At 40.3% G+C, this 288,358-nt stretch overlaps 3 protein-coding genes across 4 annotated transcripts in view; all 3 read right to left on the bottom strand.

Moving 5' to 3' along the window:
* DMRT3 (doublesex and mab-3 related transcription factor 3) overlaps positions 1 to 9,255 on the bottom strand; it is a 20,307-nt gene extending 11,052 nt beyond the window's left edge. The window contains exon 1 of the mRNA XM_081944879.1: positions 8,218 to 9,255. Within this exon, the coding sequence (XP_081801005.1) occupies positions 8,218 to 8,722 (505 nt within the window). The 5' untranslated portion in view covers positions 8,723 to 9,255. The remainder of the gene's footprint in view (positions 1 to 8,217) is intronic.
* Positions 9,256 to 18,564: 9,309 nt separating this feature from the next.
* Positions 18,565 to 100,978, bottom strand: DMRT1 (doublesex and mab-3 related transcription factor 1; the record flags this gene model as incomplete). The annotated part of the gene is made up of 5 exons (XM_081940049.1): positions 18,565 to 19,575; positions 59,441 to 59,603; positions 66,110 to 66,393; positions 94,337 to 94,520; positions 100,658 to 100,978. 5 exons carry the CDS (start codon positions 100,976 to 100,978, stop codon positions 19,421 to 19,423), a joined length of 1,107 nt encoding a protein of 368 aa, XP_081796175.1. The 3' UTR covers positions 18,565 to 19,420.
* A 17,201-nt stretch (positions 100,979 to 118,179) lies between these two features.
* KANK1 (KN motif and ankyrin repeat domains 1) lies at positions 118,180 to 261,882 on the bottom strand. 2 transcript variants are annotated; one of them, XM_081942203.1, is made up of 12 exons: positions 261,751 to 261,882; positions 180,066 to 180,179; positions 139,742 to 142,399; positions 134,616 to 134,774; positions 132,485 to 132,587; positions 131,152 to 131,367; positions 128,932 to 129,019; positions 126,969 to 127,188; positions 126,064 to 126,206; positions 124,850 to 125,050; positions 120,757 to 120,855; positions 118,180 to 119,274 (listed from the first exon to the last, which is right to left on the bottom strand). In XM_081942203.1, exons 2-12 carry the CDS (start codon positions 180,100 to 180,102, stop codon positions 119,209 to 119,211), a joined length of 3,990 nt encoding a protein of 1,329 aa, XP_081798329.1. In that variant the 5' UTR covers positions 180,103 to 180,179; positions 261,751 to 261,882; the 3' UTR covers positions 118,180 to 119,208. The 2 variants fall into 2 exon arrangements, with proteins under 2 accessions (XP_081798329.1, XP_081798330.1); XM_081942204.1 differs by lacking the exon at positions 261,751 to 261,882 and adding an exon at positions 199,733 to 199,772.
* Between the last annotated feature and the right edge of the window lie 26,476 nt (positions 261,883 to 288,358).

The following is a 288,358-nucleotide window of genomic DNA, read 5'->3' as shown; positions in this document are numbered from 1 at the left end:
GTTTCAACTTATCAGCCACATCCCCTGTCACTACTGAGGAAGCATTAGCGAGGGAGGCTATAGGAGGGTAGACGTTAGGCAACTGGAGAGCCTGGGAAAAGGCCTTCTCCATATTGTAGAAGTGGCGGTCATTGCTCCCAGGATTGGGAAAGGTAGAGGGGCGAGCCACTGACTCTTTACCACCTCTAGAAAAAGGGGAGGAGCAGGAACCTCCTCCTTATTGACCGCTGTATTAGAGAACATGACCAGGTTAGGGTCTCTGAGAGAGGGAATGGCAGGATCCCCTGTACCGACCTTAGTGGTCTTCTTTGTCTTGTGCAATAAAGGTTTAAACATGGGGGGAGCAAAGAGATTGAGGAAGGCCGGAGGATCCGGGAGAACAGTGTCCTCATCCACAGAGAACCCCATGTCCTGGTGCAGATCCTCCCCTAGCACTGAACCCTCACTAACTACTGAGGGAGAAGGAGGCCTCGCAGACTGGAATCTAAGATCAGAGGAGCTTCTGGCCTGAGGAGGCCCCTGGGGCCTAGGCTCCCTATAGGATTGCTGATCCCTCAAGGAAACTGCAAAGGCAACCCCTTTTGAAATGGCAGAGGAAATAAGCCTCTTAATGCTCTCAGGGAGCAATTTCAGATCCTCAAACTCATCCTCAGAGTGTCCCAGATTGGGGCCCTGTGGAGCTAGAGTGCAGGGAGGAAGGACTCCCCTAGATGAACCCTCCAAAGGGTCCTCAACCACCTCCCTCGAGCCATGGGGTGAGACAGGAGGGGAGAGGGAAATTTCCTGATTGCCTGCGTGCCCCAACAGGAGAGATAGAAGGGGAAGAAGGACTGAATCCCCTGGGGGTAGAAGCTGAATGAGAAGATACCGGCCTTAACGGAGACCTAGATCTGGAAGGAGAAGAGGGCTTGTTGGCTTGTTATTCTGCCCTAGCAATTACTTTTTCCAGAGCCTTTTAGCGCCTGGTCTCATCCCTCTGGATAGCTCTGGAGGGCCACTGGGCCGCTATAGGTTTGACCGCTGCTGCCCTGGTTCTGGGCCCTTCCCTCTCCTCGGGCACATTCTGGGCATTCCCCTGGGCCATTGAAGTGGTCTGCCTGCTCTCCGCCATTGGAGCCACTCACGTGTCCTGAGGGTGCTGCTGCCCAAAGTCACCAGCCAGTGCAAGGGCCTTGCGGGAGGAAGGATTAGGCTGCTGAGGCTAAACTTGCCACCCGACACTGGCCGCGATGCAAGTGGTAATTTTCGGGGCTTACAAATGGCCTCTTCCACGTGTATGCCTCCAAAATGGCCGCCCCCATGTGCACGCAACCCAAATGGCCGACGGAGGACTCCACGCGTTGCAAACGGCTTTTTTCCTTCAGCCGCGGCTTGCCGCGGCTCGTTGCAACCAGGCGTGGCTTGCAAAGCTGAAATTAATAGCCCGCAGCCTGATCGTAGCCTCTGGCCAGCAGCCCTTCCCGCGGAGCTGCGAAAGGAGAGTCCGACACCCCCGTGGTTCCAGGGATCGGTCAGAGCTTCTGAAGACCACAGCTGGAGAGCGGAGCCAATTTTGCACTCCCCCAGCTTGCTGCGAGACGGAGGACCCTGTCCCTGCAAGTGGCAGCTCAGACAATTTGGAATTTAGAATAGCCAATATATATCTAATTAATATAAATTTTTACTCACTCTGGGAACTCATACAGTGCTTGGACCAAAGACTGAGAGGAACTGGGAACCACAGGGAAAGAAGTAGGTTAAAAGAGATTTTCCTCAGTCTTCTGGACCAATCAGGCTCTGAGAATATCCCAGGAGCCGCCCCTCCCTCGAGTCTACCGGGAAAACTGCAACAATTCTGTGCAGGTGGATTCAGTCTGTTGAATCCCATGAGACTGTTCCCATGTAAGACCCACAGCACTGCAGTCTCTCCCCCTCCCCCATTGACTCAGAATGGAGTCTTAGCTTACCCTAAACTTTTTATAAAAGATTAAATGGAGACTCCAAACCAAGGGTAGCAACAATGACAACTTTACAACCTGTGGACTTCAACTCCCAGGAGTGGCTCAGGAATCTGGAGGTTGAAATTCTCAAGTCATAAAGGGGCCATAGTTGCTCATCCCTGTTCCAAATTCCTCTTTGGAAATGATGTGAGGAGGGAGGGAGGGAGGGAGGGAGAGAGAATGGCCTGAATATGTCACCTCTGAACAATAGTATATGTGTGTGTGTGTGCGTGTGTATGTATGTATGTATGTATAATTTTCTGCAATCAAAATAGCTAATGCAAAGGCCTCCCACAGCACCTAAATCCGTATTTACTGGGAAGGTGGAGGAGAGAAAAAATCGGAAGGCATAAAGGAAAGAATCACAAGTGGACACAGATTTTGGGTTAACAATTTGAGTTCTTGTATGCGCCAGTATTTTTTCACAGAAGTTCAAGTTACACGAGTCTTCAAAAGACCACCGTTTTGCCTAGATTCCATAATTTATTAAAGTGGGAATTACAATTGCTGGGATCTGTTCAGAGTTGGGGAGAAAAGAAACTTGGCAGGACTCATTCCCCAAGAGTCTCTATATGATGACTGTTTGGGGATCAGGTGGTTGGTCGGTTTGTCTAACTAAACGGACAGAGGCGCGGCAGACCGATCCATAGCCCGGGACTGAAGATCAGGCTGGACAGGACCGGAAAGCGGGAAAGGGAGGCGTTGGTCCAAATCTTCCTAATCCGAACAATTAGTTTACGCAGAAGCCCAACGTCGAACCGGACTGACTCGGAACAAATATTCTGGGGCAAAATAAAATTTGCACACAAAAATTATGGCGAACGTCGCCTTTTGGGGTTTTGGTTTTCATAGATAAAAACGACCGATCCGCAGCTCAATTTTTAGAAAAGGACAGCAACATTCCCGAGGTCTCCAGGGACTGGTTCGGGCGCGTGGGTTCGCGCTTCTCCTGGGGACAGGAAAAGGAGGCGCTGGAAACAAAATTCCTGCCACAGTCTAAAAGCCCTAAACAGCCTCATCTGAAGAAGTGTATTCCGTGTTTGGTCCCCTACGAGAACGAGGGCGAAAAAGAGAGGGAGTCTAGAGAGAGAGAGAGAATGAAAGGGAGAGGAGAGAGAGAGAGAGTTGCAAAGAGATTTGCGGCAGAGAAGAGATTTCGGAATGGAGTGCGAGGGAGAGGCCGCGTGTAGGTCGAGGTCCCAAGTTTAAGTTCCAGAAATCCGCAGCCCTCCAAGCGCACGCACGAGTAAGGAAAGAGTAAACATCTTTACACACGACGTTTAACCGGGGTCAGTTAATTAATCTATTCTTGGAACTCATCAACTCACCAGAAGAGCTCCGTCGGCGCGCTAAGACACCTTCCCTCCCCTCCCACCCAGCTCTGAACAAATGTAATATTTTGTATAAATGCAACAACTCGGTTTGCAAGTCACTGAGGCTAGAGCGCGGCGTAGATCCCACCTGTGTAAAATCGGAACGGGTCGCCAGCGACTTAGGAGCGAGCCTGTAGCCCTGTGTGGGGGATGACCCACCAACGGTTTTCCATCTAAGTAGGACCACTAACCTGGTTCATTCACGAGCCCTACTTTCCTTAATTGTGGTTTAACACGTCCCAAAATCGAGGATGCTGATTCATATATTGCCCAAGCCAACGGAAGGCAATCACACGATGTCTGACTTGAAATACCACGCCAAGATCAAGTTAAGAGCGGCAAAGCTGGCTGGCGAGTTCTGGGAGTTGAAGTCCTCCAGGCGTAATGTTGCCAAGGTTGGAGACCCCTGTGTCATGGGAACACTGAGCAACATACTTCCGATTTGGCGAGAGACGTGGTAGGCACCAACGTCCTGCCTTCTCCTTGCGCAGAAAGGATCGCAATCAAAGGGCTTGGGGGGACGCTGCTGGCCAAGCTCGGTGCCCCAGCTCCGAGTCTTCACCAGAAGCCAACAAAACACCTTGATGAAGGTCGCTTACACTCGGTAACGTCTGAATCCCGTCCCATCCCGTCCCATTGCCTCTTTTAGCTGCGACTCCAAAAACCCATCATTCCCAACCCCGCTTTGTCTGAGGAACCCGGAAACTGGAATCCTTGCCTCGACAAGTCCCCACTCAGCGCGGGAATGCTTCTCTTCAGTGATGGGCTCTCTAGCCAAACGAAGAAGGTTGAGATCCGTGCAGGCTCCTCCTAAGGCTTGGGAGTCGGTCGGGATCATTGGGGCTTCGCCAAACCAGGCGGTGCAGGACTCGGTTGCACCGACGGCTCAGACGCAGACTTTGAGCGCTCCCTCCACTTTGCAGACAGTCACCTCTGGATTAGCGATGACTGAACCCATCGTCGTTTATCCATCAGACCTTGCTTAATAGATTAGGGCCTTGTGTAAATCCAGCCGGGGTCTCCTTCATCGCTAGTCTCCCGAGAGCGGGGACGAAAATATCTGGAAAGAACCTCATGTCTTTGACAGATATCCAGAATAATGGAAGTGGGATTTTTTTTTAAAAAGCATCCCACCTTCTGATAGCAGCCTCGATCTATTACTTTCTTGAAAAATCTACCCTACTTTAACTGGTGTAATTTAAAATTTGGGGTTTGGGAGGGGATATCCCTTCCTCCGCAGTCCGACCCTAGCAGTGGCTTTGCACAACGAATGGGAGCTTTTATAGCCCACTCTCTCCCCTGTTACTTTTCCTCCAAACAAACAAACAAACAAACCCCTATACAAAAGCGGGGACTGAGGGTGGGGTTCTCGAGTCAGCAAAAGAAGTTGCTGTGGAATCTGGAAAAAAAAAACTTCCAGGTGGACACTGAGAGTTTGGGATGGTGGCACTAAATGAAGTGGGGGGGGACCCTTCTTGTTGACCGGGTAAGCATAGCCTTCTCTATGGCTGCCTAGTGTTGGTGGAATTCGCTACTGCTGGAAAAGCTTTTGGAGATCTAACACTTTCTCACTCCAATTATCTAGAGAAAAGGATGGTTTCAATCTTCACTACTGATTTGTCTATATTTCTTTATTATCTCTTGTTTGTTTTATTTTATTTTATTGTCTATTTTATCTTTTTTCAAACTTTAGTCCTTGTTTATATTGATAAATAGAGCCTGAGCTCAATTTCATTTTTCTTTATTTAAATGCATAAAACAAGGGATTAAACCATAGGTGCAATAATTAATTCAGATGTGTAACAATGAGAGGCTACCCTCAAAATTGCAATTAACTATTGCAGCCTTATCCTGCTTCTTCCTTTCATCTATTTCCTCTTTATTTTCTTGCTTACTTAATGTCAAACAAATCCACAGTGTTGACTCAAAAGATCCACTGAGCTTAACAAACATCACTCCCAAGAAAAAGCATGAGAATAAAGTTGCAGTTTAGATTCTTTTATATGCCTTCTATGTTTTCTTGAAAATGTGGATGAGCCAGGACCAACATTAGGAAGACAACAGGAAAAAGGACTAGAGTTGTTTTGCAATTAAAAGTTAGCGGCAGGATGACTTCATTGAAATATTCATTTTGGTTCATATATTCTTCTAACATTCTAGGGAGCCGAAAAAGATATTTATTTTCATGATTATTTTTTTTAAATAGAGGGAAATAAGAAGAGATTAGATGAAGCTAATACTCAAAATTCCCACTATAGAAAGCCTCTGGTAAGTACTCAAGTAATGATGGTGTATTTAATAAATAAGCAAATCGTGTTTACATAAACCATGGCTTACTGTATGTGATACCAGAAGGAACTGTTAAAGTAAGAAACAAGTTTACTAACTCATTGCAGGACCAAATGTAAAATCCTTGGAATTTTCCAGGCTCATGAGTATCTACTAACAGACTTTCTCACAGGATTTAGTAGGACTTGGAACATGTCCATTTCTTTTAGACTTTAATTTTTATGGATGTTTTTAAAAATTGTCCACAGACTGATTTTCTGTTTTTACCAAGTTTCTGCAATAGGAGAAGAAACCTACTATTTTTCTTTTTAAAGCTTTCTATAAACGCTAACTGTGAAGTGGATCCATTCTGATTTTTCCTGATATATGATAAACCTAAATGAGACTGATTATTGTTGTCCAATAGTTTTAAGGGAACTTTCAAGTTTCGGGTTGATGAAAGAGTAAATTCAGACATGAATATTGTTCCCAATCAGATTTGCAAAGCACATCTTGCTTGGGAGTAAAGCTGCTTTGGAAGTTACCTACAGAGTAGGTACACAAAAGGGTCCATGGGCTTCCACTGTAGACTTCCTTTCAGAGGTGACCTCAAAGATGACTCCAGGAAAAAAAAAACGAGACCGGTGGAAAACATGGTGTCTTCCGAAGAACCTTTTTAAAGATGGTTTCCATAGCTATTCAGGAGCCCTGTTTCCAGAAAGAGAAGTCAAGAACCACCCTTAATATTTAATACAAAACAGGGTGTTCAGTAAAGCCCTTTTAAGAAAGGCTTATGGCTTGCCATGGCAAAATCACACTCCAATTTCCAAATCCTTCAACATTTGACTGTGGAAAGTACTTCAAAGGCTGAATGTCATCCCAAAATCTGATGGAAGTGAAAATAAAATAGAATATCTCTACATTGGTCATTGACCAGAATAATAAACAGCTTTATAGTAGGATTTACTAGACAGGGCTCAAGTGGAAATACATATTTTTAAAATTATTATTATTAAACCCTGAATTACTCTCCTTAAGCTTAAAAGAGGCTGCTGATTGGGAGAAGCATTGAGCATCCAGAAGTAGTCGGGATGACAGAGAACCAACAAATTAAGATGATCCTGAGATGGCAAGGCTGGTTTCTTTTCTCCATGCCCACTAGAAGCACTGTGGCTAGGTTCACATATTACACCAAACCCCAAATTGTTTTAATATACCTTATGAAACCACCACAGTAGATCCACTGCTTGAACAACTCACCAAGTCACAAGCTGTCTTAAATTGCTTGGTGTCACAAGCCAGTCTAAGTCAAAACTAAGCAATCGAAATCAGGGCTTTGCCTGTTGGGTGAACCAGGCCAAAAGTGTACAAAAGGGGAGCTTTTAATTCTTCCTTTTCAGACCCCTCTCAAATTGCTTCTCACCTAGAAACCCCGCGGTCTGATAATCCACCGGTTTTACAAGAATAGCGCCAGGTAAAAGCTTTTTGGGAAGCCAACTCAGAAGCCAACTTTTCCGATTCCATCTTCCAGGGAGCTGTACTTAACCTGCGACCTTGCCTTTAAGCCTGCAGCAATCGACAGGCATCATCATATCCTGCTACAACCACAGCACGGATCTGTTCCCTTTCTACCGTGGAAAGCGCCGCGCCTCTGAAGAAACGCCGGAGGGGATTAAAATCTCCCGAGAGAAAGCCGAGAAGCTCCCCTGCAGAGGACGCCTTAAGTCTCGGAGACGATCCCGGTGGGTACAAAGCTAATCGCTGCTCTTCGGGGATGGATAGAGGTGCTGCCCAATTCCTTCCCCCAGACGGGGGAGAGAACGGGGCTTCGATTATTAGGCTCCTTCCAAGAGATCCTTTCTGGCCCAAAGGGGAGACGCTCGTTCCCCGCTTAACCTTCCACCGGCTCTGCGCTGGCGGGGCAGGAATCGTCGACAGGACAAAAGCGCGCATCACCAGGCTGGCTGCCTGCCTCCGCGCCTGGAATCTGCTCTGGCCTCGGGCTGCTTTCACCCGCAGGGAAGCGAAGAACAGAGGAGAAGATCGCGGGAGACGGGCAAGGCTGAGCTCTAAGTCCATTCGGAAGCGAAGACTAGGGCCGAGCCGTCCAGCCGCGAACGAGCGAGAGAACAAGATCGCCTCCCCGCCCTCGAAGCTCCTAGTCCTAAAAGACGCCGGGCTAATCCCCCCCTTCGCTGGCGGGTGGGAGGCTCTTCGAGACCAAATATTTGTTCCTGTGGCCCCCCTACCCCGGTCTCTATCCGGATCGGAGAAAGGAGGAGCATCGGGTAGCTCTTTGCCCTAATTGCGAAGTCCTCCCGTCGTGCAGGGCCAGGGGCTCCACTGTTAAGCCTGATCGGGGGCGCCGATCCTTTCATTTCCCTGCCTCATCGCGGGTTTCCTAGCTCCTTCACCGGGCCCGCAAGCAGCCGCCCCCACTGGCCGGGCTCTGGGCTCTGGGTCCTGCTTTCCGTTCAAGAGACGGCCGAGTCCTTTTAGGACACCCAACCGCCCCCTCGAGAAAACCGCCCGGCTCTTCCCCCGCTCGAGGGATCAAGTCCACCGACAGCTATCCCGCCCGTCCCCTGAGCACCTACCTGCTTTGGCCAGAGGCGGCGGCGGGAGGGCGGCAGCGGGCTGCTCGGAAGCCCATCTCAGAGCGGCGGCAGCGGCGGCCAACTCCATGGGGGAACGATGCGAGGCGGCGGCCGGGCCCTCCGCGGGGCCAGGGACGGCGGCGACGGCGGGCGCTGCTCCGGGGTGCCCGGGCGGCGTAGCAGAGGCGGGCGTAGGAGCAGCGGAGGCGGCGGCAGCGGCGGGCAGGGCGCGCAGAGTGTCGGGCAGGAGGCTCTCCAGGCTCTCGTTGGCCTGCTGGCGGCGCAGCGCCACCTGGGCAGCCATGACGCGCTGCCGCTCGATGATGAGGATGCACTTCTCGCAGGTGCAGTCCTTGAAGCGGCAGTAGCGCTTGTGGCCCTTCAGCCAGGAGAGAACGCCGTGGTTGCGGCAGCGCGCGCACTTGGGCGTCCGCTGCAGGGGCGCCCGGGCCGGCTGAGCCACCGGGCCGCCCATGTAAAGGTACGGGGAGCCGTAGCCGTTCATAGCGCCCGCGGGGACCGCCTCAGCCCTCCACCGGAGCCGCTAAGCCCGCCTCACTCGCGCCGGGGCCATGCTCGGCCAAAGGCGGCGGCGGCGGCGCTTGCCTCGGGTCTGTTGGCGCCGAACCAGGCGCCGAACTCGCCTCACAGCTCAAGTGCAAGTTGGGTTGGCGGCTCCCTCGCCCGCCAGCTTTCCCCGCCCCTCGGACCAGGCTCCTCCTCCCCGCCGAAGCCGCGGCGCTTCTGTCTTTCCCCTGGCTTGCGACAAATTCCTCGCCCCGCCCTCCCCCTCAACACTTTTCTGGAGACAGGTGGACTCGCCCACTGCGCCGCTTTCCTCGCTGAGGCCGTTTCTTCCACGAAAGCGGCGGGCTGGGGGTGAGGGGGAAGTGCCACTTGGAGGGGTGGGGAGAGCGAGGCTCCCAACGCGTGCGCGCCTGTAGGTGAAAGCCACGGATGTTGCACGTTGTTGGCGTTGTCCCTTCTGGACGGGGACACGAGGCAGGCGAAGCTCCTGCTAGGCTTTGTGGCCTGCAAAGCAACCGGAACCCCCCTTTCTGCAGAAAAGGGGCGGAGCTATTGCTGAACGTCCTGTATCCCAGCCCTCGAAAACTTTCAAGCGCTGGGATTGGCTCAAGGGACCCTGCCAGGCGTTAACTCTTTCCCTTCCGGCGCGATTTCTAACCAATAATCCGCTTGGACACTAAGTCGCTCCCTGAGGGTGAATTTATAAGCATCGTGTTAGAGGATGCAGAACGGGAGATCAAGGTGCATTTCTCCCCCCCCCAAAAAAAAATTTCCCCTCCCCCACAATACATACATACATATTTACATCCCAATGAGTGTGTGTATTCATTCATTGGGATGTAAATATCTGCTAATAGATTTCTCAAAGGAGGGGAGAGTTAGAGCTTTGCAAATTATCAGTACAAGGGGCACGATGTGGGTATCCAATAGAAAACAATAATTTTGGCTTTAGATTTTAAAAACCTTTTAGAAAGATTTTGCAGCATAATAATTTGTTATTAATAAGCCAATTCGAACCGTGGTAATTCTGATCAATCGCGCGCTAATGCAGAACATTTTGCTTCATTCAGGGTGAAACAATCAGACTTGGTAATAAAAGAAATGAAACTAAATATTCCTGCCTCTTTTGTATTGTTTATCCGTTGGATTTTACATTGGGATTTGCTGCGAGCCTCTGGAATTCTTCCCAGTCCTCTCCAGGCTAAATATGGACGGTTAGGGAAGGGAACATACTGTTTAATGTTCCACAGCTCTTGTTAAACCTGAATCGGAGTGGGAAAACGGCTGCCCACTCCAAATCCATTTCCCCCGGGTCCTTCAGAATCCAGGTGATCCAAATCACCTGAGGGGAAGGATTTAAATACTGGGGAAGGAGATAAAAAGAGGATTGGGAATCGGTCTTGGAAGAGAAATGGACAGAAATTTAAGAAGGCGAAAAAAAAAATTTCCCGAACGAAAGACGCTCTCAATAATTCGTAAACTGGAAAATATGAACTTTTGGAAGCACAGTTTGTAGAAATGATTCTAATGAAACGAGTCACTTTTTAAAAAAGAGAAGCGTGAGCTGCTTATTTTACAAATTAACACTTAACCTTTAAGAAAATGCAACAAAGCGAGCCATTGAACCCCGAGGGTAGTAAATGATTATACACCGATCAACCAGAGGATCAACTCTGTGTTGAGCGAGGAAGCAACCCGCGGGGAGTGGGGGCCGGAGGTCAGGCAGGCGGGGAAGCCTCTTTTGGCCCTGGCAGGACCCAGGTTCAAGCGGCTCTTCCAGGCAAACGCAGCCCCGCTTGCCGAAAGGAGCCGGGCCAAGGGAAGCCGCGACGTCGGCTGGTCGGCCTTCCCCGGCAGTGTCTCTTCTTAAGGAAGCGGGGATGGAGGCTGGCTTCTCCCAGCGCGGTCATCGCAAGCCGGGCCGCGGAGCCGCCTTCTCGCCTCTTTTACTGAGAATCGGAGCTCTGCCGCCTACGCCACCCCCTCTGCCACCCCCCCCCGGTATTTGACAACATCTCCCCACAGGTCTAGGTCGGGCTTTCTGTGAGCGCCACGTCCCCTGCCTAAGAGCCTATTGTAACTCAACACCTGACGAGAACCGGTCCCATCGCTCGGGGCAGAAAAGGTTTAGTCAAGCACATAATGGGATCCCAGCAGAAGGCTTTTCAGAAGCGGGGCCCAGGGTAAACTTCGCCACATGAACTCCGTTTCCAGGGCTGTTAAGCTTTTAATTGGGAAAGGAAAAGCGGCGTAATAAGAGGAGGCAATTTCAAGGTGACTCGAACGTGGTCGCCGTTTGAGCCCCGGAGAATAGCTTGGAAAAGGGGATGAATGGGACAAACATATGGTCCCAATCAGGTCGAGCGGCGAGGCGGGGCCCTCTGCCTTTGGGGGCGAGAGGAAACGGGGTTGGGGGGAGGCCCCAGCTCGTTTTCTACGAAAGCCAGCCGCCCAGGCAAGAACGGCAGGGGCAGCCGAAGTCTGCCGAAGCTGCCTTGACGAGGAAGGGGTAATGGAATCCTTGAAGCTGGGGCCTAGAATCATCAAATCAGCGTCCCTTCATCTGGGTTTGATTCACAGAAAAGGGGGTAGGTGGGGTGGAGAGCTTACATAAAATAGGAAGGCAAACCTGGCATTTGAAAAAGAAGAGCGAAATAGGACCCAGCGTGATGGGTACTTGGGTAGGAGCTCACCAGAGTGGCTCGGGATTCTAAGGTAGGAAGTAAAAACCATCCCAGAAGAACCGGAGGGCAAACTATGTCGAGAATAGGCGGAGAAATATGTATTATCACCAATTTCGTTATGAAAAGTATGCAGGTGTTCAGGTCTGTCAATTCTATTCCAGTGAATATTCCATATGTTAATATATTGAAATGCTGAGAGAAGAGTGGGGAGAGGAAGGGCTTAGGCAAAACTTCATGTCTGAGGTTCCCACTCAGCAGGAGGTTTCAAAAATATAGCAAGGCTGCCTCCTTGTCCGCCAAAGTTGCTGAATTAACCGGGCAGTCTGATCCAAAGACAGGTACATCATGGACCATCCCACTCAGAATGCAAAAGCACCGTTCAGTCACCCCACCCATTGTAATTTGTTGTAGGCCGCCTGAGGATTCTGGCAGGACAGGCGGATTCATTTCGAATGAATGAATGAATGCAACGACCTATCGTCAGATCTGGATTAACTATCGTCGCTTCTTAATTAAAGCTCCATCGGAAACGATCGAAGAAATTAAAAAGGTTTCCAGATTAGCAAAAGAGTAGAAAGGATTTTTTTAAGAACAGGCGCCCCAGCGCGACCCTCTGAGCCTCAAAAATACCTCGGAGCAAAGTGGCAGGTGGGGCCCTGAAATTAAGACCAGTGGGATCGATCCAACTGTTCCTGGCTCACTAAAAACAGTGGGGCTCAAAACGAACAAAGGTCGTCCTTAAGTAGAAGTGGCGTCTGTCCTCCGGCTAATACTTTACTGACCCGATCGGGAGGAAAAAAACACCTGTGCCTTCGAAATGCTCGAGAACGAAGGAAAATAGCCATTCTGACTCTTGTTTAAAAGAAAATAAAATCCGCCTTTCTCCTTCCTCCATCACCGAACTGATTTGAAATCTGTTTTCACCCCAAAACTTGCACTGTAGCGCAGGTCAAACACTTCTCCTTCTATTCCCCCCCCCTCTCAAAAAGCAAGGCAAAAGTAGGGAAAATCCGAAGTAGTAAAAATGAAGTATAGTCCCACTGTATTTAATGCCGCTTTAAACGGACCTCAACATCCCTGAGTTTTAGAGCAAAACATTGGAATCTGAGGATGTCAGAATATTTTGAACGAAAGAGACTCACGGGAATTTAGGAAGAAAACCCAGCGAGATCTCCTAAAAACGGCTTCAGAAGAACGGCGCGCTAAATATTAGGGGGACTGGAAAAACCAATGCTGGAAGCTGCCGCCGAACACTTAAAGGGTCTGGTTTATTTTTCTATTGGTTTGAAATTGGTTTTATTCATTTGGGAAGGACATAGAATTACGGGGAAAATATCTTTTTTGAAAATTGATCACTGGTTCTGAAAAAGGCTCAACCGGGAAGGTGACATCCTTCTGATAAAACCTGAAGACGAAGCCAAGGCAGGTAAGGCTTTCTTCCAGCGGCAACTTCCTATCCAGTTCGGGAAGAGGAAAAAAAATTATAGACTCCAAACATCCAGCAGGCACTCCGACCATTCGCCGGGGAGAGGCGAAGAGATCAGAAGCCCCCAGCCCCACCCGCGCCCTCTCGAGGAGCCCTTACATTTCAAGGTAAAGGATTTTGCTGGCCGCTGCCGCCTTGTTCGGCTCCCCTCCGCCCTCCCTTCCACCCACCCACCCCAGCAGAGCTGGCACAATGGGGCGAAAGGACGAAGCCCAGCTGCACGAGAAACAGCCGTGGAAATCTCGAGAAAATGAATAGAATTAATAAAGGTCACTGATCACTGGCCATTCATAAATATTTGGTGACACTTTTCTTGTTCAGGTTCCACCTCTCCGCCCCTTTCGTGAGGGGGCGGGGCGGAGACTCGGCAGGCTCCCGAGCCACAAGGCGGGTCGCCATTCGGGTCCGCAAAGCAAAGGCGGGTGGTCCTTTTTCCAAAACCACCGAGCGCGATCGCAGATTCTTTCTTAAGCAGGGCGGCATTGGCGATGGCCGAAAGAGGGCAATGCAAAAATCTCTGGGGCGGCCGTCCTCTTATCTCGGGGGGAATCTCTGAATAAACAGGGCAAAGACCGACAAGGCCTCGGTTTCGGAGAGGCTCCTTGGGGTAGATCGCGAGAACCGATCTTAAGGGCTTCCGTTCGCCAGAACGCTCCACGGCAGCCCGTAAGATTTGGGACCATGGGAGCACGCTAAGGATTTTCAGCCGGCCGGGAAAAAACGAGCTGACGGTTCGCCTTAACTTTGCCTCTTCAAGCTCACCTTTCCCAAAGCCGGAGAGCCGTAAGCTCCTCCTCTGCCGTATTTCGGAGAGGAATCCGGCCCAAAAGCTGACTTTTCCGCTTTTAAAAACAGCAGAAGCTGAGGATCCACCGGGGGTTTAGTTTTGGGAACCGAAAGAGACGCAGGGCGACATGGTCCTCCTTTCGCGTGGCCCGCCAAGCTTCATCCAACTCCAAGTTAGGCGCCCATTGGGGCCCGAGGGCGCAGACACACCGTCTACCAAAGTCGGAGCACTTCGCGCCCTTTCGCTATCCTCAGGCTCCCCCTCGGCCCCTCCAGGCCTGTAAAAGAAACTCCCACCCCAAACCCCCACCACCCCAGCGTGCTAAAGAGACAGGCGGGCGGTGCTTTCCTACGGCGGCTGCCTGGCGAAGAAGAAGCTGCTTGGGGCCTGGTCGCTCACCCGGAGCCGTCTGGCCGGAAACGGGAGCGCGACATGAGAGGTCTCCAGAGGCCCCGCCGCGGTCATTTCCACACTCTTCAATGAGAGGTCAAGGCCGAGGAGCGCCGGCTGGCCTGGTAGTGTGAGGAGCCGTCCGGGAGGGCGCTTTGGTCGGCGTCCCCAATAATTCCGGCGATAGGAAAAGAAGGTCCCGATTTCCAGCCAGGCGCGATTAGTTGCTAGTCCAGCCGCTTGGAGGCCTCCGCCCTGCAGCCTCACCGGGGTGCAAAGGCCTTCCCGGCGTTGAAGCTTTGAGGCGAGCTGCGACGGACGGCACAGGCGCCCTCTCGGCCCGGCTTCTCCGGAAAGGGTCGTTCAGCGATGCTGGAGTTGGTGCCGCGAGGAAGAAACGGGCCCGGCTCGCCTGGCCTTTCACGCCCATCAAACGCGCAGCAGCCCCGAGTATGAATGCCTGAGCGTATAACGCAGCTCCGGTCCCTCCAGCCGTCTCGACCTCAAGTTCCGTAATTTCCAGAGATCGCGGCCATACGGACTGAGAATGAGGCCGTTGGGTACAGGGGGATTTTAATCTGCGGTTAGGAAAGGACGCCGTCGGCGTGATTTCCCTCCCGCACATTGTACTTACGCATTCGGAATAAAACCTAGTAGCGCTTTGGCAGTGTGTTTTGTGTCTGTGTGTTTGTACTCGTTTCTTTGCAAGAATGCCATTTCCTTGAATTGAAAACCGACCACACTTCAGTGAATCACTTGGAAGAATTTCCATTTTACCTATTGTTAAGTAAACGCATTTTGAATCAGATCTTAATTCTGAAATTAGGAATGTGAAGTTAAATGAAACCAGCAGGATTTAACTCATCTAAGGAATGGGGCGGGGGAAAGCTCTCTTAAATAGATTTATTTGCAAGGATATATTTTTTTGCCTGCTAGTTAACAAGAGGTAAGCCTGCTTGAATTGGTTCAGATTTCACATGTTTAAACTTCACTAAACATGTCTTTATGTAAGTACATTTTTGGACCTAGTTCCAAGGGTAAATTGTTACCTGAGGTTTTTTTTTTTTTTTTGAGGGGGGGGGGATAGTTCATTCTCACTGGTAAAGGATTATGCTTTTCCACCATTCTCTATGCTCTTAAAATGCTTAACTTAGATGCTCTTAAAAAGCACCTGCGTATTCACTGGAACATCTTGCCAAAATTTGTGCCCATTAATGGAGTAAATAGGCAATGATTAATTTCTGTAATTAACCTGATTGGGCTTATAGCTGTACATGTGACTTAGTTTCAGCTGGATAAGATCATGGTGTCACAAGTACATGAAGAAAAAAAATATAAGGCACTCCTTATAAAATAATGTAACACCTTAATATACCGTAAGCACGGAACCTATACACTCTTACATTAAATTACTATTTATTAGATAGCCTTCATTTCATCAAGCATTTGTAAAATAAGTTACACCCTGCATATGACCAAAAGCAATCTTAATATTGCTTAAATGTATGTAGTAGTGTAAAAAAAAGGATTTCAAGTTGTAAACTATTAATGAAATAGTTGGTCCACCAAAATAATTCTATAAAAAGGGTGTACATGGGAATAATGAACTGCAAATAGATTTAAAGTCTTGCTATTTTTGGTTTTGAAAGGTTTTACTGCCTTTTTGAAACCATCAAAATACAAAACAAAACACCCCAATACTTATTCTTAGGTGTTAGGGTTGCTTGTGCTATTGTCAATATTTGTTGCATGCAGTACACACACACACACACACACACACAAAATGTTAGAAGACTTAAAATTGCCAGTTTTATGACTTTGGCTTTGCTCTAACCTTCATTTATGGATATTAATCAGAAGCAAAAGATAATATTTGATTGAATTGCCTATATAATACCAATTCTGCATGATACTGACACCATGATCTAAGCTAAGTTACTACACATTTAATTACGGTAACATTGCAATTCTCACCCCTAATATAGATATGCCTTTTCAATCAACCCTTGAAAAAGGTTGAAGGGGAAACAATTATTTAACCGTAAGAAATGCTGATGTAAGCTCCAGCAATTTTCTCAAAGGTGCAAATGCAAATGTGTTAGGAACAATATACAAATATGTAAATTAACATTTCAATCCTATAAAAATGTATATGGGGGTTTTTCTCATTGGCTTCAGTGAGGGTAAATTGTGCCTAGAATTACGCTGATAATGGCTGTAAACAGATTTTAAGTGTTGTGAATCTGAGTTGGAATCTATTTTTTGTTACTTGTTTCTAATTAATACTCATTTCATTTTCCATTTTATTCTTCAGTTTTCCAGCTTTATATAGGTAACTCTAGATTTTTAACCTTCCCTAAATAATACAAGACCCTGGAGTTTAGCAGATACTATCTTCTCTTCTGGAATAGGGCAATGATTTTTCCATCGTTTCTTTAAAGATTTTAAATACAATTTTGTTAAAAACATCCACACATGGTGATAATAGTAAAGTACAACCCTCAAATTCATATATGAAAATGATCTAAGAGACACTTGAGGATACAATATTAAAAGGATAATGGAATTGCATCTGCTCTATGCAATTCTAGCTTTTCCCCTTTGAGTGTGTAAAAAAATGTGGTGTTATTGTGGAGGTGCTTTTGATACATGTAGGAAAATAATTTGCTTTTTTGGCTCATTATGTTGGTAGTTATAGATTGGGAATTGAAGTCATGACAATTACCAATTCTTGTTTGCAGCAGTTCTTTCCCCAATAGATTTCATTCCACCCACCCACCAAACGCAGGAAGATAGCAAAATCTGAATTTCTCATATTGAAAGGACCAAAGTACTGTCAGTTCCTATTCCATACCTTCATTATTTTTGTCCCTTAAGGATATTTCCTGCTTGTTACGTGGTCACTTATATTTTGGAAAGAGCAGCTTAATCTCCAAAAGGAAGTTTAGACCAGGCTTCATTTAATTATTTTCACATATCTAGACTGTATTTGGGAAGCTATTATAATTTATAAAGATGGGCAACTTTATCCAAATGGAGTAAGAGTGAAATACTTAATACTTCAATGTATTGTTTGAAATACCTTGAGACTGGACAGAATGTCATGATACATATTCAATTTAGAGTATATATAAATGATGGTGTTTTGTTTATGTAAGTTACTCTGAGTCTTTCTTCATTTGTAAATAGGTATAGATCCACTTAAGTCACACTCAAGTAAAAAGAAATTACCGGTATATATATTTTGAAGAGCTCAATAGCAAATGAATATGCTTAATCAGATACATGGAGTAGCTAAGTGAGCTGTAGGCACTATCAGACCTATTTCTGATTTTTGGACTAACACAGCTCTCCTGTGAAATATATATTTGGAGGAAAGAATAAAAGGATTCCATGCCATCTTTATTTGTTGGTAAGGTTATCTTGTGTATTTCTACTCATAATTCCAATTGAATTTGTTTTTAATAGCAAAGTTGCCCTACATTACTTTTATATGGCTAGGCAACTTTTGCTAATGTATTAAAGCACAGACCTGAAAGAGAAACTTGATATAGAATGTAATCTGACCCTTGTGTAGTGCCAGGGAGGCGAGATGCTTCTAAATTCATCTTATCCCTGCCAGGATTGGACTGGCACAGTGGCATTCTTTCATACAATAAACACCCACCTCTCTTCCATTGTTGCATGATGTTCTCCTTGGATGATGTAGAGAGGAAAGAGACAAATGAACTCAGGAGGGAAACTGTGAGCTCTACTTAGGAAACCCCAGCTCTATATTTCAACAGTTTAGAAGGAAAGTGCACAGGGGGAGGCATCGTCTTGGCTGCAGTTGGCTGTTAGCTGCCCAGCTTAGCTGCCTCGTCCTTAGATTCTTTTCCTTGCCCTCTGCTCCAACTGTGTGTCTGTCACAATGGCAACAGGAGCAGGCTGCAGCAGAAGGCACCCGACTGCAGTCGCAGGCTGACAAGTGTGATAAAATGATCTTCCTTAACTAAACTCGTAAAGCACCGGGCAATAAAACTCAATCTTCTGTAAAATCCAATTAAGTCATTATCTGACTGATTGTATCTTTAATTGAAAACAGAAGTGACAGTAAATTTCTGTGATATATCAGGATCAATCGATACCACTATACAATTCAGCCCCAAGAAGTGATTTATAATGTCAAACCCATATAGGTAACTCTACATTATTCTCTCTAAAACCACTGGTGGATGAAATTAAGAGTAAGTGCATTTAATAAAAAACAAGATGGTCAGGTTATTGATTACAACAGATGGGGGCGAAATCAAATAGATGTTTTCAAAGCACAGAGTGAAGAAAATACAAGTAATTTCTTTTTCCCCCTGTTTAATACAGCTTACCAACTATGCACACACAACAAAATTTGGTCATCAATAACATTTTTATTTCAGTACTACTGCAACTGTAGAGAACAATGAATTCTTTTAAAGAGCATTTTATTTCTGGTTGGCTTCTGTAACTAAGAGGAAAGTACATGCTAAGGCATTTTTAACAGAATATTGAAAAAAATCTATAATAACTTTAAAAGGCCATTTTTACTTGGAGCATTGTAGCAAATAGCTTAACTTGTACAAACTTTTTTTTTACATCTTAGGCTAGCAATAGAGGCTATATCTGGTCAAAATACAGTGTCTTCCATTAAAACAGAACTAAGAAAAATCCATCGCAGACTTTTTATTAATTTAAAAATACCATTCTTGCTTTAACTTTTATCTACTTTTATATATCATGAAAAGAGGAAAAAATATCCTTGGGTCTGTAAAACATAGAATCTTACATCTCAATCTTAACTCATGCAGCGCAGCTTTAAAAAGGAAGAGCAGTTCTGTTTCACAACAGGAAGGTATCTATTTCTCAAATTTTCATATCTGAAATATCTTGCTTTTGAACACCATTAAAGAATTAATCAAGCCCTTTTTGTGCTAGATACATCGATTATAAGCAAATCTAAGTATCTTTTGCATACACTGAACTTTGATTACATTTTATCTACAAAATAATCTTTAATTTTATTTATATAGTGTTTATTAGTCAAAAAGGGACTTTTAAAAAAGAATTAAAGAATACCAATAAATTTCTTTCAAAATATTTAAGGGTAATGCTCTTGCAGCCCTTTACACTATACTATTCTCATTCTTAACTAAGACTGAAAATCACAAAGTGCAGAACAAATATAAAGGGAATAAGTGAACATTTTATCAACAGTTATTACAGCATCTGTCATCACAAAACAGGCAAACCCAAATTAACAGGAAGGCTTCTTCAAGGGAATCCACACCAGGATTTTTATTTTTTTATCCCTGCTTATTCTCCATCTTCCATAACAGAATGAACTGGAAAGGTGCCGGAGTCAGAGACGGATTCGCACTCCAGCACAGCCTTGGTACTTTCATTGCTGATGGGAGAACTGCTGGAAAGGGAAACCAAGCCAGAATCTTGACTACTGGGTGGTGAAAATACTAAAGAAGCAATGGGATAAAGGGGAAGGAGAAAGAGAAAGAAAAAAAGGAATGCCAAGATAAATGACACAGAATAATAATATTGCAGAGTTAGGTTGCCTTACATACATCCATGGGCATATTAATATGCAATGAAGGTCCAGAGCTTGTACTTAAGTAGTCTAGACATGTATAATAGTTCAAATTCAAATTCAGAATAGAGCTGGAAGGAATCTTAGAGGTCTTCCAGTCCAACCCCCTGCTCAAGCAGGAGACCCTACACCAAGTCAGATAAGTATCTGTCCAGTCCCTTCTTAAAAACCTCCAGTGATGGAAGCACCTACAACTTCTGAAGACAAGCTGTTCTACTAGTTAATTGTTCTCACTGTTAGGAAGTTTCTCCTTAATTCCAGGGTGTTTCCTTCCTTAATTAGTTTCCATCCATTGTTTCTTGTCCTGTCCTCTGGTGCTTTAGAAAATAAGTTGAACCCCACTAATAAGATCAAAAATAAGTTTTATTTTCTTTGGAAAATATTTTTATTTTCATTATTTTCTTTGGAAAATAAGTTGGCCTCACCTAATAAGATGGAAGAGAAGAACTACAAAGTTGGTCCAAGATTGAAAGTTCCAAAAGACTCAGGATATCACACTTGCCTTTTTTTTTTTAGGGATGCCCAGATTCATTTATCTCACCCATTTTCCCAGGGAAGGGTGGAGAGAGAGAAGACACTGCCCATGGTGAGTCATAAAACATTAACTTGAATCATGGGCTGGTCATTCATGGTACTAGATTGTTTGCACCTCAGATAAACTTGCAGGTATAAATATTCAAGATATATTTGTCCTTTCTAAAACCTTTGCAAGGTCCATGCAAAAACTGGACAGCATCTCCCCCTTTCTATAAGATTCTCACAATTTCAAGAGCTGGATGATAAGGGAAATTCAGAAATTTGAAAAAACCTGTGCCCTCAAAGCATCTCCAGAATGAGAAAAGGCACACCTAGAAACTCTATGCTTGTCATATAGGCTGACAATCTATGGGAAATAAGGAGATGATTGTGTATAACTAGCCTCTTCTAATTTCAATGAAACAACTGAATGATGAATCGACTGTATTTTATGAAGAATAAAACAAAGACTCCTCCTTGAAGTTCTAGTAATACCTGAATTAGATCTATAAAGGCCATGACATTGTTCTATTAAAATCAAAGGGACTTCGTATCTGCTTAAGGCTTGGAAGAATAGGAGTTTTCCTTAACATTTTTAAAAAGTGGACTGTAGAAAAAGCACATGTTAAAACCAAAATGCAGACATAAAACAATTAGCATTACAAAACAGCAGTAGCATCAGTAAACAGAAATACCTACAAGACACACTGACTTAAAAATGGCACATGTATCATATCATAAAACAAATGATGCAATTATCTGACGTCATAAAGTCTTGCCAAATTTAGCAAATTTATGATGTTTGTCATGACACATAACACAGGTCCTCCTTGCCTCCAGGCAGATGTCAGTGATGGGTACGACTTAACCAATCAATACATTTCAGAAACATTAACATCAATGTTGAGACATATTGAGAAGCTTAAGCCAACTAGATGGCAGATCAATATTCCAGGATTATCTATTTTGCATTCAATTTGAGAAAAAGCTACCTAAGTTACAACCAACATATTAGCCTTTGATGGTGGAAGCACTCCAGAAAAGGAAATTCACATCAAATATGTTCAAACAAAAGGTATGAAAATGTACAGACTATTCTCGAGTTACAACCACAATTGAGAATTTCAGTTGTTAAGCAAAGCAGTTAAGTGAGTCACATCCAATTTTATGACCTTCTTTGCCATGGTTGTTAAGCGAATCTCTTGCAGTTAATAACACAATTGTTAAACAAATCTGGCTTCCCCCATTGACTTTGCTGGTGCAGGCCGACTGAGGTCACAAATGGCGCTCACATGACCCATGTGCATTGTTACCCAGTGCAACTGTCATAAATACATGCCCATTGCCAATTTGATCAGGTGACTGTGGGCATGCTGCAACAGTTTTAAGAGCAAGTACTGGTTGTAAGCCCACTTTTTCCAGTGCCTTTATAACTTTGAACGGTTGCTAATTGCTAACTGTATTGTTGTTCATTTGAGGACTACCTGTAATCTTCCCTCAATCAAGCTTAATTTTAGATGTTCAGATGACTATATCTACACATCCATATTTTCTTGGCAACACCAAGAAGTCAATGGGGAGGAATGCCTTTTCAATTGCCCAACAAAGCCTACAGTCCGGAGATTTCCTGATGTTCAACCCATGTATCATCCACATTTAACACCTTGGACAAGGGGCTGCCCCTTGGTTGAGCAGAAAAAAAACACTAATCCGCTAGAGTCTTTTTAAAAGGTACGGGGAGCTCACCTTGAAAAAAAGGTAGCAATGCCTGTTCTTATGCGGCAGGAGTCAACTTGACTCCAATTCCATTTGAACTGACACTGCTACTTATTTTTAAAAGGGCTCCAATAACAGGCACGTCACAAAGAAAACTCAAGCAATAACTCAGAAGCTGAATTCCTAGTTGCTTTTAAAGGCCCAGGAAAAGGTGGTAACACAAACGGGAATCAGAGATGAATTCTTTTGTTCACATGCATTTCGCTAATATGGACTCTTTATGCAACTGAAGGAAAAAAACCGTGCACGTGCGCGCACAAACAGAAAATCCAGTTGGGATTGCCAGATATAATTCAGGGAGAAGCCATGCTTATTCTACAGATAGATGGCCCCCAATTCGAGAAAAGTGTAAAAAACAGCATTAGCAATTATAACAAGATTGAAACTAGAAGTATATTTTGCACATTGGGTTGTGTGTATGTATGTGTGTGGGGTGTTTGCTATTATGCATGTATTCTCAGAAATCCTAAATTCTAGTTGTCAGGGCAACTGTCTCTCCCCCAACTGAGTGATTGCCTCTTTCTTGGAAGCCCCACAGTAGTGCTGTGCTGAGTTGGCTTTTTAATTTCTCAGGAGTTTTTTTTTTCCATGCAAGGAACATTCTGTTTTTTTCTATTCTTATTCTCGAAGAGCTTGGCAAAGGCTACAACTGCTGATCCTTCTTTCTCTTACCTTCCCACCATACTTCCTTGTCTGAAAAAGCCCATAAGGAGTTCTCTCTTGGTATCTTCCATTGAAATATAATGAAGCGTGGATGCCAAGGAAGTTACCAATTCCTTGACAGATAGCTGCACTGTGAAAGATAGGGGGACACACCTGCCTTGGCTACCTTACACTCCACTCAATTTAGAGATTCAGTAAAGTGCTCTTTGAAAAGTAACTCAAAATTAAATTCTTTTTCATCAAATTGAGAATTGTCAGGAAAAAACCCTCTCTTTTCCTGCTCAGTATTTTCTTTGTGGGAGGGATGTGCCCTTGAGACAGTACTGATGCCTGGCTACTGGAGAAATCCCTGCAGTTTTCTTGGCAACACTGACAGAAGAGAAGTAAACATTTATATAGTCCACCTCATTATAAGTAAAACTTCTAGAGGGGGTATGGCAGTGGCATCATAACTGGATGTGCAATTCTGCTATCCAGGCCTCTGGTGTTCCTTCATGCAGATATTCTAGGGAATCAGAGAATGTACGTCATAGACAATCTTGCACAATATGTTTAAGAGCTTGCATATCAGCACCAAATCACAACAAGAGGAATCTTTCCATCCCCACTGATACAGGGCAGAGGCACTTCTTCCAGTATCACACCTAACTCTGTTCAATTTCAACCAGACAAAGCGAGGCAGGTCAAAACTAGATGGTTTGATAGAGGGACCACTAATGACCAAGCCATAAAAAGGAACCCCTGAGGTGGGGGGGGGGGTGTTAAACTGGGTATATTTTAATTGAATAGCTGTTTTTTCAAGCTGGCCTGGATTTCAATCTTGTAATGGGGCTGTGAGAAAGTGGGTGGGATACAAACACTTGGAAATAAATGAATGAATGAATGAATGAATGAATGAATGAATGAGTAAAACAGACTCCTAATCCAAGAAGTTGCCCATCTCTGGCCAGAGGAAGGTGTCCTGATTTCAATGGCCCCATACAGAAGGGATGAAATAGGGGGGACATGATGAAAACTGAATGTAAATGTAGAAAGGGGCATATACAGAGAGATGCAGGACACAAATCACCAAGGAACATGTTATACCAAAGGAAGTGCCCAGGTTCCAGAACAATAAACAGCAAAAGATCAAAGCAAACTTTTAAACAGTTCAAAAGCTAATATAGGGGAAGAAATATTTGCAACATTTCAATCTCTGCTCGATACAAAACACAAAATGGAAGGGTCTCTGACCTCACTCACCTTTGATGAGTCAAGATTCACCCACAGCACTCCTTTCCCGCCTAGCCTGGATATAATTAAGGAGAAGCTGCAGTGGCAATTTCTCTCCTCATTAACTTCCTGATTGGTTTGAGCCTCAGATTTCCACCAGGCCTCCCGTTTGTCATCATCAAATCCAAATGGCCAATCGTTAAGACTAATGTTTGTGTAACTAAGTGCCAACATCTGCCATGGCTTCTTGTACAACAATAATAATGAAAGGGTAACATTGATGCCCCTGTGTTAATTCTGCATATATTCATCAATGGGGAAAATCTATGCTATAATTAGCAAAATGCTTTGGTAGACAAGTATGCTAGAGTCATTTGCAGAAGAAAATGTGTTGCAGTCATTCTGCTTAGAATGGTTATAATTTAGTGGGGAACTATATCCAATGAATTTCTTTCAAGCAGACTATAGAGTCATTCTCCTTTCTTTGTCTTCGTTGATTTAAACTTACTACTTTTATTGCTTTCAAGAAACAGAAAAATGAACCAATGAAATCTTATACAAGCAAGCAAGCAAAGTTATTAACTAATTGAAGGACATGATGTTTTTATGATTCGAATTTTTTGAGTCCGCTTGATGTAATAATTAAGGTACCAGGCTAAAAACTGGGACACTGGGAGTTCTAGTCCTGCTTTAAGCAGAAAGCCTAAAGTTTCTCTCAGCCCTAGGAAAGAGGCAATGGTAAATCACTTGAAATCTTGTCAAGAAAAACGTACAGAAAGTTGTCAGGAGTTGAAAACTGATTTGAACCGAACTGAACTAAACAATAGCAAGAGCAGAACATCACACTTTTCTTAATAATAAATGTCACAATAAATACAAACTATATTCACCATTGACTTTATTATATTTTTATTGAAATTAATAGATCCCTTGGTTATAATATAGATCTAGCGGATTGGGAAAAAATTTGGAATACAAATTATAAATTAACGAGATCAGCAACACTGAAAGAAAATATATACAAAATGTTTTATCGTTGGCACCTACCACCAACAAGATTGACAAAAATCTACCCAACACTGAAACCGACCTGTTGGAAATGTAAAAAAGAACAAGGGACCTACTACCACATGTGGTGGACCTGCCCGGAATCGCAAAAATATTGGAAAAGAATCTGGAAGTGGGCACAAGAAATTACAGGAGAACAAATAAAATATAAACCCGAAACCTTCTTACTAGGAATAATTAAAGGGAACTACACAAAAAAATTAAATATCTACTAACACATATATTAACCACAGCTAGAATAGCTTTTGCCCAATGCTGGAAGCAAAATAATATACCGCCGGACGAATTAGTGATAAAAAAACCCTTGGATTGTGCAGAGATGGACAAACTAACCCTAAAATTAAAGGACAAAGAAGAATCAGAATACTACAAAATTTGGAATAAATGGTATGAATGGTTGGAAAATAAGAAAAATAATTAAGCTGAAAACAATATACATAAATAAACATAGAACTGTATATAAAAGTAGGTAAATATGTAAAAGATAAAAATGTATAGATAAGATGACATAATGATGTAATAAATGGTAAAGAGAGGAAAACATATACAGATACGACGATGTAACATTGTACAAACCGTTGATATAAAGATTGTAATATGTGATGAAAAGACAAAAACAATAAAAAATTATTATTAAAAAAAAAAGTAATAGGTCCTTGTGCCTAGGTTAAGAATCCCACATTCAATCCACATTCAATTATTCACAGATTTTTAAGAATAATGGATTTTTCTATTGCAGATACATGGACTCAACCATACTGAGCTTATACAAATAAGGAAGCAATTCGTGCCCTTACATGCTATCTAATTTCAACCAAGGTCTAAATGAGAAAGAACAAGCTGAAATTAAATCCAGATGAAACAGAGATGATGTTGGGAAACAGAAAAGTCGAATCTGCCCAGAAAGAACGGATTCACAATTTGGCAGTGTTTCCTGATGCTCGGCTGTCAGTGGATTTGCAGGTGGTAATTGTAGCGAGGAGTGTGTTTGCACAACCTGTGACCTTTTTGAACTATCAAACTTGGCAGTAATTATCCACAATTGGTTACAATCCTTCTTGACTAATGCAATGTGCTATATGTGAGGTTAGAAGTCGCAACTGGGGCAAAATATCACAGCTATTATCTGGTTCAAGCTTGGTTGTGGGTCCAAGCTTTGGGCTTGAAGTATAAAAAAATCACTTGAGTTTTTCAAAAATAAATTGTTACAAGCATGACTGAGATAGTATAAGACTCCTGCCTTGGACAGGGGGTTGGAACTGGAAGTCCTCCAAGGTCCTTTCCAGCTCCATGATTCTAGGTTAAGAGATCCCTTTCTTGCATGGCAACAATTCTACTTGGCATCCATATAAATTATCTTGCATTGTTTTAAATTTGTTTTTACATTTTTTTGATGCACGCCTCCTGGTGTCACTTTTGAAGCGGGAAGCTATAGGCATACAATATAACAGCGATGGTAAACCTTTTTTGGCTCGTGTGCCCTAAGTGGGGGGAGCGCAGGGGGGTCATGTGTGGGCGTGCCGCACCCATAATGCAATGCGCGACCCCCATGTGCATGCGCACACTACAGGCGCTCCCCCTCCCATTTTTACATGCTTTTTCGCCCTCCCCAGGCTCCAGAGGCTTCATAGGAGCCTGGGGAGAGCGAAAACAGCCTCCCCCCCCCGAGTGCCCTCCGGAGGCATCAGGGAAGCCTCCGGATAGTCCCTGACGCCTTCGGAGCACTCAAAACGACCCTCCGAGCAAACCGGAAGTCACTTCCGGTTTCCTCAGAGGGTCGTTTTAAGTGCTCCGAAGGCTTCAGGGACTGTCTGGAGGCTTCCCTGAGGCCTCTGGAGGGCTTCCGGGGAGGCGGGGGAGGCTGTTTTTGCCCTCCCCAGGCTCCTATAAAGCCTCTGGAGCCTGGGGAGGGCGAAAAATGGCTTTAAAAAAGGGTGAAGTCAGCTGATAGGGCAGCGCCTCACGTGCCCTGACAAATGGCTCCGCGTGCCACCTGTGGCACAGGTGCCATAGGTTCGCCATCACTGCAATATAATATAGTACCATTCAATTAAAGTGCAAGAACAATATCTACAGGAGTACCTCTTCAGTAGAAACCTATTTACTCATAACATCAGATGAAGCCTTTCTGAAGATGACCCTCAGGTCAGAAGTTTGTCTACATGGAAAATGGGAGTGTCTTCTCTTGTGGACCTTTTAGGCCTGTGATGGCGAACCTATGGCACATGTGTCCGAAGTGGCACACGGAGCCATATTGCCTGGCACGCGCGGCATCGCTCGTTCCTCTTCCAGGTTTCTGGTGCACATACGCATGCAATGATCAGCTGGCCTTTGTGCATGTGACAGTGCTCAAAACTGGAAGAGCTGGTCTTCTGTTTTCTGGCGTGAGCATGCATGCCAGCCAGCTGATTGTCGCATGTGCATGCATGCCAGTAACCAGAAGACTAGCTGGCCAGTGCGTATGTGCGCACTGGAAACTGGAAGTTCATTTTCCGGTGCACACATGCCCCCTGGACAGCTCCTCTTCCGGGGCACAGCCCAAATGAGCGTGCAAAGTGCAAGCATGCACTCGCTCTCTTTTTGGCACTGAGTGCTGAAAAGGTTTGCCATCACTGTTCTAGACCAAGCAATTTATTTGTCACAAAAGTATGTTTGCCCCCTCTTACCCAGGACTGAGAATAAAGGAAATATTTCTATTGCCGGGCTTTTGCCTCTGAATTATTGTGATGGTTTTATGGATGTTGATTTAATTTGTGATTTTAAGTGTACTGATTGATAAACTTCTAGAAGATGTATAAAAGTTTTGCTACTTTTATAAATTGACATGGACTGTTTTGGGATTTTTTTTCACAATACATGATTAATTTAAGAATAAAATAAAGAAATGATTGAATAGAAACAGCAACCTTACTTCACATAGAAGGACCCACTAAAAAGAGAAATAAATGCCTGGAATGTGGGAAGAGCTTTAGTCAGACTTTGACCTAATTTCTGCACCAAAAAAAGTCTATAAATCTGGAATAGGAAGGTAATTTGAGCTGAGTGCAAAGAATTCATACAAAGGAAAATTGTCCTTCAATAAAGAGACCTCCTGTTGTCAAAATCCAGCAGGGGGCTGGGCTAGAGGACCTCCAAGGTCCCTTCCAGCTCTATTCTGATTCTGATTTAAGTACTTTGCTGGCCATAATGTGATGGACAGAAGAAAACCATACATCAACTCTGAGATTTTTTTTCTTCCAATTCTAGTTACACAAGATGAATAAATGGGAAGATTAAGAAGGTTGCTTAAATTAATCTCCTACGAAGCAGTGAAGAGTATGTTGAACAGCTACTAAGTGAAAGAACAAAATCTGGATTGAGTTCTTCCTGTCAGAAAAAGCCAGAATAGTCCTGCTTCTAAGTTGATCCAACCCAGAAAAAGATGTTCTTTCTTACTGATTACAAATACTGTATGAGGAAAGTCCCTTAATCCCTTTTTCAAAAATCAACTACAGACAAGAAATGTGGAACTTCCTCAGATGCAATTGGATTTTACCTTCTGTCAACTTCAGCTTGCCTACTAGTTGTCAGGGATGCTGTGGACCAAATGTCAACCCAGTAATGTTTCAAATCCCTCTGGCAGACCTGAGATTTGGCAAAACTAGAACGAAATCAAGAGGTCCTATGGGTTAATTAGGACAAGGCTGTTGAGGCACCGTCTCCCCTTGTATAGGCAGTCCTCGATTTAACCACCATTTATTTAGCGACTATTCAAAGCTACAGCAACACTGAAAAAAGTGACTTATTGACCATTTTTCACACCACGGCAGCATCCCCACAGTCACGTGATCAGAATTTGGACTCTTGGCAACTGGCATGTATTTATGAAGGTTGACATATCCCAGGTCATGTGACCACCTTTTGCAACTTTCAGAAAATCAAAGTCAATGGGATGCCAGACTCATTTAACCTTGTGACTCACTTAACAACTGCAGTGATTCATTTAAACAACTGTGGCAAGAAAGGTTGTAAAATGGGGCAAAACTCACGTAACAAATTTTTGCAGCTTAGCAACGGAAATTGTGGGTTCAACTGTGGTCACAAGTTGAGGTCTACTGTATGTGACTTTCACAGCCTTCTCAATATCTTCTTTTTCATATTTTTGTTTGGCTTCTGCCATCATTGAAGGTTTCTTGGTTTCAAGCATGCCATTGTCAACTGGCCTGCTTGCGCAACTTTCCCAGTGCCTAAATTTCCCTATCGCCCCTCAACCATCCCCCCCCAATGATGTCCATGGTTTCATGTGTGGCATTTCCACCAACTTGCCTGCCTGATCTTCCCAATGCCTTACTTTCCTTCTTCTCCTTAGCTGTTCTTCAAGCCAGCATTATGAAGAGAGAGAAAATGCAAGTGGAAAACTAACTTTTACAATGAAATCATCAATGGACCAACACCATACGAAGAACAGACTAACTTGAGTGAACTGCTGTTAAGTCAATGGCCTGGAAAATATGCTTCTAGAGATGTGAGAAACCACTAAGACAGTCATGCTTGAAAAGCAAAATGTTATTTGTATTTACATTTTAAGACCATTAGACTCTTAATGCGAAGCAATATTTTAAAGATTTAAGCTCTGAAAAGGTACAGTTGATTTGTTAAAGCTTTTTTTGCCTCCCCTAGGCTTCAGGAAAATCTCTGAACGGTTAACTCGTTGGGCCTGCTTCTCGCCCTCTTTAGGCTTCCGAGGCTTTCCTGAAGCCTGGGGAGGGTGAAAAAACCAAACTTCCGGTTTGCCCCTGGGGCCGTTTTTCGACCTCCCTAGGCTTCAGGAAAGCCTCTGGAGCCTGGGGAGGGCGAAAAACAGCCCAACCAGAAGTTCTGTTTTTCATCCTCTCTAGGCTCCGGAGGTTTTCCTAAAGACTGGGGAAGGTAAAAATGGGCTCCCCCGGCCCTCTGAAAGGCTAAAAATTAGCTGGCCGGCACACACAGTCGCGCTGGAGCTGAGAGCTGCCGTGCCGGCAAATATGGCTCCGCGTGCCACCTCTGGCATACATGCCATAGGTTGGCCATCACGGCAATACACTGATAAGAAGGAAAATTAGATAAATGAAGAAAAGGATATCATACATGTTGTGAGTTAGTACAGATGAACAAAAATAAATGATTTTTGTTTTGTTTTTATTTGGATCCAAAAGAAAAGGAAAGAAATGTATTTAAGGGACAATAATGTATTTCAGAAAAGCATAAAAGGTTTGGGAAAGTGCTTCACGTGTTTCCACATATTATCCTACTTATTCCAAACCCAAATTTCTACTTTAATAAAATGATCATAAAGAAATAATGATTTCATTCAGTGCCATGTCTGGTTATGCTATTCCAATGTTTCAATGGTCAAAATAGTCATAGTCTTTGTCTATTTACTAAGATATGTATTATCTGTCAAAAAGGTAGTTTCCCACTTTTACTTTGAGTCAACATTCTCGTTAACCTAGATCAAAAATCCAAGAATGCTTAAATTCATTTTTTCTAACTGAAGCCATATATGCATGCTATTTACTTAATATGAAGCAATGGCAGGGATTCCATGAGGACTGTACACACTTTCAGAAACAACTTCAGAGTTCACATGAGCATAGCATCTACTATGAATCAAGACAGTCTGTATTTTTTCAGATTTCTGTAAAACCCTAAAAAAGGCATTGTTGCTTTAAAAGTTGTATTAACTTTAATGAGTGGATTCCTTGAAGCACCATCCTCTTTTCAGGCTTGGAGAGAAAAGGGCCTGGCTGTTTTAATGAAGAGGAGAGAGGTGCTTTTGCTTCCAGGTGGCCCAAAGTACCCCAAACCACCCCAACGAGGCTGTCGAAGTGATGTCCCGGTGTTTGGAAGCCGTCGGGGTCTGGATGGGGGACAACAGACTCAAACTCAACCCCTCCAAGACCGAGTGGCTGTGGGTACCGGCACCTCGGTTCAGCCAGCTGACTCCATCGCTGGCCATAGGGGGCGAACAACTGTCCCCCGTGGAGCGGGCGCGCAATTTGGGCGTCCTCCTCGATGCCCGGCTGTCAATGGAGGACCATGTGGCAGCCGTGGCAAGGGGGGCATTCCACCAGGTCCGCCTGGTGCGCCAATTGCGCCCCCTACTGGACCGGAGTGCCCTGCGCACGGTCACTCATGCGCTGGTGACGTCTCGCCTGGACTACTGCAATGCCCTCTACATGGGGCTTCCCTTGGGACGCATCCGGAGACTGCAGCTAGTTCAGAACGCAGCCGCGCGGGTTATTATGGGAAGTACACGTTACTCCCACATAACACCTCTCCTGCGTGAGCTGCACTGGCTACCTGTGGCCTTTCGGGTGCGTTTCAAGGTATTGATCACCATCTTTAAAGCGCTCCATGGCATAGGACCTAGTTATCTGCAGGATCGCATCCTACCACACACGTCCCTGCGACCTATCCGCTCACACAGGGAGGGGCTCCTCCTGGTGCCGTCTGCTAGGCAATGCCAGCGGGCGACACCTAGGAGTAGATCCTTCTCTGTGATGGGCCCAACCCTCTGGAATGACCTCCCCCCAGACATTCGAACTACCACCGACCTCCGTTCCTTCCGGCAAAAGTTAAAGACTCACCTATTTCAATCAGCTGGCCTGGCACTTTCTTAGTTTTACCTCCCGGGGATTTATTTTATTTTAATTGGGTTTGGGGTTTTAATTGGGATGTTTTTAGGATTAGAATATATTTATTTCTTAGTACAGCCTATCTCCCCCTCCAAATGTATCTTAAATGTATTTTATTATTATGACTGATTTTATTTGTATTGACTGTACACCGCCCCGAGTCCCTTTCTGGGAGAGGGGCGGTCTAAAAATCTAAGAAATAAATAAATAAATAAATAAATAAAACTTTCAAATCATTTTCAAAGCATGTAAATTTCTAAATCACATCTGTATCCAGGCTGCTGTGAAAACATATAAATATGGAAAGTCCTTGACTTAGAGCCCCAAGTTTCTGTTGCTAAGTGAGACAGTCATTAAGTGAACTTTGCCCCATTATACATGTGGGCAAACTATTGTGGCTTCTTGCCACAGTTGTTAAGTGAATCACTGCAGTTGTTAAGTTAGTAACACAGTTGTTAAGTGAACCTGGCTTCCCCATTGACTTTGCTTGTCAGAAGATCACAAAAGGGGGTCACATGATCCTGGGACACTGCAACCATTATGCGTCAATTGCCCAGCGTCTGAATTTTGGTCACATGACCTTGGTCACATGTGGTCATGAATGTGAAAAATGGTCATGTCACTTTTTTCCCCAGTGCCGTTGTAACTTTGAATGGTCACTCAATGAACTGTTGTAAGTCGAGGACTACCTGTACTGGCTGCTGCTAAAATAGTCGCCTATGATCAGTGGTGGGTTCTGGATCCCGCTGCAACCGGTACGGTGCAAGGAGGCCCAGCGTCCACCACATGAACGTGCACAGCACACGTGCGTCCTTACCGCCTGCGATGCTCCGCGACGCTCCAGCTGCTCAGCAGAGCGTCATGCAGGCGCCTTACGCTCCGTGAGCATAAGTGCCGAAGAGCTCAAATACAGGTAAGGAGGGCCGGCGGGCCCTCTGGAGCACCGTACCGGAATGGTACCCAGTGCTCCTGGCAGGCACTGCTACGCCCGTACCGGGGTGTACCGCCTGCAACCCACCACTGCCTAAGATCCAGTTTACTTCTCCTTCCACAATAAGAAGTGTTCCTCTGTCTTGAAACTTCTATCCTTTTTATTCACATGTTGCCAATCTCATTGTAATTAGTAACTGGACATGGAATATATATTTTCAGTCACTGCCCTATTTGCCCTAACATGTTATTGTTTCCATATCTAATACTTCATCACATAGTTTTTTTGATGCTTTTGACCACCAATTCTTTTCATTAACATCTAAACATCTAAAATAAACACAATATGACAGATTTCTGGCATAATTTCCAACGGTCCTTTATTCTTAGCGTTCAAAGCAATGTAAGAGATATAAATGGAGGGATTATAACATACATTTGCAGTCCACCCATTTATTTGTAGTTAGGGAGAAGATTAAGTTGTGTCAAAGCAACAAGTATAAATGAAGAAAAGTGTAAACACATTTCATCTTATCTTTTCCCCCAAACTTCATTTTAAAGAAATGATTTACCTTTACCAAAAAAATAGAAGCATGGAAGAAAAGAAGATTGGCTTCTGTATCTCTTCCACTTCCTTTCTCCCCTTTTAATAAGGAAATTGACTCAAAATTCTTACTGTGATTAAAAAAAAAAACCCACCACACTAGAGATATGAGCACAGGATTCCAACAAATTTGTCTGGAAATAAGTCCCAGTTGAACACAGAATCTGTTTTTGCAAGGAGGGTGTAAATATAGATGTACTTATTCTATAAGAGCGGCACCCAAGTATACATCCTTTCAGAATAAGTCCCTTTGAGCATAATAGATTTTATCTCTGCAAACATTAAATGTACATGTCAGGAACCCCTAGAGCTTTCTTTCCTGACCTCAGGGCTGACCTCAAAACATCAATGTAGTAGTTTAAGGGGCCTCTTAATTATGAGTGGCCTACTGGCTTGTTGGAGAACTTTGAAGCATTCTTAAAACCTAGTTAATGTCTCCCCTAATGAAAGGACTCACAAAGGACAAAATTTGGACTGCCTTTGTTCTCAAATAGGTACCTGAAGAAATGTCATGAAATTGGGCCCAATGAGGCCTACAAAACCATGGGAAAATGGGAATCTATAAACAGGGACATTAAGTCGTATGAAGGTTCATTTTTATTTTTGTTCCGTGATGAGCACTCAACTTTGGATGCGGCCTTTAGAATTCAGGCTCCAAGTTTGTTAACCCTATCGTAGTTCTTTTATTCAAATACAATGTTTTCTATTAAGGAAAGGTATATATACCATTCTGAGAACTTCTTCTAAGAACTCAGAGAGAATGATTGGTCCAAAGTTACCCAGCTGGCTTTGTGCCTATGGCAGGAGTACAATCTCCCAGTTTCAAGCCTGTTAATAATAATAATAATAATAAATTTAAATTTATTAGCCGCTCCCTTTCCAGACAGGACTCGGGGCGGCGTACAGTGGAGCATATAAAACATATACAACACATAAACATACATATATACAGGACATACATACACGGAGGAGGTAACAAATTTCATCACATTGGACAATTAAAAGTCACCATTAAAAATACCCCAATTGTAAAACACAATTTAAAATTTAAGGTTTTTAAAATTTAAAAGAACTGTCAGGAGGAGTAAGAAAAGTTTACGGTTGAGCCAGGCCAGATAATTGAAAGAGGTGGGTCTTCAGCTGTACACGGAAGGAGCGGAGATCGGAAGTAGTCCTGATGTCACGGGGGAGGTCATTCCACAGGGCTGGGCCCGTCACAGAGAAGGCTCTGCTCCTGGGTGTCGCCCCCCGGTACTGTTTGGCGGACGGCACCCGAAGAAGTCCCTCTCTGTGTGAGCGGATTGGTCGTAGGGATGTATGGGGCAGGATGCGATCCTGCATGTAACTAGGCCCTGTGCCATGAAGCGCTTTAAAGATCATAATCAAAACCTTGAAACTGTTGCCATTAACCACTACACAAAACTGTCTTGTAATTTCTAGTTAGACAGTGGAGCAAGTGAAAATTGGTTCAGAAGTGGTTTGAGAATGTTTCTTCTCCATAACACAATGCTAGGCTAGCTTGAATGAGAGACTTATATTTGGAACAATGCATATATTGTGTGCCTCTGGCATTCTTAGTTTAAGTACCTCCAACCCGGACTGCTTTCAAAGTTTCGAGATTTTAGCGTGGCTATTTAATAAGTGTCCCACAAAAGCAGAGGAAGCCGTCTTAAAATCCTGCATTAAATAGAAGAGAAACAAAGATTTTCTATATTCGATAAATCCAGATTCCAATGTCATTTTAGAACTTGTACTGCTCAAGTAGTTTGTGATTCACAGAACTTTACATAGCAATAAATGTGTTAATCTTTAAAGTGCCACAAGATTCTTCACAATTTTTGACACAAAACACTAAGAGCCATCTCTGCAACTGTACGTATGTATATGGATAACCCTCGACTTACAACAATTCATTTAGTGGTCGTTCAAAGTTACAATGGGACTGAAAAAAGTGACTTATGACCATTTTTCACATTTACGATCATTTACAACTGGATGCTTAACAATTCTTGAGACCTTCTGGCAAGCAAAGTCAATGGGGAAGCCAGATTCACTTAACAACTGTGTGACTAAACAATTACAGTGATTCACTTAACAAATGTGGGAAGAAAAGTCATAAAATGGGGCAAAATTCACTTAACAAATTTCTCACTTAGCAACATACATTCTGGGCTCAATTGTGGTCATAAGCCAAGGACAACCTGTACTCGAAAGTATCTCCCCCATCAAAAATAAACAACATACCATAGATAGGAAGTACATATTTTGTTCATTTCTGGTGGAGCAATTTGATATATAGAGAGATTTTTAAAATGACACCTCGCAAAAATCAGATAACCTGAAGTAGATAGGCAGGGGGGAAAAGAGAAATACTGACAAGATTTAGAAAATAGCAGCTTTGGCATTTGCATGCCTGATCTACTTCAACAGGTCTAGAGGGGAAAGAAATATAATTTATTATAGCTCATTTGGCTCAGCAACAATTGCTTTCTCCGAAAGGAAGAGAGAACAATATAATTGAACATAAGTGCCCTCTTGAGTGGATAAGCCTACGACCGCCTGAGGCGAGAGCTAGTACTGATGTACTACATGGCATTACAAGAGTGCTGGGTGCTATAGCTAGCAATTATCCTGGTATTTAACCAAATCTATCGCTCATCAGCAAAGCGTTTAGTGCAGTAGTCAGAGCGAGACAAGCTGACATGGAGCACAGTTACTTAACTGTCCCCTGCAGCGATTATGCTGTTCCTTTCCGCAGCTCAAGAGTCATGTCAAATTAAACAACAACACATTGACTTTTCACTTGTAGAAACATTACCAGGTGATTGACAGCTCTGGGATGCTGTAAGAGGGAGGGGGGTGTCTCCCATCAGATCAAACAGAAGTTCCTTATTTGCCAGGCAGCTTTGCTCTCTTTTCACTCCCCCCCACCCTAGCTAGTTTATTTTCTCATGCATGGTTTTCACTCCCCCTTCAGTTTGCTTATCTCTGATGGGCTCTTCGTAATCAAGGGCTATTTTCTTACTGAAGGAGGAACAAAAGTGAAAGTTTGAATCCCAGAGGTGTCACTTTTCCTCACCAATCCAAATGTACAATGGCCCAAACAAAAATCAGTATTCAAAGCCGCAACCATTAAAGAAACAGAAAACTAGCAAAGTTAAACTATTAAGAGAGATATAACCATTAGTTCATTGTTCTTCTGTGTACTTTCCTACATAGATGTAATACAATGCTAGCTACCCTTTGTTGATGGGCATTTTTCTGGTGCTTATGCTAGACAACTTTCTACTTCCATGGTCACACAGACTTCAGCTATAGCAACGTTTCTCTACACCAACTTTCCATAAACGCTAATGGATTACAAACTGTTTCCAACAAACCTCCAGCAAGTCTGAGGGTTGCTGTTGGCAACAGTTGCTGAAGTGCCAAGCAAATAATTCATTTACTTTAATATAAATCTAATTTGTAGTAGCTTGCCTGTAATTGCTCTCTTACTTCCTATCTGTTTTGTGAAGGTTGACACATACGCAACAGGGCTATCTTAATCCCACTAAAGGTATATGTCATTTTGCTTATAATTGTCCAGAACAATTCTCTTCTCCCAATTGGATTACTTTGGCAAATGGTCTCACCTATCTAAAATGTACAGATAGTCCTCAACTTACAACCAGTTGCTTAGTGACTATTCAGTTACATCCCCAAAAAAGGGTGACCCAAACTTTAAAGTTCCAAGCAGTCTCACAATCACATTTTAGGCACTTGGAAACTGGTCTGCATTTGCTGTCTGCAGCATCCTGCAGTCATGTGATGTAATTTACAGTGTTTTTTTGTTGGAAACAGGTGCTTACTTCTGGTTTCTGATGAAAAAATTCCCAGGGCAGACTTTTCGTTTGCTTAACGATTGTTGCATTCACTTAATGACTGCCACAAAAAGATCACATGAATGGCTGAGGTCATGTAGTGACCTGCTTAAAGACCAGTACGACTTATAACCGAAATTCCAATCAATGACAGTGATAATTCTGGTTTAAGTTTAAGATTTATAGAGCTATAAATACATGTACAAGTAATCCTCAACTTACAACCACAATCAGGACCACAATTTCTGTTGCTACGTAAAGTGAATTGTGTCCTGTCTTATGATTTTTTGTGCCACAGTTGTTAAGTGAATCACATAGTTGTTAAGTGAAACCAGCTTCCCGCATTGACTTTGCTTGTTGGAATCACGATGGGAAAATCGCAAACGGCGATCACATGAACTTGGGATGCTGAAACCATCATAAATACATACAGGATTGGGTCCCTGTTAGTGGTCCAATGGAGACGTCCGTGGCGAGTCTTGAGGAATCGACCTGGGAGGAGTTTGACTTGGTTGCCATCGAGGATTTGGACAGAATGCGTGGACGACTGCGACCCACCACGTTTATTGGACCCGTGCCCCTCCTGGCTTGTACTGGCATCCTGGGAGGTTACACGAGACTGGCTCCTGGACCTAGTGAACGCCTCGCTGAGCGAGGGGTCTCTCCCGGCCGCCTTGAAAGAGGCGGTGGTGAGACCCTTGCTCAAGAAGCCTTCCCTGGATCCTTTGGAGCTGGCCAATTATCGTCCTGTCTCCAACCTTCCCTTTTTGGCGAAGGTTGTAGAGAGTGTGGTGGCCTACCAGTTTCCACGGCATCTGGAGGAAAATGATTATCTAGACCCGCGCCAGTCCGGCTTCCGCCCCGGTCACAGAACGGAGACGGCCTTGGTCGCGTTGGTGGATGATCTCTGGAGGGCCAGAGATAGAGGTTGTTCCTCTATCCTGGTCCTATTAGACCTCTCGGCGGCTTTTGATACCATCGACCATGGTATCCTGCTGCGCCGGCTGGAGGGGTTGGGGGTCCGGGGCACCGTTTTGCGGTGGTTCGGCTCTTACCTTTCTGGCCGGACGCAGCGTGTGTTGGCAGGGGAGGAGAGGTCGACCCTACGCCCCCTTACTTGTGGGGTGCCACAGGGGTCGGTCCTCTCGCCACTCCTGTTCAACACATATATGAAGCCGCTGGGTGAGATCATCCGTGGTTTCGGGGTGGGATACCATCTGTACGCTGATGATACTCAGCTGTACTTTTCCACCCCGAACCACCCCAACGAGGCCATCGAAGTGATGTCCCGGTGTGTGGAAGCCGTACGGATCTGGATGGATGACAACCGACTCAAACTCAACCCCTCCAAGACGGAGTGGCTGTGGGTACCGGCTCCCCGGTTCAGCCAATTAATTCCATCATTGGCCATCGGGGGCATTCAACTTGCCCCCGTGGAGCGGGCGCGCAATTTGGGCGTCCTCCTGGATGCCCGGCTGTCCATGGATGACCATGTGACAGCCGTGGCAAGGGGGGCGTTCCACCAGGTTCGCCTGGTGCGCCAATTGCGCCCCCTACTGGACCGGGACGCCTTACGCAGTCACTCATGCGCTGGTGACGTCTCGCTTGGACTACTGTAACGCTCTCTACATGGGGCTTCCCTTGAAATGCACTCGGAGGCTACAGTTGGTCCAGAACGCAGCCGCGCGGGTAATTATGGGGAGTACTAGGTACTCCCATGTGACACCATTCCTGCGCGAGCTGCACTGGCTTCCTGTGGTCTATCGGGTGCGTTTCAAGGTTTTGATAACAATCTTTAAAGCGCTCCATGGCTTAGGACCTAGTTACTTGCGGGATCGTATTCTGCCCCATACATCCCTGCGACCAATCCGCTCGCAGAGAGGGCCTCCTCCAGGTGCCGTCCACCAGACAGTGTCGAGGGGCGGCGCCTAGGAGTAGAGCCTTCTCTGTGGCGGGCCCAGCCCTGTGGAATGACCTCCCCCCGGATATTAGGAATACCTCTGACCTCCGCTCCTTTCGTGTAAAGCTCAAGACCCACCTTTTTCAAGTTGCTGGCCTGGCTCAACTTTGATCCAACTATATCGCTCCTGACGGGTTTTTTATTTGGGGTATTTTAATTGCATTCAATTTATTTAGGGGTTTTTAAACATTGTGTTTTTACTTGTTTTTATCTATCAGTTCACCTCCTCCTTGTATATGTCGTATATATGTCTTGGTATATGTTTTGTTATATGTATGTCGATATATTTATTTCCTATGTTTTGTTGTACGCCGCCCCGAGTCCTTCGGGAGAGGGTGCGGCTAAGAAATAAATATTTATTATTATTATTATTATTATTATTATTATTATTATTATTATTATTATTATTATTATTATTATTATTATTATTATTATTATTATTATTATTATTATTATTATTATTATTATTATTATTATTATTATTATACTGGTTATCAAGTGCCTGATTTTGACTATGTGACCATGGAGATGCTGCAATGGTCCAAAGCAATGTTCCCTCTAAGCTGCGTGGCCACACACGTGGCAACAAAACACCGCGCAGCAGTTTCCAACTGCCGCGCAGTGATTTTTGTGAGACACGCCTTCCACGATAATAGGAGGAGAGCCAGCATGGAGACAGAAGCGATCCAATCAGTTCTAGGTCCAAGAGGCAGAAATTAGCTGAGAGAAGGGGTGTGGGGGTTGGGAGAAGGCATGGGATGGGCTCCCAGCAGCAGCTGCTCGGATTTGTGTGAGAACCTGTCTCTCCTGCCTCATCGCTTCCCCGTTCGGTCGTTGGGCGGCAGATCGAAAGTGGGAGCCAAGCTTGGTCATTCCTTCCGAGAGGCAACTTTCCCATCGAATGACTCGCTGCCCTAGACTCAAGGAGACCCTCTGCAGTCCCTCTTGCCTGGCCGGGAGTGTTAGGCTGAAGGAAGGAGGGATACATGTGGTCACTCTCAAGAGAGAGAGACAGTTGGTGGGCAGACTTAGCACTTTGTTAAGTTTGTTTCTCTGTGTGTTGTGTATATATACATGTCTTCATGGGTGCAATTGTGCAAGCATTTTTTTCCTCTTTAAAAGAATGTTTGGATTTCTCCTCCCCAAACCTTTAAGACTGAAATAGAGTTAAAATATAAAGAGATTGTCAATCGCCATAGAGTTAAAATATAAAGAGATTGTCAATCGCCATACTGTTAGATTGATAGGCAATTATGGACTATCTTGATTATATCCTCCTTCGAAAGAATATGCTACTGTATGGTTGATAAAAAGATCAAACTTCATTCCATGGAAACCCAACGAACTTCATAGGTAGGGTTTCTTTCTATGATGGGCTTCTTGGGTCAACAGTGAATATCAGTTATCAAAAATGTAGGTAGAAAATTAAGCAGGCAATAGGCAATTACAAAAAGAGAAGCCAACTTTCTGAATTCTGTTTCTTTGCACTTAGTGACTTATAAATAGTAGACTAATGTTCTAAATACCTGACCTAAATTACTATATATTTTAAATAGCTGTAAAGCTATGCTGAAAAAGTTCTCAAGGTATTGTGATAAATTCAATGAAAAGAAGGGAATTCTTGATGAACTTAAGGAGAAATGAGAGTATTGGATAGTAAATGGACAAATAAAATTACCAATCAGAGAGAATATTTGCACCTCAGGGTTGAAATGAGATGTTCTCTCTTACACTTTTCTCTTCCTCTCTTCTCTCTCATCCTTTCTCTTTGTCTCTCTTCTCTTTCTCTCTCCTTCTTTTCCATTCTTCTGTCACTTTCTCTCTCCTTCTCCCTTCTCTCCTCTTTGTCTCTGTCTCTCTCACCCTTTCTTTTCCTCCCTCCTTTCCCAGTCTTCTGTCACTTTCTCTCTCCTTCTCTGTCTTTCTGTCTCTCTTCTCTCTTTTTTCTTCCTCTTTCTCTCTCCCACTCTTTTATCACTATCTCTCTCCCCCCCTCCTCCTCTACCGCCCAACCTGTCCCCATACATATCTTCGACTGATCATGTTTGCAATAATTTACCTTCTTTTCTAAATAGGTGCAGTTCCCTTACCGGATCCCTCGCTCACTCAAACACACACACACACACACACACACACACACACACACACACGCATCAATTCGGATCCTATAAATCAATGTGAAACATCTGTGAAAAAAATTCAGGTGCTCAGGCATGAAAATGTGCCGCTCAAACACTATACTTTTCCGCACACACTGGAAAAAAAAATTAGAGGGAACATTGGCCCAAAGTACAAGGCGCAGTAGTACTTATTTTTTCAGCGCCATTGTAATTTTGGTTGTTAAATGAATATTTGTAAGTAAAGGATATAATCATCAATAATGACAATATAGTTATAATTGGCATCAGACTTATTTCTTAGAATACAAAGCATGAACCTAGCCAAACGTTCATCATTGGCATTCTCACTGGACCCAGAAGGATTATGTAGGCAAGTCAATAGCACCAATATTTTTTTCTCCCTACCATCACACTTGGCTTAAAGAGAAAGAGGTCACAAATAGAGAGGTCTATTTATAGCAAGAATCATGAGAACAAGTAGAGAGCACTCAGAAAGGGAAGCCATTGCAACAATCAGGTGACATGAATGAATTCGCTCAGCCACAGTGCTCTCAGGCATAGGAGGTAAAGCAGGGGCAAAATGCTACCGGTTCGGGCCGGTTCACCCAAACTGGTAGTAAAAAATGCTACCATTCACCCGAACCGGTAGTAAAAAAAAAAAGCTTAACAATTTTTTAAAAAAAGTTCTGACAATTGGCTGTGCTGCGCGATGGTAGGAACTTTTTTTTAGCATTTGGGGTCCGTCTTTGTTCCAGGAGGCTTCCCTGAGGCCTGCTAGGCCAAAAATGGGGGTGGGGGCAGTGGTGAAATTCATTTTTCTTAACTACGGGTTCTGTGGGCGTGGCTTGGTGGGCATGGCAGGGGAAGGATACTGCAAAATCTCCAATCCCTCCCCACTCCAGAGGAAGGATACTGCAAAATCCCATTCCCACCCCACTCTGGGGCCAGCCAGAGGTGGTATTTGCTGGTTCTCCGAACTATTCAAAATTTCTGCTACTGGTTCTACAGAACCTGTCAGAACCTGCTGAATTTCACCCCTGGTGGGGAGATGCTGCAAAAAAAATGAATGAATGAATGAATGAATGAATGAATGAATGAATGAAAGAAAGAAAGAAAGAAAGAAAGAAGGAGAGGGAGGAAGGACCACAAACCTGGCACTAGATGCAGCTTCAGAGGATGCCTTGAAAGAACACAGCAATCCAGGGCTGGAAGGGACCTGGAGGTCATCTAGTCCAATCCCCTGCTCCAGCAGGACATTTGTTAAAATCAGTTTCTTTTGACCCCCCCCCCCCCAGTCACATGAATCCCCACCCATAGAACCAGTAGGAAAAATGTTTAGATTCCACCATTGAGATAATGGAACCAAGTATCTCTTTCCTGTGGCTTAAAATAAATCTGTGTTTTTTGATCTACCTTCTCCCCTACTCGTGGGTGAAAGCTGGAAATATTAGGAAATCTATCTTCTATATATCTCCCTTGTTCTCTTGCCATTTCTCCCCCTCATACTTGGGTTGAGAAGACAAAGACGAAAAGTAAATTTCCACACCAAGGGCTGAGTTTGGCTTATGTGTCACTAATCTCTGGTTTCCTACCCCATACTTTAAAAAGTGTTCATTTAAAATATCACTGCTTAACAGCCTTAAGGACAGTGCCCAGGAAATAAAAACAGAGAAGTAAAAAATCTATAGTTCTCATAACACTGCCATTCGTCATCACTCGTCATACCCCATAGTACACTTGAAGGCAGAGGTTGCTTATTTTTCTATTAGAAATTCAAGACCAAGACGTAATTCCCAGTGTTAGCAATTATAGATAAAATTGCATCAATCCTTGCAAGTTGCTATCAAGTATATTTTGCTAAAAAAGCAAGCTAGCAGTCTTACAACGGTTTTTAAAAGGGTCTATGAATGCTTCTAGGCAGGTGGTTCCCAACATTCAGAGTTAAAAAAACATTGTGGAACTCTTCTGTCTTTCAATCCATGAAAAAGATAACTAATAACTGATAAAAGTTACAAACTGAAAGCCTCCATAATCAAATTTTCCTGACTTTTTTCTTCTATAATGAAGAGGGTAATATGATTAAGCTCAATGCTTTGCTCACTTGTTGACAATTCAACAAGTGAATTATTTCTTATCTGAACTTTGGTGCATGGACTATAAAGCTGGCATCCTAGTGGAATGGCCACAATGATTGGAAAACAATATAAACCCCGGTGTAGTATGACTGAAAATTTAAGTTCTGGCAAATATTGTCATCTAGTTTTGTAATAACAGAATTATAGCAGAAAAGATGTTTGGGGGTTGTAGAACATTATATTTTTGTTGATGGATTTTATAAGTTTATTTATGATTGCAGATAACAAGGCTTGCCAGTATTTGTTAAAACATAGTTAAACTAATGAATAATCAGCAATAAATATATAAGCAACAACAGAAAGTAGTGAACAGAATGAAAAAAGTATAGAAATTAATATTACCAACTACATATAAGTAACCCAAGAACAAGTAAATATGTATTTCTACTACTTAATTCATTCAATCATCCCTCCATCCACCCATTTATTTTTCCAGCTTTATGAATGAAAACAAATTATACAGTATCAAAATACACACATATATACATGAATACATGTGTACACTGCACACTGTATGTATTGTATGTATATGTATGTATATATATATGTATACACACACATATATACATATGTATATATACATATACATACATACATACTGTATATATATATATACTGTATGTATATATATGTGTGTATATATATATATATATATATATATATATATATATATATATATATGTATGTATGTATGTATGTATGTATGTATGTATGTATGTATGTATGTATATATGTATATAGTGCGTGTGTGTATAAAATAAAACTTTTCAGTCTTGAGAAAACAAAAGCTACCCTCATATAACAGCCAAATTCCTACATAACTCAATTTCGACATCTCATCTGGTGTGAACTGCACTCATTCCTAGTGTAAACCCCACCGCACTGTGCAATGATATACTGTAATGTCACCTCGCAATCTGGATTTACTATAAAGGGCTTCTGACGAGTTTCAGAGCAGTAAACATTGCAGCGAGGTGTATTTCACACTGAGCTGGTTTTTATGAAGAACACTTCACCGCCCAGCCACAGCACCCAGATGATGAATGGTGAAAGATGCGTGACAAGCTTCATCATTGTTTGTAAATCTTAACTGTTCCCGCTCACTAACTCTGCAGGCAATTTTCAAAGACAGCGGCCGACAGAAGGACAGCGCAGCTCTCCTGAAGGTTATTCAACTTGTACTTGGCCTAAGCGCTGCCTCTGAGGAGGTCTGCACTGAAAAATAACTTTCCAGTGATCAAAGATACATTAATGGGAGACAACTGAAGATATCCCGCCCCCAAATAAGCTTGCCATGGAGCAGTATTTCCAAGAGTAAGATCCAGAGCAAATGTGATTTAAAATTGCCAGCCCTACTAGATAAATCAGATCAAGAATCTGGCTCCACAGGAATATTAGAACTATACTTCATTGAGACAGATTATAGTAACAGAATCTTGCAGGTCTTCCTGTGTGTTTGCCTTTCTCTCTTTTTTTATATCACAGGGAATCAATGGGAGCCAGTCTTTTTCTTTCCTTCCTCCTAGGTTTAACAAATGCTCCTGGGGGAATGAGACAACTTGCCGCAGCCAACTCGCTATGGCCAAATCACCAAAGGTCAATGCCCCATGGCTAACTCATCGTAGGACAGCATGGCCAACTCGCCATGAGACAACTCACTGTGGGACAGTTCAACAATTCAATTTAATTCTTTAAAATAATTAATTAAAAATAATAAAAAAATATTTTAATTGTTGTCATTCGCATTTCATTTGTCCTTTGGCATTCTTTCTTTTTATTATTCTATTCCACTATTTCTTTGATATTAGTGTAACTCTTGTCTTGCAGTGAGTTGTTCTGTGGCAAGATGGGCATGGCGAATTGTCATAGACCCTGATCCTGCCCTTATTATCTTAAGAGCGTCTGAATGGTTTTCCCTTACAAACGTTGAAGAGCGTCTTAGCTTACTTGGGATCAAGGACAGGGGAGAGGAGTAAATTCTGTGTATATTTGGAGTAACTCTTAGATTTAATGACTCTTATTCCCCAGTGTGTATAGAATTGCCTGCAGTCCTACAAGTATTCTTGCTCACAAGACTTTCCACAGTTATAGTAGGTAAACATAAGCAGATGATTGCTGATCCAAGATTCACAATCACTTTCCTCAATTACAGATTTCCAATTCATTCATCCACTTATGCATTTACAAGATAGATATTTGTTCAGCCTTTAAATCATATTTTGATCACCTAGCAAAAACAAGGCAGAACATTTAAAATGTGTTGAGGACAACCAAACAGGTTTAAGTAATCTTGAATATCAAACATTAAACTCTCAAACAAATAAGCAATGTTGTCTCAAATGATTTCAGTGATCACTCTGGACATTCTGGGAGGATCACTTTTAATCTTCTCTTAATGTTTGATTATTTACATTATCAGGATTGCAAGATTGATTTGACTCTACGACCTTGAATCAACAATCTATTCAAAACATAGTAGAAATCTAGGGAGATTTTTTTTAGCCCTTTCTCTTTGCTTAGTGTCTTCTTTGGGTTAATAGAAACACTGGACTTAACTAGCAACATATAGTAAGGGGGAAAATAGGTAATTAGAAGATTCTAACCTCCCACTACAGTACTCCATACTGAGAGAGTCAGCAGCATGCTTGAATTCTCAGATCTGTATTACCGTAGTAAACAGAATTCAAAAATCATAGTAACCTTGAGATCCTGCCATTATTTTTACAAATAACTCAAAGTGGTGAACATATCAAACACACCTTCCTCCTCCTGTTTTCCCAACAAACCTGTGAGGTGAGTTGGGCTGAGTACTCTGAGTAGCTGGGTGATTGGTCCAAAGTCATGCAGCTGGCTTTCATGGGTAAGGTGGAACTAGAATTCACAGTCTCCCACTTTCTAATCTGGTGTCTTAATCACTAGATCAAACTGGCTGGTGGCTCCCATGATTGGGATGGAGGTATTTGATGCGTAACCCACTACTATTTGAGATGGTAGAGTACATAATAAGCTACTATTGTAGCAGTGCTGTGGATATAGCTTTTCTCAGAAAATCTATCTGGTTCTGTTATGATTTCTCTTCAGATGCTTAATGAAATCTTATTTTTGATAGACTTTATATTTTGCCCCTTTTAAACATGGCCTGAACTGCATTTTAAATACTGCATCCTTTTTAGATGTTAGGATCAAGGCATTAACCCTTTTTAAAAACATGATCTTATCCACCAGAAAAATGCAGAGATTTTAAGCCAAAAAGTTACTTTGGGACACTCAATAAGCAGCTGCTTTTTCTGGGGCTCTCAACTTCCCTTCCTAGTATAATCCCCAATACAATCCCACAAAAATAAGCACCTGGTTTAATTTGCAGGCAGATGCTTCCATATTTTAGGTACAAAATGCTACATATAGCTCTAATACCCATGTTTTCCCTTTCAATCCTATTCACAAATTAATTATCAACAATAATAGCTAAGGATCCAGGAGTTAGCAGAATACAATGCATGGATTATAAGGAAGTGGTGTAATCAGGAAGTGTCAACTAAATGACTTGCCAGCAAGCAAGACAGAACATGAGAACTCTGTATCACTTCTACACATGGCCTTCTTTCAGGATTGTTTCCATGGTATCAACTAAACAAATCTATAATTACATTTATCGATGCCCCATTCAAAAATTGGAAGGAGGCGGGAATAAAAGAAATAACTTATATCTACTCAAATTTGGAATTTTGCTTCAGTTGGGCCCAAACTGCCCAGAATTTGCCTTGAGATCCTTGGAGTACACCTATCTATCTATCAATCATCTATCTATCTATCTATCTATCTATCTATCTATCTATCTATCTATCTATCTATCTATCTATCTATCTATCATCTATCTATCATCTATCTATCTATCTATCATCTACCTACCTACCTACCTACCTACCTACCGTTGAATAGACCTAGTCCTCTTAATTACCTAATAAAATCTCCATCTCCCCTAACATACATCAGCAATGGGAATACCTCTTTGACAAATTCTATTTTTTGATGACACTGAAATGCCTTAATTCAGTGTCATAGTACCGAATTAAATTTCCTAAACCCTAGTAGGTAACCACAATCCCATGGTCCCCAAAGCTCTTGAAGCCTCACTGCAAAGCCTGCTCTTCCCTTGCCATCACACGGCTAGTTATCTGAGAGGAAGAAAGAGGAAGTGAGGGACAATTTCCAACTCTGTGGTTCTCAGTCCTCGTAATGTCACAGAGCACAAGCTGAACATTTCCAAGGCCTTAGGAATTAAAACAATTCCAGTTATGAAGCTGAGTAGGATAGCAAGGAATCCCTGAAAATAAATTGAGGATCATTATCTTGTCTGCAAGTTGGGCCTGTTGGATGAGCGGGGTCTTGTTCAACAAAAACCTGGGCACAGGGGAAGAGAGCTGACGTCGCGACGTGTGATCTTGGTGCTCCGAGATCACAATCGAATTTCTGCTGCTGGACGGTCCATTTGGACCTAAACCGTCCCACAGAGACGGTGATTGAGAAGGACCTCTTGCTGATCTCAGGGACACTGCAAAGTCCCTGAAAGATCCAGGAATAGCCTTTTTTCTGGCGACAGAAACGCAGCTAATGAAGCTGCTGAAGTTGGGACAGCTCCGGAAGGGGAAGAAAGCGAAAAGAGAAAGTGTGTTGAATTGGTGAGGAAATTTTATTATTAGAGGAAGAGACTACCCAAGAAAAGATTGAAGACAAAAGATTGTAGGCAGCGAGATTGATCGGCATTGAACTTAGTGTGTTATCCAGTTTCTAATTTCTTTTTTTTTTCACGGATGGAACTTTTGCAGGGGCTCCTTATTTTTTAAACTGAATGGATTGATTTTTTCTTCTTCTTTTTTCACTTTTGCTTATATCTATGGATTAAAATTCTCCTTTTTAAAAGTAATGCTTGATTCGATTGATTGGATTGTTTTTGATCTCCATTTAAGGGTTTTTTTCTTTCTTAAGCTTAGACTATAAAGAAGAAAATAAGAAGGATTATAAAGAGGGTTGTAACAACAGGAGGAAAAGCAGTTACACTGCCACTTAGAGGCTGAAGGCTGGATACATTGTTTTTTCTTCTTTCTCTCTGATCACTTGCAATTCAAGGTTCTTTCAGCTTGTTTATTGACAGTGATAGTAGGAAGTGCGCAAGTTGTTTATACAGATGCCTTTTGGAAGTTCTATCACTAGCTGTTGGAGATAAGACAACATTTTGACTTGAAAGATAATAAATGAACCTGTTTGAAGTTCATTAAAATAGCCTTGAACCCTATAGTGGCAGTATCTGCAAAATTGAAAGAATGGCCCAGCAGGAAAAAGAAACTGTAGCACTGCAAATGATTATGTTTGAAATTCAAAATCTATTAATTGTGACAGAGAGAATTGAAAAGAGTTTGGAGAATATGGAATACATAACAGAAAAATCTGATGGAGAAACTGAGGATGTTTAACAAATGAAGAAAGTGGAGGACAGAGTTCAAAAGATGGAAGAAAAAAATGAGCAAAGAGATAAGAAAACTGTGGATACCGACAACAAAGTGAACGTGGTTGGTAATGGCAAGAGTGGAATATGGAAAGGGGAGATGGATGGATTGGAACTCTACCCCAGACCTCAAAGCACAGAAGAAGAAAAGAGGGAAAAACTGACGGAGATAAGGAGAGAAATCTTGATAGAAGCACTAGTGATAACCAAAGATAAGCTGATGGAAAGAGCAGATGTTGGGTTTCAAGCTTTTGTGAGATACGAAAGGAACAGCATGTTGCCAAGGGAGGTTTATACAAGATTTATTAAGAAAGTAACCAGAACATTAATGCTACAAATGGCAAGAGATATAAGACCGTACTATTACTGGAGGGATACAGGTTGGTGCAATGAAAATGTATAATAAAAATTAAGCTAAATTTAGTTTACTAGTAATATGTATAAAATGAAGCGACAATAGCTATAGTTAAATAATGATTAATAATGATAACAGTACATATAGATATATTAGTTTGATAATATGAAATTTTATATAAACAATATATGGAGATTATGAGAGGAGGTTTAAAAGCTTTATCTAGAATATGTTATAAAGATGTATTGTGACTGGATGATTTTAGGGTGATTTAATGGAATGTTATCATATAATCCTATTCTAGACTTTGAATATTATATATAAAAGGACGTAAAAATAATTATAGTCAAATTAAGGTTGAGATATAATAATTGTGGTATACATGAATATAGGTGAATTTAAAATATGCAATTTGATATGAAAAGCAGGCGGTGACTATGGAAGAGATGCATGGACATACTGTAACCAACTGACACACTTTCTACAATTTGCAATGGAAGATGGGGTTTTTTATGTTTGTTTGTCCTTATATTTAAAAACAAATAAAAAATTGTTTAAAAAAAACCTGGGCACCTCTTGTTTGGATGATTACAGTCTGCTGACCACATGGTGGGTGCTCAGCAACATTTGTAGCATCCCAGTCAAGTGACTACACTTCAGGATAGCTTTGCTTCAAAGCCCAGCATTTAATTCCTGTTTTTAGCAAAATAGGCCCAGAGCAAAGGAAAGTTGCTTGTAACTTTCGGTTGTAAAGCAAAGGTTTGCTTTATAGCCGACGTTAGAAACGGTCATAAAATTGGGTTGGTAACCCTCTTTACAACCATCACAACTTATGACTGTGGTGGGCAGTTCCATTAGGGCTGTAAATTGAGGATTACCTGGAGTCATATTTGACCAGCTGCTGTCATCACTGACAGATTGATAAGATTTTCATCTTGCTTTTTACTCCAAGAATTCAAGACAGCATACAAAGCACTCCCTTCAGTTTTTCTCCTCAACAACCCTGTGAGGTAGATTAGGCTGAGGATAAATAGCCAAAGTGAGCTTCTGTTATGGGAGTGCATTTGAACTTGTGTCTCTCCAACTACTTGACTTTGATTGAGCTCAGGTTAAGAAGAGATGAACCTGATTAATACATAGCTGGGATACAATATCCTTTTGTTTTTAATGACATGCTGAACTAATCTGAAATTACACTTTAATCTGATCTGTTGCTCTAAGATAAGATATTTTAGAATGACTCTCTTAAGAGGCAAGCCAGGAGATTGGCAATGACTGAGAGCAGAAGTAGGATAAGAATCAGCAATGAGGACAAATTTTCAAGCCATATAATTTTATGTTCCCTCAAGAATAGGGAGGAACAGAAAGGCCCTAAAAGAATGGCATAAAAAAGATCCATGCCCCAATGCTGTCATCCCTGGATAGCAGTGAACACGCAAGAAAGCCACAAATTGCCTCAAGATTATTGTGCTTACAGACCCACTGGCTGATTTATCTAGGGCATTTCTGTATGGTGGTAGATGTGGTGAGCAGAATCCTGGCAAAAGGCCGATACTGATGTTGGGCAGTTGAAGCGAGCGTTGATGGGTACTGGTGAGGGTTCAAAACAGCAGCCGGGGGGGACAAATGGAGCTATGGCGGATCAGAAGGTTTGGGAGAGGGAGAAATGGAAGTGGTGTAGCGGTGCTTTCAATCCAATCGTCTGGTTTCTGAGATTTCACTTGATATTATTCCTATGACTTAACACCCATCTCTATAACATTAGGAAACAGAAACTTGATTGAAATATTGAATTCTAGGATTCTATATTTTATATTCAACCCAATACTGCAATCTGTGCTATGTAGAGGCAGAAAAACTGGCTATCAGTATAAACCCGATTGGGATCTACAGAAGCTATAAATATATGGTTGTCTTCAAAGTTTTAACTACATGGATATGTCCTCCTATACCTTTTGACAGTAATATGGAAGTTGTATATCAATGCTTTCTTCTTCTATTATTATTATTATTATTATTATTATTATTATTATTATTATTATTATTATTATTATTATTATTATTATTATTATTATTATTATTATTATTATTATTATTATTATTATACGATTGTATCACAGCGGCCAGTTGATTCGCCGGATTTGGCATTGATTACTAGTCGGGCCCCACCCAGGGGCCTAGGACGTCATAATGTATTTTCGTAATATACGTGCAGATCCAAGCAGTGCAGCTTTTTGCATTTGACTGATGGTGATTTTGTCAAGTTTTAACTGTTTTAAATGCAATTCCAGTGCTTTTGGAATAGCACCAGCGTGCCGATTACCACTGGAATTACCACTGCTGGTTTGTGCCATAATCGTTGAATTTCAATTTTTAAGTCCTGGTATTTCGCGATTTTTTCATGTTCCTTCTCGTCGACCCTGCTATCACCTGGTATTGCGATGTCTATGATTGTAACCTTATTTTTCTCAACCAGTGTGATGTCTGGTGTGTTATGCGCCACTATTTTGTCCATTTGTATACGAAAATCCCATAGGATCTTGACCATCTGATTTTCGGTGACTTTTTCAGGCTTATGTTCCCACCAGTTTGTTGTTGTTTTAATATTATAATTTTTGCACAAATTCCAGTGGATCATTTGTGCTACTGAATTGTGCCGCAATTTATAATCAGTCTGCGTGATTTTTTTACAGCAGCTGAGTATGTGGTCAACAGTTTCATCAACTTCTTTGCAGAGTCTGCATTTGGCATTATCAGAGGATTTTTCGATTTTGGCCTTAATGGCATTTGTTCGGATAGCTTGTTCTTGCGCAGCCAGGATTAGTGACTCTGTTTCTTTCTTTAATGTACCTGTTGTTAACCATAACCAAGTTTTTTCACTGTCCACTTTATCTTTTATTTTTTCCAGAAATTGACCATGCAATGCTTTGTTCTGCCAACTTTCCATTCTTGATTTTATCACATCTTTTCTGTACTCTTGTTTCGTCTGTTGGGCCTTCAGTAGATTTTTGTTCTTTACTTCGATTAATAGATGTTCTTGATTTTCTTTTAAATAATCAGCCAGTGCATGTTTTTCTTCTTCAACTATTTGCTTCACTTGTAATAATCCTCTGCCACCTGATTTTCGGGGCAGGTATAGTCTATCAGTGTCACCGCGTGGATGTAAACTGTAGTGCATTGTCATTAGTTTCCTGGTTTTTCGGTCCAAAATGTTTTTGTGTCCAGTTAACTATACCAGCTGTGTGTCTTATAACTGGTATTGCCCAGGTATTTATGGCCTTGATTGTGTTTCCACCAATCAAGGCCATAAATACCTGGGCAATACCAGTTATAAGATACATTAAGATACATAAGATACATAAGATACATAAGATACATAAGATTAATAATAATAATAATAATAATAATAATAATAATAATAATAATAATAATAATAATAATAATAATAATAATAATAATAATACAAAAACCCGCCATACTTGGAACAGCTTATATCCTTCGACGTTACCTTAACAGTTCCTAGGTCCTTGGTTAGGACTGGAGCTGTTGAGCTACCAACCAGCCTCAAAGGCTGTGAATCTCACCAAAGATTAACCACGCAATAATAATAATAATAATAATAATAATAATAATAATAATAATAATAATAATAATAATAATAATAATAATAATAATAATAATAATAATAATAATAATAATAATAAACTTTATTCATTAAACATGAAACTCAGCCAACCGAACATTCAAAAATGCATTACAAATACCAGTGAATAGTACTAATGGTTGATACGGTTTGCTGCCAGCGTCCTAGGTATCAACGAAGCACCTCCTTAAAATATAAGATGTTCTGAGTGGCGCAGTTTTTTGCAGTTCCACTGGTGTTATTGCAGGAAGCTGCAATTTGATGATGTATCTTGTAAAATTCTTGGACATGGTGCCAAGTGCCCCGATGACAATGGGTATCACTGTTACATGCTTCATCCATAGCCGTGTAGTTTCGATGGCCAGGTTGCGATATTTCATTATTTTTTCTAGTTCTTTTTCTTCGACTCTGGCATCTCCAGGAACAGCGATATCAATAAACTGTACACTTCGCCCCTCTACAACCGTAATATCTGGTGTGTTGTGCTCCAAATGACGATCCGTTTGTATTCGAAAGTCCCACAAGATCTTCACCTTTTCATTTTGGATAACTTTTTCCACTTTATGTTCCCATGACTTTTTGGATACAGGTAAATCATATTTTTTACATAATGACCAGTGGATTAATTTAGCAACTCGGTCATGTCTAGCTTTGTAATCAGTTTGTGCGATTTTGCTGCATTCACATATTAAAGGTGAAACAGTTTCGACTTTGTCATTGCAAAGTCGGCAGTTTGGGTTGTCAGTGGATTTTTGTATCTTCGCTTTTATGGCATTAGTTTGTAGTGCTTGTTCTTGAGCAGCCAGTATTAAACCTTCCGTTTCTTTCTTGACAGTTCCCATCTTAAGCCATGTCCATGTCAAGTTGTCATCACATTTTCCTTCAATGCTTTTCAAGTGCTGTCCATGCAAAGCTTTGGTTTTCCATCTATTTAATCTGTCATCCAGCTGTTTTTCCTTATATTCTGCGTTTGTTTCTGTTGTTTTTATGCTGTTCTCCGTTTTCACAGCCTGCAGCAATTTTTATGTACTTTGGTTCACATAATCATTCAAACTTCGTTTTTCTTCTTCTACAGTTTAATGGATTTGCAATAGCCCCCTGCCCCCTATTTTTCTTGGCAGGTACAACCTGTCAATGTCACTTCGTGGATGTAAAGCGTGGTACATATTCAAAAGTTTGCGTGTTTTCCGGTCCATGTTTTCCAGTTCAGCCAAAGTCCAGTTGATGATTCCAGCTGAGTAGTGTATCACTGGAACTGCCCATGTATTAATGGCTTTAATTATGTTTCCAGCATTCAGTTTTGATTTTAATATTTTGTGGACCCTCCTGATGTATTCCTTTTGCGTTGACTATTTGACTTTTCCATTCAAGGTGTTATCTGCTTCCAATATGCCTAGGTACTTGTAACCATCATCCTTTGCTAATGCTTTCACTATATTTCCATTTCCCAGTTCCATTCCTTCTGTTTTTTCCATTTTTCCTTGCTGCATGGATTATGATGATTGCATCCAGTTTGGTCTAAAGTTATAAGCATGTGGAGGTATCCTATCAAAATAATAAACAATCACGGACGTTTTCACTTCTGTGCCAGACAAGCTTGCCAGGTGCTGCCACCTATTGATATCTTTAAGCTACAAAGTTGTTAAAGGAATTCTTACAGCAAATAAAGGGAGAAAGAACGTTGGTTCTTACCTGAACATGTCTTTCCAGTAGAATAGAGGGAGGGGTTACGCATAGGTTTTGTCACAGCCTGATTGGTCATAAACTGAGGGAAATTTCTATAATATTCTGCCATTCCCCATTGGCTCCCAGTTTCCTCAATGTCGAAGGACTGCATCTGCAAAATACAAGCAGACCACAGGACTCCCGGCCCTCCACCTGGCCCATCCTTAACGCTAACTAGGGTCGTAACCCCTCCTTCTATTCTACTGAAAAGAACCAACGTTCTTTTTCCAGTAGAATCGAGGGAGGGGTTACGCATGGGACATACCCAAGCTTAGTCCCAGGGAGGGAAAGGTTAAGACCCAGGGGGAGGAACGGCTGCCACCTGCTGCAAGACCCTGCGTCCAAAGGCCGCCTTCGCAGAAGCAAATACATCTAGCCTATAGTGGCGGATAAAGGGGGTTGGTGATGACCAAGCGGCCACCTGGCAAATGTCCTCGAATGGGGCCCTGGTGGCCCACGCCGCCGTGTTGTCGGCGTTCCAAGTGGAATGGGCCGTGATCCCTGCAGGAGGGATCCAACTGAATGCTTCACAGGCCATCACAATGGCCTGTCTCAGCCACCTGCCAATAGTGGCCGAAGATACCCTGGCCCTTAAGGACCGGGCTGAAATGAAGTAAAGAGAGCCTCGGATTGGCGCACACCTGACGTTCACCTGAGGTAGATGTGCAAGGTGCGGCGGATATCCAGGCGGTGCCAGAGATGGACTACTGATTGAACCCTGATTACAAGCTTTCAGAGGCTGACCAGGCGGTCTGGAGAGAGATGGACTACCCCTGCTACTTAATCGATCACTATCCCCAGGTGTAGTATCCGCGTGGAGGGGGAGAGATGACTTTTGGGAAAGTTGACAGAGAACCCCAGGGACTGAAGGGACCGGATGGTAAGACGGAGGTCGTTGACTGCCTGAGAGTGGGACCCAGCCTGAACTAACACGTCGTCCAGGTAACATTGGAGTCTCACCGGGATGGAGCGTAGGTGAGCCGCCAATGCTGCCAGGACCTTCGTGAAGGTATGAGAAGTGGAAGCCAGGCCAAAGGAAGGGCGCGGTATTGATAAAGGAGATTCCCATGTGAGAACCTCAGGTACTTGCGTTGGGCTGGCAGGATTGGGATATGAAGGTAGGCCTCTGTTAGGTCCACCGAGGCCAAGAAATCCCCCAGAGTGGACCTGAGGGACGACATTTTGAAGTGTCTGTAGACTAGACATTGGTTCAGACCCTTGAGATTCAGAATCGCCCTCCAGCCCCGAGCTCTTTGGTACCACAAATAGGTTGCAGTAATGGCCCAACCCGTGTTCCGCCAATGGAACCGCCTCCACCGCCTGAATGTCGAGTAGATGATTTATGGCTAGATCCATCAGGTGTTGTCGTTCCGGGGCCCGTGAGGGAGGGAACACCCTGAAGAGCGTTGGGTGGTGGTGGTGGAGAGGAATCCAGCCGCAGGCCATTCCTGATGGTGGACCTGACCCAGGCGTCTGTGGTGATCAGGTCTCACTGATCTGCAAAGTGTGCCAGATGACCGCCTATGGGGAGATCCGGATTGGAGTCATTTCCCCCTGGCAAAAGGGACGGCGCCCCCCTCTACGAAAGGGCCGCCTGGATTGATCCTGGTATCTGTTTCGATCCTGGTAAAAGGGATGGGAATTGCCTGTCAGACCTATAGGAATGGAACCTCTGCTGGTGGTCAGTCTCGGGTGCCCTGTAAGAGGGTCTACGGAATGGGGCTGGGCGAGAATCTGTCTTCTTGGTGTTGGAAGGAAGGACCTTTTTCTTATCCTTGTTCTCTATTATAATAGGATCTAGTGCCTCCCCAAATAGATTAGTGTCCGTATAAGGGGCAGCCGCCAGATTCCATTTGGCCTTGTTGTCCATCTGCCAACTGCACAACCACAGTAACCATCTGGAAGTCACCCACGTGGCAAGAGCTCTAAAGCATATTTTACGGAATCTAGAGTCGCATCGGCGGAGAATTGAGAGGCTGCTATTTTAGTGATATCTTGATGCAGCCGCTCATCCTGGACCGGAATACGGTCCTGTAGTTGACATAGCCACGACAGTCGTGCAGTTAAAGTAAGAAGTCACCGCAGCAGATTTGATTGCCCAGGCGGAAGCGTTAAAGTTCTTACACAAGCTAAGTTCCTCACGCTTCTCCTCCGGCTTCATCTTATCAGCTGCGTCCCCTGAGACTACGGAGGAGGAAGAGACCAGGGCTGCCACTGGAGTGTCGATTGTTGGTAATTGTAGAGTTTGGACAAAGGCCTGCTCCACATTGTAGAAGCGGCGATCGCTGCTACCAGGATTGGAAAAGGTGGAAGGACGGGCCCACTGGTTCTAGAAATAAGGGAGGGGCAGGAATCTCCTCCTTGTTTGTGGCGGTATTAGAAAATATTACCAGATTTGGATCCCTAGGTTGAGGGACTGTCGGGTCCCCAGTTCCAATCTTAGTGGTCTTCCTGACCTTGTGTAAAAGTGTCTTGAACATGACCGGTGGAAAAAGGCCAGGAAAGGCTGGAGGGTCAGGAGGGACTGAGTCCTCATCCTCTGAAAACCCCATGTCTTGATGAGTCTCCTCCCCCAAAATGGAACCTTTGCTGACCATGGAAGGGGAGGGGGGCCTAGCGTGGTGCTGTCTGTGATGAACCACTGGGACCCTGCCAGATTGTGATGCCTTTTCTCTCTGGGACAGACCAGTGGCAATGCCCCTTGTTATAGCTGTAGATATGAGCTTCCCAATACTTTCAGGAAGGAGATCCAGGTCCTCAAGGTCATCCAGCGATGGACCCAGACGGAGGTTCCTGAGGCGCTAGCCCTGAAAAGGTATGGTAGGACCTAGAGGGGCCTTCCAAGGGATCCGCATCTCCACCCCCAATGGCTCTTGGGGAGATGGAGGGGGAAGGAGAAACTTCCTGCTTGGAGTGCTTGTGGGATCTATCAGGAGAGACTGAAGGGGAAGATGGGCTGAAACCTCTAGGAGGTGAACCCGAGTGGAGAGATAAGGGCCTGATAGGAGATCTGGATCTGCTGGCAGAGTTGGGCCTAGTGGACTGGGCCTGCTTTTCTGCCCTAGCGATTGTTTTCTCCAGCGCCCTCTGTCGTCTAAGCTCATCCCTAGTGGCGGCTCTGGAAGGGCGTTGGTCAGCCGAGGGCTTAGAAGCCGCGGCCCGGGTTCTGAGCCTGTCCAATTGCCTTTCTCTGACCTTGCTTGGGGCCTCTGATGGGGCCTGTGGAAGCTCGGATCTTGTCGCTGCCATTGTAGCCACTCACGTGTCAGAGTAATCAAGACCACTATAGGTCCCGCCAGTGCCTGGGCCTCCGGGAGCTATGGGCCACATTCCAGATAAGGACCTGCCGGCCTCGATCAATGGCCGTGATGCAGGGAACAGAGTACCCGGCAACGAGGCTTCTGGAAATGGCTGCCTCCATGTGGCCGCCTCAAAATCGCCACTGGAGCCTCCGATCGCGCTGCCGAGAGCCTTAGGAATGGCTGCGGCTTGTCTTTAATCGTCGCGGCTTGTCTTTTAACCGCCGCGACTCGCAATCCACAATTAGATATGCTCGGGCAATTTCGGATCAGCAGGAAGGTAGTGTGGTCAATAGAAGTGCTGCTCACCGCAAGGAGACTCCTGGCGCCAGAAAAAAGCCGCGGTTTGCCTTTTAAGTTATGCGGCTGGATCATTCTTCAGCCGACCTGCTGTAATAGCCGGCTCACAATCTAGCTCCCAGAAAGCTGTGCTTTGAAGCCCGTCACCCCAGCTAGCACGGGAATCTGACAGGGCCCCTGGCCCCACAGGGTAGGAGGTGCGGTGCCCAAAGGCTCTCCTATCCCGCACGAAACAGAAACGACTGTCCCTAGGGGCCACAGCTGAGATAAATTTAGTAATTTAGATTATCCAATTAGTCCAATCAAATCAATGAATTTTAGCAAGTTTTACAATAATTTGAAGGTTTCCTACCTAGGAGCCAAAGCAATGCTTGGGGAATGGCAGAATATTCTAGAAATTTCCCTCAGTCTATGGACCAATCAGGCTGTGACAAAAATCATGTGTAACCCCTCCCTCGATTCTACTGGAAAATGAACAAGGGGTATCCTTCAAATCCTTATATTTTGATTTCAAAACATGTACGGTACATGGTTCCACTTTCTATCTTTTTAATTGCAATTACAGAGAAGATGGGAGACTTGTGTCTGCCTCTAAAATAAAAATGTACAGTGTACCTGAAATGATCATTGTATTAGGAACACGAAGAAACTATAAGAAGGATCACCCAAAAAGTATGCTGTGATTTTGTATTTGCACCCTTTCTAAGCGTACCTGTGTTTCTCAGGCTGGCAGGCCACCCTGCTATGGAAAAATACTTTGTCACAGCTGGGAAAAGTCTGCTTGAGCTCAGTAAATTACATCTCCCTGCTTGTCTGTTGTTGATTGATGGATTAACTTAGGGAACAATATCAGAATTTGGAATATTGTCTGGACAAGTAGTCAATAGTGATGGAAAACACTGAATTTTTTGCAATTTAAAAATGCACAAGGTATACAATTCTCCTCCTTCAAAATCCTACAAACAACTTTCTCCAACTAGATGCCCTCCAGATTGGTTGGAGAACAGTTCCCATATTTGCCAGTCTGCTACATACAGAGGGCAAGGTGTTGAGGAGAAGGAGTAAAATATTGCTCCCCAACAATTTATATATTGCAAACTATTCAAGTTGAAGAAGGATTTAGTGCTATGCCAACAGCTGCAGGCTGTGAAACCACACATATTTTCAAGAAGTCCCCAAGCACAAACATAAACCAAAACTTTGAAATATTTATTCTCTTAAGGAATAATGCTGGAGGAAAAAAAATGATTACCATAAAGTGGAAGTAAGCAGCCATTTTAAGAGTCATTCAGAAAAATTTAATAAGATGTTATCCATCTCCAATGTTACCTGCCTCTACCCAGTTTAGCCACTGGCTTTTCAGTAGACGCCCCAACACCTTTTCCCATGAAGGTTGACAAGATGCTTACCATTTGCTTTTGTTTCAGAGTAAGAAGGATTCTCCTCGAAAGTAAAAATTTGGGGAACACAGGCAGGGGCCCCAACACTCTGTCCCAAGTAAGAGCTGGAAGGATAGTAAGAATGCATCCTGTACTGGGAACTCAAACTGTGCCGACCGTCAGGGCTTTTCACCTGTTAAGAGAACAGCAGAAAGAGCACATCATACAAGCTTGTAAGGGGAGAAAACCTGCATTGGATGGAGACAGTTTTCCTCACCCCGTAAGTATGTTTTTGGCTTATTGCCAGGCTCTCCTCCTGCTGAATTTATCTCTGGAACTTTCTGTCTGAGAATGTTAGGCCTGAAATGTTTGATTACTTCTATGTGGAAATTTTTTAGTGTTATCGTTGTTATCCCTTGAAAGTCTGAAGTAGCGCCCAGGTCATCAAGGAAGTGAAGGCGGCTTACAAAGGCTACCCTGCCAACACTATTTATATTTATCTTTGTATAGTTTTTTTAAAAAAATTTAATGACTATAAGCTGCCCAGGGTTACTCTGAGGTAAGATGGACAGCCAATAAATGTTATAAACCAATAAAATAACTTGTGGTTGCTACTGCTCAAGATTTTTCAGGTTTTGGATACTGCTTCAAATGCCTCCAGCCCTTCTTTGATTAGGAATGATGAGGAGACCAAAGGGGTACGAGGAAAGAGATAAGGCTGGAGTGCTTTCAATTCTCTTCCAACTTTCACATGTGGAGACAACTAAAAAATAATTTTGTTGTCTCCAATAAAAAGGAAGTATGGATATGATGACAGCATATTGCCCTGATTCCTACCATCGTACAGTATTCAGTTTCTCAAACTTTATTACAGGGCTGTCAAGCAGGCAAATTATTTATCCTTGGGCAAAGTCGTTTCAGTTCGTGAGAAAATATGAGCTATTTACAAATTTGACATAAGCAGCGTAAAAATGCCAAGCAAAGCTTTAATTTCGGGATGAGACATCTCGTTTCAAACCTCAATCTTCTTTTAGCCAAGAAGACATTCTGACTGCATGAAAGCAAAAGATTTGCTCATGAAGATTTGGATGAATGTGTTACAGATCTTGTCCAAACCAGGAAGATTAAAATTTTCATGTTTCCAAACTTTGGAGTACAACTACAGAATATAAACTACAGCAAAGTAAAATAGCACTCGTATATAAGTACACAAAGAAAAGGTGTACATGGGAGAATTGTGCATTTCAATGGACATTCTTTATATGGTTAGTTTTCAGGCTTCATGTGTATTCTTTCTGTTGAATTTTGTAATACTGAGCAAAAGTCTCTCTTGTTCTTAGCCTAGCCTATCTCACACGGTCGTTGTTATGGGAAAAGTAGGAGGCAAGAGTATTAGGGGTATTCACCATCTACTGCTTGATACATATTCCTGTTATTCATATATACATAATTAGTCATAAATTGAGGACTACCTGTATAGGAGGTTACCAATTTACTAGAACTCTGAATCATGACACTGGAAGTTATTTTTCAACCAGGAAGAAAACTGGGGAGATGCTCCTTAGGGCGACCTTTTTGTACAGCCTGTTTTTTCAAACCCATTGTTCATGATCTCCTTTTATTGTGAAAAAAAATATCTTTTTTTTTCTTTTCATTGTTTGCGCACCCTCTAAAAAGAACAACTGCAAAAGGATAATATAATTTCAGAAGCGATAAATTGCACCACTACCCACTGGTGCTTAAAGCATTTCTACTTTGTTTACCTTATGTAGGCAATGACCTGTTTCCTTTTGAGCCTTCTTGTGTTTCTCCCATTTCTTACTCTTTAAAAAAGCCAACTAATTTCCCAGGATCCAATGAATTATTACAACTATTACTAGTAGTATATGCTCCTTGCCTAGAAAGACATGGTTTATAATCTTATTATCTGCACCAAGCCTGTGAACCATAGTACGACCAACAGACAGAGGCGAGCCAAGGCTCTGCAAACAATGTGTTGAATTAACCACTAGACTAAAAAAGCTTTCATTTTTATTTTATTAAAGTATTTAGAATATATATAACACAGTAAATCTGAACCACAAGGTTTCCTTTTTATAGAATTTAGCTACTCTATTTTATAGTAACAATAATGAACTAACCAAATATTAAAATGTTTGACCTTAGCATGTTCTTCATGAAATGAACCCAGATGATGTGACAGTGAACTCTTTTAGCCTGACAATGAACACGTATGCTTCAATGTGCCATGTATGTTTCAAAAATACATAATTAACTCTGGGGGATAAGAAAAGCTGGCAAAAAGATTTAAGAAAGAGGTACCTCAATCATCCAATCTAGGAAATAAACACTTTCAAAGCAACTATACCGAATAAATTATGACTTTTGTAAACTTCTTATCTATTTTTGTTTCAGAATCAAGGCAGATATGAGATTCAGGAAATCTGGCTTGTACATCTTACTGGTAGATTTTACCAAATCCATGATTGGACACATTACGATCGGATGCTACTTCTGCCTACTATTGCTTGAACAAAGCCTCTCAAAGGAAATCAATCCATGAACAAGAACTTCGTGTCTCTTGCTGAACTAAACAAATTGTTGATAGCTGGTCATATGTTCCTATATTATCCTCTCTTATGGACTGACAGTAGTAATCACCTATGGAAACATTCTCTAATATGGCACCATCCAAATATGTTGGAATGGTAAATACTAACAAGCAAATTTGCTAGGACTTGGGGAGCTTCAATATGTTAAGAAAGGTTCCTTCTAGGGTAGTCTATGCCAAACTGATGCGCTTGAATTCTGCAGATTTCAACTTCCAGAGTCAAGGGTCAAGAATTTGAAGACAATATATCAGGAGATTGCCCAAACTGGAGAAACTGCTCTGGAATTCAGAATTATATGGAATCATCATATAATAAGGATTATCATAAATACTGAGCATCTTCATACTGTAATTGCTTTTAAATTTTAATTCTACCTCCCCTTCCCAGTGACTTTTTCCACCATTAAGATACACAGTGATGCTGTGCTTGCCTCCCGTGGATTCTAAGTGGAAAAGGTAATTTTCATACAAAAGAACCATCTGTATCTGTCCCACCTTGACAGACAAACTCAATTAACCTTTGCTATTCTCTTCCAATATACTCTTTTAGACAAAAGCAGTGATCCACAAACAATACGTTACCATCAGAATCTCAACCACTGTGACACCAAGAGATATAGTCCTATCAGCAGTATCGGAAAATAAACAACTTAGATTAGTTTCTCTAAGAAATATGGATTATATTCATGTCACACTTGAGCTGTCAGAAACATTAGGTTACTTTTAGCATAAATCTGTGTTGTACAGTGTACAATATGTTGTCTGAATGACCAACCAGAAGGGATTCAAGTTGCTGACATAATTCAATTACATGTTAATATTAAATCCAATGTTTAAATTATAATTGGCTATTTTATAGATTAGTCATGACTAATTTAAAAATAATGCTGGCATTCAATTAGTAGAACATCCCTGACAACATTCTATAGTTCTATTTAATACACAAATAAACAATCTACACAAGGCGTTTCAAGGCGGTTTTGAACCAGTTCAAACAATATTCAGCAGAAATGATCCGGCTGTCATGCTGGATCATTCCTACTTAGCTTCTTCTCTCACTTGGGAGAGTTATGGAAATCAAGGAAGTCTCTTCAGTGGCTTTATTACCATTATGCTGAACAAATCAATATGAATCTTGGCTTGCGTTTTTCTCAATAAACCAGAACACCATCTTTTTTCTTTTTCTTCCCTTGACTTTAATCTTCGACCGTGGTCTAGCACATTATTTTTATGAAATATTCTGTGTAAGATTTAGGTAAAGGACAAAGCTAGTGTGATAATTTTAATTGGAGGGATTTCGGTACAAATTGTTCAAGGATCTGAACAAGTGCTGCTTTTCAGGTTTAGACGGAGATGTAGGGCAAACTGTGGCCTTTAAGTTCATTTGCTGAAATCCTTGGAATTCACCCCCAAACCACGATTGCTGAAAATGCAGCCACACCCGGGTGTTAGTGCTACTTTCAAACAACACATTCTTTGCTTCAGTGACTACAGTGAAGGTAGTCTTCAACTTACAACAGTTTGTTTAATGATCATTCAAAGTTACAATGGCACTGAAAAAAGTGACTTATGACCGTTTTTCACACTTATGACCACTGCGGCATCCCTTGGTCACATGATCAAAATTCAGAAGTCTGGCACCTGACTCATATTTACGACAATTGCACTGTCCCAGGGTCATACAACTACCTTTTGCAACCTTCTGACAAGCAAAGTCAGAAAGCTAGGTTCACTTAACAACCATGTGACTAACTTAACAACTTCAGTGATTCATTTAACAATGGTAGCAAGAAAGGTCGTAAAGTTGTTGTTAAATGAATCACCGCAGTTGTTAAGATAGCAACACGGTTGTAAGTGAATCTGGCTTCCCCGTTGACTTTGTCAGATGGTCGCAAAAGACGATTACGTGACCTCGGGATACTGCAACTGCCATAAATATGAGTCAGTTGCCAAGTATCTGAATTTTGGTCATGTGACCATGGGGGTGGGTGGGTGCTCTAACGGTCGTTAAGTGTGAAAAACAGTCATAAGTCACTTTTCAGGGCTGCTGTAACTTTGAACGGCCACTAAATGAACCGTTGTAAATCGAGTTCTACCTGTATTAATAACAGCAATGATGTCTATTATAGTTTGTTCAACAAACTGTGGTTTAAAATCCTGACTTAACATTTCTATATATGCCTCTTAAGACTAGGCTTTCCCTATGGTGGGTCTACAACATTCAGAATTCACAAAATGGTGGATAAGGCCCTGCTGAAGGAACAAAAGCTTCTGATCATCGGTCCTTACAAGGATTCTACGGGTTTTATAAAAGAGCTTTGGAGCCAGCATCATCAGCCATTAGGGATGTGGGGCCCTGAAATAGGGCCTCTCATGCAGTCAACTCCTTCGATGCGCTACTATCCTCATGTCTAGCACAGCCACCTCAATCATTTTAGGTGACTCCCACCTGAGGTGAGCTTTGAGGGTAGAGGTGATGGGAGTAACACCTTCTTAGCTGAGGTAGCAACTGCGTTCAGTCAGTCATCACATTCTAAAGAGCTCAAATGATGCCTGAGTTTTCTTAAATCCTTCACACACAAGTTGTTTAGGTCAACAAGCTCAACGCCTCTTGCAATTAATAATGTAATATACCAGTACCTGTTGGTACACCCAATTAATTTTTCCTTTCAGCTTTCTATGGCAATTACTTCATATTGCCTTCCCAATCACTGCCACGGGAAGGAAATATAAGAACAGAGGCCCTAGAAAGACGGGCGTAATTCATATACAGGCAGTATCGCTGTCAGAAACCTCCGAACAGTCTTTAAAAAAATAATCACTGTCCTTGTCAAAGAAGGGGAAATGCTTACAGTATCTCCAACCTTTAAAAGGTCACGAGACTTGACTCCTGTTCCTGAGAATCATCTTCTGGTAAAAAGTGTTACAACTTCTCTTTGGGTAGTTTTGAAAAACAACTCTTCCTACTTGGATAGGTCCCTAACTGCATTAAGTGTAATCCCTCCAAGGTTGCAGGCAAGTGGTAGAACAGAGGATCTGTGGCCTGAAGGCCCAGGTTGTATCTCCAGGGGGAAGTAGGAAAAATTTCAACCTGAAACGTCAAAGAGCTATTGCCACTCATACTAGACCAGTGTTTCTCAACCTTGGGGACTTTAAGTCCTGTGGACTTCAACTCCCAGAATTCCCCAGCCAGCTAGCTGGGGGATTCTGGGAGTTGAAGTCCACAGGACTTAAAGTTGCCAAGGTTGAGAAACACTGTACTAGACAGAGGCATGGTCGCATCAGTATATCATTATAAAAATGCTTTTCAGGCTATTAACTTTTATTCAGTAGGGTTTATATCCAAGTATAGTTCCCACCAATGCAAATCCTGTTTTCATAATAAATGTAAGATAATGAAGTAACATGGTAAGTCTTTATCCAGGCCAACAGCAGGTTCTGTTATTTATTTATTCTGCACAAACGCTATCATTTTTTACCATCCCGTATTTCTGCGAGTCCCTTTGGGGAGAGGGGGCGGTCTATAAATCTAATAAACTCTATAAATCTAATAAACTGCATACCAATTCCGTGGGGTCTGGTAGGATGAGCAATAGTTGAAATTTAACCAATGTGATTCATGTCTAAGTGGGAACTTGGACCAATATCCTACAGTTCTGGTCAAACGCTTCATTCTAGTTACATTTATGTAAAAATACAAAACCAGTAACCATGAAGAAAATGACTCCCGACATGCTGATAAATAGATTCCCAATAAATCTGAAGACAGAATCTTAATTAACATATACCTATTTTGAGGAGGGAAGAATCTAAGAATAAGCATGATAATTCTATGTTTTGTCTTTTTTAAACACATCTGCTCCTCCCTAGATATATTGGACCACAATTTCCATCATCACTAACAATTAGCAATAATAACTGGGAATAATGGCAGTTTTACCCCCACATCCCTGGGGAGTATCAAATTAAGGAAGAGGTCATGTGCTTTGAACCTGTAGAACCACAGCAATTCCAGTGATTCTCAAAGTAAACTCAGAACAATCTTAATTTATCAAACAAGGCCTTGCCTTTACTCATTTATACAGTACCTGCCATTGGTTTCCTGACTGGCTTGACATATAAGTTGTTGGGAGGCTTCGGAGGCTGTTCTTAACAGGTGACCCGGTCAGTGGGCTTCCCATATCACCAGAGGTGGTTTCGGTGGCCACAGCCATTTGATACTGAGAATAGTTGTACAGGTTGTTGTAATAAGGATACAGGGATGGCTGGTATAAACTGCTGTAGTAGGTGGGGTCCATAACTAAGTCAGATGTGCTCTCCAGATGCCCTCTGCTGGCCAGGGAAGGAATGTCTTGAATCAGCATCCGTCCTTCTGCAGAAAGAGAAGGGGGGGGGAGGGGGAGAGAAAGAATAGACGAAAGAACCAATTATTTAACGGCAGAAGCAACCTGAAAAACCTGCATTTTATCTCTTGGTGCATTTTGGATTACAGAATGCAATTCAAAGCAAAGAAACAAGGGAGCAGCAACTAAAAAGATGATGGAAATAATAGAGGAATGAGATCAAAATAGGTCTTTTTCTACATTATCTCAGGTGCCACAAGGGGGGGGGGGAAATCATAATTGTCAATTCATCAAAAAACATTTAGTGTTTCCAGTCCTCCTGCATAGCTCAGTTCCATTGCTACCTCTTCTTTTTTCTTATTGGCCAATTTAATGTCCTGCTTTTCCAACTAGAGTAGAGTCAATTCTAGTAAAATTTAGATGGATTAATCCAGGGGTGTCCAAACTTGAGAACTTCAAGACTTGTGGACTTCAATTCCCAGAATTCCCCAGCCATGCTGGCTGGGGAATTCTGGGAATTGAAGTCCACAAGTCTTAAAGTTCTCAAGTTTGGACACCCCTGGATTAAGCAGATGGTTTGCCTTCATACCCCAGATCCAAACTAGCCACACCCTCTATGGCATCTGGTTCCACACCACCGACGGTGGCAGGAATGGGAGGACAGGTACATGTAGTTCTTGACTAATGACCATAATTGAGCCCAGAATTATAATTGTAAATTATTAAGGTCTTAATTCAAGGCACCCTAGTGATCAGAAGAAAATTTCTGGCCATTTTTGTGGCAATTGTTAAGCAAACATCACAGTCATTAAGCAAACTCCATAGTTGTTAACTGAACCCACCAAATGGGCAAATTTTCTGGAAAACTAGCACAAAACACTGCAAATCATGGTGACGTGAGCATAGAATGTCATGATGGGATGTAAAGCTTACCCATAGAACGTGCGGCCATGTGACTGTGGAGGGAGGCAGTGAACCATTAACAATAGATCATAAAGCACCCATTCCCTACACTGTCGTAAATTCAAACAGTCATAAAACAGACATTAAGCAAGGACTATCTGTAGATATTTGTCAGTCCTCAAATTGCATTTATACAGTAATAGAGAAAAAAACACAGAAAGAACCTCTGTAAAAACTTGTAAACATACCTCAAAGGACATGGCTGTGGATGATAGGAAATTGTAGTCCAGCAGATAAAAAAAGGAAGCACTTACCTGTGCAAAAAGGGTTGTCTTGGATATTCCCCAAAAGTAGAGCAATACAACTGAGCCATTATACCTTGCTTTCCTTTCTTTAACATGGGAGAAATTTTGCCACTCTACACTCCATATCACAATCACAAGGAAGTATTCATGCACATATTAACAAGTACCGTATTTTTTGGAGTATCAGATGCTCCAGAGTATAAGACGCACATTAGTTTTTGGGGAGGAAAACAAGAAAAAAATTCTGCCTCTGTCTACCAGCATCCATCGGTATTCATCTGGCTAGACTCCTTGCAGCAAACAGCAAACAGCCCAGTCAGCTTCAACACGTTTCAGCATCCTGATTCAGCATGAGCAGCTGATTGGCAGTTGGATCAGCCTCCACATGCTCTGGCGATCCCCACTGCCTGGAACCAGCCAAAAACACGACGCGCAGAGGCCAAAAACGCGACGCGGGACACAGCGGTTGGATCAGCCTCCATATGCTCTGGCGATCCCCACTGCGTGGAACCAGCCAAAAACACAACACGCAGAGGCCAAAAACGCGACGCGGGACACAGCGATCGTTGGCGATGTGCTGTGTCGATCCTGGAACGGGTCTAAAACGGAGCGTGTGGAGGCTGAAAATGCGACGTGCAGAGGCTGAAAACAGGCAAAGGGTGGGTGGGGCTTTGGCATCATTCGCTATATAAGACACAGAGACATTTTCACCCACTTGGGGGGGGAGTGCATCTTATATTCTAAAAAATATGGTAATTCTGAGTCTGCACAGATACTATGTCTCCAATTAGATTTGGCTCAGTTACTCACTGGAATATTTGAGATGCAATCATACTACAATTTGATTACTGGGGCAATATAGCTGCAGTATTTTCTAAGCCAGGAGGAAGATATATGGAGTATATCAAATAAAAAAGCCATATTTACTATTTGGGCACAAAAAAGAAAAAAAAAAGATGACCAAGTATGGAAAGGATAAGGGTAATACTACCACTATTATCCAAGACATTCTTCCATCACTGAAATGAATTAAGCTACAATTCTCAAGAGTGACACCATCTGACCGTAACTGAGAAAAACCCACACAAGCCTTCAAGAGGAGTCATGGAAATTAGACTGACCACTGCATTTAAATGGACAATTCTTTCTTGCCATTGTTTGCACTTTGAGGCAGCACACAACTAAGCTCTCACATGATTTATTATAATCTGAAAGCCAACTGAGAAAACAAGGTGAGGGCTACATCATCTTGCCACATGGCCTATCTTTGAATCAAGCTGTATTATCATATTAGCAATGTCATTCCTCATAAACTGTCAACAGTGAAAGCAATAATGATTTCGACAAAAAAATGCCACACTTGGAATTAAATGGCTTCTACAATCAATAAACAAATCATTCTAAGCAACTGGTGGCTAATTCACTGGCTATAACTCAGAAAAGCACCCGATGTAAACTGCAATATTGGAAAGGAAAGGAGAGGAAAGGAGAGGGGGGGAAGAGAGGAAAGGAAAGGAAAGGAGAGAGGGGAGGGGAGGAAAGGGGAGGAGAGAAGTGAGAAGAGAGGAGAGGGGAGGAGAGGAAAGGAGAGGGGAGGGGGAAAGGAATTTATTTGCTACAGAGATCCACAATGGGGCAACTTCAAGACTGTAGTATGGACATTTTTTCCTTGAATTTCAAAACCTAATGAAGTTGCATATATAAAAAGAGAGAGAATTAATTAAATGTATATGTCACCCGCCTTCCTGATAAGGCAACTCTGGATGATTACATATCGTAAAAAGAAAAGCAGCTAAATAAATAAAACTATACAAATTAAAGCTTTAAAACGTGCAAAAAAAAAAAATCCAGGAACCAAGACACAGACAATACAGGGATGAGGTCTTGCCCTGTCAACTACCTGCAGCAGGGAATCCAAGCCAACTAGAAAAACCCAAGTTTTAATACCTTTCCAGAAGGTCCAAAGCACATGGGAGCAGTTCTCACCTCCAGCAGTCGAGTGTTTCACAGGTCAGGGCCACAGTCAAAAAAAGGCTTCTACTTGACTCTGCCTGCCAGAATTCCTTAGCAAAAGAGGGTTTATAGCAGGCCTCTTCCAGAATTAGACTTAGAATTAAGGAACTGGACACTCTTAGCTTCCATATTAGCACTAAGGCCCCAGCTTTCATATCAAATTTATTTTGTTTTCTTGGTTATATTTTAAGCTGCCTCTTTTTTGGAAGAAGGGATGTGGAATAGAGGATTGGTACCTCAAAACCCTTCCTAAGTTATCTGTTGGAGATAGACTTGCTGAGCCAGGGGGAGGCGTCAAGCATGTAATTAGTCTGGAATCCTTATGTAGGCACAAGAGAGCAGACCTTACTCCCCTTGAATGCCACTGAATCTTATCTAGTTTGGTCTAGGTGCAAACTGCCAGTCTGGGAAGATTCCTGTGAAACAGGTATAAGCAATAAAGTAGTTAATTGGAACTCTTCATATGTGGATCTAATTGTTCACACTTGACATTATCCCAAATCAGTAAGAAATGTCTAGTAAATCGCCTGAACATTTACTAGTAGATTCTGATCTTCTACATGTGCATATCTGGTCCGGACAATCTTCTATTAAAAAAAGAACAGGGGCAGGCCAAGATGTTTTGTTATATGAGGCCCACTGGTAAAAGAAATAGTGCTGGGCCCATTTTTTCTGTTTAGGAAAACAACAGTTAATCAGCAGCGCTACAGAAACATACCATGATATTGTAAATAATTCCAAGAAGATACATAAGAGAGAAAAAAGGATTTTTTTCTCTAACTGTAGTTATACTTCAAATTACTAGAAATACTTATTTAGTATAAGGTACTATTGTATTGTATAATGGGACCCGGTGGCTCAGTAGCTAAGACACTGAGCTTGTCAGAAAGGTCGTCGGTTCGAATCCCTAGTGCCGCATAACAGAGTGAGCTCCCGTTACTTGTCCCAGCTTCTGCCAACCTAGCAGTTCGAAAACATGTAGAAATGCAAGTTGAAAAATAGGAACCACCTTTGGTGGGAAGGTAACAGCGTTTCATGCGCCTTCGGCATTTAGTCATGCCAGCCACATGATTACGTAGACGTCTTCGGACAGTGCTGGCTCTTTGGCTTTGAAACGGAAAGGAACACCGCTCCTTAGAGTCGGGAACGACTAGCACATATGTGCAAGACGAACCTTTACCTTTACTATTGTACAGTGTCAACCCATGCATGGATGCTATCTCCACCCTTATTGAGAACCCAACTATCTGAAGGCAAAAGGGAATTTTAATTTGTATAAAAATGGATGTGGAGACTCTGCATTGGTTTCCATTTTTAAAAAGGTCAGTAAAGGATTCAATTTCTAATAGTCAAGGGGATGAATTTTTCAAAAAAAAATATCTCAATTGTTCTCCATGTTATAAAGTTCTTAGACAGTGTCTATCCTGTCCCATACTCTCAATGAGAAACACACATCTTTTATGCCCAGATCAATATCCCATTTGATAAATACTCTTATTGATCCTTCACTTGGACAAAAGGCATCAGGAAGACAGGATATTAGGAGTTGTTAGTAATCATTCATTTTTGTAGAAGGTACAATGCACAAACTTTGAAAGACAACACAGCTATGAAATCAGCTATGTTGCAAAACAAATGGCTCTTCCCAGAGGTACAAGATGTCCCCCAAAGGAAGTTACTGCACTTGGCTAGCAAAGTTTTTTCTCTAACTATTTTGGCAATATTTAAGAACTGGGGGTTGCAAGTGAATCCAAGCCAGCCTTCCTCAATTTAACACCCTCCAGATGTGCTGTATCACAACTTCAAGAATTTCCAATCAGAATTTGGAAGGGCACCAGGAAGGAGGAAACAGCAGAAGTGTATCTGAACACATACATTGTGCTTTCTTTTCCATCCAGCAAATGTGAGTCAATCTCTCACACATAATTAAGAGCTAATACTCTTAAATACTCAAGTTATGAAGGCAATTACGACTAGGATTTCCATTGCTCAGTGATGTGGTCATAAATTGTGATGTCATTTAACCACATTTCTTAGTGACGGCAATCATTGTTGTAACTCCAAGACATGCAACTTATTAAAGAGGAAGTGGAGGGAGTCCCAATTAAACAGCATAGGCATGCCGTGTGTGTGTGTTTGTGTGTGTGTGTTTCAACAAGGATCTGGTATTGTTTTTTTCTGTATGCATGCATATCTATGCAAAACATACAACCTGTTTTGTCACAACAACTTTGTGAAATGGGGGAGAAGAAGAAGGGAGGGAGAGACTGGTTCAATCTCCCAATGTCCTTCAATGGTTTAAGACAGACTTGAACCCAGGCCTCCCATTTCTAGTTTCACCCCATGACTGCTGCACTATTCTGACCCTTGGGACTAAGGTAACTTAGTGGCAGACTGGGAAATGCTTTGGTTTCAGTCCTATAATATCACATTGGTCTTAAAGACCGCTTCAAATTCCTCTCTCTATATATACTCAATGACAATCCAGAAAAAAATCCTGGAGGAAATTCAGCTGCTTAAAAAAATTGCAGATTGATGTAATTCTTGCAATTCTTATGGCTTGCTCTGAACATTATGTGCTTCCGGACACCTTTCTAGAAACGAATCTGAAACATTCAGTTTTAATAGCAATAGCACTTAGACTTATATATTGCTTCATAGTGCTTTCCAGCCCTCTCCGAGCAGTTTACAGAGTTAGCATATTGCCCCCAACAATCTGGATGTCTCCTTATTTTACCAACCTCAGAAGGAGGGAAGGCTGAGTCAACCTTGAGCCGGTGAGGATCGAACTCCTGGCAATCAGCGGAATTAGCCTGCAATACTGCGCTACCATGGCTCTTTACATCCCATTAAAATATGTCCATACTAGGCTATGATGTAGCTGCCATAGGTAACTGTTAGAAGTATTGCACCTGTTCATGGCAATAACATTTGCAGGGTTATTATTTTTAATACACTTAATGTCACTGTAATATCACAAGGCTAAAATATTAACGTTCACTATATGGGATTTATATTATTTTACTATACCACGTTACAACAATCAGATTATAGTCAGAATTTTAACCATGATTTTAGCATCACAAAGACAAAGCCATGAATTACTACAAAGCTTCTATTTGAATATTGAATATTTATTTTTTGACATATGATACATCAAAACTCTATTATGTGCAAAAAGAGAGAAAAAAGACATAAATGCACTATCTAAAAGCGTATTCTTTCCTTGGAAACTAATCTCCACTTCAGTGTTAGAACTTTCTTTGGTCTGACAAATGATGGACGAATGCATAGAAAATCCAGAGTGACAGCAATGCATCATATGGATGATAAATATGATCTGTTCCCATAAAAAGTAGAAGGTCCAAAACATTATTTCTACTCTAAGCCTTTCGTGAGGAAACATCCAGGAAGCATAGACTAGATATAACCCATCAATCTTAATAAACCAATGATTGGGTGATCTCTAATTTCTGGAAGAAATCAGGCCTATGCTTGGAAAGCTAATCCTCAAAAACCTATGCGAGATTTTCCTGGCAGATTAATTTTCCTGCTAATGTGTTTTGATGTTCAATTTTTTTCTCATTTCATCATCTATGGAAGAGTCAGTAAATCTTTTGGGGAGGATTTTCTCTCTGGAAGTACACTGTAATAGAGAAGAACCAATTCACCATTAATTTAGAAAGTTCCATTTTTTAAAAAAGCCACACAAAAGAAATGAGGACGTTCTGACATGTACTCTTTAGTTGTTTGATTAATTAATAGTATCCAAGTGTAGCTCATTTAAACTGACCATCTACTGAGCATTGGTCTACTGTTTGAGCTAATAGGAGAACTGGTATGTCTTCTTCAGATTCAGAGATGCCAAAGGGACTTTTTGTGTGTACTGAAACAATCCAGTTGATTCCATTATGCTTTTCCCCTGGAAGTGTTCTTAACCACAATCTTTAAAGCAATTAGCAACTAGACTAGAGTAATTCAAGTGAGTTAGCATGTGATCACAATCTTCAAGCTGTAAGTTTTAAAGAGCTTTAAATAACACACTGCTCACTTATAACTGTGGTTCTTCAAATGATAAACTGTACATTTACAAATACACACACACACACAAATTACTCAAGGTGCAAACATAACCAATACCTTTTCCTTCTATTTTTTCCCCCATAACAAGAACCTTGTGAGGTGGGTAGGGCTGACAGTGAGTGACTGGACCAAGATCACTCAGCTGGCTTTCATGACTAAGTCAGGACTAGAACTCTCTGTCTCCCGGTTTCTATCTTAGTGATTTAACTACAAGGTTAAGATAGGGCCAGGATGGCGAACCTATGACACGGCTGCCACAGGTGGTACGCCCTCTCTGTGGGCACGTGAGCCGTTGCCCAGCTCAGCTCCACTGCGCATGGGTGTGTGTCTCTTACCGGCCACCTGATTTTGGGTCTTTGCCTTGCATGCGGGAGATGTGTGGTCATGTGCGGGGGGATCGTGCGCACATGAGCAGGGGGAAGAGAAAGCATCCCCCCATGCCCCATTTTTAGTTTCAGGAGATTTCAGGAAGGCCTGCTAGGCCCAAAACAGGCCACAGGGAGCTGTGGCGGCCCCCCTCTGCGCCGTTTTTGGTCCTAGGCAGCTTCACAAAAGCCTACTAGTCCCAAAATGGGGCGCAGGGGGGTTGCACATATGCACGGGGGTGATGCGCATGCACAGGGGTGATGCGCATGTACGGAGAGCATTGCATTGTGGGTGCGGGCACATGCACTGTCATGCACGCATGCACGATTTCGGCATGCGAGGACAAAAAGGTTAGCCATCACTGAGATAGGGCATTCTAATGCCTACATGGGTGTTTACTAATGTTCTATGTCTTAATTTTGATGGGCTGTGATAAACCTCTTCTTTCAATTTACATGTTTTGAAATATTTTATTTGTTTAATCTCAGTTCCTTGAGAGTGATGCAGGACAAACCCCGACTATAGCCACTGTCTACACAGGGATGGAGAGAGAATTACATGAATGCACTAATGATCATTTGAAGACACAAGTAATGTACTCTTCATCAATGTGATCCATTAGGTGTCTAGCTAGCTAACATCTTCACGTGATGGAGAAAAGGCAATTGGCCAACCACAAAGACAACACAATCCATCCGGGTGCAACATCTGATCAAGACCTTGTGTCCAATTAATGCTTTACAAAGACAGATAATGGAATGTGCCGAGGAGATGCATTGGATGCAGACTGTGGCCACAGCTGCAGTGGCAGAGAAAGACTTCATACAATTAAAATTTTATCTCAACCTTAACCCAAGCTCTATATGCTGCAAGGAGACCATAAGATGTTGGACGAAAATGATAGAAGCATTTGCAGTAGGTAAACAGAGGAGAAAACTATCTCCCTGGATCTCCCAAGAGTCACAAACTCAAAATGTTAAATGTTTATGGACCACACAGAAAGTGGCAACACCAGAAGTAGAGTTCAGCTTTTGGCTAAATGAACAAAGTCAACGGGTGAGTCATCACCATCGTTACTAAATTCCATTTTGGTGGCTTGACTCCAGAAGTGCTCTGGGCAGCACCAAAATTGAAAAAATAAAATAAGCCTGAGGTACATGAGAGTAGTTACTGTGCTGAGGTCTGTCTGATGCTCAGTACAGAAAAACAGCATTTTATAGTGTTGCTCAACACAGAAAACAGAACATACCAAACGGATGATTCATTGTAGATCCTCTACTGGAGGACCTCCAGTGAAGATCACACCCTCTCTCTAGATTACAACACTGTCAAAGACCTGCCAAGACCTACCATCCAGTAACTTGAAGCCATTCAATTTAATCTTGCCCTCTGGGACAACAGAGAGTAAGTGTTTCTCTCTTTCATACAAACTATGTCTACAGGATCAAACATACTTTCTGTAGTTTCCAGGAGTGGGGAACTCAAGGAAAGATGTTGCTGCGCCAAAGGAGTCTTTGATGCCAGGGTCTGTCTTCTTTGGTATATAGGATGGATGGATGACAACCGACTCAAACTCAACCCCTCCAAGACGGAGTGGCTGTGGGTACCGGCTCCCCGGTTCAGCCAATTAATTCCATCTTTGGCCATCGGGGGCGTTCAACTTGCCCCCGTGGAGCGGGCGCGCAATTTGGGCGTCCTCCTGGATGCCCGGCTGTCCATGGATGACCATGTGACAGCCGTGGCAAGGGGGGCGTTCCACCAGGTCCGCCTGGTGCGCCAATTGCGCCCCCTACTGGACCGGGACGCCTTACGCAGTCACTCATGCGCTGGTGACGTCTCGCCTGGACTACTGTAACGCTCTCTACATGGGGCTTCCCTTGAAATGCACTCGGAGGCTACAGTTGGTCCAGAACGCAGCCGTGCGGGTAATTATGGGGAGTACTAGGTACTCCCATGTGACACCTTTCCTGCGCGAGCTGCACTGGCTTCCTGTGGTCTATCGGGTGCGTTTCAAGGTTTTGATAACGATCTTTAAAGCGCTCCATGGCTCAGGACCTAGTTACTTGCGGGATCGTATCCTGCCCCATACATCCCTGCGACCAATTCGCTCGCACAGAGAGGGACTCCTCCAGGTGCCGTCCACCAGACAGTGCCGAGGGGCGGCGCCTAGGAGTAGAGCCTTCTCTGTGGCAGGCCCAGCCCTGTGGAATGACCTCCCTCCGGATATTAGGACTACCTCTGACCTCCGCTCCTTCCGTGTAAAGCTCAAGACCCACCTATTCCAAGTAGCTGGCCTGGCTCAACCATGATCTAACATTCTAACTATATCGCTCCTGACGGGTTTTTTATTTGTGTAATTTAATTGTATTTATTTATTTAGGGGTTTTTAAATATTGTGATTTTAATTGTTCTTATCCATCAACCCACCTCCTCCTTGTACACGTCTTAGTACACGTTTTTGTTATATGTATGTCTTGTCCAGATATGTATTTTATATGTTTTATTGTACGCCGCCCCGAGTCCTTCGGGAGAGGGTGCGGCTAAGAAGTAAATATTTATTATTATTATTATTATTATTATTATTATTATTATTATTATTATTATTATTATTATTATTGATAGTCCTCGACTTACAACTATTCATTTAGCAACTGTTACATCAGCACTGAGATATGTGATTTACAACAACTGGGATTTACATCAAAACACCCCCATGGTCAGCGTGAACCAAATTAAGGCGGTTGGCAACCAGCATGCATTTATGATGACTGTAGTATCCCAGTGTCATATGATTCACATTTGTGACCTTCCCAGCTGGCTTCCGACAAGCAAATCCAAGGGGGAAATCCTGATTTCTTTAATAATTGCCCGATTCACTTAACTACTGAGGTTAGTCTCTTAACAACCATGCCCAAAAGGTTGTAAAAACGGCTGTGTCTCTCTTAAGGGCCACCTTGCTTAGCAATGGAAATTCTGGTCTCAATTGTGCTCGTAAATTGAGGACTCCTTGTATCTAAGAGTACGCTTAAGATAGAAATCCCAGAGTTTAGATCCCCACACTGAACTTATTAGGCATCTAAACGTGCTAAAAAGTTTAAAAGTCTATTTACTGCAAATTGGGGTTTATGGCTAATCTTTTTACATGTCTGCCTTCACATTCTCAAAAGCACAATAAAAACTGTTTTCCAGGCAAAGCCGCTGGCCATCTTTGATTTATTTATTTTTTTATGTTGCGTTATCTCTTCACTGGAAGTAATTATTCACACATCCAAAACTTCTTTTCTGATCACAAAAGAAGTTTAGATCCCGACTCAGCAGTTTCCAGCCCACCCCTCCCCTCGGCTGAACGCATCCTCCCTTCCTCATTAACAGACCTGGCTTTAAGGCTGCGTTTGAGGTCGAACAAGAGCCTTGAATGAGAGTGGTGTGAAATCACTCCCTAAAGCCATAATCAGGAAGCGGTGGAACAATATGTTTCTCCCACCAGACCTCTCATGACAGAGCAATTTTTGCTGTCCCTTGTTGCTGGCCAGCTTTTCTCAGCCATCAAGGTTGTTTTTTGTTTTTTTGGAATGGAGTTAGAAAGAGCACAAGGGAAGTCAGAAGTTTTACCTGTTTTTTTTTAAATGGCTTTTTAAAAAAAAGATTCTCCTTGCAACTTGCATTGTTTCAGGGCTGAACTTGTAGCTTGCCATAAAGTTAATGTGCAATGCCATATTCATTTCAGTTAGGGCTGTGAGGTTTTTTTTTTTGCCACCCCCAAAAAGAGCCATTATCTGTAATTACCCATCTCGAAGTATAATTATTTCTCCTCGGCTGCCTTACAGCCTCCAGGATTTGATGCAGTTACAGCTCACTGCCTTAGGTGATCAAGGAGGGGTTCCTGACCTTTAGAGCTCTACTCTCCACATGCAGAGACAGGGCAGTGCTGAGGTGTCCCCGTGGAGTATCTGCATAGAAATGTTACTTGTATACACTGTCCAGAGGTGGGTTTCTGCAGGTTCGCCCTGGATCAGGCGAACCGGTAGTGGTGGCGGCGGGAGGCTCCGTCCACCCGCCTGGATGCAGAAGCGTCGTGATAGTGTGCGCACGAGCAAACTGGTAATAAAATAAATTGAAACCCACCACTGCCACTGTCAAACATTTAGCAATGGCACAGCAGTTACCAGATCAAAAGAGGTTCAATGTTTCCAGGCTTGCTTTGCCCGTAGGATCCTTAAGAGTATTTTTATTAGGCAGACAGAGCATAAGAGATGGTTGAAATAAGATACAGAGTCCTCGACTTTCAACCATTCATTTAGCAACTGTTCAAAGTTCTAAAAGCACTAAAAAAAATGACTTGCAACTGGTCCTCACACTTACAACCTTTACAGCAGTTATCACCATGGTCATATGATCAAAATTTGGGCTTTGGCAACTGGCATGTATTTACTATGATTTCTGCTTCCCAGGATCATGTGACCAACATCTGCAACCTTCTCGGCCAGCTTCCAATAAGCAGTCAATAATAGAAGCCAGATCTGCTTAACAACTGCATGATTCACTTAGCAACCACAGCGTGTGGCAAAAAAGATCATAAAATCGGGCACAATTTACTTACCAAGCACCTCGGACTGTTTCTATTTACCATTTATAGAATATAGAAATATATGTTCTGCACAGGATTCTGCCCAGTGATAAATGTATCTTCGTCATTTTTAAAATTATAACATTTCACTTATTTATTGGATTTCCATAGCTGCCCATCTCAGCAACCGACTCTGTCACAATGTCACAGGCAGACAGTAGCCTACCTTGTATCAAGGAAGGCAGCACTGAATGAGCCTATAGCAATAAAAATACTGCTCTTGGCTGGAAAGTTTAGAAAAATTACATAATATATCTCCATAGAAAACAAAATGGCTACAAGTAAAACCACTTCCACATCCATACACACACCATCTTGAATAAATGTTTAAAAAGTTTCTTTGGAGGAAGAAGATCTGACTATATCGTGGGTATGGGTGTGGATAGCTTTTTCTTTCCTCCTTCCGAGTTTTGTAGGAATTCACACTGGCTGTGCTAGTTGGGGATTATAGGCATTGTAATCCCCTCATGAAAAGCAGGTCAACATGCTGAAGTTGTTACTGAAGTCACTTCCGCTCTGGAAGCAATAAACTGGACATGGATCGTTTATGACTGTTACTCAGGATTCACTGGTTCTTTGTTCTCCCATGGCCCTGTCGCAGAATTTACAGAATATGTGGAGACCTCTCTCTGAAGAGATAATGGGATTCTAAACTTTTTCCCATTTAACCATTCTCTTATGGGACAGTCTTACAATTCCGAACACTTCCTACCATGGCCATCTGCTGGGGCAGGGATAGCTAACCATGGCCTCTTTATGACCTGTGCACATCAGCTCCCAGAATTCCTATTTTCTCCTTAACAACCAGGTAAACAGATATACCTAGCTGCCTAATGCTAATGGCCCTCCTTTGACACTGCAAGAAAGAAACTTTAATTACTGCACTTTTGCCTTCTTTGGTGTAGTTGGAAGGGATAGAAAAATGATCTCAGGCTTGTTATTATAGCCCATATTAATAAACAAGAGTTCTAATTTTTCTTTTGAATGCTTCCTAACCTGGCCTATTTCAAAGAGCTGCCAATGGGATATCTGAAAGGGTAAGAGTGATGCAAGTAGCACATGTAATTTCACTGCCCAGTTTCCATAGTGGTATCCAGCTCATTCCTGCCACATCTTTCCCATTGCCCTCAGGAAAGGTCCTGGAATAGAATCTCTTTTAAAATAAGTTACTGTGTTTTTTAAGTAAAATGACATTCCTGGTAAGATGGTTTGGGAAGACCGTTATCCTGAAAGATGCGAAATGAATCAATCAATCTACAACAAAAGAAATGGAATTGTATGGAAATAGCCCAGTTTGAAAAGTAAAAACTAAAAGTCCTGAATACATCATCAAAATGAAAAGACGGGAAAAAATTATTTACAAAAAAAAAAAAACTAATTTATTCTAAGGAAAAGGGGAATAGGGATTATTCTATAAAGATCTTGGAGGAAAATTGCTTCTTTCTTGGTTCGCTTACATAAATTTTGCATTAAAATGTTTCTCTCACCTTTAATATTAGGAACAATTAAAGTTATTTATACAAGCAGTAAAAGAGGATTAAAGAAATTGAATCTTCTAGCATGACAATACCTATTCAAGAAAGTTCTCATCTCTCAATCTTATGTCCTCTTATTTAACAGGAAATATATTAGTAGAATTTTACGCAGCTGTTTAGCCAGTCAACTTTCATGTCTTTTATTAATTTAGCTAATAAAAGAAAACACATTTTTGAGAAGGAGCTCAAACGGCACTTTTTGAGACATAATGGTGATTTAAATAACTTAATAGTGTCTACCTGACCAAATTTATTTATAAAAAGGTAAATTAAAATACCAGTATGTACTAATTAAGGAAGGTCTTGATACAATAGAATTCATTATAGGGATACTCACAAATAATCTCTATAATCTGAGTTTACTCTCTAGTAACGTAAAGAAATTAAATAAATTATAGATTAAATAAATTAAAGATAATTATGCTTTGAATAATTGCATTGTTTTCATTAACTTACAATAAATGAAATGATAATTCCCTTCCATGTGGACTTGCCCTGTCTGCCAGAGTTGAGTTTATATAATTAGAATGATACATGTCAAATAATCTTAAACAAAGCTAAGGTAATAATATCTAAAATATTACTGGATTTTTTTTTCAAATTGTTTTGATCCTTGCCACAATGCCTATAATTAGGTCACATTTAACCATTCTCTTATGGGACAGTCTTACAATTAGGTCACATGGCATTGTATTATGTCAAGCATAATTGGCTATTTTGTGGGGGGAAAATATAGTAGTTATATTGTAGCTGTGAAGTAGAAACTGCTTGTAATAATAAAAAATAAAAAATAAAAGTATACAGAAGGGGAAGTTATGTTAGCAGTCAAGAGTCTAAATAGAAAGGGCCCCACTGAATATACAAATAAACCAGCTCCCATGGCCTCTTTCTCTTTGTGAACCGTTTCCATCTGACTTGATTATTTTTTATAGGCTGTTACAGGTGCTTACATTTCCATCTTTTATTCTCCCTTGCCTATTCTTATAGACCATGAGTATCCAACCTTGGCAACTTTAAGACTTATGGACTTCACTCCCCATAATTCCCCAGGCAGCATGGAAGGGAATTCTGGAAGCTGACGTCCACAACTCTTAAAAGTTGCCAAGATTGGACATCCCTTTTACAGACCACAAATCTAATGGCCCAAAATATGGAAATATGTTTTTAACTGCACTCTAAACTTCTACCATATGGAAAAAAGGTAAGGGTTAGCACAATTCAGGCTGGATTATACTTATATTCTCTATTTCTCTGTAGGAGAGCTACGGGGTATTTACAATTTTGCAATTTAAACATTTTCTTAGTGGAGAATTATTATTTTTTTAAAAAAAAAGTTGTTCAAGATTCCAAAGAGCAAATAAGGAATCGCTAGCTGTATATAAATATTGCTTAATGTTGCTATACACAGTGCATGGGCCTCATCATACTGATGTCTATATTTAGCTGTGTGCTCCTTACTTGCCATTTCTAACTTCAGCACTCTCTATCCTTCAAACAAAAGGGTTACTGAGGCATTCTGATACTGCTAAAACTATCCACTGAATTCTAGGATATGTGCAAAAAGGCTTCAAATCTGAACAGTACAATTGTTGTAAATATTATCAAGCGTTCTTATAAGGCCTATCTGCACAAGAGAAGACAGCTCTGGGGGCAGGCAGGGGCTTTATCAGGAAAGACGTCAATGCCTAGTGTCATGTGACTCTCAAGGATGATTTTCTTTCTTCTCTCTTTTTTTGGTCGGAAAAGCACTTGGCTCTGTTTTAAATTCAGTGAAAGGACCATAATATTCTTCCACACCATTGAAAAGTTGGCACAGTTGCCAATAGCTGACATTAATACTAGAAACTGATCCCCCTTATTACATTGTGCACAGTAGTGTACTACAGGTGAAAAATTAGAATATCGTGCAAAAGTTCATTTATTTCAGTAATGCAACTTAAAAGGTGAAACTAATATATGAGATAAGACTCACTACATGCAAAGCAAGACAGTTCAAGCAGTGATTTGTCATAATTGTGATGATTATGGCTTACAGCTCATGAAAACTCCAAATCCAAATCTCAGAAAATTAGAATATTGTGAAAAGGTGCAATATTCTAGGCTCAAAATGTCCCACTCTAATCAGCTAATTAAGCCATAACACCTGGAAAGGGTTCCTGAGCCTTTAAATGGCCTCTCAGTCTGGTTCAGTAGGAATCACAATCATGGGAAAGACTGCTGACCTGACAGTTGTGCAGAAAACCATCATTGACACCCTCCGTAAGGAGGGAAAGCCTCAAAAGGGAATTGCAAAAGAAGTTGGATGTTTCCAAAGTGCTGTATCAAAGCACATTAATAGAAAGTTATGTGGAAGGGAAAAGTGTGGAAGAAAAAGGTGCACGAGCAGCAGGGATGACCACAGCCTGGAAAGGATTGTCAGCAAAAGGCATTCAAAAGTGTTGGGGACTTTCACAAGGAGTGGGCTGAGACTGGAGTCAGTGCATCAAGAGCCACCACACACAGACGGATCCTGGACATGGGCTTCAAATGTCGTATTCCTCTGGTCAAGCCGCTCCTGAACAACAAACGTCAGAAGCGTCTTACCTGGGCTAACGAAAAACACACCTGGTCTGTTGCTCAGTGGTCCAAAGTCCTCTTTTCTGATGAGAGCAACTTTTGCATCTCATTTGGAAACCAAGGACCCAGAGTATGGAGGAAGAATGGAGAGGCACCCACTGCAAGATGCTTGAAGTCCAGTGTGAAGTTTCCACAGTCTGTGTTGATTTGGGGAGCCATGTCATCCGCTGGTGTTGGTCCACTGTACTTCATTAAGTCCAGGGTTAATGCAGCCATCTACCAGGAGATTTTGGAGCACTTTATGCTTCCTTCCACAGATGAGCTTTATGGGGATGCTGACTTCATTTTCCAGCAGGACTTGGCACCTGCCCACACTGCCCAAAGCACCAAAACCTGGTTCAATGACCGTGGGATTACTGTGCTTGATTGGCCAGCAAACTCACCTGTAAAGAATCTGTGGGGCATTGCCAAGAGAAAGATGAGAGACATGAGACCGAACAATGCAGAAAAGCTGAAGGCCGCTATTGAAGTATTCTGGTCTTCCATAACAGCTCAGCAGTGCCACAGGCTGATAGCTTCCATGCCACGCCACATTGAGGCAGTAATTGCTGCAAAATGGGCCCAAACCAAGTACTGAGTACATATGCATGCTTATTCTTTTCAGAGGTCCGATATTGTTCTATGTACAATCCTTGTTTTATTGATTGCATGTAATATTCTAATTTTCTGAGATTGTGGATTTGGGGTTTTCATGAGCTGTAAGCCATAATCATCACAATTATGACAAATCATGGCTTGAACTATCTTGCTTTGCATGTAATGAGTCTATCTCATATATTAGTTTCACCTTTTAAGTTGCATTACTGAAATAAATGAACTTTTGCACAATATTCTAATTTTTTGAGTTTAACCTGTATATTGATCAACTGCATTGATTTATATTCTTGTGGACGGCTTCTTCCATTTGTTATACAATCAGGCATTCCAGATTATTCATTGCATTAAAAATTACTCAGGCAGTCATTAAAAGCCATTCAACAGTAACATTTAATTCACAGTTTGTGCACCGCGGCTCACGGTCTGATACACCGTTTCAAAAAATAAAAATGTTATGTTTTTTAAAATGTAAAGAAGATTACAACTAAGTGGCATTTCACGGGCGTATTTCACTTAGTATTAAATGATATTCAGTAAAATAACCAAACCCAATCCAAAATTAGATTTGTCCTAAGGAACAAGGCACTGGCCATAGCTAAATGGCCATCTCCAGAGATGGGTAAGGGCATCTACCCTGAACATTTCATTAAAATCAGCTTCACTGGAAAATGGGTACCCAGAGAAATTGAGAGCTATGTTAAGAACACATTCATGGTTTTAAACCCTTAAATTTACACCCTTAAATTAAGGTTGGGCAATAATAATTCACATGGCTCCCAGCATCAAAGCTCAACTTCCATGGAATGCATGGGGCTGATATTTCTTTAATTTTTTGGTAATGTGGGAGCTAAGGGCCATGGTGAGTTTTTATTCTTAGATGAAACTGGAATGGTTTTTCCTCTTTTCTGAGAGGCAGAATTTAGGACAAAAATAAGTGCCTTAAAATTGAGGTTAAAGCTTCCAATTCAAAATCCAAACTAAAAATCCTGCAAAATGCAAAGAAATGTAAACCAGATATTATGGCTACCTAGTCTAATGAATCCATGAAAACATCAGCAACACCCCTTTCAATCCCTGGAGTCTATATATGACGCATGGCTTTCTATACTAACTATGTTACAATTCTCTACATTAAAAATTACACAGCATTAGGGAATTACATCTCTGCATTAGGCTGTCACAGAGCTCATCTAGGCTCTTCTTCCTACAATTCTAGTCATAGTTATGAACATATAATTTCTAATTCATGATATATAATCAATAATTAACAGGAATTTGGAGTACTGTTGTTGGAATAGTTTATATCCAAGTCATAAAACTTGTATGTAAAAAAGGAGGAAATGTTCTCTTGAGATTATGCTGGTACTGCTCTCACTTTATCTTGGGGACAAGTCAAGGGCAGCTTTTCATAGATCAACATTTATAATCTGCCTGAAAAATGTGGTTCTATTTAAGACAACAAACTTGACACAAGATGCAGAGCACACTCTGATCTGAGCTTCTGCACTAATTTGGAAACAGAGGCTACAGTTTCTTGCAAGGGATGGCCAATAAGAATTTGGGACTAGGTAATTCAGAAGGCAGTAATGCCCATCGCATGGGTTGTGTTCCTGGGCACAGAGTAAGAAAGACTTCCAAGCACATGCAACTGAAAAGCTTTCTGCAGCCCAATATCTTGCAGATATCAGTAATTAGACATTTGGAAAATTGAAGTCCAACGCATCTGCATGAACCAGATTGAGAAAGACTAACAGAGAAACAGAGTTGGAAGCAACCTCGGAAGTCTTCTAGTCCAACCCTTGCTCAAGCAGGAGACCCTATAACATTTCAGACACATGGTTGTCCATTCTCTTCTTAAAATCCTCCAATGATGGAGCTCCCACAACATCTGAAGGCAAGCCATTCTAGTTATTACGGTCATTGTTTTGTCAGGAAACTTCTCCTTATTTCTCGGTTAGTTCTCACCTTGACGTCTATGTTTCTTGTCCTGCCTTAAGGTGCTTTGAAGAATAGGTTGACACTCTTTGTGACAGTCCCTTATATTTGAACGCTGCTATCATGTCACCCGTTTTCATTAAACTATACATACCAAATTCCTGCAACCGTTCTTCATATGTTTTAGCCTCCAGTCCCTAATAAATTTTGTTGCTCTTTTCTGGACTCTTTCTAGAATCTCAACAACTTTTTATATTGTGGCAGCCAAAACTGGATGTAATATTTCCATACAGGCTTCCCATAGGAAGGCTTCCTTCTCAGTTTTTGATGACAATGAACAAGATATTATTTTCTTTCTCGAACAACTGTCCTCTCACAATTACAATCTGAACCACAAGCATTTTTCCACAGAAGGAAAATGAATGTCCTATTCACCCCTCACATAATTTTTTCAATGTTTTCAAAAATTGCCTATTGAAGGATTATATATCATTCAGCCATATTGAAACACATCATTATAATCATGATTTTCTGAATTAGATCGGTGGGTTCACACATAATGCCACACTTCACAAGCCACACAGCCAACCTGAAAGGTCATGATAAATCCAAATTAAATCAGTAAGTTTATGGCTCAATGTGATGCCCACAGTAGTCAGAGCTGAGTGATAGGGCTCACTGGATACAAAGCAGATGATAACACAAAATCATTGAAAAATACTGTATTAGAATAGATCATTTTGAGAGAGAAAAAGCTGAAAATCCAAGCAGAAATAACTTCATCTACAATTCTGTAAAGTCTAATACTAGTGTAGATTCCATCAGACTGTAATTTTTTCAATAACATATCAAAGACTAGGTTAAGTGGGGAGTAAAACCTTTTATGAATATCTAAAAGGGCAGACCTTGGAAAAGTAAGACTGGGATAAAATTATTATAAGCTCACTGTAAAAATAAAATTAGGGAGGTATCTGCTGATAGAAATTCTTCACAGGCTACTTCAATCAAAGCTGCATTCTAGAATCCACAAAATGATAAACACAAGGAGGATTTTGGCAAAGAGAAGCAGTCACTCAACTGTATGGTTCAGAAGTGCTGCAAATAAAACAAAGAAACTACACTACATCCCCTCATTCCACGTTACCACGCAGTAAATGCCTCTGAATTCAATGGCATGTCATTCTAAACAGACTAACAACGGTTGAACTATAAGTTATCCAAGTGCATTTTTGAATAAGTAGACACACAGTCACAATTAAAAAGTTAAAATGTGTGTTTAGAAATTATAATAAAAATGGTCCAAATAAAATCAGCAATCAAGTCTTGTTTGTTATCTTCTAATTGCGGATTCTAGGATACAGCTTCTATTGAAGTAGCAAGTGGTGAATTTCTACCTCCCTTATTTTATACTGTTTCTTTACACCAGTAATTCAATACAGATCATAGTAAATTAACTTTCCTGCTTACAGGATAGATTATCTGGTTTTGTTTAATGTGCTGTGTAAATCCAGTCAATATTGTTTACAAACTTTTTTTAATACATACCTAACTAGCAAACAAGGAAACAAACAACCAGTTCAGAGAGCACCAAGAATTCTACAGATCAATCCTGAATTATAGATATTCTCTTCTATTAGTTTAATATAGTATTAATCCTAATAATGCAATGAAGTACATAGTATAACAAATGAAACAAATCAGGCTAAACTCAGTATGTTGCCTGAACCAAATTACTTCTGTGGGTGAAGAAGATTGGACAGCATGCTAAAGAGAATTCCTACAATTTTGTCTTGTTGAGTTTTCGAACGGCCAATCAACAAAAGAACCAATCAGCTGCTCAGAATTGAAATGCAGCTCCAAATGAACAACCAATCACACAACCAACTGACCAAACTGCCACACAAGACATTTATAAGCTAAGGAGAATAGGACAAGAAAATCCTGCTGATGATGTTACCTAGTCTGGTAATGAAACGTTCAGAAACTAAATTGAAACAAGCATGGAGAGCAAACCACTGCCAAAATGTAAAACCCGAGCTACAAGTGAAAATCATTTCCTATGATTTCAAAACTATAATCTCTGCTGCCATCTGTAGCTGTTCAGTTTTTGCAGCCAAATTATCTGCCTCTCTGCATAATTAACTGGTCTAGTTTTGCTTTTTTTCAACCACTGCAGGCGGCAAGAAGTCCTTTGCAGCTTTTTCACATTCCAAGTCTGTCTTGTCTTCAGGGAAAGTTTCATGGGGCAACTCAGTTTGCATCCCTGTTCTATTATGAGCAACTGCTTGCAAATTGTGAGCCCGGCTGGAACAGATACCTAAGCGCAAATATTTACTTCTTTGGAAAATATGCCCATTTTTTTTTAAATGTCATTATGTATCTCCAGTCATCCTTTGCAATTTAAATTAACTAAAATAAACTGGGAATTCTAGAAAAGTTGCTCACCCAACATATCTGAAGGGCATCTAAATTGAGGAAGACTGCCTTACATTTTTAAGTGTGCACTTTAAAAAAAAAGATATATTTGCAGATGCAATTGCAAACTCTTGATGGGTTCACTGCTATTGCTTTTATTTAATGTGAACTTGAGCCCATACACCATATTTCATGCTATTGATGTGATCAGCAATAAGCTTCTGTGCTTTAAAAAAAAACTAAAGAACAGATGCCGATGAGTCTCTGGGTGTCTGAGGCACTGTCCTTGGGAACATGCTATCGATAAATCCTTCTCCCTCCTGGGAATAAATCCTTCCCCTCTCATGGGAGTAAATAGTAAGAGAAAACTACATCATTTACTGCTTAGTGACAACTTTTCTCCCTAATGTTAATGGCTGTATGCAAGTGGGGGAGGAGAGAAGAGTGAGGGAAAATTTCCATAGTATTGTGATTAGGGAAGGAGAATTAAATCCAATCCCCCCCCCCCTGGTGTTTTGGAAATAACTCCACTGCATACTAAACATTTAATATGTATTTTTAAATGCATACACAATATTATTGCCAGCCATGTCACAAATGCAACATGTTGCTAGGCTCTTCACTATCTAATATAAATAACATACCTCTGCAGAGGTTAAAAATTGTCTCAAGAATAATCCTAAGCAATTCTCTTAAATCCATGTGCCAATGATGCTTGAAGAATTGTCTTGTGTCCCAATGGTCTAATTGAACCTTTAGTTAAGAAAGGAAGCGTCTCCCAATTTAATTATTTCCCTTGTATTTTTTAGTTTCAAGCCATCACTCTTTGTTATGCTGCTGCAAGCATTGTAAATAATACCTCCCCTTCCTTCATATTATTACCTCTCAAATATTTATAGACTGTTATATTCATCCTCTCTCTTTCTACAAGGTATACATCATTTCTGTCATCCAAGTCTTGATATATTCAGGTTTATCCACGTCCCTGTTCATAATGAGATGCCACGCTCTAAAGCAAGGTTCCAACAAGAGAGAAGAAAGGCTAAGTTAGACTAACTTCCTGATTTCAGCACTTCCATATCATCATCATTTTCACCCTTCCCAATCTCACAAGAGTAATTTGATGTCCAACTTCCCAGCAGAATGCAAATAACATCTTTCCATTTTAAAGTTCCATTTATTTCATGTCTTTAGTTCGCGTGTGCATCTCTACTGTGATTTGTAAAACCAACTTCTGCTATGAGAGAAGCTGCCAAGTGGCCAAAGCACATGTCCTCTCTTGCATTTGAAGTCCCGGAGATAGTGGTATTTGGATACCATTGGGTCAGCAACTGAAGCTCTACAGCAGGGGTGTCAAATTGGTGGCCGGTGGGCCAGATGCATCACATCTGGTCACGCCCAGCCTACAAAAAACATTGTGATGGGTCACGTAATGCGATCAGGTTTGACACCTGTGCTCTACAAGAAGACAGGCTAAACAACATCCAGGAGCCAGGAGGTGAGACACAACAGTTATCACCAAATGGGAATTGGCTCACCCTTTTCCAAATCTTTAACAAAACAGCTGCCTTCATTACTACTCCAGATACAGTACAGCAGCATGAGGGGAAAAATTGTTCAACTGCTGAACAGAGATGATAGCATGAGATCATAGAGTCCTTAATCTAGCCTGGAGAAGGCAAAGACCCCATATGGTACTGATATTCAAAGCTCATTACAGACTGTACCCATAGGTCAGCCCTCTTCATCACCAGGTGTGTTGTCGACGAAATTTCCTGGACCTCTAGTTGCCAATATACGGGGTAGAACAGGCTGATAAATGCCTAACATTCACCTTGATCACCACTTCTAAGGTCTTAAGAATGAGCGTTTCAGTTAACTGACGATTAATCAAGAATGGAATGGCTAAATTCAGCATCGATGCTGCATTGCTGTAATCAATACGGCCAAGAGACAAACAAATAAATACTGTATGCTAGATTTTTAATTTGTCAGAGAAGTCAATGTAGTAAATAATTAACAGTTATTAACTTTAGCCTCTTTCAAGCTATTTAAAGTTTTAACAAAATGAAAACCACCCAGCTGAATCTGAATTCAGAAATGATCAATTGGTAAGTGGCTAGCAATTATAAAATACTGAATACTCTTATTCACCTTGCAAAACTGGGTACTGCACAGCATTCCAGGTGAACACTTCAAATCATGCAGCCTCCATGTACAATGGATTGCAATATACCAGTTTGAATATTTAATGGGGTATTTATAAATTTAGGACAGGTTTGCTTTCCCCTTTCTGTTCCAATTAGCCATTCAATGGGTTGGCTTGAAGAAGCAAAGTGAAGATTACAATATATCCTTTTAATAACCAATTCTGTTAGTATGAAGATCTAGGAAACTCTTCATGGATACACTATAGGAGAATATTTGGATTAACAGGAGATTAAAATAATTCCATCAATCCCCAAATCTATACCAATGAGACAAGACAACATGGAAAATGTTCCAGTCCTAATTTTTTTCCATGTTAACCTTTTCATTTGTGGAACTTTATGGTTTCAAGTAATGCTTATAATTTACTTAACCATAAACTATAGATTGCAATCATTTAAATAAATATTCATTAATGATATTTCCAGTATCATTTATTTTGTAAATAAGTATCAAACATTTGCACACAGGTCTTGCACATATATGCTAATTTGCACCACCAATTTAGCTACTGACCATCTTCATTTCAATAGCTTTTTTCTCATGGATTTTTTTTTATGACCGAAACCATAGTAAGCAAATGAAGAAATGTGATATTTTGTTTTTTAACACCAGCATCTTTCAAATAGATTAAAATGAAACTTCCAAAATTCTTAGTCAAACCATCCAAATATTTGGAGTTGGCCAAATCTAAAAAATGGCTCTGCATGTAAAAATGGCTTTTGCACATATTTGTAGAACTGTATTCATATAATAGCAGACTGTTCCCACTAAATGTGATTAATGTATGCAAAAGAAAAATTAGCAATACAACTACTTTTTTCTCCTCAAATCTAATAAAAGTTTAAGCATTAAATTCTGGTCTTGCTAGATAGTTCAATCTTTTAAAGAGAGATTATGAAAGCACATTTTAAAAATCCTATGAGCATTTTGTGCTAGAATTTTATAAGCATTTTAAAAATTATATTGTGATCACCTCTGAATAGTCTAACTTTGATTAACAAAACAGTCATACTCCTATCTCACTGCCTTCTTATAGGACTACAGAGGCACTTTCTTTATCTAATTCATTTTTGCAAGAACCTTATGTGAAATATTATTTTCATTTTGTAAAAAAGAAAACATGCTTGGATTGGGGACAAAGGTAAGGATTCACCAGGAGTGAGTGAAAACAGGTATTAAAGATAGCTTTGTTCCCATTTTGTACAACAGAAGGAGGAGATAACCCTTTTCTGACCAGATTCCACCAATACATGGATGAGAAGGCAAAGGCTAGATAGAGTAGGCCTTAAATATGACGAAGGCTTGGATTTTACTTATTCCATGGAATTTTGGAGATTGCTTAAAAACTATATCAAGCCTTTTTAAAGGAAGGCTTTTTGACCCCAGTTGAAACTAGGATTTTTTAATATGATGGATGGGTTCCAAAAGAATTGGATTGGGAGGACAGATGGTCTGTTTTTGAGCTAAAATCAGGAATAAGCACCACTATATTTAAGAAACAATCATATGGATGCACCCCTTTACAAGCAGATGTCTCCTTAGCAAATCATTATGCCATAATCTGCTCCATCAAGGTACAAGTGGTGGTAGAAGAGATGGGTCAACAGTCTTCATTCATGTTTGTCTTGCTCTTAAAAAGACAGACAATATAATTCTTCCTGTTCCCCCTTTTAAATTAGATGTGAGAATTTGTTTTATTTTCTCCCCAAGAGAAGGGATTCTTCTATCAAACCACCTTTTTCTTTCTTTTTGGCAACCAGGACACACATTGAATTCTTCAAGAGATAATAACCAATCTTTTGCAGAGGAATCGTACTGTATGTGCTTTATGTCTGCTCATGCCATGTGACCAAGTCACATTTCAAACACACATACAAACATAGGAGTCAGTGTCACACTTAAATTAAGATATTGATTCTGAATGGCCCAAGCCCAGGAGGAGAAGGATTATGTTCTTTGTCATAATGAGAAAAATAAGTAAGAAACACAGGCACGGTGGAAATACAAATCCTTCTTTCGCTTTTCTCACACCAGCACCTAGTTTCTAAAGGTTTAGCTATCGAAACACCTTCGTTATTTCATTTTCTTATGTAACTCACCCAGTTTCCTCTACTTTATCATGGCTGAAGGTGATGCATTTAGGCTACAATCTTAACACTAGATCCTTTTCAGTAAGAAGTGGGGAATTTTCAGGCTCAAAACCTCTGTTTCATGCTTCTTTTACATTCTTGATCTCCATTACCATAACCAGTTTTAGAAATAAACAAACTGAAATGCAATGACAAGACTTAGGAATGAAAATAATGGTAAGTCCTCTCTCTTTATTCACTCTTCTGTTCTGTCTTCTTACTCCCCACCCCCCTCAGATAGCATGGCGTGTCACCAGGGACTTGAAAAATGGACTCTGGCCTCTCAATGTGCCATAATATTTCCGGCCTGCCAATAAAATGAATACAGAAACAAAAAAAGACTTTTCTGGTACCTTGTATGATTTGTGTGGCTCCTTCACACCCTATTCCTCTCTCGGTAAACCATGTACAGTGTGATGAAGTTTGAAAGAAAAACTGCTATACCTCTAAGGAAGTGGGAGGGAGAGAAAACCTTCACAAGAAAGGAGTGAACCCACTGCTTTCTGGAGTTGTCAAGTGAAAAATCTGGTGTCATGGACTTGTGGACAATAATAGCGGCTGCTCAAACTGTCTCGACTGGGGAGAAGAATGAAACACAAATTATGAAACTGCCATCGACTTCTGTGATTTATTCAAGCTGTGCCCGAACATTTATTTCTTTTGTTGGTATCCACTTCTGCTCAAACTCAGAGGAACTTAAGTGTATACATAAGAAATCATATATAGCATTCTGCTGACTGTTCTTAGCAGGACTTACTGGCTATATAATTTAGAATGCAGGAAGTTCTGCATAATCCATAGATTGAGAGGAAATGCAATTTTTCATATAACCAAACTAAACTACAGACTGCAGTTAAAATTGCTTTTTTAAAGCCAATTGAGATCCGAGGATTTTTCAGTGGTCACTGAACTATGATTTGCAACATCCTTCATTGTGGTTCACATGATTGAAGCTCTGGGTTTCCGCAAAAATGAAAGCTTCAGGAGCCAACTCTAACGTATCTCTTTCTCTTAATGCAACCATAACTTGGCTCATGAAACCTCAACTCCCCCCCCCCCCAAATAATGCCTCAATGCCATACTTTATAAAGACTAAAACATAGTTTAAAAAAACAACTTGATGGAGTTCTGAGAGAGACTAACAGTGAAAAAAAAGTACAGTCAAATGCAGTCAATTTTTTTATCACTTGCACTTTGCCGTATGTATGTATGTATGTATGTATGTATGTATGTATGTATGTATGTATGTATTTAGTATGTATGTATGTAATTATGAAATTTATTTGCCACCCATCTCAAAACCAAAGATTCTGGGCAGCTTATACTAAAAATATTAATGCATTAAGAATAATAAAATGCAACAATCATAGAAATACAATGGATAATATCATTAACAAATAAAACCATTACCACCAGATGTGAAAGGAAGGACATACCAGGGATTAAGTTTTAATTAATCAACCAGCTCCAATAAGAAGATCTCCCACTGGGTCTCCAAGCCACCTGGAAAAGCCAGATCTTAAGGCTTTTAGGAAACAGCAGGCATGTGGAGCCAATTTCATTTTGGGGATAGGATATTCCACAGGTAGGAGTCATGGCAGAAAAAGTTATTCTCCTGGATCCCGCCAGCCAAAATTCCTTGGCTGAAGGGATCTGCAATATGCCTCCTCTGCTGGCATGGGTGGAGTGGGCCAGTTCCATTGAGGTGATATGGTTCCTCAAGTAGACTAGACCCATGTCATACATTGCTTTAAACAAACACCTTGAATTGCACCCGGAATCATTGTTAAACCAAATAGTGTCTTAATTGTTAAACCAAATAGTGTCTTAAGAAATAACATTGAATTTATGAACAAATAATTTAATCAGTTTAAGGCAGGCTCTTCAACTTTAACCAAAATGATACCTTTAAAAGAATATATACTGTAAAGATGTAACATAAAACAGGATTTTATTGTACCAAAGGTGCTTTTTTCAAGAGGCAACTGGACTTCTGGTTTTTCTTTGAAGACATTTTGCTTCTCATCCAAGCAGCTTCTTGAAAAAGCACCTTTGGGACAACCATGACCTGGATGACTAAGGATCTCCATAGGATTATTGTATGTGCTTTTATGCATGCATCCCTGGTTTATTGAAATCAAATTGGATCTGTTAGAGTCCAAGAAACTCATGACAATGTGTCTCCCCCACCCAAGATGTAAGACTTTGAAGGGAGGTCCCTTTATCTAGGACGTTACCTGTGGATGAGGTAGACACTACAGTTGCTGTGGTTGTTGACTGGGGTGGGCTGGTGCTTTCCAACAGGCAGGAACTGTTAGCATTGTTTTCTTTCTTCACATACATTTCTGTGGCGCTAGGCAATGGGATGGGGTGGCTAATCCCCAGCTCTTCCTCTTGGGCTTGTTGTCTTCTCAATGCAACCTGGAAAAGGGAAAGTTACACTGTATTTGCACTGTTATCTAAAAAACAACAGCAGCAAAATTGGGCAGAACACTGCAATTTTTTTTATCTTAACACCTTAAATGAAGGTTTATGGATGCAAATAAAAACATAATTTTAAAGCTAAAAAAATTAAAAAGAGAAAAAATAAGAGAAAAAATTAAAGAAACCTACAAGGTAAGCATCTGCCAATAAGATTTCTAATGTGGCAGCTGTCTAAACGTAGTTAACTCTTATTTTTTAACCCTTGGCTTTAGTGATTTGGAAACCCCCTGAAAAACAAAATGAGATCCTTGGAATACAAAGGATCAATTTCAACTGTGATTAAATGAACTCTTTTTACTGAAAACCAGAGATGGAGATTCTTTGGAGATTCTTTTTATTCATGTTTTATAACAAAGGATTCACGTCAACTGGAGTGAGTAGGATTAACAGCATCTATCTTTCATAAACAACGTAATTTTTCACCTTTATTTCATACGCATTGAGTCTTTTGGGCAATTCAGGATGTAAGCCTTATTAAAACAAAATAATACAAAGTACTTGATACAGAATTTCTGCAGAAAATGTGAGGTTTTCAAAAGACTATTCTGCTCTGGAAAAGAATTAAAATCACGTTTGAAGTTCAGAGCTTTCATTTTACAGAAATCTCACTGAAGCCAATCCAGGCAGATCTTTCTTGAGCATTATTTTATAAATTATCTTATGCTGTTGCAATGTAAACAAAGTGAAACAAGACTATATATTCTGGGCCACTTAATTGCACATATGTAAAATATATACAGTATGTCTTTCATTCAGAGTTACCATTAAGAAATGGCATTTTCCCCTAGCGTAGATCCTTTAACAGTTACATAATATTGAGCAAGAGTGTGAAAAATGTTTCAAATCTGAACTGTTCCGAACTCAAAAGATGCCTGTCTTAAATGCAAAACAGACTATTTCAATCATTTGGAAAGCGTTCTTAGCAGAAACAAAATCGTTCAGAGAACAAAATGACTTTCAAAATGACTGGAAGGGCCCGTTTCACACTTGACATGTTCTAAACACACCAAATTTTGAGAACTAGAAGGATAAATACTGTATGGCTGATTTTCAGACTGGCACAAAATGAAAAAGCAGGTTAACTGATTACAAAGAAGCAGAATGCAGAAACAGAGGCGGATTAACACCGTAGCTAAAGGAAGCAAAAACAGGCATACAAATATCATTAAACCAAAACACATTTTAACATTTAATGCACCAGGAAGGAAAACATTAATAACCAAGCCAACTGATACCAATTCAATGGAACAGTAGAATGTTTGCATCTTTTTAACAGGCTAAGTTTGGATCCTCTGAAGGGGTATGTTTTTTTTATTTAAGAAATCATTTTTTTCAAGCCAAGACACTCCAGATACTATAATGTGCTATAATTTCTATAACCCCAACAGTGTTGTAGCTGGGGATGATGGGTGTTGAAGTTCAAGGCATCAGAGTCTACAAGAAGAATTTGATCCTTACACTATCATACAACTAAGAAATTACAACTTTATTGCAACCAACAGGTACAAAATTATTGGTAATGTTTTTGGAATTAAACCTTTCTGAAACAGAAATATTCCATGGCAACTAGGGTAGTGCTAGTGCTTGGCTGCACAAATTTATTTTTGTCTTTGCTGCCATCTAGTTGCCATTCATATTTTTGCAGTCCAGATCTGCTAACCTTACTACAATTCCAGTTTTCACACCTAGTGCTGCAGTTTGCAAATTATCTAGCACCAGGCCAGTAAGATACAGGCTGTTTGCTGATATCACACAATTCTAACCAGCATGTATTTACAATGGTGGCAAGGTCCTGTGGTCATGAGGAGCTTCCAACAAGTAAAGTTAATGGAGCAGCCAGATATACTTAAATAAGTATATTTAGTGTAATATGTATTCTTAAATAAGTATACATAAGTGTAATATGATTAATGATTATGATGATTAACAACCATGGGAAAAAGTTTGTAAAATTGGGCACGATTCACTTAACAGCTGCACTGCATACTGATGGAAGTTCTGGCCCCTACTGTAGTCATAAGTTGAGGACTACCTGTATGGATACTACCCTTGGATTACACAGGCTAAAATTCAATCCTTTCTTCAAATGGTAAATCTGATCATTCTTTGCCCAGACAGCTTTGAAGCAATACGGAAGAGATTTGCTATTGTCTTATTAGGTTTCCCCCCCAGGTTTAGCCTATAGCATTCCAATTTCTGCTGAGCTCCCTTCCAAGTATTAACCAGATCCATTTCAATTTAGCCTGGAAGTGAACGAATACACATACAGAACCATTCATTTAATAACTTCTCCCTATCTTTTATCTTCATGCATGTAAGACTAAAATTCCCCAAAAGGCTTGTGTTTACAATGACTGATGAAAGCTGTTGTCCATAACATTTAGACAGCATCATGTTGGGAAAGCCAAATTAGACACTAAGTTTTTACACTAAACTCTCATATTTAAGTAATGAGACTAAATCTGAAAAAAAAATGACTTATGACGACTTTTCACACTTACGATGGTTGCAGCAACCCATGATCAAAATTGACAGCTGGCATGTATTTGTGACAGACGCCTCAGTGTCATATATTCACCATTTGCAACCATCCCACCCAACTTCTGACAAGCAGTCAATGGGGGAAACCAGAGTTACTTAAAACCTAAGGTGATTCACTAAACAACTGTGGCAAACAAAAAAATCATAAACGCACAACGCACTTAACACTCTTGCTTAGAAATGAAAATTTGGCGCTCTATTGTGGTTGAGGACTATCTGTATTTAAATGAACATGCCATGGAAACAATAAAAGCTGGCAAAAGCTAAAATATGAGGTTATAATTCAGGCATATATTACAAAACCCTACTCATAGATGGTATTTTTTAATATACAAATGATTGCTTAACAGAACCAGAATGTGTTCTGTTAGCAAACACTTTTTTTAGTGATGTAAACTGAACTGTTGAAGAACTTTCTAAAGTCCTATCCCATTTGTGTTTTACAGCAACATCAGTGTGTGTCTACTACCAGGGGTGAAATTCAGCAGGTTCTAACAGGTTCTGGAGAACCGGTAGCGGAAATTTTGAGTAGTTCGGAGAACTGGCAAATACCACCTCTGGCTGGCCCCAGAGTGGGGTGGGAATGGAGATTTTGCAATATCCTTCCCCCAGGAGTGGGGAGTAAATGGGGATTTTGTAGTATTCACTGCCAGCCCACAGAACGGGTAGTAAAGATTTTTGAATTTCACCACTGTCTACTACCCAAATTTCTTCCCTGATCATCTGGTAGCCTCAGCCCATGATTTAAACAGCTGTATGTCATTATTTCCATGTGTCTGTTAGCCAAAACTCAAGAATGACACATGATTCTTCTACACTGAGTTCTTTATTGTTTTCATATCTATACAGACAAACTCTTGCCAGACTGAGGACTTTATTATCTATATCTGCAATATACTATGTAAACTATTAGAGGGGGGCTGTCTTCACCCTCTTTTGCAGACATCCAGACTGAGTTGACTCTTACTCCTCTAGACTGCACCCCCTTCCCTACTGGGGAGCCTCCTTACTACATTCCATCACAGTATCAAAATGAAAAGAGCTTTACCCACTGTTCCATCATAGTATGAAGGCAGGTTAAATTTGCAAATTCTGGCACCCATTCTTTATGGTGCTGATGTTAGGTGATCAGCTGCAGTGTATTTGGGGGTTCACTGTTTGTGTCCCTGCGTGACCTCTCCTCTCTGGTAACCGGTCCGTCTCTTTGGGTGCCACTTCTTATCTGCCACTATGAAGCTGACAGTGACCCTTTCACAATATTGAAAACATCTTATAATAAAAAAAAAACTACAAATGAAATCAAAACCAAAATTTTAAAATGATTCTTAGAAGAAGAGCAAATTAGCACTAGTGACTGCTAGCTCATTTAAGCTCACAGCTAAAATCATTTCCTAATGGCAATGTATATTTTACTTGCAAACGTTATTAAGGTCACCATTATTTTTTGGCTTATGAACAAAACTCCTTAAGAAATAGAGAATTTTAAAATTACCGTACAGCTTTACCTTCATTCTATACTCCCTGTCTTTACAAGCAATTCCCATTTAAAAGATCCTCTTCCTAACCTTGCTGGAGGCGACTCCTTGAGCCTTTGATTACTTTTCTGTTGCATTTGTAGACAAAGGTATAATTTATTAATTTTTTATCTCATCTTTATTACTTTGTAAGTAATTCAACATTCCTAAAACTCATTCCTCTTCTTATTTTCTTCAGAACAACAATCCTGTGATGTGGAGTGGGTCGATAGAGTACAACTGGCCCAAAGTCACATTACACAATTGTGCGTAATGGCATCAGAGTATATGCTTAGATAACCAGATATTATTCCAAGCTGTTGAGACACCAATCACAAAGGCTGAAGCACTTTAGTCATAACAGATGTCATGGAAAAAGCTGAGGGCTAGTGATGTAATCAGCTAATATTAAGATAGTATAATTTTGTAATGACATAAGAAAGGTGAATAGGCACTGCATCATTGTTGGAACAATCCTTTCCATCAGTAGGATCAATGTTATATTAATAGTAAAAAAATACAGTTGTTTCCTTTGGAGTGTTTGAAAGAAACCGCTTAGGTTTAAAGGAGATAACACTCTCTGCAGAACAAAGTGTCTTTCAGAAAGACAAAATTTGTTCATATTCACTTGAAACAATCAACTATGGGAGCAACTTTAATGATAAAAGCAAATCAGCACAAATCAGCATAATAATTACTGAGTTAGTAGTACAGGAAATTTTTGTAGGACAAAAGTAATGTTGTCTTGTAAGTGTAAATGCATGTTATTTCTGTGCTAATTTCTTTTTTAAAAATGAGCACCCAGATAAGCCAAAGAATTGGGCACTGATGGTCACACAATGGAATGGCATTCTACCTTTGACTTGCCAAACTGGCATTCTTGAGATGTTTTGGACTACAATTCCCAGCACATCTGGAGATTACTAAACTGTGGGAGGCTAAATTGAAAAAAAAAACTGTTGAAAGATTGTGACAACACTCTTTCCAAAGTATTCAAAAATGGCCTACAGATTTATTTTTTTTAGTTTACAATTTTTGTAACCTTTAAAATGTTGATAATTGAAAATAATTATTCCAATTTCTCATGATTCAAGCTAAATGTTCTGAATGGGGGAAAATTTAAAAATACATTAATGTACAGTTTTCTAACAGGAAGAATTTTTAATGCAATGATTTTGCAACTCAAAATGCTGAATACGTTATTTTGCACAAAAAAACTTTTTTTTCACTCACTGAATTTTAAACCTTGTAAATGAAAACAAAGGCATGAACATGTTAATACTTGTGTGGTTACTAATATTAAATTTTGATGTCATTGATTAAAAACTACACTAATGAGTCTTTTACTAAGGAGTCTTTCACTGACCTACTTAGGATCTAGGATCTAGAACCTACCACTCTTCCATTACCTTATTAAGCATTATTTTCACTATCAAAATCAGTCTCACACTCAACATCTCACACTTGCAAATGCTTTCAAATGCAACGATGCAATTTGCATTATTCATTGCAGGATTCCTTTTCATCGCATCTGTTTTTCCTTTTAGAGGCGTACTCTACATGTAACAAGGAGTATTACTTGCAAAGCAATCCTAGAATATTAGGAAGCCGTGCGCTATCTGAAACTAATGCCAAGAAAAGGGGGGGAGGGATATGAAAATAGACAATAAGATTGAATTCCATAGTGAATATTATTTGGACAATAAAAAGGATATGCATAGTTTTGCTGAAAGCCAGAACAGTATCTTGGGCGGTGCGGGACAAACTTTTCTCCCCTCCCAATTTATCCTGAACTCCAGCAACGAAGTTAAGGGTTCTTGCAGAAAAAGCATCCGGGAGTTTTTTTTTTACACAGGTCAAGCCTATCTAATTCTCCGGGGCAGAGGTTTTAGGGGGATGAGGCTTAGCCTTAATTTCCAATCTGCATCACTGAACGGCGGTAAGGCCGCCTTGTGCTTTTTCTGCCCCAGAGCCGGTTCCCCGCCATTTCTTTCCTTGCTTAACCCTCCGGCTGCTCACCTGGGCGGCCATCACCCGTTGCCTCTCGGCGATCAAGCTGCATTTTTTACACTGGCAATCTCTCCACATGCAGAACCGCTTGTGGCCCTTCAGGGGCGAGGAGTAGCCGTGGTTCCTGCAGCGGGCGCACTTGGGGAGCCGCGGGGACTTTTTCCCCGCGGCGGTGGCGGCCCCAGCAGGACCCTGGGTTAAACCCCCGGAGTTGCCGCCACCTCCGGCGGCCGCCAGCCCGGCAGCTTTCCCAAAAGGGCCCGTTTTGGTCCCCTGGGCGTGATGCTCCGACGAAGCCGACGGCTTGCTGAAGGAGGTGTCGTTGGGCATGGCGCCTTTCCGAGCCGTTAAGTGCAAAGAATGGCTCGGTTTTGCAAGGAAGGGCTTGCTTTTTAACCGGAGCCTGAAAAGGACGGGCGAGGGTCCCCAGAGGAGGCAGCTCGCCTTGACCTGCAAAAGCGGTTGCTTTTTGCTCGGTTGGGATGCAGCCTGTGGAGGTGCCGGCTGGCAGGTGGCAGCAAAAGCCGTGCAAAGTTAGCAGCCCACCTCGTCACTTTGCAAAGGCGCGCGGGCCAAATGGGGAACTCGCTGAACTTTTTGCTATTTGTTTGAAGGTATATTTCCAGAGCCCGGACCCGCTCCCGGGCGCTCTAGGCTCCACCCCCAAGGCCCTCCAGCGGCCTTCTGCAAGCCTGACCCCCGCCCCGCACCCCACCGGCTAGGCCCAGTCTATGAGGTTCCTTGCAGAGAGATGCCTGCGAGGCAAAGTCCTTTGGCACGGAAGCTTACAGCCCACTTGCAAAGGTCTATGGAGATTCTCAATCATCCAGCCAAGACGCGGTTGTCCCAAAGATGCTTTTTTCCAAAAGGCAACTGGACTTTCTAGGTTTTTTCTTTGAAAACCTTCGCTTCTCATCCAAGCGCTGAAGAATGTTCTTGGATGAGATGCAAACGTTTTCGAAGAAGAAAACACACACACACACACACACACACACCAAAAAAAGTAGTTGCCTTATGGAAAAAAAAACACCTTTGGATGCAATATTTGAAACTTAGTGGCAGAGTTCATAAAATAACCGGGTTAGTCTTCAAGACGCCACCAAACTCTTCGCTGGCTTCAATAGGAAACGTTTCCATCGCCCCGCTTAACGCGGCTGATTCCCAACGATGGGTGGAAAAGCGAGGCAGGTCGCCGGCGCGCGCCAACCCGAGCCGCGCTCGCGCAAGGCCGCTGCAGCGCAGGCTGGATTTCTGCAACGCGGCCCCTCTCACGGCAACAAGGGGGCCACGAGTCGGTTTGTTTTGGCATGGAGGGCAAACGGAATGGGTGGCGTTGAGAATTTGTAATGACTGGGGGGGGGGAGGCTGAGACGCAAAAATGACATGTTTTTAATCTCGTTTTTTTGGCGGAACCTCGTTTGTCCCCGGTTTCTCTGCAAACCTTTTCTTGCGTTCGTTCCCGGAGAACTTTTGAGATTTGCAGCGTTGGCGAACGCGGGCGCGTCTAATTGGAAATAAGTCTTCGTAGAGGGACTTAATTTCGTCCTTGGGAAAAGTGGGGAGGGGGGTTGGGGGAGGCAGAGGATCAGCACAAATATGTCTCGGGCCAGACGATTTATGGGGAACAGCTGCTTCCAGACCTTACTTCCACTTCATGAGGGTGAAGAGAAGTGGGAGATTTCCGTCCAATTTCACATCTTTAGTCTGGCTGATTAACGGCTAAAGCCCACCACCTCCCTGGAAAATTCAAGGTTTCTCTTCGGTCGGCATTTTGAGAAATAGTTTTGCAACGGCTGTAAATTTGAATAGTAATTCTTAAATATATGGACGTTTCGTTCAAACGCTCTGAGGGACGAACGCTTTTTCTCTTCCAGAAAGGAGGGTGTTTATTAAGGATGTCCGTTATCAATTGCTGATTGACAGTTTCGCTCCTAGAGGAAAATTCGTTAAATACTTCTTCTCCCCCGCCCTACAAGATACTGAATATGATAGTGGAATGAAAGCAAAATACAAACAGTTGAAGGTATATGATTCTGACCTTGTTACTCAAGCGGTAAATGCAAAATACAATTTAAGTAATACAATAAGTATTTCATGTGAAACAGAAATGGGAATTTGTGGATCTTGAGGGGAGGGGAGGCAGTTAGAGGTAAGATTGCTAATTCAAACTCGGATTGAAGAATAAAACTATAATTCCCACCATAGAGGAAAGGTTATTGCTGCTGGGATAACATTCCAGGCTTGCCTGAAGAATCCCCACCCCCAAATTATAACTTCAACAGCAAAACCTACTTTATCTAAGTTGACAGTGAAACAAAATGAACCAGTATATGTGCTGTAAATAGAAAAACGCTACTTTCTCAGTCTTTTTCCAGTGTATATAAATTAGGACGTTTCACCTAGTTAGAGGAATCCACCACCCCCCCCACATCTAGGTCATGTCAGGGCCAAATTGATTATGAAGACAACTCTACTATTGTTCATATGCTTTTTTATTAAAAAAAAATACAGACCTTTATGCCCAATTGCCAATGACAGAATATGATTCAAACAATCAGATTGGTTGTCCAAAATGGGGCCAGAGGGAAAAATTCGGTCCCCAAAGAAACTGAAAGACCAGATTGAGAGGTCAAGACATCTGCTAGGCTTTGATCTAATTTGTACATTACTTATGAGTTGTGTTTATGTGACATGATAGGCCAAGATAATAGATCAATAAGAAGGTATGTGCCACAGAAAAAACATCTTGCAGAAATGGACATTGCGAAGAATATGTTTTAATAATCAGATTGAGATATATTGTGTTGTCTGAACTGACTCCAAGGGTATAAACCCCTGGTTTAGAATTGCAGAAACTAATAATCAAACCTGTCACCAGCCTTGTTTTCGGATTTTAATTTCTGTATGCATTTTTGTATATTCAGAACTTTTTAACTGCTCTGAACTTGGGTAAAACAAGAGCCTGATCTTGTTGAGCCTTTCATTAGCTTTGCATAATATGGAACCAAACCTCTGTCAATGAACAGAATCAACTGCCCTAAATCATGTGTATTGCTTGTCAAAGTGCCTACATAAACAGCCTCCTCCCTCTGTAAAGGCACTGGGATGTGACTAGAGGGTCCCATGACAGTCAGCTGTGCTGTTCTTGGGAATAACCAACAGGACTTCATAGAGAAGATGGCTGGTCACCCTCAGACCAAGAATTACAAGCAAAAATATGTCCTGAACAGGATGCTAGGCTATTCCACCTGACACTAGAGAACACTGACATTAGAGAACATGAGAAGCTGAGGTCGCTACAGTTAAACATCGTTTTCATGTTTACAATGCAAGTGACATGGTTGCAGGCACAGCATGAAAGTCTATAAATAAGTTAACCATAAGTTAATTGTCATAGACACTCTTAGTCCAGTAGTCCAGGATCTGAAAATAAACCCCTCATATAATTGTGGGAAAATCACTATTTTCTATAAGTCACACAGATTGCTAAGAACAAATGTTAAGATAATTTTAAGCATACGTTTTGTAAGGATAAAGTCACTTAAGATGCAAATACCATGTTTCTCCGAAAATAAGACTCTGTCTTATTTTCTTTTGGGCTTGAAAATAAGCACCCAGGCTTACTTGGGGGGAAGGTCTTGTTTTTATAAGTGCAGGAGGCAGCAAGTGCAGGGCCCGACGGGAATGGAAGTGCATCTACTCCTGGCCCCGCCCTCTCCATCCCATTGTCTACTTCTTCATGGCTTCAACGGGTCAAGCTCTTGGCATGCCCCATTCTCCACCCGTCTTGCCTGCTGGCCCAGCTGCTGCTGGCACACGTCTCGGCTGTGGTGCCTTGCAGGGGTTCTTCACGCTCCTGGCAGGGTGGGTGGATGTTAGGATGCGCCAAAAGCTTGGTGTCAATGTCTGAGAGTCGGAGTTGCCACAAATCACGGAGGGGGGAGGGGGTGCACAGTTGGGTGTCAGGTATTGGGTGCTGTAATGAACTCACATTGGTAGAGGTTCAGGAGAGAGACAGTTTTAGCCGGATCAGAGGCCATGAATTAGCCTCTAATTAGCTTGCTGGAGCTTGCAGAGAGCCATGCCCTCATAGTAAACTGGCCGCCAGAAGCCAGTGATGCTGGCTAGAAACATTTTTGTTTTTGCATTCACTGCGTGCTGAACCAAGTCCAGTAAATATTTCTGTTGAATCCCTCAACGTGGTCTCTTCCTTTGCTGGCCAAACTTGGAACAGTGACACTTAGCCCCAATTGAGGCCGCGGCCAATGTAACCAGAATAGATACTTCCATCAAACAGGAAAGTAATTCTCCAAAAATCAGAACTAGATCAAATTGGGACCGGTAAGATAAGCAGAGAAAATAGTTTAGATCAAGCCAAGGTTGTGGAGAAATGCATTCCAGAAAATCTCCCCAATGATCAGAATTGTGCAAGTCTCAGTGTTTCCTATGACACTGTGGAACCCAAAGTTCCACATGGAGCAAGCAGAGTGAGAAAAATATTAGTGTTTTTGAATTTTAGTGTTGGAGAAGAAGATGCCTGAGAACACATTACCATAGATGGCAAAAAACCCAAAACCAATGGATCATTGAATGAACCAACCTAGAATTCTGACCTGAGGCACAAATGTCCAGGCTCAAATGAGACTATTCGGATGTGGCAGGGGTGTCAGATTCCATTTCATTGAGGCCTGCATCAAGGTTGTGTTTGACCTAGAAGGCCTGGGGGTGGGCATAGCCATGGTGGACGTGACCAGCTCGACATCAGTCATGTCATGGGCATCTGTGATTGCCAAGTGCTAAGGCTCCCTGAGATCTCCCATCATTCATTATAATCCTTCCTCCCTCCCTCCCTCCCTCCCACACTTCCTTCTCTTCTTTTTCCTTTCTTCTCCTTTCTTCCTTCCCCTTTATTTATTTTTCCTTTCTTGCTATCTTCTCATCTTCCCTTCCTTTTTTCGCTTTCCCTTTCTCTTTTCAATCCTTTCTTGCATGCTCAAATGCAAAAGAGTAAACATTTCTTTTTTTGTTTTGTTTTTAGTTTGTTTTACTAGCCTTCTGTCAATGAAAACGGGACTCGGGGGGGTTGTGTGCAGGCCCCCAAGCTTCCTTTTCACTGGCCAGCCTTTTGCTGTTTCCAGGCCAGCCCCCTGGGCCAGATCTTAGCATCTCGTGGACCGTATCCGGCCCCTTGAGTTTGACACCCCTGAGATACAGTGTGCAAAGCTGTAGCTCTTTGGAGAGGTCTATAATGCTGGAAAAGGTGGAAATAAGGAGAAGAAGAGAATAGCCAACAGCAAGATGGATGGATTCAGTCACACTGCCAATGGCAACACTGTTGGAAAACCTAAAAAAGCAGATTGTCACTGGTAAAAATCTATCTAAGAGTTGACACTGACTAGATACCACATAATTAATGGATCCTGCAAGAAGCAGTTGAGCAGATGCTCACAATGCTGTCCATTCTGACAGTGCCTTTACCTCCCCTCCTGCTCACATGATGAAGAGCAAATCGTGTTCTGCTCACTCGGTGCTTTTTGCTGCATATATGTATATATACACACAAGTAGTCCAGTTTCTCAGCAACTTTTCGAAGTTATAGCAGCCAACCCCAAAATGTATTTCTGAGCCGGAATTCAGATAGCTGCCCTTTCCCATGGTTACGTGATTACATTTTGGATGCTCAGCTGCTGGTTCGCATTTAAGGCCATCTGCAGCATCCTACGATCACATGACTCTGATTTATGATTTTTTTTTGATGAAAATCGGTGTTCATATCCTGCTTCCAGAAAAAAAGAAAATTACCATTGTGAACAATGGCTTCCCTTAATAACGGCTGCAAAAAACCCAGTAAAATCAGGTACAGTCATAATTCTGTGCTCAGTTATGGCTGTAAGTCAAGGACTACCAATATGTATGTATATAAGAACACAGGCACAATGAATGGAGAAAACTTAAGTTTACATACAGACATAACATGTTCATTATACAGAAGAAAATACAGATGCCTCCTTTAGCTCTTGCTGGTAAAGCAATTGGAAAAGATGTCAGAAGCTAGAAGCTATGCATGGTGCTTTTATTTATTTATTTCTAATCCAACACTATGTTGTAAAGAAATTATGTCTGGGATCCACTTTCCAAATTCAGAAGTGTTCTTTGGAGCTATTTGGGATTTTCCAGAGAGGAAGGAAACCTCTGGTTTGTTTTACTATTGATCACATAGGATGAAGTGCAAGATCCCACCCCGTTGGTTGGTTCTTTGACCTCATAATTATTTATAAATTTTGCTGCACAGACCTAGTTCCTACTGTCTAGTAATTGATTATTCTCTATCATCAGCCCCCATGCCCCTCAGATTGGCTCCAGGGAGCAAACCAATTCTACGTTTGGTGCAAATGATTGTAGGAGGGTAGCAAAATGATGATATACTGATGTTCATGTTGTCACACAAAAGCTGACTTTACACACTTTCTTCCTGACATCTGGTGCAAGTATGTCAGTTGTAACATTTACAGTAACATTTACAGTAACATTTACAATATCAGTGATGGCTAACTTTTTAGTCCTTGCATGCTGAAATTGTGTCCGTGTGACAAACACACGTGCCCACACCCAATGAGCCCCCCCGGTGCATGCACACATGAGCTCCATGCTCCCCACACACATGCACATGACCCCCCTGCGCTCCCCCCGTGCATGCAAGCGACCCCCCGCTCCCCGTTTTGGACCTAGCAGTCCTCCTTAAAGCCTACTGGGACCAAAAACAGGCCGCGGGGAGGGCGTGCTGCACCTCCCATGCCCTGTTTTGGGTCTAAGAGGCCTCCCTGAAGCCTCCTGAAACAAAAAAACGTGGCACAAAGGGCTTATGCTGCATCCCCCTCCACTCCCGCGCTTGGATGTAAGATCCTCCTGCTCTCCCCATGCATGCATCTCCGTCTCCCACATGCGTGGCAGACATCTGAAAACTAGCTGGCTGGCGGGAGGCGCGCATACATGTGCAGTGAAACTGAGCTGGGCGATGGCTCGCGTGTCTGCCGAGAGGGCTCCATGTGCCACTTGATACTTACAGACCAAGGAACAAGCACATATCTCTGTTTGGTGAGCATAAAGACATTCAGATGGCATTGTGTATAATCCTGTAGCAAACTCTTACATTTATGGTCTCCTTCGTAGTTGATTTTCTTCAGTGTCTTGGTATAACCTAGAAAGCTCTTACTTCAGGAAAGGAGGATTAACTATGCTGCTTTTTTATCCTGATGTTAAATTTGCCTTGCTCACTTAACTTCCTAACACAACTATTCTTTCAGACAAGCTTCCCATTGTGCCAGAAGTTAGATTTCTTCATAAAATTGTTCCTCCCTCTAATTCCCTTTGTGATTTGCCTCCTTAGGATCGGGAATTCCGAGGATGGACATGCAGATTATAAATATGCTTACCTGACAAGCTAAATCCAAACCAACCAATTCACATTTTGACTTAGTATGTTGTGCCAGTCTAGTCACACTAGTTAGTAATGTATGTTTGATGGTTTATGGCCTAGCAGATATGAACACAGTCAACTCTCATTTATAAAGGGAATCAAGGTTACACACACCATAGTTTAATGCAATGCATGAGCCAGTGACTTGTTTCTGGCCTACCCCAAATAGTTCAATGACTCTGTTCAGACAGCAGGTGCCTCTCCCTCTCAGATTAAGTACTGCAGTACATTAACAGTAGAAAAACAAGCAGAACTCTTGAATAAACAAGGAGCAAACCTTTCCTAAATATCAAGTGTCCTCAGATAGGGGAAGGTTACTGCAAAATCCCTATTCCCTCCCGATCAGATGGGACTCTGGAGGCAGAGAATAGATGGGGGCAGGGCCAGTCAGAGGTGGTATTTGCTGGTTCTCCAAACTACTCAAAATTTCTGCTACCGGTTCTCCAGAACTGGTCAGAATCTGCTGAATACCACCTCTGCATCCCACCCTCACACACCATTATCCTTTCACAATGCTGCATAACATTCTCTATAGGCGCCCAATGTTGCGAATCTTTTCCTTGGAAGATTCGTTTTTGAACTTCCTATTAAACGATGACCCAGTTAATCAACCTGATTAATTTATCGTGGCTTCTAAGCTTGGCTAGACCTGATTTGTAAAAGGGACACAGAGGGGCAGGCCAAAGCTGCCCCTGTATTACTTGACACAGATCCTCCGATTCATTTTAGGGGCACTAAAAAAATTAATTGGACCAGTGACTTAGAACATTGAAGGGCTGCTGCATGACTCATTAAACTGATATTCAGAACATTTGTAATTCACAATGCAAGACGGATAGAATCCTATATGCACTCTATATGTTTGTGCTCTTTTATCACAGGCCAACCCCAGTTCATAGGAGGCCTTCTGATTAGAATGTCACCATCAATTGAGAGAGAAGACAACCGTAATGGAGCTAGATTTGATAAACTGGCAGAGTGTGACGAAGGAAGCTTGGGACTCTTTAAAAGAGACTACACAATTAATTGCTACCTTTTTATTTATGATACTTAATTTCCTTTTGGATACAGCTAGTTTTCCCCTGTGACAGAGAAGGTCAGAAATAAGTAGATTGTTTCAAGTGATTAAGCAAATGCTTTCCTCTCAATGCTATTTTTAATACGGCTCTTCTAATGCCAAAACGTCTTGGCTAAAGGGCTTCAATCCATGAAACAAACAGTTTCTTTTCTAGATGAAGAGCCTATTTCATTTATTCCCTCTTTACCCTGATAAATAATCATGCCAAGCTATGCTTTGTTTCATCCTAGCTTGTCAACACAAAAGCTGGGCTCACACTTAGTACTATGCTCTACATTTTCATTTTCAGTCTGGCACAGAGTGCCTCTTGGCATTTTGTCTTTTCTGCATGTTTGTGAGTAAAAGTGGATAAAGAAGCCTACATATATAGATTAGTGTCAAAGTAAACAATACTGAAATGTGGAACAATATCTGTATCCAGCCATTGGCCATGGTCACATAATACATGAGTTAAACCGCTCTGGCTGCTTAATGTGAATACACATTTCTCTTAACCTGCCTTCAGTATGGCTGTTTAACCACGGTCAGTGTGGCTTGGCACTGGGTTCAAGCATTGGTGCTTCTATGAAATTTCTCCTGTGAAATTTCTCCTATGAAGACATCCACTGAAGGGCACCGTACTGTTAGTGTTAGCCTTCCAGGATGACATTCCTATCATTTGTGTCATCCCAAGTATCAGTGATGCCTAAAACATCATTATATCCTACCCCATGTTAGGATTAGAAGTTCTCCCTCTCTGCTCCAAACGTCTGAGATTGTGAGTGGTGCCCTCAGCTTGGCTTTCCTGTTGTAATTTTCTACTAATCATGTATTTCATCCGCAAACTTTGGCCCCCGTCTTTGATAATATGGATGATTCTGAGATTTTGCCACACCACCTTGTATTTATTCAGTTTAGTTATTTAGCTACAGTTAGAACAAGGATGAGTAACTATCTATGACCCTTGATGACTTGTGGACTTCAACTCCCAGGATTCCTGAGCCAGGTTGTAAAGGGGCTATAGTTACCCACCCCTGAGTTAGCATTGTACTGGGGATTGTTGCATTTTTTTATTTTAGCTTTTTGTATTTTATATTCATTATATCTGGGTCTTGTATGCAGTATCCTATCTTTTGGTACATTTAATAAAGTTGAATTTTATTTTAGTGTGTGTTTGTGTGCATGCGTGTGTACCTTTTGCTGTATATTCATAGTCAAAATCAAAGCAAAGATTTCCTTTATTTTCCTTGAAAATAGAATTATTGGTAATGCTGTTCCCACTTCATTCCTTTGGCAAAAGAAATTAAAACTGTTAATTTAATTGCTATTCACTAAGACTATTATTTTGTGTTTAAAAGGTAGGCAATAAATCCTTATTGATTTTCAATAATCGTTCCTTCCCATTTACTTTTCTATCTGTAAAATGGGTACAGTAGCAAACAACACCTAAACATGGTTCAAAAAAGAAAGAATCTACAATTGATTTAATTGTAAATTGTATTAAATGAGCTCTAAGCAAAAAACAACAAAAAATGAATTTTTCCTCATGGCTCAAGAATTCATTCCGAGTATATAAAAAGAGCCTAAAACCCCACCATGTTTAATTGCATACCTAGCACTCTTCACTGTTAAACTTGCTATCATTTAACAATCTGTATTTTTATGACTATGAATCAATAGTAACATGTTGTCATCCTTAACATGACGATATTGAGAAAGAGGTGAACAGTATCTTTTAACTACCGAGTATGAGACGCACCGGAGTAGAAGACGCACAAGGATTTTGAAGAGGTAAATTAAATAAAAAAGTTTTTGCACTCTGCAGACCTCCGCCAGAACAGGCCTGTTTTTTGTCAAAAAAGGGGCATGCATAGCCTTTAGGAGGCTTTCAGAGTGCTCCTGGGGGCTGGAGGAAATTGAGCAAAAAAACAGTCCATTTTTTTTGCTCCTTTTGCCCTCTCCAGCCCCCAGGAAGGCTCTGAAAGCCTCCTAAAGGCTATGCACAGCCATTTTGGTGAAGGGGGCGGGGTTTCAGGAGGCAAAAAATGCTGTATTCAGTGTACAAGACATATCCAGATTTTCAGCCTCTTTTTTGAGGGAAAGAGGTGCATCTTATACTCCGAAAAATACGGTAGCTGTATTTTTATCTTGTCTGTTCCCATTAGAAGATAAATCTTACATGCAGGGAAAATGCATTTTAATCAGAAAACAAGTCCTTTCTGAACACAGACAGTTCCACCATGCTATTACCATACACTAAAATAGAAAGGATTATAATCAGATATTCAGTAGAGTCCATGTCAGTAAACAGGATTTAAAACATTAAAAAAATCAACTACCCTTTGCTGCCCTGAGCCTTGAGATCTAATAAGACAGAGAAGCAAACAAACAAATGTCATTGTCACATCTTTCATGTGACATTTGGAACAGATGCTGATGCTCTAAGCATATTTACCCTGCTTTTCAGATTACATTGGATTATGCACCCTTAAATCGGTGTCAACTCTTAGCAACCGCGTAGATAGATTTTCTCCAGGAATAGTAGTGTCTCTTATTTAAGTCTCTACCTGTCAGAGCCCTATATAAGATAGAACACAGAAATTAATGCCTATGACATTTAAGAAGCTGGCTTTGAATTTCACCCAGTGTGATTCACAAATCTGAAAATATGCAGAGGGAAGCACATTGGGATAGGCAAATCCAGTTTTTTTAAAGTTGGCAAATGCAATAACTAACCCCATAAGATTCCCCGTGTCAGTATGTGAAATCTCCCATCTAGAATAAATTGAGAACCACCAGAGTGGCTCAGAGAAACATGGATTTACAAATGATATTCTCTGTATACTTTAGACCAGTGTTTCTCAAACTTGGCGACTTTAAGTCCTGTGGACTTCAACTCCCAGAATTCCCCAGCCAGCATAGCTGGCTGGGGAATTCTGGGAGTTGAAGTCCACAGGACTTAAAGTCGCCAAGTTTGAGAAACACTGCTTTAGACTATGGCTTCCTAAAGGTCCAATCAGCATATATTGCCGATATAGAAATATAGATGTTAATTCACACATTATCAGAGAGACATGGGCACCATTATCTTTTGGAGCAGCAATTAATAGGTCCTATCTGAATAAATAAAATAATGGTGACATGGAGGAAAAATTCACAGGGATACAGTTTCTTTTAACACCGCCTTCTTGATGTTCACCAGTAGGGGTCTTCCTTCTCCTTGGGGAAATGGCTGCTGTTTGACAGTAATTTTCCCTTTGGAACAGATTAAGACTAGAGTGTTGAAACGTTGCTAAGAGAAAGTCATTTACTATCTTGCCAGTAGTCCAGATAACTGTATTTTAGGTGCTCTAATGCAGTTTTTCATATATTTTTTCAATTCTGTGATTTATAAATACTAGGATTAATTATTTAAATTATAATTTCTGTCACATGTTCAAGAAGTGAAAGATTCCTTAGAGCTATACAATTATTTCCTAAATTAACCTAATAAACCCTTTGGAAATTAGACGGAGTATGCAGTATGTGTTGTATAGATTATCAGATGATTGTGCATTTCTTTGGACCCTAACCCCTATCAGTGGGACCACCAAGGGCTGCTTTATGCCATAATCTTTCAGTTTTAATTTTCAAATCTTTATACTTTGCGATCACCAATTCTTTGCCTTCTCTTCTGCTGTTGCTACATCAATTACCATCACTTTCTTCTTTTCAACCATAATTAAATCTGGTGTGTTATGAGCCAAAACTTTTATCAGTCTGTATTCAGAAATCCCACATTTTAGCTAGTTCATTTTTATACTAATTTTTCAACTCTATGTTCCCACCAATCTTTCATCACTGGGACATGATAATTTTTACAGATGTTCCAGTGAATCATTTTGGCATTTGTGTTATGTTGTTGTTTATAATCAGATGGTGAGATTTTCTTGCACAAGCTGAGTATATGATTTGCTATTTTTTTCTGCTTCTTTAAACAATCTGTAATTTGAATCATTTGATGATTTTTCAATTCTGGGTTTGAATGCATTAATTTAAATAACTTGCCCTTGTGTAGCCAAAATCAAGCCTTCAGGGTTTTTTTAAGCCATTGCCAGATTTTTATCTTTATCCTTTTTCCCTTTCCAGCTTTTGTAGAAACTGACCATGTAATGCTTTTCCTTGCCAACATTGTGTTTCTATCACATGATTATGATTTTCACTTTTTGTTTCCTGTACATTTAGTAAGTTTCGATTTTTAACTTGCATCAATTCTTGTTCTTGGCTGTCTTTTATATCAGCCAATGAACATTTTTCTTCTTCAACAGTGAAGAAGAAAAATGAACTATTTCACCCGAACTAAAGCTTTGCCTCCATTTTTGCCGGCCAGTTCATTTAGTGACCGTTCAAAGCTATAACAGCACTGAAAAAAATGACTTATGACCATTTTTCAAAATGACGACCTTTGCAACATCCCCATAATCACATGATCAAAATTCAGATGCTTGGCAATTGGTTCATATTTATGACCTTGTGTCCCAAGGTCATGTGATCATCTTGTGCAACTTTCTGACAAGCAAAGTCGAGGGAAGCCAGATTCACTTAACAACCCACGCTACTAACTTATCAACTGCAGTGATTCGCTTAACAACTGATGCAAGAAAGGTCATAAAATGGAGCAAAACTCACTTAACGAATGTCTCAGTAACAGAAATTTTGGACTGTGGTTGTAAGTTGCGGTCTACCTGTAATCTATCAATATCACTATAGCGATGTAATGCTTATCAATAGTAATCAATTTTCTTACTTTTTGGTTCAAATTGTCCAGTTCAGCTTATGTCCAGTTAATTCCAGCAGTGCGTTATATCACAGGTACGACCCAGGTAAGGAGGGCTTTGATGGTGTTGCCACTACTCAATTTTGGCTTTAGCACTTTTCTCACAGTGGTTGTATTCTTTACTAATCAGAGTTTAATTTGTCTGTGTGTGATGTTATCCAACTGTAATTGTAGGTTATTGGCTATTTTGCATTTCCATTTCGTTGTTATGATTTTACCCAATGTATTGACAGTGTGGCACATTTTTTAAGCCAAATTCCATTGCTAACCTGTGTTAAAATTCTTACAGTGTTTGTCACTTACTAGATTCCAAATTCTGATTTTCCATAAAGTTTTAAATCATCCATATAAAGCAAATATGAGACTTTATTAGCATTTTTTTGCTGTCTGATAGCCAATATTTGTTTTCTTTAAAATCACTGAAAGTGGGATCATGGCAATGACAAATAATAAAGGTGATAAATGAGTCACCCTGGAAAATGCCTGTGTGATGGTTGACAAGCCCATATTTTTCACTTCCAACCACTAATTCTGCATTTCACTGTATCATTATTATTATTTTATAAATAGTCTAATGTTTTTACTGACACCAGCTATTTCCAAACATTTAATGATTCAACTATGTGGTAATGAATCAAATGTCTTTTTTATAATCAATCCAGGCTGTTTATAAACTGTTCAGTTTTTGCAATTCTCCAGAATCATGTTATCTATGAGAAGGTTAACTATTTGTACATCTGCTTTTCCTTTTATTTTCTTTCTGTTCTACTGGGATGATGATGATCATCATCTATTCTCAATGACAAACATAATGGCAATAATTGATATTTTATGATTCTCTACCATGCAGTTATTAAATATTTGCCCAGGTTGAAAAGTTGATTACATCCTCAGGGAAAAAATGTCTACTTCTGCAGACTACCATGCCATTTGATCTTGTCTAGAAGGAGGGTTAGCTTCAATGAAAGTGCGTAGTTATATTTGTCTCAAATTTCAAGTAATTTGTGCTAAATAAATGCCCAACACCAAATATTTTGATATTATTCCCTCTAGGTTATGTTCAAATTCCTCAGATGTGTCCTTCAGTTTTAGAAGAATTTCTTGGCAACTCTTGCAAGTTTATTTATTTTTTGTTACAGCACAACGCTGCTGTCTGTATGCTTGGTAAGGTCTCTGGATTGCACCCTTCAGCAACTGGATCTTGAAAATAAGCAAACAGTGCTTAAATAAGCAAACAGGCATCCTATGATTAGCCATTTCCTTCCTGGGGAAAATCGGCAGGGTGCTTCTGGCCGCAAATCCATTCTAAATAAAGCTGCTCTTCACAGTTAAATGGCAAACAGAAAAATGCTGCCGTTTTAAATGCTGCTATGTTTCTCATCTTTGTACCATATATAGCAGTGGTTCTCAACCTGTGGGTCGGGACTCCTTTGGGGGTCGAACGACCTTTTCACAGGGGTCGCCTAAGACCATCGGAAAACACATTTTTGAAAAAATTCAGAAAACATAAAATAATCTTATGGTTGGGGGTCACCTCAACATGAGGAACTGTATTAAAGGGTCGCGGCATTAAGAAGGTTGAGACCCACTGATATATAGGCACCTGCTTTGCTGGAGGGCAATCTGAACATTAGGCCTTCAAATACCACTCTAGATGTCCCAGAATCACCAAAAAGGTGTCTCCATAATAAACAATTACTTAAAAGGGGATACAATGGTTTAAAAGTGCAACTACTTATCATATAAGAAGTTACTGTAATATGCATATAGCCAGATAGGAAACCAGGCGAATATTTTCCTTGTATGTGTTGGAAGAATCTTAGGACTTCCATCTTCTTTGGATCCCTTACTAGAAATGGACTCTGCATTATCAAGACACACAGAAAACAAACTTATTTTGGGTTTTGCCAAATAGGTAACTTGCATTATTAATCCCTCCGTTGCTTTCAATGGAAAGAGAAACCAGCTAATTGTTTCTTCTTTAGCAACTACTATACAATGGTTTGGCTAAAAAAAAAGTTTTTTAATTATATGAGGTTTGGTTTCCTGACAGTGTTGGCTCAATTTGTTCATGGAAAACATTCGCATAACCCAGTGTTTCTCAGTCAGCTTTAAGATGCGTAGACTTTCAGAATGCCCCAGATAGCATGGGCAATTCTGAAAGTCCACACATCTAAAAGATGCTGAGGCTGAAACATTGGAATAACCTATATACAAATCTCAAAATAGTTTACAATATAATTCTACCAATTAAAATGTGACTTAAAACATTAATAAAATGACATTTTAAAACACATACAATGGGACAGAGTTAGGCCAAAGTAATCATATCTGTCCTTCCAAATTCTATATATGTCCAAATTGTTTTTGGAAGGACTGGTGTGAAATAGAAATCTTTGGGTATATCTTTTTTCTGGTTCATCGTTCTGATTCCTGAGTTTTTAATTGTGTTTACACTACAGTCATCAAACAGAACTTTTATTTCATAGCAGAAACTCGCTGTAAGAAGCAACTGGATTTTAAAATTGGGATTATTTTTCTTCCTAGAAATTCTGAGGCGGCTTCATGTTACAATGAAAAATAAAACTAGTATTTGACTGACATTGCTCTTCCATCTTCGTATAATCACATATGAAACAATGGCATCTCTGCCAGGAAATCACTTAGATGTCATCTTAGGTAGGAAGTTAACGGTGTTGAGGATTACTAAAATAAGGAAGAAACAGAATTATTTTATATTGCTTAATTTCCCATCTGAATGATTCCTGGTTATTGCAGTAAGCTTGCCCTTTGACTTAGTAGTGATAGTGTAGGATCGGACAATTTGCTGGAACCAACTCAATGTGGGACTACTTGCTGGCGAACAAATCAACAAATACAAAAGTTAAATTAATTTTGTAGGAACTGTGGCAATAATAATAAAATAAAATCAATACAGAAGTACAAGAATTACAATAATTTTGATGAAAACATAGTCACCAATAATAGAATGAAAGGATTAAGGCAGTGTTGAGCTGTTCCACGGGAAGTTGTCCTAGACCAGTGATGGCGAACCTTTTTTGGCTTGCGTGCTCTAAGCGGGCGGAGCACCGGGGGTCGTGCATGGACGTGCCGCACCCATAATGCAATGTGCAACACACCCCAGCGCGCATGCACGCATGACAGGCGCTTTCTCCCATTTTTTGCAGGGGCCTTCTACGAGCAAACAAAGTCTGTTCCTGAACTTCCGATTTGCCTGTAGGGCCGTTTTTTTGCACTTGAGGCTTCAGGGAAGCTCCTGAAACCTCCGGAGGGCCTCGGGGGAGGGGCTGTTTTCACCCTCCCCAGGCTTCTATAAAGTCTGGAGCCTGGGGAGGGCGAAAAATGGCTTTAAAAAAGGCTGAACTCAACTGGCCAGCGCGCACATGTGTGCTGGCCAGCTGACAGGGCAACGCCTCGTGTGCCCTGCCAAATGGCTCCGTGTGCCACCTGTGGCACGCGTGCCATAGGTTCGCCATCCCAGTCCTAGACCCATGATGGTAAGTGCTAAGTCAGCCCACAATAAAAGCTATTCGCTATGATTTAATTGTAGATGAAAGAAATAGGCTAAAATGCATAACTAAAAGTTTGATGGGAAAAAGTAAATTTTCAGATGTGTCTTCCTGGGCACCTTGTCAAGAGACCATTCTAGACATGAGATTAGGGTATCACTGTAGACTGTACTCTATAAAATGTCTGTATATTTCTCTATTGTGTTGTGTTCAGTAATTGGGATAGTATTCTGGAATAATTTTCTGGTGCTTCTCAGTTAAATTGGCTATTGCAGATTTGAACTAATATTTTGCATTTGATTCAATACTTCTATTTTATACGTGTCACATATTTCCCCTGAACCAATGTTCTAGTGCTTCCCCTTTGTCTGTTTTACACGATTCTATGAAAATTAAAAGAAATGTTAAAATGTCATTCATTTGGATTTTGGAAAATATTAAAGACTTATTTTTATCTGTTAAAATACAGGACTCTGATTCATTCAAATTCCTTTTAAATTGTAGTTTCTAGCTCTCAAATTTAATGTGTATTATTGATAGAATGTAAACCAAACAGAAATTTTTAAAAAGTTTTTCCAGTTTTCAAGTTCCATTAATTCAAAAAAAAAAAAAAAACCCCACCCAAACCAATAATAAAAAGCCCAAGGCATATAAGCTAAATAATTTTTTATTTTGAAAATATGGCAAGAATCTAAGGCACTTCAAACATTAAAATGCATATGAAGCAGAGAACAAAGCAAGAAAATAAGCATTCTAGGTGCCCAGAACTACATTTGCATTGACTAGAGAATAGCATCTTCCAACATCTTAGGGATCATGGAGTTAATAAAAATGTAATAATAATAATAATGTGTAAAGTATTGTTTTGGTTATGTTGGAATTCAAAGTGTCAAAAATACTGACTCTGTTATAGAAAAGCTACACAAATTGGTAGCAACAATTTATTTAGCCAATTCAGGCCATAACTATCTTCTCTTGTTTAAGCCATGAAGCCATCAGCTGACATTCCAAAGGGCAAATTTAAGCAATTATCCCTTTTTAAATTAAAAAAAAGCATTCAAACAACAATCAGAACCATTTTGGAATGATATGTATAATAAAAGAGTTCTTGCCAACATCCCAACAGTAGCAAATATAAATATATAGAGAGAACATACCTTTACAAAGTAATACAGTAGAGTCAAACCAAATAGCTAGCTTAAATAACTGTATGTAGGTAACAGCAAGATATATTCGGCAGCAAAGATAGGCTATTTTCTGGAAGCTGAAAATAGGAGGAAAAGGGGACTTAAGGGTTTTATATGATCTACGGTGCAGCAGAGACCCTTTCCTTTATGACAGCTGTTCCCATACAGCAAGTCATCCATCCAGCAAACTTATCAGATACTTTCATCTTGTTGGAAACCTAAGCAGTTTCTGCCGTATGGATGAGTTTGACTGATCCGAGTGGTGAGGATTGATCTGAAATATCAACTGACAGCCACATCACGTGTAAACTCTCTCTTATCCGCAAGAGTGCTTCTTAACCTCTTTCTTATAGAGACTACCTTAGCTCTAAATATTGGCTTTCAATTTGCTGGTGAGTACAGGCACATGACTATTACATTCAATATCTGTCACTGTAAAACAGTAATCACTAGCAGCTTAGAGGATGTGGCAGTTTTTACCCATCTTTGTGCATTAGCAATCAAATGAGCTTCTGTGAGTAGGACCTGGGGAAGGCTTTCTTCCAAGCCTTGGCGTTCCCTGAAAAGAAAAGGATGTATTAGTACAGTTAGAACACAAAGCCACAGAACCATTCAGTATATTGAATTATTATGCTGGGTCAGTGCTGCACTGAGTATACACTTGAAGCAAAAAGAGTTATACACCACATGCTTTCAAAAAAGTGTGGCCATAGGAATTGGTTTTGCAAAGATATACCGTATATACTTGAGTATAAGCCGACTCGAGTATAAGCCGAGACCCCTAATTTTACCTCAAAAAAACTGGAAAAAGTTATTGACTCGAGTATAAGCCGAGGCTAGGAAATGCAGCAGCTCACGGTAAATTTCAAAAATAATACCCTCTCTCTGTTCCTCTCTCTGTCTGTCTGTCTGATTCACACACACACACACACACACACACACACACACACACACACACACACTGTGGTCACCTTGCAGGCCAGTTGTTGAGTGTTTCAAATGTGATTGGAACACTCAACAAGGTGACCACAGTGTATGTGTGTGTGAGTGAGACAGACAGACAGACAGAGGAACAGAGAGGGGGAGAGAGAGAGGGAATCAGAGAGAGACTGACAGAGACGAATCAGAGACGTACTTTTAACTACCTGGCAGCGGCGTTTTGCCTTGGGGGGCTCCTCAGAACATCCCAAGACTTCAGAGGGAAGTTTACAGCCCTCCCTCGGAACGCTTCGGAGGGAAGCTTCTGCAAAGGCGAGTGACAACAAGTCTCCCAGGCTTTAATTTGCCGAGCTGTGCGCACGCGCCTGTTTTCCACGGCGTGGAGCAGCGGCGAGATTCTGCGCGGCGAGCGATGATTCCAGGGGCCATCCGGGAAGATGAGGAATGCGAGGGGGGACCCTGCCCCCCCCCACTGATGGCCCCTGGAATCATCGCTCGCCGCGCAGAATCTCGCCGCTGCTCCACGCCGTGGAAAACAGGCGCGTGCGCACAGCTCGGCAAATTAAAGCCTGGGAGACTTGTTGTCACTCGCCTTTGCAGAAGCTTCCCTCCTTTTTTTGTTCACTGGAGTATAAGCCGAAGTGGATTTTTCAGCCCAAAAAGTGGGCTGAAAAATTCGGCTTATACTCAAGTATATACGGTAGTTCCAGAAATAGAAAATGGTGGAAAGAAAAATAGCAATAGAAAGGGACAAGAACGGATTACTGCTCCTTTTTATAATCCGGATTGAAGAGCATATGACCTCCACCCTAGAGATAAGACTTATAAGTCTTATCTCATTACTGCTTCTATTGCTTTCCTACAAGTCAACTGTATCACCTCAGCTTCCAACTAATAGAAGTACGTAGCTGAAACATAAATAGCCATGACAGCAAAAAGAACAAGAACATCATCTAGCAGCTTCTAGCCTGAGGGTGGACGACTAACTTACTGGACCTTCTAAGAGACAGAAATCCTCTCAACACTTGGCCATATATACTAGTTGTATTGATACTAGTTGTATCAATCATAGAGTACATGGAATATGACTTATGCCACTCACCGGGGACTGAGTTTTTGAAAAGTTTACGTGAGCGTAGAGGAGAACAGCAATATCCTTGTGCCCAGCATCAAGGGCTATTGAAAGCGCTGTGCTGCCATCCTTAAGAAAAAGAAAGTAAATGAGATAAAAACATGTTCGTCTTTATAGATCATCACTTTCCATAGTTCAAGAACGTCTCCTCAGGAATTTTCAAGGTATCTGGGATGATTTTATCACACCATACCAGAAGCAGTTATATGGTTAGCTTCTTTAGATACTGAATTACACCATCTATCCCACTGAAAGTCTACCGCTCAATCTTATGTTGAGTTTATTATGGTTTTATCTTAATATATTATCTCCTATATTGTATTATATTGCTTGAGTGCGTGTGTGCATGCTTTATTTAAACTAAATTTGTACATCAGTGATTGCATGAGCTCTTTTAGATGCCCTACATTTAATAAATAAATCGCACTAAGCCTACATCTCCCAGAGTTTCCTGTTGTTATGACTATAGGAGTTACATATTTAGAAGAAAATGTGTATATTCTTTTTTTTAAATCCATACCAACCTTAATATATTAAAAGCTATTCTGGTTAATTTCCTGTAGTATAAATCAGCCACAATAATAGTCCTTAAAAAAACACCCACTTAATTTTAACCAAGTTAAATGCTGTGATTTTGTTTTATGAAGCAATTCAGCAGTCACCATGGGTTTCAAATTTCTCCCAACCAGGGTGCTGGATTATTATTATAAAAACCTTGCAAATAATTTTGAGGCTGTTTCCAGACAAAACAGTTCAGGACAGTGAGAGCAAGAAAAAAATAGAAAACAAAATCTTAAATTAAAAAATGGAAATGCTGATTGTGATAACTTCCATTAAATGAAACCTGTGCTTAATTTCCAGTGTTTCTAAAGAGATGTTTTTTTATTTACATATATGACTATTATACTTGTACTTTGAAGAGTACATGTACAGCCATGGTACATTGGAGTTGAATATAATTAAAGCCTCCACTAGAGGACATTGTTTTAATAGAGAATTTACTTTTATTTCAGCTCTAACCTCCCTCTCTGTCCAATCCATCAAACAACTGTGACCTAACACATGATCTGAGCTTCATCTAAATTTAATAGAATATCTTTACCTATTAAAAAAGATATGCTGACTAAAAGCAGCAAAAAGAGGTATATTGTGGTATGTGGTATTGGACACATTGAGCCAATATTCAAACTTGGGAAAATATTTTTAAGGGAATAGGTTGAGTTAGATTTCTTATCAATAAAATGACAGGTATGACAGAGCTGAAAGGCACATTTCATATTAAAAAATGATGGTCAGAGTCTGCTCTTCATAACATGGGCTTCTGATGAATTATGCCTTTGTCAAAAGAGCTCTCTACATTCGGCTCTCTACATACATCTCTCTATATTTTCAAAAAAATGTGCTGTAGTATCATTGTTAAAAATGCTAGTCTCAAGATCACTTCCAGTTTCCGAAGACGATGGACGTTGGTCCACTGTTCGCTTCTCCGGTGGGCTCCTTTTAGGAGCACAGGCGGTCTTGGAGGGACCTCCTGCCATAGGGCGGCTTGTTGGAACCCCCCGGATAGGCGGCAGCCATGGGGGGGTGTCCAGTTTTGCCTTAGGAGTCGGGGAGCGTAGGGGGTGCATAACAGCACCTTCGCTGAATGGATTCCGGAAGGAAAGAGTTAACTACATGCAGCGGCTGAAGTGCTGGAGATGAGAAATTCGCTCCAATCTCCTTGATCGCTTTTAACTGACGAGTAGCTGCTTTTTTGCAGGTTGTGGATTCGGTCTGTTTGGGGTGGGAGGGTTGGAGGGGGGTTGCTTTTTTTCTTCTGCCCCTCTTGGGCGGAGCGGCATTTGGACCGTCTCTCGGTCTCAGAGTGGAGATGGAGAGCAGGGGGTTGAATTGGCCACTTGAACTGACTATGAGAGGAGATTTATATCATAATTGCAGGAGCTGATTGCTGAGTTGTTTTGAAAGCTTTATGGAAGTTTTTAATGTTCCGCTCCTGATCCCGAGGAGGAGCCAAGATGGCCTACTTTCTTCTTCTTCGCACTTATAAATGAAGTCTGCCTTTTGAAACTACCTTTGAAGAAAGTCTGGCTTTATATTATCCCCCCTTAAGGACTCTTGGAGCCTCTCCTGTTCCGTGGTCTTTCTGGATTTGGACTATTTGATTTTTTTTTTTTGTGACTTCTTGGCTTGGAACTGTGACAGAGGGTTAATTTTCACTTTTGGATTTGCCTGTCTTCTCGGACTCGCTCGGCTGCATGCTTCACAGACGCCATTTCTTTTGAAAAAGATTTATACTCTTTCTGAACTTAGACAATGGGGCCCAGAAAACCACCTAAATGGCAAAGCAGCCTCGGCACCGACTTCTACTGCATCCAGTCCAACGATTCAACAGACAAAAATTTCATCATTTTCACAAGAAAGGACTGGAGAGAGTTCAAAAGATTTATCTGTTACTCAAATGTTTCAAGCTATTATGCAGGGACAAAATGAGTTGAAAAAGGAGGTAGCAGATTTTAGAGATGAGCTTAAAAGTGTGCAGCAACAAATAACAGAAAATAAACAGAGAATTGATGTGCTGGAGGAGGGCGTGGCTGGGCTGGGGGAGGAGGTTAAGGCAGTCCAGAAGGGGAATATAGAATTGGAAAATTTTATGGCAAAAATGGAATTTAAAAGAATGTCCTTCTTTCTCAGATTCCAGAACCTACCGGAGACAGAAGATGAAGATCTTAAGGATATTATGAGTACAATTTTAGCAGAATATATTAGAAGAGATAAAGAACAGTTGTGGTGGGATATGGATCTGGTTTATAGGATTAATTCAGCATATGCCAGAATACATAATGTTCCAAGGGAAGTATATGTTAAATTTCTTAGGAAGACCACGAGGGATAAGATTCTAGGGGCTTGGGGGGGGGGGGGGAACCACTAAAATATAAAGATAAAGAAATTGCCATTCTTAAGCAAATTCCGAAAAAAATAAGAGATAAGAGGAGGAAGTATTCCTCCTTATCAAAGAAATTATATAATAAGGGAATTTGGTTTAGATGGTTATTGCCAGAAGGAATGCTGATCTTCTGGGAGGGAAACAGAATTAGAATTAACACAGTTGTGGAGGCAGAGGCCTTCATTAAAAACATAGTGCCCTCCTAGAGGACGGAAATATAAGAAGTAGTGAAAAAGGCGACAACACACAAGACATGAAGGAGGGAGGGGCTGCGGCTCCGCCTGGGGACAGGGGGGAGGAAACAATCATGGAAAGACTCAGGTCACAAAAATAAATACATCTGGAATATCATTCTAATTGTTGATATATTAGAAAGTGGCAAAAGAGATGATTGAACACATGGTTGATACAATGTATAAGATGCTGTTTCTGCTTATCTTTTATCTTTTGTTTTTTTTTTCTGTAAAAAGTTGTGAGATTCCTACCTCTAGCATGATGGAGCTGCCAAAAAATTTTTTTGTATATCCACCTACCCTTTTCCCCAAATTTTTTTAAAAACCAATAAAATTCTTTTAAAACAAAAATGCTAGTCTCCATTAATCCAATAAGATAAATAGCATATGTTCAGAGAAAAGGCAACATCACTGTAAGAGAAACAGTACAGAGAGGATGCCTCTAGCAGATCTAAAGCATCTCTGTTTGCTTCATATTCAAATGCCAGGTGCATCTGCATGTAACTGGCCACCAAGCAAAATTTAAGTATTTTAATGACCGCTGAATTTCAAGCAAGCACATCTGATGCATATTTTCAGTTTACTTCTACTTCCACCCTAAAATAGATTCAGCCATGATGACGTGGAATGTAATGAACTAATGGGAGTATTTGGAGGCAACTGAAAGTCATTGTGGTGTGGTGGTTAAGACGCAGGACTAGCAATTGGAAGATCTCGAGCTCTATCTAATTCTCCCTTAATATGAAAACTGGCAGTTGTTCCTGCAACCCAACTCACCACATAAACTTTGTTGCTCTGTGAAAAGTAGGAGGTAAGGAGCATTTTATACCCAGCCTTGAATTGTACAAAATAAGGGTAGAATGCAAATAATAAGCAAACAACTCACATTGTCTTCCAGGGTACCATTACATCCAGGCTGAGCTAGCAAAAGTTTGACTATCTCCACATGCCCATGTTCACTTGCGCACATCAAAGCAGTGGAGCCCTCATCATCTTGGATGTTGACATCCGCGCCACAAGCCAACAGAGCTTTCACCATATCTATTCGCCCATGGCTCACAGCAAGCATCAGAGCAGTCTGACCAGCCTACATGGTGGGGGGAAAAAAACCCAAAATCAGAGGAGAGCCCCCCTCATTTGCGAACAGAATCTCATAGAGAATTCTACTGAACACAGAACACCAGCACCTATATTTTTGCACACCCAATTAAATCATATCATATTCTTAAATATGAATCTGTCATACATACTTATAGAGAATACATGTAATATCAGGGTTTCATACAAACTCTACTCAGTTCTGGACAGGCAGCCATTTTCTCCCTCTAAGGTTTCCTATAAGGCAATTCATTCCTCAGCATTTTAAAGAGTTTATATTAATAATGTTCACGGATGGCCATTTATTTGGTTTCTTTCTAAATGTACTTTTAAGGAAAAACTCAAAGTGAAGATAGAAGGTTTCTAGATAATATTAACCAAATTAATCATCGATACCAATCAGGGTCTTGTGCTTTAGATTTCAAATTGTACTATGCCTTGTGCAGCATTAGGCCTCCAGTGAAAAACGGTTTTCTGAACAGGATACGTTGAGGACCTTATCTAAAAGACATTACTTGGTCTTCCCCTTGAGAAATGTTTTGGACATCTCCAATAGTATAAATACAAATGTGTGAAGCACATCTTAAAAAGTAGTGATGGATTTGCATAGCTACAGTTTTACTAATTTTAGTTATTATGTATCTTTTCTAAAAACAGTAAAGGGAAATTGCAAGTAAAACCAAAGGCGCCCCCCCCCCAAAAAAAACTATAGCTGAAATGTATGATTTCTTTCAATGTCAGGCAACAAAATGCATAGATTGGGAAATTATTTCAAATCTCTTTAAAAAGATATAAGATGTAATGGAATTATTGTATTTACAAGCCAGATGATTGTTCCTCTTGCAGCTTTCCTAAAGCAGGTAACACCCCAGTTCTCACAATCCTCCCAAACTCCTCCCTCCCCCTGCGTGAGCAGTGGTGGCATGTTAGGGAAGGCTCTTTTATTATTCCGGCGGCATCTTCCAGCCTCTGAATGACTGAAATTGAGAGCAGCCGACCAACCTGGCTAGCTTTTGCATTCACGTCTCCACAGGCAAAGAGGTCTTCCACTATTTTCATGTCTTTTTCTGCCTCTACAGCTGCAAGGGCAGCCAGCATAATCGGTGTATAACCAGCCTTGTTTTGGTGATTTACATTACAGACATCTGCAAAAAAAAATCATGAGAGAATCTCTTGAGAAAATTGAAGGCTCAGAAGACACAATTGTGCAAAAGAACTGAATCAACCTTTATCAGAGCAGTCTTTTCCAAGTGCAGCAGTTGCTTACATAATGAAGATGATTCAGAAGAATTTGCAAAGGAGAAAAAAGAGACAGGAATGGTTCTTCAGCCAAGGAGAGAGAACAACTCTCTCTTTATAGTTTGCGTGATAGGAGGGCTGGAAAGAGGGCACAAAGCCACAGTTTATGCAATGGCTACAGACAGTAAACTTAAAGGCAATTATTCTAAAATTCTATGAACTGCCAGAAGTAACAGTTCCTGGCCAGAATTTCAGGTACATAGGGAAGTCTTAGTAGGGAAGATCTCATAAAACAAATCAACAGTACTTAACTTTACATTAAAAAATCACTGCACTTTATTCTACTCTCTTACATAAATATTTTAGCAAAGCTTTTTACATTTCTAAGGCTTCCAGAAATGACATATTTGTATGTATTTCTCAATGGCTTAGAGGTGTCAAAGAATGGTGGGTTTTTTGAAGGGCCTTATCACCACTAAAGAAGTACTGTAGTTAGGAACAGAATTCTTAGCAACTAAAGGGACAATAGCTCAAATGCAAAATCAATTTAATTCATGTGACTATATGACAAATTAATTATTACTAAAACCACCTATATTTAGAGGCCAATGGAGCATAATATTTTGCTGGTTCTAGATACAACATATACAAGGAACCACCCAACTTACTTGCATCTAAAAGCAGTTTCACAATTTCAAAGTTAGAGTGGGAGACACTGTAATGAAGAGCCGTGTTGCCATTTCCATCTGCCATGTTGATGATTTGCCTAAGGACTGCAGGAGAAGCCTCTTCAAAAGTAGCTATGTAGTCCCCAACCATGGCAGCAATAGCTGACTTTTGGCTTGATATACGGAACCACTCATGCTGGATGGTGTTTAAACAAAATCTCTGCCAAAAGCAAACACAAAAAGCTTCAAAGCAAAACTCTATAAGTTATTTCATCCTCACAGAGAAAATAAAGTACATGAAAACCAGCATCCCCCGGTACTAAAAACAAATGGTTCTAAGCCCAGGTGCCCAACTTTCTCTCCAGGGACAAGACACAGTCATGGCGAGTGGTGCCACCCAATGCTTTGTTTGTATTCCTCTGGTGTTTTTTGTTTGCTGACTACAACTATAGTTTTGTAAGAAAATTTTGTAAGAAAATGGGCAAAAAAATGGGATTCCTATTCTAAACTTCCATAGATTTTTGTATACTGAAGTTCTGTATTTAATTGTTTTTACTTGTTATAATTTCTGGTGTTTGTTTAAAAATACTGCAAATATATATAAAGTTACAGCCAGTATTGACTGATTGCTTGATTATGTGCCTAGTTGGTGACAACATAGTTAAGATTTTCTCCAGGAAGATCTGTCCCTAAAACACTAAATATAGTGAACATAAAATATAAAGACATTTCCTCACAAAAGGTGTGGCTGCAACATATAAACCTTAAATTAGTGAACTAGTATCATCATGTATTCTAATATATTTTCTGTTGCATTTTCTCTCATTCTTATCAAGTTGCTCAATTTAATCCTTCCTGACAGCTTCCAAATTCTATTTTTTCCAATTATATGACATCATAATAAAAGCTGCCATCATAAACGCATAAAATAGTTCTGTACAACTTAGAACTGCATACATGGATCTGATTGGGGTTAAGTTATAGGGGTGAAACAGAAATATGAATTGTAGTTCCTATTATCTTTGCCTTTTACTCTGTTATGTATTGTCTTATTATCTCGATTTTGTGTTCTTATATGGACTCTTGGCTAATCAACAAAGCATCATATTCAAAACTATTAAACGTATTTGTTTTGACCTGACAAATGGCCTTGAAACATCATTTTTGTTTATGCACACTGGACTTTTTTTCTATATATAGAACAATTTTTCATTTAAAGGTATATAATCAGTTGAATGAAAACGGCTAATTTCAAATTCTTTGAAGGAACCGAATTCATTAAATAGCTCTCTTGTTTGCATACCACAAACACACTTTCAAAAATGAAGAGATCTAAAGACTATGTATTTCTATTTTTGGTAACACATAAAGCACATTCCACATCAAAACAGACACACTTTCGCAGCCAAGTGGAACATTCACTTCCTACCCTAAGTATTTTTCTATACTTGTTAGCAGTATCCAGATCAAGAGCATGACTAAGTGGATTATACTGTTGCTTTTAAATGCTATGAGATTTTAGCCAAGTCTGTTCAATGCATTTTTAATATATATTTTGGCTGTACCACCTTACCAGCATAGCAAATTTAAGAAAGGCAAGTGGATTGGAGCCTAAAATTAGCACTGCAGAAACAAGCCTACACTATGCTAATTGAAGGGATTAAATACCTTTATTTCAGCCTGTCTGCTTATCTTAGCACTGAAATATGCCGTACATTAGTCCATTATGGTTCAGGATTGATGGAGCAGTTAGTTTTCTTGTACAAACAAGCTTGAATAAAACAGAACATACTTGCCACCTCCAGGAACACATGCCTTCTCCCCTACTCATGGATTATATGAGCCATTCAGAAATATAAAAACTTGTAACATGAAAACTGGTTCTTTTTCACTGACATCTTTGATAAGTAGCAGCAACTTCTTCCTTTTGATTAATGTGAGTAAAGAAAATGCTCAGACTTACTATTTCTTTGCTGCTCATGGCTTTTGGATCATCAATGCTATTTTTCAGAAAATGACATGCTGACAGCATCTTTTCACTCAGTTCATATCTGGAAAAAAAGATGGCAAGAGGCATGTTTAGATTTATTTATTTTTTCATTTTAATTTAATTTAATTTAAAGCAGACGTCACTTTTGGCATGAGGGACTGGTTTCATGGAAGACCATTTTTCCATGGACTTGGGGGCGGGGGGAGGGGGAGAATAGTTTGCATGCTGCCTAGCTGCCGGATATACACAAATGAAGCTTCACTTGTTTGTGCACATCAGTTTCTAATAGGGGTTGGGGATCCCTGATTTAGAGGAAATATACCCTAGCAAAAACTCTTTACCCGTTCCTACAGATTTTATTTCAAGAATACAAGATGCATCTTATTGAGGAGCAGATGAGGAGACAGTCCATCTTCTAGGTATTAACTAGTGGTACTAAAGCATCTACCCCAAACTTTCAAACAATATAAAACAATGTCATACAATTTTTTCTTTATTTTTAACCATAATTATATTGCCCGTTGATATTTTTTTTAAGTAATACAAAATTCTTCAGAAGATTTGTTAAGATACATGGATTCAGGCCTATCATGATATAGGGAAAAATGTACTATCTTAAAATATATATTTCAAAAGTTATTTATCATAATGTAAACTTCTGGCAAGGCTTACCTTAGGACATTCAAACTGCAATTACCTACTGTGTTTCCCCGAAAATAAGACGGGGTCTTATTTTTTTTTTGACCCCCAAAATAAGCGCTTGGCCTTATTTTCGGGGAGGTCTCATTATTTTTGAGGTGCAGGAGGAAGCGAGAGTGGTCACCTCATGGCTGCTGCTGTTGCAATATTTTTGGGGGAGGGCTTATTTTAGCGCATGCGCGCAAAAGCCCAATTGGGCTTATTATCCGGGGAGGTCTTATTTTGGGAAAAACAGGGTAAGTTTAGCATGAGCTAACTGGCAGGAGATGTTCATCTTTTGAAGATCATATTTTCAACAACACTAGATGTATTAGATATTTTTTCCAGCCCTTATAGTTGTATAAACTCTGGGTGGAACACCTTTATAGTCACTCTGGCATTACTTGGATGGCTTCCTAGGAATTTCTGCTTCACCTCATGTTATTTATTCTTCAGGATTATTATCCTTCCATTTCATTCTATAGTCTATCATGATGCTACTGAGCAAAATCATTCATATATTTAAAGAGAATGGACACCGATTTACATTAAATTATTTCTCCTTTTCATCAAATCCACAAGTGGGAGTTTAGGTTCTGAACCACCACCAGGCTGCACTAATGGACTGGTTAAGAGTCAGTAAACTAAAATGCAATCTGAAAAGTTTAGCTTTTGGTTACGTAAGTTAGTAAATGCACATACTAAACCTCAACATTGGCCTGAAAAATATTGACTCTAACAATACAAATTATTTCTCTATTTAAGAAAAGTAGTCAAGAATAACAATCTCAATTTTGGGAGGAGCTTTCACTGCTCTCAAATATTCCATATTTCTGTTAATGCAATGGTTTCTATGTGCATTATGAGTGAAATTAAAGGATTACTGGTAGTTCTCAACTTTTTGAATTTTGTATTTTTAAAATATATATATATATCTGTTTTTCTATTAAACATGAAGCAATTTGGAAGCTTAAACTTTTGTTTTGTGAATGCAAGCCTTAAATTGTATAGCCAAAAAAAAGTTAGAAATACAGGGCTATTGAGAACTACAGGTAGTCCTTGAATTACAATATTTCATTTAGTGACCGTTCAAAGTTACAACGGCACTGAAAAAAGTGACTTATGACCACACTTACGACCTTTGTAGCATCCCCATTATCATGTGATCAAAATTCAGATGCTTGGCAACTGATTCATACTTAAGATTGTTGCTGTGTCCCACGGTCATGTGATCACCTTTTGCAACTTTTTGATAAGCAAAATCAATGGGGAAGCCAGATTCACTTAACAACTGTATACTAACTTAGCAGACAGGCTGAAATGCAACGATTCGCTTAACAACTGTAGCAAGAAAGGTTGTACAATGGGACAAAAATCACTTAACAAATATCTTACTTTACAACAGAAATTTTAGGCTCAATTGTGATCATAAGTCGAGGACTACCTGTATTATGACCAAATTTAGATAATTAAAGCATGTACTAATTTCTGCATTATGCGGAAAATACACCATACCTCTCACGGATTTCTACATTCTCAGGTTCATGCTCTTGAACATGCATTATTTCTTCTTCTTGAACAGGTTTAACATCTTTCCTGTTTAATCTATGTTCCCTTTCAAGTACGCTGGAATTTTCAATCTGAACATAATCATTCCCAGCACATTCATCATCAGACTCTGACGAGGAACTCTCTTCTGAACTAGAATCATCACTTGATGTGGTTTCATACCTAGGAAATAAAATGGCTTTTTATTAATGTACCATTACATACATATTCAAAGTTAAAGCAACTCGTTTGCTACATCCCAGCTTTCTCCAGTTTAGTGCTTTACAGATTATACTAGCCTTGGGAAGTGTCAGCACTTTGTGGTTGTCCAGATCAAGAAACAGACTCCCAAAAAAGACTAGAAGTGACCGTTCCAATGATCCACTGATAGGCTATATTAATAGAATCTTGCAAGTGTGACTGTCTTTTCTTCCTGTCTCTTTTCTACTTCAGTGTGTAAGGGAGGAGTTAGTCTAAGTTTCTTTCTAAAACTATTTCCTTCCCCAGGAGTTGAGTGCCTCTGCTCCTTTTTGTTTTTATAAGAGTTTCTAAATATTTCTCTTCCATGGGCCTTTACGGGAAGGCTTTCAAAAGTTATATAAATGGCAAAGTTCCTTCATCAACAGGCAAAACATCCAAATGATGTTAATAAGCTGTCTAATACAACACAATACTTATGGAAGTGCAACCATTCATCAAATGAGTAATGAGAAACCTGATTTATGTTAAGTATTAAATAATCAGGCAAAGTTTTTTTCCCCCTGGGTGTGTAAAATGCTCTCAAAGAAATTAGAATCTCTATCTCTCAATTGCTTCTATATATTGGAAGAAAATATTTGTTTGTGAAAATCAATTCTATTTTTAAAATTACAGTTTATCTGGTGGGAGATGTTGAAATGGTGGATAAAGAGAAGTATAATCTCATTTTAAGAAATTCTCCAAAACCTTGATTGAAAAAAACCCCTATGATTAAAACATTTTACTCCCAAAAAACTATTGCTCAATATCAGGAAAATGAAAAATATGTAATTACTATATTCATATAATGATATCAAGGATCATCTCAACATGTCTTGAGGGGCGAAAATAGATTGAAAAGATACTGTTTTTGTATAACAGTATCTTTTCAGTGCATTTTCTCCCCACAAGACGTATTGAGAATTTCACTGAAATTACATACCTTGGAGCAAATAATTTATGATATTATAGTTTTATGATCAAATATCAATTTATGACTATAATTTTACTTCTATAGATTTGGAAAAGAAAAAAATCTAATTTCAGAACTGTAAGGTCTTACCCGCCATTAATACCCACAAACTGCAAATTCTTCTTTGTATTCTCATCTTTTTTCCCATCTTTTTTCTTCATGATGGACTTCAACATACCATCATTTGCATAGACTACCGAAAAAGGTACAGAAATTATGTTAACGAAGATTTGTATCAACACTATGAATATCCTGAAGTTAAGCTATTCTGACCAATGACAAATTTAAAATGTGCAAGAAACTTATGGACAGAGATTTCAGACTTCCCACACACTACAACGGGGCTATATGTTCAAACCTATCCCAGTTGTATCTCCACCTTAGAGCATTGTTGTATACATTATTCATGCAAGGGATAGAAATCCACATATGGAATGAGCTGCCCCCAGAGCTTTGTATAATCCCTGACCTCCGGTCCTTCCGATGCACCCTAAAAAGTTGGCTTTTCCAGGAAGCCGCCCTGGCCTGAACAGAATAAAATAAATGATTAATTTAATTGTTAATTTTAATCTAATTTTTAAATTTTTATTGTTAATGTTAACTGGGTTTGTTTTTGGATACTTTATTTAATTTCCTGTTTAACTTTTGTAATATGTGGTTTTTTTAAATGTTGTACACTGCCCTGAGTCCTTTGGGAGAAGGGCGGCATATAAATCCAATAAACAAACAAACATATGATAATATCATGGCCAAGCTTTTGAAAGTTTGAATGGTGCAAGCCTCCTCCCCATTCATGTGTTCATTTAATATCTTTACAATGGCTTTTAAATTTTAGCAGGGTTTTCTTTGTGGGAGGAGAGTGTTTAAGTCACAATTGACTCAGGTTAACTGCCTTAACTTGTTCCTTCAGTTTTCTTGGCAGGATTTATTTATTTATTTGTTTGTTTATTTATTTATTTAATTATTGTTTGTTTGTTTGTTTATTCTGTTTCTACAGCTGCCCAACAGCATCAAGTGACTCTGGGCGGCTTACAACTCTAAAATTATAAAACAATTTAAACAATTTAAAAATATTAAAACAATAAAATTATCCACAAAGCAGATAAGTAGAAACAGCAGCTGGGATGATTAATTAACTAATGGTAAAGCCAAGTAACTAGGCCCTTAACACATTCCCAGTCCCAGTCCCAGGTAAACAGCAATCTCAATCAATCTTTAATGCTTCTAGACCGCCCCCTCTCCCAAAAGGGACTCGGGGCGGTGTACAGTCCGTGGAGAATATGACAAAATACAATACAAAATTAAAATTAAATGTACAGCAAGTTTGTAAAGCTTTGCGAAAAGCCAATAGGGCTGGGGCCATTCTAATAGCTCAGAGCAGAATATTCCGTAAGGCAGGATTGACTGCAGAAAAAACTTGTTTTCTAGTTCCTCCCAATTGACAGTCTGTGGCTGATGGGATTTGCAGTATGCCCAATGTCAGATGTGATTGCCACTGCTCCTCCTTAGGCTGAGAGTGAGTGACTGGCCTACAGTTACCCAGGTGGCTTTGTGCTTCAGGACTAGAACTCACACTCTCCCAGTTTCTACTCTGCTACAACAAACTGACTCTCTAGTAATAATAATAAACTAATAAACTAAATGATTTTTTCATAGATGTATAGCCACCTATGGAATTTTAAAAAATTGAGTGTACAGATTGAACATGTTGCCAAGATAATTAAAATAATTCCTGAGTATAAATTACATATCCAACTTTCTGGCCAATATAAGTCTTTTTTTTTTAAAGAATTCCTGAACCACCTCATAAAAAGGCAATTAAATGCCAACTAAAATATGTGCACAGACCATATGCAGGATAAGCAGGCAGATACAATAAATCAAAAAGAAAGGTGCATATACATATTATGCTTTCATTAACAAAATGCTTTCATTAACAAAATGCAAACTAATTTCTCAGCCTACATCATAGGTTATTGGGATGCATTAGACTAGATTGTATCCAGTATTATTTCAAATTATAGTCAGCATATTTTACTTTGGGAATAGAGATCAAATATATAAAAACCACACCTATAGTTCTCCATAGGCCAATTACAATCTTTCCTCACGAGTTATCTAACTTTTGTACCATTTCACTTGAGAACTATACTATTATAAAATGACCAACCTGTTTAAAAAAAACAACATAACAGAGCAAACAGTAGCATAACAGAATTACCATAAAGCCCAGAGGCAAGTTGGTCATCTGTAAGATTAATTGAAGATAATGTGCTATCCTGGGAAGTCAAAATTTTTTGGTCCTGTCTCATTCCAATTATTGCAGTCTTCTCCTCATTTATGGTCCCGATTTCCTGCCCCAGCATCAATTTTGAAGAGCCTGGAATTAGATGGGAATTACTGTGTCACCTTGTGGACCCAAATATCTTATATTGACAAAAAAAAAAGCTGTATTTTGCCAAATAAAAATGCTTTTGCTTAATATTTCTTCTATAATCAAATTCAAACATTCCAATATTTGAGACATGGCTGGCTGAGGAATTCTGGGAGTTAAAGTCCACAGGTCTTAAAGTTGCCAAAGTTAGACATCCCTAGTGTGCAGTATTCATTGAGTTAGCAAAAATAACCTTCCTGTTTTTGTTTCTAAGGGACAAAAATAATAAATTTTTCATCTACAAATCTACAAATAACAATATAAATGCATTTATAAATAGCATCACATTTTTTCAGCCACTAAAAGGGAGATATATGAATTTAAAATAATTTCAGATGGTAACATTTGAAACTTTATTAATTTATTTTTAAAACTACGTGTATTTTTTTTTTAAAAAATCATTAAAAATGTGAAAATTTATTACAAGGAGCAGCTGTTTTACATCTTTTTAATGCAACCCAGAATACAGCTTGTTTACTTGAATGTTTATCATTCAAGCTACAGTATGAGAACCAGAGTGGGTGGAAATAAATAATGTGATTTAAAAAATAAGTCAGTCAATCTTCTGTCATAACACTGAACATTAAGGAGATGCAATATTCCTTTGTCATATTGATTACAATTATTTCTAGTTGGTTGTTGTAGATATATGTGTGGCACACCGTAAAAGGCTACATTGGAAAGTAAATTAAAGGATTACAGCAAATAATATAGTGAAATGGAGCAGAAGGCCAATTCCTAGTTGTAGAACACTTCCTGGAAGATACTAAAAGCAGCTGGAGCAGCTGATTTATCTTGCATACTTTCTTCCCATTAATAAGTGGCGGAACCATTCATCAATTTTGTTTTGCTTTTTCATTTAGTTCAATGTCCTAAACAATTGCAGATGGATAACAAGAAGTTTCCACTGCAACTACTTCCTTACCAGGAAAAAGGAAAACATTTTCAGGATTATAGGAATGCAACAGCAAAACAGTCCCAGATTGCAAAAGATCTTGGATGCTTGTTTGACACATGAAACTACTGTTCTATAGCCTTTAATTTAAGTATGAGGTCTGTGCAAAAAAAGAAGAAAAATACAGCTAGAGACAATGTTTTCAGTATTCAGAGAATTGTTTTGGGTACATTTGACCAAAGAAAGAAAGCCATTTTTTTCCTTGTTCAGATTTTAAAATAAAAAACCTACGGAGCCCCTTAAACCCTGTTCTTAAAAACTGCATTATAAAATAAAATCTTTACTAAACTACTGTTTTCATTATCAAATTAAGTAAGAAATAGGAGAAACAAAAACAACAGAAGTCAAGTACTGAACAAATCAGTAAAGTGTTATTTTGGCTTAAAGTAACCTATTGTTTACATATTATTCCTGTACTAAAAGTGATGGCATTATGTAAGAGTAAAATTTGTCATCGTATTTTTGGAAAGCATGAGAAATTAAGAGAAATGGCCCAATAGTATCAGATCCATGTTTTTAGCTCTATGGAGATAAAGTGTCAACCCACCAACAGCATGCTACCGATAACACCTATTTATTAATTTAAAGTGAGTGTTCTTGGAAATTTTTTCCTTGTGTATTAGTATTTTGGAGCAACCTCATGTATAAAATTATGTACAAGTTATTTATCATAATCTTTGTGCAGCATAAACAATTTATTATACATCATTCTCCAATTAGGGCAGAGGGCACATAAACATACAGACTGAATTAAGTAACAGTGATTAAAATGAATTGCTTGTAAAAGAAGGAGTTCTTTTCATAAAGACTGATTTTCCATCAAGACATGCAGACACAAACCACTCTCAGGCACACAGGCCTCTCTTTCATACAAAAGCACAAACATTCACATATATTATCCTCTCTTCTTTCAGCAAAAACCGCAAACGAATAAATTGTTGGATGAAGACAGAATAAGGGAAAAGAACTAGAATACTGTGAGAAGAATGTGAAAAGGGAGAACAATATTAAATAAAAATATACCGTATTTTCCCGAAAATATGACATGTCCTGAAACTAAGGCCATGCCACAAAAGTAAGCCCCCTGGACAATCCTCCCCCCTCCAGCCAGGCAGAGCACCGCTCACTGACCTAGCGGTATCCTGAAGGCGCAGGAACCGGGGGGGAGCAAAGGTGCTCACGTTGCTTGATGCCTTCGGGATACCGCTAGGTCAGTGAGTGACGCTGTGCCCAGCTGGAGAGGAGGGTTGCCGGGCAGTTGCTCTCTTGCGAGTGGGCTCCCAAAGAGCTGGGCACAACCTCAGGAGCGAATGGCTGTGTTGCACTGTCGCAGCAGCGCAACACAGCATCCGTGAAGTGACCACGCTCACGAGCAGCTACCTGGCAAACCCGCTTTCCAGATGGACACTGCACCATTCACTGACCTAGGGGTATCGCCAAGCCGGGCGAGCTCCTGTTCGCTGCCCCCAGCTCCCGTGGCTTTTGGCGCCTTTGGAATGTCTCTAAATCAGTGAATGGCGCTCTGCACGGCTGGAGAGGGGGGTTTGCATGAGCGGGTGTTCCGCTCCCCACTTGCGCGCCTCCCAGCTTCACGATGCTCTGGCCCAACTTTCCCTGCAGAGCCAGGGCACCACCGCTGCTGCCATCCTAGCATGGCTTTTTCTGCGGCTTCCAAACCACAGAAGTAGTCTCCCGAGTCTTCCGGCAGTGGCCACTCTGGGAGCCTGCTTTATGGTTGTGGGCTTGCTGCCGGCAGAGCATACTCCCAGAGCATACAACTATAGAGTGGACTCCCAGAGCGGCCACTGCCGGAAGACTCGGGACCCTACCTCCGTGGTTTGGAAGCCACAGAAAAAGCCATGTTGGGATGGCGGCGGCAGCAGTGGTGCCCTGGCTCTGCAGGGAGAGTTGCGCCATGGCATCGTGAAGCTGGGAGGCACGCAAGCAGGGAACGGAACAGCCACTCATGCAACCCCCTTCTCCAGCCGTGCAGAGCACTATTCACTGACCTAGAGGCATTCTGGGGGCAGCAAAAGGCGCTCACACGGCTTGGCGATACCCCTAGGTCAGTGAATGGCGCTGTGCCCTCCTGGAAAGGGGGTTTGCCGGGTGGCTGCTCGTGAGCATTGTCACTTCATGGATGCTATTTGCCCCTGAGACCCGCCTCTTCAGGAGCCCTCTCTCAAGAGAGCAGCTGCCCGGCAACCCCAAAACAATAAGCCCTCCCCTTATAATAAGGCATGAACCATATTTTGTGGGTCAAAAGAAAATAAGACCCTGTCTTATTTTCGGGGAAACACGGTAGGTAGTCCTCAACTTACAACCATATATGTAGTGGCTGTTCGAAATGATAATGGCACTGAAAAAAGTGACTTATGACCGTTTTTCACACTTACAACTATTGCAGCATCTGTGTGGTCACATGAACAAAATTTAGACACTTGATAACTGCTTCATATTTATGACGGTTGCAGTGTATCTTGTGATCACTTTTGGCAATCTTCTCACAAGCAAAATCAATAGGGAAGCCAGATTCAGTTAACAACCATGTTACTAACTTAACTGCATTGATTCACGTAACAACTGTGGCAGGGAAGGTCATAAAATGGGGTGAAAATTCACTTCAATTTCAATTCAATTCAATTGTCTTGCCTAGTAACAGAACTTTGGGACTCAATTGTGGTCATAGGTTGAGGACTAACTGTAAGATGAAATAAAAAAGTAATTGGAGATGGAAGAAAATGAAGCCTGTGGAATTTGATTGTCTACAGTGAGAAAGAGAAGGAAAAACCATTGCCATTTTTGGGTAGGGCCGAGAGCAAGGACTTTAGAAAAATGCAGGTGAACTCTAGAATGGAGAAGGCTCATACCAGCCCAATCTTTCTAGAATCCTGATTCTCAGCAAAGTAAATGACTTTTCTCTTGGTATCAGGGGTGTCCAACCTTAGTAACTTTAAAACTTCTGGACTTCAACTCCAAGAATTCCCCAGCCAGCTTTAAGTCCACAAGTCTTAAAAGTTGCAAAGGTTGGAACCCTTGCTTTAGATACCGGTAGCACCTGCCTCTATTCTGAGACTTCAGATGTTGTCCCATCTGAAAGCAATTATTTTAGGGGGGGGGGGAACCTCTCTAAGAGAAAAAAGACAGGGGTACAAAGATGTTGTTAAAGGGGCTCTTATAAAGGAGGACGAGGCAATTATTAGTCGTCTCTGCTCAAATGAATCATACAAAAAACCTAGACCATTTCTAATGCTGTACAATATTTTGTGCAGACCTATATTATTATTAGTCACGAAAACATTACAGACAGTGGCAAAGCCTGCATCTCTTATCTCTTACACAAATACTAACATTTGGCATTAAGAGTTTGTATCCATAGCAACACTTTGAAAACAGATCTTTTTTTTTTTTAATAAACAGCAGTGTTTCAAATAAATTCATGCCACTATGGGAATTTGGAAAGCAAAAAAAAAAAAAAAATCACGAGGAGACTGGTAAGTCCCTTCTCCGGCTAACCGGTTTTATTAGAAGGCATAAAGCTCATAATGGGCATCTGGAGCTCATAATATTTTATGCCTGTAAATAAAATTGGTTAGCTGGAAAAAGGCTATCAAACTCCTTCTTGTTCCCTTTAGAGCAGTGTTTCTCAAACTTGGCGACTTTAAGTCCTGTGGACTTCAACTCCCAGAATCCCCCAGCCAGCATAGCTGGCTGGGGAATTCTGGGAGTTGAAGTCCACAGGACTTAAAGTCGCCAAGTTTGAGAAACACTGCTTTAGAGAGAAATAAAGATATTTCTTTCTCTCATAAAGATGTGAACTTCTGAGGAATCAAACAATGACTTTCCTAATTCTCAGACACTATATGCTAAGGAGCTACAAATCCCCATACATTCAGAAGCTGCAGCTTAAGGCAAAACTGCTCTCTACAACAGCTTAGATTCAATACACTCTGCCTACCTGTAGCAGTAGGTTTGTCCGTGCATTGTTTTGGTACCTCTAAGCTGCGCAGTTCCTCTGTGCTTGCATATTTCATGACCGTGTTGATAGATGATAGAGTGCTGATGAGCTGAGAATTGAGAGAGCCTATTTGTGAGTGAGGTTCTCCAAAAGCATCTGCCAGTTCAGCATAATTTTCAGCAAGGAGCATTTGCTGTTCTTGAACAAGCTTTTGAACCCGTTCAATATAATGGTCCAGGCCGGTCCTTATTTCGGGCAGAGGAAATGGGCTATCAGTGCTGGGATTCCCTGAATCATCCACAGAATCATCCCCAACACCAATGCTTCTCGTGCTGGGTGGTGCAAGAGAAACTGGTGGTGGACCACAGGCAATGTTTCTCATTTTTAATCCAACTAGATAGTTCTCATGAATACTGATCTGACCTACTCCGCAGTCTTTGGTCTTTGTTAGAGAAGATTTATCAAAGCTAGCAGTGGTAGAAAGCAAAGTCCCTATACCAATGGAACGAGTTTTAGCAGCAGTATTTACATCCTTGACCCTACCATCTCCGACAGCCACCGTCTTCAGCTCCACAGCCACAGTGTTTGTCTGTTTATCAGAAGTGCTCAACAAAGTATTGGTGCTGGAATCTGTCAAAATCGTCATTTCTGTGTTGGTGAATCCATCGGCCTTTTCTAATATTGTATTGGTTCCCTGGTTAATTGTACAAGGCACTGCCATGATTCCAGAGTTGGCTCTGCAAGCAGTCTCTGTGTTTGTGCTGCAAGATGTGGTCTCTTTAGCTGGACACAATGTCAGATCCAAAGAGTCTCTACAGCCAAGTGACCACACTTCCTTGATTTGTAGTTCTCTCTTATTCAGGCTTAAGCTGTCCACCAATTCCTCTGTATTGACCCCGGTTTCGCAGAAGCTCATTTCTGTGCCCACACATTTATTGTGGGTCTCAACGTAACTCCCAGTACAACGATCACACATTTCGTTCCTCTCTTTCACAATCCACCAATTCATGGGAACATCTGGCCCCACAGCTGAACTCTGCAACATAGGCCTACACAATACACCAATGCTACTCATCTGGGGACTGTTCCCTACACAAGAATCAACAATATCCACGTGGTTTCCCACCATTTGGTCTCTCATTTGCATTTCTGTGCCTACTGCTTTGCTAAAGACAAGGGGCTGTGCCATTAATGCCTTGTCTGATTTTTTCCTAGATCCAGCTGCCTGAAGCTCATGCTTTAATTTGATCATCTCTCTGTCGTAAGTGGCTTCCCTCAACTGAACCTCCAGCCGGTAGATTTTCTCTTTAAGGGATTCAATCATCTGATGCTGAAGTTCTATCTCTCTCTCAGCCTCAGTAGACAGACCAAGCATTTCTTCTGACACCCCAGCAACAAAATCTTTAGTCTTCACCTCTGTTCCCACGGCTACATCCCTGCATGCCCTCAAAGCTCTGTTATATACTACAATATCATTCATGCTTTCATCTGCACCGACGGCAATTGACCTATTCTCTTTTGCTACATTGGCTCGATTGCCTCGCACAGAGGAAATATCGTAACTGCTGTCCTGGATTTTCTTCTCCAGTGCTTGCACTTCAGCAGTCAAGTGCCTGAACTCTTCTACCTGCTCTGTGCTGTGCCCCACATTCCCCGTATCTTCTTCACAGTCTATGTAAAGCTCCCCGCCGCCTCTGACCGAAGACAGGTGCTTCCACTGCTCTGCATTTCCTGCACTGTAAGATCTCTTTCTGAAAGTGCCTGTGTCATTCTGATTGACCATTCTTTGGCTTTTGAGCTTTGCCACCAGCTGTCTTTTCTCCTCCTGAAGTACTGAGATCTTAACCTGGAGCACAGGGATGGTTTTGACTTGCTCCTCCAGTTCCTTGAGATGTTTGAGGGCAATAGCCATTTGTTCCCTGATGTGTTGCAGGTGCACTGGGCTCACGTTGGTCACAGGTGTTGATACTCCTGAACTCAATGGGCTATGCCGAATAGAACTGCCCAAAGAGGAGGCCAGATAAAGACTACACTCTCCATTGCCTTGATAGCCATTCTGAAATTGCTGGCACATCTGATTCTGGCTACTGGATCCTACAAAAGAAGGAAGAGAGCCGGTGGAGCCCATGGCTCCAAAACTGGAAAGCCTAGGCCTCCGGGTTTCTCCAGGGATGGGCTGCATTGCCATTTTCTCCTGTTCCAATCTCCTACGTGTTTCCATGAGAGTTTTTGTAACTCGAAGGTTGTGTCTAGGCAGCTGTGGTGAAGGAGGAAGTAATGGTTTGCTTTCAGGGATAGTTAGGAAGCTTGGAGAAGCTTCAAATGCCAAGGAAGGCCTTGCAGAAGTTGTCCCTGCTAATTGGCTTTGGGCTGTAAAAAGTAAAGACGAATGTTTGTTTTCATCACTGTTGGATGAAGAAAGAGATTCATTTGATGTCCATCCACTGTACTGATTGGAAGGAATTTTGACAGGAGCAAAAGGTGGTGTCACTTTCCGTTTCTTCTGAATGTTCAGTTTCTTAATAGTATTTCCCTTCTGGATATCTTCCACATACTTGAGAAAATCCAAATCAAGCTGGTAGCCGTAAGGTGTCTCCACAAAATAGGGATCTTTCTGAATTTTGTCATCCTCCCCATTTATGGCATTTTCTTCGTTTTCTAGAAAAAGAAAAAGAAACAATGCAACATTTAAAAAACGTACTAGAAGTTAAAAATACAGTGATGCTTTCAAATACCAGAACCAGTATATCATACTCCCCTGGAGAATGCGCTACATGTCTTGAATCAGTTTTCAGCATAGACTCACATTTCATGTTAAGTTTGGGTCATCTAATTATAAAATACAAAATAAACGCATGCATTTGAGATGGGTTTGCATATAGCCATTTAAAAATATCACTGCTTATAATTAGTATTTGATAGTTCTGCATTGTTCTATGATGAAAGGTGAGATGGACCTGTGTTCTTTGGCAAACTGTGTTAACAGGTTAACACACACACACACACACACACACACACACATCCTGAATTTATAAATGGTAAACAGCCAGCAGAGAAATTTAATTCAATGTACTCAAATATAAAAGCAAAACAATACAAAGGAACACCGACTCTCTGTTTAGGAACACTTTCGTGTAGGATTGTTCATGTTACCTCGTTCATATTCTTATAGCATGCACATAATTTACAAGACAAGTCGAAAATATCTCCGCTGAAACAGAAACTACCAGCTCAAATGTCAGGACAGGATAGCTTCCTGCCGTCCCAGGAGACACATGTTTCAGCAAAGCATTTTAAATTAAACTACAATCCATCTACAGTGAGCCTTCAAAAAGAGCATTTATGCCTAGGCGTGCAGTACGAGCTGCTGCTCATCCCCTCCGCCCCATTCCCCAGCCTAGACACACAATAAAAGCCTGTAAGCACCGACAGCAATGTTTTCATTTAATTAATACTACCTTTCCATTTCTTTTTTTCAGTCTGCACATACTTCTGTCCAAAGTCTACCAGGCTTTGGAATATTTCCTGCAATCATAGTTCCATACATCACAGAAACTGTTTGCTTGCAAAATCCTTGTCTCTCAACTTGCTCGTTCTTCATCCCATAAAGGGAAAAATGTTTCCAGCATGAGTATAAATAAACAGATCACGAACTTTAATAGGCTAAGCATTCACCAATGACTTTATATTATTTTCTGCACTAGGGAAGGCCCTCCTCTCCCCCCATATTTCCTTTTCCATTCCTGTTTGGTATGTAATTAGTTTGTTTTAATAGCTCAGCCACTTTAAAAAATCACAGTCCTAAAGCTTGCATTATTTTTTATTAAAAATAGTAATGGGATGACACATTTTGATTTGTCCTGAAAAGAGTTACTTGCCTGAAAATTTTAAGGCAACCACACAAACATTTAGAACATAGAATAACAACATAGGAAGGGACCTTGGAGGTCTTCTAGTCCAATCCCCTGCTCAAGCAGGAGACCTTAATTCATTATGTTGTACGTTCCCTATAAAAAGAAATATCTGAGCAATGAACTAGCAATTGATTAATGAACAAAATGCAAATAATAAAGATTATACTTGGCCTGGCCATTTAACTTCTTCTGGGGATTTTATTACTCAGGCTCAGAGGGAAGGATTGAAGACAAGCCCATTCTGTGCTTCACCAAATCTCATTTTGATTTAATGAAAATTACCTTAAACCAGGGGTATCAAACTCAAGGCCTGTGGGCCGTATGCAGCCCATGGGATGCTTAGATCTGGCCCGTGGGGCTGCCCTGGAAACAGCGATGGATCAGCCGGCGGTACCTCTGCCAGCAAAAATGGAGCTTGGGAGGACCATGTGCGGCCCTCCCAGGCTCTGTTTTTGGCTGCGACGGCCTCCTATAGCCCTCTGCCAGTGAAAACAGAGCTCAAGGGGACAGGGCGCCTCTAAGCTCCATTTTCACTGGCAGAGGGCCATGCCTCCCCCCCCAAGGTCAAGCACAACCCTGATGTGGCCCTCAATTAAATCGAATTTGACACCCCTGCCTTAGACCCTTTCTCTATCCAAGCTTTTAATAAGTGGTTTAAAACACAATTTGCCATTCTTAGAGAACCAAATTTAAAACCAATGAAGTTGTTCCTGAAAGAAAACTCTCATACGTATCTAGATGTTTCAAGTGACATTTCTCCAGCTTGTTATGTGGGAAAATCTCTACATGCAAAATTAAACTAAGTTAGTGTAGTTAGTATTATAACCAATGTAGTTTATAATACTTTTACCTCTTCTTTTACATACAAAAATCACAATTTATATTTTTTGAGGAGGCACTTTAATCACCAGAAAAATTTGCCATGAGGGAATCTACCTTAATTTCATCATTCAGCTTAAATTCTCAAGCAATATGCCGTATTTTTCGGAGTATAAGACGCACTGGAGTATAAGACACACCAGGGTTTTGAAGAGGCAAATTTTAAAAAAGTTTTTGCACTTTTTAAACCTCCCAAAAATGCCCCATTTTTCACAAAAGCTTTCCCCCCCCCCCCCAAAGGCATGAATAGCCTTCATGGGGCTTGCAGAGTACTCGGGGGTGGGGGGGACACAAGCAAAAAACGGCGCATTTTTTGTCAAAAGAATTGCATGTATAGCCTTTAGGAAGCTTATAGAGTACTCCTGGGGGATGAGGGAGCAAAATTAAGTAAAAAAACGACCTGTTTTTCACTCATTTCTGCCTTCCCCAGCCCCCAGTTCTCTGAAAGCCTTCTACAGGCTCTGCACAGCCATTTTGGTGAAGGGGACAGGGTTTCAGAGGGCAAAAAATGCTGTATTCAGTGCATAAGACGCACCCAGATTTTCAGCCTCTTTTTTGAGGAAAAAAGGTGCGTCTTATACTCCAAAAAATACAGTAAATGTATCCCATAGCAGTAAAATATGAATTCACTTGTTAAAAATTCATAAAAAGCAAGAAAATGATTCACCAAACTCTACACAAGTCCAGTGAATTAAAATATTTGAATTCTTGAAAATCTCTAGGAATGTATATTTCCTGTTATGATAATCATATTGTCAAACCTGTTACAGTAATAATATATTTGGGATTACATATCATGTTTTGTTTATCTTAAATGTCTCATATTTTGCTCTGTGTCATAGTTTAATGCATTAATATCAGGATGAACTATGTTATTTTTCTTACAAAAGTGCATAGTCATTTTTACTGAATCAAAAAATTCAAGCGCTAAAACTTCATTTCATTTGTTTATGTTAACATTACTCTAATGAATCCTCTCTTAGTTCATTAGAAATTTAACGGCTAGGCAAAATAATTTGCTTTTAAAGGGTTTTGTTTTACTTGCATAAAGACTTTTTTAATAAGTACTTCCTGCTTATTCATTTCTCCCTCTCTCAAATAAAAAAGGTTTACTGATGAAACACAAATTGCTTATATGTGTCACAAGTCACAAACAACTTCTATAGACTTTTGCTGCATGACATGATAGAATTAAATGGGACATTTTTTTTCAGGAGCTAAATCTCTGTAAAATTAAGACTTTCAGTATAGTTAATATTTGGCTTGATAACCATTGGCAACTTCCCAGAAGTTTCTAGGCTTTTTACTAGAAATAGTATTAGTTGAAAATGCTTCTCAAGCATAATTAACAAATAACCTATTTGGCATAAGCAGTATTGCTCATACTAGTACTTATAGAATCTTGGTTGAGACATCACCAAAAAAGATCACGATTATGTGCTACTTTAGAAAGTTGTGAGGGGTAGTCTGGAACAATAACAAGAGGCATTTATGTATTGCTGACATGAAAACTACATGAAGGTGTCCATGAAATCATTAGCAATAGAACTTAGCTTGAGTGAAACTACCTTATCTATTCAGAAGCAACATGTTATGGTCAATTGGAGTAATTTACAGGTAATTGGGTACAGGATTATGCCTTTCAGGGTCCCAGAATGTATTGTCTAGACCAGGGGTGTCAAACTGGATTTCTTCGAAGGCTGGAGCAGCATTGTAGTTCTCCTCAGTAGGCCAGCTGGGAAGGGGTGGGGAGGAGAGAGAGAGAGAGAGAGAGAGAGAGAGAGAGAGAGAGAGGGAGGGAGGGAGGGAGGGAGGGAGAGAGAGAGAGAGAGAGAGAGAGAGAGAGAGAGAGAGAGAGAGAGAGAGAGAGAGAGACGGAACAGACGCCTCTTGCAGCACCCTTCCAGGCGAACTGGGGCATTTTTGGCCTGGACGGCCTCCTGCAGCAGTTTGCAGGCTGAAATGGGGCACGGGGTGGTGGTGTTTTGAGCAAGGAGGCTGTCCAGGCTGAAAATGGGATGGGGGGCCTCCCATGCCCCCCCCTTACATGTGATTTTGGCTTCCAGAGGCACCATAGGCCGGTCCTTTGCTATCTCCAAGCCGACCCTGCGGGCCAGATTTAAGCATCCCGCAGGCCTTGAGTTTGGCACCCCTGGTCTAGACCTCTGGATGGTATGTGGCTGTGATGCGTGCCACAGGTGGCGCACAGAGCCATCTCTGAGGGCACACAAGTAGTTGCTCTAGGTCAGCTGCAGCACACATTTAAAAAGGTTAGCCATCACTGGTATATGTTAACTTAAATTTATGAATTGGTTCCCTCCCAAGTCAAATATTTTTTTTACCTACATGGAATGGTCAAGTATATATTTGTAGGAATTCAAAATCTTCTGGTGTATACTAAGTTTAACAAATCTACAACATTTGTAATGGAACTAGAAATATGTGATCCAGAAGAGCACTTTCTAATATCGTAGTGATTAATAATCATGGTGTATTTATTAATTGTTATACCCCTATGATGACCATCAAGATGCTTTTCTTGGATGTATATGAATATTTATGGCTGGAGATTCTAAACAAGTTTTAGAGCCTTTACTGGACAGTAATAATGTACAACTAAATTCAAGTCTGTAAAATAATCAGATTGGTTAAATGGAGGAAACCTCATCTATTTTCCATAGGCACCAATGTTTTTACATATTGAAATGCATAAAACTGCAGATCTGTTTAGTATTTACATTATTTTAAATATCTTGGCATCATTAGTCCAAAAGCTGTTATTCCAAGAAAAAAATATATTCTTTTATAGTATACATATTGAATTGTTTATTAGTAATGTACGGTCTTTGCATTTCAACCCAATCTTCTGACTCTCCACATTATATAACAGAGCAATGCATAAAAGACAAAAGACATAAAGGCATAACTCATGAAAGAAGGCTGCCACTAAGCAACCCAGTTGGATTAAAAGCCCAATAGAACAAGCTCATTTTGTAGAGGAAGGTACTGTATAAACCCTCAGGGGAAAGATAAATTAGGGCAGGAGGGCTACAAGAGAAAAGGGCAGCCATAGTACATATTCACCCTGAACTCATGGGGCACATTCTTACCACATGGGTAGACTCAGTCTAGGTAAGGCATCGCCTGATGTTCGCTGGAGAAAAGTGACCTCATAAGGTTGAAGAGAAGCATTTGGAAGTGAATCTATAAACCTACTGGTGACTAGTGCATTATTAACAAGGCAAATAGATGCTTAAAAACCCTAATAAGTATCTCTCTTAGAAGATTGGAATGACCTCTTCCTGACATCATTTTAGAAAAAGTCAAAGGCTATTCCAGGATTTTGGAGCATAAATTAGTATAATACAGCACCTGGGAATTGCTTAATATTTGGTGATAATATGTTTATGTTAATAATTCGTATGTTTAATGCTACTTTTATATTGACTGCTATGAACTGTCCAGCGTCTATGAATGGCGAAGGCAAACCATGCAATTAAATAAAACAATATTTTGATTACAAAATTTGGTCCACATGCTTAAGCAGCATTACAATACACTTTCAGCTATCCTAAATCTGCATTTTTAAAATAATTGTTGTAAAGGCAATTAAAGAGATGTTTTTTAAAAAAAATAGATGTATTACATATTTATAGTACTTTTTAAATAAAGAATTGAAACACCCCATATTAACGAATCATTTCATCTGTTTTTCTTCATTTTTTCTTTATATTTATTTCAATAAAATTTATGATAAATAAACTTAAAACAAAAAGCACGACTTTTTTATAATGAAAATACAGGGTCAAACAGAGTTACAGTTCTATACACATCTTTTACTTTTAAAATAGCTCTTTGTTAATGTAACAGAAAAAATGGTCAGCAACATTCCATATGCTCAAGGTTTAATTATGAGCTTAAAAATGGATAGGCTACTTTAGAAAAGCTATGTTTTAAAGCTTTTTTTGTTCTAAAAAATTTCATGAAGAAAAAAACAAAAAGGCTGAAGAGGGGCCAAAACATCTGAGAAATTGGCTGTGATAACAATTGTATAAGCATAGACATTAATTTCAGTGGGAATTACCATAAAGACAACCTACAATGTTTTCAAAATTCTATGTTAGTAAAGATATGAGATCTGCCAATGCAGTACCATTTTATAGCTTTTCTAGTATTCAGGCTTATCCAACACCCCCAAAATCTATTTTAATATACATTTATATTAATTATACAGAGTGATTAATGAGTGAAAATGCCTTGTCCAAACAACAACACAGAACATTCCAACATATTATTGGTAAAGAGACCTGCATAACACACATGCTTAATTCAAGCATTCAAGTAGTTAAAGGTTAAATCAAACATTCAAACAGTGCTTAAAAAGTTAATTCAAGCATCTCCTCAAAGAAACAAATAACTAACAGAGCCATGGCAGTTGAACGCTCTTTCATGAAATTACAATAATTTCCCCCTGATATAGTTAAATAACATCTAAATATATTTTGGCTGGAATCCTAGCCTTCAATTTTGCACTGAAAAGGTATATTTAAAAGTGAAAGAAATGATACAAGGTAAAAAGCGTATGTATATGTATCAGAAAGAGCGCACATTTCATTACATCAATCAAATGACCAGCAATTTATAAAGAGAAGTACCTATTTTCCAGACGAAGGCCAAATACCAAAAAAGCTTACCATAAATAGGAAAAATATGAAGAAAATTAATTCAATTAATTCTTCTATGCTTAAAGAAATCAGTTAACCTTGATATTTACAGGAGGGAAAGCATATTTAAAAGGTGTAAACGTCAACGCTTTGGAATGGAAATATTTCTATCCCTATGACTGCATTCCAGCAAAGAGAAAGACAGTGACTTTTTGTGTGTGGTGACAGATCTTCAGTGACAAACCTTCTAAGTACAAATGCCACTTACACTTCTGTATCTATTCTATTTTAAAAAACCTGCTAGAAGGAAATGCACTAATGTAACAGATATTCAGATAGTCATCAATACAAATAATATGTGAATCAAGAAAGAAACTAGTTAAAACCAACAATGAGTTTGGCTAAAGCTAAAGTTAGTTATAAATAGGCATTTTTCTTTGGACTAACAGAGTTTTACTTTGTATGGGAAAACAGTGCTATCTTTATGTTAAGAAATCACAGACAGAAGTCTAGCTAGTCAATATAAGTATGAACTTCTCGTTCTCTTTTTGTATTTTAAACATGAAAACAAGCTATAAACAAAAAGTTATCTTAAATCTAGCATCACATCCCCCTCATATCTGTTTGCTTTACTCACCATTCTGGGAAGAAGGGAATACTGCAATGTTTTCTTTGCAGGAACTTAGGTCTGGAGCCTTAAACAGAGTATGTACTCCTGACACATAAGCAGGCAAATTGCCCAGGACTTGCTGTGGAGAATTTATTTATACTCATTTGGAATTTCCTGACAAAATTCTCTCCTCCTGCCCAGGCTCAGCTAATGGAGTTCCAATCCATTTCTACTTCTTCACATCTTTCAACATGCAAATATTTGATGATTGTAATTCAGAAGGTACAGATTTCTGGATAAAATGTAATATGGCAAAATGCACACTGCATAAGTCACAAAAAGTAACTTTTCTGATTATATGAAACAAGCAAAAATGGATAAGAATGAAAGAAGGTGTCCCAGACCTAGATAAGAATGATTTTTTTCTTCTTCCCAGACTGGCCTCATTCCTTACCCACTTGGTCCAACCTCCCAACAAGGGCAAAAAAGGCGGTACTGAAACACGCTGCTCAGAATAACTCTCTCTCTTGTGATCATGCTATGTACAGCATTTGAATATTTTTGGTTTTCTATACCACAGGCAGTCTGTATTTTGCTCGTATTTGCCCAGCCTGGCTTATAATTTAAAAGCTAAAAATAAATACTTAACAAAAAAACTTCCTTAAGGATGTGGGTAAAGGGATGTGGCTAAAGCATGGCAAACACATTTTATAAGACAAAAAGATATGACTGAAATAAAAGACGGGCCTTAATAAGCTCATCAACAATAATCCCTAACTACATGCATTTTTATCTTCTAAAAACTGTTATATTACATTTATGACTTCGGGGAAAGAAATGGTGACCTAAAACTGCAGCTGGTAAATAGATTTGTAATTCATCTCTGGACACAAAGAGAGGACTTGAGATTATTATTATTATTTATTGTTATTTTTACTAACTTTATTTGCTGCCCATCTCATTTTGAAATTACATTCCAAGTGCTCCAGACAGCTGCTTCTTGTAAGGAAACTGCAAGACAGTGGACTCTGGCAAGTTGAGAACATGGCACAGCCAAATTTTTGCTCAAAATTGGATTGGTGCCTTCAAAAGGACAGTGGATTGGCATACTTCTTTTCCTAATAATTTTCTAAGCTGCCTTTATTATTTTTTATAAATAACTCAAAGTGGTGAACATATATAATACTTATTTCCCCCCCAACTTCAGTCCTGCGAGGTGAGGTGGGCTGAGAGACAATGATTGGCTCACAGTAACCCATCTAGAACTCACAAAGTCTCCTGGTTTCTTGGCCAGCAATCAATATACCAAACTGACTCTCAACATCTTTAATGGACTTTTACTGATCAGGACTGAACAATGTGGCTTTAAGGATTTGTTTATAGATAAGAGATGGGTAAGGGAAGAAGACATCATGTGTTGTATTGGTGATAAGCTATTAAAATTGTTTATACTTGTGAGGAAGATGGGAACTCACCTTTTTATACTGTATATTTTTTTCTTCACTTTATTATATTCATTCTTTTTAAGTTTGCATTAGTTTTTATGTTTTTAAGGGTAATTTTAACAACATTATTATAAAAAATAAATTCTGTTACATTTATAATTATATACCTAAAGCCACATAACCTGTGTTCATAAGACAGCAGTTATTGAAAACTGTTAATAAGGCAGGACAGATACAAAACTAACCCACCCATTTTAGATTAGTAAATAACTGACCATTTAGGTTTGCTCTTATAGCAGAGTTCAAAGTCTAGGAATTTCAAGAAATGTTCTGCCCCGGAATCTGGCAGCATGTTTTTAATCTTAATACTGTTTGCAAAGGACACCACATTCGATTAATTCTGCTTTTGAGAAGTACTGCAAGAATGGAATTCAAACAAAATCAAATCACAATTAATTCCCTCCAAAAATATTTATATTTTCTCTCTCAGGTAACTCCCAGCTATGGTAAATTCATAGAAAATTGTTGATCTTTCCATTTTCTCCTATCTAGTCCATTAAAACTAGTTTGCTGTCTGTTGCATAAAGGAACTGGCACCCAAATGGCGGATAACAAATGTCTGCTTATACAGTATAGACACCCATACTTAATAAGGATATTTGGTTGGGGATGCCAATGCAGCTTTGTTGGTATAAGAGGCCACATGGAAAATACATCCTCTCCCACCTTTGAACAACATCCCCAAAACTATGAAGATAATTCTGTTCTCATTGCTAGGTATTACGGTGTGTTGTTGTGCAGATGATTGACTGAAAAAGAAACCACCTTTGCATGATTTACACAGAGGAGCCAGAAGGGATGTTGATATTGCTCTCTCACATAAGCATAATAATTGCTGATCCCAAGGTGGATGTGTGGTTTTATGTACACTAAAAAAAACCCTAAAATGCAAATAGGCTTTGTCCAAATGACAGAATGATGTTCAAATAGAGTTCATGTATGCAGTCACAGTAAACTTGTTGCTTGGCTCCATTAGATGCCAAAAGGTCAGTGAATCACCATATCAGAACAGCACAGATAACAGGAAGCATGTACAGGTACATTTTCATTTGTGTCAGCAGGAGAGGCAATTAATAAAAAGATAATCAACAGCCAAAATATAGAGATCTCTTTCTCTCCACCAAAACATGTGTCATATTCTATTCTGCGGGGCCTTACACTTCTCAAGTTATTATGTTAATTGCTCTGGGAAGAGGGCTGCCTGTCTCTACTACTCATGGAGTGACTATCTTATGGAGAGTTAACTGAACGACCCTCTCCCCCAACTTTTAAATGCAGGACTGAGTTTTCCAAGTCTAGGTAAGGGGACACTTCAATGAATATTAGTTCCTCAAGATGCCCCATAGTGCTATGTGTTGCTACCAGAGACAATGAGATGTTGGAGTCTAGCTTTCATACATCTGTCATATGCAAATCTTTCATATGCAAATCTGTTCTCCTGGTGGGAGATTCTGGTTCTTGGCATAGGCTGAGTAAGGACTCTGGGGAACCCATGATTTCGTTTAAAAACTGCCTTCTCTAACAATCTCCATTCCATTCACAATTTAAGAGACTATTAAAAGTTTGAAGAATGCTGCAATTTCTCCTCAAAACCTATTTAGAGTTTAAAAGGTAAAATGCATGGAGCAAGTACCACCACCTTTTCCTCCCCCTAGGGCCAGTACTGGATTTTTATTTTTATTTTTGGCAAAGCAGGGGGTGAGATTGCTGATAAAAACTGAAATGTAATGTACTCTTGGGGGCAGCACACAGCAGATAACCAATAGGGCACAACAGAGTGGAGCCAGGAAAGCAAAAAGCATGAGTCCCTGTATTCAGCAGGCTCTGACCAGTTCTGGAGAACCAATAACGGAAATTTTGAGTAGTTCAGAGAACCGGTAAATACCACCTCTATCCAATAGATGGCCCGTCCCATCTATTCTCTGGCTCCCAGGTCCCAGCTGATCAGAGGAAATGGGGATTTTGCAGTAACCTTCCCCTGGAGTGGGGTGGGAATGCAGATTTTATAGTATCCTTCCCCTGCCACGCCCACCAAGCCACGCCCACCAAGCCACACCCACAGAATCAGTAATAAAAAAAATTGAATCCCACCACTGATCAGTCCCTACTTCCTTCTCCAGCCATTACCCTGATCTCCTCAAGAGGAACAACCAACTTTTCCAAAAAGCAGCTATAGGAAAAGAAATCTGCAAAAACACTCGACATTCTGGTCTTTTTTCTGATCAAAGGACTTAGAGTCCAGCCCATTTACTATCACTTTTTTGAGGGGAAACAAGCTTTACCCCACTCTTTCAAGTTCAATAAAACGGAAAAAATATTGATTCAGGGCCCTTGTTTCCAAGGAGAGAAAGCCACCAAACCATAAGAAGGGTAGGGAACTTTTCATAAAACTTTTTCCTGAAAACAAACCATTATGACTGGGATTTCTCCTCTGATGTATCTTATGCAAAAATTTTGAGTCAAACCTGACTCCAGCAACTGACTGGATAAAGTCCCTGAGGTTTTCTTGGCAATATTTTCAGAAGTGGCCTAAAATCACCCAATTGGTTGCAGAACTAGAACTCACAATTTTCCAGTTTCTAGCCTGGTGTCTTTAAACCCAAACCAAACTACCTCTCCACAAAAAATGTTTGTTTTTCTTTTATTGGCTCCAAAAGAAAGGAAAAGAAAATCAGTACAAATATTTAACATAATTTGCCAACCACTCTTACAATGACAAGGACTTCCAAATGCACATACCTCCTTAAATTTCATGAAGCAAAAACATGTCAAAGTTCATATTTTTCACTCTTATGGCTAGAATGCCTTCACATGCATTATTAAGGACCAATCCAGACCAAAGTACAATAGATAAATAATCAGATTTTGAGACATAACATTTGACTTTAAACCCTCTGAATCACATTTCCTAACCTTCTTATCACTGACCATGATTGTAAAGCATAAACTTGCTTCTTGCTTCCTCCTCACATCCTATCCAGACCATCGTTTGGATCCCTTCTAGAATACTTTCTTAAATCTCTCATTTTTCTTTAATCTCAGCTTTCTTTCTCTTCTTTCTTTCTTTCTTTCTTTCTTTCTTTCTTTCTCTTTCTTTCTTTCTCAACCTTCTTTCTTTCAGCTCCCATTTATAAGCAGTTATCATTAACTTTCTTACAAACAATAATACACATTACAAAAACCAAGCATTATTGTGAGCGTGACAGCTGCCCTTACACCATACGCTCCACTCATCCCTTACAATAGTTTTTATAAATAGAAGGGCAGATTGGCGCTAGCATTAACTACAATATCTCTTAATGTTTCTCAATCAGTTATCTTTAATGCTTCTCCTGGGCCTTTCATGAAGAGGCGATATCTGCCACTCTCCTCAGCCACCTCTTTGCTCAGTTTCCTTATACCACTTAGTAGGTAAGTTTTATTATCTTTACTAAAAGCGTTTTTAAACAGAACTCTTAACGGTAAAAACATCTGAATAAACAATTATAGTCCGTCATGCTCAAAATACCAGTCCACACAAACTCAAGCAGCTTAAATTAGAGGCAAGAGAGAGTTCAAATCTAAAATGGGGTACTGGGTCAAACAAATGTAGTAAAAGGGTTAAGGGTCACTACTTGAGCAGACAAGCTAATGTTGAGGACCACAGTGAAGAACCATCACCAACTGATCTGTGAGGCCCCTTATATAGGAGAGGCGTGACCCACGTTTGTTCCTTTAGCAGGTGGAATTGTTTCTGGCCAATAGTCTTTCTAAGTGCCTTTCTTTAGCCCTCCACTCTTCAAGGCAGGCCCTTGCACTGAGGGAATTGGCTTCACCCATCTGTCTTCTGAGACCAGTAATAACTGCCTCTCCTGGTTGCTAGGGAACACAGGATGATAATAAATCTTGAAAAAAGTTAATTAAGAAATTGACCTGAATATACTTGCAGCAACAGAAGATTCTCTAAGTGTTGAACCACTGAACTATACACTGTAGGTTCATCAACAAAGAAACTTCCAGGTTTTCATTGGTTACTCTACTCAGATTTCTGGCTCTCCAAATATGGACTGGAAAACATGAATGACTGTGAAAGGAAAGAGTTTTCCTGTATCTTTTTCCTTCACTTATTAGTCACCTCCATTATTCTTACTAAATCTTTTTTCTCTACTTCAGACTACATCTGACAGCGTTTAGAAAGATCTTCTAAGTCTTGAGCATTTTAAATCTTATTCCTTGGCCCTTTCTTTTTGCCCACCAATCCTTACTGCTTTTATGTCTGATTTACAGATTCAGAAAGATACTGACTCATGGATAATGAACCAAAAGAAGAAGAAGCAACCAGACCACAGTCTGCACTGAAAGAGACAGTAGAACAATAATCACTGGTATCTTGGAAAGACCCTGGAAAAGGAGACAATTCTGTATCTTTTTGAGGACAGGTATTGTGCTTCTGTTTACATTTTTCGAACAGCAAGCTGTATTATTCATTTAAAAAATCTGAAAAATGCAAAAGGAAGAAATTACCCCCTTTGGTAGCTCAAGTCCAAGATGTAAGCCATTTTTAATTGCAATTCCAGAAGACGATGCTCCTGGAAATTCTAGATGCTGTATTACTCATACTGTTACGGGGTGCTAGGCTGGAAAAAAAGGATATAAGCCATGTAGTTCAAAGGCAACCTATAACTGTGTGAAGATAACAGAAGCAATGGCTTTTATGAGTCGTTCTTAGTTTTTAAAAAGCCATATTCTGAATAATATAAATTTCTGCACTGATTTTGAGGAAGGTCAATTAGTGCTCAATAAATTAGCCTAATTTGATAGTCACTAATTTGGAAGGCAAGACTTACAGTGATCATGGCTCTCTGACTAGTATTTGGGAAAATTAGCAAATTGCCACAGGCCAAAAAACAATTGATGGCAAATCTATGGCACGGGTGCCTGAGGTGGCATGCAGAGCCCTCTCTGTAGGCACACCTGCTATCGGCAGCTGCTCTTCTGGTTTCCGGGACATACATGCGCATTGCACTGGCCAGTTGGTCTTCGAACGTGCCGGAAACTCAAATGCATGCCGGCCAGTTTGTCTTTGGGTTTCCGGTGCTCCGGCATTCACACATTCCAGTTTGAGCACCCAGTGTCAAAAGGTTTCACCATCACTGCCCTATACCAGGGGTGTCAATGTCAAGGCCCACAGGGTGCTTAGATCTGCCCATGGGGCCACCCTAGAAACAGCGAAGGACTGGTCCGTGGTGCCTCTTCCAGCAAAAACAGAGTTCGGGAGGGCTGTATGCAGCCCTCCGAACCTCGGTTTTCACTGGCAGAGGGTTGCAGGAGGCTGTGGCAGCTGAAACAGAGCTCAGGGGCCCATTTTTGCTGGTAAAGTGCTCAGGCCAACCCCCTACATGAGTGACATTGAGCTGACCACACCCATCCTGGCCATGCTCCCTCCCCCCCCCAAGGTTAAACACAACTCTGATGCGGCCCTCAATGAATTCGAGTTTGACACCCCTGCCCTATACTGTAGTCTCTTAGAGAAGATTATTTTTTCATAATGTATACTAAAATGTAACAAGGGTAGAAAGGCGGTCCTTATAAGTATTTCTACTGCATATAAAATTATTGGCCAGATAGGGACTTGGAGCTGATCAGAAACGTGCAGGCAGGCAAACTCAGCCAGCTGTATTTTTATTTATGCTAAAAATATGGATAGTGAACAACTCTGTGGAAATCCTAATCTGATTCAGTGGACCTGTTACCCAAATTATAATCGAGAGTGGAGAACAATTATTTAATAGAGATAATAAAGGCCTGATGGGGTACGTCCAAGGATTCTTCAGTATACGTAGCAACTAAAAGTATCATTTCTTTTTTTTTAAGAAGCAACACAAATAAATAATCTTGTGTGTTTAAAATATCAATAACTACTCAGAAATTTAAGTGAATTAGCTTCACAATCTTCTAGAGCAGTGTTTTTCAACCACTGTTCCGCGGCACACTAGTGTGCCGCGAGATGTTGCCTTGTGTGCCGTGGGAAAATCTTGAATCTTGAAGGGAAGAGGGAAAAGGGAAGCCACCGGGGAAACTACGAATCCCAGCATGCCGCGGCCTCCCCCCCCCAGCCTGCCTGGCCGTCTTGGCACAGGGGAGCGATCCAGCAGCAGCGGGGAGAGGGGGGCGTCAGGGCGGCGGGAGGGGCAGGGAGGGACCGCGGCCAAGCGCCTCCGCCTTCTCGCCCGGGCAAGAGACTTGCGGGGCTGACGACAGGAGGCGGGATCCAGAGGCTGGGCTGCCACCACCGCGGGGGCTGCTGCAGACGGAGCTCCGGTAAGCCGAGGCAGGCCCGCGACCGCGCCTGAGGATGCCTTCGCTGTGGGCTGGAGCGCCCCGCGGGGGCTGGGGGCGGCGCTGCTCCGTGGCGGTGGAGGGAGCCAGCGGTGGTTGAGCGGCCCGGAGCCCCCGCCGGAGCTGGGCGGCCGATAAGCAGGTGAGCCCAGCGCCAGGCAAACCGCACCCCCCCCACGCGCCCAGGTAACTGTCCCTGGCCGCCCCCCCATTTTGTATATATAGACTTTATATATAGTCAATATAGGCACAGAGTTAAATTTTTTAACATTTTCTAATGGTGGTGTGCCTCGTGATTTTTTTCATGAAACAAGTGTGCCTTTGCCCAAAAAAGGTTGAAAAACCCTGTTCTATAGAACATCTGTGTTAAAAAAAGTGGAAGAATAAATAAAAGCAACACTGTTGCAGTTATTTATTGCTATCTATGCAACCAGGATGATGATCTTTTCCAAAAGAAATTGCTGATCTTTGTAAGTGGGAAATAAAAGTAATGGGGGCCTTTGACTCTCCCACCATCTGCTAAGAAACAAGCTCTTATCGAGCCTGTTCCTTTAACCAAATTACTCATTTGTCAGCTATTCTTAATTTGATAGTAGTCAATAGGGGATACTTAGCTGAAGATTTGGAAATACCATAGCAGCAACATCAGAACAAAGCAAACATGAAATAATAAAATTCTTGATTTGGTGGGGTGACAGGGGTGACAGACACAACAAAGGCAGACACATCCTTTGATTTAAAAAAACAATAACAGATTTAATATACTCCAAATTATTACAATTATTAGCTGATTATCTAGACCCGCGCCAGTCCGGCTTCCGACCCGGTCACAGCACAGAGATAGCCTTGGTCGCGTTGGTGGATGATCTCTGGAGGGCAAAGGATGGGGGTTGTTCCTCCATCCTTGTCCTATTAGACCTCTCGGCGGCCTTCGATACCATCGACCATGGTATCCTATTGCGCCGTCTGGAGGGGTTGGGGGTCGGGGGCACCGTATTACGATGGTTCCGCTCCTACCTCTCTGGCCGGACGCAATGTGTGTTGGCAGGAGAGGAGAGGTCGACCGCGAGGCCCCTTATCTGTGGGGTCCCACAGGGGTCGATCCTCTCGCCTCTCCTGTTCAACATATATATGAAGCCGCTGGGCGAGATCATCCGTGGTTTTGGGGTGGGATACCATCTGTACGCTGATGACACTCAGCTGTACATTTCCACCCCAAACCACCCCAACGAGGCTGTTGAAGTGATGTCCCGGTGTCTGGAAGCCGTACGGGTCTGGATGGATGACAACAGGCTCAGGCTCAACCCCTCCAAGACAGAGTGGCTGTGGCTTCCGGCTTCCCGGTTCAACCAGCATATGCCATCGCTGGCCATCGGGGACGATCAATTAGCCCCGGTGGAAGGGGCGCGCAATTTGGGCATCCTCCTTGATGCCCGGCTGTCTATGGAAGATCACGTGGCAGCCGTGGCGAGGGGGGCGTTCCACCAGGTTCGCCTGGTGCGCCAATTGCGGCCCCTCTTGGACCGGGAGGCCTTGCGCACAGTCACTCACGCGCTGGTGACGTCTCGCCTGGACTACTGTAATGCTCTCTACATGGGGCTCCCCTTGAGGTGCACCCGGAGACTGCAGTTGGTCCAGAATGCAGCCGCGCGGGTAATTATGGGGAGATCGAGGTTCTCCCATATAACACCCATCCTGCACGAGCTGCACTGGCTTCCTGTGGCCTATCGGGTGCGCTTCAAGGTGCTGGTTACCACCTTCAAAGTGCTCCATGGCACAGGGCCTAGTTACCTGCGGGATCGCGTCCTGTCCCATACATCCCTGCGACCCGTCCGCTCACACAGAGAGGGACTACTCCGGGTGCCGTCCTCCAGAGAGTGCCAGAGGGCGACGACCAGGAGTAGGGCCTTCTCTGTAGTGGGCCCCACCCTTTGGAATGACCTCCCCCCAGACATCAGGAAAACAACCGACCTTCGCTCCTTCCGTATGAAGCTGAAAACCTACCTGTTTCGACTAGCTGACCTGGCATAATACTACAATCTCTCCAGCCCAGGGCATTTTTAATTGGTAATTTTAGTTTTTAAGGGTTAATTTCACTGGGGCTTTAACTTTTTTAGGTATTGTAACTTATTTATTTATTCTTACCTCCTCTGTACGCTATATAATACTTTTGTACGTCGCCCCGAGTCCCTGTGGGGAGAGGAGGCGACTAATAAGTTCAAGTAATAAATAAATAAATAAATAAATAAATAAATAAATAGAAGTAAACAGATAGAAGAAGGAGCTTAAGATAGATGACGGTCCTAAAGGGATTAACGGTAAAAGCACAACTACAAACATTCCAGAGACAAAAATTGAGATCCGCTGAAAATAGCCAACATGGCTGCCAAAAAGCCTGGTGATCTGAAAACAAAAAAGGACAGATAATGGAGTAACAAAGAAATGTAAGTCATCAAGGTAAAGTACACTTCAAGGATACTATAGATCAGACCTGGGCATTTCACGGTCACCAGGCCACATCCAGCCCTTTGGCTATCCCTGTCTAGCCAGGGTGAGGTCAACTGGAAATTAGAAATCAAATATAAATAAGTGTATGCGATGCATGCAATACAACTCTATTACATTTATTTTGCAGGCGGCTATTTTTTTTTTCCAATTCATGTGCGTGGGTGCCTACACACTTCATAGTAATATGTTGGTCCTACTGGTTTAGCCTTCCACAACAGCCTCAGTTTCTCATTTGGCCTCTTGGGAAAATTAATTAATTAATTCATCACAGAATGGCAAAATAGTGGATAACAAAGCAATAGCAGAAGCACTGGACTCGTATTTTGGCTCAGCTATCTCCAAGACAGAGTACATTACTAGGTAATTGCAAAAAGCAAAAGCAGTGTTGAAACTTGAGACTGACAGAAACATGCTCAAGGAATACCTATTTATTTACAATGAGTTTCAAATTCCAGAGCCAGATCAATTGCAGTAATTGCTAGGTCATTGTGGATTTGTCCAAAAGATGTCTAGCCAGAATAATCTTAACTTGTATCTTAATTAGGTACCCTCCATAGTGGATTATAGAATTTGCTGTAGATATGATTCCAACCAAGCATTTGACAATTTCTCCCATGATGTCAGATAAACAAACCATTTCGGTATGGACAGCCTGACAATTATGTAAACACATAACTGGGTTAAAAACCAAAGTTGCTAAAAATAACTTGGGGAGAGGGAAGCAAAGCTGTGCGATGAAGATCCATGACTTAATAGCCACTACTGAAACATTTTTGAAATAGTTGTTGATAAGACACTGAATGTGAATTGGTGGTATTAATGGCGTTTATTCTAAAAGAAGTTTGCATCAAAAAGAGGTTTAGCTTCCAAATTACAGGAAGCAAAAACCTAATTTCATTCTATGGTGATAGCATACAAATTTTGTCCAGAAAGACTGCAATAGGCTTAGAGAAAGGCAACAAGAAACATCAGACAACTAAAAACTAAATCCCATCAAGATCGAAGGAGTTGGGTATATTTAGCCATTTGAAAATATAACTGAGAATGAATATGATAGGTAACACTTCTTTAAATACTAAGAGACAACTTTCTGTTGTTCAGAGTTTAAGAAGCAAAATATGCTTTCAGTTACAGAAAGAGAGATTTTGATTTATGTCAGGAAAAAGCTTCCTAATAATAATTAAATAGCAGAACAGAGAAGTCAATACTTTGTTTTTACTGTAGGAATTCAACTAAAGGCTACACAGACATCTATGGGGAATACTTCAGTTTGGATTCCAACTCTGATAAGGGGTTAGATTCAGTGGCCTAAAGTGGCCTTCAACTCTCTTATCTTAAAGATTACACTGATTTTCAGAAACAGAAGACACTTAGCACCACAACATACATTTCTGCCAAATCCATAAAATCTAGGCAATATATTTTGGGAAGTTACTTTTGAAATTATTCATGTTGAGAATGTTCTTGATAAAGTTTCTTTTCTCTCCAAAAAATCAGCTCAGTCATCTTGCTTTTTACTGATGTCGTCAAAATCATATGAATACAGCAACCTGCATTTATATTTCGCAAAGAGTAGCTCTCTCTAGTTCTGAAAGATCTGCCTCTCCAAAAAGCAGAAAGAGCATTAAGCGTCTGATTCAGCGAGTAGCAGTCCATGAGATTTACCAGCAGTAGTTATAGTTACACGTTTTATTAACTTCATTTTGTCTAGTTTACAGAGTTAACAGCGATACACATGCCCTTTAGCTTCAATTCTTATGAACACCTCCTGGAATTGGTTAGGCAGACAAAACATGGTTAGTGAGCAGTTCATTAGATTAGTATTTCTGGCCAGACGGTGGGGATTTTAACTGTGTAGTTCCAATCTTTGTCTAGTTGTCAAGTCATTGGACTTTCTTCCTCTCTTCTTTTATATTGCTTTAAAGAAACACATCACTTTTCCATCTAACTATGAATTCTTAACTACAACACCCAAGGCAAATATTAAAACAAGAATAGTTCAGAGCAAATATAAGAACTAAGAAAAAGATTCTGGAACGACTCAACAGAACAGTTCACAAATTGTGCACCCAAGATCACAGATGAAAACTTACATATTTCAAGAAAGGATAGCAAGTTAATCCTGAATTCATTACCTGGCAAGAATGGTTAACAGCACATCAATTCACTTAACATGCAGATTCACACCAGCAAGTCAATTCACTTAATAGCAAGTCAATTCACTTAACATGCAGATTCAAATGGGCACTGATTCTCACATTCTTCTTCTGTTGTACTGAATCCTTATTAAAGAACTCTTGATACTCTTGACTGCAAAAAAAAATCAAGGGTCAGGAACCCCAGGACTGTCTGTGGAGGGAGAAGTGAAACAAGGCAGGAAGCTAGAGAAGCGTTCTAAGGGAAAAGAAGTCCTTTTGTCCCGTGGAAATTCAAACAGCCATCAGAGTGCACGGCAGAAGTTTTCTCTTAGTACAACAAAGAAAGCAGAATTGAGGTCCTACCGAAGTTGAAAATGAGTCACAAGAAAACAATGTGACAAGGGGAATGTTTGTGTTTACTTTATTCCAAGGTACAGAGACCAGGTTTTGTTCTTTTTTCTTCTGTTCTAAAGAGTAATATCACATGATGCAATACTTTCTGCAAGAAAAGGTTAGAAGGGACAAGAGAGAACAAAGTATCTTCCATTAGATGTCTTTTGTCACAGCTTGGCCTTTTGCTAATAAACAAGACCGTCTCTAGGTCTATAGTTAACCTGATTCTAGAGTAATTTTTAACAAATATTAAGGTAATTTATTTAAACCAAATAATGTAACTGTTCCTGATAAGTCTTTGCTTTGAATTAGCAGAAGGAATTGTTGACTGTTGAACATAAAAAGGAAGGAAAAAAGAAAGAAAGAAGTTGAACTAAACCTGAATGGGTGGATGGATGGAGGCCAGCAGTTTGCCACTTTTCCTAAAAGAATTTTATTTATTTATTTATTTATTTATTTATTTATTTATTTATTAGACTTGTTAGCCGCTCCCTCTCCACGAAGGGACTCGGGGTGGCTTACAATAAATAAATCACATGTTACATGATTAGACATTACACGGTTAGACATTACACGGAGGAGGTATAAAATCACAACAATTGTTACAATACATAAAACAACAATAATAATAAGGTTAAAAATTAAAATACCCCGATTTAAAATTTTAAAATGTAAAAAGTATAAAATTGCCAGGAGGATTGGAGATAGAACTATAGTTGAGCCAGGCCAGCTAGTTGGAAAAGGTGGGCCTTGAGTTTTGTAGGGAAGGAGCGGAGGTCGGTAGTAATCCTAATGTCGGGGGGAGGTCATTCCAGAGGGCTGGGCCCATCACAGAGAAGGCCCTGCTCCTGGGCGCCGCCCTTTGGCACTGCTTAGTGGACGGCACCCGGAGGAGTCCCTCTCTGTGAGAGCGGATTGGTCGTAGGGATGTATGGGGCAGGATGCGATCCCGCAATGTCATTCCTACACTGAAGCAGAAGATAGGAAGCAGGGATATGTAAAGGTTTTGGTGTCACCTTAGAGAAACAATATGAAGAGAACCCAGCGAAAGGGCAGCCTGCCAGAGGTGGGGTGTAATAAGTTGAGTAAAAGTGGAAGATCCAGTAAATCCAGCTGATTGCGAAACCCTATCATTCTAGCAGTTAAAGAAGGCAGATTTGAGCTTTGAAAGAATTTGACTTACAAGCTTGATAGGACTATTAAATAAATAAACCCAAGGCAGGCAGGTTTAGTCTTCCTAGTTTTATTCAGTTAAATGTGATAAAATATTTAGTAGTTCCATATGAAAAGGAAAGGAAAAGGAAAAGAAAATAGTCATAAAACAAGGCACTTGCAAATAAGAAACATTTGCCAATTATCATTAAAGGCATATATTCTGACTGAAGTCCTGCTGTTTGATGATATTACTAACAGGCAATTTGAGACATTAACAAGAAAATTGTAATACATGTTCCATAAAAAATCAAAATAATATTAATTTTAAAAATTGCAGAAGCAAAGTATAAGTCAATCTCTGAAGGTAGAAAATAATTGCAAAGAGTCAGAATAGGTGACATGTTTGCCATTTAGGTTACTAACTTTCAGTTCACTCACACACAGATTCAATAAAAAACTCAGTGAGGATTAGAAGAATCACAAGTCATTCTTGGGCTTTGGCTAACAGATACACGGAAATAGCTTTTTAAATCATGGGCTGAGGCTACCAGATGATCAGGGAAGAAACGTGGGTAGTAGAGACATGTTGCTGTTGCTGTAAACTACGAATGAGACAGGGCTTTAGAAAGTTCTTCAACAGTTCAGTTTACATCACTAAAAAAGAAGTGATTTATTTGCAAAGCTACCGTTTGAAATTTTAACACCATGCTAATCCAACACCCCTGCTCAGTGCAGGATTGTCTAATCACACAGATTGAGTACGCAAGGTGATTTACAAATTGAAAAAAACAACATACAAAAAGTTAGAAGTTTAAAATTAATACTAGACATCGATAAGTAAAGGCAAGCAAAATAGGTACATATTTATAATTTGCAATTCTTAAAGAGAGTGCATTCCATAGTTAGGAAGCATACCAAAAGTCCTCTTCTGCATGCAAGATATATGACTCGGTCACAGCAGGGACTTCTTCAAAAGAATTTCCTCTGAAGACTCTAACATCCAAATATGCTCAGCATAGAAAAGAGGGTCCCTCAAGATATTTAAGCTCTAAGCATTTATACTTAAAAGACCATGCCATGACATTTTCCCCGCTTTAAATTCTCAGTCTAGACCACAGCATCTGTCAGGTGCGACACAGGTAGAGTTCAGACAAGCTACTTTGTTGTTCAATTTCTATTTTACCAGAATCTCCCCAGACTTATGGTAGTCCTTGACTTACAACTATCTGTTTAGTGACCATTTGAAGTTACAATGTCACTGAAAAAACCCACTTATGACCATTTTTTCATACTTACAACTGTTGCAGCATCTCCATGGTCATGGCATCAAAATTTAGATGCTTAGCAACTGGTTCATATTTATGATGGTTGCAGTGCCCGAGGGTCATGTGATCACCTTGTGCCACCATCTGATAAGCAAAGTCAATTGGGAAGCCAGATTCACTTAACCCAGCGGTTCTCAAATAGTGGGGCGCGCCCCCCCTGGGGGGGCGCGAGGCTCCGTAAAGGGGGGCGTGAAGGCTCCCTTTCCATCTGGGTGCAACGGTGGCGAAGGCGTGGGCGAGGCATAATATATCCCGCCTGGAAGTGGCAGCACTTCGGACTGTGGATTTTCATTGGAGCCGCGGGCTGGAGCTGTGCAAGAAGCCTGCTCGGGCGGGGGTGGGAGGGAGGGAAGCATGGGACCGCCCGTCTTCGCCACCGCGTAGCTCGCCTCCCCGCCAGCAGCTCCACCGCCAGCATTCCGTCTGGAAGCTCCACCGCAACAGCCGCTGTTGGGGAAGGGACAAAGGGGCGGCGGTCACCCGATCTTGCCACCGCCACCCCTTCGCCCCTGGTAACGGCGACTGTTGTGCTGCTGCTTCCAGCTGGGATGCTGGAGGAGCTGCTGGCAGGGAGGGAGGGAAGAAGGGCAGAAGGGAGGTGGAAGGAAGGAAAGAAAAGCAGACACGCCGGAGGGAAAGAGGAAAGAAGGCAAGCAGGCAGGAAGGAGGCAGAAGGAAGGAGGGAAGAATGGAACTGGAAGGGAGGCAGGGAAGGAGGGAGGGAGAAAGGAAGGATAGGAGGATAGGGAAAGAGGAAAGAAGGCAGGCAGGCAGAAGGGAGGGAGGTGCAAGGAAGGAAGGAAGCATAGATAAGCAGGAGGGAAAGAAGGCAGGCAGGCAGGAGGAAAGAGGAAGGAGGGAACTGGAAGGGAGGCAGGGAAGGAGGGAGGGAGAAAGGAAGGATAGGAGGATAGGGAAAGAGGAAAGAAGGCAGGCAGGCAGAAGGGAGGGAGGTGCAAGGAAGGAAGGAAGCATAGATAAGCAGGAGGGAAAGAAGGCAGGCAGGCAGGAGGAAAGAGGAAGGAGGGAACTGGAAGGGAGGCAGGGAAGGAGGGAGGGAGAAAGGAAGGATAGGAGGATAGGGAAAGAGGAAAGAAGGCAGGCAGGCAGAAGGGAGGGAGGTGCAAGGAAGGAAGGAAGCATAGATAAGCAGGAGGGAAAGAAGGCAGGCAGGCAGGGGGAAAGAGGAAGGAGGGAACTGGAAGGGAGGCAGGAAGGAAGGGAAGGAGGAAGGGAGGGTGGAAGGAAGGATAGACAAGTAAGAGGGAAAGAGGAAAGAAAGCATGTGACTACGGTGGGAGACGAGGAAAGACCGGTGTGCTATGTTATGCAGAGGTGTACTTATAACAATTTTATAGACAAATGATACTATTTACAGTCGCGCGGGGGGGGGGGCGCGAAATGTTTTCTTCTTCCTAGGGGGGGCATGACAGAAAATAATTGAGAAGCACTGACTTAACCACTGTGTTACTAACTTAACAACTGCAACAATTTACTTAACAACTGTAACCAGAAAGGTTGTAAAATGACATAAAAATAATTTAACAGCTGTTTTACTTAGCAGCAGAAATTGTAAGCTCAATCGTGGTCATAAGTCAAGGACTATGCAGTAGCTTTTGCCTGGGGGAAAAACCAGATAAGATTCAAAGGATTTGGGGGGAGGGGGCAGACGTTGCTCTCTTGTGTTTACATAGCGAGTGCAGAGTAATTTCCCATTTAAGCCCTCCTCCAGACTGGGATGGTTGCTCTCCAATACCATCCTAGCAATTACGAGGTCCAACTCTGCTTAGCTTTTTGAGATCAAATAATGTGGGTTTAATGGTACAACATCAATATTTTAAATTGTGCCTAGTAAGCACCTGGCAACCAGCACAGAACTCTCAATACAAGCATTACACAGTTCCCTACTATCTGCAAGATTTAGTGCTTAGTGGCTGCATTTTGCACCAACTGCAACTTTTGTACATTTTTCAAGTGCAGCAGGCAAAACAGGATGGAACCAAAACATGGGTAATTTTAATCCAGCTGGCTCAGGAGAGTTACAGCTTCACTAACCATAAATTGCGCAAAGATGTTCCATGCCTCAGGTGCCCTTGGAGAATTATTCAGTGACAGATGAGGAGCGAGATTCTTAAGTCTTCCAAACTGCTTCAAATTTGTCAGTCTACAACTGCTAGTCTAAGTTACTTGTACCAGTTTTTCGCATTTTTCTCTTTTCTTCATATGCAATACTAAAACTCACATCTAGAAGAAAAATTAATCTGCCACAATTTTTAAAAAAAGCCACTAGCACATATTTTGCAGCTTCCTATATCAAAAGAAAAGGAGAATTTTCTTGAAAATGATAGCAGCAGTGATGTAAGAGAAAGGCTATCATTTAAAATTCTTGTCCCGATCTTCCTTTTTTCAAAACACAATTCCCTGTTAATACATTACAGGATGATTTGTGAAAACTCTTGTTCAGAAATCTAGAATGTTAAAATCAAAAAAATATTCTTAGCATCACATGAGAAATACTAATATTCATCAAAATAACAAAGGGTGACTAGAAAATGAGCCAAATATTTGAACTGCACAAAATGTGCAAATAAAAGTCTGTTTTCTTCATACATCATGCACACATGAATTATTATTATTATTTAATATCAACAGCATAAGGATATTTTATGTTATAGGTCAAAAATCCTTCAGGTATTCTGAACTGTATTTTTTATCTTCTTAATCAGTAGTGGAGTTTACTCTGAATAGTATCTTAGCATAATTTAAAGAAACACAAATTCCTTGTTTGTGTCATTACACAATCTTTCTGAATATAAAAATTAAGCCTTTCCAAGCAAATACCCAACAAATCTAGTAGATGTGTATTTCACCACAATTTTTCACAAAATAGCCTGAAAACAGAAAAGCTGAAAATATTAAATTCTAAAGCTTAAGCCAGAAAGACCAAATCTGATTTTATTTTATTTTTTAAAAAAATCTGGTTTAAATCAAGAAAATCTGATTTAAATTTCTATTGTATCTGACTGTGACAGTCACTGCCGACAATCTCTCAAACAAACTACATATGTAGTCCCTTTATTCTTTACAGAAAGAAATCCACAAGTAAAATATCAAAAGATATCCACTCACCTTGCTTTGTAAAATGACACTGTTAATTTAATTAATACACCTACATACTTTTGGTATCTTACAAACCAAAGGGTGTGTACTACATATTTGCAATTCGGCGCCTACTCCCAGGGTTATCATATAAACAGCAAGAAAATACAAAGATCTATCAGGGGGACCAGCAGAGTTCGCCCACAAAAGGGGAACAGAGAATAACTCATTTCACATCCAGGAATATGAAACTGTAAGAAATATTTTGATACCCTCAGTTTATTAATATTTGAAACCTATTCCCTAAAGATTTTTTTTATTTATTTCATGCATGCATAATATCTTAAATTGTGACACTTTGTTTAGTAATCGAAAAACTACCATTTGACTAAAAGAAAATATTGCACATATATTTTTGTTTGAAATGAATTCAGTAATGTCACTGCTATTTTTCAATACATCAGATACTTCTAATGCGATTTATGAAGTAACTTCTATATCCACTATGGCCCATTTGTCAACTTGACATAAAAATGCACCAGAGGATAGTGAATGGACTTAAAATATAACTGGATATAAAATATAGCATGCCTTAGATTTTACTACATGTCTCTTATAGCTTTGTTTTAGAATTTTAATGCTAGGGACAGCTCTTCACCACCATCATAAAAGTCTTTTATTTATTTATTCAGTTTAAACACCACTCATGCTACTGTTCAAATGTCTCCTGATGGTTTACAGATGCAAACAATAAAACCATAAAAAAGAAATATAATTAAAAACAGAATTAAAACAGAAAATAAAATAAAATAAGGGCAGAGTTAAGAAGATAAGTTAAGAAGTTTTTTAAAAGGTAGAGGGAGCACCCTCAAGCCATCAGCCATCCTCACTCTTTGAACATCAAAGGCCAAGGTGGGCAATCTCATCTCTGGGTGTAAGATAGTCCATACGTCTGTGGTAAGGGCAGAGCAGGTTCTTTTCCAGGATCCTGCCAATAAAAATTCTTTAACCGGTGAATCTGTAAGGTACATTTCCTGATTTTAACTGATAGAGTCTGTAACATACCTTTCCTACTTTCCTGATGATTTGATGTAATTGGAGCAAGACTGTTCCTCAGGTAACCTGATCTCGTGCCATCAAGAGCTTTAAAGGTGATAACTAACTTCTTGAATTGGACCTAGAACTAGAATCCAATGTAGCTCAAGAAACAGAAGTCCTTGGCGCACCCAAAGACTGCTTGTGCAGCTGCATTCTGAATCAGCTACATCCTCCAAATACTCTTCAAGGTCAGTCCCAGGTAGAATGCAGTTGTTTTATTGTAGGTACACTTTTAGGAATACTGACAATATTTTTCTAGGTGCTTCGTCATATGTTCATAACTACTTGACCTAAGTTCAGAATGTTTTAGCCAGCTGTTTTCAGGAAAAGGCAGGCTAAATATAATTGGAGTCTGGATAAGGAACATATAGATCAAGTTAAATTCTATCTGTACTTGGGACTTGTTTTTACAGAAACAGGTTCTTGGCCACATTTTAAGAGGAGTTCTTTAAGGGTTATAGCCTGTGCCAACACCATAAGTCAATTTACCAACCATTGCTACAAGGGTTCTCTAATTCCAATAATAAAGGTATGTAACAGCAAAATAGTTCCAATGATCTTATATGGCACAGAACTTTGGGGTTATATAATTGCCCCCTTATTGCAACAGATAGTCTACTTTTTTGAAATGCATCTTGGGACAGATAAGTCTACACTAGCCCCAGCAGTAAGGGCAAAGGTAAACCCCTGTACAAAGCCATTTAGTAATTAAAATATTCAATTACTGGCTGAAGTTCCTATCCATGGACCCAGTTAGATTATCCAAAATGTGTTTCAAAGAGCATGGGCATTCCATAACATACAACCTCAAGCTGTGTTTTGAAGTGAGGTTTAACCTCACTCTTAGACTGCCCAATTTCAAATGTCATCTCACAAATATAGATTTCCATCCAATTCCCAGTTCAATCAGATCTAAAGGCCAAGGAAACTTTCAAACAGTCATTGATGTGGCTGCCCAAGATTATATTGCAGCACTTAAATATGTTAAGTCTTTGATGTGGCTGGCTCAACACAAATCAGTGTGCCAATTAGAAAAATACTTAGCAACTTACATGCCTCAACATCTCAGAAGAACTGGACTCCACAGCAAGACATGGAAGGTTTCACCGAGTTCCATTTGAAGAAAGACTGGGCATTCTGCAGCACCAGCCATTAAAGATTTAGGATATATCTTTTTTGACTGCAAACTATACTTTGCAGAAAGGGCTGCTTACCTAGAGTCTTACTTAAAAACTAAAATATATTGGGGCATCTGGGAAAAAGTGTCTTCTTACTTTTTACAGTGAACAAACCTGCATATGACTAATAAGACTGCATCTTCATTCCAAAGGCCTTTTGAAGAAGGAAGGAATATTTAGATCAGATGGGGTGAATTGTGGGGGTGACCGCTTAATATGAACATCTCCTATTGCTTTTATATCTATTTGTATAGTTTTCATTCAAGATGGTCAAATGGGTTAATCAAGTTTCTAGTAACTGTTACTATCTTCAAATCATTGTTGGGTGCTGAGAATCCAGAAGGTTAACTAACATAGCAAAGAAATTGACCACAATTTCCCACAATTTCTTCTAAGTAGCACAAGTATTCTCTACTATTACCAGACTTTCATAATGTCCATAATACTCAGCATTCAAAAAGCTATAGTGTAATTTAGTTTGCATTAGGGATATTATGTGAACCCAACAATTATATATCATGTTCTATAATTGAATGAAAAATCCACCCAACAAGCTAATTCAAAAGCCACTGTTAAATAATTGTGGCTTAGCATGACTGTGAGCAGAAGTTAAATGAAACACAAAACAATGAACAATGAGGACAGAGCAAATCAAATGGTAAAGTGTGTTGCTAAAATGAATGCATTACAATGAGAAAAGTAGCATGGCTTGTCAGTCTCTAACAATGCATATGGCATTGCCCCACAAAACACCTGAAGCAATAATTTGGGTATAAAATTGCTAAGAAGGAAATGCAAAATTTTCAAACTGTATAAAAAAAATTGGAAGCTATAGAAAGGAAATTGGTAAGGCACTGCAAAAAATCCTGATTCCTGTGCAGTAGTACAGTGATTGGGAGGAAGACAGGATGTTACATGGCAGTGGGTGGTAGCTGAGAATACAAACAAAGCCAAACAAATTAAAAGACACAACTGGTCAATACTGCTCATGTGAGGACTACTGCGAGTAGCCCTGGATGAGATCCATGTAGTTGGTATATAACAGTCACTGATTCTTCCTTGCGAAAATATACCGATAAAGAGGAATTTTCTGGAGGAAGTCTGGGGAAATGTACAACTGAGGCCAGAGTAACATTAAGGGCCCTATTAACAACATGTAACATCTAACATACAAGATCAATCAAACTGAATTAGCTGACAAATTGGAATTCTTGTGGCCCTTGTAATTCACTTTGTGTTGAATCAACAGTTGAGTGATTGAATGAGATCATGTTAAGTAGAACAGTTGCAGCTATGAAAGTAAGTTATTTTATCCCACGGATTTGAGAGAACAATGGCTATAGCAAATGGCCCCTCATTCAGTATGCAGTTTAAGTGGTCAGGGGCTGAGCATGTTATACCTGGCAGGAGCTGTAATGGTGCAGTGGTTAGAATGCAGTATTGCAGGCAAATTCTGCCCACAGCCTGGAGTTTGTTCCTGACCGGCTCAAGGTTGACTCAGCATTCCATCCTTCCAGGGTTGGTAAAATGAAGAGCCAGATTGTTAGGAGCAATATGCTGACTCTGTAAATTGCTTAGAGAGGATTGTAAAAGTAGTGTGAAGTGATATATAAGCCTAAGTGTTATTGCTAGTATATAATAAAGGTAAATTTATAAGCTAGTAATATCTGTAATTGACATTCTTGCCAAAATAGACAAGATTCAACTTATAATTTCTTTAAAAGCTGAGAAAACCTGTGATGTGGTTTCTTGAACACTTCAGAAGAAAAAATTAATTTTCTTTGGCTGTCTTACATTTTGTTTTGGTATGATTTATTAAGTCTGTAAATAATGATTGATACTATGTTCTTTCCCTGATTAAATTAATATCAGAATATCAAGGTATGTGCCAAGAGTGACCCTTTTCTCCCTCTTTTTTTAATCGGCTTTAGAACTTTCTGCTGTGTGATTAGAAATTCTAAAAATATCTATTGTATATAGTTTCAGAACTAAAAATTATGAGGATAATTTAAAAAGTGGCGAACCTAGGAAAGAAATTGAAAACATTTAATTATATAACATTGAAGAATAAACACTATTCATACCTAAAAAGTGGTTAGCATGAAAGACAATTAGGTAACTGAATCAATAATTGTTGAATAATTCATACAATATTGAAGAAGTTCAGAATTCAAAATTATTTCAAACGCTCCCTATCTATTCACTGAATTCAATGCCTGTTCTGTCCTCCTCTACTGTTTATCCAATTCATTTTCAAATGTTGGGCACAAGTTTTCCTCTTTCATAGAGCACCAATATACATTTAAGCAATCAGCAAGCTGACCTGGTTGGTTAGCAGGAGATGTATACAGATAATCCTCGTCTTGCAACCACAATTGAGCCCAAAATATCTGTTGCTAAGCGAGACACTTAAGTGAGTTTTGCCCCATTTTATGACCTTTCTTGCCACAGTTGTTAAGTTAATCACTGTGCAGTTGTCAACTTAGTAACTTGGCTATTAACTTTAACTTTTTAAACTTTTATTTGATTTCTAGACCGCCCCTCTCCCAGAAGGGACTCGGGGCGGTGTACAGTCATATTAAAAACAGTAAATATACATAATATAAATATAAAATAAATATAGATGTGGCTGGAGGAGGTAGCAATAGTTTACTGTACAATAGTTAAAGTTAGATTTAAAATTTTAAAAATTTAAAAATACATTAAAAAACACCCCTAAAAACTATCCCAGGGTATTAAGCGAATCTGGCATCCCCATTAACTTTGCTTGTCAGAAGGTCGCAAACAATGCTCTCATGACCCCAGGGACCCTGCCACCATCATAAATACCAGTTGCCAAGCATTTAAATTTTGGTCATGTGACCATGGGGATGCTGCAATGGTTGAAAGTGTGAGAAATGGTCATAAGTCACTTTTTTTCAGTGCTGTTGTAACTTCGATCACTAAATGAATTGTTGTAAGTCAAGGACTACCTGTACAAATAATTGCAGATAAACCAGTCACTAATGTACTCATTACTTAAAAGAGCTTTTCAACTGCCCTGTATGCCATAAAAAGGAAATCATAAGTTTTGCAAGCCAAATAATGGTGCTAGGCAGCTTAAAAGAAAAACTAATTGACTCTCGCCCAGCATGAACTGAACCAGACGTGCGTAATTTCTCTTCTGCCTCCATTCTCTCTCCATACCCCAAAAAGACACTCTCAGATAGCAATGTCTCATTTTGTAGCACACTATCCCTGCTACCAGAAAGAGAAGAGACGACACTTCAAGCTTTCCATAAAGCTTCTTTACCTCTAGAGGTGCTGTGCCATTAAGTCCATTATCCGTGACCACTAGTCATGCTACCTGAAAATTACTAGTTACAGTCCAACACATTCAGAGATATCAGGTTGGGAAACAAAGGTCTAAATAGACAATTATCATAAAATCATAGAGTTGGAAGGGTCTCAGTGTTAATTTAGTCTAATTTCCTGTTCATGCAGTAGTAGGAAGAATAAGGTGGCAGAAATAGACTCCAGGTAGTAGAAATAAAATCATAAGGCAGAAAATTTAACACAGTAAATGACGAACATTTTATGCAGAATTTTTAAAAATGTTATCTCACTTGCAATTAAAAGTTGTATATCAGAATTATATTATGTATATATTAGAATTCTCAACCAGTGCAATCCTACAGCTTTCAGTGGTGTACAGAAAAAAAGTCCATAATATAATAACAAATGCAATACAGATACAAAAATTAAAACCAGCAACCTAATTACAACAATAAACATTACTGTTCACTGAACTAATTTAAAAAGCCCTTTAGAAAAGGACTTGCTTAACTTGATTCCAGAAGGCCAGCAAAATTGAACTAATCTCATTGCAGGGAAAAGGTTGTTCCATAATATGGGGGCCATAGAAAGAAACTATTCTTCCTAGCCTTAACCCCACTGATAAAAAGTAATGGAGAAGTATGGGGATTTTGGTGCCAAGCCATATACAACTTTACAAATTAAAGCCAGCACTGGAAACCTACTGGCAACCAATGCAAGTCTTGCAGTACAAGGGTAATGTACTCATAGCATTTAGCGCAAGTTCCAAATGTTTTTGGGCAGTCCATGTAAAGCACATTCAGGGTGGTGATGAGAACCTACATTACTGCCCCTCCCACTGCATGTAAGGCTGCAACTGGTGCACTAGCTGAAACTTTATGTTCTCCTGACCATTGCATCTGCCCATCTAGTAGTAAGCCAGAAAGTCTCCCAAATCTTGGGCCTGGTTTCCCAGGGACAGAGCCTGAGCAACATAGAATGTTGCCATTTTAAAAGTAATATTTATTAAATATTTTTTTCTACTAAAAGACACATATAAAAGGGGGAAAAAAGAATAAAAAGAGAACGTGCAGAAAAATCCAGAAAAAAAAAGACTAAGAGAACAAAAGTAAGAAAAAATAAGTGGCTTCTAACTTTTTTGCAACAGAAATCAACCAAATTATCAAACCTTCCTCCTTAACATTAAACAATTTCTTCATCCCCTTGTTCTTTTTCAATCATTAAATCCATTAAGTCATCGCTTTTCTCTTTTCAGCAAAAATGCAAGCTAGAACTGTGTTGAATGAGCAGTAACTCCAATTTGCTTGGTTTCAGCTAAAGCCTGTTTCTCTCCACTCAGGTCACATGGATTCTAGCACTAAGGCAAAATTTCAACCATACCATTGGAGGAGCCCAGGGCTGTAATATAGAATAGGCCAGTGTCACTCCAAATTAACAGGTGATCTTTCTCTAGTGGCTTCAGGTAAATCTTTAAAAGTTATGAGAAGAGAATCAAGCCTCACTGCACCCAACCTGTGAAAGGAGGTGTCTCTTCACCTCCAAGCACTGATTGAAATCACCCACTAGGAAGGAATGGAACCATTGGAGCACAGTGCCACCAATCCTTAATTCCCAAATATTGTTCAGGATACCACGGTCAATAGAATCTGAGGTAACTGATAGGTTTAACAGGAGCAGAAGGGATAAACTCCTCTGTCTAGATCCTGCCAGGCCTGAATCCTTTTTGATGGTCCCAATAATTTGCCTTCTCTAAGATGCTCTGAAATTGCCTTCCTATCATGACCTCAACAAGGAAAAGGGAAGGTCAGAGCAACACAAAAGTTATCTGATAGCACTGGATCAAATATCTCATCTCTATTTCAGGTTATGCTGATGACTTTTAGAATCACTCACATGAAATAAGTGATGAAATTCTGAACTGAACCCTTTCAGGTAAATCTACTCTGAACATCCTTCTGCCTGTTCCACTCTCTGTCCCATTGTAAAACAGGCACAGATAAAAATTGAAAAGCCATCCTTTTCAATGTTATTTGTGTTGGAAGCAGAAAACTGAAAAAGAAGGAATTACAAATAGAACTAAATTGTTTACATGGTTGAAGTGATGGATCTATACCTCATTTTATGTTATAAAACCCAAAATCGAACTAGAATTAAATTGTATATTCACTGAGAATTTAAATACTCAAGATAATAGAATCCTCTCATTTCTCTACCATTAGCAAGTGTCATTCAGCTGAACTTCTGAATAGGTGGTTCATTGTGTTAATGACCTCACATGTAACATGGACAAAGATTCTTTAATATGGTTTAAAACAGAGAAAAATCATTGTTTGTACAATTTATTAATCAATAGCTTTACAGAATACAAAAATATTTTACAGATTAACAGCAAAGCTGAAAAATAACATGGTCATTTTAAAATGTATTTAGATAACATATGAAATCACTGCAAATCTCATAAATATATATAAAAAACATCTTATTTTAGGCTTTCTTGACCAACTATCCTTTTGATGTTTACACTATCTCAGAGACACATGCTCTCTAATAGTGTTCAAAAGACACATGACAAATATTTTATATTTCTACAGAGCTTTCACAGGGATGAAAAATTATAAAAATCTCTTAATCGGGAAATTTCCATCAGTATTCCTTACAAACATGCACAAAAATAACAAATTCACTTCAAACATGCAATTAAAGATTCAGCACTCACCATTAGCAGCATAATATGGGAATGTTCCTTGAAATAACTTATATCTGGATGTGTGTGCGAAGACTACCAAATTCTGAAATCAGCACATATTCCAGCAATGAAATCGATAAGCAAACATTCTGGTCATTTTCTACTCCTTAATGGATTCTGAGGGAAGCCTTCAACTCTTTAGCTTGACTTTCCACTCCTTGATCACAAAGCAATTAAGAAACCTGTTTCAAAGCTCTCAACGCCCAATTATTATTACAAGACCAGACTCCTTTACCCGGCAGAGAGAGATATAATAACAGATGTGTAGAGAAACCAATGCTATTATGAAATGCTCAAGATTTAGACAAACAGGCCTATGAAAACTAAGCTCAACACGTTAGAACTAAGGACGTAAGGGTATACAGAATAAAACAAGTCTCAACAGTCCCCAAACAAAGCATGATGTGAAACTTTTCATCTAGGAACTTTAGACACTCCCAGTGAGTAATGGGCCAATCTGGATTATACACAGGCCTAGAAACTTGGACAGACCACTTAATTCCTTAGTTATAATATACTTGTCTATAGCAAAGCAGTTTCACAGTGTTAAAATTTCTGCCTCCGTTTTACATAAAAGTCAATCAGATTGAGACAAGCTAACTGCGGTTGAAATGCTAGATCAGTGGGTCTCAACCGTCCTAATGTCGCGACCCCTTTAATAAATTATTTTATGTTTTCCTTATTTTTTCAAAAATATGTGTTTCCGATGGTTTTAGATGACCCCTGTGAAAGGGTCGTTCGACCCCCAAAGGGGTCCCGACCCAGAGAACCACTGTGCTAGATGAATCCTTAAATCATAATAGGCTATACATGTACTACTGTAAAGCAATATTTATATTAGCAGGTTTTTATAGAGCATTTACAGTATATCTGCATTTTAAAAATCTCTGATTGCACAAAAAATACATGATTTTTGTGCAAAATGCAAGCACAAAATTTATGCATATATTGAAATAACATTTACCCCTTAAACAGTGAAATTTCCTTTTCTTACTAGATGAATGATTGCAAGAGAGTTTATTACTAGACAATAAAGAAACTCATTTTACACTACAAATTTATATCCACACATTCTATGCATAATTTTACTCCCAAGAGAAAGATTGCCTCCCTAAAATTCTCATCCTTCTGAACAGAGTGCCAACACTTAAAGCAACTTCTATAATTATAAAACTTAAACATTTTTGAATAAAATTTGATGCCTGTGATACTTCAATTTATTCTAACATCTTATACTTAAATCTTAAAGATTATATATCTATCTTATTGTTTATTTGATTTATAAATGGCTTTCTACCCAGATGGCAAAGACCTTAGAATTCTTAAAGGTCTTATTTAGTTTTATATTTTTACTGAACCCTGATATACTTATTATACTAGCTTAAGTCAATCCCAACAGTAAGTCTCTGTCTGACTGACTGGTATCTGTCTGTCTGTCTGTCTGTCTGTCTATCTGTCTATCTGTCTGTCTATCTATCTATCTATCAATCTATCTATCTCATGGATTTGAAATACTGCAGGAAAAAATATTAATGTAATTGGATTTCCTGGATAAGATCATATAGCACCAAAAACCATTATGTTCATTTCTGGATGATGGGACCCCTGTGTTAAATTCAAGGCCTCCTGTTTACATTTTCAAATAGTTTGAGGCTATGTTACCTGAAGAAGTTTACTCCCTTTAATTAACTTATCAGGAACTCTGCCTAGATGCCCTTCCTATGAAATAAGACTGGAGGCTTAAAACCACACAGTTATTTTCAAAAAGTGAAATAAAGGTACAGTATGTAAATGAAGTTTGATTACTGAGACTTAGTAATTCCTCAAATTAGTAACAGGCATATCAGGACTGAAAGAATTGGAATGCTGGCTGGTGGATTCTGGGAGTTGATGTCCACACATCATAAAGTTGACAAGCTTAAAAACATTGTTCTATGAACTAATCATTTCCTCATCTCTCATTTAAACCACATACTTTCTTGTTTTGCTACCTCAAAATTTACATAGCCATAATTAACTATCAACTTAATACTTAATAGTGGCCATCATTAAGGATTCACTGGCCACACCTAACCAATGTAATTGTTTGTTACTTATAAACAGAGCCTAAAGGTTTTAGGGATTGTAAAAACACATGCTACTGGGCTTGCCAGCAGTCCTCTGATCTAAGGAAAAAGTAAACATAAAAAGGAATTGAGAAAAAGAGAAGACAAGTATGTTTAGCTGTTAATTAAAATAGGGATGCAAGAGTTATAATGGATGGGTGGAATGAAATCAGTTGAGAAGCCAATACAGATGGTCTTATTGTAAGATCTACTTATTGTAAGATCTACACACCCTGGTGAATGTAAGTGAGAGCATCTTTGCCACTTAAGGAACATTCCAAAGGCACAATCCTTAGTTTGACTATGGTTAACTTGTCTGTTATTCTTCAGTTTAGGTCCATGATGGCGAATCTATGGCACACGTGCCAGAGGTGGTACAGAGTGCCCTCTCTGTGGGCACGTGCGCCATCACCAGCTGCTCTTCTGGTTTCGAGTGCTGGTCATTGCGGATTCCAGAGCACTGAAAAACCGCCTGAGAACAGACCAAAAAATGGCCAAAAAACAGGCAATTTTCCAGCTATTTTGGGGCTGTTTTTCAGGCCAAAAACAGCCTGTAAACCAGCCTAAAATGGCTCCAAAATGGCCTGAAACAGCCCCCAAAATGGCCAAAAATCATAAAAAAATAGGCATGTGCGTGCCAGCCAGCTGCTCTTCGGGTTTCCTGTGTTCCGGCACACGCACATGCACACACATTCCGGTTTGGGCACTCGGTGCTGAAAATGTTCGCCATCACTGGTTTAGGTGAACAGGGCTAGTTCTTTTAATTCTTTCAACTGTAGGACAAGTATCTATGGAGATTCTCAATTATCAAGGTCACAGTTGTCCCCAAGGTGCTATTCAAAAGGCAACAGGATTTTTCTTGGAGGTTTTTTTTCTTTTTTCTTTTCTTTGATGAGAAGGAAAATGTCTTCAAGAAAATAGGAAGTCCAATTGCCTTTTGAATAGCATCTTTGTAAGACAAGTAGAATATGGAAGAATAAAAGGCATTCCATTTTGCACATATACAAATATAGCTGTATAGGTTTATCTATTAGGGCAGCCTCCTCCAACCTAATGCCATGTATAGTATGTTGTACCTACTATAGTATGTATAGTATGTTATACCTTTCTAACTATCAAGTTTCACATCTCTAAGGACTGAAATCTCCCCTTCTCCCCTTTTTGCACCCTGGATTAATATGAACCAGTTATCATGCAAGAGCTATCCAAGCACAGACATTATTAAAATGGGCATCGCAAGGTAGAGATTTTATGTTCACATTTTCATAACTGAAGAGTGCCCACACAGGCTCAGATAAATTTAGAGTTTAGAATATATTAGGTTCATTTTCCCTTATAACAGAAGGACTTATTACAACTAAGACAAAACATTACCTGTAAAACTGCCATTAATATTCACTGAGTGGGCCATGTTTGCTCACTGGCAAATCCAGCACCTGATTGTTAGAGGAGTCATGCAAATCAAGCATCAAGTCCAAGGCATGCAATCTGAAATAAAGAAAGAGAAAGCATTATAACATTGTATTTAAAGAAACATTTCTTAATAAAAGCCCCCAAAACACAGACTGCCATTCTACATTCAAACCTGAAAGGTTGTGAAGTAGAAAGTCTAAGAACAGCAGAAATTCCTTTATTTTAATATGCTATCATCAGGCCATTTAGGGAATTAACATGATTCTTACAATGAACCGCGAGCTGGACCACCACAAGAAGAAGTTTAGACTGTCTGCATAAACACCTACATCAATACATATCCCACCTGTCTTTTAGTGAACAGAAGCAAACCTGCATCGGATATGCAATGAGTCTAATAATCTACTGTGCTTAATTGCACATGTTTATCTTTATTAAAGAACCTCTTTAAGTTACCCACACACAGATCACACTACTAGCCACGGGGTCTTCCCATAAATGATTGCAGAAGACTGGTTTCCAAACACAGTGCTTAAGTATGTTAATTGAACTCATGAGACTGCTACTTCTAGTAGCTTAAAACTAAACTAACTAACCTACTGCAAACTACAGTAATTGGTTTCTGTCATTTTGAAGTAAGATGTATCTTTCATTAGTTTGCCAAGGCAAGAATATTTCTGGTTACTGACTTAAGAATTAACAGATCTGTAAGCGCATATTTATTTATTTAGATATTTTTCTTTTATCCTGCCTTTATTTCTTTATAAGTAACTCAAAGTGGCGAACATATCTAATACTACTTCCTTCTCCTATTTTCCACATAACAAGTTGGGTTGGGCTGAAAGAGAGTGACTGGCTCAAAGTCACCCATCTGGCTTTCATGCCTAAGGCAGGACTATCCCCAAAGGTATTTTTTCAAGAGGCAACTGGAGTTTCTGGTTTGTCTTTGAAGATGTTTCACTTCTCATCCAAGAAGCTTCTTCAGCTGAAAAAGCTTCTTGGATGAGATGCTAAACGTCTTCAAAGAAAAACCACAAACTCCAGTTGCCTCTTGAAAAAATACCTTTGGGACAACCATGACTTGGATGACTGAGAATCTCCACAGACATAAGGCAGGATTAGAATTCCTAGCCTCATAGTTTCTAGATCAGCACCTTAACCACTACAGAGATCATTTTCCATTCAAATTTTACTGTTAACTGTTATTAGTTAACAATAAATTCAGTCCATGTTTTTCATTGGATACAAAACCAACATGTCACTGGAAGGAAGACTTAACTACACAAATCCTTTATGAGGTTCTTTTAATCTGTGCAATGAGAATTTTTAATGGATTATCAAACCATTAAAGGACAGAAAATAATAAAACATATACATAGCACAGTAAAAGGAAATAAGTAAAACTCAATTTACAAAAGTCATTATCTTATTCTTCCTTAGCAGAGTTTCTGGAATATTATTATACTAAAATGATACAGTATCTTTTATTGGTTATTAACTCTCTTTGGAGCTTGTTACAACATTACATCTAGCAGAAGATAGATGAAACTAAATATTGATTAAATTGTTAAAAAGAATAGAACTGCCAAAATACAATCTATATTATTTGTTGCAATGCTGAGGCTGGCTTTCTATCCTTATCAGTCTTGAGTTTTAATTGAGTCACACCTTGAAATTACAGGGTTCTGGAAGACTTCTAGGCAAATGCAAGACAGGTAAGGGCTGGCCAAAAGTGCAATTTCTTAATATAAACTCGTGTTGAGATGGGGAAAGCCTCCTTAATTCAGGTTTCAGATTTCTACACTCTGCAGAAAGCTAGTCCTAAAGTTTGTAAAATGCAGAATAGGAATGCAAATCAAAATAAGCAAGAAAATTGTACGAGAACACCTATTCACTCTAGAACTCAAATCACCAGGACCAGATTAAGTACATCCCAGGGTTCTGAAGAAATTGGCAGATGTGATCTCCGAAACACTGAACCATATCTTTCAAAGATCCTAGATACCGGGGATCTATCAGATTATTGATAGGGATGATTATATTCCCATCTTAAAAAAAGGAAAAGCAATGGATCCAATAAACTACAGACCTATCAGCCTGACATCAGTATCTGGGAAAATTCTGGAAAAGCAACAAATCTGCAAACATCTAGCGGTAAACGAAGTCATGCAGAAGCCAATATGGGTTTGCCAAAAAACAGATGAGGCCAGACAAATCTTATTGTATTCTTCGATAATGTGACAAAATTAGTGGACCAGAGAAATGCTGCGGATATCATTTTCTTGGACTACAGTAAGGCATTTGATAAAGTGGAACATAACCTACTATTTGATAAAATAGAAAAATGTAGTTTAGACAGCATCATCACCAGATGGATTCATAAATGACTGATCAACCACCTTCAATGTGTAGTCTTACTGGAGCTGCATCTATATTGGTATGCAGTGAGGTACCGCAAGGCTCTGTCTTCGGCCAAGTATTCTTCAATATCTTCATCAATGATTTAGATGAGGGGATAGAAGGGGAACTCATCAAATTTGCACATGACACAAAGCTGGAAGGAATAACCAACACTCCAGAAGATAGGCTCAAGATACAGAAGGATCTCAATAGAAATGGATACTGACTGAACCTTAGCTAATAAAATGAAATTCAATGGGGGAAAAGTTATGGGTACTCCAGCACTGGAGGTTTTAAAGAAAAGATTGGACAAACATTTGTCTGAATTGGTACAGAGTTTCCTGCTTAAGCAGAGGGTTGGACTAGAAGACCTCCAAGGTCTCTTCCAATTCTTTTTACTGTTTATTGGTTCATATTATGATATGAATGACAATTTTTAATGAAACGGCCTATATCAAAATGGGATGCTACATGTCAGAGGCCGCCTTTATACCAGGATGATTTCAGCTTAATTATAATATATATGAGTTCCTTGGTGCTCTCTGATTTAGTTTTCTTGCAGACGTTTTATTACCCAAGCTAGGTAACACTATCAGTGCACTGATTATGTTACCTAGTTGGGTAATGAAACCTTTGCAAGAAGACAACAAAACTCAGACCCCTCATTTCAATACTGAGCTACAATATTCTCTTTTTATCGGTATAATATTTAAATATCCAATAAGTATTATCTACACCACAAATAGCTGAAGCTATAAGTAGAACAGCCTTTGTTCCCAAATTCACATTTTTAAACCTTAATAGATGAAACAAAGATTGCAGGATCCAATCTGGACCAGTCACTGGAACCAGATGTTTTGTCTTCTGAGCTTTTGAACTCATGTTGGAGCACATCTTCTGGGAGCTTCTCTCTAGCCGGTAACAGACCCGATTTGGATCATGCAACATTATCCTGGGACACGTATATTTGCCTTTATTCATGAAACAAAGATTGTTTCCACTGAAACAGCAAACGGAGTAGCTTACATCTTCCAATATATTGTGACTGCAGTTGCCAACATATGTAGCGCAAAGGAGAACTGCTTTAGACAGCATACCAATACATATTTATTTTAAATTTGACAATAGATACGGAAGTTCTCCAAATCTCCCTAAATTCTATATCTTTTCAAAATCCCTGCAAATACATTTCCTCAGGTTTATTGCTTTATTAAATGAACATATAGACCAGGCCTGGACAACCTGTAGAGAAGAAATGACAATATTGATAAATTAAAAAACTGAAATCCATAAAGGAACAGCTAATGTGCCAATCAGCAATTCAACGGCTAGCAGAGTGCCAACAGTGATGAAGCTGGCAGTGTTGGTGAGGCCTGGAGCTGTAGGAGGCATTCAGCAGCATGTCTTTATTTGGGGGGGGGGGGGACTTCTTTTGGTAATGACAACATTTAAGAGCAGTGAATTTATTGAGCTTTTTAAAAATACCAGCAGGCTGTAAAGGGCACTAACTACCTAATCCAGCACTTGAGAGCCAGATATTTAAAACTATCCAGAACACCATTGTATACAACACAATTTTATATCAAACTATTAAAGACTTCCTTGAAAATCTTTTAAAGTATGATGTAAACAAGATCTAGCATTTAAATTTGATTATCCAGTCTGGAAGACTTTTTATAATAAAATTCCTTTCTAATCTGACAAGTTATCAAGAGTGCTCTATGAAAATAATTCATAGTTGGTATTCTATTTCTTTAAAACAGTATTGAATATTTAAAATGTCATTAAGGATTACAAATGTACTTCTATAGTCTTATAATTTATCCATGCTTTTGGTGAAAAGAGTAAGGTTCTACATTTAGGCAACAAAAATGAAATGCACAGGTACAGTATAGGTGGTACCTTGCTCAACAGTAGTAACTGTGAGAGGGACCTTGGAGTCCTAGTGGACAACCATTTAAATATGAGCCAGCAGTGTGCAGCAGCTGCCAAAAAAGCCAACACAGTTCTAGGCTGCATCAACAGAGGGATAGAATCAAGATCACGTGAAGTGTTAATACCACTTTATAATGCCTTGGTAAGGCCACACTTGGAATACTGCATTCAGTTCTGGTCGCCACGATGTAAAAAAGATGTGGAGACTCTAGAAAGAGTGCAGAGAAGAGCAACAAAGATGATTAGGGGACTGGAGACTAAAACATATGAAGACGGTTGCAGGAACTGGGTATGTCTAGTTTAATGAAAAGAAGGACTAGGGGAGATATGATAGCAGTGTTCCAATATCTCAGGGGTTGCCACAAAGAAGAGGGAGTCAAACTATTCTCCAAGGCACCTGAGGGTAGAACAAGAAGCAATGGGTGGAAACTAATCAAGGAGAGAAGCAACTTAGAACTGAGGAGAAATGTCCTGACAGTTAGAACAGAGGAACAGCTTGCCTCCAGAAGTTGTGAATGCCCCAACACTGGAAGTCTTTAAGAAGATGTTGGATAACCATTTGTCTGAAACAGTATAGGGTTTCCTGCCTAGGCAGGGGGTTGGAGTAGAAAACCTCCAAGGTCCCTTCCAACTCTGCTATTGTATTGTATTGTATTTTTTTTAAAAAAGAAACCATTATAGTTTTTGTATATGGACTTGTTTTATCCTTTATTATGCTGCTTCCATTTTCTTATAAATTGATGCACTATTGAAAGCTGAAAATACACATTTCCTCCTCTCAGCTATATGAAAGCTGGGCATGTTTTGTGCTTGAACTAAACACAGGTACCTGGTGGCAGCCAAGCCCTTTCAGGCCCCAATCAAACTGTATTTTCATATGAACCTAATTCTGCTTTTATACAGTAATTCAGTTTCTAAATTGTAAAATTGTAAAATTGTCTGTATTTCCCTTCACCTAACACCCCTGCCATTGTTTCATCCTGATAATTATATTGTTCAAAAAAACAGTAGATTCTTAAATTGTTTTTTTAAAAATGAAGAAAAATTATAGCTATCCCTACTATAAACAATCTTAATAATTGCAGAGATAAAGTAAGCTTAACAGGAAAAAAAGATTTGCTGTTGTGTATTTTGTGGATAAGAACCTACTGCATTGGAGAAAGTGACATCTTAACACTTTACGTTATTGAAAAAGATTCTTGTCCACAAAAATTGTGCACCAACTATGTTTATGCTACAGTAGATAACACCCGCCCCCAGTAGATTTATTTCAAGAGTTAGACTGCTTGTCAAGTCTCTTATCTCAGCCATTTAACAATTCACTGAAAAAAGCAATAGGCATCATTAAGAAATACCTTTCAGCAGGGTTTCATTGTGCTACCTATTTCAAATCTGAAACACTGCATAGTTTGATAATAAAAATAATGATAAAAGCTGCTTTCCTGACACAGAATGTCAGGTGCCACAGGAGGGAAACTGTCCAAAGGTAACTGTGATAGATATGCTAACACATATTAATTAACCCATGTGATTATACTTTAGAATTTGACATATTCAGAACAAATGCAAATATCCAAATTCACCAGCCATGCTACTTTGTCTGATTGGTTAAACAACTGGCAAGTTGATGTGGAAAAGTCAAACAAACAACTCCTGTCCCTCCCCCCGCAAAAAAAAACACACACAGGAAGAACACACATTAATCCTAGAAAGACCTAAACAACTGAGGCATTCATAACACAAGGTTTCACTTGCCTACGTTTTATTTGCTCCATTACTATAAATCATCTTAAGAATAGTGGCATAGAACTGTGCTAAATAAATCTAAGATTTTAATGCATCCTTTATTTATCCTGTGCATGATAGAAAGACTGGTATTCTTAGTAACAAAGTATCAACTCATTTAGTGCCTTGCAGTTTTCCATTTAGACAAATATTTCTTTAGGAAAAAATGTTATTACACAAAACAACCAACTGCATCACAAATAGATCTTAATTTTCTAACCACCCCTATGTGGGTTTCCTTACCTGGATATCTGTAGAAACATCACTATGCCCAATTCTTCATTCATATGTACAATTAAAAATTTGGAAGTTTAAGTCGATTTCTGTTAAATTAAACACAGTATATGCATATGCACCATACTATACTTTTAAGCTATGGTAACCCAATTCCCCCAAACCCAGTTTTTAAGTAGTTTATCACTTGTGGTTGGGATTCTCTGCAGCCCTTTGAAAAATGTAAGAGCGATTTTAAAAAACCTTAAATCTCCCTAAAATAATTAAGTTGGGAACACTAAAAAGAAAGGATTTGTCTTCATGCATTGATAAAATAACTTCTCTCGCACTAAAATATTCATCAAACTTTGGTACTACAATTACACTGTTTGGATCCACTTTGGTACTACAATTTCACTGTTTGGATTTATAAGATGAAACTGTTGGTAGCACAAGTTATGCTTAAGGAATCAAAATCCTATTGAGTCCAAAATCCACTCAACTACAGCCTTGAAACTAATGACTGGACATTGGAAAACTAACATAATGATCAATTTTTCAGCTTATATTTTCCCCATATATTTTTGCAACTGGAATTCTCCTTCCACTTACACCTTTGAATTCAAGCCATGTTTTCCCAAGTGAAAACAACAGCAGTTTTGAAGAAGAAAAAGGCAACATCTGTCTTATTTTTCTGTCCAACTCTATTTTCTAAAAAATAACCAGATACTCACAGTAATTCATTAACCACAATTTTCAATGAAAAGGGTACATGGTATTTTTAGCAATGTTTTCTTGAGTGATTTGCAATCCATTTACTTCAAAGCATAAAACTCTATTTACCAGCTCCCCAGATGTCATGGGGGAGCTTTCAGAAATATCTTAATCTATGTTCTTCCTGACATAAAACAGTTTTATCTGGGTGAGCCTAACTACCTTAGAAATAGTTCAACTACATAAAATACGGAGAGTTATATTACAAAAGTAGAATTAAATTAATCTGTAATTCTTGACCAGTAAATATTGGAGATTATTCCTTCTAATAGGGAAACTGAATATTTAAATATCAGTTTAAAAGCAAATTATAGCTATTAAATTGTAAGGGAAGTAAAAACATTAGATATTATTTCTGTTTAATCTACAAAAGCAACATACCCAGCCTTATAAAATGCTGAAGACACTTAAGGAGGGTTATAAAGATGTTTGAAGGGACACAATCAGAAATTGGAAACAATCACACCTACCGAAAGTCAAATCAGACTAATAATTGTTTCTTATTCTGACATGCAGTTCAAGGAAGAGTAGTTCTGACTTTCTATTATCTACCAGAGGGAAAAGCTCATATATTTATGACTATATGTTAATTTTTTTAAAAAAACCAATAAAATAAGGAATTTGATGGCAATTTAATTAATAAGTATGAAAACACATACTTTTTTTAATTGTACACAGCCCAGAGTTGGTCTATGAGTGAGATAGGCGGTCTATAAATATGACAGAAAGACAGACATCATAAAATGGGGTACAGGAATTTTCAAGTCCTCCTTTTAGAAACTGTTTTCCAAATATCTATTCTTTTGTGTACCGTATTTTTTGGATTATAAGACACACCTGACTATAAGATGCACCTACATTTAGAAGAGGAAAACAACAACAAAAAAAGGTTTTTGGCCTCCACACACCACATTTTCAGCTCTTTTAGGGGGCTTTTTTGAGGCCCTTTCCAGCCTTTTTTCTACCCATTTTTGAGGTTTTTTGGCTCGTTTTTGAGGCTTTTCTCAGGCCATTTTTGAGGCTTTTTTCAGCCCAATTTTGAAGCTTTTCTCAGGCCATTTTTGAGGCTTTGGGGGGGGGGGGGCTATTTTTGAGGCTTTTTTCAGACTATTTTTGAGACTTTTTTCAGGCCGTTTAAAAAATACAGGCTAAAAAAAGCTTCAAAACAGCTTGAAAACAGCCCGAAAAAAGCCTCAAAAACAGGTTGACGAAAGCCTCAAAAACAGGCCAACCCCGCCCCATCCCCCAAAAACGGGCTGAGGAAAGGCCGGAAAACAGGCCCCAAAAGGCCCAAAAATGGGTTGTGCAAAGGCAAAGAATGGCCGGGGGCGGGGTTTGCTTCATCAATATTCGGTCTATAAAATGCACAGACATTTTCACACACTTTTGGGAGACAAAAAGGTGCATCTTATAATCCAAAAAATACAGCACTTTCTTAAGTATGCTACATTCTTCAGTAAGAATGTGATTAAATTGACAGCAGAATGGTTATAAGAAAAATCAATGTCATTTGAGACTCATAGATTGAGGGAACATCGTGGAAAAGGAAGGATGGTGGCAAGAAAAAGGTCCTTCTACATCCAAAGGGATGTTCGTCAAATGGAAAGAAAAATGGTAGCCAATTTTGTAATACAATGGTAAAAAGAAGAATCTCTTTTCTAGTTTCTAAATACCATTTCCAGAATACTGGGTAACATATGTTCTGACTAGGAAGTTATTAGAGTGATCAATGGTGATCACTCTGAGTTGGGGACATATCTATTAATTGCTGAATTCAATCCCACTCTTATTACAATAATTTTCATGAGTGGAAATCTTTTCTCCCTATTTTTATCATGTCTGCCTCATTTAGGTGATAACTTTACAATTTAGGGCAGGGCACGTTTGTTTACAGCCATATCCATATTTACATCCTGGTCTGTTTATCTTCGGCATGCGGTGGCTCAGTGGCTAAGACAATGAGCTTGTCAATCAGAAAGGTCAGCAGTTTGGCAGTTCGAATTCCTAGCGCAGCATAACGGAGTTAGCTCCCGTTACTTGTCCCAGCTTCTGTCAATGTAGCAGTTCAAAAGCATGTAAAAATGCAAGTAGAAAAATAGGAACCATCTTTGATGGGAAGGTAAGTATTCCGTGCACCTTCGGCATTTAGTCATGCCGGCCAGATGACCACAGAGATGTCTTCGGACAGCGCTGGCTCTTCAGCTTTGAAACGGAGAAGAGTACAGCCCCCTAGAGTCGGGAACGACTAGCACATATGTGCGAGGGGAACTTTTACCTTTACCTGTTTATCTTGAATCAACTCTGGAACTCAGGTCTTATCCTAGTTTGATACATAGTTTTACATTCAAAAAATAAAGGGCAAATCATCTAAAACAATCAGAAATCAGTCAGGTAATGAACTCTTAAGATCATTTCATGAAAATAATGTTGTACAGTCAACTGTAAAAGCAACAGACTAGGAAAAAAACCCTACAGATTCTATTTTGAAAACATACGTATCATTTTAGACAGCCTTGACTAATTTTACAAAAATAAAAGAATCTTCAGTGATATTGATAATATATTTTTTCTGCCACTTTTCTCTTTTAAAAGGAGGATGAATAAATGCATGCAGACATTGAAGGTGGGACACACAAATCATGTTCACCCCCATTTCCTATAATATTTGAGCCTGAAGGATCTATGCCAACCTACAGATCTAGCTATACAAGCACTCAAAGAAAGTTTAATTAATAGGCAGAGCCTCAAGTATGAGAAATTTCTTAATTTCTCGTAAGATGTTTCCCACAGAAGAAAGTGAGGGATGATTGCTCAGCTCACAAAATAAGGTGGAGGCTTAAAAACAAAAGTCTTCCTGGAAAGGAAACCCGAAGAACTGGAAGGAGACATATAGGCTAGAAATCTAAGGTAGACTTAGGCAATGCTTGTCACTGAAGATTCCTTGTGGTTGGTTTTAGTACAGAGTAATGTTGCCTCGTGCTTCTGAGATAGATGGGACAATGTTGCACTAATGAAGAATGTATTTATTTATTTAAAATACTTACATGCTATCCATTTCAAAAGCAGAACTCTGGGAAGCTCACAAATTCATTATAAGAACAACAACACACAGGGAATGAAAAATACCCCCCTCCAAGTAAAATGATATATGGTACCACACCCACATTCCCTTGATGCAACTCACAACACTCTCCTTCAAACTCCAATTTCACCCTACCCCAACACTTGGTGGAAAATCAAGCTCTTCAAGACATTTCAGACTCCTGGATCTCAAAAGGAAGGGTGTTCTGTAGGGGTGGGGCAGCCACAGAAGACACATGCTTCCTAGGTCCCATTAATGGCAACAACTAAGGAAGTTGCTGCTTGATGACAGCCCAGGTAAGGCTCTTGAAGTGTTTCTGAATGTGGGATCTGAAGTTCCACTGAAAAGACAGCCGACCGGATCCCCAAAATGGCCGCTGCTGAAGAAGGGAACACAAGTGGCCGATCAGAGCCGAAATGACGGATGTTGCCGAGAAGAATGGCCGGCGGCTAGGAGGTAACATCGAGCAGCGGTGCAACACGGAACAGTCAGAAACAGCCGAAAAAAGGTAAAATCCCTAAAGCAAGCCGTAGCTCAGCGCTATGGGGAAAGGCACTGTCCTGCTGTGGCGGTAAGTATTCAAATCCGGCTGCCTCATGAGGAGGGTGTCGCGTCCGGACTAACAAGGCTCGACAATAAAGTAGCTCGCCAGTGCAAATCTACCGCCAGCATTCGGATGGAAAGGTTTGGCGGTATGCTCAACACGTGATTAGGAGCAATTAGCACTTTGACAGTTCTCAACACATGGTTAGGGAATTTGCCTGGTCAGGCCTTACCATGGAACAGTTGCCAGCTATGTGGCGACCGTTAGTGACTACAATGATAGTCTGGAAGTCCTAATATAGCTCCTCTGCAGTAATAAAGATCTTGAATGTTGAAGACTCCAACATAGGTAATTTTGAAAAAAATGTCTATTAACCTGGAGAGTGAATAGAAGATACGTCTCTTTGGGCTTAGACTGAGTTAAGAACTGGATCCAGTCAAGCCAAGGAGGCGTGTCCAAACAATTCAAACTCAGTCTAATAGGCAGAAATTATAACCCATGCATGGAGTCTCCAAGCAGCACACAGGAGAACAGCTGGGGCAGAGGTCACCAACCTCCACGAGAAAATTGTGGTGGTCTGTGACATACCCGGGTGGAAGAGCTGCTCCGGGATGACTCACTTTCTCTCTCTCTGAAATATGGGACCGGCCAGGCAGCTCCTGGTGAGGCTGAAAATCTCCGCCATAGAGGGAGGTACGTGCAACTTGAAACTTTGCAGGAAGTGCAACTTACAAGGAGTAGTGCACACCTCACCTGCCATAAACAGGTAATGTTGCTGTTGCGGCTTGGAGGGAGTTTGCAGCACAAGCAGGCTAAAGCAATGGGTGTCGGTAATTTGCAGCTCTATCCTCCTCCTGCTGCAGCTTCCTGTTGGCTGACCACTGCCCCTCACCCTCCCCTCCTAGTCACTCCTTTCCTGGCCTGAGAAGGGAAGGTTGGGGGATGGAGATTCACTCCATATTCCAGAGCGGGAGCGAAGCTTCATTTCTTGCTGGATCTCGCAGGTTTTTCTTCCAGCCCTTGATGGTGCTGTGCATGTGGAAGGAGCGCAACTTCCTCTCCGTCCCAAGACACTGGCTTGCCCGAGATACTGGTTTTGTTTTCTGTATGAAACGGATCCAAATGGCTGTCTGAGTGTTTAAGGTTGCAGAAATAAGCGGTCAAGTTAAGTGCTTGAAGGACCCCATCTCATCACTAGAAGTCCAGGTGCTTCAGCGAGCAGAGCACTGGATTCATATTAGTGGTCCGCGGGGTTTAAAATTATGAATTTAGTGGTCCCTGAGATCAAAAGTTGGTGACCCCTGAGCTGGGGGACTTTGGGCTAGTCATTCTCTCTCCATCCAACCCATCTCACAGGGTTGTTGTGGTGAAATAGGAAGAGGAAGGTATGTCAGATGTGTTCACCACCTTGAGTTATTTGTACAAAGGCAAAATACAAATAAAATAAAAAATATATGTAGGACTTCTTCAAGTCATTCTAAAAATCAAACTGTGGCAGGTTATCAGCCAAGCAAAGAATGGAATCTAGTGGTACTACATATAGCGTGCTAAGAAAAGTGACAATTACTGAAAGTAAATGGTGCTTGATATCTTAATAGGGAAAAATGCACGTTTTGCCTTGTGTTTTGCATCAAATCCTGTACATTCACAAAATCCTTTGACAATTTGGATGGGTTTTTTCATAGCTTTTAATTCAGACTTTCTGCAAATTATTAAGATTGGGTTTCCCTTTCCATAACTTCATCTGGGAATTATGACAGATGTAGTACTATATATCTGTAAAATATTAATTGAGGATGACTGCCTAGCTCCATTTTCTAATCATTGCTAAAATGTTTTGTCAACTGTACTTAAAGAAAAAAGGATAATTATTCTTTACACTTTGACATTAAAATGTTTCTTGAACCTTTTAAATCTTGTCATTATTAATGGTAATCATTTATCATTACCTTATATAACATTGGTTTTAATTAGTGTTTGTGTATCCCAGTATTAAAACATCTTTTAGGAAAAACTGACTTACTATAGCATTATAGTGTTACAGCATGATGTCACTTTTATTAACAAAACATTTTATCTGGAAAGCATTTTGGCTCTGAAAGAGCAATTAAGAATAACCAGGGTGATTAATAGTATCCACTAAAACAAGGACAATTATAGTGGGTGCTATTTAAAAAGTGCTGAGCATCAAATGCCTGATCAAGGGAACTGGAACTTGTGCATCCTCCACCTCCACAGCTAAATCACATCTATTATTTGGTGTTATACCAGAAGCTATAAACTGAAAGGTGCTGTTATTTATAATTTAATCTGTAGTTTACACCCAAAGAGGTCGAACTGGTAGTCCTAAAAACCATCTAACTGGGAATGGCTTAATTCTTTATCAAATTTACTTTACAAAATGCAGATGTTGTAGAAATAAGAACTCTATGCTTTAAGCCCTGTTTGCAGTAAAAATAAAGTTAACAGCTATGACATTCTTCATCCTATCTGCAAGATCAACTTGCAATCCAGACAGCAACTGCATAGCCGAAGTATGATGAGGTGGTCAGATTTAGTAATGATCAAATACTGGCTTTGCTTCCTCTCCTACGCATACTCAATCTATGGGGAACAAATGTATAGGATATAAATAACAAAATTGTTAGATCCTTACCTGAAAGCTACATACTTAGTACGTTCATATAGTATTCAAAAAAAAGGGGGGGGGGAGGCACAGATGGGAAGTTTCCTAGGTTCCAGCCAGAGTAATTAATGGCAAAGAGCTATGGGAGTTGTAGTCTAAAGTACATGGAGGCTAGTTGTCCTCCCAATGTATTTTCATTTGATTTGATTTGATTTATTCCCATACTATCATCCATGTTAAGCATCATCTTGTATATTCATGTTACATATGCATTAACATTTATTATTGGCTCCTATGTATTATAATTTTTGTTATTGTAATTGTTTCATATTATTTTTAATTTTGCTAGCAGCCCACAGTCACTGATATGAGCAGACTTGCAAATTGAATAAAAATAAAAGTCAATTTATAAATACGTTTCAGGAAAAAAGAGAATCAATTAATAATATCTATTTGATCAATGACTAGCAAAACCTTACCAAATTGATCAAATGCTCTTTGAATCAGCTTCTATTTTAATCCTATATAACTGTATAATTGGAGATAATCAGTATTTCATATTTTCATGCGGAATGCACTTACATCTAAGCAGAGTATAGATACCTATACTTGAATTACAATGTTTTCCAACGAACATCATTTTATAGGAAACCCAATTCTTCAAAAGACTCTTAAAATAAACAATAGGTAATTATCACTTCCAGGCAACATGTAATTACAAAGTATTATATATAAACAATTATATTCTAATAATAATATCTTGAATGTTTTATTTTAAAAGTTGCCCTGAGCATTTCAAAATAAGACGCCTAAAATTATTAATTGGAATGGATAGTAGTAAACAAGTACCTGAAAGTACATCATCAATTGCTTGATGTACATCATCCTATTTGATTGTTGCTTGTATAAGAGAGTGAGAGACAGGTACCTTGGTCTATGTATCAAACGAATGACCCATTGGGATCCCCATGTCAAGACAACTTACCTTATGTGCAGCCAGAACTGGAAAATAACATTTAACACAGCACAGTAATTAAACAAAATGGTTCGGTTGAGATCTGCATATGTGGGACTAATTGGAGTAGATTGCAGTGTATTTTAGATTGCATATCTTATTTTATTCCAATTCCATTTTAAATGGTATTTTATCAAATTCCATTTTATATTGCTTTTATCAAATTTTAGTAATAATTTGTTTCTGGAATTTTGCACTTTGATATGGCCCAAGGGCTAATCAATAAAGACTCAATGTCTATGAATTAACAATTTTATTATTCCCCCATCTCAGGTTTGAATTTTCTATACAAGGAAGATAAAGTTATAGGCGAGGGGTGTCAAACTCAAGACCCGGGGGATGAATCTGGCCCATAGGGTGCTTAGATCTGGCCTGCAGGGCCGCCCTGGAAACAGCAAAGGATCAGCCAGCGGTGCCTCTGCCAGCAAAAATGGAGCTCGGTAGGGCCACCATATTTTCTGGCAGAGGGTTTCAGGAGGCCGTCGCAGCCGAAAATGGAGCTTGGGAGCCCATTTTCATTGCAGAGCATTTGGGGCACACAGGCACCCTCGACACAAGAAATGTTGAGCTGGCCTTGATGCCTGCCCACCCACCCTTTCCCTCCAAGGTCAAACACAATCCTGATGCGGCCCTCAAATGAAATTGAGTTTGACACCCTTGCTATAGACTATACAAAATATGAAAAAAATTGTTTTAAGAAACTACATTTCTACCACATTTGGAAATCAACATTTGCTGTGTCTGTGAAAACATAGTAATTCAGTGTGATATGTGTGCAATGGTATTTCCACTGACAGTGACACCCCAAATCTCCTATCTGAAGGTTGCATGAATTAAATGGAGCAATAAGAGTTGAGGATACCCAGTTGCTTGATGACAAATCTGATGTCAGCAATAAGCTGCTGCTGAAGCTTCGCGAGCAAGGTGGCCAGGATGGCCCCAAAGAATTTAAAGGAACTCTGGGAAAATCAGGATGGTGGACAGAATAAGTAGCCAAGGAGTGGAATGGGTGCTAAAGTGCCAGAGACATGGTTAATTTTATTTCTTGCCTAGGCTGGGAGCGGTCTAAATAAACAAAGGTCAAAAATCCTGAATGAGGAAGGCGTCTAGTTGTAAATGAAATAAATAGCTGTGGAAAATTAAATAGGATTTTTTTTCTGTATCAGTTGCTATCACTGAGATTGAATTGAGGATATGAGAGAAACAAAACAATGCTAAATAAGATTTGTCATCTGACAGGCTTGGATCAATTTTACCCAGGTTTTTGAAGTAAATTAAGATTTCATGAGATCAACCAAATTACATTTTCTTGCCTAAATGGTGGAGGTTCTGTTGATTCTTTCCATTGAAAGAAATATCCATATTAAGACAACCTTTTGAAGAGGCTGATTCAAAGTTGAAAAACATTCACAAACTTTGCAGGACAATGTTTCACAGTCATTGTCATGGGTAAAAGGCATAGTTTAAGCTGTAGCAAATTACATTCATGAAAACTATTTGAAACCAAGGCTCAAATTCTATGCTGATATTAGCAAATATACTATTTCAGGCATGTTCTGTATATTTGTGTACATTCCAAACTATAATAGATACTCATGCCTCACCAAACTTCAGTTCTAAAGGTCAGATTTAATTTCATGACAACACTGGACAAGATAAAATCAGAAGATACCATTGGCAACATACATTGGCAGCAGGGGTGGGTTCCTGCCAGTTCTAACCTCTTCTATAGATGAGGTTCCACAAATCTACAGTGCCGTTTAGAACCGGTTCCAGCTTCCTCCCCCCACCCGTCCACACATCATCAAGATGAAGAGCGAGAAGAGGAATTCTGGGAGTTGAAGTCCACAAGTCTTAAAGCTGTCAAGTTTGAACACCCAGTGGGTTATTTTTTCTAAAGGGTTAGGGGTGCAAGGGTCTTGTAACTTGACAGCTTTAAGACTTGCACACTTCAATGCCAGAGTTCCTCAGCCAACATGACTGGAGGAGGAATTCTGAGAGTTAAAGTCCACAAGTCTTAAAGCTGTCAGGTTTGACCACCCCTGGGGTTTTTTTCTAAAGGGTTAGGGGTGCAAGGGTCTTGTAACTTGATAGCTTTAAGACTTGTGTGCTTCAAATGCCAGAGTTTCTGAGCCAACATTTTAGTTGCTAAGTAAGAGCGTTGTTAAGTGAGTTTCACCACATTTAACAAGTTGGCCATGCCCACCCAGTCACATGGCTGGCAAGCCACTCCCACCCGGTCACATGGTCAGCAAACCACTCCCACCCAGTCACATGGCTGGCACGCCACTCCCACAAAGTAGGCCACACCTACAGAAGAGGTTCTAAATTTTTTTGAAACCCACCACTGATTGGCAGCAAACTTGCCAAATCAGAATATATTGCTACTTTCTACATTTATTAAATACAAAAACGTTTAAATACATTTATTTTTAATCAAGACATTAAATGAAGATGTGTTTTTATTTTCAGGTTATTACAATTATTACATGAAATGATTCTTCCTGTTTATCAAGCTTTGTCTCGTAGTCCTCGACTTATGATTATAATTAAGCCCAAAATTTCCACTGCTAGGCAACTGAGTTTTGCCCATTTTATGACCTTTCTTGCTACAATTGTTAAGTGAATCAGTACAATTGTTAAGTTAGTAACATGGTTGTTAAGTAATTCTGGTTTCCTCATTGACTTTGCTTATCAGAAGTTCACAAAAGATGGTCACATGATCTTGGGATGGCCGGTATCTGTTGGGCAGTGTTGCCGGTATCTATTGGGCTTTAGGACTGAGTAACCATGGTCTAGAGCAGCGATGGCAAACCTTTTTTGGCTCGCGTGCCATAAGTGGGGGGAGCGCACGGGGGTAGTGTGCAGGCATGCCACACCCATAATAAAATGCACGACCCCCACTGCGCATGCACGCACTACAGGCGCGCCCCCATTATTGCATGCTTTCTTTGCCCTCCTCAGGCTCCAGAGGCTTTATAGGAGCCTGGGGAGGGAAAAAACAGCCTCCCCCACCCCACGGAAGCCCTCCGGAGGCTTGAAGGACCTTCAGGACGCTTCTCTGAAGCCTCCGGAGCAGTCAAAACGAACCTCCGAGCAAACCGGAAGTGACTTCTAGTCTGCTCGGAGGGTCGTTTTGAGCGCTCCGAGGCTTGAGGGATCTTCAGGACACTTCCCTGAAGCCTCCGGAGCAGTCAAAATGAACCTCCGAACAAACCGGAAGTGACCTCCGGTTTGCTCGGAGGGTCGTTTTGAGCACTTAGAAGGCTTGAGGGACCTTCAGGACGCTTCCCTGAAGCCTCTGGGGCAGTCAAAACGACCCACCGAGAAAATCGGAAGTCCGTTCCTGAACTTCCGGTTTGCCTGTAGGGCCGTTTTTTTGCGCTCTGGAGGCTTCAGGGAAGCTCATGAAGCCTCCAGAGAGCCTTTGGTGGGACGGGGGAGGCTCTTTTCGCTCTCCCCAGGCTCCTATAAAGGCTCTGGAGCCCCGGGAGGGCGAAAAATAGCTTTAAAAAAGGGCGAACTCAGCTGGCCTCGCGTGCTCTGACATATGGTCCGCATGCCACCTGGTCTAGAGAACAGATTTCCTGATATTTTACTGGAAACTATGGCTGGCATCTTAAAAGACAAAGTGGTTTGCTATGTGCAGTAGACCACAGGCCTCTTGATAGCCAAGTGTCTCGACTTCTGATTGGCCTTTAACTGAGCTGGTTTCTGATTGGTTCTTTGTGTCCGATGCTGACTGGTTGTTTGATGATGTTGATTTAGGATTGATCAGCTGTTCGTGCCAGTTTCTGCTTGGCCATTTTTGAATGATAATTTCAGATTGTTTCTTGTTTTGTGCTGGGTTCTGTTTGGTTAGTCTGAGCAACTGAGACCCTATTGGGTCCTTGTCCAGACACGTTTCTGGTTTCGCTACTTTGGAAAACCAATTCTTGGTTGATCTTGGTGTAGTACATGCAGGTAACAAGACTTCATTCATTTTCAGTTCTCTTCTTTCTTGTTGAAGCTGTTAGGATGTTTGTTGATCTCAGTAGGCTCTTTATGCAGGGGTATGTATTGTAATCATTTGATGTGCTATTGTCTTCTCAGTTGCTTGTGGTCTACATAGCAGAGCACTTTCCCTACGAAAATGCTATCCACAGTTGCAAACAAAATGTCAGGAAATCTGTTCTCTAGACCAGCGATGGCGAACCTTTTTTGGCTCGCGTGCCATAAGTGGGGGAAGCGCAGGGGGGGTTGTGTGCAGGCGTGCCGCACCCATAATGCAATGTGTGACCCTCCAATGCGCATGTGCACACTACAGGTGCGACCTCCCCCCCATTATTGCATGCTTTTTTCGCCTTCCCCAGGCTCCAGAGGCTTTATAGGAGCAAGGGGAGGGCGAAAACAGCCTCCCCCGACCCTCCGGAAGCCCTCCGGAGGCTTCAGGGACCTTCAAGAGGATTCCCTGAAGCCTCCGAAGCAGTCAAAACGACCCTCCGAGCAAACCAGAAGTGACTTCCGGTTTGCTCGGAGGATCTTTTTAAGCTCTGCGAAGGCTTGAGGGATCTTCAAGAGGCTTCCCTGAAGCCTTCGGAGGGCTCAAAACAACCCTCCAAGCAAACCAGAAGTGACTTCCGGTTTGCTCGGAGGATCTTTTTAAGCTCTGCGAAGGCTTCAGGGATCTTCAAGAGGCTTCCCTGAAGCCTTCGGAGGGCTCAAAACGACCCTCCGAGCAAACAGGAAGTCACTTCCGGTTTGCTCGGAGGGTCGTTTTAAGTGCTTCAAAGGCTTCAGGGACCTTCAAGAGGCTTCCCTGAAGCCTCAGGAGCAGTCAAAACGACCCTCTGAGCAAACAGGAAGTCCGTTCCCGAACTTCCGGTTTGCCCATAGGGCCGTTTTTTTGCGCTCCGGAGGCTTCAGAGAAGCTCATGAAGCTTCCGGAGGGCCTCCAGAGGGGGCGGGGGGGCTCTTTTCACCCTCCTCAGGCTCCTATAAAGCCTCTGGAGCCTGGGGAGGGTGAAAATGGCTTTAAAAAAGGGTGAACTCAGTTGGCATGCGCGCTGGCCAACTGAAAGGGCAACGTCTTGTGTGCCCTGACAAATGGCTCTGCGTGCCACCTGTGGCACGCACGCCATAGGTTCGCCATCACTGCTCTAGACCATGATCACTAATTTAAAATCTTTCCTTATTCAGCACTTACACTGAAGGTAACTAATCCTTGAAATGTTAATATTATTTAGATTTGATCAGATTTTACCAGGTTTCTTACCTGCTGCCATCACAATGGAGCAAGTGTGAGGTTGGATAGGTGGTAGAGGTATTGCTACAGTAAGTAAGAGAAATACAGTAATTAACTACCGGTAATCAAAATATAATTACTGAGTGCTGATAAAGTATTCAGATTTTTCTAAGTATATTTGAAAGTTATTATATGATAACTAAAGCAAGCCACCTAACAACTTACCTACCAATTTGATTTTTATCTTACCTTTTAACTCAAGGCAGCAAATATACACTCGTCACTTGAACTAACTATGTGAGAAAGATCGCTATCACAATTGCAAGAGATGATTGCTGAGCTGTCTTTTAAAAAAAAACTTTATGGAGATCTCCATTCTTCTCCCTGTGAAAGGAGGAGCCAAGATGGCTCCCTTCCATCTTTGTTTTTGCACTTACAAATGAAGTCTGCCTTTTGAAACTACCTTCAGGGAAAAAAACCCCTCTGGTATTGTTTTATTACCCTCTCTGAGGGAGACCGGGACCTCCCCTGTAATGTGGTCTTCCTGGATTTTGATTATCTGACCCTCCCCTTTATGGTATGCCTCGGTGCCTTGGAACTGTGAAGGAGAATTAACTCTTCGCTTTCCGATTTGCCTGCCTCCTTGGATCGGCACAGCTGCACAATCCGCTGACACCATTTTCTTTGTAAAAGACTTATACACATCTCTGAACTTAGACAAATGGGGCCTAAAAACCACCAACGGGCAAGTCATTTTCGGCTCCTGCATCTGCCACCTCCAGTCCAAGCATGCAGCAAACAAAAATTACTTCATTGTTACAACAAGAAGGGTCTAGAGAGAGCCCAAAAGAGCTATCTGTTTCCCAAATGTTTCAAGAAATTATGAGGGGTCAAAATGAGTTGAAAAAAGAGGTGACAGATCTCAAAGATGAACTCAGAGATGTTAAACATCATATTTCAGAAAACAAACAGAGAATTGTGGTGTTGGAGGAGGGAGCGGCTGGGCTGGGGGAGGAGGTTAAGGCAATCTGGAAGGGAAATGTACACCTGGAAATCTTTATGGCAAAAATAGAATTTGAAAGAATGACCTTTTTTCTCAGATTCCAGAACCTACCAGAGACAGAAAATGAAGACCTTAAGGATATTATGAGTACAATTTTAGCAGAATACATTAAGAGAGACAAAGAACAGCTGTGGTGGGATATGGATCTGGTTTACAGGATTAATTCAGCATATGCTAGAAGCCATAATGTTCCAAGGGAGGTACATGTTAAATTTCTCAGGAAGACCACAAAGGATGAGGTGCTTGGGGCCCAAAGGGAGGGACCACTAAAATATAAAGATGAAGAAATCACCATTCTTAAGCAAATTCCGAAAAAGACAAGAGAAAGAAGGAGGAAGTATTCCTCCTTATCAAAGAAATTATACAATAAAAAATTCAAAATTCAAATTTTTAATTTGTTAGCTGCTCCCTCTCCGCAAGGGACTCGGGGCGGCGTACAATAAAAATATACATACATACATATAGACATACAGATACACACATATACATACATATACATACATGGAGGAGGTAGTAATCAAACATAAATCACATTAATAATAAAATAGAAAATTAAAATTAGCCATTAAAATATCCCATGATAAAATACAATTTAAAAAGGACTGTCAGGAGGAGGATAAACTACGGTTGAGCCAGGCCAGATAATTGAAAGAGGTGGGTCTTGAGCTTTACACGGAAGGAGCGGAGATCGGAAGTAATCCTGATGTCAAGGGGGAGGTCATTCCACAGGGCTGGGCCCATCACAGAGAAGGCCCTGCTCCTGGGTGTCGCCCCCCGACACTGTTTAGCGGACGGCACCCGGAGAAGTCCCTCTCTGTGTGAGCGGATTGGTCGTAGGGATGTATGGGGCAGGATGCGATCCCGCAAATAACTAGGTCCTATGCCATAGAGCGCTTTAAAGATCGTAATCAAAACCTTGAAACGCACCCGATAGACCACAGGAAGCCAGTGCAGCTCACGCAGGAGAGGTGTTACATAGGAGAACCTAGTCCTCCCCATAATCACCCGCGCGGCCGCATTCTGAACCAACTGTAGTCTCCGAGTGCATCTCAAGGGAAGCCCCATGTAGAGAGCATTGCAGTAGTCCAGGCGAGACGTCACTAGCGCATGGGTGACTGTGCGCAAGGCATCCCGGTCCAATAAGGGGCGCAATTGGCGCACCAGGCGGACCTGGTGGAACGCCCCCCTTGCCACGGCTGTTACATGGTCATCCATGGACAGCCGGGCATCTAGGAGGACGCCCAAATTGCGCGCCCGTTCCATGAGGGCCAGTTGCTCGCCCCCAATGGCCAGAGATGGAAGCAACTGGTTGAACCGGGGGGCCGGGAGCCACAGCCACTCCGTCTTGGAGGGGTTGAGTTTAAGTCGGTTGTCATCCATCCAGACCCGTACGGCTTCCAAGCACTGGGACATCATTTCGACGGCCTCGTTGGGGTGGTTCAGGGTGGAGATGTACAGCTGAGTGTCATCAGCATACAGATGGTATCCCACCCCAAAGCCACGGATGATCTCGCCCAGCGGTTTCATGTATGTGTTGAACAGGAGTGGCGAGAGAACCGACCCCTGTGGCACCCCGCAAGTGAGGGGTTCAGGGTCGATCTCTGCTCCCCTGCCAACACACGTTGCGTCCGGCCGGAGAGGTAGGAGCCGAACCACCGCAAAACGGTGCCCCTGACTCCCAACCCCCATAGCCGGTGCAACAGGATACCATGGTCGATGGTATCGAAAGCCGCCGAGAGATCTAATAGGACCAGGACAGAGGAACAACCCCTATCTCTGGCCCTCCAGAGATCATCAACCAACGCGACCAAGGCCGTCTCCGTGCTGTGCCCGGGTCGGAAGCCGGACTGGCGCGGGTCTAGATAATCATTCTCCTCCAAGTGACGTGGAAACTGTTGGGCCACCACACTCTCTACAACCTTCGCTAAAAAGGGAAGGTTGGAGACTGGACGATAATTAGCTAGCTCCGTTGGGTCCAGGGAAGGCTTCTTGAGTAGGGGTCTCACAACCGCCTCTTTCAAGGCGGCCGGCAGAGACCCCTCGCCCAACGAAGCGTTCACTAGGCCCAGGAGCCAGTCGCGTGTAACCTCCCAGGATGCCAGTACAAGCCAGGAGGGGCACAGGTCCAATAAACATGTGGTAGGTCGCAGACGTCCACGTAACTTGTCCAAATCCTCGATGGCAACCGAGTCAAACTCCTCCCAGAATGGTCTCTCAAGACTCGCCACGGGCGTCTCCACTGGACCACTGAAAGGGACCCATCCCATCCGGATTTGAGCAACTTTGTCCTGCAGATATTTCCCAAACTCCTCTGCTCTGCCCTGTAAAGGGGCTTCCCGCGGCCTCTGAAACAAGAGGGAGCGGGTCACCCGGAACAGGGCAGCAGGGCGGTTATCTGCAGACGCAATAAGAGCGGCACAATGGTGACGTTTGGCCGCTCTTAATGCCACAAGGTACGTCCTTAAGTAGGTTCGTGCCTGTGCTCGGTCAAATTCAGAGTGGGAGGATCTCCAACGACTCTCTAGGCGTCTCTTGTGGTGTTTCATCACCCTTAGCTCCTCGGTAAACCAAGGAGCCAGGGTGGTTCGTTGCCGCAGGAGAGGCCGCAGAGGCGCCACCCAGTCAAGGGCCCCGGCAGTCGCACTATTCCATGCAGCTACCAGGTCCTCCACCCGGGGGCGGGTCAGGTCTACAGGAGGTGGCCCAAGCTCCGTCTGGAACTTATCTGGTTCCATCAGGCGCTTGGGACGGAACCATCTAATGCCTTCCGGCTCCGCCTCCCCGCAACGGGGGGTAGCACCAGGGAAGTCAAGTCGGAGAAGTGAGTGATCCGACCATGACAGGGGAGTGATAGTTAAATCCCCTATTCCCAGATCACTCGTCCACTGGCCAGAGACAAAAACAAGGTCCAACGTGTGGCCCCCTTCGTGGGTAGGGCCCTGAATTAATTGGGTCAGGTCCATGGCTGTCATGGAAGGAGTTTGGCTTAGATTGTTATTGCCAGAGGGAATGTTGATCTTTTGGGAGGGAAATAAAATTAGAATTAATACAGTGCAGGAGGCTGAAGCCTTCATTAAAAAACATTTCTCTCTTCTAGAGGACGAACACAAGGTAGTGAAAAGGGTAGCAAGGTACAAGATATGAAGGGGGTGGCTGTGGCTCCACCTGGGGACAGGGAGGAAGGAGCAATATCGAAAAGGCTCAGGTCACAAAAATAAAAGTATTTGAAATATTTGTAGTATATGATATACTAGAAAGTGACAAAGGAAAAATGATTGAACACATGGTTGATACAACATAGAATAAGATTCTGTTTTTTGCTTATCTTTTATACGTTGTTTTTAATATTGTAAAAATTATGAGATTTGGAGGGATTTCTACCACTAGCGTGGGAGCTGCCAAAATTTTCTATGTACCCCTTTACCTTTTCCCATAAATGTTTAAAAACCAATAAAATTCTTTTTTTTTTAAAAAAGAAACATTGTTCAAATGGACAAGATAGAAATGTTCAAATGGCATCATTCCAAAAATTTCTAACCCATATTTACCATTCAAAGCTAGATCATTTGATGATCTTTCTTAAATATTAAAATATGATCAAAGATTTAATATGCATGTATATATTGCAAATAAATTGATAGCTTTTGTTTACCAACTCTTAATTTTAATTGTGTAGTAGTTAGCATATTTTCATTATTATTCCCTAGAAAAGTCTGCATTAAAAATGAATTTAATTTAAAATTACAATGTTGCTAGAATTGAGGCTTCTAGTAATAGTAATTCACATAATGAATACAAAAGTTGCTTATATTAAATAACATCTCCTACACAGGCACTTCTAAGATTTATTTATCAATATGACGCCAATCCTGTGGGGTCACTTTCAGCTGTCTCTGAAATATTTTTATTTTATTTTACATTATTCCACAGTTCCATAATTTTAATCCGGTTTTTTTTAATAATAGGGTATTGAATTATATTATTTTTATTTTTATTGAAAAACAGCATCTTCTTAAATAATACATTATAGCTATCCAATTTCTCACCTCTATGGCTTGGATTCTCCTTTGTCAGTCAAAATACTGTATCAAAAAGAGAGCACTTTCCTAGTTCTGGGTTAAAGCTGATTTGCAGCTAGTCACCAGCAGTTCAAACGCTTACTGACAAGAGACGAGATCATGTATCATGTTCCTTTAAAATTGTATAAGGAATAATGGAACCGTTACCAGCAGTATTGGTACCTCAAAAATATCAACCTTCTAACAGCCAAGGGCCCCTCCCTGAGAAATTGTTTATTAAGCTAGCTCTAGCATTTATTGGCTTCGTTCTTGAATATCAGTTACCAGCTATAATAAAGTGTGCATAAGGTCAGCAGTTCTGCATAGCCTGTCCTTCCACCCTCTTCTCAGAGCTGTTCAAACAGAGGAAAAGATAGATATCATCAAATAGACTTTTTTTTCTCCCATCATCTACAATTCTGCTGTGTGTATGTGTGTGCGCGCGCGTACACACACTCTGCACAAACAAGTCCCCAAGGACATGTAGAGAACTTTCAGAATTGGATACACAGAAATCTCACTATTTTAGCTGAACTTGGGATCACTGTAGGGGAGATAAAGCCAATGGGTAAAACTTTCCTCTCTTTCAATGCTATGGCAAACACATAGAAATCAAATCTCACCTTTTTATACATGAATGCATAATCAGTGGTTTCAGATCTTTATAGAGCACTGTCACCAAGCTATTTTACAACCATCTTCTTTAGCTATTACTCAATGCTATCATTTTGGTTACTGTATTTTCATGAGGTACAGAAAACAGAAGCCAGGAAATGTTTTTTAATCATGTCATCAACATTACACCCAGCTTCACTTTGGAAATCCGACTATGGCCACCCCATTCCTCTTTGCTCTGGTGATCGCATTCCACAAATTTGACTTTTGTCCCACAGCTTAAGCTACTTAACCAGGGGTGTCCAAACTTGGCAAATTTAAGACTTGTGGATTTCAACTCCCAGGATCCCTCATCCAGTTGAAATCCACAAATCTTAAAGTTGGCAAGGTTGGACATCCTTGAACTATTTCATTCCATGTACCTAGTCAAATCCCAGCCAGCATCTATTTTAAAATATAGGCAAAGGTCAGAAAGAAGAGGATTAGCCACATCTGTGCCAATTATCACATCTCCAAAATAATTGCTGAGGCCCTAGTGATCACTCCCTGAACAGCTGTCAGGGCTTCCCCAATTTAAAAGTAAAAGGCTCTTTATTTTTATATTTTGCCCATCTGTACAGGTAATCCTCAACTTACAACAGTTTATTTAATAACTGTTCGAAGTTACAAAAGCACTGAAAAAGTGACTTGTGGCCATTTTTCACGGGTACAACCATTGCGACATCCCATGGTCACATGATCAAAATAGTCAAATGTTTGGAAACCGACTCATATTTATGAGTTTTGCAGGGTCATGCAAATAATCTTTTGTAGCCTACTGACAAGCAAGGTCAATGGGGAAGCCAGATTCACTTATCAACCATACTACTAAATTAACTGCAGCAATTCACTTAAGAAATATCATAGAATGGAGCAAAATTCACTTAACTGTCTCATTTAGCAATAGAAATTTTGGGCTCAATTATGGTTGAAAGGAGAGAACTACTTATAACAAACTAAGTATCAACTACCTATAACCTAATTAAGAAAACTACCTATAACATAAGTATCAATGAATACAGGACTCTATTGAATGTCTAAATTTTATTTAGCTAGGAACAGGCCATCCCAGAGTCTATGTGGTCACTAAAATCAACACAAACTTGGTGCCACCTAATCATTTAAGCAGTCAAGAAACAATAGACCAAAAACTATAGTATTAGATTAAATTATCCAATATTCTCTGAATTAATGTTCTGTTTTTAAAGCCTTTTTTTCATATATTTTGTTTACATTAGACAAGCAGGCCAGTGTAGAATTCTTATATGAACTTTCATGAAAGTGAATGGAAGAATAAAGTTAACTGATTTCTTAGTGATGATTTAACAGTTGCCTTGCTACTCCCTAATTGGTTTGCCTTGACAACTTAAATAAATAGGGTTGTGATAAACAGTGTGCAATTGGCAGAAAGTAGATGGCAACTGAATCACTGTGTTAAGTTGCCAGTAAGAACATCCATCATCTCTTCAGTCATATTTCTTAGATTTAGTTGCATTAAAGTTATTTAAGAAGTTATTGCTATAAACCAGTGATGGCGAACCTATGGCACGTGTGCCACAGGTGGCACGCGGAGCCATTTGTCAGGGCACGCGAGGCTGAGTTCACCCTTTTTTAAAGCCATTTTTCGCCCTCCCCAGGCTCCAGAGGCTTTATAGGAACCTGGGGAGGGCGAAAAGAGCCTCCCCCGCTCCCTCGGATGCCCTCTGTAGGCGTCAGGGAAGCCTCCAGACAGTCCCTGAAGTCTTCGGAATGCTTAAAACGACCCTCCGAGCAAACCGGAAGTCACTTCCGGTTTGCTCGGAGGGTCGTTTTGAGCGCTCCGAAGGCTTCAGGGACTGTCTGGAGGCTTCCCTGACACCTCTGGAGGGCGTCCGGGGGGGCGGGGGAGGCTGTTTTCGCCCTCCCCAGGCTCCTATAAAGCCTCTGGAGCCTGGGGAGGGCGAAAAAAGCATGTAAAAATGGAGTGGGGAGTGCCTGTAGTGCACGCATGCGCACTGGGAATCGCGCATTGCATTATGGGTGCAGCATGCCCGCACATGACCCTCCTGCGCTCCCCCCACTTGTGGCACACGAGCCAAAAAAGGTTCGCCATCGCTGCTATAAACTTTAGGGTTGGTTGGCTAGGGCTGCCTAATCTGGGCTGCAAAATTTGGGCAACCATTAGGTAGCACCAAAGAGAATCTTATATATTTCTACCGCCTTCTAGCAGTAACTGAATTTTTGTTGCTAGAGCTAGTAAACCTAGGCTTGGAAAGATGTTAACTTATCTCTGTCTTTTTCCCCCCTAATCCCATGCTATACTCCTGGAGTGTATTACATTACATTACATTTTAGAACGAATTTACATTACATCTGATAAATAACATTTGTTTATTGTGTTTATATTCTACTGGATTAAAAATTATTCTTGTAACCTACATTTAAACCTGTCTATATTTAAAATTCATACATAAATCAAAATGAAATCAGGTGGGGCATGGAGATTAATGAGCCAAAAACATTTAATGTGGGCATATTGAAGTACATCAGAAGCAGGCTTGAAAGTAGTCTTAAGGCCTTTTTCATTTTATTATTAATATATTGTATGTGTGGATATGATAGTTAACTTTAAATCTCTAAATGTCTTTTTATACTCTATTGAACACAATGCCATCATCCAAAGAGTTCTGCGAACTTGTATCTGGTCTTTTTGTGTCCTATAAGGCACCTTGGCAACCACATTCTGGTTGCTCTACAGAAAACAAAATGGATGCCAGAGGTGTAGAGACACATCAAATGACTTGCTGAAGATGAAGTCTAAACCAGTTCTAGAAATCCAAAAGTACAGTACCCACCCAAAGGAGGATATGGTTTCAGATGTCACCACACCTAAGGTACTTCTAACCCAGCAAAAGTTGAAAGAGTTCAAGACTCAACGTAACAATGGAACACCAACCCCAGGAAGTTGGTGTATTTGGTCAAGAGGGACGAGCAAGCTGGTGAACAGATATTTTCATTTCCTATTCAGAATAAGCTTATGTTAAGTTTTTAATCTTGTTTTGTTTATTTAATATTTATCTCATATTTAACAGAGGCCCAACTTGCAGGGGGAACATTTTTATCAGAAATATGAACTCAATCAACAAATTATTACAGAAATTATATTAATTTATTTAAGAGAACTCTTAGGGCCTTTGGAGTCTTCCAGAGTCTGCATCTTTTAAACTGACTGGCAGAATATATACAAGCTTTCGTCACTTTTCAACAATTCATTCTTTCTGAACCCATCACATATTATTCTGCCTATTTCCAGAAGATCCTCACCTTTCAGGAAAGGATTTTCAAGGACAACAGTTTCAAAGACAAGGAAAAAAAAACTTTTTCTCAGGCTACTGCTGTTCATTTGACTTACAAACCAGACTACCATGAGAGCAATCATTTAGATCTAAACAAAATCTTTACAGGTTCAACTCATCTGTCACCGGGAGTCTCGCGAGGAATTGGTGCACTGGAGGATGATTCACATACTTCAACCCACTGAAAGCCCATTCTAGAATTACAATAATGATTTGTTGCATCTAAAAAAAAAAAAAGGATAACACTAAACTTGCTGACAATCTACATCATAAGTAACACAATTTAATGCAAAGCTCCATGACTTTTCAGAGTGGAATAATATTTTAAAACTATTGAAAATGTTTAAAACTTAAAACTCTCCTTCAAGTCAAGCTCAATTCCTGTTGACTTCATAGACACATATGCAGGGTAGAATATGTTTTTTTCTTGCCTTTATACAGGTTTTGTTTTTCCCCAGTCTAGATTAGATTTGATTATCATTAAATCATTTGGAACCAGGCCAGACCTTTGTTGTCCTTCTGAGTAGTAAAGATCTGATTTTTTTCAGAGGAAAATCTAACAGATATCTCTTTTAATTTTCCTTAAACATTAAAAATTATGCAAACATAACATGACATTTTGTATCACTTTTAATTTCGAAGACACTGAAATATTATAAACATGACTATCAACTGAATTTCAAGAGATTTTACTAACGGAGTACTCATGAAGCTACTTTTAAGACCTGCCTTAACAGTCCATTTGTTCAATCTCTATCCTGCCTGGGTTGAATTAGAATATCTTTTAAAAAGACTTTTTTTATTGAAGAAAATGTGTTAATAAACGTCTTTTAAAACTTCCCAGTCAAAATTGAAAAACTGGGTAGAGGGTGCTATTAGAGTTGGATTCACCACATTTTTATTGCTCATGGGAGCATGGTAAACACTTGCCCAATTGGGCAGCAACACATTCAAATAAATAATAAACATCTGACTTGATAGGTGGATAACAATGCCAAATCCAACCTAAACACCTGGCTGGCTGTGTAATGAACAATAGTAACTGGAGAAAATCCCAAAATACAAAAACCTGCTAATAGATGTAGAATGAACATGGCAGAAGAAAGTGAAGAACACCTTGTGTGCAATCCCAAAACATTTGACGTATCACCTGAACACCAACGGCATTGACAAAATCACCAACAGTCAATTGCAAACGTCAGCTGTGTATTAGTCAACAAAAACATCCTTTTTTTCTGACCCTGTTTCTGATTGAGTAATAAACTATGCGCACACTCATATTTCTTTTGCAGTGTACTAGCCATTGCAAATAACCTGGAAGAAATTAACAGCTCAGTAGGCATCAAAAGTATTCTTCTGAAATGAAACTGTATCTAACACCAAAATACCCATGTCACTCGTATTGTATAAAGAAATACAAATAAAATCACCAAAGCACCGTTCTTCCCCCAAAGCAGCAGGGAAACATGAAAATGTTAATGTCAAATACTAATGCAAAAGGAATCTCTTTCAGAGACTACATTTAATACCAAGCAAATTCCGGATGTAGGAACATTCCAGTTTCCTCTGGCTTAACACTGAAAATGCAAACACCCAACAACTGCCAGTTGATAAGCAGTAGGCTGAGGAAATTATTTTTGTTTTTCAGCAAGCATAAATGAGGACCCCGTCAAATTCAGCTGTTTAGGGTTAAGTCTCCCCATCCTCTCATATCTTGTTATTTTAAGTACTGCATTTCCAAAAATGACAATCATACTTCCTTCTGCATTGTACCAAATATGTCTAAATGTATTTGGCTGCAAAATCAAGCTAAAGAATAAGACTCTTCACCAAATAAATTCCAGAATGTTCATTGATTTGCAGTGAATGAAGTTCTAGAGTTGCTTTTAAAATCAGCTTAACTGTGGGTGACTTATGTAGACCCATTCATACAATGTTGAGGTCAGCCAATGGGAAACTAGAGATGGTGTCACGTGCTGTTTGCAGAAAAGCAATTTTATTTCCCATCATTCCTATACATTCCTTTTTATTCCCAATTAATCTTTTATTCCAACAAGATGGTTAAAATGGACATCTTTTTTCCTTATATTTTCTTTTTTCTATCTCTTTGAATTTCTCTTTTTATATTTTTCCTTAGCTTGTGTTAGCCTATTATCTTTATATTTGTAAATGCTAATAAAATTGTAAAGAGAATGTTTGTAGATGGTTCAATACAATACAATAGTAGAGTTGGAAGGGACCTTGGAGGTCTTCTAGTCCAACCCCCTGCCTAGGCAGGAAACCCTATACCGTTTCAGACAAATAGCTATCCAACATCTTCTTAAAGACTTCCAGTGTTGGGGCATTCACAACTTCTGGAGGCAAGCTGTTCCACTGATTAATTGTTCTCACTGTCAGGAAATTCCTCCTCAGTTCTAAATTGCTTCTCTCCTTGATTAGTTTCCACCCATTGCTTCTTGTTCTACCCTCAGGTGCTTTGGAGAATAGTTTGACTCCCTCTTCTTTGTGGCAACCTCTGAGATATTGGAATAATGCTATCATGTCTCCCCTAGTCCTTCTTTCTCTTAAGCTAAACATACCCAGTTCCTGCAACCGTTCTTCATATGTTTTAGTCTCCAGTCCCCTAATCATCTTTGTTGCTCTTCTCTGCACTCTTTCTAGAGTCTCCACATCTTTTTTACATCGTGGCGACCAGAACTGAATGCAGTATTCCAAGTGTGGCCTTACCAAGGCATTATAAAGTGGTATTAACACTTCACGTGATCTTGATTCTATCCCTCTGTTGATGCAGCCTAGAACTGTGTTGGCTTTTTTGGCAGCTGCTGCACACTGCTGGCTCATATTTAAATGGTTGTCCACTAGGACTCCAAGATCCCTTTCACAATTACTACTACTGAGTATGGTATCACCTATACTGTACCTGTGCATTCCGTTTTTGTTGCCTAAATGTAGAACCTTACTCTTTTCACCATTGAATTTCATTTTATTAGATAGTGCCCAATGTTCAAGTTTGTCAAGATCCTTCTGTATCTTAAGCCTATCTTCTGGAGTGTTGGCTATTCCTGCCAGCTTGGTATCATCTGCAAATTTGATGAGTTCCCCATTTATTCCCTCATCCAAATCATTGATGAAGATGTTGAAGAGTACTGGGCCTAAAACAGAGCCTTGGGGTACTCCACTGCATACTTCCCTCCATGTAGATGCAGTTCCATTGAGAACTACACGTTGAGTGCGGTTGGTCAGCCAGTTACCAATCCATCTGGTGGTGATGCTGTCTAACCCACATTCTTCTACTTTATCTAGTAGTAGGTTATGGTCTACCTTATCAAAAGCCTTACTGAAGTCCAAGTAAACTATATCAACGGCATTCCTCTGGTCCACTAATTTTGTCACATTATCAAAGAATGCAATAAGATTAGTCTGGCATGATCTGTTTTTGACAAATCCATGTTGGCTTTTGGCTATTACTTTGTTTGCTTCTAGGTGTTCGCAAATTCGTTGCTTGATTATTTTTTCCAGAATCTTTCCTGGTATTGAGGTTAGGCTGATAGGTCTGTAGTTTCCTAGATCTAATTTTTTCCCTTTTTTGAAGATGGGAACCACATCAGCTCTTTTCCAGTCCTCTGGTAGTTCCCCGGTGTTCCAGGATCTCTGAAAGATATAATTCAGTGGTTCTGAGATCTCGTCTGCTAGTTCCTTCAGAACTCTGGGGTGTAATCCATCCGGTCCTGGTGATTTGAACTCATCTAGGGTAGACAGGTGCTCACTTACCATTTTCTTCCCTATTTCAATTTGTGTTCCTAATTTTGTGGTGCTGCTTTTGATAGGTTGGACTGTTTTATCCCTTTGTGTAAAGACAGATGCAAAACATGAGTTAAATAGTTCTGCTTTCTCCCTGTTGCTTGTCACCTTCTTGCCACTTTCTCCTAGCAATGGACCAATTGTTTCCTTAACTTTTTTCTTGTTTTTAACATGTTGGAAGAAGCTTTTTTTGTTAATTTTTACTTTTGTGGCAAGCCTTTCTTCATTGTGAGCCTTAGCTTTCCTCACTTCATCTTTACAGGCTCGGGCTATTTGCTGATATTCTGCCTTAGTTATGTCCCCCTCCTTCCACTTTTTATACTTACTTTTTTTGTCTTTCAGTTTCTCAGATAGTTGTTTATGTAGCCATGCTGGTTTCTTTTGGGAGCTGTTGTTTTTCTTCTTCATTGGTATTGTGTTAGACTGGGCTTTTCTAATCTCATTTTTCAAAATTTCCCAAGCTTCTTGAGTTGTTTTCCCCTCGAGGATTCTCATCCATGGAATTTTTCCCAAGCTCTCTCTAAGTTTATTGAAATTAGCTTTCTTAAAGTCCAAGACTCTAGTTTGACTTTGTTCTACTACTTGTGTTTGGATAATGTTGAATTCCAATATTGCATGGTCACTTGCCCCCAGGGTTCCTATGGCTTCAACACCTTCTATCATTTCCTCTCTGTTAGTGAGAATTAAGTCCAGTATGGCTGATCCCCTTGTTTCCTTCTCTACTTTTTGGAAAACAAAGTTGTCTGCTAGGTTTGTTAGGAACCTGTTGGATCTTCCACTTGGTGCAGAGTTTGTTTCCCAGTTGATGTCAGGGTAGTTAAAATCTCCCATTACTATTGTGGTGTGCTTCCTACATACCTTAGTTAGCTGACTAGCAAAAAGTTCATCTTCTTCCTCTGCTTGGTTGGGTGGCCTGTAGTATAGACCTATGGCAATGTCATTTCCCCCACAACCTTTAATATTGACCCAAATGCATTCAAGATAGTTCTCATTATTGTTGTGCTCTATTTCTGTAGAGACATAGTTATTTCTTATATATAGTGCAACTCCACCTCCTCTTTTATTTGGTCTATTTCTTTTAAATAATTTAAATCCTTCTAGCTGTATGTTCCATTTGTCAGTTTCATCCCACCAAGTTTCTGTAATGGCAATAATATCATATCTGCCCTCTTTTACTTGAATTTCTAATTCTCCCTGTTTATTCCTCATACTCTGTGCATTGGTATATAGACATTTGAGTCCATTTTGATTGACCTTGTGTTTACTGTCTACATAACCTGTATTATGCCTGACTGCCCCTATTTTCTTGCCACTTGTGTGATTCATGCACATGGTATGACAATCACTATTACATGCTTGGTTTTGCTTGACAGCAGGAGTGATAATCTTACCCACACACACATCTATGTTACATGCATTTATAACCCTATGAATTTTAGTTTGCTGGGGACAGAGATGTTCTGTATCTATTAATTCTCTGTCCCCGCTCTTCAGTTTAAATGTTTATCAAGAAAATCTGTGAATTTAATGCCAAGTAACTCAGTTCCTTTCTTGGATGGGTGCAACCCATCTCTTTTGTACAGTTTTTCATTGGACCAGCTACAGGCTTCATGACTAATAAAACCAAAGCCTTCCCTTTTACACCACTCCTTTAGCCAAACATTAAACTCTGCTACACGCTGGCCCTTCCCTTTTTGTTCCTTATATACAGGTAAAACCTCTGAAAAGATAAGCCTACAACCTATACTATTAAGTTCATACCCCAAGTTCTGGAAATCATTCTGCACAGAAAGTACATCTTTCTGGGATAGATCATTAGTGCCAAGATGTATAATAGCATCAACGTCACAGTCCTTACTTGCATTCTTGACTATCTTAAGAATACGCCTCTTGTCTCTGCTGGCAGTAGCACCTGGCAGACACCTGACCTCTTTTAAAACCTCCTTATCCTCTCCTAAATTAACATCTCTTACGATTGAATCACCAACCAGAAGGTGACTTCTCTTTTTACATACCTTGATCTTCTTCTGCGACTGATGTGTGATACCTGGTTCCCCTTTTCGCCTTTCCGAAGAAAGTTCTTCGTTTTGGACCACGATCCCCTGCTTATTTGAGTCATCATTATCACAACTGCCTTGACCTATCTCTTTAGTGTCCCCATTAAGGTCAGCAAGGGCACTATATCTGTTTTGCTGGGTCACAGCAAAAGCTTTGGGTTTATGGTTCACAGCTCTCAACCTGCCAGATCCCACAGTTGTCCAGACAGCTCTTCTCCTGCAAGATCTTTGTGGCAGAGGGGGCTGATAGTGTGGCTTCACCATAGAGTGGAATGGCTGACGTAGACACCTAGTTTCTGCTTGGAGAGCACAGATTACAGATTCTAGATAGGTAATCTGCCTATGTAGACTCGTAATTTGTTTACAAAGGGGACAGTATCCAAATTTGAAAAGAGTACTGCGAAAGACAGGTGCAAAACAGCTATTACATTGAACTAAGCCAGTCATTTTGAAATAAATAAAATCACAATCTAAAACACACTAATCCAGAATGTATTGCTATTTTGGTTTATAGATATATGATTCGCGCGCCGTTAGGCGCGCGGGCCCCCACCTCAGTGTCTTTGTCTTGTGACTCACCCCCTCCTTCTCTCCAGCAGCTCCAATCCTAGCTTCAGGAAGCTTCAAATGATATGGAGTTTAAGGGCCCCCACCTCAGTGTCTTTGTCTTGTGACTCACCCCCTCCTTCTCTCCAGCAGCTCCAATCCTAGCTTCAGGAAGCTTCAAATGATATGGAGTTTAAGGGCCCCCACCTCAGTGTCTTTGTCTTGTGACTCACCCCCTCCTTCTCTCCAGCAGCTCCAATCCTAGCTTCAGGAAGCTTCAAATGATATGGAGTTTAAGGGCCCCCACCTCAGTGTCTTTGTCTTGTGACTCACCCCCTCCTTCTCTCCAGCAGCTCCAATCCTAGCTTCAGGAAGCTTCAAATGATATGGAGTTTAAGGGCCCCCACCTCAGTGTCTTTGTCTTGTGACTCACCCCCTCCTTCTCTCCAGCAGCTCCAATCCTAGCTTCAGGAAGCTTCAAATGATATGGAGTTTAAGGGCCCCCACCTCAGTGTCTTTGTCTTGTGACTCACCCCCTCCTTCTCTCCAGCAGCTCCAATCCTAGCTTCAGGAAGCTTCAAATGATATGGAGTTTAAGGGCCCCCACCTCAGTGTCTTTGTCTTGTGACTCACCCCCTCCTTCTCTCCAGCAGCTCCAATCCTAGCTTCAGGAAGCTTCAAATGATATGGAGTTTAAGGGCCCCCACCTCAGTGTCTTTGTCTTGTGACTCACCCCCTCCTTCTCTCCAGCAGCTCCAATCCTAGCTTCAGGAAGCTTCAAATGATATGGAGTTTAAGGGCCCCCACCTCAGTGTCTTTGTCTTGTGACTCACCCCCTCCTTCTCTCCAGCAGCTCCAATCCTAGCTTCAGGAAGCTTCAAATGATATGGAGTTTAAGGGCCCCCACCTCAGTGTCTTTGTCTTGTGACTCACCCCCTCCTTCTCTCCAGCAGCTCCAATCCTAGCTTCAGGAAGCTTCAAATGATATGGAGTTTAAGGGCCCCCACCTCAGTGTCTTTGTCTTGTGACTCACCCCCTCCTTCTCTCCAGCAGCTCCAATCCTAGCTTCAGGAAGCTTCAAATGATATGGAGTTTAAGGGCCCCCACCTCAGTGTCTTTGTCTTGTGACTCACCCCCTCCTTCTCTCCAGCAGCTCCAATCCTAGCTTCAGGAAGCTTCAAATGATATGGAGTTTAAGGGTCCCCACCTCAGTGTCTTTGTCTTGTGACTCACCCCCTCCTTCTCTCCAGCAGCTCCAATCCTGTTCTGTTCCAAGTCCTTTTTCTTTTCCAAAGGTAAGATATATTTGATCTTAGTGGTGGACCTTTGGATCTTTAATTAAGATCCAAATTCTGATTACAGGTGAAAAAGTACTGCAACAGCTCCAATCTAACTATTTATGAATACAGCTTCTATATTTGGAGTCATTTTAATTCTATTCCACTGAATAGAACAGATCTGAACAAGGGAAATAAGCAGAAGTGAAGGCATCATAAGCAATGGATAAAATGCTCCTATTTTTGTTCAAATATGCACAAACACGTGTATTAAAATGGTCAAGTTATTTCTAATCCAAGCCATTTTATTTTAAAAGATTTGCCTTATTTAAGCTTATTTTTTAATAGTCTACTTCCCCTTTTGGAAAGCTCCATAACACTGTAACTAATTACATACAAATTTAAAAACTTATCATTTAAGATTCTTTAGTTTGGAATGTGTTTTTTAAATCTTGGTTGACTGACATTTTGAAAGAGGGTTTCTTGGCAGTCTCAATTTTTTCAGGTGAACATGCAGCAGCATGCAGAAAAAATTCAGGTTGCACCTGTAAAGCCAAATAGCAAAAATGTCACGAGCTAATTTTCCCTCTATGCTAATTTTGGAAGGTCAGCTTTCAAAAAAAAAAAGATTCAGATGGGATTTAGGTAACAGTCAATCTTCCACAGTTAAGAATTAGATTTTTAAGGCCTTTAGCATTTACTACTGCCAAAGCTACTTCTCGCGGTTCTATTATGTCTTCTCTTTTTTAAATGATTGACTGATGGGCAACTATCAGCAGTAGTATCTGGGAAGAGGGGACAAGGGAAATCAGACTGACAAAAGCAGTATTGCAACACAAGCCCCACCCATTTTCTATGAGCATCACTATGTCACATGTATTTCCAAAAGATAAGGAGGCTGCTTTTGTCATTCTGATGAAAGCAGCTACATTATGTCGACACTGCTGAGTATGCGAACTAATGATTCATCAGGAATGTTGGTTCAATTAATCTTTTTTTTAAATAAACCTAAAGCTTTTAAGCAACACCTTTGAGTGATGGAAGAGATGTCAATACCTATTTTTTAGGACATATCTTTTCAGGGCATGAAAAAAGTCTCACTTCTCTTGACACTGTCTCCAGTCTGCAATAAAGAAAAACCAAACTATAACTCTGTTGCCTGAAGACTTTGCAATCAGGAGAAGGACTTAATTCAACATCCAAAAGTGCACTATACTTCTAACACTTCATATACAATCTCTGCCTGAGATTGGGTAGATAGAAAGGGAACTAATTATGGAGTTAGGACCACCTGCCTACAGATAGTCCTTGATTTACAACCACAATAGGACCAGAAAATTCATCATTAAGTAATGCACTCGTTACATAGGACATCACACATGAGCATCCAATTTTGCAACTTTTTTTTGCTATGGTTGTTAAGCGAATTTTACTAGCAGTCGTTAAGTGAGATAATACATGATCATGACTTACCGCTGTTTGCTTGATTTTGCTTGTCAAAAGCTGGCTGGGAAGGTTGGAAACGGTAATCACATGGCTGCAGGATAATGCAACTTTCATAAGTGTGAACCAGTTGCCAAGCGCCTGATTACAATCCTGCTGGTAATTCACTGAACAACCACAGGAAAAACGTTGCAAAATTGGGTGGTCTCGTGATTCCTTTTCTCAGGAACTTCAAATGGTTGCTAAATGAATGATCCTAAATCAAGGATTACCTATACTTCAAAACAAAGTAAGATCAGAGAAATTGTCTGTGCCAGGATAACAAAACTGCATGCTACACAAAAAAACACATTCAAAATTATAAGCTGGTTTAATACTATGTTAAAAACTACTGAACTAAAATGGAACCCTAAATATAAACACAGATTCCTTCTTCTCCATGTTAAGCTAGTTGGAACAGCTCATAACTATAACTAAAATTCTTATTCAAGTTCCTCATTTCTTTTCCTGATTTTGGAAAAATTGCATCTGCTTCTAAGATACTATGGAAGGACTTTGTAAGATGTTCACTCAACATAGGAGCTTTTACTGAAGCATCGTGTTCTTATCAGTTTTGATCAAGCATCTGTTCATTCAATTTGTATGGCTGCTCATCTCAACGAGTGACTCTGGGAGGTGAACAGAATTCAAATTGAATAAGAACAATAACATTATAAAAGTTAAAAATGTAAGGCAGTTAATAAAATAACCCATGAAAAATTGAAAGGAAGAAATTATGCCTATTCTGAGCATCTTGTTCCAGAATGAACAAATCTGAAAACAGAACCTTAAAAGTATGAATCTGGCAGTTCTCCAAACTATTTTCTATGAGCTAAATAGAGAGGCAGGAATCTCCTCCCCATCTCAGTTCAATGAAAGAGTACCGTAATTCTACGCTGGTTTTATTCCCAGTTTTAATTCTAATTCCCAAGTGAAAAAAAGGGAATTGGAGCTAGCATTTCTTTTACCAACAGAAAAGACAGATAATGTTTTATTAGTTTGGAGTCTGAATCAGACTTTTAAATACAGGTAGTCCTCAATTTACAACCACAATAGAGCCCAAAATTTATGTTGTTAAGTGAGAAATTTGTTAATTTCTGTTTGCTCCATTTTACAACTTTTCTCACCTCATTTGTTAAGTGAATCACTGCAGCTCTTAAATTAGTAACATGGCTAAGTGAATCTTTGACTTTGTCAGAAGGTCGCAAAAGGAGATTACACAACTCCGGGACACTGCAACCGTCATAAATGTAAGTCAGTTGTCAATCATCCAAATGTAAATCACGTGACCATGGGAATGGTGCAACGATCATGTGTGGAAAATGGTCATAAGTCCCTTCTTTCAGTAGCGTTATTGTTAACTGTGTTGTAAATCGAGGACTACCTGTATATGGCTTTCTCTAAATATGCCCTCTATGTGCTTTTTTAAACTATTATTTAAGAAAAAGGACTGGAGATAACCAATCCCAGTTAAAAACAGTCCAGTGTTTTAGGAGATCTACTTATGATATTTTTTGGAAGGTGAGTCAATTTTCTGTTCCTATATTTAAGATGCCTTTCAGTATCCATACTGCCATCTAGTGAATATTTTTTTAAAGAAAAATAAAAGAATAATGATAAGGCTGAACTATTCACAACATTTAAACAAACACATCACATTTGTTTTCTTTCTTTCTCATTTCCCACCATTTTTTTCCTTTTCCCATTTAGTAGCAAAAATTATAAATAGGTAGGTGAGGAAAAACAGAAGAACAATATTTTTATCTTTAAAAAACAACAAAAATGCCCTGTTACAAGCACCAATTAAAAACAAACTCAAAAGGTGTGTCTGGGAACAGTATGTAATTCTTCAACGCAAGTACACCAACAGCAAAAATATGCAGCCTCACCCCATGGGAAGCTCCAGCTACTAAACAGGTAGTGCATCAGTAATTATGATTAATTGGAATACCAAATAGCTCTAACCGAGATAGTTCTAAGATAAAATAAATATGATCATGTGCAGACAGTTATACAAAAAAAAAATGCAGGAGAAAAAAAGTTGCACAGGTAACTGTGTCTCTTTTTAGACATTTGCATCAAGCATTCAATTGTAGCAATTGTAATTTAGAAGTAAAATCACATTTTGATAGTTCCAGGTGTACAAACAAGGTTTAGTGTAATTTTTTTGTAGTTAGCTAGTTGGTTAATTTTATTGTCATTGCACCTCGTGCAATTAAATGCCATCTTCAGTGTACATTATAACTATAAAAATAAAACACAAACACACATCCTTCACATTCTATGCTATTGAATTGAAAACCCAATATTGCATTAATATAGTACAGTAATATTGTAGTAGGGAAAATATGTTTGGCTTAGCAATGCAGATATAATTTTAAATGTAAATGACCATTATTATTACTACTGACTCTCTCCAATCAAATGGAGGAATGATTCCGCTTAGGTTCTGAATGTGACCTGTCAACAATCAGATGTAATCAGGACAAACAGTAATAAGCATAAATTCACATATAATGATTGCGCTAACTGATTTGCATAATCCAGTTGGTCAATTCATTACCACAACCAGTAAAGATGGACAAAAGAACATGAAAGCTTTCAAAGAATTCTTCTCTCAAAAGAATTCTTCTTAACCATGATTTCATAAGATGTTTGACTATATTTTTATATGCCTATTTACTTTCAAAATTATATTCCTTATTTTGTACTTCATGCTTTTAGCTAGTAGATATAAAAAGCTAATAAGCAAAAAGTTGCAGTGACAGAGATAGAATATGCATATTATATATCTATTTCTATTCAAATTCCGAGGTGGTGTTTATAAAATTCAAGTAAAAATTTTCTCCATACTCCATCAAAACTCTCAAGCGTAATGCAGTCCTGGTATATTAGTACCTTCAAAAGAATAGATAAAGAATAGACAACAGTAAAAAGATATTTGTTACAGTACATGGAAACTGTAAGAATGCTGTCTTCAACTGCAAAACTGACATTACTCCCCCAAACTTTAGAAACAATTTCTTCATAGTGTCGATAAAGGTCAGCAAAGATAAGCAGAAAGGAATTCTCAGCGATGTCCTTGGGGACTTTAAAATTTACATCTAATCCTGGGAAGCTCCTAGAACAGAAGGGTGGCTTTACTTTTGCTAAAAGTTGAGGAAGGAGTTAATCCAGAAGCTATTTTAGTCAATAATTTGGTATTTTCTTAGCATATTGCAAAGATAAATCAGATCATCAGTAAGTTGCATCAAAGGATAATTAGTAGAATTGTAAATACTAGCACTGTTCTGCTAATTTTGTATAAGATTATATTGAGTGATAATAAGTACATTCTAGCAACACATATCATGCTTTTTACAAGCTCTTATGCCAGGAGATTATCTTTTGATTGATTTGTTTTTCTTTTATGAAACGCTCCAACGTTTAAGGGATAAGAACTTCTTTTATGAGTAGAGAACACTTTCCTTCTGCATGCCGAAAGGCATCTCTAATACAGGGAGTCATTTGACTACACCCAATTTTATGACATTTTTTTGCTGCAATCGTTTAGTAAATCAGGCTTTCTCTGATGACCTTGGTTGTTGGAAACCATGCAGGATCGTCACAAATGGCATTCATGTGACTCACAATGCTGCAATCATTATATATACATGCCAGTTGCCAAGCACCCAAATTGCAATTATGTGATTGTGGAGGATGTTATGATGGTCTTCAGCGCAAGTAGCTTTTTTCAACGCCATTGTAAGTTTGAACACTCACTAAATGAATGGTCATATGTTGAGGACTACTTGTACAAGCAATTAATAACAATATAGATGGGGGAAATGGGAATTATCTAATGAACAGAACACAAAAAATGAATTAAGGGTGTGTTATAGTTTTATACAAAATATATTTTAGTTATATAAATAAGTTTCATAACTGTTTGCTATTATAGTTCCAAGGAAAATCTAACTAACCACTAGATGACACTTCCTTAAGAACAGTATCACAATGTACCTATTTCCACCCAAGGATTCCTTTGTGTTAATGTTTCTTTTAAATAATGGCAAACTGTTTAATTGACCGTTTTCTCTGGATATCGATCTTTGCCAAATCATAGAGGTAATTCTAAAGAAGAGATTGGCTTTCTGTTTCTAAAGTATTGTGTTATGAAAGCAACTGTTTTCGTAGATATTTGGTAAGATGCTAGTTTTTCTCCAAAAATCCCATTTTAGCTGGACAACTGTAATAATTAGTGACTGCATGTTAGGAGTGGAAAAACCTATATCTCATGATTTATCCCTAAACTAAAATCTATTGTAGTGTCAGTCAGGTTTTTAGCAGTTTCTCTCTTTGCCACTTCATTTCCTGTTTTTGTTATAATTCTGATTCAAGTCTGTTACTTCTGTTATCTGCAAAATTTAAAATGCTCATAGTGTTTTTAAAAAAAACTGCACAGAATTAGCATAACATTATATAGGGAATCACATACTGAAATTGGAAATCATAAAAGCAATAGATGCATTTTAAAGTAATCAGGTTTAAATTAAGGCAATTCATCTTCATGGATTACTGCAACGGGATCTGTAAACAACTGATTACAGACAGTCCTTGACTTACAACCCCAACTGAGTCCAGAATTTATGTTGCTAAGTGAGAAATGTCAGTTTTGCCCCATTTTACGACTTTTTTTGCCAAATTTGTTAAGTGAATCAATGCAGTTGTTAAATTAGTAACATAATTGTGAAATGAATCTGGCTTCCACATTTACTTTGCTTGTCGGAAGTTCACATAAGGTGATCACATGATCCCGGGACACTGCAACCGTCATAAATACCAACCAGTTATCAAGCATCCAAAAGTAAAACATGACCATGGGATGCTGCAATAAGTGTGAAAAATGGTCATAACTCACTATTTTCAGTGTCGTTGTAATTTTGAACGGTCACTAAATGAACTGTTGTAAGTTGAGAACTATCTGTATTGGGATTCTACAAACACCATATAGGGCTTCCTAATACCTGCTCAAAATTTTAAGATGAAAACATCTCTGGGGGATTCAGCATTCATAGGAATTCCTTGGAGAGAAGAAGTGGCCTCAATGCTGCAAGCAACAGAGCTATATACCACTGCGTAAAATGTTCCTCCAACAGATGAACATCAGGTGAACATCAACATTTTACACAGAACAAGTCTGTGTAAAAGAATTCAAGAAAAGATTATTGTTTGGAAAAACTATGTTAATCCAATTCAGGACATTATTTTCCCCAGACAAATCAGGATTTCACACTCAATAATTTCACTGTTTAACTAAGTAATTTCACTGTTTAGTCTAAGATGCCAATATTCTCTCTCAAGAGTTCATGACCTTAATTTTGAAAAGTTTTAAGTACACTTAAAACCTTAATTTATTTTGGGTGATTTCTACTGCATGACTAAATGTTAGGAGTTGTTTGTAATTTTTAATAGATATTGCTACTTTATTTAATTTTAATTAACCTATAATTATAGCATTTAAATTGCTATTATGATAAAGCTTTTTGTTTCAATTGAATTTCAAAGACATACCCATGTATGTTTTAAAATAAATTAAATAATTAATTTATAAATACTGTTAACTATAAGGGAATTGTTGCAGGCAGAAATGCTTGGAAATGAGGACCAGGAATGTATAGGATTCTACCATATGCTGATTGTAGCATGTTCACAGCCTAATTTCAAACATTAAAATAACTCAGGTAAAATAAGCTCTCAGCTAGAAATAATATGTTCCACTTATGCCCTCTTGTGGGTATAATGCTTTAAATAAGCAACACATACAATATATACCAGCTATGCACAAAGCATACTTTATCATTCTCTGAAACTTTTTAAAATGCAATGGATGTTTATATTCTTCACATATAATTTAATCCTTAATGGAATACAGACATATATCTATGTCCGATGCTGTAAGGATATATAGCAAGGCAAAGCTCAATTTGAGAGAATTTCTGCATCTGGATTTTTTTTTTCATAATGAAGTCCCAAATCAGACATACCGTACACATTTTGAAAAAAGATTGAACAAGACCTTAATAATGAAGCAGGAATTCTGTGCATGCACTTTACAAAACAAGGGTTTAGGGGAAAGATTCATTAGCTTTTATTGGAATGACTATATAAATATAGCTCTGTAACAGAAAAAAAAGTATTACTCAATAGTTATAAACCAAATGAAGGGAACATTGGGGATGTTATGAAAACTCGGGTTCTATTCTAAGTGTGGTATTTTTGACGGAAAATATTGGAAGATGCAGCCCAATGCATTTGGAAAGCTGTTCGGTCCTTTTTTACTGGAGAACAAGGAAAAATATCACAGCCTTTTGTACTGTTAAATGTTAAATCAAATCTTCAAAGAAAGAAAAAACCTACAGAGGAGAGATTCAAAAACCTCAGCAAAGAATGTTTGGCTTTTTCATGCCCAGCAGCCAAGCATAGTAGCTGAAAAAACAAGTGTATTGGCAAACGGAATGGGACTTAAAATCTTTTCGGTGTCCATTGTGATTTCTTCCCTTAGAACCATGATGGCGAACCTATGGCACCCGTGCCATAGGTGGCATGCAGAGCCCTTTGCGCCCGCACGCAAGCTGTCGTGCACCTCAGCTCCATCATGCATGTGTGCGCGCTTCCCAACAGTAAGCTAATTTTTGGGTCCCATGCGCAGGGGGGGCGGTGCCCTCCCACACTCCGTTTTTGGTGGCAGAAGGCTGTAGGGAGGGCCTCTGGAGGCCGGGGGAGGCCATTTTCACCGTCCTCGAGGCTCAAGTAAAAGCCTCCGAGAGGGCAAAAAACGAGCCTCCTGGAAGTTTCGGAAGTCCAGAAACAGGCCTTTTTCCAGCCTCCAGAAGATGGGGGAGGCCATTTTCGCCCTCCTGGAGGCTCGGTGAAAGCCTCTACAGCCTGTGGTGCAGGAAGACGAGTAGGCCACGTGGGGAGGGGGGGTATATGTGCATGCGCAGGAGGCAGAGTGCACTGCATTGTGGGTGTGGGCATGCACACGCAATGGCCCACGCGCACATGATTTTGGCATACGAGGAGAAAAAGATTAGCCATCACTGCCTTAGAACAACTCATATTCTAGTCATAGATCTATACAAGTGCATAATGCTAGCATTGCACATCAACATACAGCCAATTAACTGGAAAGCAAAATCTGTAGTTTTCAATAAAACTTGAAACATAATATTGTAATCTTAAATCCAAGAACAGAAGAGTTCGTGCAATTTCACAGCTTACTTTAAAAATAAACACTGCAATTTCGTACTTGTATGGAACAGTTTATGACTCCATGGATTTTATGGCCAAATGAATCTCCACCCAACATACATTTTGGGGTGGATGCTACAATAAATTATGGCAAGAAAATTAAAGTATGCATAGAATCACCTTAGGAAATATTCACTAATTAGCTTTAGTAGGTGTAATAGCCTGCATAAAGACTCAAATACCTATGCATGTGCAACAAAATAGGCATACACATGTATATTCATCTAACTGATGACTCAAAGGATAGGCTTCTTAAGTGATATATCTAAAGTAATTTCCAGCGAACTAGCTATTCTTCAAAAAACATACACTGAGTTTGGCATATGCAAGTTAACCTCAGGAATCATAATACTGATCAGAAATATTTTTTGGAATTTGCAAGTTATACATCAAGTTTCAGGTCAGCATAAATACAAATGTTAGTAATACTGGCAATTGATTTTAGAGACAATATATAAGGTTACATTGTAAAATACAAGTACTAGTAAGGTAGTAGTTCTATGTCAAAACAAATGTACAGTTAGTCCTCGACTTATGACCACAATTGCGACCAGAATTTATTTTGCTAAGTTAAGTCAATCACACTAGATTTTTATCACCTTTTTTGCCACGGTTATTAAAGAAATCACAGAAGTTATTAAATTAATCACACAGTCATTAGCCAAATGCAGCTTCCCCCTGTTGACTTTGCTGGTCAGAAGCTGGCTGGAAAGGTCAAGACCACATGATCCCAGGATGGTACAACCGTGATAAATACATACCAAAGGTCAAGTCCACAATGGTTGGAAGTGCAAGGACCAGTCGTGAGTCACTTTTTTAAAGCACAGTTGTAAACTCTGAATATCACTAAAAATGTTATAAGTTAAAGATTATCTGTAAAGTTATAATGTGTGTAAATCTACTGTACCAAGTAATTATTTTTTAATGTAATCAATTCCTTTATTTACCAGAGTAAAATCTTAATATGTTCAGAATATACAGAATATAGCCCTAAATTTCCCAGGTTCAAGACTCTAGTCATTAAAATAAAGAAAATGAATCCAATTAGTAGAGCTATTATTTGAAGGACAAAAAAATCTTGCAGAGGGATCAAAAAAATACAATGGTGTTCAGATGCAAAAATTCTTAACTTGCTAAATGTATAGACATCTAAATCTAAAATATTTTACCAAGTTTTGTCATAAATCACAATTTCTCAAATGAAAGCTGAAAAATGTGTAATTACTGCACAATACTTTTCTAAGATGTCCTACTCACTAACTAAATCATAGTGCATGTAATATGTTACATCACAACGGCAGCCATTTTTTGCATGGGCAATCTATTCCAGCAGCCATTTTCACCACACACAGTATATTTTCAAATTTTCAGACATGCCCAACAGCCCAAAAATGTTATAGACCTTAGCTTAGCGCAAAGTTAAAACATAACTATAGTTTACATTACATACTGTAGGAAAAACCAATTGATTTAGACAACAGTACAGGTAGTCCTCAACTTATCACCATAATTGAGCCAAAAATTTATGTTGCTAAGTGAGACATTTGTTAAGTGAATTTTGCCCCATTTTACAACCTTTCTTGCCACACATATATATTTCCAACACCATACAGAAGACAAATTATAGCTATTTTCATGGCACATTCTCTCTTAACACTAGGAAGATTTATCTTGAAAACTACGAGAGGTGCTTATACAGGTAGTCCTCAACTTATGAGCACAATCGAGTCCAGAATTTGTGTTGAAAAGCGAGATGGTCGTTAAGTGAATTTTTCTCTATTTAACAACCTTTTCTTGCTGAGCTGTTCAATGAATCTGGCTCACCCACTGAGTTTGCTTGTCAGAAGGTGATCACATGACACTGGGACACTGCAACCATCATAAACATGAGCCAGTTCCCAAGTGTCCAAATTTTGATCATGTGACCATGGGAACCAGAGGTGGGTTGCTGCAAGTTTGGCCCGGATCGGCCAAACCGGTAGTAGCGGCAGCGGAAAGCTCTGCCCACCCACCCAGATGCTTCTGCGAATGCGCAAAAGCGTTGTGCGCACATTGCACACATGTGCGCACTCACAGGAGCGTGCCCGAACTGATAGTAAAAAATTTGGCAACCCACCTCTGATGGGAATGCTGCAATAATTGTAAGAGTGAAAAATTGTCATGTCACATTTTTCAGTGTCATAACTTCGAACAATCACTGAAAGAACTGTTGTAAGTCAAGGACTACCTGTATTCCAATTTTTCAGTTTTAACTAAAAACATCTTAACAAGCTGTGTAAAAAAGTTGTAAATACAAATGACACCAAAAAAATCATTAAGTAGCCAATATTTGGCTATTTTGTTATTTAAATAACTCAGCCAAACAGAAACAAACACAAAAAGAATTGTTTTACAGAACTTTAAAAGCTAAAATGTTAACCCATAGCAAGTTTAAAATAGCAACAAATAAACTATTAAAAACAGTTTTTTCTGTGCCCTTTGTGTCCACAACATCTTTACACAGCTTGTTCACTCTTTCTCCTTGTCTCTAAGAGGACTCAGGACTCAGCATTTGGTTGAGCAAAATCATCCTCCATGTTGCCTTTTCATTTCTGCTTTCCATCTATTTTCACTATACCAACAAACAAGCATTTCAGGGTTTTTTTTTTGCTTTTTAAATTTTAAGATATTTTTGCTTCCTTCATTTTTAAATTGTAATTTACAGCTCATAATTCCTTAGGTAACCTATCCATCAAATCTAATTAAATCTATTACTTAACTCCACTGCATAATCATATGAAATACTGATGAAGACCTACCTTGTTGGTCTCATTATTTTGTTGTCTTTAAGTTGTCATTCCATTTTATTTCCAGATCAATAAAACACCGGTACAATTAAAATATGACATCAGGAGACAGCTTCTCATTATTGTTTCAAGATAGTTTTTTCCTTTATTTTAAATATTGTTTTGTTGTTTAAATTGTACAGTAAATAGGTTTGTGATGCGAACCACATCTGTTTCCTATATGATTCTATTCATTTTAATATCAGTAAACCACTAGAGTTCTTGTATATACAGGGAAAGAAAATGTACTTTACAATCAAAAACCAGTTTCCAGATAAATGTTTCAACTGTGCACACTTATCGTACAAATTAATGGTGTGGATATCTACTTTTGAAAAAGTTACCTGAGTGAAAGAGTTAAATGTAAGAAATAAAAAGTGGAAAGTAAAACATTACCATCAATTATATGTTCATTTAAGGAATTTTATTCTACTGAAAAACTCTATTAATAAATAATGTAAGAATATGTTGTGGCTCACAACTATATCCTAAACAGGAATCATAATAATCTGAACTCCCTATATATTTTGTATCCCATTTATTAATCTGCAGCTCAATTCATTGGAAATCCCTATTTCATATTATATGATGTATATCATTGATTTGATTACATGCTTGGCTTTTTGCGCTGCTGACTTTTTCTTGGTATTATCTTAAGAAAAGGTTTTAAACTAAGGAGCCCTGCACATTTGGTTCATCAATCAATGCTTACATGTTAAAATTATTTTTTGTTGACTTTTCCTTCACCCTTGTAGAAAACACACACAAACTTTCTTTTGAAACTCTCAGACTTGAGCTGGAGTGCCTAACTATAGATTTAAATATGAAAAATCCATGTCCAAACCTGCATGCAAGCTTGTAGCTTATTTTGTTGCCTAAGGCAAAACATTCTCTCAAGTATAACTTCATAAGATTGAAATGCCAATCCTGAAGTATTTTGAGCTTCTCCGGAGGAATGCAACATGTGGCCTTGCTGGATAAAACAAAAGGTCCATGAAAACCAGAATCCTATTTCTAAGAAGTTTACAAGCAGGGCATGAAAATGAAACCACCTCTTATTGTTTTTCACCAACTCACACTTATTACAACATTTAATGCTCAGTGCTGTACATTGAATAATTCATAACATAAAATTAAAAAGTATGTGAATAGGAAAACCTGTACTCAAACATCAGCTTTTTCTTTGGCCAAAGGACTGGATCTGATTTATCCTTCTCTAGCCATCAAACTCTTTTCCCTAAAATAAAAGGAAGAGGGGTTTTTTCGTTGCTGAATCTAAACAGCTTCAAGAGGGGAAATAAGGAAGAGTCAAGTCATGGATATGCAAGGTCCCTACTTAAAACTGACAAAACAGCAAAAGAAGATTTGGCATGTTATTTAGAGACATATTATCATCTAAAATATTGTGCAAATTACTATGCCTTACAGCTAGCTCAAAAAGATATTACCAAGATTTGTCGTTTTGTCAAAAGTAATGGAAAAGATTTCATAGCAAGACCTTGGAAACATCCCAGACTGTCTTCCTTTAAACTGTTTATGTTCTCCACAAATTCTCAATCAACCTTCAATCAATCCTTTCTTGATTATTATGGATTTCATAAAAAACACTCCCATAAATAAGGTGGGGAAAATGGGGTGAACAGTTCCCAGCAATTTGTATTCTTCTTTTATTGATAAGTGCTATAACCCAGAAAATGTTTAAAAGCCATGATTCTAACACTCTTAAAAGTCCATTCTGTTTGAATGATAAAATAATCTTATTCCTGCAGCCTCTGTACCAGCTGATTAAATGGCAAGAACAAAACCAAACAAAGTTGCTTGCTAACTGCTATGTATTACGAAACAGCATTCTACACTATTTTATTTGCAGCTTTTATTTCCAATATATATATATATATATATATATATATATATATATATATATATATATATATATATATATAATAAACACAAATAACCACCTTAAAATCATCTTCCATTACAAATTGTAGAAAGTGTGTCAATTGGTTACAAAGAACTTTCGTACATCCCTTCCACAGTCATCACCTATGATTCATATAAAAATAGATAAGGGAATGCCATTATGTGGTTTTGTTTTAAATTTTGGAATGTTTGTTATAAAGGGACGTTAAAACAACTATAGTCATATGAAGGATGAGGTATGATGATAGGAATATATATAAATATATGTGATGTAAAATAAATAACTTGATATGAACCACTACTCCCTTTTCAAACACCTCAATTTCTAAAGCCACCTTGGGGCATGAATCTCATTTTCTTCCTTTGTTACAGGTACACAGTTGAGCACAACAAATATTGGCAGGGGAACTCAGTTAGTAAATAGGGAGAGAAGGCAGAGGTGAAGCATCAAGGATTGCCACATAATTCTGGGAAGGAATGAAATAATAAAAATACAAGTCTTCTTCAATTGCTGCTCTGTCATTGTCCTGTTTTTTGCCCTCCAGAGTCTTCAGGGAATCCTCCTGAAGGCCCTTGAATGTTCCGGAGGACGAAAACGGCCCTACGGACAAACAGGAAGTCACTTTCAATTTGCTTGTAGGGTCGTTTTTTGCCCTCTGGAGTCTTCAGGAAAGCCTCTTGAAGTCCTCTGAAGGTTCCAGAGAGCTAAAACCAGCCCCATGAGCAAACCGGAAGTCCGTTCCCGAACTTCCGGTTTGCCCGTAGGGCCTGTTTTTCGCATTCCGGAGGCTTCAGGGAAGGGAGGGCCTCCAGGGGGTTGGGGGAGGCTGTTTTCACCCTCCCCAGACTCCTATAAAGCCTCTGAAGCCTGGGGAGGGTGAAAAAAGCACGCCAAAAACAGGGGAGAACACTGGTCGTGCGCGCATGCGTGCTGAGGTCATGCACATAGCATTATCGGTGTGGTACACTTGCGCATGACCCCCCTGCGCTCCCCCCGCTTTTGGCACGTGAGCCAAAAAAGGTTCGTCATCACTGCTCTAGAGAATGCTCTAATCATGGGGAATATAGGAGGACAGAGAAGAGGACAATGACCAGTAACAAGGTGGGTGGACTCAGTTACAGCAGCAATGAGTGCACTTCTGAAAGATCAAGTTAGAGACAGATCATCAGGGGAAAGGTTTATCTGGTCACTAAGAGATGACACCAGCCTGATATTATGGAGTAATCAATCAAATCCTTCAGTGGAAGACAATCTAGTCTGTATTTTCATTTTAGCTAAACTTTGGTGGTGGGGGGAAAAGATTCTAACTTGTGCTTTACAAATGCTAAATAAAAAGTAAACAATTTCAACACATACCCTTCCAATTCTTTGATATGAGAGTGCTCTATATAATTCAGTCTTTGTCTATCTCCAGTATAATGACTCCTTGAGAAGTACCGTATTTTTTGGAGTATAAGTCGCACCTTTTTCCCCTCAAAAAAGTGGGTGAAAATCTGGGTGCATCTTATACATTGAATACAGCATTTTTGGCCTCCCGAAACCCTGCCCCCTTAGCAAAAATGGCCATGCATAGCCTTTAGAAGGCTTCCAGAGTGCTCCTGGGGGCTGGGGAGGGCAGAAATGAGCGGAAAACGGGCGTTTTTTGCTCATTTTTGCCACCCGGCCCCCAGAAGCACTCCATAAGCCTCCTAAAGGCTATGCATGCCCTTTTTTGACAAAAAATGGGCCCTCCAGTCATTATACTGGAGATTATACTGGAGGCTATGCAAGCCCTTTTTTTACAAAAAAGGGCCCATTTTCATAAAACAGGCCATTTTTTGCTCATTTCTGCCCCCCCAACCCCCAGGAGCACTCTACAAGCCTCCTAAAGACTATGCACGCCCTTTTTTGACAAAAAAACTGGCCCATTTTCACAAAAAACGAGCCATTTTGGGGAGGTCTGCAGAGTGCGAAAACTTTTTTTTCCATTTGCCTCTTCAAAATCTTGGTGTGTCTTATACTCCAGTGTGTCTTATACTCGGAAAAATATGGTAAGTGCAGAACTATTCAAACTGATATTCAATTCAATCCACCAGTGTGAGGGGTAAAAGTCTTCAATACGGCGACCTTGTGAACCATATCACCCAGCTGTCCCTGACTCAGTCCAAATGTTATAGGTAGTCCTCAACTTAAGACTCATCTTACAACAAACTTCAAAAAGCTACTTACGACCCATCCTCAAAGTCACAACTACTGCTCTCACTGGTGTCCTGTGAACACATTTAGGATACTTGGCAACTGATTCACATCTACAAGAGGTTACCATGTTCCCCAGTCGTGTGTTAGCAATTTACAAATGTTTTTCACTAGCTCCTGGTGTGGTTTTTTTGTAAAAAACATGCACTTGGGAGACGAATGGATTCATTTAATGACCAATCACCTAACAACTATGGTTATGCATTTTACAATTGTTAAAATGACTGTAAAATAGAATGTAGTCATTGACAGCCTCAACGTACAACCACAAAAACCTATGGCTAAAATTCTGGGCTTCTTTATGGTCATAAGTGAAGGACTACCTGTATTCAGAAGTCTTTCCCCATTCCTTCTTTCACTTGTAAGCACTGTGGCATTTATTTAGAAAATTGAGGCATCATTAGTAACTAAATGAAAAGGTTTGGACTAAGTAATTAAATATGTATCAATGTGTCAATATATATCAATATGTATCAAAATTCTCTTAAGCATTTGTTTTAAAATAAATTTTTAATAAAATGTACTAAAACATTTAGTATTTTACTTAGGCCACCTTTATATTTTACAAGAACAATTTAGGCAAGGGTAAACTTGCTTAGAGACTTACAAAGTAAGTAACAAATCATAACGTCTATATTTTAATCATATGTAGTCACTATATTTGATTTACTTTTATCACTCCCAGTAGAAAATGAAAAAAGTGCTCTGAAGAATGAAGTTATTCTTAATGTAAATCTTGAGAAAGCCTCTGTCAATCATATTTGCTAACTGAGGAAGTAGCTGTTCTTGACAGAAACTACACAGCCAGGTTAATTGCTTTGTGACTTATATTAAATTCAGCAAGTTATGGAACACTAAAAAATGAACACTTCATCTCAGGGCAATTGTCCTAGGCAATGCAAAAACAAAGTCATCCCACAAATGTATAGATCTCAGCTGCTTTTATTCTAATAAAATAATCTGATGATACAGATGCCAGTTTCCAGAGAATATTTTAAGTACTACCGTGTTTCCCCGAAAAGAAGACAGGGTCTTATTTTCTTTTGACCCCAAAATAAGCGCTTGGCCTTATTTGGCTTATTATTTGGCTTATTATTTTTGAGTTTCAGGAGGCGGCGAGCATGGTCACCTCATGGCTGCTGCTGTGTTGCAATATTTTCAGAGAGGGCTTATTTTCGGGGGAGGGCTTATTTTAGTGCATGCGCTCAAAAGCCCGATTGGGCTTATTATCCGGGAGGTCTTATTTGCAGGGAAACAGGGTAGGAAATTATTTTACCTATTAAAAAGGTGTAGAGACTGCTACAGAAGTGAGTTAAGATTATTATGGATAACTAATTAAATTTGGGAATCTGTAAGAAATCTTATACAAAATTATCCAGTTTTTTATGAATTAGTCTGGCGGAAAACCATAATACAGGTAGTCTTCAATTTATGACAGCATTTGGGACTGGGATTTCTGCCCGCTAAATGATTCTATCATAAAGTCACAGTTACTGTTAACTGTCTCCCACACTCTTTATATAGGTTGCTATCCCTCTTTTAATCTGCCAGTGCTGTATATAATTTCCCTAATTTTTGGTTTTCCAGTAAATTCCTATGTTCCCTTTTAATGGGCACTTCCTGTATACAGGTTATATCCGCCTTCAGTTTCTTAAGTTTATTAAACATGTGTGCTCTTTTATTTGGTGCGTTCAGTCCATTCAAGTTTATCAAGATAATTGTTATTTCCTGGACCATCTTTAGATGGGGTGTTTTTTGTTGCTTCTGGTTTGTATCTGACTTTTCCCTCTCACGCCTTCCCTTTCTGCTCTCTCTCTTTCTTGCCTCTGTTCTTCTTCTTTCCTGTTTCTTTCTTTGTCTTCTGATGTTTCTTCCTCTTGACTTCTACTTTCTAGGTCCTCTTTACTACCTTGTTCTTCTTCCCATGTGCAGTATTTTTTATAGAATTCCTGCGCTTCTTCTATAGTTTCTATCTTATATCTTTTTCCTTGCCAAGATACCAGTACCCCTTCTGGTACCAACCATCTGTACATTATTCAGTTTTTATTTAACTGATTTGTTAAAAATTGATATTGTCTACGTTGTTCACGAATTCTCCTTGGAATCTGTTTAAGCGTGATCAACTCTTTTCCCTGAAATGTAATCATCCCTTCTCTGGTTTTTTTTTGTACACTTTGTCTCTAATTGTTTTTTTGGCAAATCTTACGTGCACTTGTCTCGGGAGCCTATGTCTTCTGGCATAATTAGTGTGCGCACGGTAAGCTTCATCGATGTCCCCTCTCAACTCTTGTTCTTTTCTCTGTAAAATTTCAGCGAAGATTTCGATCATTTTTCCTTTCAGGTCTTCCTCTTTTTCTTCCGGTATGTTTTGGAATCTTAGATAAAATGAAGCTCTTTCATTTTCAAGTTGGATTATTGATAATTCCAATTCTTTATTGACTTCTCTATATTTCAGCTCCATTTTTTCCATCTTCTGATTTGTTTGTTCTATTTTTGTTTCGATTTTCTGGATTTGCTGTTCATTGATTGCTAAGGCATTCTATATCCTTTCAATTTTGTGATCTATGTTTTTGATATTTCCTTTCAATTCTCCCATTTCGTTTTTCATTTCTTCATGATTCCTCCTTGTCTCTTCATGATTTGTAGCTGTCACTTCTTGGTTTTTCGTCAATGTCTCTTGTATCATCTGGAGCATCAATTGCATACTCTGCATTGTTGGTGCTGATCCTGTTGTTCCTGGCATTGTTCTGCCTTTCTCCAGCCCCAATGCGCTCTCAATTGATCTTTGATTTGAGGGGGAGGATGTTGCTGAAGCAGGGTTGGATGTTGTTTTTTACCCTGACTTCACTGAAGTTGCCATCTTTATCCCTCTATTTATCCTCGCCCACAACTGCATACTAATTGCATACTATATATATACTCCAGCTTATGTTACCATTGATTTTCTTGCATCAGACTTCACGGTTCAAATTTATAATCCATTAGGTGTCACCCTCTCCTCAGTATCACTGTCCGTTCCGTCAGTGACAGTCATTAAGTACAACAAGCCCAGTGGCAGAGGCAAAATAAAGGGAGGGGGGGTAAAGAAGCCCTCTAATCGTTCCAAAACAATTCTCTCTCTAGTGTCTCTGGTACAGTTCCAACTTCTGAGGAGAATTTGTAAGCAATGTTCCTTCTAAGCTGCGCGACTGCGCGGCTACGCATGTGACAAGAAAACGCCGCACAGCAGTTTCCTGTCACAGCCACTTTACTCTGGACTTTAGTCTGAAGGCGGCTTGGAGACTTCTGTCAGCCAGGCCAGGATATTACAGCGCCTGGCTATGCCCAGAGAAGGGCGAGCCTTTGGCCAACAGAAACGTGGCCACATAGGATTACGATTGGGCTCCCTCCGCCGGCGTGCGGCTTATTGACAGGGACGCCGTTCTCTCCTGGATCAAAGTCACTGAGGGGGTCAGTGGTGGCAGTGGCGGCAGCAGCAGCGGCAGCCAACTCTCCGCGGGACGTGCAAATGAGACAGTAGTGCCCTCTGTGTAATTGTAAAGGTAGCATATCAAAGTAAAGTGAATATCAGGCCCTGTCCTTGAAGACCTAAATGTAATCTTCCAAGTTTATTGTCAGTCCAGCTACAAACTGCAAATGCAGCATGCTTCTGGTAGCAGCTCTAATCCCATCCCCATCCCATTTTGTTAAAAGAATATACATGCTATCTTGCCGTTCTCAAATTTGAAACCTTGTATATTTGAAATATACAGCCAATATATAAATGTTGTATACATGCAACTCAATAAATAATAGGTTTGTTTCTTTATATACCCTAATTGCTAATCTACATCAATTGGTAATTTATTTATAACTTGCTAATATCACTGCAGACTATTGGATAGTAAGGGAGAAAGTATAAAGCATATAAAGTAATTCATAGTATGGAAAATGTGGATAGAGGGAAGCTTTTATCCTTTTCCCATAGAGAGCTATCCATTGAACTTGAATACAAGTAGTCCTCAACTTACAACAGTTCACTTAATGACTGAAGTTACATCAGCACTGAAAAAAGTGACTTACGGCTGTTCTTCACACTTTTGATCATTGCAGCATCCTCATGGCCACATGATCAAAATTTGGATGTTTGGCAACTGCCTCATATTTATGATGGTTGCAGTGTCCTGGGGTCATGTAGTCATCTTTTGCAACCTTCTGCCAAGCAAAGTCAGTGGGAAAGTCAGATTGACTTAGCAACCAGGTTACTGATTTAACCGCAGTGATTCACTTAACTGTAGCAAGAGAGGTTGTAAAATGGGGCAAAACTCACTTAACAAATGTCTTGTGAAAAAAATTCAGGTGCTCAGGCATGAAAATGTGCCGCTCAAACACTATCCTTTTCCGCACACACTGAAAAAAAATTAAGAGGGAACATTGTTTGTAAGGTATCCCCTCCAAAAAGAAAAAGAAAACGAGCGCTTGCTCCCTTCGTTAACTGAGTTTATTGTTCACGGTTGAAACTGTTCAAAACTCAAAGTTCAGCTATTCTTTGGAAAGACAAAAGAGTAGAAGGAAGAGCAAAAACAGAAAATCCTATTTACCTTCCTTTTTTCAGTATTAAGAACTGACAAGTACCATGCATGTGTCACTATAGGTTAGATGTAAATATTATTATTCCAAACTCTGCTGAAATGTTTTTGCAAAACTATGTAAATGAGCTGTGGGGGTGCCATGGTTAGAATGCAGCATTGCAGGCTAATTCTGCTGATTGCTGATGGCCAGCAGTTCGGCAGCTCAATTTTCACTGGCTCAAAGTTAATTTAGCTTTCCATCCTTCAGAGGTCGGTAAAATAAGGACCAGATTGAGGGCAATATGCTGACTCTTACAGAGAGCTATAAAGCACTGTAAAGCAGTATATAAGTCCTATTGCTATTGATAAATAATAATTAAGAGAACATTCAACTTTCAATAATCATTGTCTGTCTGAAGGACCGCCCAAACGATATGGAGGAAATCACACAGAAAAAGATGCCGTCCTTAAAATCCTTTTGCAAGAATTCAAATGAAAGTGTGTCCTTGCATCTGAACTCCTTTGCCTTAGGAATAAATTATATTTTCCAACTCATAACTCATGGTAAACTCAGTAGAGACCTTATCAGAGCTAAGTTTTTAAAACATAATTATATTTTTACAAAGTTACAAAATAGATAGTCAGAAATAGTTTTAACATATACTTATGTGCAGGAGTAGGAAACGTATGATTGATACTCACTATGGGGGAATTTGGATTGCCTGCTTATTGGACAGACATGAAACAACAAAGTGCATTGCTTAACAGTTAGTCCTCAACTTACGACCATTTTTTCAGCGACTATTTTAAATTGCAATTATACTAAATGGAGTTACAACTCATGGTTATGGCCGTTGCATTGTTCTGAGTTACATAATAAAAATTCTAGGTTACAGCAGCACACTCCCCTTTATTGACTGTGGGGTGCTTGAACTTCCCACACCAACCTGTCTGCCCTCATCTAGATCATCCTGCATAGCAACACTTGGCCATAGCACAAGGTCAGGGGCCTTCAGCAGTCAGTTGCACAATGTGATATATCTCCAAAACTAATTATAGGCAAACTTTTCAATACTATTAAGTGGCAGAATAAAAAGTATTTCAGTTCCTTAATGAAGAATGCTTACCTGTCTAGTAAGTCCTATAGCAGTGATGGCGAACCTATGGCACGCATGCCACAGGTGGCACGTGGAGCCATTTGTCAGGGCTTGCAAGGCGCTGCCCTGTCAGCTGGCCAGCGCACATGCGCACGCTGGCCAGCTAAGTTCACCCTTTTTTAAAGCCATTTTTCGCCCTCCCCAAGCTCCAGAGGCTTTATAGGACCCTGGGGATGGTGAAAAGAGCCTCCCCACCCCCCTCCAGAGGCCCTCCAGAGGCTTCATGAGCTTCCCTGAAGCCTCTGGAGCGCAAAAAACCAGCCCTACGGGCAAACCGGAAGTTCAGGAACGGACTTCCTGTTTGCTCAGAGGGTCGTTTTGACCACTCTGAAGGCTTCAGGGAAGCCTCTTGGAGATCCCTGAAGCCTTCGGTGACCATGCTCATGAGCAGCCGCCCGGCAACCCCCCTTTCTAGCCGTGCAGAGCGCCACTCACTGTCCCAGTAATATCCCAAAGGCACTAAGCCACGTGGCGCTCTGCCCAGCTAGAAAGAGAGGTTGCACAAGCACTTGTTCTGCCTCCAGTTCGCATGCCTCCCAGCCTCACCATGCCCTGGCCCAGCTCTCCCTGCAAGACCGGGCCAGGGCGCCGGTGCCGCCATAGCCCCGCTTCCACCGCCGCTGCAGCCCTGCTGCCGCCGCCGCCATACTCCGAGCATAACCAGCTTCCAAACTCCGGAGATCCACTGCCGAGTCTTCCGGCAGCGGCCGTTCTGGGACTACGCTCTATGGTTGTGGGCTGGTTGCGGGAAGACTCTCTGTCCCACCAGAGTCTTCCAACAGCGAGAGCTCTTGTGAGAGCAGCTGCCTGGCAACCCCCTGCTCCAGCTGGGCACAGGTGTCACCTAAGACAACAACGAAATCAGTATTATTTGAAACTCAAAAGTTATGTGTATTCAAGGTACCCGCTTAATTAAAAGTGTTACATAGTATCACTTAGCAACGCTCCTGCTTAGCAACCAAAATGTTGGGTCAGAAACTCTGGCATTTGAAGCACGCAAGTCTTAAAGCTGTCAAGTTACAAGATCTTTGCATCCCTAACCCTTTAGGAAAAAAAACCCCAAGGGGTCTTCAAACCTGACAGCTTGAAGACTTGTGTTCTTCAACTCCCAGAATTCCTCCTCCAGTCATGTTGGCTCAGGAACTCTGGCATTGAAGCATGCAAGTCTTAAAGCTGTCAAGTTGCAAGATCCTGGCACCATTAACCCTTTAGAAAAAAAAACCCAGGGGTCTTCAAACCTGACAGCTTGAAGACTTGTGGACTTCAACTCCCAGAATTCCTCCTCCAGTCATGTTTTGGCGACGTCATCTGTGTGGATCTGCTCCATCTTCGGTTTTTTTCACAGGGGGCAGGGCTGCCGCTGAAGATGCCAACGAGCCCCTGCCACCACCAGAATAACAGCTGCCTCCTCTTCCTCCTCCTCCTCCTCTAACAGCACCACCACATTTGCTGCCCGGCGCTGCGGCTGAGGTGAAGCCGCCAAAGCTCCCGCTGGCGCCCCCGCCCGTGGCAGCGGCGGCGGCACGTCCGCCTCCACTCGGAGCACCTGAGCTGGGCACCGCGTTACCCCTGCTGCCTTCTCCTCCTCCGACGTGCTTTTGAGAAGCCATGAGGCCTTTTCCCCTTGCTCCCGCCCCCTCCGCCGCCTTCCTACTGGCTCCCACGGCCTCATGGCTCCTCAAAAGCACAGCAGAGGAGGAGGGGGCAGGGGTAACGTGGGGCCCAGCTCAGGTGCTCCGAACGAAGGGGGAGGCGCCGCTGCCACGGGCAGTGGCACCGGCGGGAGCTTTGGCGGCTTCACCTCGGCCGCAGCGTTGGGCAGCAAATGTGGTGGTGCTGTTAGAGGAGGAGGCGGCAGCAGATATTCCGGTAGCGGCAGGGGTTTTGGGGGTTTATTTTAGCTGCAGCGCCGGGCGCAAGCAGCTAGGATTGGCCGCCCACAAAGGACCTCCCTGGGCTTGCTTTCCTGAACTCAGTCGCCCCGCGCTCATCAAAACAAGTCCGGGGAGGTCCTTTGCTGGCGGCCAGTTCTAGCCGTCTGCAAAGGACCTCCCCAGCCTCCGGCGCCTGTGACAGTAGAAATCACTGCACGGAGTTGGAAACTACTACACAGTGTTTTCTTGCCACGTGTGCGGCCGCACAGCCGCGCACCTTAGAGGGAACAGTGCTCTTAACTACTTCTACGAAGAGAGGATGGGCTGGGATCTCTTCCTTGTTTACTAGAGTTTTGACAAACATAATCTTAGTCGGATCCTTCTGAGACTCTGAGGTGGGAGTTGACTCATTCCCGCCCAATTTAGTCATAGACTTAGCCTTAGTTAATAATTGTTTAAACAATGAGGGTTGAAAAAGTCCAGCAAAGGAAGGGGAATCCTGTTTCCCAGCATCCTCATCATCGGACATCACTATGCCGTGCACGGGCTCCTCCCCAGACACTAGTCTTCTTCGGGAGGCAGAGCAGAAGCCAAGGCCTTCTTCCCTGTGGCCCGCAGGGTCAAGGGAGGTTGAGCCTTGTTGAGGACTGAATCTTTGCCCTGTTGTTGTTTCATGCCTGAGGCAATGCCATGCGAGATGGCTGAGGCAATAAGACTTTGAATATTGGGAGGCAAGTTTTGTAATTCGTCATATTCATCCCCCATGTCCTCCACGCCAGGAGATTCAGGCCGAGGAGCTAGGGTGGGATGAGGGATCAGAAAGTCTCTGAAAGTACCCTCCATGAGGTTCCCCATTACTCCCCTAATGGCTCTGGGAGAAACGGAGGGAGAGGGGGAAACATCCATCCTAAAGGTCCCATCCCCTCTACTCGGGTAGGAAGCTAAAGAAGACACCAGGCTGGATGCCCTGGAACCAAGGTCATTACCATGATCTTGATTGTCCTGCAACAGTTATTCTGCCCTGGCCACTCTTTTCTCTAAGGCCCGTTGTCTCCGCTGTTCATCTCGGAGCATGGCCCTTAATGATCTTTGCGCTGCCATGGGCCTCGCTGCCACCGCCCTAGGTTTAGACCCAGAGGCAGTTACCTCACAGCCCTAAGGTGCCTGAGACATCTCCAGTCTGGATGCCATCCTATCACTATTTTTATGCTTTTTAAGGAAACTAAGTGCTCCACTGGTAACCTAGCAGGAATCCGCTGACTAGGTCCTCCTTCCCCTTCAAACTGCACCAAGGAGGAAGACTAATGCCTTGGCGACCTCAATACAATGTGTAAGCCTCGTGGCCGATATAAAATGGCCACCGCTGTTTGAAGGCTTCAAAATGGCCACTGGGTAGAATAACGGCCGTCCGCCTCGCTGAAATGGCGGGCGACATGGCCGAGTTGCTTTGACGATGCAATACAATTGCGAGCCTCGTGGCCAGTTTAAAATGGCCATGCAGGAATGGCGGGCGGCGCGGCCGAGATGATTAACGGCCCAACGCTAATCTTTCGATGCTATGGTTGGGAGCTCCCTACAAACATCGGCGCTGCCACGATCTCCGGCATCTCGAGAAGGTGCCTTGGTGGTGACTGCAGGCTTGCTGCAAGGGAAGGAGAGAGCTGTCAGGAAATTTATTTTAAAAAGAGCCGTGGTTTTTCCCGCACCCCAGGGCCACAGCCATGTGAGCCAAGCAACTCTTAATAAGGCAGTCACCACTCACCTCAATTCCCAGTGGAGTCCTCGACTGTAGATCAGGCCGATTGTGATTTGGCAGCCGTCGTAAGACGGCGACGAGCCCCGGTGCCCCCTTCGCTGACAGCACTTCTCAAGGTATTTTTTAAAAGTGAATTTAGAGGAAGGTCAAATTAGCCAAATTAAACACCCAATTTAATATAACAAATCACTAATTAGCAACAGCTAAGAAATAACCAGCCTATTTGGACCATAGACTGAGAGGAAACTGGGTAGAGGAGTAGCTGCAACATTTTCTCTCAGTCTATGGACCAATCAGGATTGACGATAGCCCACTGGTAGCACCTCCCTCTCCTCATCATTGAGAAATTGTTCATCCAGTGAAGAATTCCAAAAAGTAGTTTATTCCCAATAAACTACTAAACAGAAAATCTAGTTTTTTGTCATATTGAATTGAATATAGAATGCCAATCACTTGTATGGCTTCAAAACGCTGTTGCGGGAAAGAATACCAATCTTGAAAAAATAAAATTGATCTATAGTACAAAAATAATTTTAATTTTGAGGAAAGAATTAACTAGTAAAAGTAATACTGTACAGCAGTGGTTCTCAAGCTGTAGTCTGTGCATCCCTGGAGTGGCCGCAATGTTGTCCGGAGGGGGGGGGCGTGAAGGCTTGAAGAATTTTTTTCATTGAAATCTTGAGTTAAATCTTGGGGCTCTGTGGCCATAAAAGATATTTAAATGGGGTCAATGATGAAGAAAAGGTTGAGAACCACTACTGCATAATATGATGTCAGCTTTTCAAGAAAATGTTTAAACTTATTTTTTACTGATTTTTCATAGCAAAAGATCAGAAAACTGGTGATTGTTACTTGCGGGTGGAAAGCACAATGAAGCGCAGAGTAGGAGGGTTGAGGATATGTTGCCATCCTGTTCTCCGCTGATCAAAATTCACATTTGCATATATACACAAAGATACACAAGGCAGAAGTTTTGTGTTAGAAATTCCCCCTAAAATTAATGAATATGTACTTTTCCTAATAAAATTATTAATAATGTTTCATAAGCAATGAAAACAAAATCCTTATCATTCCTCACATTATTTCCAGACTTTCTCAGTTGGATCCTACTTCCAGAACAAAATAAAACTAAAACAGGATGATGTCTGTGGACGACGGCAAAGAATCCAAAGTATGTTTAATTATGTGCAAAATGTGCCCTAAACAAAATAACATGAGCAAAAGCAAACAGTAATAAAAAATCTTCCTTCTGCACCATATTTATATTTAGGAATAGAGCTGAATTCTTAACGGTAGAAAATTAGGTATAATGGCTTACTCGTATTACCATGTAAAGAATAGATAAGAGTTGAAAATTAAGTAGGGATGGGATTATAGGATTTACTTTTTTTATTAGAACCTTAAGATTCACCAGTGAGAGATCATTGGATACAAAAGAGAAGTATAAAGAATTAAAACATATTGAGCTCAGTGAGTTGTCCTGAAAAATAGAACTAAGAAGATTTTACCAGCTTTCTTCTGTATAAAAATTTTCTTTTGTTCAGCCAAAGCGTTTCTTCCCACTTTTTAGTTAAAATGCATGCTTGGACCATGGTTGCCTTTATATAAAACAAGGAATGCTAAATTCTTAGCTACTGAATGGAATTCTTCTCTTTTTCTTTTTGGTTCAGAAAAACACCTCAAGCTTTCATTGAACGAGCCTTAGGGCTCGTAGAAATATTTTGTACTCCACAGCAAGCCTAGGCAATGTCACAATAACATCTGACATACATTGAAAAATTATGAGTTGTTATACTCCAAGACACTGTTTCATAATCTAATTACCTGATAGGTGGTACAAACACAAGCCAAAACATGTGGCACCACTCTGGTTGTAACAGCCAGTGCTACAATTAAGTTACTCAACTCCATAAACATGCTCAGAATGAAATTAATTTTAATATCTAAATATTAATATTTAATATATTGAGCTTTCCATAATGCTTGAGTGATATTAATAATACAAGACGCCTAGGCACAATTTGATTTTTTTTCAAATATGAAGATTAAAATATATATCTTAAACTTTTCCCCAAAAAAGTATATGTAGGAGAGCCCCAAATCAAAATACTGGACCATTCACAAGACAGTTACCGTATTAAAAGTATAGTCAAGAGTCAATGGAATGATTTATCACTTGGAGCAATTTTGCCCTTGAAAGGCAACAAGTACGTTAAAACAGCTTTTAAAATATCTATGATTTTAATAATTTGCCTTAGCCTTAATAAAGGACTGATATTGCAGTGTTAAAATACAGAACATGATCGTATATTCTAAAGCCACGGAAAAATAAGAGAAAAAAGAAAACAGAAAACAGATGCTTGAACTGCAGCAAAACTGAAAGCACATAATTCTGTGTACTTTATTAAAATTTATTTAATAAAGCAGAGTACATCTAGTTTCTAACTTATTGTGAATACTATCCTGCAGCCTCTAAGCCAGTTTCATCTGTGTGGATAAGAGTTGGGTTTTGGTATGTAAGCAAAAAGAAAACTTCCTACCCCTCCACAAATACCTTGCCTTCCTGGAGAGGAAAAATGCGGTATTATTCCAAAATGAAAAGAAGAAGTTGCTGACCAAGTGGATGTGTAAGACATTCTCACAGACTTAGCTTAAATTGGAAATTCCAAAGAAATGGAAAATCCAGATACAAGGAAAATAAAAGGAATTTCTCTTTCAAAGCCTTCTTTATTTCTATAGAATTAAGTAAATTTTTGAATCAAGTGTCTGGATTAGAACTTTTATTTATTTTGCTTGTATGTTATAAACCTTAGTATTTTATTCATATTTCTCTGCCCATATAGGTCATTCTGTAATATTTTAGACCATGTTAAACTAATTCCTTGGGAGCTGATATATCTTGAAAGCCATCATGAAAAAGAGATAGCTTGCAAGATTTATCAGTTCCAACTTAAATCATTAACTATACTATGGTAGTCTGCTGAGAACACTGCTTATATTCTTCTAAATATCATATACGGTATTTTTCAGAGTATAAGACGCACCGGAGTATAAGATGCACACCAAGATTTTGAAGAGGTAAATTTTTAAACGTTTTTGCACTCTGCAGACCTTCCAAACCCTCTGCATGCCTCATTTTTTGTGAAAACAGGCTATACAGAGAGTTTGAAAGGCCTGCAAAGTGCTCTTGGGGGCAGGGGGGGAGCAGAAATCGGTCCGTTTTTCATGAAAACGGGTGCATTTTTTGCCCAAAAAATGGCATGCATAGCCTTTAGGAGGCTTGTAGAGTGCTCCTGCGGACTGGGCGGGGGGGGGGGAATGAGCAAATAATGGTCCATTTTTGTGAAAAAAGGGCATACATAGCCTTTAGGAGGCTTGTAGAGTGCTCTTGGGAGCTGGGGGGCAAAAATGAGCAAAAAACGGCCCATTTTTCACTCATTTTTGCCCTTCCCAGCCCCCAGGACCACTTCTCAGGCCTCCCAAACCCTCTGCATGTCCATTTTTGTAAGGGGGCGGAGTTTCGGGAGGCCGAAAATGCTGTATTCAGTACATAAGATGCACCCAGATTTTCACCCTCTTTTGGGGGGGAAAGGGGCGTCTTATACTCTGAAAAATACAATATTTAAAGTTTTATTTGTTTATCCATGTTTTATCTCCAAAAGAAGGAAAGAAAAGTCTAATGTCACCAGTCAAATATCTTTAGATCAATAAGCCCAAAAGTTGAACTATAGAAATTGTTTCATTTTTTCCATGCATACCTCTCATTTGTCAAAGACCACAAAGGCTGTGGGAATATCTTCTTCATAGACTGATGCTTGGGAAAGGATGCCAGGTGAGGTGCCCCCAGAAAATAATCAGTGCCAGCAGAAACTAAGCAGATACACCCTGGCAGAAGGAAAGGCCAGAGTGTACAGTGGTCTCCAATCTTTCACTTTCCAGTCCCAGCAATGGCAGTGCACAAGAGATTGACTCATCATGTTTACAAGTTTAAAATACCTATTTATTTTTATTATCTTATATGAAACAAGATGACCATGACCATAGACTACTACAGCACTTGCAGAATATTTTCCAGTGCTTTATTTTTCCATGAAATACTTTGCAGCTCATGCATATTTTTGTTGTAAATTAAGCTAGTTTATGCATAGTAATTAAACACTAGAAAAGTTTCACTGCAATACAAATTATCCTAATTTCCAAATAATCTGCATTGAGACCTCCTAAAGATTATAGACAGTAATGTAACTTCCATTTTTGAATAAATAAGGAGAAATTATATAATTTTATGCACATAACGAGGTCATTCTAATATTCCTATTCAGGTACTTGACAAATATATTAATGAGTGCTGTTACAGTATTAAAATGACCCCATATTTGTAATTGATAGAATACACTGTAATATTAACATTTCAGAATATTTATTTATTTATTTATCAAATTTTATGGCTACCCATTTCGCATAACAAATGGTTCTGGACAGCATACAACATATAATAATTGCAATTAGTCAAATTAACATCAAAGGGAGTATCCTAAGTGTGGGTCAGTGCACTGCATATACATAAAGATGCATACAGCTTTGAGGAGTCCAAGTGAACATAGCCTCTTATCAGAAATCTCCAAGAAAGGATGGAAGTATAATAATATTCCCACAGTGGAGGACTAGACTGTGAAACTGTTACAATGTACAGAAATGGCAAAACTGACCAGTTTGGTCAGAGAACAAAGATAAAATATTGATGATTTATGAATTTGAAGATTTAGAAAGGTACAAATTAAATGAGGGGTAGAGGTTACAAAATATTTTAAGAAAGAGGAAGGACTGTAAGATTGTAATTATCTATTGATAGGAAGGTGAGACATCATTTACACTTTTAATTTTAGTTTCATTTTTCTTTTCTCACTCTTTCTTTCTGTCTTTTTCTTTCTTTTGATTTGTCTTTTACAATATCAAAATGTTTTAATAAACAAATTAAAAAAGAAATCTTCAAGTGAACTTCTTCCATGACTACTTTTACTGTACAGTCATATACAGTATATATAATCTATTTTTCTTGTTATTTAACTTGATATAATAAAATATTTATCGAAAAATACATGTAGACATGAGCATCGTGATAACTTCCTGTTAGCCCTTTAACTCAGAAAACAGGCTCAGCAAGGATTACTGGAACTCAGCTTTATTATTCCAGGATATAACCATCTTGAAAACCTGACAGGGATTCTCTCACAACCTTCTTATATCTAAGAGAATTAAGTCTGGGCAAATTAGAGCTTCTTTCTTATTCTCTACTCCTTTTCAAAGCTAAACTTGTGTTGTCTTAGGGCTGTTTAAAACATTCTTCAAGGCCATTTCTACACGTTTCTGCAGAGTCTTTCTGAGATTATCTTAAAGAAACTTAACAGTATCTTAAAAATTCCCAAGAGAAATATGACAACTTTTAGAATTGTGTTTAATTCATTGCTTCTTAAACTAAGAGTAGTCTACCATCATAGCTTATTTTCTCAAATATAATTTTGTTAATCTGTATGGACACTTGATATTAGACATGTTAGATCTCTAAGAAAGCCAAAAATCATTCAAGATCTCATAAATATGTCAAACAATATTTAGAACTGAGGCCAAATTTGTGGTTTACTCGATGAGTTCATTCACCCCACCAGGGCTTTGATCTTCTGACAAATCATTTCCTGATACAAGTTTAAACAGGCAAGGACTTTGGACACTAACAAGCTATCCACACTGTTGCCCTGCAATTTGGCATTCAGGGGTGTGTGGGGGTGTTTAGAAAAAGACAAAAAAAGGAAAGATGGGGCACAAAGCAGGAATGATACTCCTTAAACAAACCAGTTATTTCTGTTCAAAACAGATAATTCATAACTTCTTTTACATTCAGCTATTTCCAAGAGGAAAAGATAATACTTTTCTTCCCAGAGGCAAAAGTCCAGATGGAAATACTGTTTTCTTTAACTTTTCTTTACTTATTTTACATCTTCTTCCCTAGTTAAGTACTGCTCTATTTGCAGCAACTGTATTTTGGTTTTTTTGGGTCTTGGTAGAAAAAGCCTGTAATTGCAATGATCAATACAGAATCTTGTAGCTAGGGAAAGCAGATAAGCCTATGAAGATAAGTTCCATAACAATAAATTATTATTGAAAAAGTATGTAACTTTGATTACAGCTGTCAAAAATGATTGCCATGGTTTTAAGGATGTTGTGCTCTACAAGTACTGAATGTGTTTATTGCCTGTTTTGCTTAAAAAGAAAATAAAAATACTTTAATGAGTCATTAAGTTTGTGAACTTCATACAAGGAAGGCATTTATTCACAGTATTTTTCTGAACTCTCTTTTTCGTAGCTGGCAGATAGAAACATTCCTTACTCCCACCAAGAATATATTTGTTTCATAGAAACATAGAAAACATGAAAGAAAAAGATCTAGTGGTCCATTGAGTCAGCCCTTTGAGTTTATTTGTTTCCATCTTTTTTTGTTAAGTCATTAAGTCGTGTGCAACTTTTTGTGACCCCGTGAAACACAGCACACCAGTCTTCCACTATCTCCCAGTTTGCCCAAATTCATGTTCATTGTATCGCCGATGACATTATCTAACTATCTCTTCCCCTGCTGCCCCTTCTTTTGCCTTCAATCTTTCACAACATCAAGGTCTTTTCCAATGAGTCTTCTTTTTTCATTTGGTGGCCAAAGTATTTCAGCTTCCATATGGTCATTTCTAATTAAAGAGAACTACAGGGTGTGTTTTTTTAGTGTTACACACTTACTTTTTTATGGGCACATTGACAGAAGTTATGTAAGACAAAAAGTAATTGGAAGAATAAACCAACAATTATTATTTTAATAAATATTTTTATTGTATATTTTTCTTTATAATACATCACATTTCTAGTTTTGCAGCAGCAGTGTCCTGGCTATATCTTGTCCTTTTTGAGTATACATAGTTTTATACACCCTGATTATAACCAATATTCTTTTAATCATACATTTATAATCTCTTTTAAATACATAATGTTGTATGTCATAGTTATAAACATTATTTTCAAAATTGTATTATCTCTCTCGTTTCCTTTCTACCGTATTTTTCAGAGTATAAGACGCACCTTTTTTCCTCAAAAAAGAGGCTGAAAATCTTTGTGCGTCTTACACACCGAATACAGCATTTTTTGCCTCCCGAAGCCCCGACCCCTCCACCAAAATGGCCGTGCATACCCTTATGGAGCCTTTCAGAGAGAGAGCTCCTGGGGGCTGGGGAGGGCAGAAATGAGCAAAAAATAGGCCCTTCCCCCCCCCCAGCACCCAGCAGCACTCTATAAATCTCCATAAGGCTATGCATGCAATTTTTTTGACAAAAAACGGGCTGTTTTTTGCTCGTTTTTGCCCCCCGAGCACTCTGCAAGCTCCCCCCAAGGCCATTCATGCCTTTTTTTAAAAAAATGGACCAATTTTCGCGAAAAATGGGACATTTTGGGGAGGTTTGCAGAGTGCAAAAACTTTTTGTCCTCTTTAACTGATTGATGAGAATTAACATTGATCAGGTGCTGTGCCAGCAGAAACAAAGTCTTAGGTGCTGCAGATTGTCAGCGATTTTCTTCTCCAGCACCTGGAAACATCTACTTAACTACTTACTCTCTCTCTCCCTACCTACCTACTGTATTTCTCTCTCTCTCTCATCCCCCCTACGTACCTACCTACCTACTCTCTCCCTATCTACTGTATTTCTCTCTCTCTCTCCCCCTCTCTCTCCCTCTACCTACCAAACCTACTCTCTCTTCCTACCTACTGTATTTCTCTCTATTTCTATTTCTCTCTCTTTCTACCTACTATATTTCTCTCTATTTCTTTCTCTATATCCCTCTACCTACCAACCTACCTACTCTCTCTCTCTCCCCACCTATCTATTGTATTTCTCTTTCTATTTCTATTTCTCTCTCTCTATCCCTCTACCTACCTACTTACCTACACTCTCTCTCCCCCTACCAACCTACTGTATTTCTCTCTCTCTCTACTTCTCTCTCTCTCTCTATCCCTTCAACTACCTACCTACCTACTCTCTCTCTTTCCCTACCTACCTACTGTATTTCTCTCTCTTTCTCTCCCTCTCTATCCCTCTATCTACCTATCTACTTTTTAAAAAATTTGCCTCTTCAAAATCTTGGTGCGTCTTATACTCCGGTGCGTCTTATACTCCAAAAATACGGTACTTCCTTCTCCTCCCTTTTCCTCTTCTCTCCCCTCTTTTCCACTTTCCTCTCCTTCCCTCTCTCCTACTCCTTTCCCCTCGTCCATTTCCTTCTTTCCTTTCCCCTTCTTCCTTCTCTTCTTCCCTCGACAATTAGACTGCCAGTTTTTACATAGGAAGTATAATAAATAACAAAAATGAGATCTTATTAACAGCCTGTCATAAAAAAGCCATCCACATATATCTAAAATCTGAATACCATATATACTAAAACACACTTCGCTGGTGGGGGAATTATGGGAGTTTGAGAAACATTGGACTAGAAGTTTCCTTTCATACAACAGATATTCTAAGTTCATATACAAAGATTATGGGTTGTTGGTCTGAGCTCCGAGCTTGGGAATTTCTTTGCATGCAACCAAACTGGTAAGCTCAGAGCTCAGCCCAACAGCTCAACTATCAACCCGAACTACTAACATTCAAATACATTTCAAACACAAAGATTATTTCTACTTTCCAGTAAAAGTAATATGCTTTAATATGGCTTGAAGGAAAAATATCACCCCACAATTTTTCTCCCACAAGTTTTCTCAAGTAGCACTTTTGCTTAAACCAGCATCTGTCAAGCAAATTTTATTGGGAGGTAAGAAGGCACTCAGCACTATCTCCACAAAATAATTACTTTTTTACAACACTATTTTGAACATCAACACAGATACTAAATATCATGTGTTGTATTTTCTGCTTATTGCAGATGCAAATTTATTTGTGCATTCCATTTCTAAATTTCTCTGCCTTCTTTACATCAGTTTATTACCTAGCAGTATGTATAATTAAGCTATACTGACCTTAATCAGTTGATCATTTTAATAGGCTTGCACAACCTCATGCTGTGTTCATGTGCGCTCACTGTATCACTGCTCCACAGGAGACAGGTAAACTCTTCCAGATTTATGTCACAAATGCCATTTTCAATTTTAGGAACATCAACATTTCACTCTTACTTGATGGCTTATCCCCATCCCTATTACTATCACCACTGTCATTTCATCTTCCACTACTGTAAACGCTTCCCTTTCCACAATCTCCAAGTACACACAAGCTGAATATATATTCGTTGGACAGCAATCATGAAAACTGGGAGTAAAACAATCAAATATTGCTTTTTTTCTAAGGGGGAAGGGAAGGGTTTCCAATGACATCACTACATCCCCAAAGTAAGTGGCTGTTCCAGATAGGACCTGCTAGAAAAGCACAGAGTCAAGCATTTTATTCCTTTAAAAAATTTTAATGCTTAGTACAGGACTTTCATGCTCAGTAAAGTCAAATCAACCAACCTTTCAGGATTTCCTTTGCACAGACATTGATAAAATCACTTTATTTTTGTGGTGGAAAGCATGTGAACTACTTCATCAGTTATTCCAAAACATTCTTTTTATTATCAGAGAAAACCAGCAAAAGCTGCCAATATTTAAATCTTTTGATATGAAGCCGCCGTTCTTAATGGTTTCCTTATTTTTTTAAAGTAAACCAAGGAATTTTGCGGTCTAGACATGGTTTAGAATCGTTCCTAGCAATCAACAGTATAGTAAAGCAGTGAAAAGATTTTTTTAAATGGCCCTTGTCATATGGGATGATATTCTTCGATTACATATGAACTGTCCTAAAAACATAAGCTTAGATTTATTAGAAGCAGGATAAACTGGGGAATTCCTGCAGTATTTCTAATTAAGATACTTAATGGATTTTCAGAAGAAAGGAGAAAGTTTGAACATACAAGCTTCAGGCAGAACTCCAAAAGAGTTTCATATGAAATCTCTGTTCAATCAAGCTGTATCCCATTTCAACACAGTAACAGTCTCTGAAGGTTTAAACTAAGAATTAAGATGGGTGGCCCTCCAGATGATGCTGGGATGTTACCAACATCCCACACTACTGCCGACTGAAGCCACTGGGAAATATAATTTCAGAAAAATCTAGAGATTCTTCAAGGGTCTTACTCCATCATTTTTAAAACACCCGAATACAGATAGTCCTTGAGTTACAAAGATAATTACGGCAGAATTTCTATTTTAAGCTTTGCAGTCGTAAAGCACAGTGTCGTGTGATTGCACTGCTTAGCAATAGCACTGCCCCTCATTAACCAAATCCTACCAGTCATTAGGTGAGGACCCACCCCAATCTAAGCTACAACTGACTTGGTTCCTCCCAGCCCTGAGCCTTGGTAAAGTAAGGGAATGCCACCTCTTCAATTCCCTCCCCCACTTATCTCCCCCCATCTCTGCTCTTTCGACTCCGCCAGCCTTGGCATCCTGCAGTCCACCCACTGTGCCGCTTTGCTGCCCTGCACTCTGTTCACCCTGCCAGGCTGTCCTCATGATGCTTCAGAAAGTCTCCAAGACCTTCCAAAACATCGCAAGAGCTGTACACACAATTTGGGGATCAGGCCTTAATTCTTCTCCACCTTCTATTTTTGGTAACATCTCACTTGATAATGAGCTGAATAGAAAACAAAAGCTTTCATGCCTTTTTATGTTATTTTGTTCAGATCATTAAAAAAGTAATCCAATTAGAGTTGAAAAGTTACATAACTGTGACTGATGTTATTTGCCTAAAGAAGCCTGTTCCCACACTTTTACTGAATCTTGCTGCTCCTCAAATAGAGGAAGTAGTTGTAAATCACTTTATAGCTAATGGGTGATTGTCTGGACCAAACTGCAATTGTGAAAGATTGCAGGTCATTCTGGCCCTGTGCATTTCAGACACAAAGTAATTGTATAAACAATACACATGTTGCTCACATCCAGATTCCTTCCCAGAAGGATGAGTTTTATTTTGCTCTGATACTATGTGGCAGTATAGAGGTAAATGTAGTGATGTTGTTTCTGAAGCAGGCAGACAGAAACTTTATTTCACCATTGACCAATGAAAGTACATTCAATAAAACAAACAATACAAAACTATCTCTTAACAACAAATTATTGGCAATCATTTGTGGGTGAAGCTTGCACCTAATGTAGCAACATTTTCCTCTTTTTAGAGAAATAAATTTATTTTGATGGTTTAACAGATAAAAGATATCAAAATGCCCTGGAAATTTAAATAAAAGAGAATTAATCAAAATCAAAGAGGATGGCGAATGTCCCATTAATCCAACCATGGTTATTTAAACAAATTGTTCACTATGGGATGGTTTTGCCAAAAACAGGAAGTAAATGTCCTTTTCCCCCCAGCAAAAACATTGTAAAATGCAGTCACATTTTATTTATTTATTTATGACATTTATGAAATTTATATAGCCACCTATTCACTCACAGTGACTATAGGTGGCTTACAAGCAATAAAAACACAGTATAGAAAAAAATAAAAACAACCCCCTATCCGCTCCTCCCAGTGACAATACTCAGTCAAATGAGCCATTTGATTGGCTCCATCCTACTTTGGGTTCCCCAAGCTGGCAAAATCAAGTCTTCAGGGGCTTATGAAAGAATGTCAAAATGGGGGCCAGCCTAATTTCTAAAGGGAAGATATTCAAAATGGAAGGAGCCATCACAGAGAAGGCCCTTCTTCTGGGTTCCACCAGATGTACCTCCTTAGGGGATGGGACCCAAAACATTCCTTGCTTCCCCACTCTGGTGGGTCAAGTGGGTGTGATCAGAAAGAGATGGTCCCTCAGATAACACATGACAGCGAAACCCTTCAAATAGCCATAAATGCAGGCCAGCTGATGAACACCCAAAATGAGGTTATGTGACCCCAGGGAGGAGTTGTCAGAACTTCTGAAGCACCTTGTAAGTTACTCTGGGGAGGTCTGTCATAACTTCAAATAGTCACTAAGTGACCAGATGTAAGTCAAGGACTACATGTACTCTTGATGGTGGGAAGAACTACTAGAGGCAACTTTAGGGGTGCAAAAATAACTATGAGGGAGGAAATGAAGAGACTAACGTAAGAGAATTTCCATTCACGTGAGAAAGGGTTTTATCCAATATCCTCCACCACACAGCTGAACAAAGATCTGTGCCAACAGTTAGAATAACACTTTTTCTTTAACTTTACTTAACAATCTGTTCTTTTAATTTATTCCTTTAATTAAAAATTACAGCAAGTAGGAATGGTTAATATCAATGTATACGTATAACTCTTTTTAGAACTACATTATTAATTCAATTAAACAAATGATTAATGAACTCTAATGAGTGCTACTGATAACTTAAATTTATAACTGCTCTCAATTAACTGATTGGTTTTATACAAACAAAGAAACTAACTGCTGCCAATTTCTGATAGCATTATCTCTACTGGAGTATAAGCAGTCACAAAGGGAAAAAAGCTTGCATCAGTTACCAAGCAAATTCTTCATTAGAGAGTTTTCATTTCAGTTCCTACATCTATTATTTAAGGCATGCGACACAGAGGAAATATAGAAGACAACGGATACAACTATTTAGAAAAAGAAAAGAAAAGCTGATGATAATGATTTCTTTCATTTTTTTTTCATTAAAAGCATGTTTTTAGTTTCTATCAAAGATGCCTGAATTGGCACTGAGTGCCAGGTTTATGAGAAGATCTGGACTATTAACCAAACAAAATATTTATCTTAAAAGATCATAAAATAATATTATGCAGAAGTAATGAATTATATAGCCATGGAAATAAAATTATGAGCTGGGTCTTTTTTCAATTCTTAGAGACTGCCTATACAAGTGCCTGCAGTTTTCTTGGCTAGGTTTTTCAGAAGTGGCTTACCATTAAGTGGCTTACCCCTTTCCTAGGGCTAAGAAAAAGTGATATTGGCTTCATGTCCAAGGCAGAACTGGAAAGTCTTCTTGTATCCTAAAGAAACATTTTGATTTGCATATTGCAGTACAAATATATACATAGCATTGTTCAACCATCAATTTATAGCATTGAATAAACAATTGGCTGCATTGTACAATGTCATGAATTATAGTATACAACCCACAATTATTATGTTCATACAGCACGCTAAGATATATACCATATTCCTTTCCAACCAAAATAAATGGATAGGTAATCAGCACCATTGCCTAACCTGAAAAGAGCATTAATTATTCTGATTAAATAGAGGCATACAGGGAAATCATCCAACTTAACAATATCTAGTGCATTTGATATGACCCCTCAGAGAACCCCTAGCAATAGGTGGTGTTATCTTACAACAAATTTTACTTACACCCCTCAAAAGAATATACTGGAAGGTTTCTGCTCTTTCCAACAGAATTTGCCTTGGCTGCATCCAGATAAAGTCACCAGTTTTAATTCATCTGCATGTTGGTGAACATTTTTTACCACTATCCCTGAAAGGGTTATCCAGAAGCTAACTGAACCAGAATGATAAATTGTGCCTCAGTCCAGGCAACTTACATATATTAGTGTTGAACAAATGCAAAATCAAAATGTGAAGAAATAACTTTTTCTAAGACACTATGCTCTAAGGATTTTAATTATTATGACAGGTATATTTAACAGAACAGTAAATTTAAAAAGCATCAACATATCCCAAATGCATTTTTCATCGATTTTCAGTCCCTGGAGGTCTATCTAAATACCCAGATCTGAACCAGCGTTATGAATGTTAATAGTGAATAAGCCTATTTTATTTCTGGGGAAAAGAACTTCAGCAGAATGTTTCTCTCCCACTGCACTTTGTGAAAAGTGGGAACAACCAATGCATAATCACTACTTTGTAGGTGCTTCTGACATGACTCGAGACAGACTGCTGTCCTACCTTGGGCAGGCAGATTGTAGCTGGAGCAAAAGGCTTCACAGACACTCATGTCCCAAACAGTGTAGGTTGCTAGCATTGCAAATATCACTACTTGAACTATACACAGAAACGTCGCTCCCATAGTACTGGCATTATATGACAATATTGGGCTGTTTCTATTAATAACACTATAGCTGCATTTTGTAGCATTTGAAGTTTCCAGGTGGTCTTCAAGGGCAGCCCCATGTAGACCAAATTACAGTAGTCCAACCAAGTGGTAAGAAGGGCATGAGTGACTGTTGCCTATTCTTCTGATGAGCCATAAGTGATCCATCACTTAATAGCTTATAAAGGCAAAGACCACAGATCCACCTGCTGCTTCAGCAAGAGGTATGAGTTCAGCAGAAGAGACAATCCTTTGGCTTCAGTTGACTTTTGGATTAACACCCAGTATCTTCTTTGGATTAGGTTTTTTAGCATCCAGAGTCATCAGATCACAATTTTTTCTGTATCTCTCATTTGGTCTGGGATAGAGGCAGTATTATATCCAAACTGTTCTCCAAACGATGTCATGTAAATGTTAAAGACGATGGGGAAATAATCAAGTCCTGGGTTACTCCATGTTTGAATACCCACAGCCTCAATCTTTCCTATCACACATCCCTCAATTGAAACCATCCACTCAGGAAGGTATGGAACCACAGCAGAATGGTGTCCCACAACCCTCACTTTCCATAGATAGAAGTAGAATGGTTTTGAAGGGCAGGAGGAAGAACTGCTATCAAGAAACAGTCAGATAAAAAATCCGAGTCCTAGTCAAGAATGCTTTCACAGAACTCTACTTATCTCTCTGCTTATTATTTATTCCTTTTCCTTCCAAATGTTTTATAGTTGACAGTGCAGTTTTCCAAGAAAAATGTTTTTGTAGTGTAGTTGTTCAATTTGATATGATATCATATAGTTAGCCAGTGTTTTTACCTTTTGTTTTGTTTTGGGTTTTTTGCCTGGGAAGATGTAATTGGGGTAGCGAGTTTTAGCCTGGCCCTACAGTTTCCATCTCAAACCCAGTCCTAGAGTTGGATGTGATGGAATATAGGCAGGCTGAATCCATCTCTCTGCATTCCAGAGGAATAAAAGGCAGTTCCATCCAGATACAGGTAGTCCTTGACTTACAGCCTTCTGTTTAGAGATCATTCAGACTAACTTTAAATATTCATAAATCTTCATCACGTGACCAGGCAGATGTGGCAATAGTCACAAGTGTGAAACATGGTCATAAGTCACTTTTCTCAGTGTTGTTGTAACATTGAAGGTCATTAAACAAATGGTTGTAAGCCGTGGATTACTGTGCTAAGACAAGTTACTGATTCACTAGAAATGAGCTGCTATTTATACTCTATATTAAGTATACCGGTAGAAGCATAGACTATAACCACTGTAGTTCTCTTTCCTCATACACTGTATCAAAGTGACAAAGTACAGCCTCAGTTCAAAAGAAAAAGCCCATGGTGAAATATACATGCAGAACACATGTGTAAGTATGTACTGTATCTATATACAACTGTATGGAGTTATGACAATGAAGAAAATGACTTATAACCGGTCCTCGCACTTACAATTTTTGCAGCATCCCCATGATCAAAAGATCAAAGTTTGGGCACTTGGCAACTGGCATCTATTTACGGTAATTGCAGCATCCTGGGTTCGGGTGATCACCATTTGTAGCTTTCCTAGCCAGCTTCCAACTAACAAATGAAATTGGAATTTCCTCAATGGGGGAAGCCAGATTTGCTTAACTACCATGTGATTCACTTAACTGCAGTGTTTCACTAGTAGTTGTGGAAAAAAATTATAAAATCGGGCACAACTTACCATCTTGCTTAGCAACAGAAATTATAGTTCCAATTGTGATCATAAATTGAGGATTGCCTTCATAAACACATTAGTCTTGTTTAGCTATCATTAGGTTCAACTACAAAAAATAAACTAGTTAATTCTCTTATTCATATAAACAGTCTACTTCTTATACAATCCCACTAGTCATGCAGCTTCATGCAATGTATGGTCTTTAATTAATAAATGGTTATACAATAAACTACTCAGATAAATCATTTATATGGCCTAGGTTAATTTTTAGCCTTCTCTGTGCAATCACATCCAAAAACTACAGAATTGCATTGCATTGGCTAAAATCCACCCAAACTGCTAAAGCAGCAAGGTAAAAAAAACAGCAGATCCCCAAATAGAAAGGAGAGATATACAAATATAATTCAGCTCCTTAATGGTACAGCACAAACTGCCAAGTATCCTCAATTCATAAAAACAAGAAAAACAAAAAGTTTACATTCCTGAATGTGCCTATAGAACTCCATACAGCTGCTACTGGCATCTTGGAAAAGTTGAGCTGCTTTATGGAGCTGCGGACAAAGCTCATACCCCTGGGCACTCTTAAGTAGTGTATAGCCTAAATAGTTAGCACCATACTAGAAGCCACTTCAAACAAACCAATTCCATAATCAGTGCAACAATAATAATATGTAATAAAGTTTTGAGGGAGCTGTGTTTCAAAAATCTGATTTATACCGCAGAAGAAGAAAGTGCAACTTCAGTCAAGATCCCTAAAAGCTGCAAAAAGGCAATACTTAGGAAAAAGGTAATTATAGAAGATAATCGGGATTCTTAATAACAAGGTAAGATAGCAGGGTACAGCTTTTCTCCTATACAAATAGAGTTTTAATTTAAAGAAAGTGCTTCAGAGTAAAATATTTTAAATGTAATTTGACTGAACTGGATCAAGTTACCACTAGATAACCTGTGACCCATTGGGTCATAATTCCACAGACATTTCCTTGCCTAAACAGATAAACAGAATGCCCACAGGTGGGCAAAAAAGCAGTGGGAGCGGGAGTGACTCTTGACTTTCTGCTAGCCTCCTTATTGATTTTCCTTGTGGGAAGATGGCAGGGAGCATTGGAACTGACAATCAAGTGACAGCAGCACAGCAGCAGCCACAACTTTGTTAAATTAAAATTCCACAGGTCCTGGATTTTGGACACTCTAATAGAATCTGTAGATGACCTTGGAAAATGAGGGGAAGAGATGCTGCCTAGGAAAGAAAAAGAGACAGAAGCTCACAGTGGTTTTGCTGTCAAAAAAATTCCAAAAGGACACGCCACGATGGACCAAGCAGTTAAAAGTAGCAGTGGGAAGTTTGTACTTTCAGGCTTGCATGATTCTGTTAATGTGGCTTTACAATAAGGTAAAATTAATTTCTCTAATCATTTTTTCTGTCTTGTTTTATGTAGGCTGAAATTCGTATGTTAGCCCATTTGAGGTGCATTGATTTAAAAATTGTTGCCCAACGATGCACCATTTCACTCAAATGAACATTACAAACAATCAAGCATACAGAAGAGTTTACTAGTAAATAGTTACAATATTTCTGATAATTTTCAAAGAAATAGCTTTAAAGAATTAATGTAACACACATTTATTTTTTAAAAAAAGTAAAACGATGTAAATGCAACAATCAAAACAGTAAACACTTTAGCAAAAATAGCTTTTTAAAAGCAGAAGCTTTTAAGCAACCGTTGACCACAATGTGTTAAAAACCTGTCTGAACAAATAAGCTTTCAAAACCACATAAACACACAAAAGAGAGAAAGAGCACCCAGGGCATCTCCTCAGGATCAGCATTTCAGCATTTCCCATTTTTTTTACCATTATTTATTATGCCTCAGCTATGAGTCCTAAAACATGTAATTCCTCCATGACTACTCAATTTATCCCATTGTTCTTTGAAATTAATAAAGTTCCATACTTACTCTTAATTTCAGAGAAGGGGATCTCCAGAGGATTAGACAATGGAAAACCAATCCCAATCCTTGCAGAGACACCATTGGCAACAAAGAATGCTTACAAATATACAAAAAATTATATAAATGATTTATCAGAAGGCCACCCAACTAAATATCCACCATGAGGACAATGAAGAATATTGAACTTTATGAACTTAAATCTAGTCCAAGCATCAGGCCAAAGGATTTATTATCAGGAGCCCTTCCAAGGAAGAAGGACTAGAAGTGATGAAACTAACTTTGTATAGGATATGTTACAACCTAAGATTTCCTACTATATGTAAAAAGTGCCTGGTTTGGTTCGTAAGTCAAATGGAAGTCAATATACTCTCTTCCTCTTCCATGCCAAAACTCTACCCTGCACCTTCTAACTATGATCACAGCTACCAGCCTCCTGCTATTCTCTACCATCACAGCTAACAAAAGTTCTACCTTTAGAGAAGGCTAGCTTCTGCCACAGAACAACTTTTATTTGGCAAATGGCAAAACAAATGGCAAGAAAAAATATGTAATGGTGAGATGGTTTCTACTATCTTTTGGATAAGAGTATGGAAGTTATTTTGTTATTTCAGTGACAATTGAGGGGGCTGGGATACTGTTTGAATCCCATTGTATGGATTCTATTGGTCAGCCGTCCTCTAGGGGGCAATACCTAACCAATCATGACTGGCTTCCAAGTTACTTGAATGGAAGACTACCACAAATCCCAAGTCCTCAAAAAGTATTGAAATATACGGTAGTAATGGCAAAACCATTTCCATATTTATGAAAATGACACAGATATGAATTCTACTTGAGGGAGTATTTTTTTTATTTTGCTTTTATTCATTAGCTAGAATTAATTGTGGTGTACCCTGCCAGTTCTCAGGATCTGTTGTCCAGAACAAGACAATTGAAGGTCAGTCACAAATCAGTTTATGAAGAATGGTTGCAGATGCAACCTGAATGAAAACTATTTGGAAATGGCCATAATAATCACATTATCCTTCATATAAAAGTTGTGAGTTGGTTTTGCAGAAATGATCAAAAGCCTAGATTAAAATTGTTCTCCTTAAGTGCATTTACTGTACTTTGAAAGGGCTAAATGTATTTATTTTTACTTTCAAGCAGGAATAAGTTAAGTACCTTCTAATCTATACCTTATGAAGTCTGTTAAGTGGACTAAGATACATTCTTTCATAAACCGTTTTCACCATTTTTCCCAGAAGTACCCAAATTGGTTAAGAGACACTGGTTAATGGCCTAAACGTATGGACAATTTTCAAAAGCATGTTTTCTTTAGCTATGTGAATAAGACACCTGTTTCCAGAGTTGGATAGCAACATGGCTTTTAACATGGCAAACAAGGGAATCTCAAGTCTACAGCTTTGAAAGTTTAACTTTAAAACACCCCTTCCAAACACTAGTGGCACCAGACTGTTCAAGATAGATATCTGAGTTCAATAATAACTCTTTAAGCAGATCAGTCTGCTTCGTTAATTAGGTAATTCAGTGTACACAAGCAGCCAGGAAGGAGGGAGGGAAAGAAAGTTTCATTCTTTTTTTCTCATTCAGGAAAAAGTTGGGGGGGGGGGAGAGCCGCCAAGTCAGCGCTGACAGGCAATGAAACCCTAAGAGAAATTTTGCCTTCAAAATTATGTCTTCTCTCCCACCCACCCCTCAAGTCCCTTTGATGTTTCCCGAACAAAAGCCTCCCTCAGCCCAAGAACGGAGGGTGAAGGTGAGCCAACAAAGGGGATTTTTTTTTTTTTTTGCAGAGGGGTGGAAACAAAAAGTCACCCACTCCCGGGCCGCTCAGGGCCCTGCCGGTTGCAATGTCAACTGAAGGGGAACCCGGAGCGAGAAGCGGGGCGGGAGTGAGGGGGGGTGCGGGGAGGGAGAGAAACGTGCACAGAGTCCCGTTTCGGGCAGCCACCTGACCAAAGCAATAGCCCGGCTTTCACCTCAGGGGGGCAAAGCACGGAAAAAGGAGACGAGCCAGGAACGGGCGGATTTAGCGCTCACAGGAGGAGGAGAAGCGGAAAAGCCGTGTTGTTAAGGGAAATTCCCCAATCCTTCCAAAAGTGCCCTTTCTTTATACTTGGGTCCGTCCCCCTCTTTTCCTCTCAGCTCAGGTTTTCCAAGGAAAAGGAGAAAAGGACGAGAGAGAGAGAGAGAGAGAGAGAGAGAGAGAGAGACGGTTGACCCGGTGCTCCCAGCCGAGTCCCAGCACCAAAGGATCCCCGGGTGATCCAACTCGGTCGCCTCGATCCAGTCGGCTCGCAGCGCTCCTTTTTTCCCGCCTCCCGATTGCCTCCGTGTGTGTGTGTGTGCGCGCACAAAACAACTCCCGGAGAACCCCTCCCCCCTCCCGCGGATAAAAGGTTCAAACTCACCTCGCGGCGCTTTAACCTGTGAGGAGGACAGGAGAGGGGGAGGCGGTGGCGGCGTCGTGCCAGTCCCGAGCCGAGGGCAGCGCGGGGGAGGGGGGGTCCTGGAGCAGGCGGCTCCTCCGGGGGGGGGCAGCGGGAGGGGGCGACAGACGTGCCAGGCACCGGTTGTTTCCACCGTCCAAGCCCACCCGAGCGACGGGGAGAGGAGGAGGAGGGAGCGCGAGCTCGAGAGATCGCCGTCCGCGACAGCAGCTGGCGCTGCCTCGGAGTTGAAGCCCGCAAAGTCCGCTCGCGCTTCTTTTGTAGCACTTCGGGCTCACTCGCTCCACACTTGCATACACACCGGCTGGCCCGCACTGCGGCTGCGCGCTCCGGCCCCAACCCCACAAGGCGCGCTGGCTCTCCCGCCTCCTTCGCCGGCAGGGATTCCATGGAGCAGGAATCTCCGATCACATGGCGACTTAGCCCGCGGGGGGAGCGGGTTGCCTCTGACCTGTAGGGTGGGGGAGGGAGGACACCGGGTCACGGAACGGCAAAGTTGTTTGGACGAGGGGGTCGTCGCCGTCCTTCAGAGAGTGGATGGTTCAAGCCAGGAAAAAAGTAACCACTAATAATAATAAGCAAGAATAGAATAGAATAACAGAGTTGAAAGGGACCTTGGAGGTCTTCTATTCCAACCCCCTGCTTAGGCAGGAAACCCTACACCACTTCAGACAAATGGTTTTCCAACATTTTCTTTAAAATATCCAGCGTTGGAGCATTCACAACTTCTGGAGGCAAGTTGTTCCACTGATTAATTCTTCTATCTGTCATGAAATGTCTCCTTAGTTCTAGACTGGTTCTCTCCTTGATTAGTTTCCATCCATTGCTTCTTGTTCTACCCACAGGTCCTTTGGAGAATAGTTTGACTCCCTCTTCTTTGTGGCAACCCCTGAGATATTGGAACACTGCTCTCATGTCTCCCCTAGGAAATGATGGCTGGCTGGATGAAAACTTCTGCACCATTCAAAACCTGGGATGTACTTTACAAGTTGGCTTTAATACCTCCGTGGCTAGCAATCTAATTAATTGTAAGGAGATCAATGGTTTGGGTTTTTTTTTGGTCCCTAAGTGTCCTGGATGCTGAAACTGAGAAATGAGTCCTATGAAAGCATCTGGAACAGGTTTAATTGAAGTACTAGAAAGTATATACCCTCTTAAGTATTGGTGCTGCTTTAATGTGGCTGGTTCAGTGTGCTATGTTTGTACTGCTGTGTACTGTTTGGAATCCAAAAATCTGCACAGCTTTATTATCCAGCCACCCTGGAGTCAGCACAAAACAATCCCCGCATAAAACTTGCTGCCCCTGTTGCCAATTGCTTCTTTTGAAGGTTTTCCAAGTCATTGCTGAATAGTGTTGCTCTGAGTGTGCCAACTATTGTGGGCAAGGTTATTGGTTTTCTCCTCTGGCTTTACACAGCCAGCACCTTTCAGGAGATGGGCAGCCAGCAGCAAAAGCATCCCCTACTGCAAGGGAAGGAGGAAGGTCTCACTTCAGGACTCTGCTCCCTAAACTGTTTTATCTGCCCTTCCTCCTGAACAGGTAGTCCTCGACTTACAACTATTCGTTTAGTGACTGAAGTTACAGCGGCACTAGAACAAGTGACTTAACGACCGGTTTTCACACTTACAACTCTTGCAGAATCCCTGTGGTCAAAATTTGGGCGCTTTTTAACTGGCATGTATTTATGATCGTTGCATTATCCCTGGGTCGTGTGGTCCCCATTTGTGATCTTCCAGACCAGTGGTGGGCAACCTTTTTTTTCAACTGAGCCAAATCTCGCCAAAACCAAGATTGAAATTTACTTTGAGAGCCACATTTTTAAAACCGAAAATACATAGGATGGTACACTGTTTTTAGTTTCAATAAGTTTTTATTGAGAATATTCTGCATGCAAGTATCCACATAGGTCGGGAGGATACAAATAACACAACTAATAAACAAAAACTTTAGAACGATATTATTTATCGATAACGTTAAATTCCGTAAAATTTGCCTTACAATGTAGAGAAAATTACATCCTGACATTGACTGACAAAGTCACAACCACTAATGTGAACATTGGCCTTGCATTTCCTTGGATAGTTTGAGTAAGTCAGGTTTGTATGTTGTTGTTTTTAATTTCATCTCTCTCTCCCACTTTCTTTCTTTTTTTCTTTTTCTTTCTCTCTCTCTCTGGCTCTTTGTCTCTCTCTCCCTCCCTCCCCCATCTCTGTCACTCTGTGTGTCTGTCTGTCTGTCTGTCTCTCACTCACTCTCTGTGTGTGTGTGTCTGTCTCTGTCTCTCCCTCTGTCTCTCTCCCCTCCCTTCCTCTCTCTCTGTCACTCTGTGTATGTGGGTGTGTCTGTCTCTCACTCATTCACTTAATCACTCACTCTGTGTGTGTCTCTCTGTCTGTCTATCTGTCTCTCCCTCCCTCCCACTCTCTGTCTCTCTCTGTCTGTGTGTGTCTGTCTGTCTGTCTGTCTGTCTGTCTGTCAGTCTCTCTCTGATTCCCTCCCTCACTCCCTCTCTCTGTTCCTCTCTCTGTCTGTCTTTCTCACTCACTCACACACACACACACACACACACTGTGGTCACCTTGTTGAGTGTTCCAATCACATTTGAAACACTCAACAACTGGCCTGCATTTATGGTATTTTGCAGCATTCTGCAGTCATAGGACCAAAATTGGTTGTCACTTGCACGGGCTTTTGCAGAAGCTTCCCTCCAAAGCCCGAGAGGAGGGAGGGGAGCGGGCACCCGGCACACAGAAGAGCCACATTAAAGGGTGTAAAGAGCCGCATGTGGCTCCCGAGCCGCGGGTTGCCCACCACTGTTCCAGACAGCTTCCAACAAGCAAAGCCAATGGGAGAAGCCAGATTCACTTAATGGTCACATGATTCACCTAACAACTTCAGCCATTCTCTTAACAACTGTGGCCCCACCCCAAAAAGAACCCCATAAAAAGGAGCAAAATTCACTTAACAACTGCCTTGCTTAGCAATGGAAACTTTGGGCTCAGTTGTTACCTGTAAAGAAGCACATTTGAAGAGAGCTGGGCAGAAATATTGCCAGAATGGGAGCAGACTCTGACTATTTGTGTAATGGTCTAAGGATGACTGAAATTGACTGTTGGCTGTGTAGACAGATCCTTCATTCTGGTTTGGGGCATGATTGAAACTGGAAAATCTAAAGGAAACTGGCCATTAATGAACAAAAGCCCAGTTCAACACACTCAGTGAGGAAAATGCAAAGCTGCTCCTTATAAAAATAAAAATACATTCCAGATTCCTGTTAAAGCAGAATCGTTAAGCTTTCGTCAGTAAACAAGCAGAGGAAATATAATATTGGAATACAGTACTCTTAAAGCAGAATGGCCCTAGTTAAAAACCTCCTTTTTCCCCAAATGAAATAATGAAATTGTCCCCTCCTCCCTTCTGCTTGGTTGGAAAGTAGAGAAATTGGGGTCAAAAGTTGATGGGAGGTGACATTTCTGAAAGGGACTCAGGCAATCAAGGGCTTAAGTGGGGTCAAAAGATGTGGGGGGAGGTTGGCTGAGGCCAGGTGTTGCCCACACCTCCCAACCCACCTCTAATCAGCTGAATTCAGTCCAAGACAATGGGTGACAAAGAGTTACAGAAATGACATACCCTGAAGCTAGGTGGGACTTGTGTTAGCTTAAGAGGGAAAATGTTGTTTTAAAAATCAGTACAGGTAGTCCTTGGCTTACAATGGAGCCCAAAATTTCTGTTGCTAAATGAGTGAATTTTCTTAAGTGAATTTTGCCCCATTTTACAACCTTTCTTGTTAAGTGAATCATTGCAGTTGTGAAATTTGTAACACGGTTGTTAAGTGAATCTGGCTTCCCCATTGACTTTGCTTGCCAGAAAGTTGTAAAAGGTGATCACAAGACCTGGGGTCACTGCAACCGTCATAAATATGAGTCAGTTGCCAAGCATCTGAATTTTGATCATGTGACCATGATGGGATGCTGCAATGGTTATGTGAAAAATGGTCGTAAGTCACTTTTTTCAGGGCCACTGTAACTTTGAACGGTCACTAAACGAACTATAATAAGTTGAGGACTACCTGTATACTTAAATGATGATTTAAAGGTGTCCCATTCATGTCTGTGGCCAAGAGAGAAATTAGATGGGGAGAAAGCATGATAGTGCCAAGGTTAAATATAATATAAATAGAGCCAATTGGCCTATGACTCAGGACACCTTAAAAGGTAGACAAAGTATTGCAATTCAAGGATATATTATATGGATTAGAACCATGTTTGTCAAATGCTGTTGTGGCCATCCAGTGGAGCAAATTCGGACAGTGAGGAGGTTGGGGAGGAACATGGGCCAGTCCTGGAGTCTGGAGAAGGCTCTGATGAGGGCTCTGCATCGGAGGCAAAGAGGGGGCCAGAGCCCTATACCAGTTATGAGCTGCCTTCAGAGTCAGAAATCAGTGAGGCAGATGAACAGCTGGAGCCTGTTCCCAGTACATGCATGCACAGGCGAAGGGAACAAGACGATGAATGGCCCCTCCCAGAGGAAATAAAAGAGGAGCAAAAGGAGACTGGAGTTGGCAGGAGACAATTAGTCACTAATTGGTTCGTGACTCCGAGACTCCTTGCCAGGTTTTGCAGATATCGGCCTGTCAGCTCTCCAAGCCAGATAAGGTCTGTGACCGTAAATCCTCCTTTGAAAGACTTTGCTGGTTGTGAATGAGCAGAATTCATTGTAAATTAATAAAAGAGGTTTTTGCCGGGACAAGGAGTTTGTTTCATGCTCTTGGGAAGCCTCGGTCAGAACAAATGCTTTTTGTGGAATGTTTATGGTCTTTATGGAGTCGGTCCTCCCCACCAGTACATTATTTGTATCCATTTAGCAAATCTCCTCTGTTTATTAAGTGTATTCGTTTACCGAGCCTAGCATTAAAAATATAAGCAGTGTTCTTAGCTGTTCTTATACTGCAGGAGGAATCCTTGGACTTGTTCATATTTTAATTAAAGGAGACTTTTTGTTCCTTTTGTTAAGGAAACACATCTTTTCTCACTGGTCACTCAACCAGCCCTCTCTCCTTCATGTAGGCTCTTTCCAGTGTCCCTGAGCAGCAATGACCTTGATGGAAAACTACTGTGTTTCTGTGACAACATCACATCCTTGTTTCCATTGGTGTCAACAGATGTCCGTGTTTTCCAGCAGCCTGTATAATTAATGAACTTGAGCAATAATGTATCCTTGGCTGTTGCTCCCTGACATTTGCAAAGAAATAGGACAGGTTCAAATCATCAGTCATAGTAATAAATGGCCTCCACTACATTTTAGTAAACTAAAGGAAGGTGTTTACTTCTGACGCTAATTTCTTCCTTCCTTCCTTCCTTCCTTCCTTCCTTCCTTCCTTCCTTCCTTCCTTCCTTCCTTCCTTTCTTTATTTTTCTTCCTTCCTTTCAATTAAGTGATAGAGACCTTTAGGATTGAACTACTATGAAATAGAACAAAACCTTCTTCTTTTAGACCAATTTAAACAAGGTGTGAAGTGCTGGATACTGAATGCGAGATTAATCCTAGGCTGGAATATTTTACAGGTTACCTACAGTACATCTAAGCATGGCAACTCTCTTCTCTCTGCCCGATAATGTTGCTTTGACATATATTATTTCCTTTGATTCTTCAATTCTACAATTGGCTGTTTGACCAGATGCCAATTTGCCTAACACTCTTTAAAATCTTAACTTGATCTCAATCCTGGAAGTGGGCAGAGACTACACAACTATGAAAACTTAAATTCTAAAAAATCCTTCTGACACTTCCCTCAGGCTATGTTCTGTGCTGCTTAGAATTTAGAGCCCAACCCAGCTCCACCGTGCATGTGTGCACACCTCCCGCTGGCCAGTTGGTCTTCGGGTCTCTGCCGCGCATGCCTTCCCCGATCTCCGCAGTTTTTCCCTCAGCATGTCCCACCTTTCTCCCCCCAGCGTGTCCTAGCTTTCTCCTGCATTTCTGTTGCCCATGCCTTTCTCAATCTCTGCAGTTTCCACCCTCCGCAGGTGCCTCTCCGTTGCAAGAATGGAGGAGAAAGCTAGGGCGCACTGGGGGCAGAAACTGCAAATATCGGGGAAGGCATGGGGGGCAGGAATGCAGGAGGAAGCTAGGATGCGCTGAGGGGAGAAACTGGAGATCGCAAGGGTCCCCCGCTCCCCATTTTGGGCCTGAGAAGCCTCCTGCATCAACCTGGAAGCCAAAACGGGGCATGAGCTAGAGGCATGCGCAGGGAATATGTGGGCATGCGCAGGGCGCGTGCACAGGTGGCATTCACATTGGATTTGGGGGGATTGGGACATTCCTTCACGCACGCTTCGGGCTCTCGACACCAAAAAGGTTAACCATCACTGCCCTACACCATTTCTGCCAGATGTCTGTCCAGTCTATTCTTGAAAGCTTCCAGTGATGAAGCTCCCACAGCTTCTGAAAAAAAAGCTGTTCCATTGGTTGATTGCTTTCACTGTCAGAAAATTTCTTCTTATTTCCAGGTTGAATCTCTCCTTCAGTTCAGTTTCTATCCATTATCCTTGTCTGGCCTTCAAGTGCTTTGGCAAATAGCTTAATCCCCTCCTCTCTGTGGCAGCCTCTCAAATATTGGAAATTGGAGTTCTATGTGGGTACGTTTGTAAAGTCATTTCTTGATCAGGTTAGATGATCAAATTAAGTCTTTATTGGAATAAAGCAGAGCTAGAAGGATGATTTTTTAAAAAAAAACCACATTTGGACCCACTGCATTAGAAAAGTTAGTTTCTAACTTTGTTTCCTAATCTTGATGCTATACCAACTTCTAAATCTCCTCATTTTCCAAGTATCCTGGCTTCAGAGAATAAGACAAGATAGCTGGAAGAGCTGACGTATACCTTCTGCTCCCACAAACTCCCTGTTTAGCAGCATTAGGAAGCCATGAATTCATAGGCCTCTAACAAGAAGCTCACAAAGGGCTTGACAAATGCTTGCAGTGTGAGGAAGTTTGTCTTTCATTGCTGGTTGATCAGGCAAATCACATTATTCCACTACTCACAAAGCCTCAGCTGTTATATTCAAGGTCCCTCCCATTTCCCTGCTTTCTTTCAGTCTCCCTGTCAGGCATCTTGTGACCTTTTCTCCCTCTTAGCCTTTCTCAAAGTTAGTTCCTTTGCCGAGGAAGCTTCTTGTGTAGTTGACAATGCCACTCTTCAACTGTTTAAGTACCTGCCACAGCTAACAACTCCTCTCCACTCCCATTCCCATGTAAACAGGGTTGGCATATGCAAATACGTATTATTATTATTATTATTATTATTATTATTATTATTATTATTATTATTATTATTATTATTATTATTATTATTATTATTATTATTATTATTATTATTATTATGCATTCCCTTGCTCCTGAAAATGTGGGAAAAAATAGAAAAGTTTGCTATCATTGTCAAGAGTAAAAGATGGCACATCTTGACTGCCTAACATAATTTTACACCAAGTCATTATGATGATACTAAGGAGATGCAATTGAAGTGCCCATAAACCCTTAGACACAAAATGTATGTCCTTTAAAAATGTTACAGGAAAACTATGTACACATTTTAATTGAGGGCTTATATTTTTAGAAAGCATATCTAGGCTCCAGCGTTGGGTGCTTTTTTGCAACACTTGCTTACAGCATCATCATAAGCACTTAATGTAATATATTTAAACTCAAACTGGTTTAATATTTTATGCATACGTTTTCAATGGCTAGAAAATAAGGCACAATGCTTTGTATGAATGTATTCAATTTATAAATATGCTTAGGTATGCCTCACAATTCAGCTAATATATGGGCTGAACAGAAATCTACTGCTCAATCCTAATATTTTCTTTTGATTTCTAATAATGCTTACCTTGAAAGAGTAATGACCTTAAAATCGTACAGTTGAAAGTACATATTACTTGGAACTGGTTCTTTTATTTGAACAGAGGTGACAAAATTACAATATCATTCTAATTACAATATGACATCCCCGAGGATGGCAGAAGCATATCAGAACTTTGGAAAATCACTAAGCAATAAACATTATAAGCTCAGGATAGGATTATGTTAGCAAAACGGTTGAAACATTTATTAATCATTTTTCTTTCTTTTTCATTTTCTTCCATGTTTATGGAAAAATACACAAAGCAGAAATCAAGAACCCTGATTTTAAAAACCATCAAGAAATGTGAGGTTAGTGATCCCAGCCTTCCAAAATCCTTGCCACATCGACAGGAGAAGGTACTGTTAAATCAGCTTCTGCATGGACAGACGGGTGTGAATTTCTCTCCTGTTCATTTTGCCTTGCTGGCTGCTCAATAGGATGTTGAGTTTTGTAATAATGATTCCTTCTCTGTGTAGTCCAAATGAGCAGTGAGACTATTCAATGTTACAGAAGGTCTTTCCTCAACCCAAGTCCAGCATTTCTCTCCCCCAGCACTCAAAAAGTACGAAGATAGCTAATCAGTCCTCATTGTCCAGCTGTCAGCCTTATCAGGTAGACTAGACAGGAAACATGACCGGATGAGCTAATTCTACTTTATTGCAAAGCTACATTAACAGACCCTTGCAAGTCAGAAACTACACTTCTCCTGCCATCGCCTTTACAGTCCGAGAACTTGGGGAGGGTTCCTTCTGATGCTCCGCCCAATATGCAGCTGTGTGTTATGCTGTCCCTTATTTGACCATTCCCTGGGCAGCATCTCTGCGCCCTGTCTCCCAAGGTCTGGTACTGTTGCATCAGCTGACCTATAGAATAGGAGAAAGGTTATCATCCAGTGTCCCGCTCTTTAACATTCTATAATTGATTTGCAAACATGCTCCTACCTCCAGTCCATACAAAAATAGCAATAACAAATTGCTTTTCCTCTCCCATGTTTTTCACCTATGTTTGGCTAGTAATTTATAAAATTTAAGAGACTTCTAGGAGTAGAATCTATGACAGGGAAGTTCAGTGGAAGAAACAGTAAGAGTAAGCGGGATGCTCTGTGCACAGTCACTCATGCCCTCGTCCTTTCTCGCCTGGACTACTGCAATGCTCTCTACATGGGGCTGCCCTTGAAGAGCACCCGGAGGCTTCAGCTGGTCCAGAATGCGGCCGCGCGGGTTGTCATGGGGGTATCTAGGTGCTCCCATGTTACATCCCTTTTAGGCGGCCTGCACTGATTGCCGGTTGTTTTCTGGGTGCAATTCAAGGTATTAATTATGACCTTTAAAGCACTCCATGGCTTAGGCCCAGGGTACCTGCGAGACCACCTACTACCCCCAGTAGCCTCCCACCATCCAGTACGATCCCACAGAGTTGGCCTCCTCAGGGTGCCGTCGGCCAGGCAGTGTCGGCTGGTGACCCCCAGGGGGAGAGCCTTCTCTGTGGGAGCGCCTTCCCTCTGGAATGAGCTGCCCCCGGAGCTCCGCATAATCCCCGACCTCCGGCCCTTCCAATGCACCCTAAAAAGTTGGCTTCTCCAGCAAGCCAGCCTGGCCTGTTAATTTTAACTTATTTTAAATGTATTGTTTTCTTTTTAATTCGGTTTGGGTTTTTTTTTGGATATGGATTTAATCTTTTTTAACTTTTGGGATGTGTGTTTTTTAATGTTGTACGCCGCCCCGAGTCCTTTTGGAGAAGGGCGGCATATAAATCCAAATAAACCAAACCAAACCAAACCTAAGCAGGCATTTGATTCTTCCCAAAGTTTCTAAAGTATGTCTCTGTTGTGTTTAAAACGCCCTAGAATTGTGTAGGTGAATTACTGGCATACAGACAAGTTTACACTAAGGGATTTCCCCCACTAATTTCACCCATGTATGATTCCTATGATATCTGGGTCGGGGAGCCCAGAAGAGGAAGATTGCCATATCTGGGTTGTAAAAATTGGAGCAACCACTGGATGGCAACAAAGATTTCTCTGTATTCCTTTACTGCCATCTACTGGTCATTCAGAATATTTGCAGCTCAGATACCTTAAGCCTAGAAGGAAGCAGGGTATCAAACTGAATAGGTTAAGGGGATTTAAACTTCCATTAATAGACTGAGAAGTAAGTGAAGCCGGTATCATGAAGAAAATCCGTATAGCTAGACCTTGACATAGAAGCACAATTGAGCACAATTGCGATCACATGACTGTGGGAATGCTGTAATGTCGTAAGTTTGAAACCTGGTCATAAGTCACTTTTCCAGTGCCATTGTAACTTCAAACAGTCACTAAATATATGGTTATAAGTTAAGAACTACCTGTATTGCATTTCCATGGGTGCTTCGTTCTCCAACAAATGTGGAACGATCTGTTTAACTGTAAGTGAACATTTTGTCTAAATCCAGGGCTGATGTTACTCAAATCATAGAAAATCAGAATACTTGGCAGTGATGTACATGTTATGTATATTCTGTGTATGCGTTTAGGTCAGCGGTTCTCAAATAGTGGGGCGCCCCCCCCTGGGGGGGCACGAGGCTCCGTAAAGGGGGGGCGCGAAGGCTCCCTTTCCATCTGGGTGCAGCGGCGGCGGCGTGGGCGAGGCATAATATATCCCGCCTGGAAGTGGCAGCACTTCGGACTGTGGATTTTCATTGGAGCTGCGGGCTGGAGCTGTGCAAGAAGCTTGCTCGGGCGGGGGTGGGAGGGAGGGAAGCATGGCTGTCCCAGGCTTCCCTCCCCCCCCACCCCCCCAGCTCAAGCAGACTTTTTGCACAGCTCCAGCCCGCGGCTCTGATGAGTCTCTGAGCAGTCCCCAGCGCTGCCACTTCAAGCCGGGATATATTCTGCCATGCCGTCGGCGGCGTCTTTATGCAGGTAGCTCGCCTCCCCGCCAGCATTCCGTCTGGAAGCGGAAGCGCAACAGGGGAAGGGACAAAGGGGCGGCGGTCGCCCGATCTTGCCACCGCCACCCCTTCGCCCCTGGTAATGGCGACTGTTGTGCTGCTGCTTCCAGCTGGGATGCTGGAGGAGCTGCTGGCAGGGAGGGAGGGAAGAAAGGGAGGAGGGAGTAAGGATAGACAAGCAAGAGGGAAAGAGGAAAGAAGGCAAGCAGGCAGGAAGGAGGCAGAAGGAAGGAGGGAAGAATGGAACTGGAAGGGAGGCAGGGAAGGAGGGAGGGAGAAAGGAAGGATAGGAGGATAGGGAAAGAGGAAAGAAGGCAGGCAGGCAGGGGGAAAGAGGAAGGAGGGAACTGGAAGGGAGGCAGGAAGGAAGGGAAGGAGGAAGGGAGGGTGGAAGGAAGGATAGACAAGCAAGAGGGAAAGAGGAAAGAAGGCAAGCAGGCAGGAAGGAGGCAGAAGGAAGGAGGGAAGAATGGAACTGGAAGGGAGGCAGGGAAGGAGGGAGGGAGAAAGGAAGGATAGGAGGATAGGGAAAGAGGAAAGAAGGCAGGCAGGCAGGGGGAAAGAGGAAGGAGGGAACTGGAAGGGAGGCAGGAAGGAAGGGAAGGAGGAAGGGAGGGTGGAAGGAAGGATAGACAAGCAAGAGGGAAAGAGGAAAGAAGGCAAGCAGGCAGGAAGGAGGCAGAAGGAAGGAGGGAAGAATGGAACTGGAAGGGAGGCAGGGAAGGAGGGAGGGAGAAAGGAAGGATAGGAGGATAGGGAAAGAGGAAAGAAGGCAGGCAGGCAGGCAGGGGGAAAGAGGAAGGAGGGAACTGGAAGGGAGGCAGGAAGGAAGGGAAGGAGGAAGGGAGGGTGGAAGGAAGGATAGACAAGCAAGAGGGAAAGAGGAAAGAAGGCAAGCAGGCAGGAAGGAGGCAGAAGGAAGGAGGGAAGAATGGAACTGGAAGGGAGGCAGGGAAGGAGGGAGGGAGAAAGGAAGGATAGGAGGATAGGGACAGAGGAAAGAAGGCAGGCAGGCAGGGGGAAAGAGGAAGGAGGGAACTGGAAGGGAGGCAGGAAGGAAGGGAAGGAGGAAGGGAGGGTGGAAGGAAGGATAGACAAGTAAGAGGGAAAGAGGAAAGAAAGCATGTGACTACGGTGGGAGACGAGGAAAGACCGGTGCGCTATGTTATGCAGAGGTGTACTTATAACAATTTTATAGACAAATTATACTATTTACAGTCGCGCGGGGGGGGGGGCGCGAAATGTTTTCTTCTTCCTAGGGGGGGCATGACAGAAAATAATTGAGAAGCACTGGTTTAGGTGAAGTTGTAAACACATCCTTGATGGGTGGGGGAAGAGACAACAATTAATTAATTAATACCTGCCCAGCTTTATTGCTCAGCATGTCACTAAGCACAAGTTTTTAATTCTCTGGAAATCAGTGTGAAAATAGAATTAATACTTCATTGAATCCAAACTATTTTAATAGGCCTGGCTGCAACTTAGTCTGAAACTGGCTGCTGAACATTGCCTCTTATTTTCAATTTATTCCTGGTAACACCCCCTGTGCTGCAACAGGGTAATTGTGATACAGTTATTCTGCTTGTGCACTTTGAAGCCACCGAATTCCATCTCATTTCAAAATCAATAGCTCTTTTTGGAAAAACAACTTGCCCTGAATATCTGGCACAATTGGATGCAGCGTGAAATGGGAAGACATCAAGGGAAGCATTAGTGCTAATACTCCAACTAGATCAGCCAGTTTTCCCTAGCGTCAAGAGGCAGATATCCTGATTATTATCCTTTTATTGTCTAGCTTGATTTTTGATTGCTGGTTGTCTTATTGCAAAAGATCTAGTTTTCCATTATCTTAAAGCAGGGGTGTCCAAACCTGGCCACGTTAAGACTTGTGGGCTTCAACTCCCAGAATTCCCCAATCAGCATAGCTGAGAGTTGAAATCCACAAGTCTTAAAAGTGGCCAAGGTTGGACATCCCTGATCTAAAGCAACAGAGGTGCATGCAAATGCTGCAACGGCAGAAGCAGTGATATCAGCATCTTAGGGTGAGTCCGCAGACTGAAGAAGCATCATCATCGGAGGCCCCTGCAGATCATGGTGAGTTGGGGCATGCCTTGACCGGACACTGAGGCCCCCCGGCTCTTAATTGGGCCACCAAAATGAAGATTGTGCTTTTAATTAGACCATAGAAAAACGATCCAATCCTATTCTTGTATTTGACAGAGGAGGGCAAGCCACAGCCTTTTTCTACAATGCCTAGTTACATTTTCCAGAAATGGAAAGCCTGAGAATTTTTCTATGTTAACTTTCCCATTCCTTTGCTGGTTTTGCCGTATCTCTTTCCTCCTTCCTTTGGAGACAAGGGGGTAGCTGAGAAAACCATTAACTATCTAAACAGCACCATGCAGGGCCAACTGGTAAATTATTCTTAGGGTTTGTATTACTGTATAGAAATGGAATAGACTATGTGGTATTTCACAAACACTAATGATCACGCTGCATTCCCGTTCACTATTTCATTTTCAGCATTTGATTTAAGAAGGCAGAAAGAGTCTGCCTGCCATCAGGTATAATGAAGTGGAATGAAGCACCAGACATCTGACTTTTCACTATTTATTTTTCACAGCTTGCAGGTGGTGGGTGCTGTGGAGTTGCTGCTACAGGCTAGATCTTATCCGAGGCCTCCCCACTGGGTCTGTGCCTCAACAATATCCTTGATATGTGCATGAATGCACAAGAATGCCATTCCAGAAATAATTTACTTAACAGAGTGCAACTCCTTTCTTACTCTATTTAACAGAATCTTGTCAAGACTTTCTGTCCCCTGGGATATGAGTCTGTCTTGCAATAATTAAAATTAGAACTTTCTACAGCCAGAGTGCAACTTGGCATAAATGATGGAATGCACATAATATTACTGAGCTATAAAATATCACAGAGAAAGGAATACAGAATAACAGAGTTGGAAGGGATCTTGGAGATCTTCTAGTCCAAACCCCTCGCTCAGGGTTCCATAGCAGTGTACCAATATCTGAGGGGCTGCAAAGAAGAGGGAGTCAACCTATTCTCCAAAGCACCTGAAGGCAGGACAAGAAGCAATGGATGGAAGCTAATCAAGGAGAGAAGCAAGCTAGAACTAAGGAGAAATTTACTGACAGTTTGAATGATTTGCCTCCAGAAGTTGTGGATGCTCCAACATTGGAAGTTTTTAAGAAGAGATTGGACAACCACTTGCCTAAACCGGTGTAGGGTTTCCTGCCTGAGCAGGGGGTTATATCCCAAGATAGTAAGACAAGGCCATCACATCTGAAGTCATTCACCTACTTTACACTTTCAACATAACGTATTTTTCAGAGTATAAGATGCACCTTTTTCCCTCAAAAAAGAGGCTGAAAATCTGAGTGTGTCTTATACATTGAATACAGCATTTTTTTTGCCTCCTGAGATGCCGTCCCCTTCACCAAAATGGCCATGCATAGCTTGTAGGAAACTTTCAGGGAGCTTCTGGGGGCTGGGGAGGGCAGAAATGAGCAAAAAATGGGCTGTTTTTGCTCAATTGTGCCACTCCCCAGCCCCAGGAGCACTATAAACTTTCTAATGCCCTTTTTTTTGACAAAAAACGGGCCCGTTTTTGTGAAAAAAAAGGCCATTTTTTGCTCGTTCCCCCCCCCAAAAAAAACACTCTACAAGCTTCCTAAGGGCTATTCATGCCCTTTTTTTGAAAAAAAAAAAGTGGGCCCATTTTTGCGAAAAACGGGCCGTTTTGGGGAGGTTTGCAGAGTGCAAAAACTTTTTTTTTAATTTGCCTCTTCAAAATCTTGGTGCGTCTTATGCTCTGGTGCATCTTATACTCTGAAAAATATGGTAATAAGTTTGAAAGTTAATCACTTTGTCAACTTCTTTAAGGTGTGTTAGATTTCATACTTCCATAGCTTTATTCTCCCCATGAGAATCCTCCTTGTTCATAATTAATACAGAAACATAAATATCCTCACATATGACACCCAGAAGCACCTCTCATCTTGAGATGCACTTATTAATTGCAAGGAGATCTAACTTGTCCAGAGGTTTCTCACCTCACTAGAACACATCAGAATGAAATTAGCTTCATAGCATCAAACCAGGATGAAAGAGTCAAGGTGGAAAATCTAGATTAAAGGGCCACTACAAGAAAATATTCACACTAAAAAATGAAGGGGAGTGTGTTCCTAAAAATAAGCAATGTGGGAATTCGTGGTCTTGCAACAACATGATTTTTCTGTTTCATAAAAATTGCTCTTGCTAAGGAAACTTAAGGAGAATGAAATGAAAATATTGGGTTTAATACAGTACGAGGGCAATGCAGTGGTGGGTTTCAGAAATTTTTAGAATCTCTTCTGTAGGCGTGGCCTGCTTTGTGGGAGTGGCTTGCCAGCCATGTGACCGGGTCGGAGTGGCTTGGCAGTCATGTGACTAGGTGAGCTTGTAAAATGTGGTGAAACTCATTTAACAATGCTCTTGCTTAGCAACCAAAATGTTGGCTCAAAAATTCTGGCATTTGAAGTCTTATAGCTGTCAAGTTACAAGACCTTTGCACCCCTAACCCTTTAGGGAAAAAAACCCTAAGGGTGTTCAAATTTGACAGCTTTAAGACTTGTGGATTTCAACTCCCAGAATTCCTCCTCTAGTCATGTTGGCTCAGGAACTCTGGCATTGAAGTGTGCAAGTCTTAAAGCTGTCAAGTTACAAGACCCTTGCACCCCTAACCCTTTAGAAAAAAAACCCCAGGGTTGTTCAAACTTGACAGCTTTAAGACTTGTGGACTTCAACTCCCAGAATTCCTCCTCCCGCTCTTCATCTTGATGATGTGCGAACGGACAGGCGGGGGGAGGGAGCTGGAACTGCTTCTAAACGGCACTGTAGATTTGTGGAACCTCTTCTATAGAAGAGGTTAGAACTGGCAGGAACCCATCCCTGGGGCAATGTTGTGAGGGCACTTATTGATGTTTTTCTAACAAAGTTTGCAATTTTATGTCACTCTTTAAAAACTTCATGTAATTTTTGCAGCTAATGATGTGAATTCTAATCCACAAATATGTTTCAGTCAGCATTGTTATATGTTTTTTCACTGAAATATTTATAGCATTTAGTAATAATCGTATTGTGTAAATTAATCTAAGAGACTTTAGGATCCTTGCTGTGCTCAGTTGGTTTACTTGACAAGTTTGTATTTCTATAGTGTGATGTTTTTATCCCATTATTACATATGTAAACATAACCTATTTCATCTCTGAGCTTTTAAGAATCGTATTTGGAATCATAAAGGCCAACTTACAAGTTTATTTTCTGTGAATGTATTGCAGAAAACAAAGAAAAAGATAACTTCTTGTTCTATTTTTTCCCCCTCTTCCAGGTGTACATTCCAGTATCCAAGGTAGGAACTGAAGAAGCTGAATTCTTTAAGAGAATTTGCTTTAAGGCAAACTGGATAGTGGAGTTATCTAAGAGGAATATATTCCTTTTCTTAAAAAGTACAGAGGGAAATATGTTCCTTTTCTCAAGCATGTTTTTTTTTCTTTAAGAACCCCTGATGTGTGCCAAAGTAAAGGTGGAAGAATCTAAAACAAATCTTTATGTTTATTTTCACAAGCACTCAAAGCCTGAAGCACTTTAAAGACACCCGATGGAGAGTCCTCTGCACCCTATAATTTATCTTCTTCAGTGTTCTTAATACCTGAAACTGAAAAAGAACTTTAAAAAAAAACCTTCAAATACTTGGCTGTAGCTTTCAGGAAATGTGAAAAAAATATTTTTAGAAGTTTCAGAAGCACTAGAATAATGTAGTAATATATAACCTCAACTTTCTACTTTTACATAGGAATATATGCTAGCCATTTCTATAATAATAGACCTATCTTATCGGCAAAACCCAGAATCACAGTTTCATTTTTTCCCCATCCCAAGCACAAAGTCCAGAAGTGGTTTTCAAATAAAAACAAAGTTGTATATAACTATATAAAAATAAAAACTTTAGCTTGTATGCTATTACCTTATTCTATTGTGTTAAAAAGAAATCAATTTCTTTTTCTTTCCCCCCTTACTCTACACTTCCCCCCCCCCCTCTTTTTTTCCTCCCCTATTTTCCCATTATTATCATTTTTCTTCATATTTTATTTTTTGGTAAACTAATAAAATTTGTAAAAGTTTATTTTTTTGAGGAGTGATTTTTACATTTAAAACATTCCCCTTAAGCACTATTTTATCACACTTAAGGCTACAGTTCATTAACTGTGATTAATTGATAGATTAAGTGCTGTCTAGTCTGTGTCAGCCATGTAGATAGATTTTTCTCTAAGAGGATATGTCTTTAGTTTAGTCCTTCAAGTCTTTTAACAGTCTAGCTTTTGTTCAAATGCTAAATCTGCAGAGCTGATTGAACCATCAAGTAGATGACCAGTCTGTTGTGTATAAGTAGTTTCTGTGTGTTTCAGTGTGTCATGTTATCCCAGTTTAAGTAAGCCTTTCCATAAAGCAGCTTGCTTATGTATAAACTGGTTTCTTCCAAAGATCATCCACATATTCCCTTAAATCAGGGGTGTCAAACTCAAGTCCTGCGTGCCAGATGTGGATTGTGATGTAGTCGGATCAGGCCCATGGGGGCCAGCCTGCATTGCTTCAGCCCGGTCTACTCGCATCGCTTCGACTCGGTCTACCCAATGCAAAGAGGAAACATGGCAGCAGTTTGGGGAATGGCATCAAGCTGGCCATGCCCACCCAGCTAGCACACCCACCCAGGCGGCCACGGAGAGTTAGTGGTGTAAAGCTGGCCACGCTAACCCAGGCGGCTGTGCCTACCTGGCCCCCCGAGGTCAACCACAGCCCTGATGCGGCCCTCAATGACATTGAGTTTGATACCCCTGCCTTAAATGGATTCGGTGCCTGTGCAAAGCATTATTTCGGGTAGTTTTAGCCGATTTTTAGATAAGACAAAGGCCCTTTGTTTGCCGAAGGAGCTGCCTCCTACCATTAGATCCTCTCGGTTTCAAATAGTGACAGCATTTCCATGACTGTCTTCTAAATGAATGTCTAAAGGTTGACTCGGCCTTCCATCCTTCTGAGGTCAGTAAAATGAGGACCCAGATTGTTGAGGACAATATGCTGACTCTGTAAACCACTTAGAGAGAGCTGTAAATATAAGTCTAAGTGCTATTGCTTCTTTGAATTGTGGATTTCTCAATTTCTTCTATGTTCATTTCATACTTATTTTGTTCCCTCTCCAGAATTGCTACCTGTTGCATCAATATGTGAAATGAGAGCAAATACCTCCCTTCTAAGTGTTTGAACCTGTGCCTGATGCATTGGAGAGAAAAGCAAACTGTTAAACTGGTGATTTGCCCAGGAAGATCTTAAAAAAAAAACCTGACACAAAAGGACCTTATCATTTGGAACCACAAAGAAAACCTATGGATATATAGACCCAAATAAGGATTATGAGACAGGGTACCGCAAGTAATAACCTTCCTAAGTACTATATAAAATAATCAGGAATATCTCATATGCAAACAAATTTGATGGAACACTTACATAAAGCTAACACATAATGCTATGCTATGAGTTGTTTAACAAGCCTGGGTTAAATATGGTACAATTGGCTATATTCTCTTGTAATACACATCCATATGATCTTGGTTTATTTTCCAAAGAAATGTTCTTGAAGTTAATGGTAGATATTTTTTCATTCGGTGCTTTGCTGTAGCCATCACAGCTCTTGTCAAGACCTCTGAGCTCTTGTAAATAGCTGCGTGGTTTTATTTTTCTTTTGAATATCTTGCTTGTTTATAGCTAATACAGAAATGAGCACAAGATCACTTTTTACATTCTATTACACTGCTCTGTTTTTTCCCCTCTGATTGGGTTATCAGTCTGAGCCAATTATTACAAAGCTCTTAATTTTTCCCCCTTCTAAGTGATTAGGTTATCAGTCTGAGCCAATTATTACACTGAAAGTACCATAATATTCATCATTTAGTAGCTCAATCACCTCCACTAACATTTTGGCACATACTAAATGATCAGGACATTTTCATGTTCATGGCAAAAGATTATATATTTATTTAGTATGGCAGCTCTATATATTGGATTTCTATTCTCATAACACCCAGCCTGATAAATCTCACAAATTATGGACCACAGATAGAAGAGTGTTTTATATTCCGATTTCGTCTGGTGCTTCTTCAATTTTATTTTTGTTTGTAGCCGGTTCCCCTGTCCAGTATCTCTCCACACACTAGTTTTCAATGACTGAGACCAAAAAATGCATGGCAACACAAATCACCGTTTATACATTTATACAGCCGAAGCCATACCGGCTTCCAACATACAAGCCAATGCTATGAGACTCAATGTAGCATTGTGGTTAAAGAGTGGGGAGATACAGATTCTAGTCTGTTCTCAGCCATGGAAGCTCACTGGATAACCTTAAACCAATCACTCTCAGTTAAACCCACCCACAGGGAAGCTGTTGTGGAGAAGCCATTTGCCTGATTAGTGTTATAGATTATCAATATAAAACAAGATTTTCTTACATTTTTTTCCAAGGCTATTTGAAAGAGATCCTAAAGAGTCTGTAACTAAAATCCACAACTTAGTGATCAGCTTCCAATATGTCACATATCAGCCTTGATAGTTTTGGAATTCTAGTGAATGTGTCATCCATAGCTTGCTTCAAGTGTCTTTCAAAGTGTAGATCTGTCAACATTTGAAATGTTTCCTCATCTGCATTCTCAAAACCTCTTGTTTCTTCATCTCCTGCTTGAGGACACAGTAGAGGCTTTCTCTTTTATCCACTCCGTTTGCAATTAAACATGATTTAAGTCCTTGTTTCACCCTTTCCGTTTTTCCTCAGGCCAACCACTTTCGTTAATCCTTATTTTTGTTTACTGGTTTTTGTTTTTTTTTATAAAAATCATACCATTATAAGACCTAGCTTTCAACAAGAGTTCTTTCTTTCTTTATTCAGCCCCTGTTCAGTAGTTTGAGTTTGAGTTTATTAGATTTATAAACCGCCCCCTCTCCCCGCAGGGACTCGGGGCGGTGTACAGACATCACATATATAAAACAACAGAGCACAACACAAAAACCCAGACAAACAACGTAAACATACAGTCTGTATATTAACCCAAACTAATTAATATTTAAAAACAATCTAAAACCAATTAAAACCCCAATTTAAAAATTAAAAAGCCATCCAGTATAACTCTAAACATAATTACTCTGTTTTGTAAGCTTGGAATAAAGAAATTAAAAAACAAATTCTTTTCATATTTTCCATATTGCTTTTGAACTTTTTTCCTCGTTTTCTAAAATGACAGTTGAATAATTTTAAATTTTGCTCAGAAATTGATTTTAAATTAATATAATGGATGGGCCATTCATGTTTTTTATTCTTATTACAACTTTGATCACAGTATTGCAAATCTTCATGAATTGACCTTGGGAGATGAAAAGTTGCAACTGCAACTACCCTGTTTCCCTGAAAATAAGACCTCCCCGGATAATAAGCCCAATCGGGCTTTTGAGTGCATGCGCTAAAATAAGCCCTCCCCTGAAAATAAGCCCTCCCTGAAAATATTGCAACACAGCAGCAGCCATGAAGTGACCATGCTCGCCGCCTTCTGCACATCAAAAATAATAAGACCTTCCCGAAAATAAGGCCAAACATTTATTTTGGGGGTCAAAAGAAAATAAGACCCTGTCTTATTTATAACCCTAAATAGTCTTGATTATCAGTTTGATTGATTGATTAAATTATCTCAGTTTTACATTAAGAGCTCTTGTTGATGTTTACTCAAACATAAATAACTGTCTCTGATTATTAATAATTCTGATACAGTATATGTACTCAGCAAACCTAAAGAAGATTAGATGGGATGGAGAAATTAGATGGCTGTTGTCTTTCCAACCCCACCCCAAAATCCTCCTTACTGTATATTCATTTTTGTACATTGTTACACTCTTAATGTAACAACAGAATATCCTGAAATGTAGAATATATTTTAAAATCTTATAATTCCTGGGTCAACCATAAGAACTCAAAACATACACTGATCCAGCTTTCTGTTTTCTGTTTCCCTGGATTCTTCCTCACATGTGCAATCTAAGATAGGGAAGACCGACAAAATACAAGCAAACTACTCAAATGGTTTGCTTCCATTACTATGAGTTTACATGGGATAGAAAGGACGGAATGGGACGACTCACAGCAGCTAGGAGCCATGGCTGAGTGGTGGCTGACTAGGTAGGTGCAGCCAGCCACACCTACCTGATCACTGAGTCATCAGATCCTAGAAAGGAAGCGCAAGGTTTTAAGCAAAGAATAGGACTTTGAAGACCTCTGAAAAGAGACAGATGAAATAGAAGTCCAGACTAGACCATCTTGACTAAAAGCAGCTGTCTGAAGCTGAGAGAGTATGTACAATTAGTTTACACAAGACACTGAACTAGGATCCTTTATCAGATTATGCCCCCTCCCCATGCACACACAAATGATAAATGAATGTGTGTGCTTCCCTTCCCATAAATAAAGCTGATAAATTCTCTGGGGTTGAAGTTGGACAAGTAATATCCAACTTTCTAAAAGAAGTGTAACTTTCATCAAATTTTCTTGACTGAGGCTTAACATTTATCAGCACTACTAGTAGACAATTTTTCATTTACCTCCTAGTTCAGGCTAGTATCGTAAAATAATGGCTGAAAATATTGGACTTCACTAGCATGTACATTTCTTCACGAAACATTCGAAGGCAGATTATGCTACTTTATCACAATGCATGTTCTGGACAGCACTTAGCAATTGGTGCATGGAGCTTGATACGCCAGCCAAAAGGATATGGCTGTTAATACACAATCATAGCATTTTATAGTTTGGATGGATCTATGACTGATTGATAAGGAGAAAGATATGATAAATGATGGGATAGATAGATGATAGATAGATAGAGAGATAGAGAGATAGAGAGATAGATAGATGTGTGTGTGTGTGTGTGTGTGTGTGTGTGTTGTATTTGTACTGATAAATAAAGGGAGACTAGTATAGATCTATTTCAAGCTATTTAGCTCTCATCAGCTAGCCATACCCTTACTGGGATTTGAACCTGGGCTGTGTTACATATTAGGCAGATTTGTTAGCCACTAAGCCACAGGCTCTCCTCCTTATCAGCTGAGCCAGGGAAATAGGTATGTATTTGGGCATACCAGGGGTTGTAACACACACACACATACATACATACATACATACATACATACATACATACATACATACATACATATATTTATATGATAGATTAGATAGTATAATCTTTATTGTCATTGTACAAAATAAATACAATGAAATTGGTTAGAGAGATAGATAATAAATTGATAGATATAAATAATAAAGAAATAAGAGAATCAGATGATAAAGAGTTATGATGAGTGATTAGACCTACTGGTTTAATCCTCTCTCAAAACCTCCTCCAGGTTTTGCTCTGTACTTTGTGCAAATCACTGCAAGTTGTCCAGGCAAAGTAGGCCTGAGTTTTAACAGTACACATTTTGCCTATTAAAAAAAACTTCCCCGAAGAGTGGTTGTGACCTGCAGTTTAGGAAGCCATGCACAAAGCTATAATGTGGTTTGTCTAGTTTTAGCTTAACTGGAAAAGGTATTCTGGGAGCTAAAAGATGATAGAAGTCCATTAAAGAATACAGTGATCTGTTTGGTTTCAACTTAGCATGTTGTGTGTGTGTACACGACTATGGTGGCTTTTTAAATGGCTTCTGCCTTAGCCTTGATGGTTTAACTCTTTTCCCCCTGGGAAATATCTTGTGTTTGAAAGGCCTGCTAGCCAATGTTGCAAAGAATTGCTCCAGTGGCATTTTGCCTTGGTGCAGGTTTGGTAATGATGCCCTCAGAATCAGGTGGAGGCAGATAGTTGGCATAAAAGCTTATTTGTTTATTTCTGTTGTTAGATGTTAAGCGCTTGACTCAAAATTACTCTGGGTGACTCACACTGTCAAACAGAAATAAATAAACTATAAATAACTGAAATGGAACTCAAAGCAGAACATTTGCAAAAACTTATTTGACAAGAATAAACATGTCTTTAAGGCCTTCTGGAATGGCATTAGGCAGAGAGGCACACAGATCTCAAAGGGCGTCTTATTCCAGAGGGTAGATTCTTGAACCAGGAAGGGTGTGTGTCTTTCTGGGGTTGTATCAAAATAGCTTTCTTCTCTCTATCTCATTCTTCTTCAGAGTCCTCCATTTCATCTTTTTTCTTCTTCTTTTCCCTATGTTTTTATTTTATTTATTTTGTCAAGCATGTATAAGATAACAGCTATAAGTATAAGCATGATTATGAATACAGGAAATGGATAGGAATAAGTGGGGTCAGTAAGACAGGGACAGTAGGCACGTTGGTGCACTTATGCATGGCCCCTTACAGACCTCTTAGGAATGGGGTGAGGTCAACAGTAGACAGTTTAAGGTTAAATTTTTGGGGCTTTGGGGTTTGCAACTTTGAGTTGGGCCAAATTTGAAATGGCTTGGACTCCGTCTCATTTCCATTCCTATTTTACTCAACAGTCCTCAAGGGGGAAAAGAATAGTTTCCAAAAGTATGCCCCATAAAAATACCCCACATAGCTAAGTGCCGAATAACAATGAGAGAGTAAGCTTGGTGTGGTGATTAAGCATCAAGGTAGTAACCAGGAGACTGTGACTTTTAGTCCCGCCTTAGGCACAAAGCAAGTTGAGTAACTAAATCAATCACTTTCTCCCAGTCCCAGGAAGAAGGCAATGGCAAACAATTTCTGAAAAACCTTGTCAAGAAAATTGCAAGAACTTATCCATAAAATCTCAAAGCAGACACAACTGAATAGAAAACAAGATGCTAATTATGTAGCTTCACACTAACTATAAGACTTAATTGCAAATCTGGAAGGCCAGGAGAACATGGAATGTGAGATCTACAGCCTTGCTACTGGTACTATCACTCTATAGCAGGGATGTGAGCAACTATGGCAATGTTATGGCCTGTAGACTTCAACTCCCAGAATTCCTGAGGCAGCAGAGTGGCTTGGGAATTCTGAGAGTTGAAGTCTGAAAATTGAATTCTGGGAGTTGAAATCCATAGGTTGAATTCTGGGAGTTAAAGTCCACAGGTCATAAAGTTGCCATTGTTGCCATTGTTGTCCACCTTTGGTAAAATAGTTTTTCTTTTTTAAAAACAAGAATAGGGACTGGAAAGGCACAACATTTCAGTTATTCAGTTAGTAAAAACACCTAAAACTCTAGTGGGAGATTTACAGGTGAAACTCGAAAAATTAGAATATCGTGCAAAAGTTCATTTAATTCAGTAATGCAATTTAAAAGTTGAAACTAATATATGAGATAAGACTCATTACATGCAAAGCAAGATAGTTCAAGCCGTGATTTGTCATAATTGTGATGATTATGGCTTACGGCTCATGAAAACCCCAAATCCACAATCTCAAAAAATTAGAATATTACATGCAAGCAATAAAACAAGGATTGTACATAGAACAATATCGGATCTCTGAAAAGTATAAGCATGCATATGTACTCAGTACTTGGTTTGGGCCCCTTTTGCAGCAATTACTGCCTCAATGTGGCGTGGCATGGAAGCTATCAGCCTGTGGCACTGCTGAGGTGTTATGGAAGAACAGGATGCTTCAATAGCGGCCTTCAGCTCTTCTGCATTGTTCGGTCTCACGTCTTTCATCTTTCTCTTGGCAATGCCCCATAGATTCTCTATGGGGTTCAGGTCAGGCGAGTTTGCTGGCCAATCAAGCACAGTAATCCCACAGTCATTGAACCAGGTTTTGGTGTTTTTGGCAGTGTGGGCAGGTGCCAAGTCCTGCTGGAAAATGAAGTCAACATCCCCATAAAGCTTGTCTGCGGAAGGAAGCATGAAGTGCTCCAAAATCTCCTGGTAGACGGCTGCATTAACCCTGGAGTTAATGAAGCACAGTGGACCAACACCAGCAAATGACATGGCTCCCCAAATCAACACAGACTGTGGAAACTTCACACTGGACTTCAAGCATCTTGCAATGTGTACCTCTCCATTCTTCCTCCATACTCTGGGTCTTTGGTTTCCAAATGAGATGCAAAAGTTGCTCTCATCAGAAAAGAGGACTTTGGACCACTGAGCAACAGACCAGGTCTGTTTTTCTTTAGCCCAGGTAAGATGCTTCTGACATTGTTCAGGAGCAGCTTGACAAGAGGAATATGACATTTGAAGCCCGTGTCCAGGATCCGTCTGTGTGTGGTGGCTCTTGATGCACTGACTCCAGCCTTAGTCCACTCCTTGTGAAAGTCCCCAATACTTTTGAATGGCCTTTTCCTGACAATCCTCTCCAGGCTGTGGTCATCCCTGCTGCTCGTGCACCTTTTTCTTCCACACTTTTCCCTTCCACATAACTTTCTATTAATGTGCTTTGATACAGCACTTTGGGAACATCCAACTTCTCTTGCAATTACCTTTTGAGGCTTTCCCTCCTTATGGAAGGTGTCAATGATGGTTTTCTGCACAACTGTCAGGTCAGCAGTCTTTCCCATGATTTTGATTCCTACTGAACCAGACTGAGAGGCCATTTAAAGGCTCAGGAACCCTTTGCAGGTGTTACAGCTTAATTAGCTGATTAGAGTGGGACACTTTGAGCCTAGAATATTGCACCTTTTCACAATATTCTAATTTTCTGAGATTGTGGATTTGGGGTTTTCGTGAGCTGTAAACCATAATAATCACAATTATGACAAATCACGGCTTGAACTATCTTGCTTCGCATTTAGTGAGTCTATCTCATATATTAGTTTCACCTTTTAAGTTGCATTACTGAAATAAATGAACTTTTGCGCAATATTCTAATTTTTCGAGTTTCACCTGTATATGCCAAACATCTAACTGTCATCTATGAGACCCAATTCATTTCCTATCTGCTAAATGAATGCTTCTTTCCTATTTTTGATGGTGCCCTGCCTTAGCCTTTCTTTTGACATCTGCTAATTGCATCTCCCCCAAATGTTTTCTATTAAGGAACTAGCAATGGGGTTAGGATTACAGAAGAGGTAATTGAGCATCATCACTCAACTGTAACTTTATTAAGTGGAACAAATAATTTTTGAAATCAATAAGTGGTTCTTGCCCATATCTAATGACACCTGCTGGATGTACTAATTGGCATCAACTTTAACTGTACAAAAAGCATAATTTTACCTTTATAAAAATGAATCAGAGTTCGGACTGGAGCAAGGGGAAAATAGAATCTGCAACCAGAAAATGCCTTTTTATACATCAGTACAAAGTCTCCTTCTAGCCAGTTTAGACACCCATCCATGTCTTAAACGACTTAACCCTGCTTATCTTCTGAACTCAAATAAGGTCAGCCAGCTGCTTCTGTTTGTAGACAATAGGCTTAACGAAAGTTATATACAAGACTTTGTAGGCTGTAAAGTCTTAGTGCTAATAAAGGCACGATTCAACAATTACTAGTATTTTTATCAACTTAAGAATGTACAAATCTATTTTTATTTATTAAATTTTGAAACCACCCATCTCCCTCACAGAAAAACTCTGGGCAGCGTACAAATAAAATATGATGTCAAACAGTGCCCAGAAGTTAAAATTTAAAAAGTTGCAACCCGATTCAAGTGTGTCAGATGTCATGTGAAGAATCTGTCCCACTGGGTCTTCACCCTG

The sequence above is a fragment of the Natrix helvetica genome (genome assembly GCF_964273705.1).
Source record: "Natrix helvetica genome assembly, chromosome: 2".
NCBI classification, from domain to species: domain Eukaryota; kingdom Metazoa; phylum Chordata; class Lepidosauria; order Squamata; family Natricidae; genus Natrix; species Natrix helvetica.
The sequence above is the reverse complement of the archived record's forward strand: the minus strand, read 5'-3'. Positions and strand labels throughout refer to the sequence as shown.

What these genes read in the sequence shown, in the direction of transcription:
- KANK1 (XM_081942203.1), bottom strand. Translation starts at nt 180,102, where the DNA reads ATGGCCCACTCAGTGAATATTAATGGCAGTTTTACAG. An exon ending in TATTAATGGCAGTTTTACAG is followed by an intron (nt 142,400 to 180,065) that starts GTAATGTTTTGT and finishes TTCTTTTTCTAG; the next exon opens with AAAACGAAGAAAATGCCATA. An exon ending in TTTCAAAAACTCAGTCCCCG is followed by an intron (nt 119,275 to 120,756) that starts GTGAGTGGCATA and finishes TTTTCTTTTCAG; the next exon opens with GGAACGCCAAGGCTTGGAAG.